The sequence below is a fragment of the Neoarius graeffei genome, chromosome 4, assembly GCF_027579695.1.
Source record: "Neoarius graeffei isolate fNeoGra1 chromosome 4, fNeoGra1.pri, whole genome shotgun sequence".
Lineage (NCBI taxonomy): Eukaryota > Metazoa > Chordata > Actinopteri > Siluriformes > Ariidae > Neoarius > Neoarius graeffei.
Window position 1 is genome coordinate 96,340,475 of NC_083572.1, and position 288,358 is coordinate 96,628,832.

The window sequence follows — 288,358 nt, forward strand, 5'->3', positions numbered from 1 at the left end:
ACTTCCTGATTAACTGTGGAACAAATGAGGTGACATGGAGGCCAAATTCCCTTCGTCATCCATCAACATGGGAAAGATAAGAGAACAGACAAACCAAATGAGGGAGAAATGTGTTGACCTTCATAAGTCAGGGAATGGTGATAAAAAATAGCTACTCTCCTGAAAATGTCCATTTCTACTGTCAGGGAAATTATAAAAACAAGTGGACACCAACTGTAACTGTTACCAACTTGCCTGGAAGAGGAGCCAAGTTTTTTTTTTGCCTCCATGTACAGTGAGGAGGGTTACAGAGGGGAAAAAATCCCCAAGGATCACTGTTGGTGAATTACAAGAAAAAGTAAAATCTTGGGGTTTTTAAGTATCTAAAACCATCATCAGACTCCACCTCCATGCCAACAGATTATTTGGAAGGTCTGCCAGATAAAAGCCTTTTCTGTCAGTTAACCACAAACGCAAGCACCTGACGTTTGAGGAACACGACTACAACTTTGACTGGAACTGTGTTCTCTGGTCTGATGGAGCAAGAATGCAGCATTTTGGCAATAAACACTCAAGGTGGGTTTGGCATAAAAGTAAAGATGGCGCCAATAAAAAGAACCCGATCCCAACTGTAAAATATGGTGGAAATTCTGTGATGTTTTGGGTCTGTTTTTCCTCCAAAGACCCTGGAAACCTTGTTAGGGTACATGGTATCAAGGAATCCATGAAATGCCAGGACATTTTAAATCAAATTCTGGCTGCCTCTGCCAGGAAACTAAAACTGGGTCGTCATTGGATCTTCCAGCAGGACAATGTCAAGTCATGCCGAATTTATTTTTATAGCACTTTTAACAACAGACATTCTTGCAAAACAGCTTTACATAATTTTCGTGACATTAAACTAGTTAATTTTTATCCCTAGACTATCCCCAATGAGCAAGCCTGTGGTGGCAAGGAAAAACTCCCTCAGATGACATGAAGAAGAAGCCTCAAAAGGGAACCCATCTTCATTTGGGTGATAACAGATAGCGTGATTATAACATTTTTAACAGTTTTAACATGCATTCTGTTTTGTTGATGTTATAAACTGTTCATTGATGGAAACTTGAGTGCAAAACTGTTCATGACAACTGCAGTCCTAAAGTTAGCAAGTCAACTGCTCCAATGACCCAAAGCGCATGCCCAGTTCAAAACAAAAATGGTTCACTGAGCACAGAATCAAACTTCTGCCGTGGCCATCTCAGCCCCCTGACATGAACCCCATTTGAAAACCTGTGGGATTAGCTGAAAAGGAGACAGCACAAGAGAGGGCCTAGAACCCTGGGGGATCTAGAGATATTAAAAGAGGAATGGTCTCAAATGCCCTGCTCTGTATTTCCAACTTTATAAAATGGTATAAGAAGACTCAGTGATGTTTTACTGCCAAAAGGATCGTGTACAAAGTATTTAATGCAGGGGTGCCAATAATAGTGGCACATGTGCTTTTGTTGAAAATAATTATTTCTGGATGAGATTTTTGTTTCTTTTTTTTCCTATATCAATTTATTTTGATTAAAAAATGGATTTGTTTTTTATTTTTTCTTCAGTGTGAGATGAAGTGACTTCACCAAAAGCTGTATTTTTCTAATCCATGTTACTTTACAAAGCATGCCAATACAATGGTGCTTGAAAGTTTGTGAACCCTTTAGAATTTTCTATATTTCTGCATAAATATGACCTACATCATCAGATTTCCACACAAGTCTGAAAAGTAGATAAAGAGAACCCAGCTAAGCAAATGAGACTAAAAAAAAATATTATACTTGATCATTTACTGTATTTATTGAGGAAAATGATCCAATATTGCATATCGGTGAGTGGCAAAAGTATGTGAACCTTTGCTTTCAGTATCTGGTGTGACCCCCTTGTGCAGCAATAACTGCAAGTAAATGTTTCCGGTAACTGTTGATCAGTCCTCCACACTGGCTTGGAGGAATTGTAGCCCATTCCTCTGTACAAAACAGCTTCAACTCTGGGATGTTGGTGGGTTTCCTCAGATGAACTGCTTGCTTCAGGTCCTTCCACAACATGTGCTTAGGGTCGTTGTCTTGCTGCATGACCCACCTTCTCTTGAGATTCAGTTCATGGACAGATGTCCTGATATGTTCCTTTAGAATTCACTGATATAATTCAGAATTCATTGTTCCATCAATGATGGCAAGCTGTCCTGGCCCAGATGCAGCAAAATAGGCCTGAATCATGATACTACCACCACCATGTTTCACAGATGGAATAAGATTCTTATGCTGGAATACGGTGTTTTCCTTTCTCCAAACATAACACTTTTCATTTAAACCAAAAAGTTCTATTTTGGTCTCATCCATCCACAAAACATTTTTTCCAAAAGCCTTCTGGCTTGTCCACGTGATCTTTAGCAAACTGCAGACGAGCATCAATGTTCTTTTTGGAGAGCAGTGGCTTTCTCCTTGCAACCCTGCCATGCACACCATTGTTGTTCAGTGTTCTCCTGATGGTAGACTCATGAAAATTAACATTAGCCAATGTGAGAGAGGCCTTTAGGTGGGGTTTACATTAGACCATATCAGCGGATCATCAGATTAACGTTTTTAAAACGATTAGCGTGCACACAGCAACACCAATACACGATTCGTGTGCACACAGCAACACCAATACACGGATACGCTCGGCTCCACAGGCATCCTGCGCTCTAATTCACTCCGCCCTGAACAGCGAGTGCCCTCTGGAGGGTGCGCACTCCGGCCCTGCGCAGCTCACAGAGCGCGCGAGTGGAGTGCACGAGCAGTGATTTGGGACTGAGCCGCTGTGTGTGTGATCCCAGCGCATATCACTTACCACTTGCAAGTGGACGGATGGCAAGCCTAAAGACAATCATAAGTACACAATGGGCAGTATTTGCATCAGTATTTGCAGTATTTTCATACTTTTATACTCTTTAATGAAAGGTGATACAAGGCGGAAGTCCGCACCGTTTTTCAGCAGTCGCGTCACATGACCAACGCCAGCGAATCAGGAAGGTGGATGTCACAGTGACGTTGTCCAATGATGACGCCAGCTAGAGCTCAGCACAGTGTATCCGCGTATCCACGTATTCTCAATGTTTACACAGCACCGGACCAGACACGATCTAGATTGAATACGTGGACCCTGGCGGATTCCCGTTTCCCAGCGTTTCCAGGCGTTTTAATGTAAACGGACAGTGCATCCGCGAAGAAAACGAGACAGATACAGTCTAATGTAAACTTGGCCTTAGTTGCTTAGAAGTTACCCTGGGGTCCTTTGTGACCTCGCCGACTATTACACGCCTTGCTCTTGGAGTGATCTTTGTTGGTCGACCACTCCTAGGGAGGGTAACAATGGTCTTGAATTTCCTCCATTTGTACACAATCTGTCTGACTGTGGATTGGTGGAGTTCAAACTGTTTAGAGATGGTTTTGTAATCTTTTCCAGCCTGGTGAGCATCAACAATGCTTTTTCTGAGGTCTTCAGAAATCTCCTTTGTTCATGCCATGATACACTTCCACAAACATGTGTTATGAAGATCAGACATTGATACATCCCTGATCTTTAAATAAAACAGGGTGCCCACTCACACCTGATTGTCATCCCATTGATTGAAAACACCTGACGCTAATTTCACCTTCAAATTAAATGCTAATCCTAGAGGTTCACATACTTTTGCCACTCACAGATATGTAATATTGGATCCTTTTCCTCAATAAATAAATGACCACATAATATTTTCGTCTCATTTCTTTAACTGGGTTCTCTTTATCTACTTTTAGGACTTGTGTGAAAATCTGATGACGTTTTAGGTCATATTTATGCAGAAATATCGAAAATTCTAAAGGGTTCACAAACTTTCAAGCACCACAGTAATTATGGAGGGCATTGTATATGTAACCCTATGGACATTTAGAAAAAAAACTTCATTTTTATTTTATTTTCTTGTTTCTGATAAATGTATATGTTTTTGTGTTAAAATAATGTAAAAGTAATATTTAAAGATAAACTTATAAATTAGTTAGGTTTACTTACCTGTTGGAGAGCCAATCGGTGGTCGGGGTGAGAGGTCAGCCAGAAACGAGGAAGAGAGGGAGGAGCTGCATGGTGGAAAAATGTGACGGCGGGAAAAGAAAAGATGCTGGTTGATGGAAGTACACGAGATAAATGGACAATGAGTCTTGTGTTGTAGTTCATGTTGACTCAGCAACCTGTTGAAATGAGAGGACTCTGGAAAAGAGTTTTCAACCAGAAGTACAGCTAGAAGCTAGGTAGCCCGCGCTAGCTTACCTCACGGCCTTCAGAGACGAGCAGCTCACTTGGCTACTCTACTCGGTGAGGCCTACAGTATGTCATCCTGCTGCAAGGACCAGACCTGCAAGAGAGAACTGGTGGAGGGTGTCTACAATGGATGTTACCTGGAGAATTGAGGAGGAGTCTACAGACCACGCCTCAGCAACGCGCTGCTGCAGAAAGGACGAGATGACGCTATCATTGCAGTGAGTTCATTTTCTTTTCTGCGCTCCAGTGTGAAGCAGCCATTTTAGTTATTCCGGCTCCCACGTACCCAAGCATTCACCCAGGCCTGCATCGCTCCTCAAACACATCGGGGACCCATTTTATTTTCCTTTAGTTAAGGAAATATATATATATATGTATATATATATATATATATATATATATATATAATTAGTGCATCTCAAAAAATTAGAATATTGTGAAAAAGTTCAATATTTTCCATCAGTTATTTAAGAAAGTGAAAATGTTATATATTATAGACTCATTACACATAAACTAAAATGTTTCAATCATTTTTCTATTTTAATTTTAATCAGTATGGCATACAGTACAAAAACATTAAAAAAAAATCTCAAAATATTAGAATATTTCATTTCGAGTTTGAGTAAAACAGTATGAACACAGTGTATCTCTCGGTCTAGTTCAGTACACACAACCACAATCATGGGGAAGACTGCTGACTTGACTGTTGCCCAGAAGATGATCACTGATGCCCTCCACAAGGAGGGTAAGCCACAAAAGGTCATTGCCGAAAAGGGTGGCTAGAAAAGGTGCACAAGCAACAGGGATGGCTGCAGTCTTGAGAGGACTGTCAAGAAAAGTTGATTCAAGAACTTGGGAAAGCTTCACAAGGAGTGGACTGAGGCTGGTGTCAGTGTATCAAGACCTATCACGAACAGACATCTTCAAGAAAGAGGATACAACTTTCGCATTCCTAATATCAGGCTACTCCTGAGCCAGAGACAATGTCAGAAGTGTCTTATCTGGGCTAAGGAGAGAAAGAAATGGACTGTTGCTCAGTGGTCCAAAGTCCTCTTTTCAGATGAAAGTACATTTTGCATTTAATTTGGAAATCACTGTTCTAGAGTCTGGAGGAAGAGTGGAGAGGCACAGAATCCAAGGTGTTTGAAGCCCAGTGTGAAGTTTCCACAGTCTGTGATGATTTGGGGCGCCATGTCATCTGCTGGTATTGGTCCACTGTATTTTATCAAGTCCAAAGTCAACACAGCCATCTACCAGGAGATTTTAGAGCACTTCATGCTTCCGTCTGCTGACGAGCTTTTTGGAGATGCTGATTTCCTTTTCCAGCAGGACTTAGCACCTACCCACAGTGCCAAAACTACTACCAAATGGTTTGCTGACCATGATATTACTGTGTTTGATTGGCCAGCCAACTTGCCTGACCTGAACCCCATAGAGAATCTATGGGCTATTGTCAAGAGGAAGATGAGAAACACCTGACCCAAAAATACAGATACGTTGAAAGCCACTATCAAAGCAACCTGGGCTTCAATAACACCTCAGCAGTGCTACAGACTGATCACCTCCATGCCACACCTCATTGATACAGTAATTCATGGTAAAGGAACCCCAACCAAGCATTGAGTGTATAAATGAATATACTTTTCAGAAGTTGGACATTTCTGTATTGTAAATCCTTTTTTTGATTGATATTAGGGAATATTCTAATAATTTGAGATACTGGATTTCTGGTATTCATGAGCTATAAGCCATAATTGTCAAAATTAAAACAAGAAAGGCTTTATTATTTCACTTTACATGTAATGAATATAGAATGTATGAAAGTTTACCTTTTTGAATTAAATTATGAAAAAAAGGAACTTTTTCATGGTATTCTAATTTTTTGAGATGCACTAGTATATATGAAGGTAATATCTCATCTCACGGGTGGCACGGTGGTGTAGTGGTTAGCTCTGTCGCCTCACAGCAAGAAGGTCTGGGTTCAAGCCCCATGGCCAGCGAGGGCCTTTCTGTGCAGAGTTTGCATGTTGTCCACGTGGGTTTCCTCCGGGTGCTCCAGTTTCCCCCCACAGTCCAAAGACATGCAGGTTAGGTTAACTGGTGACTCTAAATTGACCGTAGGTGTGAATGTGAGTGTGAATGGTTGTCTGTAATACAATTACCTTGGAGCTGTAATCTTGTGTTCAGTATCAAGCAGCAGGTACCTCAAGAAATCCTGAAGACTAAGGATATGGCTAAAAGAATAGAAGTTGCGACAGAGGGAAGATAATTCTTTCAATTTTGGAACCCTGTCAGGAGGCCATCCTTCTGCTCCAAGGAGATTTGCCAGATCTGCAGCCAGAGTTCAGCAGAACATCTTATCAAAAGGATCTGAACAGGGATGTCTCATACAGCAGTGTTAAAGAAAGAAGAAATGGAAGCATTTATCAGCCGATCAGTTGTAAATGCTCATGGGAAATAGGCTTTGATTTCATTTCGTGGGATCTACTTGTATAAATGTATTGATGAATAAATGTTCTCATGAAAGAAAACTTAGTTATAGCATTACCACTGTGTTGCATTGATGCTGGAGACTCCTTCCAAAAATATACAATAAACATCAGAAAAATCCATCATAACATCTACACACATTCTTTTAACTGGTTTATATGGAGCATCTCATAGAAATGATGTAATGCATTCGAAATCTTTGTTCATATGAACCTTGCAGATCGGCCTTCTGTCGGTTGTTCGATTATTAATCAACAACTTCTGACCAATCAGAATCAATCATTCAAAATCAGCACTGTGGTATACCCAAAAAGACATCAGAAGGTGTGCTATGTGCACACCCTGCATTTCAATTTAACCACATTTTATTTATCAACTATTAAAATATCGACACCACATATCGCCATCTATATTTTCCGTACATAAGAAAACAGATTATTTTTGCTTGCTTCAGTTTGAATAAGGCAACAGTTTGAAATGAACTGCCTGATTAGTAATTTTGTAATTATTATAGGTTCACAGCATTGTTCTCAACATAAATTAACACAGCTGAATCTGACAATGGGCACAATGAAAAATATGACCTCTAACCATATGTTGTGGGTAATAAGCAAATTTTACACTTTATTACACTTTATTATAACTCATTTCAATATTGTGTTTCAACCACTCTGCATATCAAGCTGTTTCTCAATGTTAAAATGAAGCAGTGCTTCCAGTAAATTATTGGTAAAATGCAAAATAGGCCAGCCACTAAATCTACACTGAATGATGACTGAAAATAATGACTACTCCTTTTTGTGAAAATTGATTGTGCATTCTGAATGTCTTGAGACATTTTCTCAAAAAGGGTAATCAACACACCGGTTGTAAGCATGCCAAGAGTGATGATGCTGTAGTCTCTAAGGTGAGCTCGAAACTAGGCAAATCGCCTCCTGATGACCCATCTTGAAGGTGGAAGTAAATTAAAGATGACCATTTGGAGGCAGGTTGTGGCAACATGGTGGTGCAGTGGTTTGCGCTGTCACCTACATGTTCTCCCCATGTCTGCATGGGTTTCCTCTGGGTGCTCTGGTTCCCCCATCACATTTCAAGGACATGCAGGTGAGGTTAAATACCCAGCCACTGGGGTTGCACAAGCCAGTGCATACTTAATACCAGTCCCAAGTCCGGATAGATTGGGGGGGGTAGTGTCAGGAAGGGCATCCAGTGTTAAAACCCATTCATCCATCCATCCATCCATCCATTATCTGTAGCCGCTGGGATCTGTAAACACCGTAAACCCGGAAGAAGAAGAATTACGAGAATTTCTGAAGCCTTATGCGCCTCGCCTCATCTATACGCTCTTGCCAGTATCTGCTGGCATTGTAGGTGACAACAAGCCACAGCACCAAGACCAGCAACACTAATGACTCCATGTCCTCCATGTTTATTGTTTACTCTCCGGGTCGTGAGACTACCGCTTAAAAGATCACTGATGTCACTGTTTGCACCGCCTAAAGACATCACGTGACGTCCACCCACTTTCGCTAACTCCACCCAATGTGTCCACCCACTTCCAGCCAGCACAGTTCAGCGCGGTTGTAGTCGAAATGCAACTCCAACAGCCCCACTCAGCTCGACTCAGCCCAACTCAGCACCGCACGGCTCAGCCCAACTCAGCCGCGTTGGTAGTGGAAAAGCGGCATATGTGTCAGCCCTGCGGTGACCTGGCGACTTGTCCAGGGTGTACTCCGCCTCTTGCCCATAGTCATCTGGGATAGGCTCCAGCTTGTTATCTGTTTTTTTTCTTCTTTTATGGCAAATACTTCTCTTCAAAAGAAACTAATGAAGAGTAAAATAAAACATTTTTTTTTATTTTCACAGTGATATGCACTTTATTTTTTATCCCTTGGTTTTCTCATCTAATATGGAAGTTATGGATGTCAGTGGCTGTGACAAGACGTGTTATGCTCTGCAATTAAAAAAAAAACATTGGTACAAAGCAAGCCCATTCACTTTTTTATGCTGATAAGAGAATTACAATGGTTTTTCATGTGACAAAAATGTGCGATTAAATTGCGATTAATCGCGAGTTAACTATGACAGTCGCGACATTAATCGCGATTAAATATTTTAATCGCTTGACAGCACAAATATATATATATATATATATATATATATTGTATATATATATAATACACACACACACACAACCCCGATTCCAAAAAAGTTGGGACAAAGTACAAATTGTAAATAAAAACAGAATGCAATAATTTACAAATCTCAAAAACTGATATTGTATTCACAACAGAACAGAGAAAACATATCAGATGTTGAAAGTGAGACATTTTGAAATTTCATGCCAAATATTGGCTCATTTGAAATTTCATGACAGCAACACATCTCAAAAAAGTTGGGACAGGGACAATAAGAGGCTGGAAAAGTTAAAGGTACAAAAAAGGAACAGCTGGAGGACCAAATTGCAACTCATTAGGTCAACTGGCAATAGGTCATTAACATGACTGGGTATAAAAAGAGCATCTTGGAGTTGCAGCGGCTCTCAGAAGTAAAGATGGGAAGAGGATCACCAATCCCCCTAATTCTGTGCCGACAAATAGTGGAGCAATATCAGAAAGGAGTTTGACAGTGTAAAATTGAAAAGAGTTTGAACATATCATCATCTACAGTGCATAATATCATCAAAAGATTCAGAGAATCTGGAAGAATCTCTGTGCGTAAGGGTCAAGGCCGGAAAACCATACTGGGTGCCCGTGATATTCGGGCCCTTAGATGGCACTGCATCACATACAGGTATGCTTCTGTATTGGAAATCACAAAATGGGCTCAGGAATATTTCCAGAGAACATTATCTGTGAGCACAATTCACCGTGCCATCCGCCGTTGCCAGCTAAAACTCTATAGTTCAAAGAAGAAGCCGTATCTAAACATGATCCTGAAGCGCAGATGTCTTCTCTGGGCCAAGGCTCATTTAAAATGGACTGTGGCAAAGTGGAAAACTGTTCTGTGGTCAGACAAATCAAAATTTGAAGTTCTTTATGGAAATCAGGGACGCCGTGTCATTCGGACTAAAGAGGAGAAGGATGACCCAAGTTGTTATCAGTGCTCAGTTCAGAAGCCTGCATCTCTGATGGTCTGGGGTTGCATTAGTGCGTGTGGCATGGGCAGCTTATACATCTGGAAAGACACCATCAATGCTGAAAGGTATATCCAGGTTCTAGAGCAACATATGCTCCCATCCAGACGACGTCTCTTTCAGGGAAGACCTTGCATTTTCCAACATGACAATGCCAAACCACATACTGCATCAATTACAGCATCATGGCTGCGTAGAAGAAGGGTCCGGGTACTGAACTGGCCAGCCTGCAGTCCAGATCTTTCACCCATAGAAAACATTTGGCGCATCATAAAACGGAAGATACAACAAAAAAGACCTAAGACAGTTGAGCAACTAGAATCCTACATTAGACAAGAATGGGTTAACATTCCTATCCCTAAACTTGAGCAACTTGTCTCCTCAGTCCCCAGATGTTTACAGACTGTTGTAAAGAGAAAAGGGGATGTCTCACAGTGGCAAACATGGCCTTGTCCCAACTTTTTGAGATGTGTTTTTGTCATGAAATTTAAAATCACCTAATTTTTCTCTTTAAATGATACATTTTCTCAGTTTAAACATTTGATATGTCATCTATGTTCTATTCTGAATAAAATATGGAATTTTGAAACTTCCACATCATTGCATTCCATTTTTATTTACAATTTGTACTTTGTCCCAATTTTTTTGGAATCGGGGTTGTAAACAAACTGGTGAAATGACAGTCGCAATTTGTGAAAAAAATGCAATAATAATAATTCTTGAAAAATAAAAAAATAAAATAGCATCAAATATTTTTATTCTATATTTTAAAATTTTGGGGGGTCACCTTCTTCTTCTTAAGGGTTTTTTTTTTTGGCGGTTGGCAAACCAACTTAAAGGTGCACTATTGCCACTAACTGGGCTGGAGTGCACAACAGGAGGTATTGGAGGGGATAAAAAGTGTTATATATATATTCTTTCAGCTATATTTGTTTCATTTAGATACTTGAAAACAATTTTTGGGGTTTTGTTTTTGAGTAGAGTTTTTATTTCGTCCTCAGTTGGTTCAGCAAAATGCTCTGCCATTTTGTTTTTCTCTACTCACAGTCTATGAGCTGATAGCCTAATAGTACAGTAGCCAGCCAATCAGAGTGTGTGTTTGCTCATATCCAGTGACTGTGGATAGAATAAATCAGTACTATTTAACTGAAAAGTTTATATCTATCTTTTGGCATTTGAACCTGTACCACATTTCATCCAGAAAATGAACCCTTTTGTGCAAACCAAAAAAACACTAAACTCACAGTTTTATCTTCTGTCCTTTTGTGTAATTTGTACATTGTACTTTGATTATAGAATGTGTGCTCAATCTATCAACTTTCAGTTTCTCCTCCAAAGATATATTAGCAGAAAAATGATGAGTAAATAATCCACTTCGTTAACATTCATCACACCTGCGACTGAATCTGTAGCATGCCTACTGATGACGTATTATAGACACGTTCCCAAAATGGGCAAAAATATATTCAAAACTTGGTGAGCATGTCACACTGTATAGTCACATGACATGTCTGTCACTGATTGGCTGGATGAACGTACAGCACCTGCCCTATGTGCCCATTGAGTCCACCCTTGCATGGACTCAGATTTATAGGTGACAAGCTGGATGCTAGATACAATCATGTTACTGACTGAAAGGATAAGACATTTTTACTCTTTTTATATTGAATGAATTATTATTATTATTATTATTATTATTATTATTATTACCTCGCCCAAGAAGGAGTAAACGGGGCAAGGTATTGTAATCAGTGCAGTTTGTGTGTCTGTCTGTTAACAATCTAGTATCTAGACAGTTGCACCGATTAACTTCGAATTTTCAGGGTAGGTGGGCAATTGTCCATAGACTACCTTATTAAATTTTGGGGGTAATCCGGTCAAGGTCACTGGAAAGGTCAACCTTTTGGTTAAAATAACATATTTTCCATTATAACTCAAAAACGGGGGCGGCACGGTGGTGTAGTGGTTAGTGCTGTTGCCTCACAGCAAGAAGGTCCGAGTTTGAGCCCAGTGACTGACGAGGGCCTTTCCATGTGGAGTTTGCATGTTCTCCCCGTGTCCGCGTGGGTTTCCTCTGGGTGCTCCGGTTTCCCCCACAGTCTAAAGACATGCAGGTTAGGTTAACTGGTGACTCTAAATTGACCGTAGGTGTGAATGTGAGTGTGAATGGTTGTGTGTGTCTATGTGTCGGTCCTGTGATGACCTGGCGACTTGTCCAGGGTGTACCCCGCCTTTCGCCTGTAGTCAGCTGGGATAGGCTCCAGCTTGCCTACGACCCTGTAGAACAGGATAAAGTGGCTAGAGATAATGAGATGAGATGAACTCAAAACCAGTTGCCGATAGACAGATGTTTACTATTATGAGCATATAGGATGTGTCATATGACCTTTCATTTGGCACCATGATCTTTGACCTTGAGTGAATGAATGAATGAATGAATGAATGAATCCTTTATCACTAGTCACAAGTACCAGCGAAATTGACTATCAACCTGTCCTTACACACACACACACACACACAAACACAATTGACAGAGGGGGAGCAGACAGGACAGGAAGACAGGGATGAAAAGAACAGAGTAACCTGAGGAGAGGGGAGGAGAAAAAAGCAACCCCCACACTATGCTCCTATGAGGAGTACAGTGTGGGAGCATTAAAAAACACCTCAGCACATAAGCACAAAATAACACAAGTACACTTTACAACATGAAAACTCGGGACTTGAGGGGGGGAGGGGGGAAATCAGGGGTGGGGGTAAGGGAGGAGGTAGAGGTAATCCAGTGCAAGCAAGCAACCGTCCGCTCCTGCAGCCATGATGGCGCTGGTCACGCACCCACTTGTCACACTGGGGTTAAAAGCGGCGACCGCGGGAAGTGGGGGAAGGAATACGAGAGTGTCTCACAGCAGTGACCTTCAGGGGGAGATGTTGTCCCAGCAACGGCCTTGGCCGAGGCCAGTGCTGTCTGAGGGAGCCAAAAGCAGATAAGATTGTGATTGTTTGGTCTTGGGGCGAGCAGCCGCATTCTTTTACACGACCACTCTTCTGTCCATTCTGGTCTCCAAATCAATCCATTTCCTTTGCAAAGCCGAAAGCTTCTCCATGATGTCATCCATGTTGCAGTTCAAGTTCTGAATAGCCACAGTCTGAGTGCCGACAGCTCTGCCCACTGCTTCAATCCTGTCGGGCAGCTTTATGGGGCTTTGAACAGCTGTCACCGTTGTCTGATTTCCTTGATAAACCAGGGCAATGCCTAATCCAATCAGCAAAAGTCCTGTAATCATGGTTCCGAATAGGTAGATGTCTTCAATGTTCTCCACAGAAAAACATTCGGGCAGGACAGGCGGGTTCCCCCGAACCCAGGCTTCTCGTCGAGAAACTGTGTCAATTTCGTTAGGAGACCAGTTTATCAATTCCATGATTTTTTTAGTTGAGAGAGCAGTGCGGAGAGAGTCTCTCAAAAGTATAGACAGACGAGATGAGACAAAGAAGCACAAGCAGGGAAAAAAGGGAGAGGAGAGGAGAGCAGAGGAATGCGACCACCTTTCGTGAGAGCACGGAGAAAAAAAAAGTGACCTTGAAAGGTCAAACTCAAGTTCATGGGTTTTCATCGGACTATAACCTGATAGCTGATTATTGAGAAATATTACCATGATCAACATATAGGTCTAAAACAAGTGCGGCCAGGTGAAGTTTCTTTTGTTATTAACCTATTTTGGTGAATACAGCTTCAGTTATGATTTTATACTCTCCCCTAGCCCCATGGTCTCAAGTTGCGGCTACACAGTCATACAGACTCAATGACCACTTTATTAGGACCTGATTTATGCAATTATCAAATCAGCCAATCACATAGTATTGTAACTAGACTAGTTTGACATTCCATGATCCTATGCCCTCTGTGTTGGGTTCATGAAGGGAAAAAGATGGAGACAGCTGCTACCTTGCAGGTAGGGTGATGGGAATTTATTCTGTGTGAAACAAATAAAACAATACAGTCACTTTATGAGTGAGATTCTACATGTTCACGCCTCTCTCCTCAGTAAGGCTTCCAGCTAACTGACTAATTCATATATCATATACACCACATTCTTTAAATCAGTAAAACAAATTGAGTTTGACTGTAAGGTGAAATAAAATGCATCTTATTCATTTATATCATGTGGTTATAATTACAAGACAATCTTAAAGGCTATTTTCCAGCCATTGGCAAATGTAATATCAAGTTTCAAATGTGATGCATCACAATGTATCATAATATACACTATAGATGACTTGCAACCACATGATCAAAATGTGCTACATAATGAGCATCCACCATTATGGTGGATATACAAAGCAACGAGGATGGCAGCCATTGAAAGCGTGTCTGTAAACAATGCTGAATTTTCTCAGTATTATCATGATTTGAACAGTCGAGGGAAGATTCAATACAAAGAGAAGATAAATATGTGTGGTTTTGACCTATACCATTTTTAAAAAGTCACTTTTCCAAAGATACAGTGGTGCTTGAAAGTTTGTGAACCCTTTAGAATTTTCTATATTTCTGCATATAGAAATGACCTAAAATATATGACCTAAAACATCATCAGATTTTCACACAAGTCCTAAAAGTAGATAAAGAGAACCCAGTTAAACAAATGAGACAATAGTATTATACTTGATCATTTATTTATTGAGGAAAATGATCCAATATTACATATCTGTGAATGCCAAAAGTATGTGAACCTTAGCTTTCAGTATCTGGTGTGACCCCCTTGTGCAGCAATAACTGAAAATATACATTTCTGGTAACTTTTGATCAGTCCTGCACACCGGCTTGGAGGAATTTTAGCTCATTCCTCCATACAGAACAGCTTCAAGTCTGGGATGTTGGTGGGTTTCCTCACATGAACTGCTCGCTTCAGGTCCTTCCACAACATTTTGATTGGATGAAGGTCAGGACTTTGACTTAGCCATTCCAAAACAATAACTTTCCAAAACAATAACTTTATTCTTCTTTAACCATTCTTTGGTAGAACAACTTGTGTGCTTAGGGTCATTGTCTTGCTGCATGACCCACCTTCTCTTGAGATTCAGTTCATGGACAGATGTCCTGACATTTTCCTTTAGAATTTGCTGGCATAATTCAGAATTCATTGTTCCATCAATGATGGCAAGCTGTCCTGGCCCAGATGCAGCAAAACAGGCCCAAACCGTCATACTACCATTACCATGCTTCACAGATGGGATAAAGTTCTTATGCTGGAATGCAGTGTTTCCCTTTCTCCAAACATAACGCCTCTCATTTAAACCAAAAAGTTCTATTTTGGTCTCATCCATCCACAAAACATTTTTTCCAATAGTCTTCTGGCTTGTTCATGTGATCTTTACCAAACTGCAGATGAGCAGCAATATTCTTTTTGGAGAGCAGTGGCTTTCTCCTTGCAACCCTGCCATGCACACCATTGTTGTTCAGTGTTCTCCTGATGGTGGACCCATGAACATTAACATTAGCCAATGTGAGAGAGGCCTTCAGTTGCTTAGAAGTTACCCTGGGATCCTTTGTGACCTTGCCGACTATTACACGCCTTGCTCTTGGAGTGATCTTTGTTAGTCGACCACTCCTGGGGAGGGTAGCAATGGTCTTGAATTTTCTCCATTTGCACACAATCTGTCTGACTGTGGATTGGTGGAGTCCAAACTCTTTAGAGATGGTTTTGTAACCTTTTCCAGCCTGATGAGCATCAACAATGCTTTTTCCGAGGTCCTCAGAAATCTTCTTTGTTCGTGCCATGATACAATTCCACAAACGTGTTGTGAAGATCAGACTTTGATAGATCCCTGTTTGTTTTATTTTAAAAAAGAAAAAAAAGGGTGCCCACTCACACCTGATTGTCATCCCATTGATTGAAAACACCTGACTCTAATTTCACCTTCAGATTAGCTGCTAATCCTAGAGGTTCACATACTTTTGCCACTCACAGATATGTAATATTGGATCATTTTCCTCAATAAATAAATAACCAAAAATCATATTTTTGTCTCATTTTTTTAACTGGGTTCTCTTTATCTACTTTTAGGACTTGCGTGAAAATCTGATGATGTTTGAGGTCATATTTATGCAGAAATATTACTTACTTACTTACTTAGACTTAGATCCTCCCGTGTCTAGTGACACATTGGGCAGCAAGCCTTCTCCACTCAGGGTAGTTTTGGGCTAGGGTTTCCACTTCCCTCAGGCTAACCCCCAGTTGGTCGAGGTCCCTTTGTAACATATGTCTCCAGGTTAGTTTTGGTCTTCCCCGCTTCCTTTTTCCTTTGTTGGGTTGCCAGTGCAGTGCTGTTTTTGCATGTCTCTCCACTGGCATTCTAAGGACATGTCCTGTGTACTTCATTCTCTCTGTGATGGTGGTGCTAAAGGGTTTTGTCCCGCTCCTTTGATACACTTCCTCATTTGTAATTCTATCTCTGTATGTTATGTTGTGTATCTTTCGGAGGCACCGTTGTTGAATGCATCAAGCTTTCTTTTCAGAATATAAATATGCAGAAATATAGAAAATTCTAAAGGGTTCACAAACTTTCAAGCACCACTGTAAGACACTTCTACCGACCATTGAGTATGAATACAGGCCATTTCGTCCAATGACCATTTCATCTAATAGTTAAGACATTTTGCCCAAAGCCTTTTTCATATGCCCTATCAATTATTCTATATTTGAGGTATTTGTTTGTTTGCAAAAAGGAGGAATTCTCAATGGAATTTGAGTACTAAGGGGGGTAACCACATTGGCCTCTGCCACTTGCTGACCCTGGGATGAGTTAACTCCCTTGTCATTGCAGGCTGCTTGCTTGCATGTCTATGTTTACGGCTGGATCATATTAAATCTTGAGGTGCAGAGCAACACTTTCACGGGGGCTTCATTTGCGAATCCTGGGCCGAGGTGCGGTCCTACTGACCCAGGACTGTGCTCTTTCGAAGGGGGGGAGGCTAAGAGGGAGATGCCAGTAAAATGTGGCTTCGCTGTGAGCTCCGCTGGCTGAGTAATTAATTTTTAAAGCCAGATAGATCATGTTAAATCTTTAGGTGCCGAGCAGCACTCTCACGGGGCTTTTGTTCGGGAACACCAGAATACCTGAAATATAAACTCATTGATAGTGCATATGAAAAAAGTCTTTGGACAAAATGTCTTAACTACTGGACGAAATGGTCATTGGATGAAGTGCCCTGATCCCCTTGTCTCCTCTCTGTACTAAGCCTCAGAGTTTCCTCGCCCTCTTTCTGAATCATGGACGGAACTCTAAAAAAGTCAGAATGTGCCACAGTCACAAGTACTGTTGTGACCACAACCATATACAGCACAAAGATATGGCATAGCTAAAAGAACACTTAAAGAAGTGGACAAACAAAGAGAGTTGTGCACACATGACTATGTTTTGTATGGAATTTCGCTTGACCCTGCATTTGTATATCCACCAACATGGCCGACATCTTGGTTTCTATTTTGCTTTGACATCACTTGCAAGTCAAGAATATGGACAAAGAAATCAACATCATTAACAACAAATGAATGCATAAGACAAAGTACCAAACCAAATACAGTGTCAGAAATACGGATGCAGTAGGAGTCCATTTCTGTCCCCCAAGGTACAATCTACACCAATGTACCCCCTAGGGCTCATATTTGGTCTTCAAGGTAACTATGTGTACCTTTTAGGGCCAAAAAGCTACATGTATGTTCCTAATCAGTGTATAAAAGGTTCAAATTTGTACCTTCGAGGGTACTGCCCCAGTGACAAGCTACTGGACCCCTAAAGGTACAATAATGTACTTTCTTTTCTGAGCATGCACCTGTGTGAATCAAATAAAACTGTACTGTGACTTGATGAGTGAGAATCTACATGATCACACCTCTACCAGAGAAAAGGAGAAAACAATGGCTTGCATGACAATCCATATACAAACCTTTTGAGCCTAGCTTGTTGACAATAATTTTACACTGAAGCACTGCACGCAATAAAAACAATCCATTCACATATCATTGTGATCATTATGACAACAAGCAACAATATTCCAAGTAAGATCCCTGCCTCTGCTTAGTGTTGTGTTCCTTTTTTTATGTTTTTTTTTTTTTAACCCTCATGAACATGCTACTGACAGGAGCCCTTGTGTAAAACGGCCTCCCCTCAGTAAGGCTTTTTTTTTTTTTGAGGAGATTGCCACAGTTTTGCAAAAGGTGACGTCGTCATATCAGCTAACGTCAAAGGTTACACACCAAATGAACAAAATAAACAACTCCCCTAAAAAATATAGTACTCTGCAAAAGTCTTAGGCACATGTAAAGAAATGATGTAAACGTTTGGACACTAAAATGTTTTTGGTTTTTGTACTAACTCAATGATGTAGAAGTCATAAGATAGAAATCTATAACAAAGTTTGTATGGAAAAAAAATACGGTGCATAAGACTTTTGCACAGTAATACATTATATATATATATATATATATATATATATATATATATATATATATATATATATATATAATGTGTGTGTGTGTGTGTGTGTGTATATATATATATATATATATATATATATATATATATATATATATATATATATATATATTTTTTTTTTTTTACATGAATGGAAATAGAGAAAAATGGATTGTTGGTGAAGTTTAAACCTAAAACATTTATACATCTGGGACAGTAGCAACATACTCATAACATCATGCAGAACCAGTGTAAAATCTTCAGGTAATGTCCACATCAAACATCTGTATCCTTGACTTGCAAACATCTGTATCCTTGACATCAAAGCAAAGTAGAAACCTGGATGTTGGCCATGTTCGTGGATATACAAATGCAGGGTCAAGCAACATTTCATACAAAACACAGTTACGCGTGCGCAATTCTCTTTGTTTTTCCCCTGCTTTAAGCATTTTTTTTTTTAGCTATGCCATATCTTTGTGCTGTATATGGTTGTGTTCACAACAGTACTTGTGACCATGGCACTTTCCGATTTTTTAGAATTCCGTCCATGATTTGGAAAGAGGGCGAAGAAACTCTGAGGCTTAGTACAGAGAGGAGACGAGCGTGGCTCAACAATATTGGCAGGGCTGATCTAACAGAGGCTAAAACCAAAACAGCTTGTGTTTGCAATCATTTTCACGCGATATCTAGGTACTCGATGGTTGGTAGAAGCATCTTATCTTCAGAAAAGTCTGAATTTTTTAAAATAATATGGGTCAAAACCACACACATCTATCTTCTTTTTGTATCAATTTTTGGTCAACCTTTCAAATCATGGTAATACTGAAAAAAATCAGCATTGTTTACAGACATGCTTTCAGCGGCTGCCATCCTAGTTGCTTTGTATATCCACCATCATGGCGGCCGCTCATGATGTAACACATTTTGATCACATGGTTGCAAGTCACCTGGTTGCATATCTTTTCATTTTCTTGAACTTGCCAATAATTCTGGAATTGTGCTTTGTACAGAAAACTACAATTTAGTTCCATGTCAAAAGGCTTGACAATGACAGCAGACATCAGATTGTCTTTCAGTACAATTCATCCTTTTTTTCCCAGAAAATGTGCTTCTGTATAGTCCATCAGCCTGACAGGATAATTATGGAAACTTAACTTTGAAGATTCGTGAAATGTAGTTTGACATTTTAACTGTATTTTTTTCCCCTTCAGTCATCATATGAAAAAAAAAATCCCTTGAAGCCCTTGGAAGAATTATTATGTGGAATAAAGAGGGAAGTTGGTGGCATAATATCTTCTTCACACATATTCACACTTTATCATCTGTTTTTCTCACTTTCCTTTCTTTTTTTTTCTAAAAGACACCACTCAATTAAAAAAAAACCCTGCCCCTTCTTTGAAACCATAGTATATTTCAAGACTTTTAAATGAGTTTTAAAGTTTGAATAAGATGCACATCTTTTTTACAAGGTAGAAGAAAAGCCTGTATGCTCATATCTGTTCAGAGTTGAGTTAATCATGTGTAGTGAGGATTTAATACCCGTTTTCAGACCTCAGGTGTAACGACAGACTTCAGCTCCATTAAGGAGTTATGCAAGAGTTGTGCACAAAGGTGTGCCTCAATTACCGTATGTCTAATTCTGAGCCTGAACTAAATCACATTCGTCTTGGGCAAAATTATCAGCTCAAGAAAGAATAGTATTAAGTTCATAAAAAAATAAATCTATGGAATTCAGTTTGAGGCAGCACATGCTCAAATATGGCACCGTTTACAGTAATTTAAGTAGTTCAATTAATTTATTGGCCCTTTAAATCCAACTGAACCCTGGGCAGGTCACCAATCGATCACAGAGACAGACTGCCATTTCCAAGTACTTTCCTTGCTATGTATGATTATTTTATGGTACTTTATTTTTAGTCACGAAGCGTTAAAGTCCCCAGCTGTTTCTTTGTTTACTCCTCACTCCTCACAAAGTCCATATGCATGACGGCTGCAAAAAAATTATTTCCCAGCCATACAGTTACAATGCGCCATGATCACTTCTCTGTCTTGTTTAACTAAGACCGCCAGACGGACTGCGGGAGGAAACCATGCAAACTCCGCACAGAAAGGTGCCAAATCAGTCACAAGATTTGAACCCAGAGCTTTCTTTCTGTGAGTCAATTCTTGGGTTTCAGTCATGCGACTTTTCTTAGCGATAACTTATCAGAGTGTACTCATAATCTAGAAGCCACTGATCGCTTTAGATATATTCAGATGATTGCTACGGTGGTGCTTGAAAGTTTGTGAACCCTTTAGAATTTTCTATATTTCTGCATAAATATGACCTAAAACATCATCAGATTTTCACACAAGTCCTAAAAGTAGATAAAGAGAACCCAGTTCAACAAATAAGACAAAAATATTATACTTGGTCATTTATTTATTGAGGAAAATGATCCAATATTACATATCTGTGAGTGGCAAAAGTATGTGAACCTCTAGGATTAGCAGTTAATTTGAAGGTGAAATTAGAGTCAGGTGTTTTCAATCAATGGGATGACAATCAGGTGTGAGTGGGCACCCTGTTTTATTTAAAGAACAGGGATCTATCAAAGTCTGATCTTCACAACACATGTTTCTGGAAGTGTATCATGGCACAAACAAAGGAGATTTCTGAGGACCTCAGAAAAAGCGTTGTTGATGCTCATCAGGCTGGAAAAGGTTACAAAACCATCTCTAAAGAGTTTGGACTCCACCAATCCACAGTCAGACAGATTGTGTACAAATGGAGGAAATTCAAGACCATTGTTACCCTCCCCAGGAGTGGCCGACCAACAAAGATCACTCCAAGAGCAAGGTGTGTAATAGTCGGCGAGGTCACAAAGGACCCCAGGGTAACTTTTAAGCAACTGAAGGTCTCTCTCACATTGGCTAATGTTAATGTTCATGAGTCCACCATCAGGAGAACACTGAACAACAATGGTGTGCATGGCAGGGTTGCAAAGAGAAAGCCACTGCTCTCCAAAAAGAACATTGCTGCTCATTTGCAGTTTGCTAAAGATCACGTGGACAAGCCAGAAGGCTATTGGAAAAATGTTTTGTGGACGGATGAGACCAAAATAGAACTTTTTGGTTTAAATGAGAAGCATTATGTTTGGAGAAAAGAAAACACTGCATTCCAGCATAAGAACCTTATCCCATCTGTGAAACATGGTGGTGGTAGTATCAAGGTTTGGGCCTGTTTTGCTGCATCTAAGCCAGGACGGCTTGCCATCACTGATGGAACAATGAATTCTGAATTATACCAGTGAATTCTAAAGGAAAATGTCAGGACATCTGTCCATGAACTGAATCTCAAGAGAAGGTGGGTCATGCAGCAAGACAATAACCCTTAGCACACAAGTTGTTCTATCAAAGAATAGTTAAAGAAGAATAAAGTTAATGTTTTGGAATGGCCAAGTCAAAGTCCTGACCTTAATCCAATGGAAATGTTGTGGAAGGACCTGAAGCGAGCAGTTCATGTGAGGAAACCCACCAACATCCCAGAGTTGAAGCTGTTCTGTACGGAGGAATGGGCTAAAATTCCTCCAAGCCGGTGTGCAGGACTGATCAACAGTTACCGGAAACGTTTAGTTGCACTTATTGCTGCACAAGGGGGTCACACCAGATACTGAAAGCAAAGGTTCACATACTTTTGCCACTCACAGATATGTAATATTGGGTCATTTTCCTCAATAAATAAATGACCAAGTATAATATTTTTGTCTCATTTGTTTAACTGGGTTCTCTTTATCTACTTTTAGGACTTGTGTGAAAATCTGATGATGTTTTAGGTCATATTTATGCAGAAATATAGACAATTCTAAAGGGTTCACAAACTTTCAAGCACCACTGTATGTACAATGGAATCGACCCCTACAGTCTGGGAAAGAAGGATTTGTCATACGATCTTGAAAACTACCCTTCAGTCGAGTTCCCCGACATCTTGAACTATCTGGTGTTGCAGACATCTTCTACACCACAAAACAGATGAAAGCGTGGAAGAGTATGGAGGCTTACCACTTTTTTGTATGTGGCTGGGTAAAGGACCTCAGTATCAAGTTGCTGCCGAATGAATCCTGTATTGTTTTTGCCCGTGTAAGTATTTTGTAAAGCTTTTTGTTCACGTCTTTACAATGAAGCACTGCAATTTGAGGTGTAAACAAACAATAGTTTGCTTGATTCTCACTTGTTTTGGCTCTTATCTCTCAGGTAAATCATTCACAAAGATCATCAGAAACCCCTTTAAAGACCTGGATCTTAGTTAAACAAGACAGAGAAATGATCATGGCACATTGTAACTGTATGGCTGGGAAAGAATTTTTTTGCAACCTTCATGCATATGGACTTTGTGAGGAGTGAGGAGTAAACAAAGAAACAGCTGGGGACTTTAGCGCTTCGTGACTAAAAAAAAAGTACCATAAAATAATAATACATAGCAAGAAAAGTACTTGGAAAACACTAAGGACATAGCTGAGAGGGATATACAAACCTTTCAGGAAGTGATCACTGCAAACTCGAGCATGCTTCGACTTGGCTCCCTTTGATTTCAGTGAGAGGTTCAAAAGCCACCTTTCTCAATGTATTTTTGTGAAATCCTCTGTTTATTCACCCTTTTTATTAGTTCACAGGGAACTCTGAAGAACCTTTTATCAGTTTCAGGGTTTGATTGATTCAAACAACCTAAAATAAGACATTTTTCATGCGAGCAATGCACCTTTCTCCATGCAAACACTTTGTCAACTGAGCTTTGGTAGACCGCCAGCTAAAGTTTTGAATAACTAATGAGGCGGATGTGACATCACGTGAAACCCAAGAATAGTGACAATGACTGTACCAACATGCTCCCCCAACCTCACACTCATTGTACAGAAATTCTTTGGCAATGTACTCTACTCCAATTAGATCTTTTTTCTTTTTTCAATGCTTGATATTATCCCATTTATATATTATCATATTAGTATTTAATTTCTTTGATTATTATTATCTTACTTTTGTGTTGCTTTGTATTTTATTTTACAGTTTCTTCAGTCTGCAAAAAGATGATACACAAATCGATGAATAGTTCTTGATTCTCCGGGCTTCCATGGCTTTGAGGTTAGCAAAACACACTTGGGTCCAAAGGGTTGCTGGTTCAATTACTTGAAGGAAAGATATGGAGGGAGTGAATGAACAACACTTTACCTCTCCCTCTTTACCCAAACCCCAATTTCTCGCTGGGTGCTGTAGCATTGCTGCCACTGCTTTGGGGGTGTGTATTCACTGCTTCAGATGGGTTAAATGCAGAGGAGGAATTTTGCTCTGCTCTTGTGTACATCTATGCTTGATTATTTTAGACTTAAATGTAAGTACTTGTTTACGGCTGGTGGTCTTGATGCTCGTGAAACCCCTGCATTGGGCATATTGCATTACATTAATGGTACATACAACATGCCCAGAACAGCCTGGGGAGCAGTTAGGTGCCTTGCTCAAGGACACTTCAGCCATTCCTGCTGGCCCAGGAAATCAAACCAGCGACATTTTGGTCCCAAAGCTGCTTCTTTAACCATTAGGCCATGGCTTACCCATGAAAAAAAAAAAAGAAAAATCTAGCAACTTTAACTGTACACAAGTGATCTGAATGATCTGGTGGCAAAAAAAAAAAAAAAAATCTGACACACCTTGAGTCTTAACTTTTCCCACAACAATACTGCTGTATCTTTTGGACTTACATTGACAACTCGAAACATTGCCCTTTATGAATCCCATGACAGCTCTACTGAAGTATGAGGTCAGAGAAGATCCGAGTAATGCTTTCTCCTGTCAATCTCAGTCTTCCCTGTGGAGTCCAGACTGTCCCCAAATGGCTATCTGAAACCCCTGGTCAGGCCTGATAAATGATGCTGACAAAAGTGTTTGACTTATCAGCCAGAATTCATATTCAGTTAACATTTATGACTGAAGCTTGAGTGCCTTCACTTACACCAGATTTACACAGAACATTTTCATGATTCATCATGTATCCTGCTGGGAAAACATCAGAATAGCACAATTTGTCATGCTTGGGTTAAATTCATTGCCACATGCATCTCATATACTGTACAGTTTTCTGAACATATGTGCTCTTGACAGGACTTTTGTCCTTCATACTATCACTTTAAGTTTCCTGTACAAATTTTATTACTTGGACATCACAATATTCAATACAAATCAGTTTCAATCACTTTACTCTTACATGGGATTGGTTTGGAGGTTCTACATGCATGTTTACTTGTGAGTAAGTTCATATAGACGGCTTGCAACAATGTGATCAAAATGTGCTCCATCATGAGTGTCTGCTATGATGGTGAATGTACAAAGCAACTAGGATGGCAGCCGCTGAAAGCGTGTCTGTAAACAATGCTGAATTTTCTCAGTATTACCATGATTTGAATGGTCAAGCGAAGATTCGATACAAAGGGAAGCAAGATATGTGTGGTTTTGACCCATAGTATTTTAAAAAGTCAGAATTTTCTGAAGATAAGATGCTTCTACTGACCACTGAGTACCCAGATATCTTCTATCTGGTTTGGTTGCCGAAGAATCAAGTCCAACCTTGGACAAAACATACCCATTTTCTGAGTGGGAGCCCAGTCTGGATTGTTTCTATCATATAATTTTCCTGGCACTCCTAGAAGCGAAATGGTAATACACGTGTTAAAATTATAACAATGACCGAGTGAACCACGACAAGAGAATGCCCATTTTATAGCAAAATTCTAGCAACATGAAATAAAATTCTTCCGTGATATTATTGAGAGAGATTTGAATCTCACCTGAGTGATTTTATTTATTTATTCATTTTATTTTATTTTTTTCACAATCCAGGAATCATAGTTAGCATCCATAGGAGATGTGAAAACACAGACAGGCAAGAATGTGAATAAAACACAACCAACAAGAAAAATTGATTCATAATAAGAATTGTAAGATGGGCAACAGTCAGAAAACCCAGACAGTGAAAACAGAAAAAACATGACTTGGTCTTAGCAATATGAAATGCACAAACATTCACAACAGTAAAGTAAGTCTATCTAACACAGAAGAAATAGACACAGTTTGACCGTGGACACAGACTATAGCAAATCATAAGCACAAATGGTTCTTGTTACCATGGGAACTGTGATGCATAGGTAGAAATAATGACCAAAGTAATTATTCTGTAACTTTATATAATCAAAATTGAGGTAGATACTGATATAAGCTCAACATTTGAGTAAAATATATTATATCATTATATATCCTGGTATAGTGTTATATCTGATTATGTTTTATAGATTTGCTTCTCTTTTGCATGCATCTCAACCAGAAGTAAAAAATAAATAAATATGCATTTTAAATTTTGATTAACCCTGAAAGCAATTATATTCCAATTCCACTGAAAGACACCATTATTTACTGAGTTAATTACCATTTAATTTCATATGCAATAAATGCAAGGTATAGATAATAATTATAATCATAAGATTTAGGTCTATACAAACCTGATTTAATATTATCTTGAGCTGACAGACTGGAGCAAGCAATCATCCTTCTCACCACAGCATTTGAAATCTATTTATAGTGAAAAAAAGATGAGATGTTGTAAAGATGAGATTACAATGAAAGAAAAAAGAAAGATCACTGATCACGAGCATCTGATCCTATCATCTGAGTTAAATGTCAGTCAGAGAACAGGAGTTTTATCGTTGCTCTTGACAGATCATTGTTCTCTGTTGATCATTGCTGAAAAAATCAGTCAGCTCTGTTTTCTTTGCTAAATTTGGCACACGAGTAGTATGGGACTTTTACAGCTGCAATTCTAGACACTTATTTATCCAATGTGATCTTTGCAGAAAGCCAATGCAAGGTTTGAACATTAATAATAATTAAACAATAGCATTGTTTTGGTGAAATATACTGTTTGTTTTAATATATCTATACATCCAAAGCATTTTCACAGACCATGATATAATTATTACATTACATTACATGGCATTTAACAGATGCTCTTATCCAGCACAATGTACAATGAGTGCAAAAGTCAAGTACACAAAGTGCTGAACTTCTAGACAAGACAGTTCTAGTGCCAACTGAACAAGTAAGAACAATACGTGGTCTAATATTCTGCTGGAGTACCAATACTCAAACAGCCAGGGAAACAAACCCACCATATAAAGTACAACTACCGTAAATAGACAACTCAAATGGCTAACCCCAGGCTAGACAGGACACAGTCTGTGTTAGTCTAGACCAATACACAGTTACACAGTGGTCAGGGAAGCAGGGGAGAGGTGCAGCCTGAAGAGGTAAATCTTCAGTCTGCACTTGAAGATGGTCAGGGAGTTGGCAGTTCTGACCTCAATGGGAAGGTCATTCCACCAATGGGGAACCAGGACAGACAGCAGTCTTGAGCAGGCTGGGCAGGAGCAGAGAGAAGGAGGGGCCAGGTGACAAGTAGTCATGGAGCATAGGGATCTGGCTGGCATGTACGGTAGGGGCAGATCAGACTCTTGAGGTATGCTGGCCTTAACCCCTTGACAGCCTGGTAAGCTAGGATCAATGTCTTCAATTTGATATGAGCTGCAATAGGGAGCCAGTACAGGTTAGCAAGCAGAGGGGTGACATGGGAAGAATGAGGGAGGTTGTAGACCAGGTGGGCTACAGCATTCTGGATGAGCTGCAGGGGTCTGATGGCAGAAGCTGGAAGGCCAGCAAGGAGAGATTTGCAGTAGTCCAAGCAGGAGAGGATCAGCACTTGGACCAGGAGCTGAGTAGAGTAGGTGGTAAGAAAAGGGTGGATCCTTTGGATATTGTACAAGAGGAATCTACTCATCCAGGTTACTGCAGTGATGTTTATTGAGGAGGGGAGTTTGTTGTCATTACGATCATTACTTAACAGTGCTGAGTTTCCCAAAAGCATCGTAACACAAAGATCATCGTTAAATGGGAGAGTGAGCAGCACAATGACCATTCTCTCTCCTAGTTAAGATGCTCTTCATGTTAAGAAGCTTTTGGGAAACCAACCACAGATAGATTTTAAAATAAATACCTAAATATTAAGTGAAAGGTCAGTGGGTTAACCAGGTAGCTCTGAAAATTCATCTCATCTCATTATCTTTAGCCACTTTATCCTGTTCTACAGGGTCGCAGGCAAGCTGGAGCCTATCCCAGCTGACTACGGGCGAAAGGTGGGGTCCACCCTAGACAAGTCGCCAGGTCATCACAGGGCCGACACATAGACACAGATAACCATTCACACTCACATTCACACCTATGGTCAATTTAGAGTCACCAGTTAACCTAACCTGCATGTCTTTGGACTGTGGGGGAAACCGGAGCACCCGGAGGAAATCCACGCGGACACGGGGAGAACATGCAAACTCCGCACAGAAAGGCCCTCGCCGGCCACGGGGCTCGAACTCGGACCTTCTTGCTGCGAGGCGACAGCACTAACCACTACACCACCGTGCCGCCCGCTCTGAAAATTCAACTGTTAAATTAAATTTAACTATTTTCATTTTGTAGTGTATTTATCTTTTAGGTATTAGAAGTTTAAAGAATCATGGGAAAATCAAAAAGACTTTTAAGCCAGTAGGTTGTATTCAGTCACATAACTTTTGATTGCGAGTTACTTTCAATGAATGAAGTGGTGGTCAGGCAAAGCAATTTGACCACCATTACGTAAAGAGCTAGTGAAACCATCTCTGACTATTTTTGCAGTTTAGAGGCCAATGCATGGTCAAGATACCTTCAGAAAGTTGCTCTTTGCAATGGGATATGTAGCGCCCCCTTGCTCACCTGGCAGTAATATGGGGTGCTTTCCCTCTCTCTCCTTCCTCCTCCCTTGACCTGTCCTTCCCTCTCCAACACCTGATTGGCTCCTCTTTTTAACTTCCAGTTGAATATAAACATCCATCCATCTATCCATTATCTGTAGCCGCTTATCCTCTTCTACAGGGTTGCAGGCAAGCTGGAGACTATCCCAGCTGACTATGGGCGAGAGGCGAGGTACACCCTGGACAAGTCACCAGGTCATCACAGGGCTGACACACAGACACAGACAACCATTCACACTCACATTTGAATGTAAACATTTTTAACTTATTTTTAGCATATATATTTTAAAATGTATTATTAAAACATTTTGACAAATGAACAACATACATGAATTGTGTGCACATGAATAAAAATAAACAAACAAAATAAACATGTGCATATAGTCAAAACAAATAAATCCTACAGGGCTACACTCTCCCCCTCTTAAATGGTTCACATGGCCCCATAGAACCCATTTCACATGTGAAAATGAACTCTTCACCTTTAACCAATCTTAATGACTACCCCTCTATGAACTATAGTCAAAGGTAGATCTTCCTGCTTCATCATATGTTAATCTGATAACAGGTTTAACGACCCTTTTTGGCCTGCTAGAGAAATTTTCCCGTGGTTGACTTTCATCACTCAATACTGGTGAATCTCTCCTTGGCACAATATTACAACCCCTTTGGTCGCCAGGTGTTTCTGCATTATGGACAATGGCTAATTCACCATCACTCACATCTGTAATGACATTCTCACCCTCTGAAACTACATTAGGTTCATCATCACTTCCGAGTTCATGCACATTCTCAAATTAATCAGCAGTATCTACTACTGGCAACACATTCTCGTGGTCTCTATGAGAGATATGACCCCTATAGTCATGCTCCATTCTCCATCTATAGGTTGGTCTCACTTCATATTCAGATTCACTAGTCTCATCGTCAACCATACGGCTACTCTGCTGAGGTCACAAACTATGTGTCTTGTGTGACACTGACCTCCTCTGAGCTCTTGCCACTGGCCTAGTTACAGGAACTTGAATTTCTTGCTCATCAGACATCCTGACCAGAGTACCAATGGGCAAAATGTTGTCTCTGTGTAAGGTCCTAAACCTCACCATCCCACTTTCAGGTTTTACCCTGTACACAGGCAAATCAGGGAGTTTCTCTACCACAACATAGGGTAGAGGGTTCCAACAACTCTGCAACTTGTGTTTTCCTTTCACACCCACATTTTTCAAGAGCACTCGGTCACCCTTGACTAATTCTTGGTTACGCAACACCCTTTCATAATTCTTTTTGTTCTGCAAGTGAATCTGTGTTGCAGACTTGGCAGCCAGCTCATAAGGACTTTGCAGGTCCCTTTTCAGCTCTTCCACATAACGGGAATGACTGACAGGTTCCTGTCCATCAATCTGAAAACACACATCAACAGGCAGTCTAGCCTCTCTGACAAACATGATGTAATAGGGTGAGAACCCTGTGGCATCATTCTTGGTGCTATTGTATGCGTGTACAAGTTGGCTAACATGACGGCTCCAGTTCCACTTGTGTGTATCCCTCAAGGTCCCCACCATGGAAAGCAGCGTTCTATTAAAATGCTCTGGCTGCGGGTCCCCCTGAGGGTGGTATGGGGTCGTTTGAGACTTACGGATCCCCAAAGTTCTCAAAAGTTCCCTAATCAGTCTGCTTTCGAAATCACGGCCCTGGTCCGAATGAATTCGGGCCGGAAGACCATAGTGCACAAAAAATCTCTCCACCAAGACCTTTGCCACTGTTACAGCTCTTTGATCTTTGGTAGGATACACTTGTACATATCGGCTGAAATGATCTGTAACTACCAACATGTTCGCATATCCCCCTGAGTCTGGTTCTAACAACAGAAAGTCTATGCAAACAAGTCCAATAGGACCACTGGAAGTTATCTGGTGTAATGGAGCAGCTCTGGGACAAGGGCTTTTCCACGTCACACACCTCCCACAGTTGCCTACATAAGTCTCTACAGTCTGAATCATTTTTGGCCAATAGAACCGGTCTTTCAACAGGTCTACTGTCCTGTCTACCCCCAAATGTCCGATATCATAGTGCAGTGCACAAATCACTTGCATTCTGAATTTCTAGGGCAATAGCAATTCACGTACCTCCTTTCCATGGGTCTTACGAGCAACATGGTACAACAACCCATCTTCAACTCTCAATTTCTGACACTCACGTTTCAACAAACTCACCTCAGGGTCAGACTGGATCAAATTAGATGGCCACTGTCCAATGTTCAATGCTCCTTTGACTATCATGAGAGCAGCATCCTCGAGCTGCAATTTTCGCAAGTCCTCTTGGGTAAGCTGTTCAAGCCGGCCCAAACTAAGGTGGGTTGCGAAAGCATACAGTTCAGGAACACCTTCTGCCAGAACTCCTAGTCTGTCTGCCACATGTACAGTGGTGCTTGAAAGTTTGTGAACCCTTTAGAATTTTCTATATTTCTGCATAAATATGACCGAAAACATCATCAGATTTTCATACAAGTTCTAAAAGTAGATAAAGAGAACCCAGTTAAGCAAATGAGACAAAAAATATTATACTTGGTCATTTATTTATTGAGGAAAATGATCCAATATTACAAATCTGTGAGTGGCAAAAGTATGTGAACCTCTAGGATTAGCAGTTAATTTGAAGGTGAAATTAGAGTCAGGTGTTTTCAAACAGTGGGATGACAATCAGGTGTAAGTGGGCACCCTGTTTTATTTAAAGAACAGGGATCTATCAAAGTCTGATCTTCACAACACATGTTTGTGGAAGTGTATCATGGCACATACACAAGATTTCTGAGGACCTCAGAAAAAGCGTTGTTGATGCTCATCAGGCTGGAAAAGGTTACAAAACCATCTCTAAAGAGTTTGGACTCCACCAATCCACAGTCAGACAGATTGTGTACAAATGGAGGAAATTCAAGACTGTTGTTACCCTCCCCAGGAGTGGTTGACCAACAAAGATCACTCCAAGAGCAAGGCATGTAATAGTCGGTGAGGTCACAAAGGACCCCAGGGCAACTTCTAAGCAACTGAAGGCCTCTCTCACATTGGCTAATGTTAATGTTCATGAGTCCACCATCAGGAAAACACTGAACAACAATGGTGTGCTTGACAGGGTTGCAAGGAGAAAGCCACCGCTCTCCAAAAAGAACATTGATGCTCGTCTGCAGTTTTCTAAAGATCACGTGGACAAGCCAGAAGGCTATTGGAAAAATGTTTTGTGGACAGATGAGACCAAAATAGAACTTTTTGGTTTAAATGAGAAGCATTATGTTTGGAGAAAGGAAAACACTGCATTCCAGCATAAGAACCTTATCCCATCTGTGAAACATGGTGGTGGTAGTATCATGGTTTGGGCCTGTTTTGCTGCATCTGGGCCAGGACGGCTTGCCATCATTAATGGAACAATGAATTCTGAATTATACCAGTGAATTCTAAAGGAAAATGTCAGGACATCTGTCCATGAACTGAATCTCAAGAGAAGGTGGGTCATGCAGCAAGATACCGACCCTAAGCACACAAGTCGTTCTACCAAAGAATGGTTAAAGAAGAATAAAGTTAATGTTTTTGAATGACCAAGTCAAAGTCCTGACCTTAATCCAATCAAAATGTTGTGGAAGGACCCAAAGCGAGCAGTTCATGTGAAGAAACCCACCAACATCCCAGAGTTGAAGCTGTTCTGTATGGAGGAATGGGCTAAAATTCCTCCAAGCTGGTGTGCAGGACTGATCAACAGTTACCGGAAATGTTTAGTTGCAATTATTGCTGCACAAGGGGGTCACACCAGATACTGAAAGCAAAGGTTCACATACTTTTGCCACTCACAGATATGTAATATTGGATCATTTTCCTCAATAAATAAATGACCAAGTATAATATTTTTTGTCTAATTTGTTTAACTGGGTTCTCTTTATCTACTTTTAGGACTTGTGTGAAAATCTGATGATGTTTTCGGTCATATTTATGCAGAAATATAGAAAATTCTAAAGGGTTCACAAACTTTCAAGCACCACTGTACGTCACTGACATGCAATGTCTGCACACTTGCACAACCACAGATGGTCTTGACATCACTCTGTGAAAGTTTTTTCCATGGTTCAAAGTCTTGGTCAATCCAGTTTTGAGACAACAAATCTGCATCAACATTAACTCTCCCAGGGCAATACTTGATCTCAAAATCATATGTGGTGAGGGCAGCAAGCCACCTATGCCCTGTAGCGTTAAGTTTCCCTGTTGTCAACACGCAGGTGAGCGGATTGTTGTCTGCCATCACTGTAAACCTTACATCATATAGGTAATCATGAAATTTGTGGCAGATCACAGAATCCAGGGACAGATGTCGGCCGAAACGAATCCGAGATAATTGCAAAAGAAGCATTTTTTTTCAAAATTTGTGATTTTTGTTTTTTTCCATCATGTGCAAGTTGAGATCTTGAAGAATGCAATCAGTATTTCAGATAATAGATTGTTTTGTTGGAAAAGCGTACATTTTTTGTTGCAAATTGTCTCATTTTTGTCAGGACTGTAGCCTGCTGGGGGGTGTGGGTAAATTACCATATGGGCCAGTCACATGATGATTTAAGTCATTTGTTTTTTTTTCCCGCGAATCAGCTGCATGATCCGAGTTGAGCGCATGGCTACTTAACCTGCATACAGGCGTGTGATTTCACTATGGAATGAGTTACTAAACAGAGCGCAGAGGAGCAAACACCGCGAAGCAAACAGACACTCGGTATTTACATCGGAGATCACCATTTCTAGCAAAAAAAAAACGCAACCTCGTTTTCCAGATTGAATGGAATACTTGAAAGATCGGATGATACACGGACCGTTCTAGGATTATATTCCATTGGAGGCATTGGTGTGTGCAAGGCGCTATTTCTCTTTCTGATGGGGTAAGTTTATTAATCTAAGGCTGTGTGGTTATTTTTGCATGTAACGGAGAGTGTTGTGGTTTGGTTAAGCCTAGGTCACAACCGGACGTACGATTTTTTGGCCGTGTGATTTTTGGCATTTCCCAAATCGCTGTGTTTTTTTTTTGTTCACGGAGAAAGAAGCGCATTGGCCGTAAGTTTATCTTGCAACCTGAAAAAAACAAAAGCGCCTGTAGAGTTTGTTTGACATGACAAAGAACTTCTGCGGCCAGTCTGCGGCTCGAAAATCAGCACATCACATGCACGCTCTCGTGCTTTTCACACGCGCGCTCTCGTGCGTTTCATGTGCGCTCTCCCTGTGTTTCTTGCGTTTTTTGCATGTAGACCGGCTGTAAGAGCACGTACTGTACGTCCGGTTGTGACCGAGGCTTTACATGAAACTAGTGTTGTGTTAGTTGTGTCATCATCGTGCTATCTTTCTTTCTTACGGTGTGAGTAATTTTTCAACCACAAAACGTTAAAGTATACTTTAGGACTTATTTTTGTACTTCATAATTGTTTTGGGCATTCTTTGCATGGAAGGAAAATTGACGTGGTGATCTTTGTTTACATGAAAGTAGTATCGTGCTAGCTCGTAGGGGGTAGGGCTTTCCTTAATGTCATGCAAATGAGCAGCATTATGTGTCCGCCCTACACCCAGAGTAGCTGAGATGGAAAACTTTGAGGGCGATTTTCTCCCTTTTCTGTTTTAAGAAGTATACACTTTCAAAAGGCCACACATTCTTCAAATATTGTCAGATCTCCACATGGAAAGCATCATTGGAAAGCTTAGAAACTGTACTTTCTAAATCTGTCAATAACTCAAAATGCCCCCGGGCCGACATGTGTCCCTGGATTCTGTGATCTGCCACATTTATCCACCATGGCCCATTTAAGAGCCAAAAACTCAAGTTGGTGAATGATACTTCTGTTCTGCAGCATTCAAGCCCCTACTGGTGAACATGACAGGTTCAAGACCATTGGAGTGCACCTGATTCAAGACAGCCCCAAGCTCTCTAAGGCTAGCATCAATGTGCAACACGTAGGGCTTGTCTGGATCGGCAAAGGCCAACACAGGCGCACTGGTAAGGCATTGAATGATTTCCTGAAATGCCTTCATGCATGCATCAGTCCATCATGAGCCAAACGGTTCAGACTCATTATAGTATTGCTGATCTTTTGTAAGGCTCAGTTTCTTTCCCTTCCTCACCGGAGGTTAACCTTTTGTGAGGTTGGTCACTGGCTTAACAATGGAAGAATAGTTGGCAACAAATCTGCAATAATATATGCCAAAACCAAGAAATGACCTCAATGACTTCAAGTTGGTTGGTCTCGGCCACTTGGTGACAGCCTCTACCTTAGATGGATCTGTAGCAATCCCATCAGCTGACACAATATGACCCATATACCTTACTCTAGGCTGACAGAACTGACACTTATCTAATGAAATCTTGAGACCCACCTCCTCCAGGTGGTCCAATACCTTTAACAGCCTCTCTTCATGTTCCTCCAATGGGGAACCAAACACAATCAAATTGTCCAAGTAGACGAGGACTTGCAGGAAATTCATATCCCCTACAGCTTTTTCCACTGAACGTTGGAATGTTGCAGGAGCCCCCATCACTCCCTGCGGCATTCATTCAAACTGGTAAAAACCAAGAGGACAGATCAATGCTGTTTTCTCCTTGGCCATGGCTATTTGGTAATAGCCGCTATGGAGGTCCAAGACAGAAAACCAATGGCTTCCAGCCAAACAATCTAATGCATTGTCAATGCGTGGGGTGGTGTATTGATCTGGAACAGTCTTACTATTGAGAGTCCTGTAGTTAATGCACATATGCACACTACCATTCTTCTTTCTTGCAATCACAATCGGGGATGCGTGCAAACTCCGGGACTCTGTAATCACCCCTGCAGCTAGCAGGTCTTGAATATGTCTGCGCACATCCTTGATATCGTCAGGTGCTAACCACTGGGACCTCTCCTGAAATGGCTGGGGGTCCTTCAGACGAATATGATGTTCCACCCCTTTTGCTAAACCAACCTCCCATTCATGGAGGGAAAACACATTATGCCGTCAGCACAGCTTCCGCCTAAGTCTTTCTTTCCATTCTACAGGAATAGGAGAATCACTAAAGTCAATCAAACTTGGATCTACCTCTCCAGAAGTCTTTCCTTTGACTGGAGCACTAGCTAAGTCAGCAATCTGCACCTTCCCTAAAGGGGTGCCTTGAGGGATCGTCACCTCTTTCTTTGTCTCATTCTGTAATAACAGAGAGAAACAAGTAGGGTCAATAGCATTAACCAAAGCTACTACTGGCTGAAACATTACCCCTTGTGGCAATGGTAAGGCATCCCTAGTCTCCACTACCACTATGCCTTTGGGCACTGGTTGGTAAAAATCCACTCGACACTGCACACAGCGGCCTTTTTCTGGTGGAATGGTCAACTGGCCCAGTCCCACCCATTTCACTAAACCCATTGTGTCATCCAAGTCTGCACTGCTATGGTTGCCTGAAGCAGTATCTGTCTCAGGCCCTACCCTATGCACACTCAAAGCACGAGACAGAGTTTCACTCTTTGAATGGCCACACAGGACAGCAAGCCTGTGGAACCAACTAGCATTGGTTCCCAGGATGACTAGGACCTGGTCTAGTGTGTTAGGCCCAGGGCAAATCAATGCCAATACTGACAGTGACTCTGATTTACCAACAAACTCTTTAGAAAATTGCATATCCACAACCACATAGCCCAAGTAAGCAGAGGTGGAAAAACTGGATTGACAAAGTAAAAGTCCTGCTTAGGTTTTCCTTCTGCCTGTGCTCTCAACACAGGTGATTTCACCAATTAGCTCATCAACCTGGCTTAGGGGATGTGGTAATTAGGATCAGCTGGTTCACTGAATTGGCTGGAGCAAAAATGTGGCAGGGTTTTTACTTTCTGCACCCGGGTTTTTCCACCTCTGCAAGTAAGGGTAACTAGTATCGCTAAGCCCCCAGATGGCTAAACCAGACACTGGATTAATGGTCATATCGGCTAGATGCTTCTCATACCATTTCTCAAAAATGATGGTCACTTGTGACCCACTGTCTAAAATTGCAGTACATGAGTGAGCATTCACCTTAACCTGTATAGTAGAGGGAGGACCAATCAAGCTCTTAGGGAGTGAAAAAGCAGTTTTAGCATGCACTGCCTGCTTCTTAACTGAGCAGTGAATGGTCTTACTCTTGAAATCACATGTAGGAATAGGCTCGTCTTTTGTCTTAAGTGAAGCTATAAGCCTCCTAATTACTTTTTTCTCATTCTCAGGGGATGAGCATTTGGAAGTGATATGACCATCTTCCCCACATCGGTAACAAAAGCGGTCATCATCTCTCCTGAGGCTCTGCTTCTTACTGGAACAAGGAGCAATAGTCTTTGTTTCAACAGCAGTCACTGCAGCTGGTTGTTCATTGACTTTGCCTTCCTTACTCTTCAGTTTCTGCTTTAATCGGTTGACTTTTTTATGCAATGCAACTGCTTCTGACTGGTTGTTTCTGGAATGGTACAACTGAGAAGGAGCCATGCAAGTCTCAACCTCCTCTCTAACCATAAGAGGCCTCTTTGACATTTCAGTCACTTGAGCTTTCAGGGCTTTGAAATCAGTCCTTAGTCTCTCAACAATGTCTGCATCTATCATGACAGGTTCATCAGTAGCAGCAACACTACAAACACGTGTATTCACCTTCCATTGTGTTCGCTCCTGCTCTTCTTCAGCCCTAATCTCAGTCAGCAAATCAAGAAAGTTAGGAGGGTCTTGCCGTTTCTCCTTCAATCTTAATTGCAACATCAGCTCTGAGCCAACTGCTCCACGAAGTAGCTGCTCAACTCTTACTCTATCTTTGTCCTCCACTGAAATCCCACCCTTCTTAACTACTTTAGTCAGAAAGGGTTCAAGCCTTCGAACATAGTCAGATAATTTCTCACCAGTCTTCTGCTGTATGAGATGGAAAGAAAAAATACAGGTTTTCGACAGACTCTGCAGATCCAAATGCACTATCCAGTGCATCCAAACACTCTTCAGGGCCAGCACTAGACATGCTGAGGTGCAACGACTTCATGACCTCTAAAGCAGGACCCCTTAAACACTTTAATATTCTGTGTCTCTTCTCTTGCTCATATAATTCACTCTCCTGAACCATTAATGTTGCCTGCTCTAGATAATTTTCCAATGACTCCTCCCCAGCTGGGGTGGGAATGATACCTGAGAAGATCCTAAAGGCCCGGTCCCACTGCACTTACGGATGCAAAGAGGATGTAAAACATAAAAAAATCTTTTCCATCCGTTGGAAAACGCTATGCATCCGTTGTGTACTCATTGCATACGTGCTTCATGCGCTCTATCCATTGAGCATCCGTCCACTGTGATTTCATCCGCGCAAAAAGTTTTGAGCTGCACAAAACTTTTAGAATGGATGAACTTTCCGCCGTGTACGATGTAAATCCGCGACATATATGAGCAACAAACGTTCTATGTCCGTTATCATCCGTTAAATGTCTGCTGTATCCTCTCTGCATCCTCTGGGCATCCTTGCAACTCACATCCACTGCAGCTGAAAATGGAAAGAGGGAGGAAAGATAAGGTACATGAAACGTCTATTCATTGTTAGTAGCACAGAAATAGAAAGGATGTAAGCGTATGCATCTCGTATATAAAGTATTCAAAACGGACAAAGCGTTTATATCTGGGATGTATCTCGTATATTTAGGATGTCTGGAGTATGTCTAGAGTATGTAGAAGGACACCTAGCGGACAATCGATATTTTGTATAAAAAGGGGGAGAAAATCATCTAGTAGTAGAGATGTATCGATGTAGCCGCCAGCACGTCTTTCCGCTTTATGCTGACGGCGTGCGTGCTGCATCCCTTTATATCCGCGGAGCAGACGCAATTCATACCCCTGCATGCGCAGTGAACGGTTTGCATCCGATATACATCTGCGCAACATCCCCTTTGTTTCTGTTAGGCGTATGTGATGCATCCCCTTCATCTGCTATGCATCCGCTCTTTCTGCTATGCGTCCACTTCTCAGTTATCACCGGTAACCCCTTCAGAGCTGTCATCCACTTCCATCCTCTTTCATCCTCTAGGCTTCCTATGAACATGCGTTTAACATCCCCGCTATATACTACCCACGTCCGTTCTTTTCCGTTCTGTTTTCGCCAATTTTCGCCAATTTTGTCCATTTCTGGAGCGGATGAAAACGGATAGCGCCACCCCCGAAATTTTGCTTGTCCGCTGTGTCCTTTTTGCATACGTTTTGTGTCCATCGGCCAGTGGGACCGGGCCTTTAGATGGTGATAACCATGACTTTCAGTCTGACTTTTGTTAGCTTGACCCATTGCATTGATCAATATAAGTAAAACAGTCTCCTCAGAACCTCGCTGAGGACTGCAAAGATTTTGCAAATCAGCTACTGTCTTACCTTCAGCCATCAAAAACTCTTTAAACTTGTCAGAAAAATCATCTGAAGCAGGAGGAGTTTGGTCGGCTATCACTATTCCCCACACTGCATCACTGTCTGGAAGCCTCACTTCAGGAGGAACCACCCATAGATCAATCTCTTCTTTACATTCACAGAGAACAATGAAGCCACCCACTTCACTATTGAAAATCCTACCCCTAACTCTAACACATCCCCAACAGTGCACTGTATGAAGAATCTCTTCTATCTGACCCACAGCACATTCTTCATCCACACCAACCACCAATATGGCATGGTTAGCATTAATGCCTTCACTGCTGCACCACTTAATCAGCTCTGTCTGAAGCTGTGCTTTGAGTCTTAACTGAGTCTCCATAGCAAACTAAAAATGTGTGAGCGATAGGCTGCGTTTCAACAAAAAGATCCCAGATCCCAGCAGTGCCTCCAATTTGTGTAGTGCCCCCTTGCTCGCCTGGCAGTAATATGGGGTGTGCTCCCCAGGTTATTTGACGTTAAGTCTAAAAGATTCACAATTCAACAGAAGTACGAAAATATGAACTATTTACTTATATACAAGAGTTTCAGTGCAAATACAAAAGCATACATGTATAAAACAAAATACACACTCGTGAAACAGTAGCGGTACACTTTTCAGTTCAACGTCCGTTGACATTCAAATACTCATTTCCCTGCTTAAACAAGCTATTGGAAAAAAAAACCCTGAATTATTAGCCGGCAAGTATAATGTTAACTTAAAATGTACAGTTGCACTGAAATGTACAGAAAATAAAAGTACATTAAAGGAAATGAAATACAATAAATACCCAACCATATGTTAGAGAGTTCTTAGGTGCAGGCCTGGTTGAATTTTCCCTATGGAAGCAGTGTCCGTGGGTTTGGAAGGCAATGTCCATGCTGTGGAAGACGAGGATGATGATGACGACGGCAATGGCGTTTTTTTTCTCTTAGGCTCCGTTAGCAGTTCATGCAGCAACGACAGAGCAGTAACTGTGCTGGCTACCATCTAAACATGCTTCAGCTGGCTGACTGGCCAACAGTGCACATTGTAGAGTCTTAGCCAGTCTCCACAAGTCCTCAAAACTAACAATTTCAGCAATAACTCGAGTCACTTTCTATGTCTCTTAACCTTTGTTATTACATAACCTGGCGTGCGGCCAAAGGTTATGTAATATCTTTCTCTCTCTCTTTTTAACATAAACCTTTTTTTCTCTTCCCACTTTCCCTGCATCGTGTCATTCTTCTCCCCTCTCTCTCCTTCCTCCTCCCTTGACCTGTCCTTTCCTCTTCAACACCTGATTGGCTCGTCTTTTTTAACTTCCGGTTGAATGTAAACATATTTTTAACTTATTTTTAGCATATATATTTTAAAATGTATTATTAAAACATTTAACATATGAACAACATACATGAATTGTGTGCACATGAATAAAAATAAACAAACAAAATAAACATATGCACATAGTCAAAACAAATAAATCCTACAGGGCTACAGATAGATCAATACACGTTATCAAATATTTTTTTTTTCCTAGGAGTTGGAAAATTATCCATCTGTTGAGTTCCCCGACATCTCAAACTACTGTACCTGGTGCTGCAGACATCATTTTACACAGACACAGATGAAAACCTGGAAGAGCATGGAGGCATACAACTTTTTATATGTGGCTGGGTTAAAGATCTGGGGCTCAAGATACTACAAGATAAATCCTGTATCGTTTATGTTCGAGTAAGTAGGCAATTTTGGGCTTTTTGTACACATCTTCATGATGGTTGTTAGGACACTACAAGTTTTAGTATTGGGTGTAAACAAACCACAGCTGATCAATTCTCAATCCTCCCTGCTCTTCTCTTCCAGGTTAATCATTCAAAAACATCCATAGAAACCCCTTCAAAGACCTGGGTATTATACATATTATATACACGTAAGCTTACAATATGGTAACCATGATCAAACAGTAAACAAAATCATATCTGAGGACTGAAGCATCTCCTGAACTTCAAAACATCACAAAATAACAGAAAATGGCAAAATAAAAGTGATTTGCTAATCAAAACGAAAGAAATCAGAGGAATTTACAAATCTTTCATGAAGTGATCACTGCAAACTTGAGCATTCTTCGACTTCACTCCCTTCCATTGCAGCAGAAGGTTCAAGAGCCACCTTTCTCATCATCTTTTGGTAAAATCCTTTGCTCTTTCACCCTTTTTTCACTTTGTGGGGAACCCAGAAGAAACTTTTATCAGTTGCACAGTTTGTTCAATTCAAACAGGGCAAAACAACACAAGTGTAGGGCATTTTAATGACTAGCAAGGCACTCCAACAATAGTAATACTTTGTGAACAGTGAGCTTAGCTGACCACCACTTCATGTCTTGTATATCTAATGAGGCGGATATGACTTTGCATGCAACCCACCTATTACACATTAGCCTCTTTTGGATTCTAGACCTTCAGATTATATTGAACAGTTATTTCATGAAATTGAGCCATACATGAGATGATAGTCGACGAGGTGTGTAGCGTCGAGTTGGCTAGAAGCCATGTATGATGAGATTAAGTGGAATAACTGTTTTATTCTATCCACATTCACTGGATTTTGAGAAACGGAGCTTTTTTTTTTTGCAAATTTAATAAATAAAAACTTTATCCAAAATGTCCGACAAAATAATTTCTGCTTAGAATGTAAACAAACCGGCGAAATGACAGTAGCAATTTGTGAAAAATGCTATAATAATACTTCTTGAAAAATTACCAAAAAAACAAACAAACATTCTTACCATCAAATACTTTTATTCCATATTTTGTTGCTTTTTTTTTTTTGGTATTTTGGGGGATCGTGTTTTTGAGTAGAGTTTGTATTTCGTCCTCAGTTGGTTCAGCAACATGCTCCGCCATTTTGTTTTTCTCTACTCACGGTATATAAGCTGATATCCTAGTAGTAGAGTAGCCAATCAGAGCACATGATTGATCATATCCAGTGAATGTGGATAGAATAATACAACTTATATTTCAAATATCTAGATTTAGGCAGCACACTAGTGCAGTCATTAGCACTGCTGCCTCACAGCAAGAGGGTCTTGGGTTCAAATCTGTCAGTCAACCAGTCCTTTCTGTGCAGGCATGTTCTCATGCCTGAGGGTCCTTCAGTTTCCTCCCACAGTTCAAAGACATGCAGATTAGGTCAACTGGCTACTCTAAATTGCCCATAGATGTGCCCCATCTCTCGCTAAGGCTACGTTTACACTAGACCGTATCTGTCTCGTTTTCTTCGCAGACGCACTGTCCGTTTACATTAACCCCCCTGAAAAAGCGGGGAAACGGGAATCCGCCAGCGTCCACGTATTCAATCTAGATCGTATCAGCTCCGGTGCTGTGTAAACATTGAGAATACGCGAATACGCTGTGCTGAGCTCTAGCTGGCGTCTCATTGGACAACGTCACTGTGACATCCACCTTCCTGATTCGCTGGCGTTGGTCATGTGACGCGACTGCTGAAAAACGGCGCAGACTTCCGCCTTGTATCACCTTTCATTAAAGAGTATAAAAGTATGAAAATACTGCAAATACTGATGCAAATACTGCCCATTGTGTAGTTATGATTGTCTTTAGGCTTGCCATCCTTCCACTTGCAAGTAATAAGTGATCTGCGCTGGGATCACACACACAGCGGCTCAGTCCCGAATCGTGGCTTGTTCACTTCACTCGCGCGCTCTGTGAGCTGCGCAGGGCCGGAGTGCGCACCCTCCAGAGGGCACTCGCTGTTCAGGGCGGAGTGATTTGGAGCGCAGGATGCCTGCGGAGCCGAGCGTATCCGCGTATTGGTGTTGCTGTGTGCACGGCTAACGGTTTTAGTGTCAACGCGAATCGTTTTAAGAACGTTAATCTGATGATCCGCTGATTCGACGTAATGTAAACGTAGCCTAAATGTCAGCTGGGTTCTGGGATAAGCAGTATTGATAGTGTAAGAATATTTACATTTCACATGGTTAATAACTTTCAAATACTTGTCAATATGACAGGGTTTCCAGATTTGTCCACAGTGTGTCATTGTGTTTAACTAATACAACCAGTTGTTTAGTTCTAGCTTGTGGCTGTGTCTAGCTAGTGTTTAATCCCCAGTCTGTCAAAGTGAATATTTCTTTGTTTATTACTGCTTCAGTACAGAGGAAGCAATGTGTTTGGAGAGCTTTAAATGGCCTTTCTGTCTGCATTAGAGCTACATGGGATTGGGGTTGATCTTTTTTTCAGCAGTAACGAGAGCAACTGCATTTGATACACACCTGTTATAGCCTGCTCTGGGGTCAGGTTAAATGAAGGAGAGGAAAAACAGTTGCATGGATGGGTAAGGTTCATCAACAATTCTTGAAGAAATAGCAGGACTCATTTAAAGTTTGTTTTCACACCACTCACAAAAAAGTATGGTGTCTAAAAAAAGGTAAACAAATCTTTACTAAGTCATCAATACTCCCAAAAATCACCTGAGCACAGAGAACACAGAGATTGAACAAAATAAATTATCTAAATATTTAAATAACGAATTTAAACCATTGTGTTTATGGCATAAAGTGTTTATTTTCTCTTATTTCATCTTCTAGATATCCAGAAGACATCACATTTGGCTCATTTTGCACATAAAACTGGCCAAAAATAATATGTGGCATGGTGTGGTTCAGTTCCAGCAGTTGGAAGTAAGGTCAAATCACTTTCTCACTGATAATACAAGCATCCTAAAAGTTTACTTGGAGCTTTTAGGATGCTTTTTGAAACTTTTTGGAAGCTGACTGAGACCATGTTGTTCAAATTCTCTTATTTCTTTTTGACCTGAGTGTGACTGCTGTGTTCTCACCTGCTTCAAGAACAACACCGAAGGGTTGTGTTAACACATAACAAGGTTTTGATTTAAACTGTCTAAAGCCATACTTCTCATTCCTCCTCTTCGCGCCCCCTCCCCACCCTGTATATCTTCTATCTGTTCTTGCTCCAAAACAAACACACCTGATTGAATTTAATGGGATCAAGATGGTTTTGATTAAATCAGGTGTGTTCAGCTAATCAAAAGTGCCACTGATGAGTTCAGTCAGGTAAGTAGAGCGGGGAAATATGTAAAACATGCAGAGCAAAGGGGCCCAGAAGCCAGGAGCAGGATTGAGAACCAGTGGTCTAAAGACTCCATATCTGAAAACACCCTGAGTATGCTTTCACACTTATTAGTTGACTCTGAATCAGAGCAAAACCTACTTTTTATATGTTACCTCATGAGTTTGTTTTAGTTTAACTTCAGCTTTGTTCTTTGGCACAGCTTGCTGCTTGTTGATTAGTTAAGCAGATCTACATAAATAATACATGCCCATAAATAACCCATAAATTAGTTTAGGGTCAAATAGTTTTGCCACGAATACGCATATTTAATAGCACTAACATTTTATTGGAACTGGACTGAGACCACTTTACTCAGATGCTCTCGGGCATTTGTGTGTTCTTATCTGAGAAGGTTGGAAACACACATAGAGGATATTACACTACACTATTGCACAAAGATATGAAGTTTATCTTCGAGTGGTGAATGGATATATCACAAGTGAACGAAGCGAATGAGTGAAAATATTATCAACATGAGCAGATAAACCATATCTTTGCACCAGTGTGTAATGTTCTTTTATATTATATGGACACATCCCAAAAACAAACAAACAAACAAACAAACAAACAAACAAACAAACAAAAATAAATAAATAAACACAAGTTAATCAAAATAATTTTAATTTAGAACCAGTTCACCATTTTGACAATGTGCATCAAGTAAGCAGGAAAACACTGGGAGTGACATCATTGGAGTGAAATATCAGGAATTATTATACATACAGGACACTTTTTCGATGGAATAAAAACAGGTGTTCTAGTCCCTTCTAGCAGGTTTCATTCATTTGGTTTGATAATCAAATCAAGTCAAGATATTTGTATAGCACTTTTAACAATGAACATTGTCGCAAAGCAGCTTTACAGAATTTGAACGACTTAAAATATGAGCTAACTTTATCCCTAATCTATCCCCAATGAGCAAGCCTGTGGCAACGGTGGCAAGGAAAAACTCCCTCAGACGACATGAGGAAGAAACCTCGAGAGGAACCAGACTCAAAAGGGAACCCATCCTAATTTGAGCAACAACAGACAACATGACTATAACATTAACAGTCCTAACATAAAGTCAGCTTCATTGATGCTGTAAACCCCCCACCGACGGAAACCCGAGCACAAAACCGTTCACGACAACCGCAGCCCCAAAGTCAGCAAGTCAACTGCAGTCCCTAGCCACAAAAGCACCACTGCAAGAGTCCAGAGCATCCTCCAGGCGTGACCCCCAACTGTCCACATGGGGTCGCCCTTCATAGGAGCGATGCAATGAGACTCCAACCAGACACAGGGCACCAGGATGGTTCAGGCAGGTCCAAGGAGCAGAAGAGGTCAGCATCTCGATCCCAGACCAACATGTAACTCAGAGGGACAGATCTGTTGATAGCATGCAGTATTGTTAGCATATCGCTTAGCCTATGTGTATTATGTCACTCTACCCAATGGAGAATGAGCATTGGATATGGTTAACGATATTGCATGGTTGATGAGACAAAATGACATCACACATCGGAGCTGATGTGAATATTCAATGAGAGTTTTCTGCTGAGCATGTGCAGAAACATTTCTTTGTTTGCTGGTGGCACCTGCAGTATGTATAATAATAATAATAATAATAATAATAATAATAATAATAATAATAATATTGGCTGGCTGTTTTTCATGGTATATCAGATATATTCCATTCAGCTTGCATGATATTGATCTCATCTTCGACTTGTTCAGTATCATGCAAGTTAAATGTAATATATCTGATATACCACTCAGTACCAGCCAATATTATTTAAATATGTCACTCAGTTCCATGATGTATTTTATAAGAAAAATGCAAGTTTTTCAACACAAGAAGATAAACTTCATATCTTCAAGTCAATGTGTGATTGTCTTTTTATTATATAGACACATTCACAAACAAAAAATACCGAAATTTATCAAAACAATTAATCAATTTCCTCACAAGTGACAGATATAGATTTATGTCACAGTTTTGGTTCTCCGTGTCCCAGATATAGCTTGTGTGAAAAATGAGTGGTGTATTTCCCAGTAAAACACTCACATCCATATAATATTATTGCATATGTGAAAGCCACTGCAAGAATTTGAAAATAATTTGGGTTCATATCATGTACTTTTGTAGCATATGCCATGTACTTTTGTTTCTGTTCTTGTCCTGTCGCTACTCCTGTTCTGTCACTGGTGTGTTACTTGATTGTTTCCATCTGTTCATTGTTAAGCCTTTGTATATCTATCTATCTATCTATCTATCTATCTATCTATCTATCTATCTATCTATCTATCTGTCTATCTATCTATCTATCTATCTATCTACAACCCAGATTCCAAAAAAGTTGGGAAAAAGAACAAATTGTAAATAAAAACGGAATGCAATAATTTACAAATCTCAAAAACTGAAATTGTATTCACAATAGAACATAGACAACATATCAAATGTCGAAAGTGAGACATTTTGAAATTTCATGCCAAATATTGGCTCATTTGAAATTTCATGACAGCAACACATCTCAAAAAAGTTGGGACAGGGGCAATAAGAGGCTGGAAAAGTTAAAGGTACAAAAAAGGAACAGCTGGAGGACCAAATTGCAACTCATTAGGTCAACTGGCAATAGGTCATTAACATGACTGGGTATAAAAAGAGCATCTTGGAGTGGCAGCAGCTCTCAGAAGTAAAGATGGGAAGAGGATCACCAATCCCCCTAATTCTGCACCGACAAATAGTGGAGCAATATCAGAAAGGAGTTCGACAGTGTAAAATTGCAAAGAGTTTGAACATATCATCATCTACAGTGCATAATATCATCAAAAGATTCAGAGAATCTGGAAGAATCTCTGTGCGTAAGGGTCAAGGCCAGAAAACCATACTGGGTGCCCATGATCTTCAGGCCCTTAGACGACACTGCATCATACAGGTATGCTTCTGTATTGGAAATCACAAAATGGGCTCAGGAATATTTCCAGAGAACATTATCTGTGAACACAATTCACCGTGCCTGTTAGGGTTTTGCTGGGATTCGAACCTGGTTCGTTGGTGTGATAATCCAGCAAACCCCCACTAGGCCACCAGGGGGATGACTCAAATGCAGAGGCGTGAGGCGGAAGTAGAAAAAGAATCAAAAGGTTTATTTAAACTATATACACTATATACAGGGCAAAACAAAAAACAAAAAAAAACCAAAGAGTAAAATCCAAAAGAAAAGCAAAGTGCAAAAATACAAAAGCTAAGAAGATCAAAAAACACAGTACAAAGGAAACTGGAGATAAACATAACAGCACAAAGACTCCGTGACAAGAGGACTGAACTCAGGGGGTATAAATAGACAAACTAATTAAGGACACAGGTGAAGATAATTAGGCAATTAACACAAACACAAAACACAGGAACAGTGGCGGCCTCTAGAGGCCAAAATAAACACGACATGAAAAGGAAATAACAGCGGCCTCTAGAGGCCAAAACAGTCCTAGTCCTAACAGGACCCCCCCCTCTAGGAGCGTCTCCTGACGTTCCCAGGGCGATCCGGATGGGCCGAATGGAAGTCCCGACATAGTTCTTTATCAAGGACATCCCGAGCAGGAACCCAGCAGCGCTCCTCAGGACCATAGCCCTCCCAGTCCACCAGATATTGCAACCCGCCGCGGACCCGGCGGGAGTCAAGCAGGCGATTCACAGTGAACACAGTCTGCCCCTGGAAGATGCGGGGGGGTGGGGGGTTCCTAGGGGCAGGGGCATACGTAGATGTCAGTACGGGCCGTAACAGGGAAACATGGAAAGTGGGGTTGATCCTCAGAGTCCGGGGCAACTGGAGCCGGTAGGAGACAGGGTTCACCCTGCGCACCACCTTGAAGGGGCCAATGTAGCGAGGAGCAAGCTTGCGGTTCTCCACCCGCAGTGGAAGGTCCTTAGTGGACAGCCAAACACGCTGCCCAGGGCGGAAAGCGTGTGCAGGTCTTCTATGGCGGTTGGCCTGAGTCTGGTTGGTTCTGGAGGTCTGTATGAGGGTCTTCCTGACCTTGCTCCAGGTCTTGCGACACCGTCTCACATATTGGTTGACCGAGGGCACCCCCGCGTCCTCCTCCTGGTCCGGGAACAGAGGTGGCTGGAACCCGAATTGGCACTGGAATGGCGACAGCTTGGTGGCCGATGACTGCAGGGTGTTGTGGGCGTACTCCGCCCATGGCAGCCAGGTGCTCCACGATGTCGGGTTATCCATAGCCAGGCCTCGCAGGGTGGTTTCCAGGTCCTGGTTGAGCCTCTCCGTCTGACCATTGGACTGTGGGTGAAACCCAGAGGAGAGGCTGGCAGTGGCTCCGATGACCTTGCAGAACCCGTGCCACACTCGGGAGGAGAACTGGGGCCCTCGGTCTGAGACGATGTCCTGTGGAAGACCAAAGACTCGGAAGACATGATTAAACAAAAGTTTTGCAGTTTCAAGAGCAGAGGGGAGTTTGCACAGTGGTATGAAGCGGCAGGCCTTGGAGAATCTGTCAACTAAGACCAAAATGACCGTGTTACCTTGTGACTCAGGGAGACCCGTGATAAAGTCGACTGCCACGTGGGACCAGGGACGCCGGGGAATGGTCAGAGGATGCAGGAGACCCTGGGGACGCTGTCGTGGGTTCTTGGTTCTGGTGCAAACCTCACAGGACAGGACAAATGACCTTACTTCCTTCTCCATGTTAGGCCACCAGAAGCGTCTTTTCAGGAAGTCCAGGGTCCTCCGAGCTCCCGGGTGGGCGGTGAGAGGGGAAGAGTGACCCCACTGGAGAACCTTGGCCCGGGCTTGATGTGGGACGTACAAGAGGCCTGGTGGCCCCGTCCCAGGACCGGGGTCCTGGCGTTGGGCTCGTCGGACAGCCTCCTCAATACCCCAGCGGACAGGGGCCACAATCCGGGACACAGGGATAATAGGCCCGACTTCATTCTCCCTGTTAGTGGCAGAGAACAGTCTGGACAGTGCGTCAGGTTTGGTGTTCTTGGAGCCGGGGCGGTATGAGAGGGTGAAGTCAAACCGACTGAAAAACAGGGCCCACCTAGCCTGTCGAGGGTTCAGTCTCTTGGCTTGCTGGAGGTACTCCAGGTTCTTGTGGTCAGTCCAAACCAGGAATGGATGTTGTGCTCCCTCCAGCCAGTGCCTCCACTCCTCAAGGGCCAGTTTGACCGCTAGCAGTTCTCGATCCCCCACATCGTACCGGGACTCAGCAGGACTCAGGCGGTGGGAGAAGTAAGCGCAGGGGTGCAGCTTTCCTTCCGAACGTTGAGAGAGCACCGCGCCGACACCACTGTCCGAGGCGTCCACTTCCACGATGAATGGTTGGGAGGTGTCCGGGAGAACCAGAATGGGTGCCGTGCAGAAGCGGTCCTTGAGGTCTTTGAACGCCTTTTCTGCCTGAGGAGACCAGCCATAAGATCCACCTGTCCCTTTGGTGAGGTCTGACATGGGTGCTGCCACAGAACTGAAGTTCCTGATGAACTTGCGGTAGAAGTTAGCGAATCCTAAGAACCGCTGAACCTCCTTAACGGACTTGGGAGTAGGCCAGTCCCGGACGGCCAGGGTCTTGGCAGGGTCCATTTGGAGTTGGCCTGTCCGTACAATAAATCCCAGAAAGGAGACCTCGGGAACATGAAATTCGCATTTCTGGGCCTTGGCGAACAGATTGTTCTGTAGCAGCCTCTGGAGAACCTGGCGGACATGGTGGCGGTGCTCCTGCACGGTCTTGGAAAAGATAAGGATGTCGTCGAGGTAGACAAAAACGTATAGGTTAATCATGTCCCTTAAGACGTCGTTGATTAGGGCCTGAAAAACAGCTGGTGCGTTGGTGAGTCCGAAGGGCATCACCTGGTATTCGTAGTGCCCAGACGGGGTGTTAAAGGCAGTCTTCCACTCGTCTCCCTGTCGGATACGGATGAGGTGGTATGCGTTCCGTAGGTCCAACTTGGTGAAGACGGTGGCGCCTTGGAGCAGGTCGAAAGCTGTGGACATCAGCGGAAGGGGATATCGGTTGCGCACAGTGATCTTATTCAGGCCCCTGTAATCAATACATGGTCGGAGCCCCCCATCCTTCTTGCCGACAAAGAAGAAGCCGGCTCCAGCAGGTGAAGTGGAGGGTCGAATAAACCCAGAGACCAGGGCATCTTTGAGGTATTCCTCCATGGCCTTGCGTTCTGGCTGAGAGAGTGAAAACAGTCTGCCACGAGGAGGGGTAGTCCCAGGGAGCAAGTCGATGGCACAGTCGTAGGCCCGGTGCGGAGGAAGAACGGCGGCCCTGCTCTTGCTGAATACCTCCTTGAGATCCCAGTACTCTGTGGGAACTTGAGATAACTCGGTGAGATCAGGGGGCTCGGCAGGAGACACAGGAGAGCTAGAGAGCAGACAAGAGGCATGGCATGCAGGGCCCCATTCCACAACCTGGCTTGTTACCCAGTCTATGCGAGGGTTGTGGCGAGTAAGCCAAGGAAGGCCTAGAATAACTGGGAACTCAGGTGAAGGAATCAGGTGCAGGGATATTTCTTCCTTGTGACCTTGAGACTGGAGGAAGACTGGAGAAGTAACTTGGGTGACTCTTCCATCACCTAACGCTTGGCCATCGAGGGCAGACACAGACAGTGGGACTTCAAGAGGTGCAGTCGGAATATTGATGCTTTGGGCGAAGTGAATATCCATAAAGTTCCCAGCCGCCCCTGAGTCTAACAAAGCTTGACAAGAGTGGACAGACTCACCCCAGGAGATGGAGACCGGGATGTAGATTCCTTGGCCAGGGAGTCCGGGAGAGAGGGTAGGCCCCGTCACAACCCTCCCTCGGCTGGACGGGGCGGTCCTTTTCCCAAGAGTTCGGGACATGATGCTCGGAAGTGACCAGGCTTGCCACAGTAGATGCAGCACTTGTCCCTCCTTCTGCGCTCCCTCTCAGATGCGGAGAGGCGAGTACGACCCACTTGCATGGGTTCTGGACAGTCACTGAAGGAGGTAGACGGTCTCCAGGTAGAGGTAGGGAGGCTGGGGGGGCTCAAGGCTTGGTGGCGTTCTCTCATCCTGTTGTCCAGACGAATAGCATGTGAGATGAGGGTTTCGAGGTCACTTGGGCATCCAATAGAGGCCAGACCGTCCTTGATGGGGTCAGACAGACCATGGTGGAAGGCTGACACCAGGGCAGTCTCGTTCCATCCACTTACTGCTGCGAGTGTTCGGAACGAGATGGCGTAATCTGCGACGCTTCCTCCTTGCCGGATGGACATGAGCTTTCGGGCTGCGTCGGTACTGATGTCTGCCTGATCGAAGACCCGAAGCATCTCTTCAGAAAACAGCTGGAAATCAAAGCACTCAGGTCCCTGTCTTTGCCAGATAGCAGTAGCCCAGGCTCGCGCCTTACCAGCTAATAAGGTGATCACAAAGGCAATCTTGCGGCGATCCGTAGTGTAGGTGGTAGGCTGAAGCTCAAAGGTGAGTTGACACTGGGTAAGGAACTCTCGGCACTCACTGTGCTTGCCGTCATACCTCTGTGGTGCAGGAAGGCTGGGTTCGCGAGGTGAAGAAGGCAGCATTGCAGGAGGCACTGGAGCAGGAGTGGGAGCTGGATCAGGAGCAGGAACTGGATCAGGAGCAGGAGATGCAGGCAGAGATGTCAGCTGTGCCAGGGTTTTCCCAATTTGCTGAAGCAGTTCCTCGTGGCGAGCGAGGGCCTCACGTTGGCTGGTGAGCGTACGTCCATGAGCGTCCATGGTCGCTCCGAAGCGTGTCAAAGCTGCCATAATTCCCTGAAGGTTGGCCGGGTAGACAGTTGAAGCAGCCTCTGCTGAGTCGGTCATGACGGAGTCTTTCTGTTAGGGTTTTGCTGGGATTCGAACCTGGTTCGTTGGTGTGATAATCCAGCAAACCCCCACTAGGCCACCAGGGGGATGACTCAAATGCAGAGGCGTGAGGCGGAAGTAGAAAAAGAATCAAAAGGTTTATTTAAACTATATACACTATATACAGGGCAAAACAAAAGACAAAAAAAAACCAAAGAGTAAAATCCAAAAGAAAAGCAAAGTGCAAAAATACAAAAGCTAAGAAGATCAAAAAACACAGTACAAAGGAAACTGGAGATAAACATAACAGCACAAAGACTCCGTGACAAGAGGACTGAACTCAGGGGGTATAAATAGACAAACTAATTAAGGACACAGGTGAAGATAATTAGGCAATTAACACAAACACAAAACACAGGAACAGTGGCGGCCTCTAGAGGCCAAAATAAACACGACATGAAAAGGAAATAACAGCGGCCTCTAGAGGCCAAAACAGTCCTAGTCCTAACAGTGCCATCCGCCTTTGCCAGCTAAAACTCTATAGTTCAAAGAAGAAGCCATATCTAAACATGATCCAGAAGTGCAGACGTCCTCTCTGGGCCAAGGCTCATTTAAAATGGACTGTGGCAAATTGGAAAACTGTTCTGTGGTCAGACGAATCAAAATTTGAAGTTCTTTATGGAAATCAGGGACACCGTGTCATTTGGACTAAAGAGGAGAAGGACGACCCAAGTTGTTATCAACGCTCAGTTCAGAAGCCTGCATCTCTGATGGTATGGGGTTGCATTAGTGCGTGTGGCATGGGCAGCTTACACATCTAGAAAGACACCATCAATGCTGAAAGGTATATCCAGGTTCTAGAGCAACATATGCTCCCATCCAGATGACGTCTCTTTCAGGGAAGACCTTGCATTTTCCAACATGACAATGCCAAACCACATACTGCATCAATTACAGCATCATGGCTGTGTAGAAGAAGGGTCCGGGTACTGAACTGCCCAGCCTGCAGTCCAGATCTTTCACCCATAGAAAACATTTGGCGCATCATAAAATGGAAGATACGACAAAAAAGACCTAAGACAGTTGAGCAACTAGAATCCTACATTAGACAAGAATGGGTTAACATTCCTATCCCTAAACTTGAGCAACTTGTCTCCTCAGTCCCCAGACGTTTACAGACTGTTGTAAAGAGAAAAGGGGATGTCTCACAGTGGTAAACATGGCCTTGTCCCAACTTTTTTGAGATGTGTTGTTGTCATGAAATTTAAAAATCACCTAATTTTTCTCTTTAAATTATATATTTTCTCAGTTTAAACATTTGATATGTCATCTATGTTCTATTCTGAATAAAATATGGAATTTTGAAACTTCCACATCATTGCATTCCGTTTTTATTTACAATTTGTACTTTGTCCCAACTTATACTTTGTGATTTTTGGAATCGGAGTTGTAAATAAAAATGGAATGCAATGATGTGGAAGTTTCAAAATTCCCTATGTGACCCCTCACCAAATCCAGGGACACATGTCGGCCGAAACGAATCCGAGATAATCGCAAAAGAAGTTTTTTTTTTTCGAAATTTGTGATTTTTGTTTTTTTCCAACATGTGCAAGTTGAGATCTTGAAGAATGCAATCAGTATGAAGATAATAGATTGTTTTGTTGGAAAAGCATACATTTTTTGTTGCAAATTGTCTCGTTTTTGTCAGGACTGTAGCTTGCTGGGGGGTATGGGTAAATTACCATATGGGCCAGTCACATGATGATTTAAGTCTTTTTTTTTTTCGCGAATCAGCTGTATGATACGGGCTGAGCGCATGGCTACTTAACTGCATACAAGCATGTAATTTCACTATGGAATGAGTTACAAAACAGAGCGCAGAGGAGCTGAAACACCGCGAAGCAAACAGACACACGGTATTTACATCGGAGATGACCATTTCTAGCAAAAAAAAACGCAACCTCGTTTTCCAGATTGAATGGAATACTGGAATGATCGGATGATACACGGACTGTTCTAGGATTACATTCCATCGGAGGCACTGGTGTGTGCAAGGCGCCGTTTCTCTTTCTGATGGGGTAAGTTTATTAATCTAAGGCTGTGTGGTTATTTTTGCATGTAACAGAGAGTGTTGTGGTTTGGTTAAGCCTAGGTCACAACCGGACGTACGATTTTTTGGCCGTGTGATTTTTGGTGTTTCCCAAATCGCTGCATTTTTTTTTTCACGGAGAAAGAAGCGTGTTGGCCGTAAGTTTGTCTTGCAACCTGAAAAAAACATAAGCGCCCGTAGAGTTTGTGTGACATGACAAAGAACCTCTGCGGCCGATCTGCGGCTCGAAAATCAGCACATCACACGCGCGCTCTCGTGCGTTTCATGCGCGCTCACCATGTGTTTCTTGCGCGCTCTCCGTGTGTTTCTTGCGTTTTTTGCATGTAGACCGGCTGTAGGAGCACGGTACGGCCGGTTGTGACCGAGGCTTTACATGAAACTAGTGTTGTGTTAGTTGGGTCATCATCGTGCTATCTTTCTTTCTAATGGTGTGAGTAATTTTTCAACCACAAAGTGTTAAAGTATACTTTAGGACTTATTTTTGTACTTCATAATTGTTTTGGGCATACTTTGCATGGAAGGAAAATTGACGTGGTGATCTTTGTTTACATGAAAGTAGCATCGTGCTAGCTCGTAGGGGGTAGGGCTTTCCTTAATATCATGCAAATGAGCACCATTATGTGCCCGCCCTACACCCAGAGTAGCTGAGATGGAAAACTTTGAGGGCGATTTTCTCCCTTTTCTGTTTTAAGAAGTATACACTTTCAAAAGGCCACATATTCTTCAAATATTGTCAGATCTCCACATGGAAAGCATCATTGGAAAGCTTAGAAACTGTACTTTCTGAATCTGTCAATAACTCAAAATGCCCCCGGGCAGACATGTGTCCCTGGATTCTGTTTTCTGACACACATTTTATTCAGAATAGAACATAGATGACATATCAAATGTTTAAACTGAGAAAATGTATCATTTAAAGAGAAAAATTAGGTGATTTCAAATTTCATGACAACAACACATCTCAAAAAAGTTGGGACAAGGCCATGTTTACCACTGTGAGACATCCCCTTTTTTCTTTACAACAGTCTGTAAACGTCTGGGGACTGAGGAGACAAGTTGCTCAAGTTTAGGGATAGGAATGTTAATCCATTCTTGTCTAATGTAGGATTCTAGTTGCTCAACAGTCTTAGGTCTTTTTTGTCGTATCTTCCGTTTTATGATGCGCCAAATGTTTTCTATGGGTGAAAGATCTGGACTGCAGGCTGGGCAGTTCAGTACCCGGACCCTTCTACGCAGCCATGATGCTGTAATTGATGCAGTATGTGGTTTGGCATTGTCATGTTGGAAAATGCAAGGTCTTCCCTGAAAGAGACATCATCTGGATGGGAGCATATGTTACTCTAGAACCTGGATATACCTTTCAGCATTGATGGTGTCTTTCCAGATGTGTAAGCTGCCCATGCCACACGCACTAATGCAACCCCATACCATCAGAGATGCAGGCTTCTGAACTGAGCACTGATAACAACTTGGGTTGTCCTTCTCCTCTTTAGTCCGAATGACACGGCTTCCCTGATTTCCATAAAGAACTTCAAATTTTGATTTGTCTGACCACAGAACAGTTTTCCACTTTGCCACAATCCATTTTAAATGAGCCTTGGCCCAGAGAAGACGTCTGCGCTTCTGGATCATGTTTAGATATGGCTTCTTCTTTGAACTATAGAGTTTTTGCTGGAAACGGCGGATGGCACGGTGAATTGTGTTCACAGATAATGTTCTCTGGAAATATTCCTGAGCCCATTTTGTGATTTCCAATACAGAAGCATGCCTGTATGTGATGCAGTGCCATCTAAGGGCCCGAATATCACGGGCACCCAGTATGGTTTTCCGGCCTTGACCCTTATGCACAGAGATTCTTCCAGATTCTCTGAATCTTTTGATGATATTATGCACTGTAGATAATGATATGTTCAAACTCTTTGCAATTTTGCACTGTCGAACTCCTTTCTGATATTGCTCCACTATTTGTCGGCACAGAATTAGGGGGATTGGTGATCCTCTTCCCATCTTTACTTCTGAGAGCCACTGCCACTCCAAGATGCTCTTTTTATACCCAGTCATGTTAATGACCTATTGCCAATTGACCTAATGAGTTGCAGTTTGGTCCTCCAGCTGTTCCTTTTTTGTACCTTTAACTTTTCCAGCCTCTTATAGAGATCTTGCAGTCACGTGACTGGAAAGTACACAACCGCCATCGTGTCGGTCAAAAACACCGCTGAATACTGCTGCACTCGTGTACAGAATGGATCAATTTCAACCGACGGACTACATGGCTCATTTTTCTAATGAACAGATAACTAGATATATGTCTAAAATAAACGATCTACAGATTTGTGACCCTTATGGCTTTCCGGACGGAGTTTTCACGACCGGATTTTGAACTGCCAGCGGAATACCCGGACGTGTATAATTACCTCATTAACTTTCCCTCGCTGTTCAGTGGTGAAGCACTGCGTGCTTATAAATCTCTGGACAGTTATCTCTACAGAAATTCAGGATTTGTCAACGACTCAGATGTGGCATCTTGTAAACAAGAAAATGATCCTCTTTGGATGGGTAAGTCACCTTAAGTATTGAGTATAGCACTGACCAGCCGATTATAGAATAGAATAAGGTAATTCCAAATCGTCCGTCTTGTTTACATGGATCTGGCGTTGGAGAGGTAGAGGCTTGGCAGTGGAGATTTGAGTAGCTGTTTTCTGAGCTTAGTCAACAGGCCGGCTCTGCCTGTAGCCTCGCTTCTGCTCCCGGCGCCGCCTCCTTCGCTTTGCTTCTGATAACAATCCACGGAGACCTCGCTGGTCTCGCAATCTGGTCTCGTCTGGAATGTTTTTTTTTTTTTTCTCGTCCGGAATGTTGTGCATGCGATGGAAATCACTACAAACCGTCATTTTCTGCTGGAAACCAATGCCCAGTAAGTCCATACGGTTGTAGTGGATATTGAAGTCCGGTACAGACAAACAACACGCAAAAATACACATAAAAAACGTGCACAGGTAGGGAGAGCTTGTAGCCGCAGCCGTTGTAGTAGAATTGTATATAGTAGTGTTTTCCAGAAGAAAAGGTAGAAGTAAAAGCAGAAGTAGAACCAGAAGTAGAAGTAGGAATATGGCGTTTGACCTACAAGATGGCGTCTGTCACAATCTGGATCGGCTGTGACGTCACATGCAAGATCTCTATTGCCCCTGTCCCAACTTTTTTGAGATGTTGTAGGTATCATGCCGCCATCTTGTGTCAGAACTACAATTCCCAGGCAACTTCTGTGTGACCTACGTCACGCGTGGGCGGGATCACCTATGTCAGTCTGCCATGCATGCATAAATCCAAGCAGAAGCTCCACCATCTTTGTCTCTCGTGTCTGGGTTTCAATGAATCTAGACGCACCAAAGAGGTGCTCTCCATCAAAAAGACGTCTTTTTCTTTCTTGCAAGATCCATCACTCAGCGCGATTTTCTTTCTTACCCTTGGCAAAGGTAAACTTTAGAGTCGCGCGACCTTTAAACTCAACCTGAGTTACAACCGGTTTACTTGTATTAGAAGTGACGTCACGACTGCAGCCCAGGCAGTTAAAAGTTAAGAAGCGATTGAATCCTTTTTAACTCAAAAGCGCTGTGCATCTTATTCTGATCAGAGACTTTTCCTCACGAACGCTGAGGTTCAGACCAAGAATCCTCTGCTTTCCACGGGAACCACCCAAGTGCTCCGCTGGACCCGAAAGTTTTCTGCGCCTCCATCACGAACGGCTCACGTGCTCCCACGGCGAGGCCCGAAACTACACCGGCGAATAGTTCTTCATATCTTGCTAAAGGCAGGATTAAGTAAGATTTTGGCATTTGGGCATAATTAAGATAATCTAAGGAATTTGCTTTTATTGGAATAGTGTGAATTTAAACCCCGGTTTATTGTTACACTGTTAAAACACGCAGTGTGTTGATTTATCTTGGTTCTATGTTCTCTCAATTGTTTAATAGATAGGCTGTGCATGCTTTCTTATTCTGACTAACACCTTCATTTCCTTATCATACATTTTGACCTTATCAAGGTTTCAGTGAGTTTGGTAATGTTATGAGTGTGGAATCTTTTTTGTTACTGAGAACACGTGCTCAACAGGCCTGACCAGGCCTGATACACTTTAGACAGCTTCCCTTTGTCTTTAGCAACACGTGCTCAGTAGGCCTCACCAGGCCTAACAAACACACTTTAACTAGGCCATAGGGCCTTTCACAAACACACTAGCAACACGAGGCTAATCTAGGCCTCCACCACGTGTAGTTAGCTACACGAGGCTAAACACATGGTCGAGTCCTCCCCCCCCACACACACACAAGCACACTTTAGCTACAGAGCTAATCCTTTGTTCTACTTGGATAACATTCCTTTGTTTTAGCTAGCAACAAGCTAGGCCATACACACACACACCACACATGTATATACACCTCACTGCTTGTATATTGATTTATTATTTTTATCTTTATAATAAATTCATTTATTAAACAAACTGTGTTTATTTGTGTGAACAATATAAAGTCCCCAATCTCCCTCGAATTCAAAAGGGTGCATATAAATGTTATGTAATGTGGTAAGTGATTGTAATAATTTGGAAATATACCATAATCTAGCTGTTTGGTAATTTTATTATTAAGCACCAGGATTAATGGTGTGATTCACTAAATGATTCACTAAATGATTCATTGGTATTATTCACTAAATGATTCATTGAACGATTCACTAAATGAGACTGATTCTATGGTATGATTCGATTCGAATGAGTCAAAGTAAACGATTCAATGGGATTAATTCATTTTAATTATTAACCTTCAAATTTAATGAGACTGATTTAACGAGATTGATCACTTAATTTCAATAATTAACTGATTGCACCCACAGATGTGTTGCTGTCATGAAATTTCAAATGAGCCAATATTTGGCATGACATTTCAAAATGTTTCACATTCGACATTTATGTTGTCTATGTTCTATTGTGAACACAATATCAGTTTTTGAGATTTGTAAATTATTGCATTCCGTTTTTATTTACAATTTGTACTTTGTCCCAACTTTTTTGGAATCGGGGTTCTATCTATCTATCTATCTATCTATCTATCTATCTATCTATCTATCTATCTATCTATCTATCTATCTATCTATCTATCTATCTATCGATCTTCATTGTTAAGCCTTTGTATATCTAGCTATTTTTCTCGGCCAAATCTGATGCCGAAAAAGAGACATTTGCTGTCATCGACTCTCATGATGATGTGTACCGCATTGCCAAGCAAATGGGGCATTCAAACCAGGATGTTGTAGGTGAAAAGTGTGTCCATAATGATGCAGGTGAACTCACTCTCAACGACGAGGATAAGCTGAAGGCTTGGGTCGAACACTACAGCAGGCTCTTGAATGTGGAATTCGAGTGGCCAATGGATGAACTCCCCGAGGCTGCTCCTGTTGTAGGATCTCACCCACCAGTCACCACTGAGATGATTAGCAAAGCACTCTGCAAAATGAGGTTAGGTAGGGCTGTCGGCCCTTCGGGCATCAATGCTGAGATGCTAAAAGCTGCGAGCAAGGAGGGTATTGAGTTGACTAGGCAACTGGCTGAAGCAGTTTTCAGTAACAGAACTGTGCCCAGTGAGTGGGAGAAGAGCTTCATCCTAAACCTCTATAAGGGGAAAGGTGAGGTCTTAGACTGGGGCGATTATAGGGGCCTCAAGCTCACGGACCATGTCATGAAGTTACTGGAATGTGTGTTGGACTCAGCTATCCATAAGATGGTGAACATTAATGATATTCAGTTCACCTTCATGCCTGGCAGAGGCACCACCGATGCCATCTTCATTGTGCATCAGCTACAAGAGAAGTTCATTGCTGCAAATAAACCTCTTTATCTCGCCTTCATTGATCTGGAGAAGGCCTTTGACTGAGTTCCAAGAAGGGTACTGTGGTGGGCACTGAGAAGTCTTGGTGTAGAGGAGTGGGCTGTAAAGGTGATCCACACCATGTATTCAAATGCCAGGAGCCATGTGCGGGTAAATGGACAATACAGCGAGGAGTTCGGTGTTGGAGTAGGGGTGCATCAGTGATCAGTCCTCAGTCCCCTGCTGTTCATCCTTGTCTTAGAAGCTCTGTCCCTTGAATTCTGCACCGGGGTGTCCTGGGAGTTCCTTTACGCCGATGACCTGGTAATCATCGCAGACTCCCTGGAAGAATGTATCGCAAGAATGAAGGTTTGGAAGGTGGGCATGGAACGTAAAGGCCTATGGGTTAACATGAAAAAGACAAAGATCTTGATATCTGGCCAGGGTTTGAACAAACTGGAGGACACTGGCTCTTTCCCGTGTGCTGTATGCCATTCTGGCATTGGTGTTAACTCGATCCAGTGCACCGAGTGTGGGTTCTAGGCCCACAAGAAATATTGTGGCATAAGAGGTGGCTTGCTGGCCTTGCAGAATTACATCTGTCTGAGGTGTCGAGGAGAAGCAAGACCACTTGACGGTCGCCCTACAACACAAGTCACAGTGGACGAGGTGGTGCTGGATGTGGAAGCCAGCTTCTGCTACCTTGGGGACATGCTCTGTGCTGGTGGTGGGTGTGAGCTCGCTGCCATTACCAGATGCTGCATTGCCTGGGGAAAGTTTAAGAAGCTCCTGCCCATCCTAACCTCCAGGCACTTACCCTTTAAAACCCGCGGCAAGGTGTTTAACTCCTGCATGCGATCAGCCATGCTCCATGGGAGTGAAACTTGGGCCCCTACCACCCCGGATCTCTAGCGATTGCGCCGCAATGACAGATCCATGATTAGATGGATCTGTGGCGTCAAACCCCATGATGAGACACCTTCAGCAACCCTACCCTGCAGCCTTGGTGTGGAGGACATCACCTCAGTACTGCGGTCACGCCAACTCCGGTGGTACAGTCACGTTGAACGAGCCAGTGGCTGCATCAACACTATCACCAAGTTGCAGTTGCCAGGCAACAAAGGTCATGGTAGACTGAGGAAATCTTGGATGGAGTGTGTCAAGAAGGACATCAAAGTGCGCGGCCTCATCAGTGTGGATCCACTGGACAGAGCTGCCTGGAAACGTGGTGTGAAGACTAGCTGACTGCTGCCTACCCCTGTGTCAGGCACCCCCGCAGCAGTATAATCAAATACTGGATACTACATACTACTATCTATCTACAGTGGCAGCCATTGAATTTGTTCCACGTTTCCGTGACTGGCCCTCAGCAGGCCCTTGGCCGTCCCCTGACTGGTTCGTGACTGTCTGCTGATTGGTCCGTGCAGATAATTTATCCCCCACAATGATGTAGTCAATGCATTCCTGACTGGTGACGCCCCTAAGCAGCTTGTGTGAAAACCAGCTGCTATCCCTCATTTTTCCACGGGGAGGAGCAGTGATTGTCCGTTTCACAAAGCAGGTTTATCAAACGCTGAGGACAGCTGATTTCAGTTAGTTAATTCAACCCAGAGGAGTTTCACCGTGAGTTAAAAAGCCATAAGATTTTAATGCGCTCATACAGCGAGTTTGAATATGTTTATATATAATTGAAATAAAAGATAGATTGATTGATTGAAGTGCGCATGCTCTCTACATAAACACTGTCTAGTGCAGCATGGATAGGCATAAATAAATAAATAAATAAATACAGCCTCCGCTACTGTCTAGTCCCAGGGAGGCTCGGCGTAGGCCACTGATGAAACTATTTGGCTGTCCTACTACTAGGCAACTACTTGTCTACTACTAATACTAGGCCTTTTGTAGTAGTAGTAATAATGATATTTGCCTACTGAAAGGTGATCAGGTGAAAAGTTGAAGCCGCAGCAAGATCTTTGCTATTAAGCCTTTTGTAGGTTAAACAGGCTTCGGCAGACAACGTTCTGGAAAGGCTGTGTTTTTCTTTGGTTTGATTAGCCTACGATTTAATCTTTAAACATTATGGTTTCAGCAGTTTGCTTAAACATTGGAGGCTGTAGAGTCAGGCTGCAAGATTTCCCGACACTTGTTTAAGATGACAAACTTCATAGTAAGGAGAAAATAATTCCACAGTATTTAGTGCCTCGTCAGTCTTAAAAATTAATAGTGAAGGAGCAACGCGAATTAAGTCCCAAAAAAAATCTCGTAGGCCTATATTTTACATTTTCAAAAAAGTCTGGAATTGGATGTCGGTCAGTGGAGTGTAATGACGTGTCTCATTCACTAAGCACAAAAGGTCAGAAAACAGTGGAGAAAACAACAATTGCTTATATAGGCTACTAATGTTTTACATTAGTAATTTAATGTATGTGACAAATAAGTTCATTGATTAAATAGATAAAGAAGCCAATACTCCGAAGCTCAAAATTCAGGAAAGTGGCTCCGGTGTCGCAAGTGCACAAAAACAGTTATTTGAAAGTTAATCTAATGAATTTGTGCATGCGCGTGCGATTTCATGAAGAACCGGGACAATTGGCATTCGGTGAAAGATTCACACCTATGACTCATTATATTCGCGCGCGCCCTCTCGCCCACTGTTGCTTCGTTTTCCCTATTTACACGAGTGTCTGAAGATGGAGTTTTCAGAAATCTCCACTCTGCCCAGAGTTTGCAAAAGTAGCTGTTTTCAGTGACTGAAACCTCCGTATAGGTGTGAATGAGAGGTGCAACCGAATAAATAAATATGCATCTTTTTTATCCGGCCACATGTAGGCTATCACTCCGCAAAGCCTCTAATGTTGAAATGGTAGTAATATTTGTTAAAATAATAGTAGGCTAATTTCCACATTAATCGGTAAAATGGCACAACGGATGTGATGGGGGGATGGCCGTTTTATAAGGGGAATGATTTGAGATTTTTATTTCAGAAGGGGGATGCCTCCCCCTACACCCCCCCCCCAACTCGAATACTGCGTATAAGGCCACCGGATATAGGCCCTTCGATTTCCATCACTAGAGCGTGTCAAATTACTTTCGGTTTTGCCAGCATGGACGCACTTCTTTTAAATGAAAGCACAGATGTGTCAGACATTGACAAAACGGTAAAGAATAAATGGAGATGGGCTTGGCTAAATGAAATGGGCGATAATGGCAAGCCATTTAGTTCATGGTGCAAAAAGATGAAAATGGCAGGTGTGTGCTTTTGTGTAGTTTGCCATAAAAAAAGTCTATGGAAGCAATGGCAAAAAACTAGATGCCTTTGGCTTCACTGCGAAGAAGCAGAAAAAGTGAACTTTCACTTTACTTTTCTTGCAAGTTCTTTCTGTTCCACTCTTTTGAAAGCATGGTTCAAGTTCGACTGCACTTGCACTTTTCTCTTAATCACTGTTGTGCATTACTAAAGTATTGTTGAAATAAATTTGCACTTTGCACTGAAAACTTGATGTTTCATCATTTATAGCCAGTAATGACAATGGTAAAGTCTTGCCTTAGCTTTAGTCATTGTTAAAATTATGTAAATGTACTATAAGTAGGGGCCGAGGGGATAATGGACAACACGGCATTTAAAATTTGACGCATCGCTGATGTGGTAGGGGCCAACGACATGGAGCTTTTTTTTCAGTCAGATGATTTTTTTTTTTTTTTTGCTTTAATCCATGAGTGCAGACATCCCAAGTCTCCTGGAAGTTCCGGGAGTCTCCCGCATATTGATAGTGGCTCCCTGATGCCCGCAAATTGGAGAATATCTCCTGGAATCTAGAGCAAGTGAGCAGAGCGTGCACGTGAAACATTAATGTCTGCATTGCGCGTATGACAGAGTGCGCGAGGGAGCCTGTGTGTGTGCCTGTTCATGTAGCGCATGCTCGACAAAAAGCATCCTGATTGGTTTACAGACATCCAGACTCATTTAGAACAGTGTAGAAATGAGCAGGAGAAAAACAGGGAGGGCTCGGAAAATGACTGCAGGCCGGAATCAAACTCGGGTCCCCGGATTTATGGTGTGGCGCCTTATCCACCTGAGCCACAAAGTCCTGCTGGCATTGTTTTTAAATAGCCTACTTAAATCCTCAAAATGAGTCATGTAACGCATGTCTTGTGTGATCTGATCTCCAATGGTGAAATAAACCGGTTGTGATATGAGTACAGTCTGTTATTTTAGAAGATAAATTTAATATATAATTTAATATATAGCCTAATGAAAAATAATATTTTATAATATAATATCACGACATATTACTGTCTGTAACTGTTCATCACTAAAGCATTTTCTAAGATCATAATGTCTGATATCTCATTATCTCTAGCCACTTTTATCCTGTCCTACAGGGTCACAGGCAAGCTGGAGCCTATCCCAGCTGACTACGGGCGAAAGGCGGGGTACACCCTGGACAAGTCGCCAGGTCATCACAGGGCTGACACATAGGCTACATTTACATTACGTCGAATCAGCGGATCATCAGATTAATGTTCTTAAAACGATTCGCGTTTACACTAAAACCGTTAGCCGTGCACACAGCAACGCCAATACGCGGATACGCTAATCACATGACTTTAGACGGCGCGTAACATGATCCCAGTGCATTTCAGACGGCGCGTAACATGATCCCAGTGCATTTAGGGCATGCGCAAGGCTCACCACTTGCAAGTAGAAGGATGGCAAGCCGCGCAAGGCTCACCACTTGCAAGTAGAAGGATGGCAAGCCGCACAAGGCTCACCACTTGCAAGTAGAAGGATGGCAAGCCGCGCAAGGCTCACCACTTGCAAGTAGAAGGATGGCAAGCCTAATACACGGATACGCTCGGCTCCGCAGGCATCCTGCGCTCCAAATCACTCCGCCCTGAACAGCGAGTGCCCTCTGGAGGGTGCGCACTCCGGCCCTGCGCAGCTCACAGAGAGCGCGAGTGAAGTGAACAAGCTGTGATTCGGGACTGAGCCTCTGTGTGTGTGATCCCAGCGCATATCACTACTTGCAAGTGGAAGGATGGCAAACCTAAAGACAATCATAACTACACAATGGGCAGTATTTGCATCAGTATTTGCAGTATTTTCATACTTTTATACTCTTTAATGAAAGGTGATACAAGGCGGAAGTCCGCACCGTTTTTCAGCAGTTGCATCACATGACCAACGCCAGTGAATCAGGAAGGTGGATGTCACAGTGACGTTGTCCAATGAGACGCCAGCTAGAGCTCAGCACAGTGTATTCGCGTATTCTGAATGTTTACACAGCACCGGAGCTGACACGATCTGGATTGAATATGTGGACGCTGGCGAATTCCCGTTTCCTGGCGTTTCCAGGGGCTTTAATGTAAACGGACAGTGCATCCGTGAAGAAATCGAGACAGATACGGTCTAATGTAAACGTAGCCATAGACACAGACAACCATTCACACTCGCGGTCAATTTAGAGTCACCAGTTAACCTAACCTGCATGTCTTTTTAGTGTGGGGGAAACCGGAGCACCTGGAGGAAACCCACGCAGACACAGGGAGAACAGGCAAACTCCACACAGAAAGGCCCTCGTCGGCCGCTGGGCTCGAACCCAGGACCTTCTTGCTGTGAGGCGACAGTGCTAACCACTACACCACTGTGCCACCATGTCTGATATTGATATTACTATTATTTTTTTTTTATTACATATTAATATTACAACATCACTTTTAGCGATTTTAACAAAAGGTCTGCAAACATGTTTTTTTTTTTCTCAAGACCACATTTACACCGTAATGTAATCATATGAAAAATACCATTACAGACTGGTGGAGCAGCGTGCCGAAAATAATATGTATTTGGTCCAAGGTGTGGGTTTTTTTCATACGGCGCTGGCTCTTTTGCCAGTAACGCATCACTTGCGCAGGTCTGGGGTTACCCTGCAATTTTCGGGGTGTTCTATTATTATTAGGCTACCGCATAAAAGCGGTCACATTGTGTGCTCAATACCTGTATACAGCGCTGAAATAAACGTTTTGCAATGAATAAGAAGTGTTTTGAGTTAACAGCATATTTTTAACACTAGAAGGCCCAAATTGCGGACTTTAGGCCCTGTCCACACGGCAACGGATTCAGGTGACTCCGATACAATTGCTTATCGTTTAGGCCTGGCGTCCACACGGCACCGGCGTTTTGGGTGCCCAAAACGCAATCTTTTTGAGAACGGGTTCCAGAGTGGAAAGATCTGGCAACGTTGCCGTTGTGAAGTCGTCTGGATGAGTAGAACGGATTTGTTTACGATGACGTCACAACCACATGACTGTGAGTGCTTCACGCCAGGTAGAAGTGTAACGAACTCGATGCGAGTTGTCAACAAATCCTATAACTTGGTTCATGAAACGCGCTTACAAAATATTTTCACTGTGAATATTTATTGTGTAATGGTGCAAAGTGAGAGAGAGAGAGAGAGAGAGAGACTCTGCCCTTAGGGCAGAATCAATCCTGCCAGCAAAAATAGGGAAAAAAAGGAGCGATCTCACCTCTTCAGATGATGGTTTAAGTCCTACAATACATTCCTCAAAAAGGGCGTAGAAGAGCAAATTAATCCATCAACGTGTAGCATTCAATTTATTCCGGACCATTAAAGACGCCGCCTTCCGCGTAGAATCATACGTCATCCTCGCCGCCATATTGGAGAGGTCAAAGCGGAGAATAAATATTCATGTGCTGCGTTTAACTGTACCAACAGGTTTACCGTCCAAATGAGATCACATGGGATTACCTTTCACAGGTGAGAAACAACAAATTAATCCATCAACGTGTAGCATTCAATTTATTCCGGACCATTAAAGACGCCGCCTTCCGCGTAGAATCATACGTTATCCTTGCCGCCATATTGGATAGGTCAAAGCGGAGAATAAAGATTAGCTGCGTTTAACTGTACCAACAGGTTTGCCGTCCAAACGAGATCACATGGGATTACCTTTCACAGGTGAGACTGGAAAAATACTTTTCATTGTATTTGGTCATTATAATGTAATTTTACAAACAGATTTTCCTGACTTTGTGGCTAATATGAAGTCTCGCGCATAATAGTTTATGCGCATGCGTCCTTACTTCTTCTATTGTTCTGGTGTCTCCGAAGGGACCGTCTTACAGCGCCCCTAGAGGTGTGGCATGTGTATTGCATCGCTTTCAGCAAGCGTTGCGTTGCCATATGGACCTGATATTTTACTGATCGTTGCCCATTTGGACGCGATATATTTTTAAATAACATCTCATTGCCGTTGCCGTGTGGATGTAGCCTTAGGCCCTGTCCACACGGCAACGGATTCAGGTGACTCCGATACAATTGCTTATCGTTTAGGCCTGGCGTCCACACGGCACCGGCGTTTTGGGTGCCCAAAACGCAATCTTTTTGAGAACGGGTTCCAGAGTGGAAAGATCTGGCAACGTTGCCGTTGTGAAGTCGTCTGGATGAGTAAAACGGATTTGTTTACGATGACGTCACAACCACATGACTGTGAGTGCTTCACGCCGGGTAGAAGTGTAACGAATATCACCAGGAAAAAGCCTTACAGAGCACTAGTGAGAGTGAAACACGAGCTTGGATATTATTATTATTATGTTCAGTGTTAGTTCACAGTAGTAATGCAAGAAGCAGAATAGTGACAGTAATAGTGAAACAAAAACATGCAATTGTACAAACACTGCAGCTCTACAGCAAAATATTCATTTATGAAATGGTCTGATTCTTAACACCAGTAGTGCCAATGATCTTCTCATTGCGATGCGAGTTGTCAACAAATCCTATAACTTGGTTCATGAAACGCGCTTACAAAATATTTTCACTGTGAATATTTATTGTGTAATGGTGCAAAGTGAGAGAGAGAGTCAATCCCGCCAGCAAAAATAGAGAAAAAAAGAGCAATCTCACCTCTTCAGATGTGGGTTTAAGTCCTACAATACATTCCTCAAAAAGGGCGTAGAGGAGCAAATTAATCATTATTTAATTAGCATTCAATTTATTCCGGACCATTAAAGATGCCGCCTTCCGCGTAGAATCATAGATCATCCTCGCCACCATTTTGGAGAGGTCAAAGCGGAGAATAAAGATTAGCTGCGTTTAACTGTACCAACAGGTTTGCCATCCAAACGAGATCACATGGGATTACCTTTCACAGGTGAGACTGGAAAAATACTTTTCATTGTATTTGGTCATTATAATGTAATTTTACAAACAGATTTTCCTGACTTTGTGGCTAATATGCATCCTTACTTCTTCTATTGTTCTGGTGTCTCCGAAGGGACCATCTTACAGCGCCCCTAGAGGTGTGGCATGTGTATTGCATCGTTTTCAGCAAGCGTTGCGTTGCCATATGGACCTGATATTTTACTGATTGTTGCCCATTTGGACGCGATATATTTTTAAATAACATCTCGTTGCCGTTGTCGTGTGGATGTAGCCTTAGTCTGCAGTGAAATCCCCCCCCCCAAATTTGTGAATAAGTCTAACGTACCATTACCTGCCTCCCATTGTTGTGTAAAGAAGCCTAATTATTGTGTTACCTGAGAAATAGCCTCTTTGTTTCTAACCCTAACCAGACTTCGTCACAACCAAGGCAACCAAGAAGAATCAGTTCTAACCCTAACCCCAAATCCTGGCTCTAACCCCAACCTGAGCTCACCCCTAACCCAACCCCTAGCCTTAGCCCCTAGCCCAAAACCTAGCCTCAAATAATAATGGAATAATAACCCAAATATAACATGGGGGTACTGACCAGGCACTTGTGGAGCATTGAGGATGGGGCTTGGGAAGGACAGTGCACCCTGCAATAATAACAGAAGCACTGAACTTTGTGTACGCTGCCACAAATACACCTGTGGCAAATGTACCATAGGAAAGACTCACCATGGGAATGTGGAAACTACTAGATGGGACAACTCTATGCTACATTTCTGTGCTTTGTATAGCCTCCATGTGTAGTGAGTCTGCTTTTCTTAGTGTGAAATAAATGTTTATTTTCTTCCTGAAGTTATACCGTCTGTAGTTTTTCCAAGCTGAAATTGTGTTTTTTGGGGCACTAATTCCAGTCCTCTGTCCTCTGACATTGTAAGCTTGGCAGAGTAAATTGTCACTGAAATTAGGGTGTTACCTAAAACCAAATTACCATTCATGAATAGCAACCTCAGTGGGGGGTGGAGTGGCTGTTCACAATACAATGGAGACAGTTAGCACCTTGAGAGGAATACACAATTTTTGCAGAGAGGAGGGGGCATGCAGCAGAAGTGGGCCTTTTAATGAACCATGCTTATCACATACGGTAACACATTATCAACAAAGAAAAAACACAATGCCAAGGATCAGGAAAAGAACCACAACGCTGTGATTAGTTGGGCTATCAATGACTGACAGAGCCCTGGCACGTAACTAAGCATTATAAAGTTAAAAAATATTATTTTTATTGAAAAAACAAGAATGTAATGATTTCTAAAATTTCTAAAATGATTTTACCTAATGCAATTTTCTGCTTTAATCCACATTTGCTGGTGTTGAGCGTTTGTTTTTTTTTTTTTTGCTTCTCAAAATCATCTCATCACAGATCACTCGCTGCTGTGTGCGAGCTTCCCTGCCCCCTATTTGTTGAAAATCTTCTATAGATGTCGGGGTTTTATATTGATTTATTATTATTATAATTGTTAATAATTAAACGTGATAAATCTGGTTATTAGGAACAAAGGAGGGCATAGTGGGAAATGATACGGTAACTGTCTCTTGTCGGTTCAAATACGTTACTGTTTTGTGATTACACTGTACCGGTTAATAAAAATAGACAAATGGCATGAACCTCTCTACTGTCTCTTATTACACTAAAGAAAGTGCCTGGCCGAGTCATTGCGTATTACTGAAAAAAAGAAAGAACAAATGATACACGGATTGTGTATCATTCGTTCTTTCCATTTTTAATTGTCAATCAAAAAATGAAAAAAAAGAATTGTTTTTCATTTCAATTTTAGGCTCATATAAAAAAAATGAAAAACCAGTCATTTTTTCATTTTTTTGTGTTAAAATAAAAACAAATAACAAAATAACCAGTCACTTTTTCATTTTTTGATTTTTGATTGCCATTTGAAAATAGAAAGAACGAATGATACACTGATTCATGTCCTCTAATAAAAAGCAAAGTTGGTCTGACACAATATGTTGAAAGCGACAAAATGAATGTCATGTTGTTATTGCTATCATTATTTATTATTACTATCAGTGGTCGAGTTGTAAAATCAAACCAGGGGGGATGGTGAAATTTTTAGTCACGTGTTGACCCATCGGTCAGTCCGTCGGTGGGAAACTGGTTTGCTTTTAGGAGGGTTTGCATACAACGTAGGTCTGTGGACCTTGTTCATTTACCAGACATACAGTATTTTGTGCTGATAAAGTGTGTAGTACACACTGTGTACCCTTTTTATTGTTGTAAAAAAAACATAATACACTGGTATTTTACTGTAAAACATGCACAGTGTGGATGTCGTGTCATATTTAGTCAGTCTCCTGACTGACATACCTACCACATTCTCCATATTAGGGTGAAATGCAGATGACACATTTGAAGTGCAACTTCATAGTCATGGTAGGCTCCTTTTAAATCATTTGGTAAATAATTTATTAAAACCTCAGCAGGCAATGTAAATGAACAACTGAATCTTTTCATATCAAGTCAATAGAATTTTTATTCAAAGCTGAACATTGGGAACATTGAATTAAATACAGAGGTAGGTAGGTAACCAATAAGCTAAAACAAGCAACAGTAAATTGTAAATCTTCAGCTCTTCAGCTGTTGGTTCTCCTGCTTGCTCCTGCTCCTGTATTGTCTCACACTCCGGGTCCTCCAGCTCCTGTCGCACTGTGTTGCAGTTGCTGCTGACTGTCATCTGGAATAAAGAGCAGTGGATAAGATTATAATTATATTTAATTAAATTATGTTATTTCTGATTTATTTATTATCTGAACGAGGATTTGAGCTTTGAAAAATGACCGGATTCTTTCTGTAACGTTGATTCCCGCTGTTATCTACAGTAGGTCACGTGACACCTTAACATTGATGGTTACCAAGGAGCTGCCTTGGATACTTTGATACTTTGCTTCGATACATACCAGCACTTTGATACATACTGGATACAAGCTAGCAAAATGAGTTAAAAGCAGGCATCTTTGGAAAGTTTCTTTGGAAAGGGGAAAAGGCCCATTGAGGAGACAGAAGAAGAGCCTATGACGAAGAAAAAGAAAGCTGCATTTTAGCAGACATTTTGTCAAGTCCTACACCAATCCTGCTCTGCCTTACATGTTGTGACCGGCTCTCTAATGAGGCAATGAAGCCTTCAAAACTGCTAGTGTCATTTATTTTAGCCTTCCTGTCTTGAATAACACTTTTTGTTGCCTGAAGAATAACAAACGAACGTCCAGGCTGATTAAATTAATGGCCTTATACAAGAAATCAAAGCTAACATGAACCTGAGTAAGCTATCGATAGCTGGATAGACTCCAAACTAACATTCATTATGATAGCTGTGTTGTTATCCGCCGCCCACAAATTAGGCTCCATATCGGTAACTTTACAGCATGATAGTGGGCTCACAGAAAGTGTGACTGATATTCATAACTCTTGACTTACCTCCTGAAATGTTTTTTTCTTGCGATCTTAAAGCCGAACTTGCTTAGGTCTTGCTGTCCACTCCGCTTGGCCATGATGCTGCAATCCGCTGCTGTCACTGATGCCGAATGAAATAAAAAATAACGGAACCCCAACTGAATGTCACCTCCTCAAACGCTTCGCTTGCGCGTGCCCTCTCTCGCGGTAGCTTACTTTATGCTCAGTTTCAGCAAAGCTACGTGGAATGGCATTTCTAATTCCAATGTTAAATAGAAGTAATGTCCACATTTATTGATAAAATTGCTCAAGGGAAGGGAGGGGGGATGCCCATTTTAGAGGGGGGATGATTTTGACCATTTTTTATTCCAGGGGGGATGGTATCCCCACCATCCCCCCTCAACTCGAGTACAGATTACTATTATATTGAGATAATAATAATTAAGAGATCATCAGCTTAACATTAACAGCTTAATATATTAAATGAATAGGACATATGAATAAATTACTTGATATATGCATGCACATGTAATGTTTCTGTTTCATAGACACAGAGATGATGATGGACTGTCGCTGAGGATCATGGGAAGGCTAATGTAGCGTGGGGAATAGAGAAAATCAATAATCGTAAATTAGAGTTATTATTTCGTTTTGGTTTCCCTGTTTATTATTTGTTCTGTTTTGAGTTGGAAAAAGGAAAACAAACACCAATCCCTCATTTTTTGGTCATACAGAAAAACAGGAAAACGAAATATTGAGTGGTTTTTTTTGTTTTTCAGATTGAATGGAATACTTGAATGATCGGATGATACAAGGACCTACATGTAACACTAAAAAGTGCACAGTGCTTCATTGCAAGAGTCATTTTTTTAAAATATTTATTTTTGAGCAAGTAAACCCAAGGCAAGAATCGAGCCATGTTTCAGGAGTTACCGGTACAGGACATGTGCAGTAACCACCAGACTACCAAGACCCGCAGTTTCATCTGCTCCTGCACTGAAAAAGTAACCTACCGTATAGAATTTGCCCAATAAATCTGAGGTAACAATTTGCATTGACTTGTTTGGGGTAGATTTAATTCCATATATTGAGGATAAAATAACTGAAATAAAAAGCTATGAAATACTTAAATTGGGTAAAATTTACCTCACATTTATGTATCTATTCTACAGCTACTTTCTCATTGAAATCAGGAAGTGCAGTACAACAGCTTCACACAACATTTCAAGATTTTTTTATGAGAGAAGCGCCATCTAATGGCGACACCGTGGAATCGAATGAATGGGCATGTTTAGAATTAAAATAGGGGAGGAAGGGGGGTCTGAGCCATTCATGGCAGCCCCCTGGCATTCAGCTGGGAACTGCATGGTAGTCACATGGCAGTCGCATGGCGTGCGGTTGGAACGGGAAAAATTCAATTGCTGCTACTCTATCTATCTATCTATCTATCTATCTATCTATCTATCTATCTATCTAGATAGATAGATAGATAGATAGATAGATAGATAGATAGAGCCATTTATCTCAGTGCAACCTCTTTTTGTGCATTTATGTTATTAAATCTGAACTGGTTTTCAAGTTTATGTATTCTGTGTGTTTCCTGGTTTTGACCCTTGCTTTTGTTTTTGCTTCCGATTATGGATGTTCCTTCTTTGATGCTGCCTGCCTGTTTTATTTTTATTATTATTTTTTTTAGCCTGTGTTTTATTGTTGGACTACATTCGTCCAAATAAAACACATGCTGAGCATACACACACTCTCAGAAAATAAAGTACATTATTCTAACTTAAGGGGTACAACGGCTTGTCACTGGGGCAGTACCCTCGGAGGTATTTATTTGTACCCTTTAAATAGTGTTTGGGAACATATATGTACCTTTTTGGCCCTTAAAAGACAAAAAGTTACCTTGAGGTCCAAAAAATTAGCCCTAACGGGTACAGTAGTGTAGATTGTACCTTGGGTGACAAACACCATGTGTCCGAAATCACTCCCTACTCACTATATAGTGGACTATATAGTGAGGTCGCCATTTTGTAGTGCTGTCTGAATGTACAGTGAACATCATTACACCCCATATAGTGCACTCAAAGTATCCCACAATGCATCATGAAAAGTAGTGTACAAACAATGGTCACTAACCCAGCGATATATACCATCATGCATTGTTGTTGTGCTAAAAGAAAACAAATTAGAAGACTGAAATTTGATTTAATAAAAGGCAGCAGCAAAGAAGAAAGTATTCAGCCTTGATTTAAAAGAACTGAAAGATGCAACAGACACAAATTACTTTGTATTTATTAATGTGGGAAATACACTCAGTATAATAAGTATTTATCACAAAAATACATGCATGTATTTATTATTTTGAAAACCCACCAGCTGACTGATTTGGCATATTTTAATTGTGCAACAGTAATGACGTAAATAACAGCCCAACAGAGTAGTATCCGAAAGCGTTTTTACATTTTATCAATGAGCTCACTACATAGCCCTCTATATAGTAATTCCCTATATAGTGAGTGGGGTATATGGGGTGTCAGGGTGGGACAGTACCTCTGTAGGTGGGGCTTGCCATGCCTTTTTCAGGGTAGCTCGTCCTTCATTGGCTCCCACCTGACACACAGCTCTCACTTGTGGCTCCTAGAAGCTGTAGCATGTGCAGCGGCCGCACCCCGGAACACCACTTTTGCAGGCTGGCCAAACCAGGTGAGGGTAGCCAGTCAGGTCTCCTACCCTCTGGTGAGTTAGGAGGGATATGTCTATCCCAAGCGTGTGAAGACTGGACCCGGCAGAGTGTGCGGAAGAAGTCAGATGAGACTGAATGATCACAAAGGCGGCAACAGCAAGGCGTTGTGGAGCACAAGACGCGGAAGACGTCGTGGTCATCCACTGCAACTGAAGAAGTCCCCAGTCGTGATGAATCTTTGTACCATCGAAACCTGACTTCCAAGGCCGAGAGAGTGGGATCGCCCCAGTGCAATGACTTTCCCACTTTAAACAATTTTCCACATAGGTTTCTATGCACAATCCCCTAAGCAAGTTTATAGTGAGTAGGGAGTAATGAACGAGTGAGTGATTTCGGACACAGGGATGGACTCCTAGTGTACCCCTATTTTTGACAGTGCACTTACTTGTGTCCTGTCCTCATGCACCACAAATGATACATACATGGTGTGAATCAGAAGATATATTCTCATCCTATATCTAATAATTATATATATATATATATATATATATATATATATATATATATATATATATATATATATATTAGTAAACTCTTTAAATTTAAAAAATAAAATTGCCCAAAATATGTGGGATTTACATGAAGTGAAATAAATAAGCTTATACACTCACTGGCCAATTTAATAGTAACACCACAGGAACACTGAAATAAGTTCCTAGGAAGTTTCATTGGAAGACTGAAAGAAGACCAGCTAATGATTTCGTCTTCAGCTGTCAAGTTTCAGTGACCCTGCCCTCATGGGAGCCTCAGGCTGTTGTTTTTGGCTGGCAGGAATGGAACCTGATGAGAACTTCTGCTTCTGTAGCCTATTCATTTTGAGGTTCAACATGCTGTGCATTTTCTCATCAAGAAGGCATTTCAGCCTGCAGAACTGACACTGTTTCTGCTTGAGACTATTGTGTGTGAAAAGAATCAAACCAGCCTGTCTGTGAACCTTATCTAAACATTAAATCAACCTGTATGTGCATAAATTAATGCACTGTGCTGCTGCCACATGATTGGCTGATTTGATAGTCACATGCATGAACAGGTGTACATGTATTCTTATTAAAGTGTCTAGTGATTGTATATAAGTCCATAAGACTGTGCTGTGAGATTTGTTATTACAGTAGGTGTCATTGGTTTATGCTTCAACTGGCTGATCAAAAGAAATTAATGTATTTGTGTAGGTCTTGCATGAATGTAAATTGTGTTATGTTTGCAAGAATAATTAATTAATTAACTTCTTTGTGTTTTTTTATGAACTGGATATGATAAATCAGAAGATCATCAAAAAGTACAAACCCATTCCAAATGTATTGCAGACGCAGGTCATTTGGAACATGGTTATTGCTAGTGAATTTCTTCATGCTACAGCTACAGTGAAGTTTGCTGGCCGTGTCCTTTAATCAGCCTGGAAGCAGCTCCTGATGAAGCTGGGCCAACTAAAGCTTTCATTTTGTGTGCCAAGCGCACAATCCAAGAAGTCTGTGAGAAGCTCTTTGGCATCAAGAGCATGAGGCCTGCAGGCAACACAATGCGATGGCACATCTCACATGATCTTTTAGTAACAAGCCAAGCAAAGTCAAAATATGCAACAGCAAATCATTGGTACAAAACCTTCTTCAACTCCTTTATAAGTAGGTTTGCTTTGCATATCTATCTATCTATCTATCTATCTATCTATCTATCTATCTATCTATCTATCTATCTATCTATCTATCTATCTATCTATGCCTGTTTATAAAGGGGGATTTTTCATATAACATTTTAACAGAGTGGAAAAAAAAGCCCTCAGGTTATATATATATATATATATATATATATATATATATATATATATATATATAAAATCATCATGAGATTATATATATATAATGACAATCAATCAGAACACAATGTAGAATATTTTAAGACAGTAATATGGTTAGCAGTTATTATTATTACCTCACCCAGGATGGAGTCCACCGGGGGTGAGGTATTGTTTTCGGTGGGGTTTCTTTGTTTGTTTGTTTTTTTAGCAACGTTACGGGAAAACAGCTGGACCAATCTTCATGAAACCTTCAGGATAGATGGGCATTGGTCTCAAATAAAACCTCCAACATTTTGAGGGTCATCTGGTCAAGGTCAACATCAATGTCACCCAAAAGGTCAAAATCATTTTTGGTGCAAATTGTGTCCCAATGTCCCGAATGTGTCCCAAATCACTCCCTACTCACTACATAGTGGACTATGTAGTCAGGTCGCCATTTTTTAGTGCTGTCCGAATGTATAGTGAGCATTATTACACCCTATATAGTGCACTCAAAGCATCTCACAATACGTCCTGAAAAGTAGTCCCACGGCAAAGAAGAAAAAAAAAAGCCACAGCAAAGAAGTTGTTTTATCATTTAATCAATGAGCTTACTATATAGTCCTCTATATAGTAATTCCCTATATAGTGAGTAGGGTGTAGTGAATGAGTGAGTGATTTAGGACACACCGTTTGTAACCAATCAGCACTTATCCTGATCAAGTTTGATTACCCATTCAATTTCTTGATAAACATCGGAACTAATCAGAACTAGAAATGAAATAAGAGAAACCTTGTTATAACTTCATAGTATCGGAAGATAATCAACAGATAAAAAGATAAACGAAATTCACCTCGGGGTTCGCCAAGGCTACTGATTCAATATCAAGTAAGTAAGTGGTGTTTATTTTAAGAAAATTTACCTTTTGATTATCACAGCTCTTGTTTGGTCCTTCTGAAAAGTCAAATAAAAAGTTTTGTAAGGTTTTTTTTTTTAGCTTTTTGGCAGATATTTAGAATCTTTACACTACACTTATGAAACAAAATGTTCTCATTAGTTTTAGTGACCTTGAATGAATAAAGACCACACTTGTGAGATTGAATCAGTTGTTATAACACTAAAATAAATGCTACCAGGCGAGGTTTGTTTTGCCTGGCAACACTTATAATAATAATAATAATAATTATTATTATTATTATTGGGTTCATCGGTTTCATTTCTATACAAGATATATCCGGGTATATACCATGCACCTGGGGAATATAACTGTTCATCATGTAATAGAAAGCACTTTCCGTAGGATATGTGCAATTCCCAACAATGTTATTTTCTGAATTTGGTTGATCTCACTACCTCCTGGTATTCTCCCAAGGTACTCACTCACTCCCTTCTTTATCACCCCAAGTGCTCCAGTTACGACTGCAATCATTTTAGTCTTCATACCCCACATTCTAGACACTTCGATTTCCAGATCTTTGTATTTCACTAACTTTTCAAATTCTTTCATTGACACGTTTCTGTCTGATGGAATGGTGATATCAATCAGGGTACATTGTTTGGTGCTATGGTCTTTAATGGTGATATCAGGCCTATTGATGCTTAAGGCTGTCAGTCATGATTGGTACGTATGTCCAAAGAATTGTGACCATGTTGTTTTCATCCACTGTTTTTGGTTGATGTTCATCCATTATCTGTAGCCGCTTATCCTGTTTTACAGGGTCGCAGGCAAGCTGAAGCCTATCCCAGCTGACTATGGGCTCGAGGTGGGGTACACCCTGGACAAGTCACCAGGTCATCACAGGGCTGACACATACGTAGACACAGACAACCATTCACACTCACATTCACACCTACGGTGAATTTAGAGCCACCAATTAACCTAACCTGCATGTCTTTGGACTGTGGGGGAAACCGGAGCACCCGGAGGAAACCCGCGCGGACACGGGGAGAACATGCAAACTCTGCAAAGAAAGGCCCTCGCCAGTCACGGGGCTCAAACCTGGACCTTTTTGCTATGAGGTGACAGTGCTAACCACTACACTACTCTGCCACCCATGTTCATATCAGCTGCTATTATTTTTTTTTTCTTTCAGCCAAGATAGTGCATGTGGTAACACTTTACTTTATTTGAATGGTACCTACATAGTACGGTAACTTCATAACACATTCATAAGCATTGCATAAATATTCATATAAAGCAATGCCGGAGAATTTTGTGAAAGACTTACAGTACACACCTTCTAATTCAGTGTATTTTCTTTATTTTTATTCAGTAAAAAGTCACTTCATGTCTGAAAGTAATGATAATGTCGTTTCTCTTTACTTAGTTGAGCGGTTCTTGACATAATATGGATTACTATTGAAACTACCAGGTGCTGAGCTACACCTTACCTACACCAGCTCAAAGATAATAGCCTGCCTTCACACAAGTGCTGGTTTAAGGTCCAGAATAACCTACGTAATAAAAATGAAGGTGTGTGGAAAATTTATTAATTTACGATTATGTGAATGATCTCAGGTGCAAAATCGAAGATAGATGTGTCAGTGGGATTTAAAATGCACCAAGTCATTCAGGGTCTGTACATTATTGTGGCTACTGCCTCATATAGAGACTGTAGCCAGTATGTCATTGTGTTGTAAGAATGTAAGAATGAGTGTAACAATCCCACACTGCGCATGCGCAGATGCATATGGGTGTTCCTATTAAAATGACTGGTGAGTGTATACAATTCAGTTCACCATTCAAAATAAGTGGACTAGACTAAAGACATCACTTTCAGACATGTTTATGCTTATTACTGAGGGAAAGTGCATTCCTATTTTAAAATATATTCCAGGTTGTCCCCCTTTCCTTGCCTTCTTCGGCCAGTGGTCCCATGTGTGATATAGATGTGACACACTTCCGAGTTGTTACGGGAAGTTGTCAAAAAGACTCTTGAGACCACTGAGCTCTAGCACCAGGCCTTTTCTGGGAAATAAGAGTTTCAGTCATGGTGACAGTGTGTGTACGTCAGCCTCGGTTCAGAGGTTTCAGTTTCGAAAACTGTAAGAGGTAAGAGTAAAATAATATAAAGTACAGACACTTGGTAGATTTTACTTCTGTGATTTTTAAATTATTCATTTTTGGATTATGCTTAATTTTTGTGGCTACTGCCTCATAGAGTAAATATATATTCTATATTTACTGTATGCACACATACGGGAGCCAAGAGAGGCCCTTCATATAATCCTTTTTTTTATTCACCTTGTTATCCCGAGATAACGACATAATTAATTCAGGATCTTGAGAAAACAACACAACTAATTCGAGATCTTGAGAAAACAAAACTGTTATTTCGAGATCTCGAGAAAACAAAACAATTATTCCATGATCTCGTAAACACCTGAGAAATGGTTCATTCAGGTACGCCAAGAGACTTGTGATATGCTGACTTTGGGGCTATTTCTCATTCTGTATAGACGCAACTTTGGTCATTAGAATGTCTGGAATAATTGATCACCTAATAAGGCAATATTTTGATCAGGGGTTGACACAGAGAGAGATTGCATTAAGTCTTTTAATAAGGGATAATTTCAAAATTATTAATAATTAAATGTCCGCCAATTTCTAAGTCTTCGTTGTCTGACCCACAGGGGGGTGCAGCTCTGCTAGAAATCTCAGCTGTTTTCTCGAGATCATGAAATAATTGTTTTGTTTTTTCGAGATCACGGAATAATTGTCTTGTTTTCTTGAGATCATGGAATAATTGTTTTGTTTTCTCAAGATCTCGAATTAGTTGTGTTGTTTTCTCGAGATCCTGAATTAATTATGTCGTTATCTTGGGATAACAAGGTGAATAAAAAAAGATTATATGAAGGGCCTCTCGCGGCTTCCGTACACATGGTATCAGAAAACAATTTTATTTATAAACAGTAGCCGCATGTACCTATAGAGTACCTATTTTTTTTTATAAGGAATACAGTACACCAGTCAAAAGTTTTTTTTTTTTTTCTGTATTTTAACTATTTTCTACATTGTAGAACAGTAACTGAAGACATCAAAACTATGAAATAACAGGGAATTGTGTGGTAAACAAAAAGTGTTTAAAAAAAAAGAACTATTTCATATTTTATTTAGATTCTTCAAAGTAGCCACCATTTACCTTGATGACGCTTTGCACACTATTGGCATTATTATAACCAGCTTCATGAGGTAGTCACCTGGGATACTTATCAATTAACAGGTATGCCTAATGCTTTTGAGACCATCATGCAGTAAATAGTAAATTATAACAATACAGTAAATAGCCCTATTCTACAACAGTAGTAATCCATATGACGTCAAGAACAGCTCAATAAGTAAAGAGAACTTGAACATGGTTTCTAATTCAATGTTCTTTCTTTATTTTAATTAATTAAGTCACTTCATGTCTTAAAGTAATGATGGATGTCATTTCTCTTTACTTCGTTGAGCAGTTCTTGACATCATATGGATTACTACAGTTGTGGAATAGGACTATTTACTGTATTTTTTTATTATTTACTATTTACTGTTTGATCTCAAAGGCATAAGAATGCAAGAAATTCCACTAATTAACTTTTGATGAGGCACAACTGTTAATTGAAAAGCATTCCAGATGACATAGTGTGCAAAGTGTCATCAAGGTAAATGGTGGTCACTTTCAAGAATCTAAAATATCAAACATATTTTTGTTTACACTTTTTTTGTTTACCACATAATTCCATATATTTTCCAGGTGCTATTTCATAGTTTTGTCTTCAGTATTGTTCTACAATGTAGAAAATAGTCAAAATACAGAAAGTATGCCTGCCAGGGCTATTGCTGGGTTTCACGCGACATCACGGCCACCTTATTAATTATTCAGAACTTTAGCTGGTGGTCTACCAAAGCTCAGTTGACAAAGCCTTTGTTGGAAGAAGGTGCATTACTCGCATGAAAAATGCCTTACACTTGTGTTGTTTTAGGTTGTTCGAATTGATCAAACTGTGAAACTGATAAAAGTTTCTTCAGGGTTCCCTGTGAACTAATAAAAAAAGGTGAATGAACACAGGATTTCACAAAAATGTCGAGAAAGGTGGCTTTTGAACCTCTCACTGAAATCGAAGGGAGTCCCGTCGAAGCATATCGAGTTTGCAGTGATTACTTGGTGAAAGGTTTGTATATCCCTCTCAGCTATGTCCTTAGTGTTTTCCCAGTACTTTTCTTGCTATGTGTCATTATTTTATGGTACTTTTTTTTAGTCACAAAGCGCTAAAGTCCCCAGCTGTTTCTTTGTTTACTCCTCACTCCTCACAAAGTCCATATGCATGAAGGTCGCAACAAAATTCTTACCCAGCCATACAGTTACAATGCACCGTGATCACTTCTCCATCTTGTTTAACTAAGATCCAGGTCTTTAAAGGGGATTCTGATGATCTTTGTGAATGATTTACCTGAGAGATAAGCGGGAGAATCAAGTGAACTGTTGTTTGTTTACAATTCAACTTGCAGAGCTTTGTTGTAAAGATGCAAACGAAAAGCTTAAAAAAAACATCCTTACATGGGCAAAAACAATACAGGATTCATTCGGCAGTGACTTGATATCCAGGTCCTTTACCCAGCCACATAAAAAAAAAAGTTGTAAGCCTCCATACTCTTCTATGCTTTCATCTGTTTTTTTTTTTTGATGTAGAAGGATGTCTGCAACACCAGATAGTTCGAGTTGTCGGGGAACTCGACTGAAGGGTAGTTTTTGATATCATATGACAAATCCTTCTTTCCCAGACTGTAGGGGTCTATTCCATTGCACATAGCAATCTTTGGAACATGTCTAAAGCGAGCAGTGGCTTCTAGATTATGAGCATACTCTGACGTTATCGCTAGCTGTTTGCAAAATGTCAGTCATTTAGACCACCAGCTATTTCATTTCCAGTAAAACCACTAAGAAAAGTCACGTGACTGAAACCCAGTCATACAGAGGAAAAAAAAAACCTACAGATGAGTAGGTATGTATAAACTTTTGACTGGTAATGTATATCAAAATGCAAGTAATTTTTTCCCCAAATTCAATTCTTGGTATACTTATTAGCTTGCTTTTACTAATGTCACTCATGACATTTTGAGAAAGCTATAGAAGGTACACATAGTGCTTCATAAGTGTCTTATAAATGTAACTTTGATTTTTGTTTTACTTATTATTCATTATTCATTTGGCTGCCATTTGAACTTCATAAATAAGAAGCTGCAAGATGGCAAGGGGAGACATTTTTGCCAACACTTTAAGGTATCAAGTGTCTTATCTGGACATGGAACTGAATGCAGTCCATTTGTATAAATGATTTTGAAGAACCATCTCAATTAAAGCTTCTTATTTAGGAAGCCCATCTTGCAGCCAAAAATGAAATATTTCATTAAACATTTTAAACAAATAAGTGTTCATCAAATTTGCATTTGAAAGACTTTTATGAAGCATGATTTATGCCTTTTACTTTCTCAGATAGGTGTTGTTTTATTTGCCCTGGAAAACCAAACTTGCATGAAACTTTCAAGATAATGTTTCACTTTTTGAAGTAAACCTTTCATAAAAACTCAATCACTGATTTATCAAATGTTTATGAAATGCTCATGTAGGTACCCTTAAAGTGTTACCCAGTTTTTATCAAATAAACATGAACTATATAATAATTTTATTATTATTATCCATCCATTATCTGTAGCCACTTATCCTGTTCTACAAGGTCGCAGGCAAGCTGGAGCCTATCCCAGCTGACTATGGGCAAGAGGCAGGGTACACCCTGGACAAGTCACCAGGTCATTGCAGGGCTGACACACAGAAACAAACAACCAGTCACACTCACATTCACACCTACTGTCAATTTAGAGCCACCAGTTGGCCTAACCTGCATGTCTTTGGACTGTGGGGGATACCGGAGCACCCGGAGGAAACCCACATAAACACGGGGAGAACATGCAAACTCCACACAGAAAGGCCCTCGCCTGCTGCTGGGCTCAAACCCAGAACCTTCTTGCTGTGAGGCAACAATGCTAACCACTACACTACTGTGCCACCCTATAATAATAATAATAATTAAAGCCGCAAGCGGCCTCGACGGGCCCTCGCGCCAGCGGCCAAGGGGGGCGGGGGCATGCGTCCCCGCGAAATACCTTCCACAGCTTCTTCGGCAAGAGACATTACTCCCACAATGGCGACAAAGCACAGAAATGGACACATGGCAGCAATAGGGTCTCGCACTGTACGGTGCTCGGGGGGCGCTATAGAGGCCCTGAGGCCCGCCTGGATCTGGGCTTCTGGTTCTCAGTAGCGGTGGCAGTCTAAGAAAAAGGAGCCAAATTTCGTGCGTTGTCGACCATGGCAAGCGCCCCAATAAGGGTCTTGTAAAGAGTTTGCTTGGCAAGTTTGACAAATCAGAAGCTGCAATATCATTTTTGCCATAACCAGCACCCCCAGGGGCGAAAGTGCACAACATTTGGCGTACATGTCAGGTGAGCTATGAAGAGTTTGCGTATGAAGTTTGATGACAATTGAGTAAATAGAAGAGGAGATATAGATTTTTGAAGAATAAAGGTTTTGGTTTTTCCCATGTCAGTAGGTGGCGCTATGCTGTACATGAGCAATTATGAGTTGGAAAAATAAGTGTCTACAACAGCAACGTACTATCACAAGGTAGTGGTGTGAAGGAAAAGCATTATGGAATTATTTACCAAAAACCCGTTTTGGAGCAAATGTGTCGGCCAAAAATAGCGCCCCCCATGGACGAAAATTTCCAAAATGTGGTATACATGACATGGGAGGTAGGAAGAGGGTGGCCGTGAAGTTTGACCAAATTTGAGGAAAGATTGGATTTTTTGCCCAAAAATAGCGCCCCCAGTGGCGAAAGTGCACAAAATCTGGCGTATATGTCAGGTGAGCTATGAAGAGTTTGCGTATGAAGTTTGATGACAATTGAGTAAATAGAAGATGAGATATAGATTTTTGAAGAATAAAATTTTTGGTTTATCCCATGTCAGTAGGTGGCGCTATGCTGTACATGAGCGATTATGAGTTGGAAAAATAAGTGTCTACAACATCAATGCACTATCACAAGGTAGTGGTGTGAAGGAAAAGCATTATGGAATTATTTACCAAAAACCCGTTTTGGAGCAATTGCGTCGGCCAAAAACAGCGCCCCCCATGGACGAAAATTCCCAAAATGTGGTATACATGACATGGGAGGTAGTAAGAGGGTGGCCGTGAAGTTTGACCAAATTTGAGGAAAGATTGGAATTTTTGCCCAAAAATAGCGCCCCCAGTGGCGAAATATCACAGAAAGTGGGTAACATGTCAGAAGCCCAATGAGTGATCTGCTTGTGAAGTATGAGCAGTTGTGAACAAGTAGAAGATTTGTGATGAATTTTTAAGCATGTAAAATGTTGCATTGAAAATTGATTGACGTATAACTTCTGAACGGTTAATGCTACGTGAAACCTATTTAGTAACTTTTGTCAGCCATGTCTGTAGATGATGTTTATCAATTTTGGTGACATTCCTATGAACGGTCTAGGAGGAGTTGCGCCGTCTTTGTGGCCATGCATTTCGCACAAAAGTGAAATTACCTCACTTCCTGTTGGGCGTGGCTAATGCATTGGCATTACATTTTTGTCCGGCTTAGTGAGATACATATGCGTACCAAATGGCATGCCACTACTACAAACTACATGGCAACCAGGCACCTTAATGCGGGAGGCCAAAATCACAACGAGTTAGGGGGCGCTAGAGAGGCCCTGAGGCCCGCCTGGATCTGGGCTTCTGGTTCTCAGTAACGGTGGCAGTCTAAGAAAAAGGAGCCAAATTTCGTGCGTTGTCGACCATGGCAAGCACCCCAATAAGGGTCTTGTAAAGAGTTTGCTTGGCAAGTTTGACAAATCAGAAGCTGCAATATCATTTTTGCCATAACCAGCACCCCCAGGGGCGAAAGTGCACAAAATTAGGCGTAGACGTCAGGTGAGCTATGAAGAGTTTGCTTATGAAGTTTGATGACAATTGAGTAAATAGAAGATGAGATATAGATTTTTGAAGAATAAATTTTTTGGTTTTTCCCATGTCAGTAGGTGGCGCTATGCTGTACATGAGCGATTATGAGTTGGAAAAATAAGTGTCTACAACAGCAACGTACTATCACAAGGTAGTGGTGTGAAGGAAAAGCATTATGGAATTATTTACCAAAAACCCGTTTTGGAGCAATTGCGTCGGCCAAAAACAGCGCCCCCCATGGACGAAAATTTCCAAAACGTGGTATACATGAAATGGGAGGTAGTAAGAGGGTGGCCGTGAAGTTTGACCAAATTTGAGGAAAGATTGGAATTTTTGCCCAAAAATAGCGCCCCCAGTGGCGAAATATCACAGAAATTGGGTAACATGTCAGAAGCCCAATGAGTGATTTGCGTGTGAAGTATGAGCAGTTTTGAGCAATCAGAAGATTTGTTATGAATTTTTAAGCATGTAAAATTTTGCATCGAAAATTGATTGACGTATAACTTCTGAACGGTTTATCCTACGTGAAACGTATTTAGTAACTTTTGTCAGCCATGTCTGTAGATGATGTGTATCAATTTTGGTGACATTCCTATGAACGGTCTATGAGGAGTTGCGCCGTCTTCGTGGCCATGCATTTCGCACAAAAGTGAAATTACCTCACTTCCTCTTGGGCGTGGCTAATGCATTGGCATGACATTTTTGTCCGGCTTAGTGAGATACATATGCGTACCAAATGGCATGCCACTACTACAAACTACATGGCACCCAGGCACCTTAATGCGGGAGGCCAAAATCACAACGACTTAGGGGGCGCTATAGAGGCCCTGAGCCCCGGCCAAGTTTGGGCTTCTGGTTCTGAGTAGCGGTGGCAATTCTCGGAACTGGTGCCAAATTTCGTGCGTTTTCGCCCATGGCAAGCGCCCCGAAAATGGCCCAACAGCGGAGAAAAATAAAGAAGAAGAAGAAGAAGAAGACGGAAGAATAATAATAGTGAACTCTTACAAGAACAATAGGGCCTTCGCCCTATAGGGCTCGGGCCCTAATAATAATAATAATAATTAAAGCCGCAAGCGGCCTCGACGGGCCCTCGCACCAGCGGCCAAGGGGGGCGGGGGCATGCGTCCCCACGAAATACCTTCCACAGCTTCTTCGGCAAGAGACATTACTCCCACAATGGCGACAAAGCACAGAATTGGACACATGGCAACAATAGGGTCTCGCACTGTACGGTGCTCGGGGGGCGCTATAGAGGCCCTGAGGCCCGCCTGGATCTGGGCTTCTGGTTCTCAGTAGCGGTGGCAGTCTAAGAAAAAGGAGCCAAATTTCGTGCGTTGTCGACCATGGCAAGCGCCCCAATAAGGGTCTTGTAAAGAGTTTGCTTGCCAAGTTTGACAAATCAGAAGCTGCAATATCATTTTTGCCATAACCAGCACCCCCAGGGGTGAAAGTGCACAGAATTTGGCGTATATGTCAGGTGAGCTATGAAGAGTTTGCGTATGAAGTTTGATGACAATTGATTAAATAGAAGATGAGATATAGATTTTTGAAGAGTAAATTTTTTGGTTTTTCCCATGTCAGTAGGTGGCGCTATGCTGTACATGAGCGATTATGAGTTGGAAAAATAAGTGTCTACAACAGCAACGTACTATCACAAGGTAGTGGTGTGAAGGAAAAGCATTATGGAATTATTTACCAAAAACCCATTTTGGAGCAATTGCGTTGGCCAAAAACAGCGCCCCCCATGGACGAAAATTCCCAAAATGTGGTATACATGACATGGGAGGTAGTAAGAGGGTGGCCGTGAAGTTTGACCAAATTTGAGGAAAGATTGGATTTCTTGCACAAAAATAGCGCCCCCAGTGGCGAAAGTGCACAGAATTTGGCGTATATGTCAGGTGAGCTATGAAGAGTTTGCGTATGAAGTTTGATGACAATTGAGTAAATAGAAGATGAGATATAGATTTTTGAAGAATAAATTTTTTGGTTTTTCCCATGTCAGTAGGTGGCGCTATGCTGTACATGAGCGATTATGAGTTGGAAAAATAAGTGTCTACAACAGCAACGTACTATCACAAGGTAGTGGTGTGAAGGAAAAGCATAATGGAATTATTTACCAAAAACCCGTTTTGGAGCAATTGCGTCGGCCAAAAACAGTGCCCCCCATGGACGAAAATTCCCAAAAGGTGGTATACATGACATGGGAGGTTGTAAGAGGGTGGCCGTGAAGTTTGACCAAATTTGAGGAAAGATTGGATTTTTTGCCCAAAAATAGCGCCCCCAGTGGCGAAATATCACAGAAATTGGGTCACATGTCAGAAGCCCAATGAGTGATTTGCCTGTGAAGTATGAGCAGTTTTGAGCAATCAGAAGATTTGTTATGAATTTTTAAGCATGTAAAATTTTGCATCGAAAATTGATTGACGTATAACTTCTGAACGGTTTATCCTACGTGAAACGTATTTAGTAACTTTTGTCAGCCATGTCTGTAGATGATGTGTATCAATTTTGGTGACATTCCTATGAACGGTCTAGGAGGACTTGCGCCGTCTTCGTGGCCATGCATTTCGCACAAAAGGGAAATTACCTCACTTCCTGTTGGGCGTGGCTAATGCATTGGCATTACATTTTTGTCCGGCTTAGTGAGATACATATGCGTACCAAATGGCATGCCACTACTACAAACTACATGGCAACCAGGCACCTTAATGCGGGAGGCCAAAATCACAACGATTTAGGGGGCGCTATAGAGGCCCTGAGGCCCGCCTGGATCTGGGCTTCTGGTTCTCAGTAGCGGTGGCAGTCTAAGAAAAAGGAGCCAAATTTCGTGCGTTGTCGACCATGGCAAGCGCCCCAATAAGGGTCTTGTAAAGAGTTTGCTTGGCAAGTTTGACAAATCAGAAGCTGCAATATCATTTTTGCCATAACCAGCACCCCCAGGGGCGAAAGTGCACAAAATTTGGCGGAGACGTCAGGTGAGCTATGAAGAGTTTGCGTATGAAGTTTGATGACAAATGAGTAAATAGAAGATGAGATATAGATTTTTGAAGAATAAATTTTTTGGTTTTTCCCATGTCAGTAGGTGGCGCTATGCTGTACATGAGCGATTATGAGTTGGAAAAATAAGTGTCTACAACAGCAACGTACTCTCACAAGGAAGTGGTGTGAAGGAAAAGCATTATGGAATTATTTACCAAAAACCCGTTTTGGAGCAATTGCGTCGGCCAAAAACAGCGCCCCCCATGGACGAAAATCTCCAAAACGTGGTATACATGACATGGGCGGTAGTAAGAGGGTGGCCGTGAAGTTTGACCAAAATTGAGGAAAGATTGGAATTTTTGCCCAAAAATAGCGCCCCCAGTGGCGAAATATCACAGAAATTGGCTAACATGTCAGAAGCCCAATGAGTGATTTGCGTGTGAAGTATGAGCAGTTTTGAGCAATCAGAAGATTTGTTATGAATTTTTAAGCATGTAAAATTTTGCATCGAAAATTGATTGACGTATAACTTCTGAACGGTTTATCCTACGTGAAACGTATTTAGTAACTTTTGTCAGCCATGTCTGTAGATGAAGTGTATCAATTTTGGTGACATTCCTATGAACGGTCTAGGAGGAGTTGCGCCGTCTTCGTGGCCATGCATTTCGCACAAAAGTGAAATTACCTCACTTCCTGTTGGGCGTGGCTAATGCATTGGCATTACATTTTTGTCCGGCTTAGTGAGATACATATGCGTACCAAATTGCATGCCACTACTACAAACTATATGGCAACCAGGCACCTTAATGCGGGAGGCCAAAAACACAACGACTTAGGGGGCGCTATGGAGGCCCTGAGCCCCGGCCAAGTTTGGGCTTCTGGTTCTGAGTAGCGGTGGCAATTCTCGGAACTGGTGCCAAATTTCGTGCGTTTTCGCCCATGGCAAGCGCCCCGAAAATGGCCCAACAGCGGAGAAAAATAAAGAAGAAGAAGAAGACGGAAGAAGAAGAAGAAGAAGAAGAAGACGGAAGAATAATAATAGTGAACTCTTACAAGAACAATAGGGCCTTCGCCCATAGGGCTCGGGCCCTAATAATGGGGCAGCATGATGGTGTAGTGGTTAGCGCTGTCACCTCACAGCAAGAAGGTCCAGGTTCGAGCCCCGTGGCTGGCGAGGGCCTTTCTGTGCGGAGTTTGCATGCTCTCCCTGTGTCCGCGTGGGTTTCCTCCGGGTGCTCCGGTTTCCCCCACAGTCCAAAGACATGCAGGTTAGGTTAACTGGTGACTCTAAATTGACCGTAGGTGTGAATGTGAGTGTGAATGGTTGTCTGTGTCGGCCTTGTGATGACCTGGCGACTTGTCCAGGGTGTACCCTGCCTTTCGCCCGTAGTCAGCTGGGATAGGCTCCAGCTTGCCTGCGACCCTGTAGAACAGGATAAAGTGGCTAGAGATAATGAGATGAGATGAGATAATGAGATGAGATGAGATAATAATACATTCACAGTCTCGGTGTAATTGACTGGTCTATTCTTACTGCTGCATGTCCATCAGGTCCCCATGACCTCAGATCGACAGCACCTTCCACAAGATATTTGCAGTTCCAAGCAATGCAGATTTCTGAAAGACCCCTACATTGTACTTGATCTTCAACTGGTCCAAGAAATATGGAAGTTTGTGAGGAATTGACCCCAGTGCTCCTATTACTATTGGAATTACTCTTGCTTTCCTGTTCCACATCCTTTCAATTTCCACTTTGAGATCAGCACTGGGTTTTTTGTTTGTTTGTTTGTTTGTTTGTTTGTTTGTTTGTTTGTTTTTTCTTCAAATTGTTTCTGGGTTATGTTGCTATCTCCGGGCACTGCAACATCAACAAGGAAGCATCATTCTGCCTTCTTGTCCACCAAAGTGATGTCTGGCCTATTGTGCTCAATTTTCCAATCAGTCTGTATTGTAAAGTTCCAAAGGATTTTTGCATGCTCATTCTCAAGGACCTTATCTGGTTCATGGAGACACCAGACTCCAATGAAGATTTAAGCATACAGTAACTTGCCATGCCGTCTCTTATAATCTTTTTGTGCGAGCATTTTGCAAGAGCTTACAATATGAGTGACATTCTCAACTCCATCTCTACAGAGCCTGCATTTTCAGAGCTTTCTTGTTTATATATAGTCTTCTTGATTGACTTAGTATTTAGAGCTTGATCTTGAGCTACAATTAAAAGGCTCTCGGTTTCCCTTTTGAGGTCTCCTTTCACAAACCATTTCCATGAATCTTCTGTCTTGAGATCTTTTATGTCTCTGTGGAACTGTCCATGAAGAGGAATCTTCTCAACTTTCTCATCTTTGATTCTCTTATGATATTCTATCTTGGTCTCAATAGTCCTATTATCCAAACCTTGCTGTTGTGCCACATACTTCAGCAGCATTTCATTTCAGAACGCATACATAGCGTTCATCTTTCATTCACCACACAATCTCATATTATTATTATTATTATTATTACTAAGAATGGCACGTTGGTGTCGTGGTTAGCATTGTCACCTCACAGCAAGAAGGTTTTGGGTTCCAGCTCAGGGGGCCTTTCTGTGTGGAGTTTGCATGTTCTCCCTGTGTCTGTGTGGGTTTCCTGCAGGTGCTCCAGTTTCCCCCACAGTCCAAAGACATGCGGTTTGGTTACCAATGGACAGCCATGGCCTGAAGATTGGGCTGAAGTGCCCTTGAGCAAAGCACCTAACCCCCAACTGCTCCCCGGGTGTTGTAGCATAGCTGCCCACTGCTCTGGGTATGTGTGTGTTCATTGCTTACTTGTGTGTGCATGTGTGTGTTCACTGCTTCAGATGGGTTAAAGGCAGAGGAGGAATTTAACTGTTCTTGAGTGTATGTGTGAGAAATAAGGACTTCTTATTGTTCTATTATTATTATTATTATTATTATTATTGTCAGTCCTTTGTTATATTCACACACATCACATCACATCACATTATCTCTAGCCGCTTTATCCTTCTACAGGGTCGCAGGCAAGCTGGAGCCTATCCCAGCTGACTACGGGCGAAAGGCAGGGTACACCCTGGACAAGTCGCCAGGTCATCACAGGGCTGACACACAGACAACCATTCACACTCTCATTCACACCTACGGTCAATTTAGAGCCACCAGTTAACCTAACCTGCATGTCTTTGGACTGTGGGGGAAACCGGAGCACCCGGAGGAAACCCACACGGACACGGGGAGAACATGCAAACTCCACACAGAAAGGCCCTCGCCGGCCACGGGGCTCGAACCCGGACCTTCTTGCTGTGAGGCGACAGCGCTAACCACTACACCACCGTGCCGCCCCTCAAGTATATATACTGTTTTAAAATATAATAGTAAAAAAGGAAAGGAAATTCACATGACATGTTTTAACAGCGGGAGACACAGTGGTGAGGGCCTTTCCGTGTGGAGTTTGCATGTTCTCCTCCTCCGGGTGCTCTGGTTTCCCCCACAGTCCAAAGACATGCAGGTTAGGCTAATTGGTGGCTCTAAATTGACTGTAGGTGTGAATGGTTGTTTGTTTATATGTGTCAGCCCTGTGGTGACTTGTCCAGGGTGTACCCCGCCTTTCGCCTGTAGTCAGCTGGGATAGGCTCCAGCTTGCCTGTGACCCTGTAGAACAGGATAAAGCAGCTAGAGATAAATGAGATGAAATGAGATGAGATGAGATGTTTTAACAGCGGGTGACACAGTGGTGCAGTGGTTAGCACTGTTGCCTCACAGCAAGAAGGTCTTGGGTTCGAGCCCAGCAGCTGATGAGGACCTTTCTGTGTGGAGTTTGCATGTTCTCCCAGTGTCTGCGTGGGTTTTCTCCGGGTGCTCTGATTTCCCCCACAGTCCAAAGACATGCAGGTTAGGCTAATTGGTGGTTCTAAATTGACTGTAGGTGTGAATGGTTGTTTGTTTCTATGTGTCAGCCCTGTGGTGACTTGTCCAGGGTGTACCCCGCCTCTTGCCCATAGTCAGCTGGGATAGGCTCCAGCTTGCTTGTGACCCTGCACAGGATAAGCAGCTATAGATGATGGATGGATGGATGGATGGATGTTTTAACAGCCTTGTTTAGGAACCTGCTTATCAACCTTGATAATTTGCATAACCCCTTTTTTCTTTCTTTCTTTTTTTTTTTTTGCTCCAACCTTGAGTTTGCAAGATAAGATCGGCAAGTCCTGGCAGTAATTTAATTGCTACAATAACCATTACATCAAGTTTAATTATTGCAACACCCCTGAGGAAGCATGAAAATGCTATATATAACACAACACTGTTTCCTACAAAGTTTTGCTGCTGCATTTGACCTAGCAGGTGTTTGCCCTTGCTGCAAAAATTCAGCCACAGCCCAAGAGAGAAAACAAAATGAATGACTGGTGTGTGCTAGGGGAGAGATGTGATAAAATGCACTGCATGAAAGGAGTAAAGCCACTTTAAGAAGCATACTCACCATATCCTCAAGACAGTGAGAGTCCATTACACGCCAACACTGATGTATCGTCCAAGTATATTTTTTATTGAGTTATAAAATCTTTTTTGTTTTGTTTTTTGTACTTTTAATTTAACTTAACAGTATGCCGAGATATCGCATAGGTTTAATCTTAATGTTACAGAATATAAAATGTCATGTTTCTGTCATATCCTAGGGGATATATACATGAGGGAGTATAACAGGTAAAATATCGAGCACAAGAAAATTTAATGGCTATGTTAGGATTTTGTCACATGGATAAAACTTAGTGAATATCCCCACTTCTGTGACTCTCATAATTATTTCTAATTTTGTGAAATTTAATTAAAGATGATAGTTGTCATAGGATGCATTATTACTTTATAGCTGTAAACCATCCTAAGCCATAGAGTGTTGCAGTATGACTATTGTGCAGCATCACAGGGGAGAGTTTTAATTGGTTTCATTAAGTAAGGAATAAAACACGACAGGACATGTTGTAGGGAAATAAGTCGATGACGAATATAAATGATTTCTTCTCTGCTTCAGGGTCAAAACAGATGTCTCATGTGTTCCAAGACTGAGGAGTTAGTCAAAAGTGGCAATCTAAGGTATCATGCTGAAATAAAACAATCACTTCAAATAGTTTTATTCGGAGTTATAAATTAAATCACTAATGATCAAGCACTCATGATTAAGGTATGTGATTTCTCAATTCTGTAATGTTAGTTGCTTATCCAGACATATAAGCATAGAAGTTTATGTACCTGGACCTTTCCATATCAATTTAATAATTAATGCACTATTTAATCAAGTACATATTTAGTTTCATTTCGTAAACCATAGCTGATTAAGAGCAACCTTTTTATCAGATCAGTTTGTACATGCCTCCAAAATATTTGCACACATCATTTCCATGATGGAGCTGTGCAGCCAGTTTTGCCAGAGAATTGGACTAGATTTGAACTGCCCACAAGGGGTTTAACCAAGATTATTTGTAACTTGCTCTAGCAATCATGTGAAATGATTTCCTCTCATGTGTGCCCCTTTTGGGCCTGTTCTTAACCAATAGATATGCTTCATTTATTACTGTATATGTGTGACAGCCTGGGTGGAATTTTGACATTTTCTACAAGGCTTATTTTATATAAATAGGCTTTCCTGAACTGGAATGTTTCTGTTTTGCATATATGTATCTCAACCATAAAAAAGTGAGATAGCATAGCATTTGTAAATCCCTCAAAAGTGAAGATGGAAGAAACTGCATTTAAAGATTCCGTTCCAACTTCACTGAAAGACAGCAACACACTGATCATCTACAAGCAACTGCTATTCATCCATTTAATTACTTCGCCCCGGGACGGAGTCCACCAGGGGGCAAAGTATTGTTTTCGGTCGGGTTTATTTGTTTATTTGTTTTTCTGTAAACGATATTACGGGAAAATGGCTGGATCAATCTTCATGAAACTTTCAGGATAGATGGGCATTTGTCTCAAATAGAACCCCTAACATTTTGGGGGTCATCGGGTCAAGGTCAAGGTTTATGTGGCTGCCTCATACACTCATATGTAAGAGTGTAACAATTGCGCACTGCTGGTGATGCAGTGATGTACACTGCGTATGTGCATACATGTGTTCCGATTAAAATGGCCAGTGAGTGTATACAATTCGGTTCACCGTTCAAAATAAATGGACTAGACTAAAGAAATCGCTTTCAGATATGTTTATGCTTATTACAGAGGGAAAGTGGATCCACTGAGCTCTAGTGCCAGGCCTTTTCTGGGAAATAAGAGTTTGGGTCATGGCAACAGCGTGTGTATGTCAGCCTTGGTTCAGAGGTTTCAGTTTTGAAAACTGTAAGAGGTAAGAGTAGAATAATATAAAGTACAGACACTTTGTATATTTTACTTCTGTGATTTTTAAATTATTCATTTTTGGATTATGCTTCATTTTTGTGGCTACTGCCTCATAGAGTAAATATATATTAGGGTGCATCAGTTGCCCTCACTTTCATAAAATCTGATGCATTTTTGTTTGGGTGTTCCTTTTCACCAATAAAGACATCCTGTAAAATTTTTTGACCATATTCAAAAGTCTAATGGTGGCACCATGAGGTTCATTTTTTTTGCCAAAAAATGCTTATGTTTTCGCATAAGGTTTGAATCACAATGTTGGACTCCATTTATTGATTTCTTGTGACCCAGAGATCATGTTAAGAAACTTTGCAAGGGATTGAGAAGCATTAATGTGATTCATAATACATTTGTATTGTTTAAAAGTAGTTGAACAATGATTCAATGAACAGCTAAAACTCAAACTGTGCTTAGAATATGTACTAAAAATGTGTATCTAAGATATTTGGTATACTCTATAAGGTGCCATAATGTTTCATGAAAAGTGATCGAAATTTTGTCATAAAAGTCATAAAATAGCAGCTTTTTCCATAACTTTGAGCTCCTGGTGCCACCATTAAACTTTTGAATTTTGTCAAAATATTTCACCCAGTGTGTTTTCTTACCAAAAGGAACATAAAAACAAAAATGCATCATGATCGGAGGAACTTTTCATTTTTAGGGGGCAACTGATGCACCCTAATATATATTCTATATTTACTGTATGCACATGGTATCAGAAAACAATTTTATTTATAAGCAGTAGCCACATGTACCCATAGGGTTCTTATTTTTTTGTGATATCTTCCTTCATATTCAACATAAGTGCTACTGGGCGAGGTTTGTTTTGCCTGGCAACTCTTGTTATATAAATATGTCTTAATACCTACCTTCATTTGTAGCATGCAGTGGGTTTTTTTTCAGCCACTTTTGTTAAGCAGACCTCACATGATTTCTGGAAAGAAAAAAAAAAGCATTGGGAAGTTTAGGAAGTTAATAAAACAATCCTATATTTGTTTGATGAAATAAATAAACAATGTGGGGCAGTGTGCGGCATAAACCATGCAGCAAAAAGCAGAGGGCTATTATTATTATTAATTTATTTGTCACATGCACACTCAATCACAGTGAAATTCATCCTCTGCATTTAATCCATCTGAAGCAGTGAACATACACATGCACACACAGAAGTAAGCAATGAGCACACAAAATACCCGGAGCAGTGGTCAGCTATGCTATAGTGCCAAGGGAGCAGTTGGGGATTAGGTGCCTTGTATAGTTAGTTTTTTTTTTTCTTTTTTATCAGACATCTAGTTTTTAGTTTTTTTTACCTGACATGTTTCGACGTACGACTGTCGTCTTCCTCAGAGTGTCACCGGATGTTATTGGTGATGCATCTTTTATCAGCTGATGTTTCCGAAGGCGTGGCCTTCCTGTCTGGATTGACAGGTCGGTCACTCCTTCTACTGTCTGTTCGTCCCCTGCAAGATGGCACTCCAGGTATGGGAGAGCGTGTATGCTCCCTCATCTCGGTTGATGGTCCTCGGGCTTCGCTTACGGATCTCCATGGCCTCCCTGATCCAGCGCTGATGTTTGTTATCTTCTGTGCGGATGACTCTGGCATTCACCCAGTCCATAATATGATTTTCCCTTTTGCAGTGATCTGTTATAGCTGACTTATAATTTTCCTGTTGTGCCTTTTCTTTTATTGTTCGGGTTTGTCTTGTAGCTGTCTCCTTTTCGCACTCTTTCTAATGTTCATTTTTTCTTGTGTTGGAACTCCTTCCTGTCTCCCCAGTGTAAGTTTTATTGCATAATTGACATAGAATCTCATATATGGTGTTGCATCTGTTGTCCGGATGTATTCTGTCTTTGGGATGAACCAGGATCTGACGGAGTGTTGTGTATGGTTTGACAGGTGTGTTAATGTTGTGTTTCCTCATTGCTCTTTGAATGCGTTCAGTTATTCCCCTAATGTATGGTAATGTCACTACTCCCCTGTGTTCTTGTTTGTTGGTTTGTTTTTTCTCTTTCTTCTGTGTTTTGTTGTTCTTAACCTGTTCCACCCCTTTGGATATTGCCCATTGTGGATATTGACATGCCTTCAGTGCGTGTTGTATATGTTGTTCCTCCTGTTCTTTGTCCTGTGGATCTGTAATTATTGCTGTGCGTTCATGTAATGTTCTGACTACTGATATTTTGTGCATTATGGGGTGTTCGGAAGTCCAGTTTAAATATTGGTCGGTGTGTGTGGGTTTTCTGTGTACTTTTATTTTGATGTCCCCATCTTCTGTGTGGTGTATTTTTAAGTCCAAAAATGCTATTGACTGCTCCGTTTCTTCTTCATGTGTGAATTTTATATTACCGGTATTGTCTATGGTGTTGAGATGGTCGGTGAGTTGTTGAGTGTGTCCCCTCTTCACTTTTTCTAGTATGTCATCCACGTAACGTTTCCAGAGTGTTGGCCTGCATTCTGCTGGTATTGTAGTGAGTGCTCTCTGCTCCAGCTCTTCCATGAAAAAGCTGCACATGATGGCTGATAGTGGGTCTCCCATGGCAAAACCTTCCTTCTGTCTGTAAATTGTATTCCTGAACTGAAAGTATGTGGATGTGGCGATGAATTGAAGGAGTTGCATAATGTTTTGTACAGTGAGGTTTGTGCGTTTCTTGAGCGTCCTGTCTGTTTTTAATTTTTCTTGTACTATCTGTATGGTGGCTTCCGTGGGTGTTCTGGTGAAAAGAGATATGACGTCGTGTGATATGAAAACTTCGTCTTGCTGCATTTTGATGTTTTTTAGTTCTTCTGCCAGTTGTTTTGAGTTTTTGCAGTGTTGGTCTGTGAGTCCTAGTAATGGTTTAATTATTTCAGTGAATGCTTTTGATAAGTTGTATGTGACTGAACTAATGCTATCTACTATGGGGCGTAATGGTGTTCCTGGTTTGTGTATCTTTGGTGTGCCGTAAATCCTGGGGATGACATTGGCTGTGGGTACTAAATGATTGTATGCCTGCTTATCTATTTTATTTTCATCGAGTAGTGGTTTGAGTAGTGCTTTAAGTTTCCTTTTCTTGTCTTCTGTTGGGTCTTTTCTTAATATTTCAAATGCATTGTCACTGAGTAATTCAATCATTTTCTGTTCATATTCATCAGTGTCCATAATAACTGTTGTCCTGCCTTTATCTGCTGGGAGGATTGTGATGTCTTTATTTTTTGCTAATGTTTTCATAGCTTTGGCTTCCTGTTTTGTGATGTTGCTGGGTGGTGGTTTGGCCGTTTTCAATATACTAGCTATCGCATTTCTTAGTGCTGCTTTTTGTCCCTGATCCTGTATTTTCTCACATGCCAGAATGAATTCATCATGTGGTATGTTGTTCGGTGTGACAGCGTAGTTGAGTACTTTTGCTAATATACTGCGTTCTGCTTGTGAGAGTTTGTACCTTGATATGTTATGAATCCATTTTTTGTTGATGTGTGCGTGCTCCGGTTCTGCCTTCTTTTTCTGTGCAATGAGTTTGTCCAGTTTTCGGATTTGTCGGGTTTTTGTCTTGGTGAATTCCTGCTCGTGTATGTCTGCCAAGTTCCGTGTATTGCTAATTCCATTTCCTTGTTCTGGGGAAACCAGCGTTTGAAAGTTTCCGTCTCCCTATGTAGTTCTCTGTTGATATTATTTAGTTTGTCAGTTGTGCACCGTATCCGTTCTTTTACCAGAGTCATCCGCACTTTCCTGATCATCTTTTCCGCGTTTCTGGTTGGAATCGGGTTCTTGATATTCAGACTGGCCGGTACGACTTCTTCATCCCGGCAGCGCAGATTGAATCTCAGGTGGTTCCTGTAGCGTGCCTGTTTTCGTGTCAATCTCTCTAGGCGGCGAAACTCCTTGATGCTTTCATCTCCGTAACTTATTCTTAATCTTTCGATTACGTTCATTATGTCATATTAAATATAGTTAGGTTTTTTTTTTTATCAGACATCTAGTTTTTAGGTTTGTTTACCTGACATGTTTCGACGTACGACTGTCGTCTTCCTCAGAGTGTCACCGGATGTTATTGGTGACGCATCTTTTATCAGATGATGTTTCCGAAGGCGTGGCCTTCCTGTCTGGATTGACAGGTCGGTCACGCCTTAATGTCTGATAAAAAAGAAAAAAAAAACTAACTATATTTAATATATGACATAATGAACGTAATTGAAAGATTAGGTGCCTTGCTCAAGGGCACTTCAGCCCAAGGCCACTCCATGTCTTTGGACTGTGGGGGAAACCGGAGCACCCAGAGGGAACCCATGCAGACATGGGGAGAACATGCAAACTCCACACAGAAAGGCCCCCATTGGCCACTGGGCTCGAACGCAGAATCTTCTTGCTGTAAGGCAACAGTGCTAACCACTACGCCACAGTGTTGCCCAGTTAGGAAGCAAACTGTTATACTTTTTAACAGTTTATTGTAGGCAGGTAATGATCTATTGTGCAACGATAAATCACGTTACAAATGTGTAATGATTCAAATCAATTAAATAAAAATTTAAACAAAATTATCATCAGGCTCTGTGATCTTATTTTTTCTTAGCTGTAATTGGGTTGTTTTGATAGTAGAGGGCACAATAATATACAGTAATGGGAATACATGTGGCTTCACCCTAGGCAGAAGTAACAAAGCTCTAATGCCATGAAGACACACACACACACACACACACACACTAAAAAAAGTAATAATAATAATAATAATAATCAGATTAAAAATGTGAAAGAGCTGTTGTGTAATTGACTTTCCAAATAGATTTACCAAGAAACCTGAGCTCTCTTTATTGTCGTCGTCATCGACTGCCCATCGCTAGCAATGATGACTGCTACATTTGGATGCACAGAAACCTTTCCTAATGAAGCACCTTGAACACTAAGCCCATGTTTATATTAGACCGTATCAGCGGATCATCAGATTAACGTTTTTAAAATGATTAGTGTGCACACAGCAACACCAATACACGATTTGCGTGCACACAGCAATACCAATACACGGATACGCTCGGCTCCGCAGGCATCCTGCGCTCCAAATCACTCCGCCCTGAACAGGGAGTGCCCTCTGGAGGGTGCGCACTCCGGCCTTGCGCAGCTCACAGAGCACGCGAGTGAAGTGAACAAGCTGTGATTCGGGACTGAGCCGCTGTGTGTGTGATCCCAGCGCATATCACTTACCACTTGCAAGTGGAAGGATGGCAAGCCTAAAGACAATCATAACTACACAATGGGCAGTATTTGCATCAGTATTTGCAGTATTTTCATACTTTTATACTCTTTAATGAAAGGTGATACAAGGCGGAAGTCTGCGCCGTTTTTCAGCAGTCGCGTCACATGACCAACGCCAGCGAATCAGGAAGGTGGATGTCACAGTGACGTTGTCCAATGAGACGCCAGCTAGAGCTCAGCACAGCGTATCCGCGTATTCTGAATGTTTACACAGCACCGGAGCTGACACGATCTGGATTGAATACGTGGACGCTGGTGGATTCCCGTTTCCCGGCGTTTCCAGGCGGTTTAATGTAAACGGACAGTGCATCCGCGAAGAAAACGAGACAGATATGGTCTAATGTAAACGTAGCCTAAGGTAAGACAAACAATGCCATGCCCCCATTGTGTTGTCTTTCTGGACTGTCAGACCTGATGCCAAGTGGTGCACAAAAGCACCACACACCTGACAGGTATGGAAGTTGCCCCGCGACAACTGACTTGCTGAGTGATGTCATCCATTGACCATTTGAGTGGCTCTTCTGCATGCCATCTGGTGGTGTACCATTGACCCTGTTGGGTTCATCTGTCACATTACACTGAAAAGTGCCCTGCTGCCAGCACCTTATTGGTGATGTACTATTTAACCCATTGCTGGAACCCAGGCAGGTGCTACCACTCCTGGTTAGAGTGGACCTGTGAGAAATGGTAATTGAGTCCTTTCCCCAATACTCAAGTCCTCCCGGACCTGAGACTCACCACCAGTTGCAGTTTAAAGTCATACCCAGGACTGCCCAGCTCTCTTTATACAGAATAATGAAAGCTAAAGAAAAGAGATGCAAATGGAGGTAGTACATACAAATGTTCATCAAAATGTATTTAGAAAAGGCCTATTTATTATTATTATTATTATTATTATTATTATTGATATCTTTTTTAGCTTACTAAAAATGATTATTTTAGATAATATGATATTGTATTTTACTGCAATCTTTATAAATGTGGGTGAATAATTTTTGTTTTTTGTGGTTTTTTAAGAAAAGAAGTCTCATCTCATCTCATTATCTCTAGCCGCTTTATCCTTCTACAGGGTCGCAAGCAAGCTGGAGCCTATCCCAGCCGACTACGGGCGAAAGGCGGGGTACACCCTGGACAAGTCGCCAGGTCATCACAGGGCTGACACATAGACACAGGCAACCATTCACACTCACATTCACACCTACGGTCAATTTAGAGTCACCAGTTAACCTAACCTCCATGTCTTTGGACTGTGGGGGAAACCGGAGCACCTGGAGGAAACCCACGCAGACAGGGGGAGAACATGCAAACTCTGCACAGAAAGGCCCTCGCCAGCCACGGGGCTCGAACCCAGGACCTTCTTGCTGTGAGGCGACAGCGCTAACCACTACACCACCGTGCCACCCTAAGAAAAGAAGTATTTAAGCTAAAAAAAGAACAGGAAAATAAATGTTGGATTTTTTGTTTTTTTGGTAATAAAATTAATAAAATCTTGATTTTTTTTTTCTAAAATATTCTGGGAAAATCAAATCATTAAGTCAATATGGTGAATTGAATCAAATTGTGAATTAGGTGAATCATTACATGCCTAGTTTGTAGCTACATTTAATATTCTGAAAATCTGTGAGACAAGTTATTGTTATCGTTTGTTATTGCAGTCCTTTACTATAAGCTGTCCTCCAGGAGAGACCTGCCTCTCATGTATTCTCTCATGAAGTTAATGAGATATTTAAAAAAAAAAAAAAAAGCACAGCTTGTCATGAGACGGAGATACCGGGAAGTGCCAACCTGAAGATTATTTTTGACAGTCAGTTAACTATTACCGACTGTCACAGAGTGTTGACCCTGGAGATGCCTTCCATAAATGTTAAATAAACATCAGCTAACAGAAACCTTTACTACATCAACAATTATTGGTTTTGTTTTGTTGAACACAGGTTTAAAAAAAAATCTGTTTATTATTATCCTTAGATTATGTGGTGTGTCTGCTATACAAATCCCTGTATATGAAATCTCATCTCATTCTCATTATCTCTAGCCGCTTTATCCTTCTACAGGGTCGCAGGCAAGCTGGAGCCTATCCCAGCTGACTATGGGCGAAAGGCGGGGTACACCCTGGACAAGTCGCCAGGTCATCACAGGGCCAACACATAGACACAGACAACCATTCACACTCACACCTACAGTCAATTTAGAGTCACCAGTTAACCTAACCTGCATGTCTTTGGACTGTGGGGGAAACCGGAGCACCCGGAGGAAACCCACGCGGACACGGGGAGAACATGCAAACTCCGCACAGAAAGGCCCTCGCCGGCCACGGGGCTCGAACCCAGGACCTTCTTGCTGTGAGGCGACAGCGCTAACCACTACACCACCGTGCCGCCCTAAGAAAAGAAGTATTTAAGCTAAAAAAAGAACAGGAAAATAAATGTTGGATTTTTTTGTTTTTTTGGTAATAAAATTAATAAAATCTTGATTTTTTTTTCTAAAATATTCTGGGAAAATCAAATCATTAAGTCAATATGGTGAATTGAATCAAATTGTGAATTAGGTGAATCATTACATGCCTAGTTTGTAGCTACATTTAATATACTGAAAATCTGTGAGACAAGTTATTGTTATCGTTTGTTATTGCAGTCCTTTACTATAAGCTGTCCTCCAGGAGAGACCTGCCTCTCATGTATTCTCTCATAAAGTTAATGAGATATTTAAAAAAAAAAAAAAGAACAGCTTGTCATGAGACGGAGATACCGGGAAGTGCCAACCTGAAGATTATTTTTGACAGTCAGTTAACTATTACCGACTGTCACAGAGTGTTGACCCTGGAGATGCCTTCCATAAATGTTAAATAAACATCAGCTAACAGAAACCTTTACTACATCAACAATTATTGGTTTTGTTTTGTTGAACACAGGTTTTAAAAAAAAAATCTGTTTATTATTATCCTTAGATTATGTGGTGTGTCTGCTATACAAATCCCTGTATATGAAATGTTTCAATAGAAATGGGCATTGTGTAGCATTAAATGGTGGATGTTATAAATATTTGAATACATTCGTATGATACTTCATCAGAATCAGAATAAAGTTTACTGCCAAGCACATTCTCACATACAAGGAATTTGCTTTGGTTGATTGGTAGTTGAACAGTTAAAGTAGAAGAATTTAGCAAAGACAAAAAGTAATTATATACATAGAATAAAAAATAGAAGAATCTGAAATATACGAATTTGAAATATGGACATATTTAAGGGGTATGTGCATGATTTGTTGGAGTCCAAGCTGTACAGTATGTCCGGAATGTGCAAAAATAGGTCACATGATGATGATGAAGCTGGAGAAGAGTCATGATATGAATGTGTGAGAGGAAGAGAATATGTGCAAGGGGTTAAATAAATAGCCAAGCTGTGCAGTGTGTGCCGGCATGTGCAATAAAAGTTCACAGAATGAAGATGTATGACATGACCTTGAAATGTGCAAAAATTGCAGTTTAGAGACAAAGTGCATTAATGTTACAGATTGGAAGTGTGAGGTTAGAGTAAGTGGGAGTCTCTGACCTTATTGAAGAGGTGAGCTGCACTGGGGAAAAAGCTCGCCTTATGATGTGAGGTTTTGGTTCTAATGGACCGCAACCTCCTACCAGAAGGGAGTGGTTTGAAAAGTTTGTGTCCAGGGTGAGAGGGGTCAGCCACAATCCTTTCTGCTCTCCTCAGGGTCCTGGACTCGTACAGGTCCTGAAGAGACAGAAGGTTGCAGCCAATCGTCCCCTCAGCAGAACGAATGATGAGCTACAGTCTGCCCTTGTCCCTGGCTGTGGCAGCAGCGTACCGGACAGTGATGGAGGAGGTGAGGATGGACTCAGTGATGGTGGTGTAAAAGTGCACTATCACTGTCTTTGGCAGATCAAACTTCAACTGCCACAGGAAGTACATCCTCTGCTGTGCTTTCTTGGTGAGAGAGCAGGTATTCATTTACCACTTCAGGTCCTGAGTGATTATAGTACCCAATAAATGGAAATACTGTAACCACAGAGGTTATTGGGGAGTCAAACAGGGTGATGGGGGAGGGAGGGTGTGGCAGAGCTCTTCCTGAAGTCTACAATCATCTCCACTGTCTTTAGAGCATTAAGCTCAAAGTTATTCTGCCTGCACCAGGACACCAGATGGTCAATCTCCCACCTGTAGGCAGACTCATCCTCATCAGAGATGAGTCAGTGAGGGCGGTGTCATCTGCAAACTTTTGGAGCTTGACAGACTGATGACTGGAGGTGCAGCTGTTGGTGTACAGGGAGAAGAGCAGAAGAGAGAGGACTCAGCCTTGGGGGGGAGATCTGGTGCTGTGAGTTCGGGAGTCAGAGACATGTTTCTTCAGCTTCATGTGCTGCTTCGTGTCAGACAGGAAGTCAGTGATGCATCTGCAGGTGGAGTCAGGCATGCTCAGCTGGGAGAGCTTGTCCTCCAGAAGAACTGGGATGATGTTGTACAAATTCTGTACACAGCAGTCTTCTTATTATGGAAGAAAAAATGATGGGGATTTCATGGCATTTCAGTCTGATTAATGCCTTCCAGACTGTTTGCTTATTCTGACACAAGTGTTTTAAATAGATTAAAAAAATAGATAGATAGATAGATAGATAGATAGATAGATAGATAGATAGATAGATAGATAGATAGATAGATAGATAGAACCCCGATTCCAAAAAAGTTGGGCAAAAGTACAAATTGTAAATAAAAACGGAATGCAATGATGTGGAAGTTTCAAAATTCCATATTTTATTCAGAATAGAACATAGATGACATATCAAATGTTTAAACTGAGAAAATGTATCATTTAAAAAGAAAAATTAGGTGATTTTAAATTTCATGACAACAACACATCTCAAAAAAGTTGGGTCAAGGCCATGTTTACCACTGTGAGACATCCCCTTTTCTCTTTACAACAGTCTGTAAATGTCTGGGGACTGAGGAGACAAGTTGCTCAAGTTTAGGGATAGGAATGTTAACCCATTCTTGTCTAATGTAGGATTCTAGTTGCTCAACTGTCTTAGGTCTTGTTTGTCATATCTTCCATTTTATGATGCGCCAAATGTTTTCTATGGGTGAAAGATCTGGACTGCAGGCTGGCCAGGTCAGTACCTGGACCCATCTTCTCCGCAGCCATGATGATGTAATTGATGCAGTATGTGGTCTTCCCTGAAAGAGACGTCGTCTGGATGGGAGCATATGTTGCTCTAGAACCTGGATATACCTTTCAGCATTGATGGTGTCTTTCCAGATGTGTAAGCTGCCCATGCCACACGCACTAATGCAACCCCATACCATCAGAGATGCAGGCTTCTGAACGGAGCGCTGATAACAACTTGGGTCGTCCTTCTCATCTTTAGTGCGAATGACACGGCATCCCTGATTTCCATTAAGAACTTCAAATTTTGATTCGTCTGACCACAGAACAGTTTTCCACTTTGCCACAGTCCATTTTAAATGAGCCTTGGCCCAGAGAAGATGTCTGTGCTTCTGGATCATGTTTTGATATGGCTTCTTCTTTGAACTATAGAGTTTTAGCTGGCAACGGTGGATGGCACGGTGAATTGTGTTCACAGATAATGTTCTCTGGAAATATTCCTGAGCCCATTTTGTGATTTCCAATAGAGTAGAGTGGGGGAAAAAGCCCCCCTTAAGGAAAATTCAGTTTTTCTCCAAGTTGAAATGAACCATGTGTTTAGTTTTAATCATAGTTTTTGACAACAGTGACATGAACAATAATGCCACATAAAGTTTGCCTAAAGTTAATACTTAATTTTTTTTTTTTAACAAAAACAAACATTGTGCCAAGGGGGCCTTTTACCCCCCCAGTGGGGTAAAAGGCCCCCTGAGGTGGGGCAATAGGCCCCACGGGCGATTGCTCTAAGACAACGAGGGAGGCTCAGCCTCCTCTAAAAATGCCCTTATAACTTTAATGTGCGCGTGAGTTTCTCCCCCTCGTGACAGAGCGATGCAGCGCAGCCTCAGTGGACTTCAATGGCATTTGGGAGCTATGCGCTTTTCAATCTCAAAATGCAAGACGGTTATTGGACAAATACTGCGAAAACGCCCACCCACGGACTCCGAGCCTCACATGGGAGGGCCATGGCAGGTTCCGCGAGGAGACTGGTGATTGGTGAAAGCGGCCGGATATTTTCTTTGATTGACAGCTCGTTTCAACTATAGACAGGCAGCGGTGATTCTCAGTTCAGTCCCATGCGGATTCGCAAGTGCTGTGGTGTATTGTAAGAGATCAGCTTACATTTCGATTTCATTCATTACATACGGTTTCTACCAGCTTTTTTAGTTTGTATATATTTTCATTGTAAATAAAGTGTAAATATAGTGTTGTCAAGTTTGCTATCTTAGTTCCAGAAATTGTTTATTTGAGTGACTGAACTTGAACTTGAGGGGGCTAGTCAGCTAGCAAGAAAGCTGCGCACGGATGCCAAGCATTGCTGATTTAATTTTGGCGAAGCCATTTGCCAGTCTTCCTTTCGAGGAAAAAATTAAAATTAAAGAGACCAACGCCTCAAACTGACTTGGTGAAAAAGGTAGGGAATAATACTCGTTCCTTTCAGCTCTCCTGGTACGAGAAAGTGAATTGGCTAACAGCAAGTAACCCACATCAACAACAGTAAATAGGCTACTTTAGTAATATGTCATGGATGGACCAAAAATATAGAATCTATTTAAAATGTTTATGCTGAGTATATTATATTGGAATATATATTTTTCTGGATATGAATTAAACACAGCTACAATTTGGAAAACATTTTTAAACAAAAACACAGCCGAGAACATTTCACACTACAGACCTGGATTAAAAGTGAAGGGTTATCAAAATTGTCAATAAAACATTTCTCAGTCAAAATAAGTAAAATATAGGGAAAGTGTCATTGAATGAAATGTGTGGCACCCAGCTCTACTGCTGAGGTTCCTGACAAAGAGCTGCTTTCAATAATGATCAATTTTTAAACAACATGCCACAATTTTAAAATATAAAATGTTAAAATATACCCCCCCCCAACACCACCATCATGTATATTGGACAGTAGGCTAATGGGCCAAAAGAACCTGTTATTTCACAGTTTGTGACCCTGCCAACAATCAGCCAGATCAGAGGCAAGAGTATGGGCAAAATTGATGTTTTTTCTTTTAAAATCTGGAAATATCGTAACCGACCAGCCTCCCCTGTTTGAAAGACTACCAGCCGCCACTGATAGGCCCCCTCACTCAAAAAAAGCTGTTTGGATAGCAAAAGTGTTTACTTAAGCCTATAATGTGAAAGAAACAAGAAAATATCCCTGAATTAATGAATAGATGCATTATTTTATTATATTTCGCATTTTAATTTCTTTTTTTTTTATTTCAATTATTTTTAATATTAAGTTCAAATTACTTGCTTTACTCAACCAGGTAAGTGAGATGTTATTAAAAACTATGTATCTGCTATTCAGAAATGTATGAAATACAGTAATTATGATAAAAGGAAACGATGCCCCCTGGGGGCCATTTACCCCGCCATTAAGGGGGCGTTTTACCCCACAGACTACACTTTTACAAAAAAGGGTCTTACTTTCAAAATGTGATTCAACTTTTTATACCTAATGTATTTTTTTTAACGTACTGACTTGTCTACTCATACCACATACACAGCTGTGATATCTGACGAAATAGCAGCTCTCTAAATACAGTTTTACTGATATCTGAAAATTATATCACTTACCATGAAATTTGATTTCTCTCCGCTGCGTTGCTGATATGCGATCCACAGTGGATATTTGTATATCCCCGTTGTCAAACCAGTCCATAGCAACAATAGAAATGTAACTTTGCGCCATCTGGTGGTTATTTTGGGTAAAACAGGCCGGGGGCGTATTACCCCACGGGGGCGTATTACCCCACTCTACTCTACAGAAGCATACCTGTGTGTGATGCAGTGCTGTCTAAGGGCCCGAAGATCATGGGCACCCAGTATGGTTTTTTGGCCTTGACCCTTACGCACAGAGATTCTTCCAGATTCTCTGAATCTTTTGAAGATATTATGCACTGTAGATGATATGTTCAATCTCTTTGCAATTTTACACTGTCAAACTCCTTTCTGAAATTGCTCCACTATTTGTCGGCACAGAATTAGGGGGATTGGTGATCCTCTTCCCATCTTTACTTCTGAGAGCCGCTGCCACTCCAAGATGCTCTTTTTATACCCAGCCATGTTAATGACATATTGTCAATTGACCTAATGAGTTGCAATTTGGTCCTCCAGCTGTTCCTTTTTTGTACCTTTAACTTTTCCAGCCTCTTATTGCCCCTGTCCCAACTTTTTTGAGATGTGTTGCTGTCATGAAATTTCAAATGAGCCAATATTTGGCATGAAATTTCAAAATGTCTCACTTTTGACATTTGATATGTTGTCTATATTCTATTGTGAATACAATATCAGTTTTTGAGATTTGTAAATTATTGCATTCCGTTTTTATTTACAATTTGTACTTTGTCCCAACTTTTTTGGAATCGGGGCTATAGATACAGTAGATAGATAGATAGATAGATAGATAGATAGATAGATAGATAGATAGATAGATAGATAGATAGATAGATATTATAACTATTTGATATTAAATTACAAACATTAATCAAACATAAATGTCCATTTGTTTGTTCATCACAAGTTTTTGACAGCTCTGTGGTTTACCCCTTTACACCATTTCACATTTTGTAAATGATCTCAAGTTGAGTGTGAGTGATAAGTTCCAGCCAATTAAACATTAATATTCAAGGCCTGGTGACTGCATATTGAGGGCACATTGAGGTGTGTATTGAGCTGTGCCTCCTCATGTCATCCATCTTGGAGACCTTGCAACTTATTTATACTCTAATTTATTAGGTGTCATGTTTTTTTTTTCACTTACATGCTACACTGATAAATGTTAAAACACTGTCACATCAGCAACAGAGTCCACACCAGATTCCATTTCCCTATGGATTCCTCATGACATATGAACATGGCAGCCATGAACTATGAATACTTGCAGCCCTCACATTCAAGTTCACCAGACTTTTGAACATGCTATACTCTTCGAGTACCCTCATACTAATTTTATATAAGCCTATTGCATTCCAATCAGTTTAATGGACACCCTTCAGTTACATATTTGCATGTTGTTGCCATATACCGACAATTACACTTTACAAAAGACTCATCTCATCTCATCTCATTATCTCTAGCCGCTTTATCCTTCTACAGGGTCGCAGGCAAGCTGGAGCCTATCCCAGCTGACTACGGGCGAAAGGCGGGGTACACCCTGGACAAGTCGCCAGGTCATCACAGGGCTGACACATAGACACAGACAACCATTCACACTCACATTCACACCTACGGTCAATTTAGAGTCACCAGTTAACCTAACCTGCATGTCTTTGGACTGTGGGGGAAACCGGAGCACCCGGAGGAAACCCACGCGGACACGGGGAGAACATGCAAACTCCACACAGAAGGGCCCTCGCCGGCCCCGGGGCTCGAACCCAGGACCTTCTTGCTGTGAGGCGACAGTGCTAACCACTACACCACTGTGCCGCCTAAATTATTAAATAAATAAATAAATAAATAAATAAATAAATGTTTCCTTAACACAGACAGCACTTCTATTTATTTATTTATTTTAAGGACGGGGCGGCACGGTGGTGTAGTGGTTAGCGCTGTCGCCTCACAGCAAGAAGGTCCTGGGTTCGAGCCCCGGGGCCGGCGAGGGCCCTTCTGTGTGGAGTTTGCATGTTCTCCCCGTGTCCACGTGGGTTTCCTCCGGGTGCTCCGGTTTCCCCCACAGTCCAAAGACATGCAGGTTAGGTTAACTGGTGACTCTAAATTGACCGTAGGTGTGAATGTGAGTGTGAATGGTTGTCTGTGTCTATGTGTCAGCCCTGTGATGACCTGGCGACTTGTCCAGGGTGTCCCCCGCCTTTCGCCCGTAGTCAGCTGGGATAGGCTCCAGCTTGCCTGCGACCCTGTAGAAGGATAAAGCGGCTAGAGATAATGAGATGAGATGAGATTTTAAGGACTTTTGTCTAAATACTGAACAATACTTAAATTTTGACAGCCCTTGGGTAATGAAAATAGATGTGCTACCAGCATGACTATGTTTCATCTCACAATATAGTTCCTCCTTTTCACAAATAAATCATAAAACATAGGTTTTAAGGTACTGCCTATTAAAATATTAATTGTTGCCATGTGTCCACACCATGTAGTAGAGAGTTAAACTTCACTGTGGACTTGATTAAACATATTGAAAGAAACTAAAGACACAGTCCAGACTAGCATCTCCTACATGTGGTGTGAGAACAGAACACCACATCTCAGACAATGTTGGTGAACAACTTGCTCACTTTTTGTTGCAACATTAGAAACTTGCCAGAAGATGATAATAGTCATATACTGGATGTATTTGTTTACCTTAATGTATATTAATGCACTTACCTAGCAATCTAGCTCACTGTAAGCCATTATATTGTTATGTACCACTTTTTAGCCAAGTCAATTATGTTTCGTGTCAGCCAAAACATGGGACTGGGCAAGACAGTGAAGCTCTCACTTGCCTGTTGGGTTAGTTAATACTTGATATTTGATAGTAAACCTTCAGTGGCTATTCAAAATGTTGTGATGAAATGTATCTGCTATTGAGAAACCTGAAAGAGCTCTGGTTATTAGAGACTGTCTTAAAGTACATGAAATTAGCTTGGCCTTTCAGGGTACAAGCAGCTTTAGTTAGGTGTACACTGGGAGCCAGGGCACTGGACATAGCAGGGGATTTTAGGGTATTTGGCAAGCATAGGTTTTCAAAGTTAATGTATTCAAATTCATGTAGAAGCCAAATGATATATGCCTTTGTCAGTCTGAGGTTACTAAGAGTAACTTTGTAGAGGTGATTAAATTAGTGAAGGCAATATCCAATGCAGTAATATACTTGGGCCCAATCTCAGTGTGGCATGGTGATGTCGCTTACCGTAGGTTATGGTCATTTAACTGTTGGTTGTCCAGTTGGTTCTTGGAAATCATTATGGGCTTTACCCTTTAATTTGGAGTAGTTTTGAGGGCATGGCTTATTTGTTAGGGCAGGAGAGTATCCATCCCACTTGGGAAGGTGCGGCTCTCATTTTTTCAGCATCGCCCATAGTCTTAGAACAGGCTGAATTAATTTGTGACAATTCAGAGCCAAGGACAGGGAGCAGACAAACAGGTTAAACTGACTGTCTGCTAAATTAACTGGCTGTTAAATATTAGCTCTCTTGCATCTAAAGTGCTAATTGTTAATGCAATTATTACTGTACAGGAGTTTAATGTACTGTGTTTAACAGAAATGTGGATTAAACCAAATGAGTATTTCACATTAAATGAAGGTAGTCCTTCTGGATACAGTTATATACACCAGCCTCGTCTAACTGGTAGAAGAGGAGGAGGCATCACAGTTATTTATAATGATTATCTAGGTATCACACAAAAACCTGGTCATAAATCCAATTATCTCATCTCAGTCGAAATATGTTTCAGCAAAAATATGCACCTTGCCATGCTACTGTGTCAAACATACATTCACGTCAACTACTGCACAAAGTTTTATCAGTAGTCTCCCAGAGTTATCAACTTTAGTTGCATCACCATCAGACCCCACAGAACTTGATCAGGTAACAAAATACTTCGCGTCAATGTTCTGCTATACTTTAGATAATGAGTCTTCTTCTTCTTCTTCTTCTATCAGCTGCCTTTCCTGATGCAACCCTCCCCAATCTAACCAGGCTTGGGACTGGCACAAAGTATGCATTGGCTTGTTCAACTCCAGTGGCTGGATATTTTTTTATAATTGCATGTCTTTGAACTATGGGGGAAACTGGAGCACTCAGAGGAAACCCACACAGATACGTGTAGAACATGCAAACTCTACACAGAAAGGCCCCTACCAGCCGTGAGGTTCAAACGCAGAACGTTTTTACTGTGACAAGAAACAGACCACTTGGTAGTATACCAATTAACATAGAATGAGAGCCTCTGGAAATTTAGAAAAGCTCTCAGTGCTGCTAGATCAAGATATCTCTCCATCCTGATAGAAAACAAAAACAATCCTAGATTCCTATTTAATACTGTAGCAAAGTTAAGTAGGAATAAGACTACCACATAAACATACAGACCTTCAGTATGTTGTAGCAATGGCTTCATGAACTTATCACTGGAATAATTGAAAATATCAGGCAAACAATTCAAATTATTAATTTAAAGCCAGAAAGTTTGATAAGCAACCCTGTAGATAATCATTTTACTGTATTCGATCCATGATTAGAATGTTTTACTCTTCTCAGAGATCAAACTAATTTCACTAATTTCCTCATCAAAACCTTCAACTTATGTACTAGATCCCTTTCCGATATGACTCCTCAAACAAATAAGACCAGAAGCAATCAAACCTCTTCTAAAAATGATCAGTTATTCCATTAGCACTGACCATGTATTGAAATCCTTTAAACTAGCAGTTATCAGACCGCTGATTAAAAAAAAATAATAATAACATAAAATAGAAAAAAAAAAAAAAACCTGACCTCAGTCCCTTTCCACTGTCCAACTATAAGCCAATATCAAACCTCCCATTTATCTTCAAGATCTGGGGGGGGGGGGCAGAGCAGTTATTCTCATACCTACATAGGAAGAACATCCATGAAATGTATCAGTCAGGATTTAGACCTCATTATTACACAGAGAGAGCACTGGTTAATGTAGCAAATGACCTACTTCTGGCCTATGATCAGGGTTCTATCTCCTTGCTTGTGTTGCTTAAGGCCCGGTCCCACTGGCCGATGGACACAAAACGTATGCAAAAAGGACACAGCGGACGAGCAAACTTTCGGGGGTGGCTCTATCCGTTTTCATCCGCTCCAGAAATGGACAAAATTGGCAAAAATTTGTGAAAACAGAACGGAAAAGAATGGACGTGGGTAGTATATAGCGGGGATGTTAAACGCATGTTCATAGGAAGCCTAGCGGATGAAAGCGGATGGAAGTGGATGACAGCTCCGAAGGGGTTACCGGTGATAACTGAGAAGCGAACGCATAGCAGAAAGAGTGGATGCATAGTGGATGAAGGGGATGCATCATGTACGCCTAACGGAAACAAAGGGGATGTTGCGCGGATGTATATCGGATACAGACCATTCACTGCGCATGCGGGGGGTATGAATTGCGTCTGCTCCGCAGATATAAAGGGATGCAGCACGCACGCCGTCAGCATAAATACTGAGATCCAGATGATTTTCTCCCCCTTTTTATACAAAATATCGATTGTCTGCTAGGTGTCCTTCTACATACTCTAGACATACTCCAGACATCCTAAATATACGAGATACATCCCAGATATAAACGCTTTGTCCGTTTTGAATACTTTATATACGAGATGTATACACTTACATCCTTTCTATTTCCATGCTACTAATGATGAATAGACGTTTCATGTACCTTATCTTTCCTCCCTCTTTCCGTTTTCAGCTGCAGCGGATGTGAGTTGCGAGGATGCCCAGAGGATGCAGAGAGGATACAGCAGATGTTTAACGGATGATAACGGACATAGAACGTTTGTTGCTCGTATATGTCGCGGATTTACATCGTACATGGAGGAAAGTTCATCCGTTCTAAAAGTTTTGTGCAGCTCAAAACTTTTTGCGAGGATGAAATCACAGTGGACGGATGCTCGATGGATAGAGCATATGAAGCACGTATGCAATGAGTACACAACGGATGCATAGTGTTTTCCAATGGATGGCAAAGATTTTTTTACGTTTTACATCCTCTTTGCATCCGTAAGTGCAGTGGGACCGGGCCTTTAACCTTAGTGCAGCTTTTGGCACCACTGATCATACTATTCTCGTTGATAGACTAGAAAATGTTGCTGGAGTGAAGGGATCGACTCTCTCCTAGCTCAGGTCATATTTAACTGATCATTATCAGTTTGTTGATGTAAATGGTGACTTCTCTACACATGCTATGGTAAAATTTGGTGTTCCACAAGGTTTTGTCTTTGGCCCGTTGCTTTTTTTTCTTTATATATGCTCTCGACTGGGGTGACACGGTGGTGTAGTGGTTAGCGCTGTCGCCTCACAGCAAGAAGGTCCTGGGTTCGAGCCCCGGGGCCGGCGAGGGCCTTTCTGTGTGGAGTTTGCATGTTCTCCCCGTGTCCGCGTGGGTTTCCTCCGGGTGCTCCGGTTTCCCCCACAGTCCAAAGACATGCAGGTTAGGTTAACTGGTGACTCTAAATTGACCGTAGGTGTGAATGTGAGTGTGAATGGTTGTCTGTGTCTATGTGTCAGCCCTGTGATGACCTGGCGACTTGTCCAGGGTGTACCCTGCCTTTCGCCCGTAGTCAGCTGGGATAGGCTCCAGCTTGCCTGCGACCCTGTAGAAGGATAAAGCGGCTAGAGATAATGAGATGAGAATGAGATGAGATGCTCTCGACTGGGTATATTATTATCCTCTTGGTAGTATTATTCATAAACATGACATTAACTTCCACTGTTATGCTGATGAGATGCAGTTGTATGTTTCAGCAAAGCCAGATGAGATACACCAACTTCATAAAATTGAAGATTGTTTACAGGACATTAGACACTGGATGCTTATTAACTTCCTTTGACTTAATTCTTACAAAACAGAAGGACTTGTACAAGGACCATATGTGGCTTGAAATAGGCTTCTGATTACATAGTAACTCTGGATGATCTTTCTGTTTCATCATGTGCAGCAGTAAAAGAGCTGGGGGTGATTGTTGATCTCAGTCTTTCATTTGAAACCCATTTAGATAATATTAATAGGATAGCTTTCTTTCATCTCAGAAAAATTGCTAGGATAAGAAATATGTCACTACATGATGCAGAAAAAAACTCGTTCATGCATTTGTTACCTCAAGATTGGATTATTGTAACGCCTTACTGTTTGGATGTTCCAGTACATGCATAAGAAAGTTATGCTAGTTAGTCCAAAGTGCAAGCTATTTGTTGGTACCTCAAATAGTGAAGGCTACAGCAAGGGTCAGAGCTTTCCTTTACAAAACTCCACAGTGATGGAACAACATTCCAAGTAGTTTTTGAGACTCAGACACATTCTCTGTATTTATGTCTAGGCTCAAAACACATTTGTTTAGTCAAGCCATTTGTTAATAGCTTTGTATTAGGTAAAGGAGAAGATTTGGAGGGTTCTCGAGCATAGAGCATTTTGCTAAACTGGGATGTATGGATGCTGTTGCCTCCCCACTCTCATGCATTCACTCAGGTTTGTTGGTGGTGTAGTGGCTGGCTGATTTATGTCCCAGGGCACCCTTATGTCAGTGTAACCTTCTGGCTCTCCCTTTTATTTATGCTGTCATGGTTAGTCTTGCCAGAGTCCCTGTTTTTATTCAGCACACAACGTACACTGTTCTTTGCCATTAGGTGACAATGGACATCCCTAACAACTTGTTTGTTTTTTGTTTTCCCTCTGTCAAGTGACACGTCACGTCTGAGCTACCTGTGAGGCTGACCTCTCCTTCTCTTGAGACCTGCCTGATCCATCCTGATGCTCTACTTCTGGCTGAGATTCTCATCACTTCTCTCATGTAGAGGATGGCCCCATATGGACAGCCTAAATTTACACTTAGAAGATGGTTCTGGACACTTACAGTTTTCCTATGATAGATTAGGACTACAATTACCATGATAACTTCAGGACTGCAGTTGTTATAAACAGTTTTGCCCTCAAGTCTCAATCAATGAACAATTGATAACATGAACAAAATAGACTTCATGCGAAAACTATACTGAATTTCCTGGTTCCACAATTGCAATTTTTGACCATATAGGACACACTTAGACAAGCAAGTTATTTATAATCATGCTATCTGTTATCACCTGGATGAGGATGGGTTCCCTTTGGAGTCTGGTTCCTCTCAAGATTTCTTCCTCATGTCGCCTGAGGGAGTATTTCCTTGCTACCGTCGTCTCAGACTTACTCATCAGGGATGAATTTATTAGTTCTTAGGTTTAAAAACTTTATGACAATGTCTACTGTTAAAAACATGATCCAAATATATTGACTTGACTTATGTTTTGTTCCAGTTAACCAATAGATAGAAACAGGCTAATGAAACATGCTAAATAACAATGCTTAAACAGAACTAGCAATGAAGAGTAGGTGGAAATTTATTATTTTACTAACAGTATACAGTTCCTGCATTTGGTCTTTAACCTTGTTATGTTTGTGAAATCTCAGCATAATGCTGAGTGAAAGACCCGGTTTCAGCTCATTGATTCAAGGGGCAGTCAGTGAAGCAGGACAAACCAGAGAAAGAGAGAGAGCGCACTACACTGTAGCAAGAATCAACTCACACACACACACACACACACACACACACACACACACACACACATGGATGGTAGCTGCAAACTGTCAAGTTTTGAGAACTTTGATTTTTCTAATGAAATGAATGCAGCCTGTGTTCTTTCTCTATCCACATGGGTGCCCTTGGGGTTCTCCAGTTTCCTCCAACCTCCTTAAAACACACAAAAACATGGCAGTATGTGGACTGGCTACTTGAAATTGTCTGAGTGTGAAGGAGTGTGTGAATACACTGCCTTGCAAAAGTATTCACCCCTCCTTGGTGTTTGTCCTGTTTTGTTGCATTACAAGCTGGAATTAAAATGGATTTTGAGGGGGTTAGCACAATTGGATTTGCACAACATGCCTACCACTTTAAAGGTGCACTTTTTTCAATTTTGACAAAAACAATAATTAAGATGAAAAAAAAAACAGAAATCTGGAGTGTGCCCCCCCCCCCCCCCCCGCAAAAAAAAAGGAAAAAAGGTAATACTTTGTAGAGCCACATTTTGCTACAATTACAGCTGCAAGTCTCTTGGGGTATGTCTCTATTAGCTTAGCACATCTAGCCACTGGGATTTTTGCCCATTCCTCAAGGGAAAAACTGTTTCTACTCCTTCAAGTTAGATGGGTTGCATTGGTGTACAGCAATCTTCAAGTTATGCCACAGATTCTCAATTGGATTGAGGTCTGGGCTTTGACGAGGACATTCCAAGACATTTAAATGTTTCTCTTTAAACCACTCCAGTGTAGCTTTAGCAGTAGGTTTAGGGTCATTGTCCTGCTAGATCGTGAACCTTCATCCCAGTTTCAAACCTCTGACAAACTCAAACAGGTTTTCCTCAAGAATTGCCCTGTATTTAGTGCCATCCTTCAGTCCTGACCAGCTTTCCTGTCTCTGCAGATGAAAAACATCCCCACAACATGATGCTGCCACCACCATGCTTCATTGTAGGGATGGTGTTCTCAGAGTGTTGGGCTTGCACCACACATGGCATTTCCCATGATGGCGAAAAAGTTCAGTTTTTGTTTCATTTGACAAGAGACTCTTCTTCCATGTGTTTGGGAAGTCTGCCACATGCTGTTGGGCAAACTCCAAACATGATTTTTTAAGCAATGACTTTTTTCTGGCCACTCTTCCATAAAGCCCCACTCTGTGGAGTGTATGGCTTAAAGTGGTCATATGGACAGATACAATGGTGCTTGAAAGTTTGAGAACCGTTTAGAATTTTCTATATTTCTGCATAAATATGACCTAAAACATCATCAGATTTTCACACAGGTCCTAAAAGTAGATAAAGAGAACCCAGTTAAACAAATGAGACAAAAATATTATACTTGGTCATTAATTTATTGAGGAAAATGATCCAATAGTACATATCTGTGAGTGGCAAAAGTATGTGAACCTCTAGGATTAGCAGTTAATTTGAAGGTAAAATTAGAGTCAGGTGTTTTCAATCAATGGGATGACTATCAGGTGTGAGTGGGCACCCTGTTTTATTTAAAGAACAGGGATCTATCAAAGTCTGATCTTCACAACACATATTTGTGGAAGTGTATCATGGCATGGACAAAGGAGATTTCTGAGGACCTCAGAAAAAGTGCTGTTGATGCTCATCAGGCTGGAAAAGTTTACAAAACCATCTCTAAAGAGTTTGGACTCCACCAATCCACAGTCAGAAAGATTGTGTACAAATGGAGGAAATTCAAGATCATTGTTACCCTCCCCAGGAGAGGTCAACCAACAAAGATCACTCCAAGAGCAAGACGTGTAATAGTCGGTGAGGTCACAAAGGACTCCACACCGCAAAAAAATGAAAACTGAATTCGAAGAGAAAATTACTTAATATGAGTGAAATTATCTTGCTTTATATACCTAACAACGTGTTTTCTTTCTCTCCCCCCCGCCCCCCCATCTGTCCCTCTGAGTTACATATTGATCCTGGGATTGAGATGCTGGCCTCTTCTGCCCCTCGGACCTGCTTGATCCGTCCTGGTGCCCTGTGTCTGGTCGGAGTTTTATCGCCCCACTCCTGTGAAGGACGGCCCCATGAGGACAGTTGAGGGTTATACCTGTTAAAACTGTTAATATTATAGTCAGGCTGTCTGTTGTTGCCCAAATGAGGATGGGTTCCCTTTTGAGTCTGGTTCCTCTCGAGGTTTCTTCCTCATGTCGTCTGAGGGAGTTTTTCCTTGCCACCGTCGCCACAGGCTTGCTCATTGGGGATAGATTAGGGATAAAATTAGCTCATGTTTTAAGTCGTTCAAATTCTGTAAAGCTGCTTTGCGACAATGTTTATTGTTAAAAGCGCTGTACAAATAAACTTGACTTGACTTTATGGACAGATATTTCTACTTGATAAGACTCCTTAGAATAAGTTGGTTACAATCTAGAACTAGGTTTATTAATCTCAGAATTGGTGTCTTATATTCTTCTAATAGGAAATGCTAGATCCTTTAAACTATTTTCAAGATATTTTCACTTGCTAAGATATAATTTTTTGCAGTGCAGAGAAATTTCTAAGCAACTGAAGGCCTCTCTCACATTGGCTGATGTTAATGTTCATGAGTCCACCATCAGGAGAACACTGAACAACAATGGCATGCATGTCAGGGTTGCAAGGAGAAAGCCACTGCTCTCCAAAGAGAACATTGCTGCTCGTCTGCAGTTTGCTAAAGATCACGTGGACAAGCCAGAAGGCTATTGAAAAAAATGTTTTGTGGGCAGATAAGACCAAAATAGAACTTTTTGGTTTAAATGAGAAATGTTATGCTTGGAGAAAGGAAAACACTGCACTTCAGCATAAGAACCTTATTCCTTCTGTGAAACATGGTGGTGGTATCATGGTGTAGGAATGAGAGTGGGTGGGTGGAGCACAGAAGTACGGCAGGCCAGAACTGAGTTCCAAAACTCTTTATTTTGCACTTTTCAGTGACTAATTTTCACTCTCCCAGCCACACATGCATGCATACACACAAGTCGTCTGGTTGGGGAGAGAGCTCCCTTCCTCTGCTCTCTTTCTCCTTTAATAGGGCATGGTTACTGGGGAAGACACACAAACACAGGTTAACTAACATCAGGTGTAGTGATTCTGCCACTTACCTTCCCTGACTCTGCCCTCGGTTCACAGACCAATGCTTGACCACGCCCCTGCTGCCACATACCCCCACTGCCCGACTCAGGCCGGGGAGCTGTCCGGCCTGCAGCCGACCCCCCCCCGACGGGAGAGGAAATCCGCCATGACCATCTGCGCCCCCGGCCTGTGGATCACCTTAAACTTAAACGGCTGGAGTGCCAGATACCAATGGGTGATCCATTCATTGGCATCCTTCATGAGGTGGAGTCACTGGAAGGGCGTGTAAGGGTGTCCCAGTAGGTAGTAGCGGAGGGCAAGGACCACCCACTTGATGGCAAGGCACTCCTTCTCTATAGTGCTGTAGCAGCCCTCATGCACCGACAGCTTCCTGCTGATGTACAGCACTGGGTGATCCTCCCCCTCCACCTCCTGGGACAGAACAGCCCCCAGCCTCCTGTCCGACGCATCCGTCTGCAAAACAAAGGGGAGAGTGAAGTCAGGGGAGTGTAACAGTGGCCCCCCACACAGTGCAGCCTTTACCTCAGAGAAAGCCTGCTGGCATTGCTCTGTCCACTGGACCGGATCTGGTGCCCCCTTTTTAGTGAGATCAGTCAGCGGGCTGGTGACGTCCGAATAATTAGGTATAAACCTACGATAGTAGCCAGCCAGCCCCAGGAACTGTCTCACCCCCTTTTTGGTCTTGGACCTTGGGCAGGCCGCAGTCGCTGCTGTCTTATTAATTTGGGGATGCACCTGCAGATTGCCCAAGTGGAAGCCCAGATACCGTACTTCCATCTGCCCAATCGCACACTTCTTCGGGGTGGCTGTGAGACCCGCTCGCCTCAGCGACCTAAGGACAGCCCTCAGGTGTTGTAAATGCCGTGGCCAGTCATTACTGTAGATCATAATATCATCTAGGTATGCGGCCACATAGGTGGCGTGGGGGCAGAGGACCCGATCCATAAGCCGCTGGAATGTAGCGGGTGCCCCAAACAGCCCAAAAGGAAGTCTGACAAACTAGTGTAAGCCAAACGGTGTGGAAAAGGCAGTTTTCTCTGGGGATAATGGAGTCAAGGGGATCTGCCAATATCCCTTTGTCAAATCCAGTGTTGAATAAAAATGAGCCGTGCCTAGTTGATCAAGCAACTCTTCAATATGAGGCATTGGGTATGCATCAAATTTAGACACCACGTTGACTTTTCTGTAGTCCACACAGAACTGGACTGACCCGTCGGCCTTGGAAACCAAGACCACCGGGCTGCTCCAGTCACTGTGGGACTCCTCAACGATGCCCATGTCGAGCATGGCCTCGAGTTCTTCCCGAATCACCTTTTTCTTGTGTTCGGGCAGCCTGTAAGGGTGGCTGCGCACTACCACCCCTGGGGGCATCTCAATGTGGTGTTCTATGAGGCGGGTGCAGCCAGGCAGGGGAAAGAACACATCCGAAAATTCGGCTTACAACTGGGCAACCTCCGTGAGTTGGGTTGAGGAGAGATGGTCTCCACAGGGGACTGGAGTGGTAAGCGATGCCAATGTTCCCCTTTGAACCTCTGGCCCCAGCTCCGCCTTCTCTGGAACCAATGCCACCAATGCCACGGGGACCTCCTCATTCCAAAGTTTTAACAGATTTAGGTGGTAAATCTGTAACGCCCTGCCCCTGTCTGTTCACCTCACCTCATAGTCGACATCTCTGACTCGCCATGTGACCTCAAAGGGTCCTTGCCATTTGGCGATCAATTTGGAGCTCGACGTGGGCAACAGCATGAGCACTTTATCTCCTGGTGTGAACTCCCTAAGGTGAGTGCCCCTGTCGTACAGGCGGATTTGCCGTTCTTGGGCCTGCTGCAAATTCTCCTGGGTTAGGTGTGTGTGGAGTTTTGCACACAGGTCGATAATGTATTGAATTTCATTTTTGCTTGTTGAAGGTCCCTCCTCCCAATTTTCCCACAGCACATCTAGGATGCCACATAGCTTACACCCATATAATAATTTGGATGGGGAGAACCCCATGGAGATGACGTAGAAGAGTGCTTACACAATACTACGTGCTGAGATATTGCGAAGTGGCACTGCTTCCGGATATCGAGTTGCATAGTCCACCAGAACTAAAATAAAGCGATATCCTCAAGTTGACCGCTCTAATGGCCCGACGAGATCCATCCCAATTCTTTCGAATGGGGTCTCGATTAATGGCAGAGGGCGCAAAGGTGCTTTTGGAATGGCTGCTGGATTTACTAACTGGCATTCGTGGCATGCCGTACACCACCTACAGACATTGCCGCGAATCTCTGGCCAATAGAACTGGGCCATTATTCGAGCTAGTGTCTTATCCTGCCCCAAGTGTCCAGCCATGGGATTAAAGTGAAGAGTGGGGCCACTGGGAATACCAATTCCCGGCGGCTCTTTGGGATCAAAAGCTGTGTTATTGGCTCCTTAGTCTGAGTGTCCTGCATCACTCGATATAATCTATCCTTCATAATGGAAAAATAGGGGAAGGATGGGGTGGTGTTTGGCTGGAGTGTTTGACCATCGATTACTCTCACTTGGTCAAATGCATGCCCCAGAGTCTCATCTCACGACTGCTCTAACGGGAAATCCGTGAGGGATTCCCCAAGACAGGGAGGAGGAGCCTGCTGCTCCTCACTCTGACACGGTGATGACGTAGATGGCTCTGTGACAGCTGCTCCCACCAATGCCACACCGGGACCTCCCCCTGCTGAACTATGGCAGGCCCCACTCTTCACTAAATGAGTCATTAATTCCCGAAATTCCAGCCAATCAGTCCCCAAAATTATCGAGTGGGTAAGGCGAGGATTAACCACCACCTTTACACTAACTTTCTCCCCTCGAAATAGAATGTGGACCGACACTAAAGGGTAGCTGTGAACATCCCCATGCACACACAACACCTTCACCAATTGTCCTCTCCCCAATGCCTCATCTTGCACCAGGCTTTGGTGGATTGAGGTCTGATTACAGCCGGAGTCCACCAAAGCCTGATATGTATCCCCTTGGATACTCACTGGTATGTGATACGCTCCGGCCCGATCGAGGGTGGTCCCTGGTGCGTCAGGGATCCGAACCACTGCGCACACCTCCATCGCCGATCACTGATGCTGGAGGTGCCCCGGTTCCCCGCAGCACCAGCAAACCAGCTCGGGCTCTCTCTCTGCACCAGCATTCTGGAGATCACTCACCTGGGGGGGGGGGAGACAGACACGGAAGTGGGAAATGGGAGGGCACTGCTGGTGTGGTGGGTTAGCTAGGGGGGAAGCCAGCCCCCGCCTCCGCGGTGGGGGAACGGGAAGAGGACGAGGAACAGAAGGGGGGAGAGAGAGAGAGAGAGAGAGAGAGAGAGAGAGAGGGGAGAAGAGGACACATGCTGTCCTGTTGTAGGAACAGCCGCCAAATGGTCCTCCGCCAGCTCGATGGCCTGATCCAGCGATGCTGGGCAATGGCACTGGACCCACGCCATGGTTCCTTCAGGAAGTCGAGCGATGAATTGTTCCAGTACCACCAGATCAACGATTCCCTCTGCGTCACGGTTGTCAGCCCTCAGCCACCGCCGGCAGGCATCCCGGAGTCGCTGGCCAAACACGAACGGCCGGCTGACCTCCTCTAGGTGCAGAGCGCAGAAGCACTGTCGTCGTTGTTCTGGGGTGCACCCCACATGCTGGAGGACGGCCCAGCAGAGGTCTGCATAGACCAGCCGGCTGTCGGCGGGGAGCTGTAGCGCGGCCAGCTGCGACTCGCCCATTAGCAGGGGGAGGAGGTGCACCGTGCGCTGTTCCACCGGCCAGCCCCAGGCCTCTGCTGCCTGCTCAAAGAGCATGAGGAAGGCCTCGGGGTCATCATGCGGGCCTATCTTCATTAGGGTGAGGTGGGAAGGGCCCACGGCGGTGGAGGTGGTGGACCCTGCTGATGCGAGGAGGTGCCAGAACGCCTGATGATCTTCCTGCTGCGCCAGCACCAGGGCCTCAAACCTTTGCTTCTGCTCCTTCCGGAGGGCGACCAGTGCCTGGTGCTGGCTCTGTTGGGCCGTGGCAAGGGCATAGATCAGGTCCTTGAAGGGGGAGGACTCCATGGGGCTGTTCTCCTCTGTGCTCCAGCCCCGGGTTTCAGCACCACTGTAGGAATGAGAGTGGGTGGGTGGAGCACAGAATTATGGCAGGCCAGAACTGAGTTCCAAAACTCTTTATTTTGCACTTTTCAGTGACTAATTTTCACTCTCCCAGCCGCATATGCACGCACACACACAAGTCGTCTGGTTGGGGAGAGAGCTCCCTTCCTCTGCTCTCTCTCTCCTTTTATAGGGCGTGGTTACTGGGGAAGACACACAAACACAGGTTAACTAACATCAGGTGTAGTGATTCTGCCACTTACCTTCCCTGACTCCTCCCTCCGTTCACAGACTGACGCTTGACCACGCCCCCGCTGCCACACATGGTTTTGGCCTGTTTTGCTGCATCTGGGCCAGGACGGCTTGCCATCATTGATGGAACAATGAGTTCTGAATTATACCAGTGAATTCTAAAGGAAAATGTCAGGACATCTGTCCATGAACTGAATCTTGAGACAAGGTTTGTCATGCAGCAAGACAACAACCTTAAGCACACAAGTAGTTCTACCAAAGAATGGTTAAAGAAGACTAAAGTGAATGTTTTAGAATGGCCAAGTCGAAGTCCTGACCGTAATCCAATCGAAATGTTGTGGAAGGACCTGAAGCGAGCAGTTCATGTGAGGAAACCCACCAACATCCCAGAGTTGAAGCTGCTCTGTATAGAGGAATGGACTAAAATTCCTCCAAGCCAGTGTGCAGGACTGATCAACAGTTACCAGAAACGTTGAGTTCCAGTTATTGCTGCACAAGGGGGTCACACCAGATACTGATAGCAAATGTTCACATATTTTTGCCACTCAGAGATATGTAATATTGGATTATTTTCCTCAATAAATAAATGACCAAGTATAATATTGTTGTCTCATTTGTTTAACTGGGTTCTCTTTATCTACTTTTAGGACTTGTTTGAAAATCTGATGATGTTTGAGGTCATATTTATGCAGAAATATAGAAAATTCTAAAGAGTTCACAAACTTTCAAGCACCACTGCACTCCCATCTACATCATGGATCTTTGCAGCTCCCTCAGCATTATCATTGGTGTCTTTATTGCATCTCTGATTAACACCCTCCTTGCCCGGCCTGTGAGTTTTGGTGGGTGGCCTTCTAATGTCAGGTTTGCAGTGGTGCCATATTCTTTCCATTTTCCTATCATGGATTTAATGGTGCTCCCTGGGATATTCAAAGTTTGGAATTTTTTTTTTTTTTATAACCCAACCCTGATCTATACTTCTCCACAACTTTGTCTCTGACCTGTTTGGAGTGCTCCTTGGTTTTCATGTTCCTTGTTTAGGAGTGTAGCAGGGTCAGGGTCCTTCCAGAACAGGTTGATGCATAGAGACATCATATGACAGATCATGTGATACTTTGATTGCACAAAGGTGGAACTTAATCAAGTAATTATGTGACTTATGAAGTGAATTGGTTGGACCAGCTCTTATTTAGGGGTTTCATAGGAAAGGGGGTGAATACTCCTACGCAATCCAGATTTCTGTTTTTTTTTATCTCAATTATTGTTTCTGTCACAAAACAAACAAAATAAAGTGCACCTTTAAAGTGGTAGGCATGTTGTGTCAATCAAATTGTGCTAACCCCCCAAAATCCAGTTTAATTCCATCTTGTAATGCAACAAAACAGGACAAACACCAAATGGGGGGTGAATACTTTTGCAAGGCACTGTACATGGTGCGCCGTGATTTATCCATCCAGGGTCTATTTCCACATCATGCCCAGTGTTCCAATGATAGGCTTCAGATCCATTGACTTGACCAGAATAAAAGGATTAATGATGAATGAATGAATGAATGAATGAATGAGTGATTTTTCATGCTGTACAATTGTTCAGTCTATCTCTAATCAGTAAAATTAAATGTATAATTTAATCTACATATGAAATGATCCAGGCTGAATTAAGTAGCTCAGATACATTTTTTGAAAAAAAAAAAAAAACAGCTCAATAAACAACTCAACATTTTCCTCATTTGCTCATTAACAGCTTCCATGTTCCATCCTGCACACTCCTGAGAGAAGACCTTCTGCTTCAACATGGAATCAGAGTCTCTGGCCATGCTATATTCTCACCTTAATTGCAGAGTTTCCAACAGACTTTATCTTGGAAACCTACCAAAAAAAAAAAAAAAGTGACAGTCCAGAAGAAAAAAAAAATAATAATAAGGGCACATGTTCCAATTACTGTATGTTCTTATACATTAATACTCAGCGGTACTCATGTCTGACAGATTTTATTTGGATATCAGGTCCCCAACTGAGCATCTCATTTTATATGCAAATCTCAGTCACAGCAGTGCTTCTCAGCACCTGTTCCTCCTCTCCATGCTTACCGAGCAGCTTTTCTGCACCAGACTCACAAATCAAGCAGGGTGCAAAAGAGGGGTGGACAGGTAAGCCCGGAGCTGCGGATCTTCTCACACACTGCTGAACTATTCATTTTGTCATCAGTCATTCTCTCTCAGCCACACACTTCTGTCCTCTGTCAGAGTGAGTGGTGACTCATGCTCCTTATGTTTATTCTTGACTGTGATGGATTGGCAAAAGGTTTGTCATGAAGTGGATCAAAAGCATTTAAACAAGCAGAGCAGTTTTCAGATGTACATTAATGACTACAAATTGTGTATATATATATATATATATATATATATATATATATATATATATATACACACACACATACACACACAGAGTACAGGTAGCAGTTGCAGAAGCAGCCAAATGTGGCTTTGAACTGTTGCCCCATACACCTGACTCACCTGACCTGGCACTGTCAGTCTTCTGTTCGTTCCCCACACTGAATCCCACTTGCATGGTCACCATTTTCAGAGTGATGATGAAGTCATCCATGCTGTTGAAGAGTCTCTGGAGGCTCAAGATGTGACCTTCTTCCTTGAAGGATTGCAAAGCTTGAACACTGGTGGACCAAATGCAGTGAAGTTAAAGGAGACTATGTTGAAAAATAATGTAAGAATAATCTTTCTGGGCGGCACGGTGGTGTAGTGGTTAGCGCTGTCGCCTCACAGCAAGAAGGTCCGGGTTCGAGCCCGTGGCCGGCGAGGGCCTTTCTGTGCGGAGTTTGCATGTTCTCCCCGTGTCCGTGTGGGTTTCCTCCGGGTGCTCTGGTTTCCCCCACAGTCCAAAGACATGCAGGTTAGGTTAACTGGTGACTCTAAATTGACCGTAGGTGTGAGTGTGAATGGTTGTCTGTGTCTATGTGTTAGCCCTGTGATGACCTGGTGACTTGTCCAGGGTGTACCCCGCCTTTCGCCCGTAGTCAGCTGGGATAGGCTCCAGCTTGCCTGCGACCCTGTAGAACAGGATAAAGCGGCTAGAGATAATGAGATGAGATGAGATGAGATAATCTTTCTCCTGTGACGTTTTCTGGGTGAGAGGCCAAAAACTTTTTGAAGTACCCCTGTATATTGTATACACACACACACACACACACACACACACACACACACACACCGATCAGCTATAACATTACAATCGCTGATAGGTGAACAATATTGATTATCTCATTACAATGGCACCTGTCAATGGGTGGGATATATTTGGCAGCAAGAAAACAGTCAGTTCTTGAAGTTGATGCGTTGGAAGAAGGAAAAATGGGCAAGTTTAAGGATCTGAGCATCTTTGACAAAGGGCTTAATTGTGATGGCTAGATGACTGGGTCTGAGCATCTCCAAAATGGCACATCTTGTGGATGTTCCCAGTATGCAGTGGTTAGTACCTACAAAAAGTGGTCCAAGGAAGGACAACCGGTGAACTGCTGACATGGTCATGGGTATCGAAGGCTAATTGATTCACATGGGGCACAAAGGCTTGCCCATATGGTCCAATCCCACAGAAGAGCTACTGTAGCACAAACTGTTGAAAAAGTTAATGCTGGCTAAAACAGAAAGGTGTCACAGTACTGATGGATGATGATGATGATCCAAGAAAAAAAAATCTAGTGAAAGCAACCCAAGAATTCCTTAAGGCAAAGAAATGTTATGTTTTTAAATGGCTGAGTCCGTCACCTGACCTCAACCCACTTGAGCATGTTTTTTGCTTACTGATGCCAAAAGTAATGACAAAAAGACCCAGAAACAAGCATCAACTGAAAACCGCTGAAGTAAAGGCCTGACAAAGCATCTCAGTGGAGGAAACTCAGCATTTGGTAATGTACAGTGGTGCTTGAAAGTTTGTGAACCCTTTAGAATGTTCTATATTTCTGCATAAATATGACCTAAAACATCATCAGATTTTCACACAAGTCCTAAAAGTAGATAAAGAGAACGCAGTTAAACAAATGAGACAAAAATATTATACTTGGTAATTTATTTATTGAAGAAAATGATCCAATATTACATGTCTGTGAGTGGCAAAAGTATGTGAACCTCTAGGATTAGCAGTTAATTTGAAGGTGAAATTCAAGTCAGGTGTTTTCAATCAATGGGATGACTATCAGGTGTGAGTGGGCACCCTGTTTAATTTAAAGAACAGGGATCTATCAAAGTCTGATCTTCACAACACAAATTTGTTGAAGTGTATCATGGCACAAACAAAGGAGATTCCTGAGGACCTAAGAAAAAGCATTGTTGATGCTCATCAGGCTGGAAAAGGTTACAAAACCATCTCTAAAGAGTTTGGACTCCACCAATCCACAGTCAGACAGATTGCGTACAAATGGAGAAAATTCAAGACCACTGTTACCCTCCCCAGGAGTGGTTGACCAACAAAGATCACTCCCAGAGCAAGGCGTGTAATTGCCGGCGAGGTCACAAAGGACCCCAGGGTAACTTCTAAGCAACTGAAGGCCTGTCTCACATTGGCTAATCTTAATGTTCATGATTCCACCATCAGGAGAACACTGAACAACAATGGTGTGCATGGCAGGGTTGCAAGGAGAAAGCCACTGCTCTCCAAAAAGAACATTACTGCTCTTCTGCAGTTTGCTAAAGATCACGTGGACAAGCCAGAAGGCTACTGTAAAAATGTTTTGTGGACAGATGAGATCAAAATAGAACTTTTTGGTTGAAATTAGAAGCATTATGTTTGGAGAAAGGAAAACACTGCATTCCAGCATAAGAACCTTATCCCATCTGTGAAACATGGTGGTGGTAGTGTCATGGTTTGGGCCTGTTTTGCTGCATCTGGGCCAGGACAGCTTGCCATCATTGATGGAACAATCAATTCTGAATTATACCAGTGAATTCTAAAGGAAAATATCATGACATCTGTCCATGAACTGAATCTCAAGAGACGGTGGGTCATGCAGCATGACAACAACCCTAAGCACACAAGTCGTTCTACCAAAGAATGGTTAAAGAAGAATAAAGTTAATGTTTTGGAATGGCCAAGTCAAAGTCCTGACCTTAACCCAACTGAAATGTTGTGGAAGGACCTGAAGTAAACAGTTCATGTGAGGAAACCCACCAGCATCCCAGAGTTGGAGCTGTTCTGTATGGAGGAATGGTCTAAAATTCCTCCAAGCCAGTGTGCAGGACTGATCAACAGTTACCAGAAATGTATAGTTTCAGTTATTGCTGCACAAGGGGGTCACACGGTTCACATACTTTTGGCATTCACAGATATGTAATATTGGATCATTTTCCTCAATAAATAAATGACCAAGTATAATACTATTGTCTCATTTGTTTAACTGGGTTCTCTTTATCGACTTTTAGGACTTGTGTGAAAATCTGATGATGTTTTAGGTCATGTATTTTAGGTCATTTCTATATGCAGAAATATAGAAAATTCTAAAGGGTTCACAAACTTTCAAGCACCACTGTATCTTCGGAAAAGTGACTTTTTTAAAATGGTATAGGTCAAAACCACACATATTTATCTTCTCTTTGTATTGAATCTTCCCTCGACTGTTCAAATTGTGATAATACTGAGAAAATTCAGCATTGTTTACAGACACGCTTTCAATGGCTGCCATCCTCGTTGCTTTGTATATCCACCATAATGGTGGACGCTCATTATGTAGCACATTTTGATCATGTGGTTGCAAGTCATCTATAGTGTATATTATATGCATTGTGATGCATCACATTTGAAACTTGATATTACATTTGCCAATGGCTGGAAAATAGCCTTTAAGATTGTCTTGTAATTATAACCACATGATATAAATGAATAAGATGCATTTTATTTCACTTTACAGTCAAACTCAATTTGTTTTACTGATTTAAAGAATGTGGTGTATATGATATATGAATTAGTCAGTTAGCTGGAAGCCTTACTGAGGAGAGAGGCGTGAGCATGTAGAATCTCACTCATAAAGCGACTGTATGAAAACCTGTGTGAAAACCTGATTATGTTTTAAGTCATATTTATGCAAAAATATAGAAAATTCTAAAGGGTTCACAAACATTCAAGCACCACTGTACATGAGTTCCAGACTTCAGGCAGTCATTGACTATAAAGGATTTGCATCCAAGCGTGACAGCGAGCATGCCTTAACTGCTGCATGTGTTTCACATGACTGCTGCTATGGTGTTGAAGTACAGCGCCATTTCAGCATTACTGCTGTTGATGATCAGAGAGCACATGGCTACAGGGCCGAGTGGGGGAATGAAGCACAGCTGGCATGTGGTAATCATCACGGCCCCTCACTCTTTCAGAGGAGACTGATGAGAAAAAAAAGGGTGTCGTGGCAACAGGAAATCAAGTCGCTCCTTCTCTGTGCTGATGTTGACAGTCTGTTCTCTACTTGGCAGACAGCACTGACAAAAGACTATGGCAATGACGCCATCGTTCTTCCTCTGCTGTGCACCACAGCTGAGACCCTTAATTCCCACTACGCTAGGAAGAATCCCAGTCCTCCTGCACTATTGTTGTCTTTTTGATCCAATTTGTGATGCTAGAGATATCATGCTAGCCTGCAAGTCCCAATTAGTCAGTGTCATCTAGTTCCTTCTGTCATCAAGTCTGAATGCTGGCTGTGGAGTGTCGTATTCAAAAGTGGAAAACATCAGAAATATTTGATCCACTGTAGTTTAAGTAATCACAAGAGATATTACATATGAGGACTAGAGCACCATTTATAAAATGGATAGTTTTGATTTAAAATTTGTTTTGCTATGTTCAAAGCCATTGTAAATTCCATAATATACAGAATACACCTGTGAGCACATCACAATAATTGATTTCTGTAGCAATGGGTCATGATTTAAACCAGTGGTGAACTGTTACAATTTGAGCTTGGGACTTCAGATACACCAAAAAAGCAACAGAGCCAAGGATTTTGAAAGGGATTAGCAGCAGGCTGCCAGGTCGCTCCATTGTGTTCAGCTGTCAATGTTGATTTTAAACGTAACTAAGTAAATTACATGGGGAAATGAATACTTAAAGTGCTGATGACACGTTTTTGACATCTTTGGCGATGTTTTATAACATAAAAAGTAATTCCCGATGATCCATATATTAATTCACGAAGGCGCCTATTTTACAAGTTATGATAAAAAACGTGGCTATTTGGGCAAATTTGACAGGGCTGCAGCACCCAGGAGACGAAGGAGGAGGAGGAGCTATATGACGTCAGCGAAAGAACCTTCCTCCTAACTTACCAGTTTGTTGTTGATGCGACAGGTGTTCAGTTTATCATTATTAGTATTTTTATTAGACATTATATATATATATATATATATATATATATATATATATATATATATATATATATATATTAGTTATTATGCCTTCGCGTTCTGTTGCCGGCTTTTGCTCCAAAACCCAAAAGGATGGGGTAAGTTTATTCAAGTTTCCCAGAGATCCCGAGCTGCATGCGAAGTGGGTGAAGCAAGTCAGGCGCACTTGTGACAAGTGGGAGCCCTCACCAACATCCGTCCTGTGCTCTGAACACTTCGATTTGGATTGTTTTGACACCTTTCCCAGCTTAAAAGAATCTCTTGGGTGTTCAGTTCAGCACAAACGTGTGTTACTACCATCAGCAGTGCCTACACAGTGTTGCCAGATTGGGAGGTTTCCCGCCCAGTTGGGCGGTTTCAAGTGCATTTTGGTGGGTTTTGAACATATTTTGGGCTGGAAAACTTCAGCAGTATCTGGCAACAGATACTGCTGATGTTTTCCAGCCCAAAATATGTTCAAAACCCACCAAAATGCACTTGAAACCGCCCAACTGGGCGGGAAACCTCCCAATCTGGCAACACTGCCAGTATTCCGGAGGGGGTCTACTAGTAGCTATGCCGGATCCAAAGACAGTCCTCCTGTCAGAACATGTGTTGTGAAACGACATAAGATAAAGGTACGTAGAGCTATAGATTCTACATGATAATCATAAATGTAATCATAAAGTTGGCATGATATCAGTCATGTATTTGCTTGTGAAAGCTTGCGGCTTTCATGTAACTGCCGCCTAGCAACGAGAGGCAAAGGGTAAAGAGGGTAGGCTATCATAGATTCTATTCGGAAGAGATCAACACAATTCTAGACTCCCAGAAGAGGAAGAGCTAGCACTAGAGAGTTCACCGGCATTTTCATGCGCCATTTCCATTGAGTAGAACCAGAGTAGAACAGCCAGTGAACCGCAGTGTGTTCTTCTGCTGATGGCACAACATGGCCGCGAGCCACGGACCCAGTTTTCTTGCGCTGTGCAATTAAAAGTTGGATATTCGCGTAACAACAGCTTCTTTTCACGTAATTATAACAGAAATCTAACATGTTTGCCATGTTGTATAGTTTATTTAAGAAATTGCATAGAGTCATGTTCGTGTCATCAGCACTTTAAGTCTGAGTGAAAAATACTGTGGTGAGTATGTGTGGAAGAAGAGTCTGGAGACAGAAATCTTAGTTTCTCAGTCATTAGTCTGTGCTACTTGCTCTTGATAGCACTGGCTTGACCGCTTTATAAGCATTCGCTAACACTACTGATGAACACTACACCAGCTGGAAGGTGACTTCACTGCTGCGCTGAAGGTGCCAACTAGCGGTTAAGCTCGCATTAGTCTTCGAGAAGGCATCGTGCAATAAATTTTTGGTCTCTCCCACTATAAATCAAAATCTGATTGGTTAATTCATCTGTCATTTCCTACATAAACATACAATGCCATGGCCTTCTGTCCCAGCAGTGAAGTCCTAAGCAATGAGTAAGCCAGCTTTAAACGCTTCCCAGACTAGAGGCAAACAAAAAAAATCTCATTGGATAACTCTATTTTAATGTTTTCAGGACAGTAACCCTTTCATTTTTGAAGCAAATTTGATAGAAAATGAGGCCACATTAGAATTAGAAGAGAAAAATTAAAATGAAATTATAAAACAATGAAAGCAATTCAGGAATGAAAGAAATTAAATATAACATTTGAAATGCTGATATGTTTGGGGCTTCTCTGAAGGCCTAGAAGGCCCTGATGGTTCCCCTCTGGTTTAAACCAGTTAAAATACTAAACCATTGACTACGTTTACATGCACGTCCAAATCGAGCTGCTGTTGGTAATCGAGCAAAGGGTCCCAGCAGGGGTGCCAGAGAAATCCAATCCTACATGCACAAGTGAAATCGGGCTATTGTGCAAGGTGCATTGTGCACCCGAGCCACACGTGGCGCTACACGCCCCATCGTGTTGGTACACTTCCGGTTGTCGTCATGAAGAAGAGCTATAGTGTTGCCAGATACTGCTGACGTTTTCCAGCCCAAAACCTGTTCAAATCTGCTAAAATGCACTTAAAACCCCCAATCTGGCAACACTGGCAGTTCCGTGTTCAAGCTGTTACGCTTGCTCTAACAGACTGTATGGCTACAAACTGTCCAGCGCAGACCACTGTTTTGTAAGACAACTTATTTTGCACAATAATATTTTTCTAAAGTCCATTTTTTGCTTACAAAAAAATATTTTTTTTTGCTTACAATTTAACTTATGTCTTAATAAACACACAAAAAGTTCAATTGTTTTGTTTTTATTGACATTCTTCAGATGTTGGACATTATATATATATATATATATATATATATATATATATATATACACACACACACAAATACAATGACTTGTTTATGTACACAATTCACAGCTATGCAACAGCTGTACAGATGTATTTGGTGATACAGTAAGTGAGCTAAATTTTAACAGTGCAAACAATGCCACAAAAAGAAAAGATTCATGCCGTTGTCATGATTGGTTGTCATGCCGACCGAGGCTGTTGTGTTTCCCGCTTGTGGTCTCGTCACTCGTCACTTCCGGAAGTAGCTCGACAACTAGCTCGATAGGGTATACATGCACAAAGTAGCTCAGCAGAAATCGCATAAACTAGGTCGTGTAGCTCGATTCCGAGAAATCAAGTTTGGTTCAATTTCAGCCGAATTAAGGTGTATACATGGCATTTTGAACTTCGATTTCAGTCGAGCAACGGCAGAAATTCGATTCTCTCTATGTGCATGTAAAGGTAGTGAGTGTTTTGTCAATAGAACACTGCAATCTTACTGTTAACAGACTCCATTGTGTAATGAAAGAAATGTTTATTGCAATTCTTCTTCTTCTACTTATAATTGTTAATTGCTAGAACAGTGAATTTTATCAGATCATTTTTTGCAGAATCTCATCAGCCTCATTGTCATCACTGTCACTGCTGAACCCGATGCGGGCTTGAGGCGAACCATGTTTGGTTGACCTGGCCAGAATTGCAGCGGTAGGGTGTCCAGTTCCTTTCTGTGCACTCACACACAGACATTCACACCTATGGTCAATTTAGAGTAGTCAATTAACCTAATCTCATGGTTACATGAGAACATGGTTCTCACCAGAGCTTTTTAATTTAATTTTCTCTCCTTTTTAAATTTATTTATTTATTTATTTATTTTCTGTGTTTGATGTTTGTTTGAGTGTTTTTGTCCGCCAGTTGTGGTGTAGCTCCGGACCCAGTTTTGGGCGTCGGTTCCCTCCAGGCCTTGGTTCGCTGTGGGTGATGCCTGTACTCCCAGCTATGGACTGCAGTGAGCTCGTTGCTCATTTTAACATCGTGGTTGTCCAGCGCTCTGTGCTTTAATGCTTGGCGTGATGTTCCGAGCGATGTTGCTCGGTGGCGTCGCGGCAGCTGTGCAGGCAGTTTGGGACATGCCAGCGCTCTGCATGGCGGTGCTTCTGTGCTTGCTTTGTGGATCCATGGCGTGGTGTTCGAGCGATGTTGCTGGCGGCGTCACGGCGGCTGTGCTGGAGATGTGGGACTTGTTTTTGTGTGCCTTTTGGTGGGACTGTAGCCACTACACCACTGGAATGATATCCTGACCTCTATTTGGTGGACTTTTTTTTTTTGCTGCTTATTATTGTAAAGCGATCTTGGGTTTTGAGAAAGGCGCTATATAAATTGAACATATCATCATTATTATTATTATTATTATTATTATTATTATAATCTGCATGTCTTTGGACTGTGGGGGAAACCGGAGTACCCAGAGGAAACCCACGCAGAAATGGGAATGACATCCAAACTCCACACAGAAAGGCCCCTGTTGGCCACTGGGCTCAAACCCAAAACCTTCTTGTTGTGAGGTGGCAGTGCTAACCACTACAGCACCGTGCCGCCCCGTGTCAGCCTATATAGCCTATAATCTATTGCTTTATGCCTATAAACCTTTCATTTTCAGCATCCAGTGCGAGCTTATTGTATGAGCCGCTGCTGAATATCTCTGTGAATTGTATCTCCTGACTGACAGGAAGCATTTTAATCTGATTCCATGGGTGATCTAGTCTGTCTACAATGTATAAATTTGAAGGTTGAAGGTCTTAATGCAGGATCAAGGGGTTAAACAGGTCTCCAGTAGCTCAACATCCTGCTGTAATGTTCATATTTATTTGTTCATCACAAATATTTACGTTCATCCGTAATGACAGCCAAACAGTATCCTATATACACACTCCTAATTTATGTTATGGATGCCCAGCATATTCAGAATATGTCTTCTTATCTCTAAGGGGCTGGATTTCTATTTCATGGCATCTCAGTTTTCTGCTTCTGTAGTAGCAAAATTGAGCAGACGATCGCCAAATAACTTACAAACAGGTTCTGTCATGATGTGATGGAATGCATAACAGATGCTCTCCCTTTGAATTGAAACAGCCAGGGAGCTTTTTTTTTTTTTAAGTCTTTGATGCAGTCCACAGTTATTAACTAACATAATCCATAAACACCACTAATAATTTCTATTTATACGAATCCATTTAGATTAATTACTCTGCTAATTCAAGGTCACACTCTTGTGTTCTCGTATTTTCCATGTAATCATAATGTTCGATAATTTGCTTCTGCCTATTGCTGCCCTGTGCTAATGATGTCAAGCTCATACAACCATAATGAGATTACCATTGCTTGTGAAATCTAAGCACCTTAAGCATTTCACTCAGTCTGCCCTGAAAAACATTTTCCCTCAGCCATTTATGTCAGTTTGTTTTTCTCCCCATGAACAAAGTGGCTTCAGCTTTTGTAAAAGAGCCAGCTTTATCACATTTATTTGGCATTTCAGAAATTTAATCAATACCTTTCACCTTTAACAGCTTATTAACTGTCAAAATTTAAACTCATTACAGTAAAGTTTTTTGGTAAAAATAATGTTCAATAGTCATGGATTAAACTGGAATGAATAAGTAGAACTATAGTATCGTCTAAGTTACTACGATAAACTATTAATAAAGACTGAGTGATAATTCAGTCCATAAAAATGTTATGGTAGAGCAGTTCATTATAAACTAAGCAATTATGTAACACTTATGAGTGAATACCTGTTATTAGAGGTTACATTTTTAAATGAACTACTAAATACCAGCAACAACTACCAAATATTATCCAAAGTATATCATGGACAACTACCAACCAACTACTGATTAAATATTAATCACATCAGCTCTGCAAATGCTGTCTTGTCTGTCTAATAAAGAAAAAAAATTAGCTGTTGCAAAGTAGCCTTCTCCAACACTTCAGTAACTACGATATACTATTATATTCATGTGTGATAAAAACATAGGATCAGAGTCTGTTTTATTGGCTTTCTCAATGTATCCTTTATTCCTTTATCCTTTTCTAAAGGGTGAGTAATTTTAGCCATATTTCACTGCTGTTTCACAATGTTTGCACACACACACACACACACACACACACACACACACACATATATATATATGCATCTATACACAGTATGTAATGTTACACATATATACGGTACAGTATGTTTTTTTTGTGTGTGTGTGTGTGTGTGTGTGTGTGTGTTGTTCTTGGTGTTAGCCTTGTGATTGATTGGCAACTTGTCCAGGGTGTACCCCACCTCTTGCCTGACATCAGCTGGGATTGGCTCAAATTTACCCTGTGACCCTGATGAATAAGAGATGGATGGATGATAAACAGTATAAAATAAACAATTGTGTTGGCTCTCAGGCTATTAAGTTGATGGTGAAAGATAAAAAGTGTTGTTGTTGTAACACAAGCTCTGTGAACGTTCCTGTGTCAGGAAACTTAAACATACAGATATATCTCTGACTGTGACAAAACACTGGAGACTCCTTCCAGGAATGTTCAATAAGCATCTCCTCACAGAAAACTTTACCATCACGATGATTACTTTTTTTTTTTAAATCAATGTCACTGTACAAGTTCTTATCCAAGTTGTTACTATGGAAACAAGCATTAAAACACGCACATTAATATATATTCTATAACTCTGAAGACATAACTACTGGCTGAGCTGTGATGTGATCAAAAACAAATTAAAGCCTTCATATCAGTCAGATTCAAGAATTCAGACATTCTGTTGTACAAATGAGGAAAAACACATGACAGATGCTGCAGTTATGCAAAAATAATACATGCCAAGGTGGTTGGACAGGTTTCCGCCTGAAGTATATCATTGTGGTATAGCAGCATGGTCCAAAGTGTTTTATGCTGCTTGTACCAAAATATCCCCCCCCCAAAAAAAAATTTTATATATATATATATATATATATATATAATGTACTGTTCCATTCCAGGCATTTATCAAATGCTCTTATCCAGAGAAAAGTACAACATACCGAGAGCAGCCTGGGGTTAGGTGCCTTGCTCACAGGCACATCAGTCATTCCTGCTGGTCCAGCGAATCAAACCAGCAACCTTTTTGTCCCAAAGCTGACTCTTTAACAATTAGGCCATGGTTTCCTGATGGTCTGTGACTGTTCCAATGCTGTTACAGGGCTCAGCATGTTGTCTGGCTGGAGACTAAGGCTACATCCACACGACAACGGCAACAAGATTTTATTTTAAAAAATATTGCGTCCACATGGGCAATGGATCAGTAAAATATCAGGCACATATGGCAATGCAACGCTTGCTGAAAACGATGCAATACACATGCCACACCTCTACGTGCGCTGTAAGACGGTCCCATCGGAGACACCAGAACAATAGAAGAAGTAGGACGCATGCGCATAAACCCCTTCTTCTACCCGGCATGAAGCACTCAGGAACAAACACACAACAAGAAGAAGATGGCTGCGACTACGCGAGGAAATCGTGCCTTCTGTGTGTACAAATTAGTTTTATTAGTGTGCATAGTTTTATATAACTTAATTTTCTTATTGTGTGTGAACATTTTGAAAAGCATTTTTATATAATTTATATAACTTTTTATATTGTGTGTGAACATTTTGAAAAGCAGTCTTATCCAATAAAAAAAAAAAAAGAAATTCAAGAAATGGTTCAGTTACTTGTTTATTTAAAAGAAAAGCTGTATACAAAAGTGAATGCAATGCAGTGGTTCATACAAAACAGCGAGAGTGCTGCTTGTTCTAGTCATGTGGTTGTGAGGTCATCGTAAACAAATCCGTTCTACTCATCCAGACAACTTCGCAACGGCACCGTTGCCAGATTTTTCCACTCTGGAACCCGTTCCAAAAAATATCGTTTTGGGGCACCCAAAACGCCGTTGCCGTGTGGACGCCAGGCCGAAACAATAAACAATTTTATCAGATTCACCTGAATCCGTTGCCATGTGGACAGCCTCTCAGTATCAAGCCCATTTGTGTCTGAAAGGATATTACAGGAACCAAGTGTGGGAGTGGGATCATTGAGAAAGTGCACACTGGCTGTCAAACAGCTCAACTGAAGCTGAATGCCTTTGCTGAGGTGCCAACCAAGTAGCTCCGGTATGCCACTCTGTAGTGCTAGACATGAAGCTGATCACAGGAGCAGCACACATGCGAGTTGTGATGCTTATGTGATATGATGAGGGGTCAGAAATGTGGAAGCTTCTGAACATTAGGCTTAACACAAAGAGTACAAGAGTAAGGTGGGAAATGACAACTCAAAATGGCCCTCTCCTTGTCTGAACTTAAACACAGCAAATGATAATGGGACAAGCCTTTCTAGTCTCCTCTTTAGTCTTACGCTCTTTCCTTTATCTGCTTTTTCTGTACTTATGAGTTCCACTTCTTCCTTCTCTTAAATCTGGTTTCCTCACAATTCTGAGCTCTCCTTCTTTTCCTTCATGGTTACCCTTTAATTCTGAATTCTTTTTCCTTGTTTCCCTTCATGTTTTCTCTTTAATTCTTTCTCATCTCATCTCATCTCATTATCTCTAGCCGCTTTATCCTTCTACAGGGTCGCAGGCAAGCTGGAGCCTATCCCAGCTGACTACGGGCGAAAGGCAGGGTACACCCTGGACAAGTCGCCAGGTCATCACAGGACTGACACATAGACACAGACAACCATTCACACTCACATTCACACCTACGGTCAATTTAGAGTCACCAGTTAACCTAACCTGCATGTCTTTGGACTGTGGGGGAAACCGGAGCACCCGGAGGAAACCCACGCGGACACGGGGAGAACATACAAACTCCACACAGAAAGGCCCTCGCCGGCCCCGGGGCGCAAACCCAGGACCTTCTTGCTGTGAGGCGACAGCGCTAACCACTACACCACCGTGCCGCCCTCTTTAATTCTTTATTTTTCTTAATTCTCTCTCTCTCTCTCTCTCTCTCTCTCACACACACACACACACACACACACACACACACTTCTGTTACATGGTACAGATCTATCTCTACATATGGAGTGAGGCATTCGGAGGGCATATAAAAGAGGCGTGTCCAGATGCAGCATATTTAGGCAGATTAGGGAGTTTGCACATCTGTGTGGGTTTCCTTCAGGTGCTCTGGTTTCCCCTACAGTCCAAAGACATGCAGTTAGGTTAACTGGCTACTCTAAATTGTCCATTGATCAAGCTTGGAGAGGGCTGGGCTCCGCCAAGTTTAAAATGCCTCGACACAATAATGATGGACTGTTAAAATGTCATCAGTGGTGCCCTTACAGCCCTTGCTGGCTATGGGAAGGAGAAGGAGAAGAACACACACAGGCGATGTAGAGTCTGTGATAAAAGCCTGTGTAGGTGGCCATGCCTGAGATGGCACTTGCAATGTTACACAAAGCGTCGATACCCAAGATTCCTTCCATAAATATTAAATATTATTACACATACAGGACACTTTTTCAGTGGAATAAAAACATGTATTTTATATTCCCTTCTAGTGGGTTTCATTCATTTGGTTTGATATCATGCAATATTGTTAGGATATCACTTATCCTACATGTATTATGTCACTCTACCCAATGGAGAATGAGCACTGAATATGGTTTACGATACTGCATGGTTGTCAAGACATGATGTCACACGTCAGAGACATAAAACTTCCATCTTAGCGAGCGACTGTGAATGTGTAAACAAACATGGCCACCAGTTTTGCTTTGTTAAATAGAGAAGATTTTGAGAGAGAAAGCCGCATTGAACACCCAAAAGAAATGTGTATGTACAATAATAATAATAATAATAATAATAATAATAATAATAATAATAATATTGACTGCCTTTTTTCATGGTATATCAGATATATTCCATTCAGCTCGCATGATACTGAACTTGTCTTCAGCTCGTTCAATATCATGTTAGCTGAATGGAATATATCTGATATATAGATAAGACAAAACAAGACAATACTTTATTGTCACTGTAGTTATACAATGAAACTTAGTTTGGTCGCACTCAGATAAAACAGCAGCAGTAAAAAAGAATATTAAAAAAATACAAGATAAAATATGTATCACTCAACACCAGCCAATATTATTTAAATGTTACATTACTCCTAACATCAAATCAGCCACAGCAAAATATTATTATTATTATTATTATTATTATTATTATGTGGAGAGTCTGTTATACAAACCCCTGTGTTTGAGGATGTACAATAGAAACAATAATGTATTAGAATGAGTGCTATGTGTGTGTATATATAATATTGTTCATGTTACAGCTAGAGCTCTCCAAGCCATGGACAATTCAACAATGCTGTGGTTATACATATGTATATTCCCCCAAGTTTAGGGTTGTGAAGTATTTGCTAACTTTATAACTTCATCTTTAATGATATTCCATCTTTGGATATCAGATATATAATTAAACCTATACTGCATTACTTTTGCATTTTTGAGGGATGCTCAATGAGATGCTCATCTCTCTCAAGTAAAAGTCATTCTCATTATCTCTAGCCGCTTTATCCTGTTCTACAGGGTTGCAGGCAAGCTGGAGCCTATCCCAGCTGACTACGGGCGAAAGGTGGGGTACACCCTGGACAAGTTGCCAGGTCATCACAGGGCTGACACATAGACACAGACAACCATTCACACTCACACCTATGGTCAATTTAGAGTCACCAGTTAACCTAACCTGCATGTCTTTGGACTGTGGGGGAAACTGGAGCACCCAGAGGAAACCCACGCGGACATGGGGAGAACATGTAAACTCCGCGCAGAAAGGCCCTCGCCGGCCACAGGGCTCAAACCAGGACCTTCTTGCTGTGAGGCGACAGCGCTAACCACTACACCACCATGCCGCCCCACACATTTTGTAAAGCTGCTTAAATTGAGCAGATATTTTCCCATGCCACTTATTATGATAACTTTTTTGTGGGGGGGAGGTTATTCCAGTGGTGGGCATTTTCGACTTGGCCAGGAATGAGAGACTGTTCTCCTGCTGCTGTAAATGTGTTCTCACTCACTCTGAGCCATACTGACATGCATCATGACTCGTGGGAGTTTTTCGCCAGAGCAGAGTCAAAACACTGAAACTTGCTGTGTTATTACGTCCTGAAAGTATTTTCCCTCCAATAATAACTGAAAATATTTGACTGACTGTTCAAAACATTTAGACAATTATAACTCACAGAACTTGTTACCAACTTTCTACAACACATTATAATTATGTCTCATTCAGATATATAATACTCAGATTATATATGGTGGAAAAAGGATAATAACCAAAAAAAAGTGAGAAATTATATCATAGTAATTTAGGAATAATGAAAAGTAATGATTTCCCTGTTCTTACTTTCTTCTAAAAGCTTATGTCTAGCTAGCTGTGTGTTTGATAAATACTTATCTCTCTTCTAGTTATGTTCCCTTTTGCCCTTAAAACTATTGTTGGTCCACCTATTTTGAAGAAACCTGGCCTTTATGGCAAATGTCTTGCAATTACAGACCAATATCTAACCTCATGATCTTGGCTTTATAGTGGTGCTTGAAAGTTTGTGAACCCTTTAGAATTTTCTATATTTCTACATAAATATGACTTAAAACATCATCAAATTTTCACACAAGTCCCAAAAGTAGATAAAGAGAATCCAGTTAAACAAATGAGACAAAAATATTATTCTTGGTCATTTATTTATTGAGGAAAATTATCCAACATTACACATTGGTGAATGGCAAAAGTATGTGAACCTCTAGGATTAGCATTTAATTTGAAGGTGAAAATAAAGTCAGGTGTTTTCAATCTATGGAATGACAATCAGGTGTGAGTGGGCACCCTGTCTTATTTAAAGAACAGGGATCTATCAAATTCTGATTTTCAAAACAAGTTTGTTGAAGTGTACCATGGCACAAACAAAGATTTCTGAGGATCTCAGAAAAAGCGTTGTTGATGCTCACCAGGCTGGAAAAGGTTACAAAACCATCTCTAAAGAGTTTGGACTCCACCAATCCACAGTCAGACAGATTGTGTACAAAGGGAGGAAATTCAAGATCATTGTTACCCTCCCCAGGAGTGGTCGACCAACAAAGATCACTCCAAGAGCAAGGCGTGTAATAGTCGGTGAGGTCACAAAGGACCCCAGGATAACTTCTAAGCAACTGAAGGCCTCTCTCACATTGGTTAGTGTTAATGTTCATGAGTCCACCATCAGGAGAACACTGAACAACAATGGTGTGCATGGCAGGGTTGCAAGGAGAAAGCCACTGCTCTCCTAAAAGAACATTGCTGCTTGTCTGCAGTTTGCTAAAGATCATGTGGACAAGCCAGAAGGCTATTGGAAAAATGTTTTGTGGACAGATGAGACCAAAAGAGAAATTTTTGGTTTAAATGAGAAGCATTATGTTTGGAGAAAGGAAAACACTGCATTCCAGCATAAGAACCTTATCCCATCTGTGAAGCATGGTGGTGGTAGTATCATGGTTTGGGCCTGTTTTGCTGCATTTGGGCCAAGACAACTTGCCATCTTTGATGGAACAATGAATTCTGAATTATTCCAGCAAATTCTAAAGGAAAATGTCAGGACATCTGTCCATGAACTGAATCTCAAGAGAAGGTGGGTCATGCAGCAAGACAATGACCCTAAGCACACAAGTCATTCTACCAAAGAATGGTTAAAGGAGAATAAAGTTAATGTTTTTGAATGGCCAAGTCAAAGTCCTCACCTTAATCCAATCAAAACATTGTGGAAGCACCTGAAGTGAGCAATTCATGTGAGGAAACCCACCAACATCCCAGAGTTGAAGCTGTTCTATATGGAGGAATGGGCTAAATATCCTCCAAGCCGGTGTGCAAGACTGATCAACAGTTACTGGAAACGTTTAGTTACAGTTATTGCTGCACAAGGAGGTCACACCAGATACTGAAAGCAAAGATTCACATACTTTTGCCACTTACAGATATGTAATATTGGATCATGTTCCTCAATAAATAAATCACCAAGTAAAATATTTTGTCTCATTTGTTTATCTCGGTTCTCTTTATCTACTTTTAGGATTTGTGTGAAAATTTGATGATGCTTGAGGTCATATTTATGCAGAAATATAGAAAATTCTAAAGGGTTCACAAACTTTCAAGCACCACTGTAGTGATGGTGGTAACTATGCAATTTAAAGCTTTTTGCACTGAAAATACTCCTTATCAACCCTTCCACTATGGCTCTGATGGACATTGCATCACTAAATCTGCTCTGTTTTGGTATTTTAATACCATTAAAATACACAATTCTTTTCCATTTTCACCCCCTCAGACTTTTCTGAGAACTGGGAACTGAAATGGACTTCATCATCATCATTGGTCAAACGAACTTGAATAAACTTGACCCGTCTAACGCCATCCATGACAGTCCATCATCAATTCTGGGAGATTGGTTGGTTGGCACCCAGTGTCTGAACAGAGTGAATCAATATATGTTGTCATGGGATGACCCACATGAAGATTGCCATGCCGGGGGTCCAAAGAAGCAATTCACTTGCAAATTCTTGTTTAGCTCTGAAGCAACGCCCAACAAATCACAATCTGCACCAAATCACAATCTGCACCCTCTCAGAGTCTCTGATATAGGGGATAAATCTCCATATAGCTACGCTTTGGTGGGGTGGTCACACCATGATAAGTTTAATACGGCTCACAGCATGCGCATATATGTCCCCTTGAGCTTTGACTCAAATGATTTTGTTAGAGGCCAGGTTATGGTGCCATACATCAATAAGGATTCAACAGTTGCTCTGAAGAAGCTATATTTTAGGTGTCTACCACAATTTCCAGAGACTCATTCCACATCGTTCATTGCATGGCTAAATAAGGAGCACGTTCCGCTACTGTTCTGACTATGGCACAGAGTTTGAAATGAATTTAAAAAAAAATCTTATATATATATATATATATATATATATATATATATATATATTTTTTTTTTAAGTATTTACAAATAAAAACCAAAACATAAAGTGTGTGATTGCATAACTATTTACCCTGTTGCTGTGAAACACCTAAATTAGATCTGATGCAACCATTTGCCATTGGAGGAGGCCTTCCATGAAAAATCAGTGACTATTTATGGAGGGCATACATGAAAGAAACAACCAAGAAATCAAGGGTAGTGCTAACAATGCTGGAAAGATTTACAGCCCAGACAGAAGAAACTGCTCAAGCATACCCTGGATTTTGGCATCAGACATGTTTGAGAATCACCACATATGTGCACCAATAATGCTTCAAAGGGTTCCTGTGATGGGTGCTCCATGAAGGTACCAATCATTAATTTAGAAATAAAATACCTTCCATTTAAGGAACTCATACACACCTGTCTAGTTTAAACCTTTATTTGTACTCAACTGCAATTTGTGTTAATGTGCATGGTATTGTCCTGGGCAAAAGCCTCAGTCTCACATAGCCAGAATTACTTCATGGTAGATGCCAATAGATGATTTTAGGCCTTCTGGGGGTCAACCAGCATGCATTCTGGGCCCTTTTGTTAGAATATGTGAGAGCTACCTTGACAACCAGGAGGACATGGATTCCATCCCTGGAAAGTTTGGTCATTGGGTCAAGGGCTGGATGAATTCATCAGTCACAACTGTGAAGACATCCATGAGCATCCTTGAGGCTTACGTGGGCTACTGGGGGTTACCATAGCATTCTGCTGCAACCAACAAGCTCAAAATGTTCACAGAACAACATTCTGCAGAAAGTGAAAAGTTTGCCTTGGGGCCATGGTTTATTCCGTCTTGCTATGCCTATGCCGTACTACAACCATGAAAATCATACCGTACATACTGCCATCATTGCCGTAAGTCCCTACATTGCTATACATGTATGTCACTGCTGTCACCCAACCAGTCTCAATTGCAAAGGCTGCTGCTGCCCAACCATCATGACCATCGGCAACCATAATGGCATCCACCATTGCCGATGGTGCTTCTGGCCTCTACTGCGGTGGATTTGACAGATTCTCCCCAGATAACTGTTGCTCTACCTTGGGCTTACTGGCGTCTTCCATAACTACCACCACGGCTACCATGGCAACATTAGCCTATTTACTGTACCCAAATTTATGGGACAGAACACTGCCAAAATCTGCCAGAATGGCCACGGTAGCCCTAGCCACGGTTCTCACAGATCAACCAGTTATGTGTGATCTCAGCATAAAGAACTGATTATGATCTTGCTTTCATGTATTGTTTGTGAAATCTGAGTGTGAAGACCTCAGCTAGCTTTCTGCCTGCCTGCTTGGGGCTTCGCATTACTCCATGCCATAACAGTGGGTTAAAAATAAACAAATAAATGCTCAGATGTACAGTTAACACCTGTTTTTGGTATTTTAAAATCTCCTCTATTCACTTAAAGAAGAAAAAAGTGAGACCAGTATATCTATTTGTTTGATGAGTAATGAATGAGAAATTGTCAGGTGGTTATTAGTGTGGTTGCCAGGGTCTTATTTTGGGTCACATAGCAAGGATACACTAAATGATTTTCTATGCCCTGACACCCCTCCTGGGGTATAGGCCGTTGACAAGGGATCTCCAGAGGACCCGGTCCTGTGCTTTTCCTTCAATCTGAGTCCAGGTGTATCCCAGCCTCCTGATGTCTGTCTGGAGATCTCTTCACCAGGTGTTCTGTGGCTGACCTCTTCTCTTCCCTTGAGGGTTTCAAGTCAAGGCTTGCCTGGTGATGTTTGTTGCTGGTTTTTGTAATGTGTGCCTGATCCATCGCCATCTTCCAATTTCTTCTTCCACTGGTATTTGCTGTGTTTTCAACCAAAGATTGTTGTTACTGATCCTTTCTGGCCAATGTATCTTCAGGATCTTTCTTAGGCAGTTGTTGACAAAGGTCTGTACTTTACTGATTATGTTCCTTGTCATTCTCCAAGTCTCGGAACCATAAAACAATACTGATTTTACATTTGAAATAAATATCCTTATTGTTTGTTAAATGTCTTTATTTTGAATACAATGGACATTATGGACACAACTAGATGAACTTGAATTTGACCTGGCACTACTATCTCACAGTTACTATCAGATGCAAGAAAAGACAACAACACTGGCAACCACCTCTTCACGAGTAGGATTTAACATCCATAAGGAAAAGATAAGGATCATGATGATAAATACAACTAACAATGAACCAGTCAAACTAGATGGGAATAGACTTGAGGAAGTGGAATCCTTTACTTATTTGGGGAGTAACATCAACAAACATGGTGGTGCAGATGCAGATGTCAAAGCAAGAATAAGATATTCAAGAAGTTTGTCATATGCATAGTGAAAACACAGAGGTTCAGACAGTGCAATGAAATTCTTACCTTGCTGCTGTCCTTACACACAACAATAACACATACACTCAAACACATGACAAAAAGATGCCCAAAAAGGGAATGAAAATAATAAAAGTAGTAAATGTGGTGAAACAATCAGTAAAAGAAGTGCCAAAAACCCTGAGTTAATTTGTAAGGTGACTCTGTGCTTTGTGCAAAAAGGTACAGTAGCTGCAGTGGGGATGCTGGAGAATGGGGAGTGCAGTATTTAGTGTGTTGTATTGTTCAGGAGCCTGATAGCCTGTGGATATAAACTGTTTGTGAGTCTTGTAGTCCTTGATTTGACACTCCAGTAGAGTCTCCCGGACAGCAGGAGTGTAAAGAGACTGTGTTGTGTATGTGTTGTCCTTAATAATGTTATGGGCCCTCCTGATGACCCTGGTGTTGTAAATGCCCAGTAGTGATGGGAAGGCTGTTCCAGAGATGGACTGGGCAGTCTTTATCACCTGCTGGAGAGCCTTCCTGCCCTGAGCAGTGCAGTTTCCATAGAATACTGTGATGGAGCTGGTGATGACACTCTCGACTGTGCATCTGTAGAAGTTGCTGAGGATTTTGGTTGGTATGCCAAACTTCCTCAGCCTTCTCAAAAAACAGTCTCTGCTGTGACTTCTTCAGAAGCTGCTGAGTGTTGTGAGACCAGGTGAGGTCCTCATTGATGTGAGTGTTGAGGAACTTAAAAGTTCTTACCCTCTCCACCTCTGTCTCCCCAATGTATATTGGGGTGTGCTGTTCCCTCCTTCTCCTCCTAGGATCAATAAGTGTCTCCTTGGTCTTATCTGTATTTAAGGAGAGATAATTTTCCTGGCACCAGGCCACCAGTCCTGCCACCTCTCTCCTGTATGCTGTCTCCTCTCCACCAGTGATCAGTCCAAAACTGATCACTGGGAGGCATGGTGGTGTGGTGGTGAGCACTGTCACCTCACAGCAAGAAGGTTCTGCGTTGGAGCCCAGCAGCCGGCGGGGGCCTTTCTGTGTGGAGTTTGCATGTTCTCCCTGTGTCAGTGTGGGTTTCCTCCGGGTGCTCTGGTTTCCCCCACAGTTCAAAGACATGCAGTTAGGTTAACCTGGGGCAGCCTTGGGCTGAAGTGCCCTTGAGAAAGGTACTTAACCCCTGACTGCTCTCCGGGCACTGTAGTATGGCTGCACACTGCTCTGGGTGTGTGTGCGCGTGTGTTCACTGCTTCAGATGGGTTAAATGCAGAGGATGAATCTCACTGTGCTTGAAGTGTGCATGTGACAAATAAAGGTTTCTTCTTCTTCTTCTTCTTCATAATGCTGGTGTTGGACTCAGAGGCCACACAGTCATAGGTGAAGAGGGTGTACAGCAGAGGTCTCAGTACACAACCCTGGGGGGGGGGGTCCCTGTGCTCATAGTTCTGATGCCTGATGTCCGGTTTCCTACTCTGACTGACTGGGGTCTGTTTGACAAAGTTCAGCACCCAGTTGCAGAGGGAAGGTGACACTCCAAGGGTGAGGGGCTTTTCAGACAGTCTGTGTGGTATGACCGTTGTAGTGAATCCCTGATGTGGGTGGGAGCACAGAAGCAAGGCAGGTGGGAACTGAAGTTCGAGCAAACTTTATTTATATTATATATAGCTTTTCAGCTTCACTCACTCCCACACACATTCTGGTCAGGAGTCAGCTCTTCTCTGCTTTCCCCCTCCTTTTATGCTCCATCCCTGTGTAGGGATGGATTGCCATGCTGTAGCCATAGTAACCATTTATGAACTATCTTCTCCCTTTCACTGTACAGCATTGAACACACCAATCCCTGTACTCGATGCCATGTTCTATCTCCGCCCATTCTTCTCACTCCCTGTAATGGTATTGGATACAGAGATGATACCGGATACCAAATACAATGACGTCACGACTGTGCTTTAAACCCGCAGCGAAATCGAAATTCCTTCTCTCTGGCAGTGGGTTTCCACATGTGAAAGAGACGCCGTTGCATCTGTGCTACAGAAGAACAAAGGACAAAGTATGAGCTATTCATACTGGACCTTTAGCCAAAGTTCAATGTATTTGATCTTCGCATAGTTGCAGTAATAACTGAACCGGTTAGTTACTGCAGCCCATGCAGTATTTTAAAGAGAAAAGACAACTGGATCCCCTTTCCCTTTCGCAACGTCAATGACCTACAAACAAGATTCCTTCCAGATCATCGGCCGACCGATGGGACACTGAAGATCTTCAGCTGATGAGCTGTAAAAGTAAAAGGAACAGAACTGTTTTCTCCTTGGACCTGCGCTCCGCACTGTCTTCGGATAACAGACGGCACACTTTCAGTCGCCAAGCAAGAGCGATCTCAAGTAAGGCTGGCATCTGGGCAATTGTTAGTCTTAGTTGTGACTAGTTAATGTGAAGAGTGTTGTTTATTTGAATTCATTCATGGTTTAAATGTATGCATTTTGATTCACATGAAAGTAGGTCTTAGACCGCGTGTTGTTTGATTAGCTTTGTTCACTATCTGTATTTAGTTAGATCAGGGGCACCGCTAGAAATCTTGGGCCCTATGGAAGATTACAATTTAGGGCCCCCCCGGTAAAATTTTCAAGCGCAAGCAACTGAATTTGAAGTCTGTTTTTGGCTGGCACTTCTACTTTACTATGCATGTGATCAGCTGCCGAGCAAGTTTAGGTGAAACAATTATTTGGTATATGAACATTTTAAATGCAGAACTGTCAGAATTAGACTGAATAGACTGTTGCCGGTTTAACAGCATCAATTCTTGCACTCCAGCGAGTGTCAGACAAGCTGTGAAGAGAGCAGCCGGTAGTTTCTTTGTATATGGCCCATCGTTCTGGACTGGCACTTACAAATTTGTAAAGACAATTGATGAAGCCAAAAAAAGCTGACACTTCCTCACTTGATCCTGCAGCATGTACCCCAGCGAGATTTAACACATGAACATTTTGATTGAATGAACTCCATACTAAGTTACCTAAGAATAGTTGCTCATAAAAAAAAGAAATGTCTTTTCATTTTATTGCAAGTTTTAATAGCCTAATGCTGCTTACTGTAGCCTAGCAATTAAAATAGTTTTTAACCCTAAATCCTTTATTCATGGATTGTATTGCTCACCTCCTTCTCCTAGGATTTGGGTTGAGGGCTGGGGTCCTATTCCTGAGGCTGAATCTGTGGATGTTAAGGGCACCTCATTAGTTTTGAAACCAGTTATTAGCACCAGTATCATGTAGGCTAGCCTAATATTTTACCTCACGTATTAGCCCAGTAGGCTAGTTTACTGCACAAGTTTAGCTAGTTCTGTGCAGACCTTCGACATTACATTCATCTGCTCTTCCATGGCAATAAACGTGAAGTATTTAAATAAAATGACACTGCACTGCTTATTGAAAAGTCTTGTCTTGATATTCCAACTTGGTTAAAATGAAATCTGCTAGTCTATCATTAGCTAGCATGCTGTAATGGCATCAAGTGTCAGTGAATAATAGGCTAGCTTTCTCTGGGAAAAACTGAGTCACCAATTGTCGACCCTTTTTCTCCCTTTCAGCTTTCTGCTGCTTCTCCTTCCGTTTTTGATATCCAGACTTCATAATTTATCTCACCACCAGCACTCCTGCTCCTGCTTAGCAACTTCTAGAATGTTCACCTCTGTTGCGCATGGAGAGAAACCGACAACTGATCTGAGCTGCGCTAATAGCGGCGCTGTGCGCACATGGAGCTACACAGTTCACTGTCCCCGCCCACAATCAGACTGTACCATTACTAAAAAGGGAGGAGGGGTGAAATGGCTATCATAAATAATTCAAGGAAAATGTGATAGCAAATCATAACCATGTATAATTTGCATATTTTAACAGATGAAATGAAATATTTTATTTCAAAAACTTACACAAGGCAATACTATTAAAATAATATTAATATCCCTCACAGGGCCCCCTGTCAGTGCCAGGCCCTTAGAATCGTCCTAACTTTTCCCCCCCTAGCGGCGCCCCTGAGTTAGATCATGCATGTGTTCTCTCTCTCTCTCTCTCTCTCTCTCTCTTTTTCACTCCCTCCGTCTCACTACACCCCTCAACATTGGGATTTCAGGAGTAGCTAAGGGTTGAGTAGAAGTTGGGTTTAAGGCCTAGCTGAGACTAGTTTTTAAACTACCGATCCTTTGTCTCTCTCCCTCGTGCACTCTCCTTGTTGCCCATCCCCTTTTAGGCGAGGCCTAGCACAAGGCTCGTGCATTCCATTCACATACTCACACACACACAGACTCACACAGACACACATAAACACGTGATTTACAGCTCACATTTTAACATCCATTCGCCCCTACACTGTAAACTTGCATATAGCTTATTACTTCTGATCACCTTAGTTATTATTACCTGTATACATTGTATCACCATTTATATTGAATTATTCCTTGGCTGCTATTGCTGTGATATCTGATCAGTATTAGTTTGCTAATTTGCGTCAGCTATTTCAATAAATGGTATCTTTTGGAATAAACTGTGTCCTGTCTATTGCTACAACATTCACTGAGTGCCAACCTCTGCCAAACAAGTATTGTAATTGCCTTCGCCCATTTGGTTGTATGAATGTTATAGATCTAGAGTAAATGTATTACATTAGAGCTACAATACTCATTAACTATAGCAACATCACCACTAAGTTATTCCATTGATTTTAATAGTTTAGCTATAAACTATTAGACACTTGAATTAATGATTTATGGATTTATGAGACTGATCCCTTTTTACATGAGACTGATTCGATAAGCCCATTGCATCTACACCTGCAACAAACACACACACATGCACACACACATTAATTAACACCAGGTGTAATGATTTAGCCACTTACCTTCCCTGACCCTGCCCTCCATTGACAAACTGCTGCTTTGCCATGCCCCCGTTGCCACATACCCCCACCACCCGACTCAGACTGGGGAGCCGTCCGGCCTGAAGCAGACTTCGGGGGGGGGTCCCCGACGGGACAGGAAGTTCACCACCACCATCTGTGCCCCTGGCCTGTGGACCACCTCAAACTTAAATGGCTGGAGGGTGAGATACCAACGGGTGATCCGCGCATTGGCATCCTTCATGCGGTGGAGCCACTGGAGGGGGGCATGGTCCGAACAGAGAGTGAAAGGGTGCCCCAGCAGGTAGTATCGGAGGGTGAGGACCGCCCACTTGATGGCAAGACACTCTTTTTCGATGGTGCTGTATTTGCTTTCATGCATCGAGAGTTTATGGCTAATGTACAGCACAGGGCGCTCCTCACCCTCCACCTTCTGGGACAAAATGTCCCCCAGCCCTCTGTCCAGTGTGTCAGTCTGCAAAATAAAGGGGAGAGAGAAGTCAGGGGAGTGCAAAAGTGGCCCCCCACACAGTGCAGCTTTTACTTCAAAGAAAGCCTGTTGGCACTGCTCCATCAACTGGACCAGATCTGGAGCCCCCTTTTTAGTGAGGTCGGTTAATGGGCTGGTGACATCCAAATAATTAGGTATAAACCCACGATAATAGCCAGCCAGCCCCAGGAACTGTCTCACCTCCTTTTTTGGTCTTGGGCCTCAGGCAGGCCGCAATCGCTGCAGTCTTGTTAATTTGGGGACACACCTGCCCATGACCCAAGTGGAACCCCAGATACTGTACTTCCACTCACCCAATTGCACACTTTTTCGGGTTAGCTGTGAGCAGGGGCGCAGATAGGATTTTTGAACTGGGGGGGACTGAGCTGTCAGCAAATGATTCCATTTTGTGTAAATGCATATATATGTACTGAAGCTTCAATATACATTAGAATTGTGAGTTTTCTAACTGAATGAACATTGGTAGACAAAGGCCTACCTGGTCAACACTAGCCATACATGATCAAATTGTTATTTGTCTGGTATGTTAATCACGCTCCAAAACTTCATGTCTTCTGCATGTTTTATTTAAACATTTGCTGATCTCAGCAGGATGAAAAATCTCATCACAGAAACTTTAACTGTAACTTCTAACAAAAAGGGAATGTCCAAAAATTAATAACAAAATAAAATTGAAATGATTCACTCTCGTGCCTTCATGTAAATGATTAGAAACATAAAATGTGTATGAAAACAGAAATATAAACACTTGAACAACAGATTCACACAAATAAAAATAAAAAAGTATTTTTTTCCAATAAACAAAATTGATAGAAAAAAAAATTCCCTCTGCAGCCAAACAAATTTACCATCTAGAAGCAGACTCAATAGGTCCCAAAAACATCTCTCCACTGCTTCCCAGTTTAAAAACTGGGACATCATGGAACATGGAATTTGAAAAAAATGGACAGTTAATGAAGTGAAACAAAAACCCCAATGTTTATGCTGGTAGATGCTAGATTTCAATGCTCTTCCGACTTCAAATTTCCAACTTACGAGTACAACTGAATGCACCATTAGTCGTAGCAGAAACACTGTTGCTATCAAATGGATGAGCTGTGCAGTGTTATTAACCAAGAATTACGTGGAAAATTGAACACCTTGCTTTCCCAACTCTGCAAGGATCTGCTCCAACCTTTCCCCTTCTTGAATTGGTGTAATGTGGATTGATTACTGACAAGGCTACTGCTGCTGCCATTTCAACTTTGTGCTGCAATGTAAGTTAGCCTAACTAACGGAACATTAATCCTCACTTTTTCTACCTATGTTTAGCGCCTTACGTAGGGACGGTGGGTGGGGGGACAGATAGGGGTCACTATAAATCTGGGGGGGGGGGGACATGTTCCCCTGTCCCCAGTGCCATCTGTGCCCTTGTAGTGACATGTATAGTTTTGTGGGAATGACACTTGCTCGCCATTAAGTAAGAAACAAAACAGTACATGGCTTGCTATAGGGACATGTGTTGGCTTATTTTCCTAATGCATTAAAACTATAAACAACACATTCCAATGTGTTTAATTCCTCTTATACCATAGTAATTTGTCAGTGTGCTGACAATGGAGATTCCTTCCCTAACTGTTAAAAAAGCATCTCCTTACAGAAACTTTTGCCATATTAAATATTATATGTTGTGAAATATCAGCATATTTTTAATGCTCTCTTTACTCTTAGATGATGTGGAGACACATCATATATGTATTGTTTTCACTATATAAATGATAATGTATGAATGATTCCATTAATACAAACACTTGATTTGCCTTGCAATTGGAATTATTGCTCAAACTGCTGTCAGCATTTTCTGACCAGGTGGCATGGTGGTGTAGTGGTTAGCACTGCTGCATTACAGCAAGAAGGTTCTGGGTTCAAGCCTAGTGGCTGGCGGGAGCCTTTCTGTGTGGAGTTTGCATGTTCTTCCCGTGTCTGTGTGGGTTTCCTCTGGGTGCTCCGGTTTCCCTGACAGTCCAAAGACATGCAGGTTAGGCTGGGATCTGCTTTAATATCAACAGATCTTCGTTTAAGGTACGTGAATCTTTTCATCATGGCACACCTTCAGCTTGTTCAGTGTGCTGAGTGCAGGATGTTTAGTCATTCTTCCTCCATCACTAGCGATAGCTTCATTTGTGATAAGTGCAGATTAGTTAGCTCTCTGACGGAGAAGATTACAGTGCTAGAAGCGCGTGTCCAGGCTTTAGAGCAGGTTAGTGAGCGTGAGAACAGTGTAGTTTCTGTAGGGGAAAGTCTGGATGCCCTAGGTGGAGTTAGTAATCCCCCAACTCCGGCGTTAGAGCCCTTACAGTGGGGCGAATGGGTGATGACTCTGCGGCATAAGCATAGAGCCAAAGCTACCGCTGAGGCTCGCCCACAGGAGCACCACTCCTCTCCGCGTCACGTGCTGAACAGGTTTGCTCTCCTTAGTGATGCACCCACTGAGAAACCTGAAAGAGCTCTGGTTATAGGGGACTCTATCATACGGCACGTGAAATTAGCTCAGCCTTTAGGGGCACCAGCAGCTTTAGTCAGGTGTATACCGGGAGCCAGGGTGCCAGACATAGCAGGTAATCTTAGGGTCCTAGGCAAGCACAGGTTCTCAAAGATAGTTATCCATGCAGGAGCTAATGATATACACCTTCGTCAGTCTGAGGTTACTAAGAGTAACTTTGTAGAGGTGTTTAAATTAGCGAAGGCGATGTCCGATGCTGTAGTATGCTCTGGCCCCATCCCAATGCGGCGTGGCGATGTAGCTTACAGCAGGTTATGGTCGCTGAACTGCTGGCTGTCCAGGTGGTGCTCTGAAATCAGTGTGGGCTTTATAGATAATTGGGCTAATTTTGAGGGCACTGCTGGCCTGTTAGGGCGGGACGGTATCCATCCCACTCAGGAAGGTGCTGCTCTCATTTCCTGCAGCATAGGTCATAGTCTCAGAACAGGCCTAGTTAATTTCTGACAATCCAGAGCCAAGGCCAGGGAGCAGACGAACAGGCTAAACCGACTGTGTGCTAGCTGCACAGAGTCGTCACTCAGGGTCCACTACATCGAGACTGTGTCTGTTCCCCGAGCTCAACAAAAAGGTAGAAATTTTCAGAGAGTTTGTTCCAGTAACCTAATCAATATAAAATTAGATCATACTGACTGTACAGCTGCTGCCAGCACCTTTGATCTAAAGGTGGGGCTATTAAATATTAGATCTCTTACATCTAAAGCGCTAATGGTTAATGAACTCATTATTGATCAGGAGTTTAATGTACTTTGTTTAACTGAAACATGGATTAAGCCAAATGAATATATAGCATTAAATGAAGCGAGTCCTCCTGGATACAGTTATATACACCAGCCTTGTCTAACTGGCAGAGGAGGAGGCATCGCGGTTATTTATAACGATTATCTAGGTGTAACACACAAACATGGTTATAAATTTAATACATTTGAAGTTCTTCATACTCATATAATGTATGTAGCCTCGAAAAATAAGTCTACCCAGTTAATTCCATTGCTTATTATTTACAGGCTCCCGGGGCCATATTCTGAGTTTCTTTCTGAATTTGCAGATTTTATCTCAGATCTGGTTATTTCCTTAGACAAAGCTTTAGTTGTCGGAGATTTTAATATTCACTTCGATAACCCAGAAGACCCATTAAAAACAGCATTTGTGTCCATCTAAGATTCAGTCGGGATTAAGCAGAATGTCATAGGACCGACCCATAATGGTGGTCACACCCTTGATCTAATACTAACATTCAGATTAAACATAGACAATATAGTCATACTTCCACAGTCTGAAGTTATCTCAGATCATTATCTCATCTCATTCAAACTATCTCATCTCATCTCATCTCATTATCTCTAGCCACTTTATCCTTCTACAGGGTCCCAGGCAAGCTGGAGCCTATCCCAGCTGACTACGGGCGAAAGGCGGGGTACACCCTGGACAAGTCGCCAGGTCATCACAGGGCTGACACATAGACACAGACAACCATTCACACTCACATTCACACCTACGGTCAATTTAGAGTCACCAGTTAACCTAACCTGCATGTCTTTGGACTGTGGGGGAAACCGGAGCACCCGGAGGAAACCCACGCGGACACGGGAGAACATGCAAACTCCACACAGAAAGGCCCTCGCCGGCCCTGGGGCTCGAACCCAGGACCTTCTTGCTGTGAGGCGACAGCGCTAACCACTACACCACCGTGCCGCCCCATTCAAACTATGTCTGAGTAATAATATATGCACCTCACCACGCTACTGTATTAAACGTACTTTCACGTCAACTACTGCACAGAGCTTTATAAATGATCTCCCAGAGCTGTCAACTTTGATTGGGTCACTGTCAGCCCCTGCAGAACTTGATCAGGCAACTGAATGCTTAGAGTCAACATTCCGCCATACTTTAGATAATGTAGCTCCTCTAAAAAGGAAAATGGTCAGAGACAAAAAATTAGCACCCTGGTATAATGATGACACTCACACATTAAAACAGACCACTCGAAAATTGGAATGTAAATGGCGTCAAACAAAATTGGTAGTGTTCAAATTAGCTTGGAAGGAGAGCTTCCTGAAGTATAGAAAAGCTGTTAGTGCTGCGAGATCAACATATCTCTCCTCCCTAATAGAAGATAACAAAAATAATCCTAGATTCCTATTTAATACTGTAGCACAATTAACCAGGAATAAGTCCACTATCGACACATGCACACCTGCAGTATGTAGTACCAACAACTTCATGAATTTTTTTAATGACAAAATTGAGAATATCCGACAAAAAATTCAAACTACTAATTTAAGGTCAGACAATGAAAGTGACCTTGTAGTTAACTATATAACTGCATCGGATCATCAGTTAGAATGTTTTACTCCCCTAAAAGAAACTGAATTACTTTCATTAATCTCTACATCAAAAGCCTCAACTTGCGTACTAGATCCCTTACCTACACATCTATTCAAACAGATAATGCCTGGAGTAATTGAACCGCTTCTAAAAATAATAAATTCTTCTCTTATGATTGGCTATGTACCCAAATCCTTTAAACTAGCAGTTATGAAACCCCTGATTAAACAACCTGACCTTGATCCCTGTCAGCTGTCCAATTATCGGCCAATATCAAACCTCCCCTTTATCTCCAAGATCCTTGAAAAAGCTGTGGCACAGCAGTTATGCTCATATTTACATAGGAATAACATCCATGAAATGTATCAGTCAGGATTTAGACCTCATCATAGCACAGAGACAGCACTGGTTAAAGTAGTAAATGACCTACTGTTGGCGTCTGATCAGGGCTGTGTCTCGCTACTTGTGTTGCTTGACCTTAGTGCTGCATTTGATACCATTGATCATTCCATTCTTCTGGATAGACTAGAAAATGTTGTGGGAGTTAAGGGAATGGCTCTCTCCTGGCTCAGGTCTTATCTAACTGATCGTTATCAGTATGTTGATATAAATGGTGATATTTCAAGACGTACCGAGGTAAAGTTTGGTGTTCCACAAGGTTCTGTCTTGGGTCCACTGCTTTTTTCTCTATATATGTTACCTCTGGGCGATATTATTCATAAACATTGTATTAGTTTCCACTGTTATGCTGATGACACACAGTTGTATGTCTCTGCAAAACCTGATGAGAGACACCAGCTTAATAGAATTGAGGAATGTGTTAAGGACATTAGACACTGGATGCTTATTAATTTCCTTCTGCTTAACTCTGACAAGACTGAAGTACTTGTGCTAGGACCACATACAGCTAGAAGTAAGTTTTCTGATTACACAGTGACTCTGGATGGCCTTTCTGTTTCTTCACGTGCAGCAGTAAAAGACCTCGGAGTGATTATTGACCCCAGTCTTTCATTCGAAACTCACATTGATAACATTACCCAGATAGCTTTCTTTCATCTCAGAAATATTGCAAAGATAAGAAATTTAATGTCATTGCATGACGCAGAAAAACTAGTCCATGCTTTCGTTACCTCCAGGTTGGATTATTGTAATGCCTTACTGTCTGGATGTTCCAATAAGTGCATAAATAAGCTCCAGTTAGTTCAAAATGCAGCAGCAAGAGTCCTTACTAGAACTAGAAAATATGACCACATCACGCCTGTCTTATCCACACTGCATTGGTTCCCAATCAAATTTCGTATTGATTATAAAATACTACTCTTGACCTTTAAAGCACTAAATGGTCTCGCACCACAGTACCTGAGTGAACTTCTGCTCCTCTATGACCCACCACGCCTACTTAGATCAAAAGGTGCAGGCTATCTGCTGGTACCTCATATAGTGAAGGCTACATCAAGGGGCAGAGCCTTTTCTTACAAAGCCCCACAGTTATGGAACAGCCTTCCAAGCAATGTTCGGGAATCAGACACAGTCTCAGCATTTAAGTCTAGGCTGAAAACATATCTGTTTAGTCAAGCCTTTTGTTAATGGTGTTTATGAGGTAAAGGTGTAGATCTAGAGGGTCCTCAGACATAGAGTGTTTTGGTAAACTGGGATGTATGGATGCTGTCAGTCCCCACTTGCTTGCTCACTCGAGTTTGTTGATGGTGTAGTGGCTAGCTGCTTTATGTCCCAGGGCTCCCTCATGCCTGTGTTACCTTCTGGCTCTCTCCTTTTAGTTATGCTGTCTTAGTTAGTTGCCGGAGTCCCTGCTTGTACTCGGTGCAATATGTATTCTGCTCCTACTTATTCAGGTGACATTAGGCATACCTAACAACCTGGGTTTTCTTTCCCTCCCCCACCCCAAATCTGTCCCTCTGAGTTACATGGAGTCAACAGGAAATCTTTTGGTGGAGAGGGTGGAGACCTCGACTGGCTATCGTAGCCTGCAGGGAATCGGCTGTCAGACTTCTGTCGCATGTCCCAGACCCGGTGAAATGTAACTGAATTGTCTTGGCCAGCCCTAAGGGTCCCATCTGCATCTCATCATTGCTGAGGAGTGTGCTCCCATCACCCAATCAAGCATCCAGCCAGAGCAGGTCATGATATATTTTTTACCATATTAACATGCCATTGTTGTGTGTTATGCCTGATGTCACGACTCTCGTCTCTGCGAGCCTACCACACAGATTTAATACTTGTCATTTTTAGGGCATACCTAACAACATGTGTTTTCTTTCTCTCTCTCTTCCCCCCCAATCTGTCCCTCTGAGTTACATGTTGGTCCTGGGATTGAGATGCTGGCCTCTTCTGCCCCTCGGACCTGCTTGATCCATCATGGTGCCCTGTGTCTGGTCAGAGTTTTATCACATCACTCCTGTGAAGGACGGCCCTATGAGGATAGTTGAGGGTTATACCTGGAGGATGCTCTTGACTCTTACAGTAATGCTTTTATGGCTGAGGACTACAGTTGTCTTGCTAACTTTAGGACTGCAGTTATCATGAACAGTTTTACACTCAATTTTCCATCAATGAAGAGTTATAACATCAACGAAACTGTCCTCATGTTAAAACTGTTAATATTATAGTCAGGCTGTCTGTTGTTGCCCAAATGAGGATAGGTTCCCTTTTGAGTCTGGTTCCTCTCAAGGTTTCTTCCTCATGTTGTCTGAGGGAGTTTTTCCTTGCCACCGTCGCCACAGGCTTGCTCATTGGGGATAGATTAGGGATAAAATTAGCTCATGTTTTAAGTTGTTCAAATTCTGTAAAGCTGCTTTGCGACAATGTTTATTGTTAAAAGCGCTATACAAATAAACTTGACTTGACTTGTTTGGTGGCTCTAAATTGACCATAGGTGTGAATGTGAGTATGAATGGTTGGTTGTCTCTATGTGTCAGCCCTTCGATGATCTGGCAAATTGTCCAGGGTGTACCCTGCCTCTCGCCCATAGTCAGCTGGGATAGGCTCCAGCTTGCCTGCAACCTTGCACAGGATAAGCAGTTATGAATGATGGATGGATTTTCTGACCAATCAGATTCAAGAATTTAATAGTATAGTGGTATCAAAGAGTTTACTCTTTTTGGCCAGATGGCAATTCATTTGATTACATATTCTGAACAGAATAGATGAATAATTTTATCATGTGTCCAAGAGCTTATTGACTTTGTGATCTGTCTGAGTATTGAGAATCTTTCATTGAGTGAAGAGTAATCCAATGCCAGCTAGCATGAACACCAGTGATTCATCCTTCTGAAAAACACGTCTATATGCTACACTCATTTTTATTTTATTTATTTATTTATTTATTTATTTATTTTTTACTTACTGGGATTCTGGAAGCAATATGAGGTACAGCTAATCCATCCATCCATCCATCCATTATCTGTAGCCGCTTATTCTGTGCAGGATTGCGGGCAAGCTGGAGCCTATCCCAGCTGACTACGGGAAAGAGGCGGGGTACACCCTGGACAAGTCGCCAGATCATCGCAGGGCTAACACATAAAGACAAACAACCATTCACACTCACATTCACACCTACAGTCAATTTAGAGCCACCAATTAGCCTAGCATGCATGTCTTTGGACTGTGGGGAAACAAGAGCACCCAGAGGAAACCCACACAGACATGGGGAGAACATGCAAACTGCACACAGAAAGGCCCCCATCAGCCACTGGGCTCAAACCCAGAACCTTCTGGATGTGAGGTGACAGTTCTTACCACTACACCACTGTGCAGTCATACAGCTAATCCATATTTACATAATGCTGATATATGAAAGCTCTTTGCAATTAAAAGTTTTACCAATTTGATATCCCCCCAGTATATTTCAGTGTTGAGAGTAATGGTTTCAAGAATGACCACACATTATATGGCTTTCAATTGGCAAATAGATAAGATTTCAAAATCCTGTTTGGTTGATTTCTGTATGTTTCTGTCAGTTTGTGCAATATGTGGCTAGAATGAATCAGAATGGTTTAAATGATAAGGATGCTAGTATCTTTAAGTGAGAAATTCAGTGCTTATTAAATACATTCAAATTTGTTTTCATAATGTCTGCATGAATACTTCTCTATATCCTTTATGACTCACTGCTTTAGCTCCAAACACTTCACTTTTTCCCACTCTGTTCACTTGCCACAAGAAATCCTTTTGGTGCACAACAAACTGGGAGCAATTAAAAGTGACAATGTTATTTCACAGCCAGCCTTTCTCCAAGCTTGGTATTGTTGTTCTGCCAAATTTTAATAATGTTCAATGACACAAAGAAGATGAATTACCAGAAATGGTGCTTCAAGTTACAGTGGTTTATAATAGCAATGTCTGGGGTCTCATTCTTCTTTCAATTTTCCACCTTCCATCCTTGATTGAATTTGAAAGAATGTTAATATGTACTTTCTTGGAAATGCCTCTTCTTGTTTAGGGGGAGTAGTGTGAAAGGCGTTTATCAGAGAATGGTGTTAGGTCCATGAAGGTCATAGACTGGGTTTCAAGCCACCTGCTGAATTGACCCACTGCCAAAGACTTTTGCCACAGACACTGGTGCACAGATGGAGATAAACAATGATAAACAAATACATTTCTGGACTTTTAAACTCTGCAGAAAAGCTGCTGATATTAAATTTGCCAAATCAGTCAATATTATTTTTGTAAAATTAATTGAGATGAACAATCTTTTTTTTTTTCCAAAAACCTATCCCAACATGATGTCACAGTGAAGGGCATGGATTGTCTTACAGGAGGAAAATATCCAGCTGATGAGATGAGTAATGTTTGACAGTGGTTAAAATCTCATCTCCTCGAGCCGCTTTATCCTGTTCTACAGGGTCGCAGGCAAGCTGGAGCCTATCCCAGCTGACTACGGGCGAAAGGCAGGGTACACCCTGGACAAGTCACCAGGTCATCACAGGGCTGACACATAGACACAGACAACCATTCACACTCACATTCACACCTACGGTCAATTTAGAGTCACCAATTAACCTAAACTGCATGTCTTTGGACTGTGGGGGAAACCGGAGCACCCGGAGGAAACCCACGCGGACATGGGGAGAACATGCAAACTCCGCACAGAAAGGCCCTCTCCAGCCACGGGGTTCATACCCAGACCTTCTTGCTGTGAGGTGACAGCGCTAACCACTACACCACCGTGCCGCCCATGTGGTTAAAATATTAATTCATCTCATTATCTCTAGCCGCTTTATCCTTCTACAGGGTCGCAGGCAAGCTGGAGCCTATCCCAGCTGACTACGGGCGAAAGGCGGGGTACACCCTGGACAAGTCGCCAGGTCATCACAGGGCCGACACATAGACACAGACAACCATTCACACCTATGGTCAATTTAGAGTCACCAGTTAACCTAACCTGCATGTCTTTGGACTGTGGGGGAAACCGGAGCACCCGGAGGAAACCCACGCGGACACGGGGAGAACATGCAAACTCCACACAGAAAGGCCCTCGCCGGCCCCGGGGCTCGAACCCAGGACCTTCTTGCTGTGAGGCGACAGCGCTAACCACTACACCACCGTGCCGCCCTGGTTAAAATATTATTATTTTTATTATTATTTTTATTATTATTAATGACCATACTGTGGTGAACTTTATTCTGAATGTACTTTTGCATAATTGTTCCTCATGAAATGCAAATTAGCAGCTGCAATTAGGTGTTTGTTGTTTGTTTTTTTAAATATATTTTTGTAGTGAAATAAGCATTCATCTGTAATATAATGTGCAATATGTCCATTCAAAGGACGAACACTATACATTACTTAAACACGTGGTTGCCGACACAACTTTTTTTTTTCTTTCATTTATGGGTGATTGCTTTCAAAAACACATGAGAAAGATATGTGACAGAGAAATAATCAGTAAAATAGAAAGAGAGGGCTTGTGTAATTAATTGCCTCAATCTCAATAACAATTTTAGAGTATATTTATTCATTGTGAGTCAACACATCATAGAGATTTGGCATTTCTTGAAATTGAAATAAATCCTTCATTCGTCTTCAGTGTCCACTGTATCCTGAGTAGGGTTGTAGTGGATCTCAGGAACACAAGTTGGAAGCCAGGGATGCAGTCTGAATCATGCACACAGTCATTTAGAGTAGCTAATCCTTCTACTTTCATGTTTTTCAGAGGTGGGAGGAAAACAAAGAACTTGGAGAAAACCCATGTGGAGAACATGCCCAGAAACTCCACACAAATCCAGGAGGTGTGGGGTGGCAATGCTACCCATTGTGCCATGGTGAAAACATCAAAATGCAGAAAGCTTTGGATGTCATCAATGGTAAAAGGCCAGGGAGCAGACGTCATCAGTGGTAAAAGGCCAGGGAGCAGACGAACAGGCTAAACTGACTGTCTGCTAGCTGCTCAGAGTCGTCACTCAGGGTCCACTATATCGAGACTGTGTCTGTTCGTCGAGCTAAACAAAATGGTAGAAATATTCAGATAGTTTGTTCCAGTAACCTAATCAATATAAAATTAGATCATACTGACTGTACAGCTGCTGCCAGCACCTTTGATCTAAAGGTGGGGCTATTAAATATTTGATCTCTTACATCTAAAGTGTTAATGGTTAATGAACTTATGACTGATCAGGAGTTTAATGTAATTTGTTTAACTGAAACATGGATTAAGCCAAATGAATATATAGCAATAAATGAAGCAAGTCCTCCTGGATACAGTTACATACACCAGCCTCATCTAACTGGCAGAGAAGGAGGTGTTGAGATTATTTATAATGATTATCTAGGTGTAACACAAAAACCTTGTTATAAATTTAATACATTTGAAGTTCTTCATACTCATATAATGTATGTAGCCTCAAAAAATAAGTCTACCCAGTTAACTCCATTGCTTATTATTTACAGGCCCCCGGGGCCATATTCTGAGTTTCTTTCTGAATTTGCAGATTTTATCTCAGATCTGGTTATTTCCTTAGACAAAGTTTTAGTTGTCGGAGATTTTAATATTCACTTCAATAACCCAGAAGACCCTTTAAAAACAGCGTTTGTGTCCATTTTAGATTCAGTAGGAATTAATCAGAATGTCATAGGACCGACCCATAATGGTGGTCACACCCTCGATCTAATACTAGCATTCGGGTTAAATGTAGACAATATAGTCATACTTCCACAGTCTGAAGTTATCTCAGATCATTATCTCATCTCATTCAAACTATGTCTGAGTAATAATATATGCACCTCACCATGCTACTGTATTAAACATACATTCACGTCAACTACTGCACAGAGCTTTATAAATGATCTCCCAGAGTTATCAACTTTGATTGGGTCACTGTCAGCCCCTGCAGAACTTGATCAGGCAACTGAATGCTTAGAGTCAACATTCCACCATACCTTAGATAATGTAGCTCCTCTAAAAAGGAAAATGGTCAGAGACAAAAAATTAGCACCCTGGTATAATGACACTCAGACATTAAAACAGACCACTCGAAAATTGGAACATAAATGGCATCAAACAAAATTGGTAGTGTTCAAATTAGTGTGGAAGGAGAGCTTCCTGAAGTATAGAAAAGCTCTTAGTGCTGCTAGATCAACATATCTCTCCTCCCTAATAGAAGATAACAAAAATAATCCTAGATTCCTATTTAATACTGTAGCAAAATTAACCAGGAATAAGTCCACTATAGACACATGCATACCTGTAGTATGTAGTAGCAATGATTTCATGAATTCTTTTAGAATCAGAAATCAGAAACACTTTTATTGCCAGGTATGTGGACACACACAAGGAATCTGACTCAGGTTTCACTTAGCTCTCATAGTACAAAAACAGATAAAAAGCGTATACACAAAACAAACAAACAAACAAACAAACAAACAAACAAAAAACAAACAAAAAAATGGTGCAATAGGTGCATAGTGCAAACTAATCCAGGTAAGTCAAGTATGAAATAGATAAATAAATATAAAGTATACAGTGTGCACAGAATGATGGTATGAGTGTGCAGATATTTTACAAGTGTGTGGCAGCGGGGGCGTGGTCTAGCATCGGTCTGTGACAGGAGGGCGGAGTCAGGGAAGTTAAGTGGCAGAATCACTACACCTGTTGTTAATTGATGTGTTTGTGTGTCTTCCCAGTGACTGCGCCCTTCTTAAGGAGAGAGAGTGAGAGCAGAGGGACTCTCTCCACAACCAGACGGCTGATGTGTGTGCGTGTGTCTGAGTGTGTGTTTGCATCTGAAAAGTGCAAAATAAAGAGAGTTTTGTTAAACAGTTCTGTCCTGCCGTCCTTCTGTGCTCCACCCACCTACATGGACCGTTACAGTGGTGCTGAACCCCGGGACCCGAGCACAGAACACAACAGCCCCATGGAGTCCTCCACCTTCGCCGACCTGATCCACGCCCTCGCCACGGCCCAACAGAGCCAGCACCAGGCGCTGCTTGCCCTCCGAAAGGAGCAAGAACAACGGTTCGAGGCCCTGGTGCTGGCGCAACAGGAAGATCGTCGGGCATTCCGGCACCTCCTCGCGTCGGCGGGGTCCACCAACTCCACCGCCGCGGGCCCTTCCACCCTCACCCTCACGAATATGGGCCCGCAGGACGACCCCGAGGCATTCATCACGCTCTTTGAGCAGGTAGCAGAGACCTCGGGGTGGCCGGTGGAACAGCGCGCGGTGCGCCTCCTCCCCCTGCTAACAGGAGAGGCGCAGCTGGCTGCGCTACAGCTCCCCGCCGACCGCCGGCTGGCCTACGCGGACCTTCACCGGGCCATCCTCCAGCGGGTGGGACGCACCCCGGAGCAACAACATCAGCGTTTCTGCGCTCTACGCTTGGAGGAAGTCGGCCGGCCGTTCGCGTTTGGCCAGCAACTCCGGGACGCCTGCTGGCAGTGGTTGAGGGCTGACAGCTGCGACGCCGAGGGACTCATCGACCAGGTGGTACTGGAACAGTTCGTTGCGCATCTACCAGCGGGAACCGCAGAGTGGGTCCAGTGCCACCGCCCGGCGTTGCTGGATCAGGCAATCGAGCTGGCGGAGGATCATCTGGCGGCTGTCCCGACGGCAGGACAGCAGACGACCTCTTCTCTTTTCTCCTCTCTCTCTATCTCTCTCCTCCTCCTGTGTCTTCTCCTCGCCCCATTCCCCCACCGCGGAGACGGGGGCCGGCGCCACCTCAGCCGGCCCGCAGCACCCGCGGTGCCCTTCCGTGTCTCCCTTCTGTGTCTGTCTCTCCCCCCCCTCAGGTGAGTGAGCCCCAGAGCACTAGTGCAGAGAGGAAGCCCGGGCCGGTTTGCTGGCGCTGCGGGGAACCGGGCCACCTCCAACAGCAGTGCTCGATAATGGAGGTGGGCGTGGTGGTTCGGATCCCCAATGTGCCAGGAGCCGCCCTCGATCGGGCCGGAGCATATCGCATACCGGTGAGTATCCAAGGGGATACATATCAGGCGTTGGTGGATTCTGGCTGTAATCAGACCTCAATCCACCAAAACCTGGTGCAAGACGAGGCATTGGGGGGAGCACAATTGGTGAAGGTGTTGTGTGTGCACGGGGATGTTCACCGCTACCCTTTAGTGTCGGTCCACATTATTTTCAGAGGGGAAAAATTTATAGTGAAGGCGGCGGTTAATCCTCGCCTTACCCACTCTTTAATTTTGGGGACTGATTGGCCGGGATTTCGGGGTTTAATGACACACTTAGTCAAGAGTGGGTCCTGCCATTTGACAGGGGGAGGTCCCGGTGTCGCTTTGGCGGGAGCAGCTGTCACAGAGCCGTCTACGTCATCTCCACGCCAGAGTGAGGAGCTGCCGGCTCCTCCTCTCTCTATTGGGGAATCCCTCACTGTCAAGTGTATGTGAGCATCAGGGTTTCCCACACTTGAAAGGGAAGGACTCGGACACAGGATTCCACTCGTCTTGTATTTTATTGGTTTTCAGCGGAACTGACGTTAGAATCAGAAGTAGAATCAGAGGTAGAATCAGAAGTAGAAGCTAGGAGCTTGAAGCCAAAGTTAGAAGGTGAAAAACCTTTAAACATACAAACATAAAATAAATGTATGAATAAATGCCTGTTTTTCTATAACAAAACCCAAGTTAATTAGGCAACAATATATAAATATTTATGTATAAGGTAAATTAGGTATATTTTAACCATTTTTAATAATTCAGGTAATATGTTGCTGAACAAATATAAATGAACAGAAAACCAGTTTTAAACTAAGAACCATTTTAACCATTAGCCCTTTCACAGGCAGTTTGTTCACTTTAACTGAAGATCTTTTACTACACGCCACTGAGAAAGAAAGTTTAAACCAATCACATTAAACCAATCACAGGTAAGGAACAAACATTTCTCATGCCCACGGATTACTGCGAGCGCAGCGTTTGCATATAAAAAAGTTCAGTGGGTTTACCGGTAGCCTTTTTTGTCCTTTTTTCCCTGATGTGCTGTAAAGTTTGTGTTAGTAGCAAAGTTCTCTTTGCAACTGCTGCGCTGCTGCTTCATTACAAACTGAATGTCAATTCTGCCTAGCGTTCTAGAACGACCGCTGCCCTGCTATTGGCTGCCCTGCTAACTAGCATTGTGATTGGCTGCCTGTTCAGCGCAGCGTGCGTGCGCTGGTAGCGCAGCGATTCAGCGTAGCAGGAAGTGGCGGAGGCAGCTGTCAATCATGTGAGCCTGCGTTCAGGCACTCCTTGTGGCAGGTCGCCGCAACACCTCCCACTCGATCTTGGTGTGGCGCGACACGGGAAGATCGCACCCATCAGGCGAGCTGGTCTCTGCTGACTTGTTCCTCCACTGGGAGGAGGACAATGAGGCGTCGCACATCCCGATGCAGTGTGGTACCCTGTGGGTCCCAGGACTTTTCGGTTGGCTTTGGAGTCTTCACCTGAGCACGTCCACCTAGGGGGACTTTCACATGGACATCCCGGACAATGCCTTTGGAGTCTGCATTCACGCTGACCACTCTTGCAAGCTTGAATTGCCCCCTCAGTGCGTTTTGGTCGCAGAGCCACACTATGTCTCCAACGGCAACATTCCTTTTTGCAGTGTGCCACTTGCTGCGGATGAACAGGTTCGGACCTGCAAGTTGGCTCCAGGACCTCCAGAAGTGGCTAACTTGTGTTTGCATTTCTTGCAGTCTCTTGAAGTGGTAGGTGGTGTAGTCTACTGTTTTGAAGTCTCCAGTTTGTGTGGCTCGGCCAAGCAACAGTGTGTTTGGGGTTACGTAGTTGATGCGGTCCTCTTTGAAGGCCTGTATCCGCCCTCCACACATCAGGATTCCAGTTACTCGGTCTTTGTATACAACAAGCCTGTCAGTAGTTGTATTTGGGAAGTTCACACCTTCTTGCGCTGCCAGACATAGTTTCAGGAACACGTTTTTCCTTTCGCTGACAGTGATGACGCCAGATGAAGGTATTGCCTCCCACTTTGCTTCATCTCCCCTCTTGGCACGCAAGAACTTCTTAGCCGCCCTCCAAATCCATGCAACCGTCCCGACCAGCCGTCTTAGACTGCTGAAGCGCCTTTCGTCCAATAGATTTTGGACTGCGTCTACTGTTGGTGGCGGGTTTCTGGACTTGGATTGTGCTTCGTCCTGGACTGCAATTGGGCTTTGTGTCTTCAGCTGACTTCGGGTGAGTACAGCAGTGAATGTTTTCTTCTGCATTTTTGCGACGTTGTCTCTTGCCTGTGCAGCAACATCTTTCGCTGACTTTTTTGGCCACTCACTCTCAGGAAGCTGAAGGAACTGCGGACCTGACTGCCACTTGGATTTCTCGATTAGGTCATCAGGACTGGCCCCTTGGGTGATAATATCTGCAATGTTCTCGGCACCTGGAATCCACCACCAATCTCGGATGTCAGTGCTGCTCTGGATCTCACCAACTCTGTTTGCGTAGAAGGTTTGGTATCCATAACTTTCACGCTGTATGGCACCCAAGATGGTCTGGCTGTCGACTAGATGATACCACCTCTTGACCTCGATTCGGCAGTGCTTTTGGAAGTAATTCTTCAGCCGTGCTGCAAAGACTGCTCCGCACATTTCTGCTTTCACAGGGTCACCTTTATGGTCAAGGGGGGTCAGCTTAGCCTTGGCCTCAACTAGCCTTACTATGACACCATGGCTGCAGCTCCAACGCAGGTACAGCACGGCACCATATGCACACTCACTGCCATCAGAGAAGGTGATTGCACATGGTCTTTCAGCTGGATCTGGCGGTGTGAGAGCTCTGGGAAATCTAACTTGGCTCAGCTCAGCGTACTCTTCGAGGAGCTTTATGGCATCGTCTCTGAGCTCTCTGGACAAGGCAGCATCCCAGGTGTCTTCTACGCAGTACATGACTTTTGCCTCTTGGAAGGCCCTGCAGATCAGGATGGCTCCCTTCTGTTTTGCTGGGGCCACAAGGCCAAGAGGGTCATAGAGACCAGAGACTTGGCTTAACAGCTCTCTTCTGGTTAGTGGGTCAGGGGTTTGTTCTCTCACTTGTTCTTTCAACAAGTCCTGGCCGAGGCGCATTTTCTTCTTCTTCTTGGAGAAGTTCACTGCAACCATGACATGTAACTTGTCATCGTCGACGGTGTAGCCGAGGCCCAGGGCTTTGTTATCCTCTTTGGTGAGTTGGTTTGGCAGGATCATGGTGTTTGACTCGATCTTCTCACCTCTCGACTCGCTCCTCCCACTTTGATCCGAGTAGATCCAGGGCTTCATGAAGAACCCTCCTGCTTGAAGGATCTGCTCAATGTTGGATGTGAGGCATTTCAGGTGGTTGAGGTTGTTGTGGGAAGTCAATATGTCATCGACATAGGCATCCTCTTCGAGGACACATCTCTCCTCTTTGAAGTGGTTGAATGAAGGCAGGCTGGCGGTCTCTCACATGGCAACTTGGGCTATGCAACCAGCAGGCTTGTCTCCAATGACAGCTGCAGTGTGCATGGATCTTGCAAAATGAGTCTTGGAGTTGTGGGCCATTAAGGTGACTTCTTCAAAGAGGTCCGGGTGTGTGCCTCCAATGGTTTTGCCAAGCGGGCCATCCCAGAGCACCAAGTCACCGATGGAACGAACCTTCTGGGGTACCAGCTGCCCTTCTTTGTGGCTGATGAGGAGTTGGATCTCCTTTGGTCTTGCCAGATCTTCCAGGGAGATGTCTGAGAAGATTTTCTGTAGTTTTTTCGCCGGGACATGTCTGTGGACGTCCGCTATTTTGTCAAGTCCATAGCAGATGAGTTGGTGTGCTTTGAGTGTCCCTCTTGGGGTGCTGACTCGTATCTTAAGCAAGTAGCGCTTGGTTGCAACAGACACCTTCATCCCTCCAATGCCATGAACCTCCAGCGTAACGTCTTCACTTCTCAGGTTCAACTTGCTTGCAGCTTTGTGCGTTATGTAGTTTGTGTCTGATGCCAGGTCGATGAGGGTCCCGACACTCTGTCCGTCATTAGCAGTGACATTGAGGAGCATTAGGATGACTGGGTACTCGGTGAGGCAGTGTTCATCTAGAAGACCTCTCTCAGCAGCACTGGAGTTGAATGCCCTGGACGCTATGTTGCAGAAGGCATCTCGACACTGTTGCGCCAGCTCTGGTGTGAGTTTGGAGAGGAACTGCTCCTGGGTTTCAGTGAGTCTTCTGCCCTCAGCCCTCACTGGACTGAACTTGGGTGTTCTTTGGGACTGGGGTCTGGTAACTGGACAGAGGAGGAAGTGGTGTTGATCTTTGCATTCTGGATTCCCGCACAGGTAAGTGGTTTTCTTGCAGCTCTCACCAGTGTGGACTTCGAGGCATCTTTTGCAGGCACCGAGTTGTTGTGCTGCATCCCTCTTCTCCGATGGCTTTAGGTCGGTTCTAAACTTTCTGCAGAAGTACAGTTTTCTTCTGTGCTTTGGATCACCACAGACGATGCAGCCTGCTGCGTCACCGTTGGATGACACTGCCAGACTGTTGGTTGCTTTTGTTCTGGCTTGCTTCAGGAACTTGGTCTTGTCCTTGGCAGGTTCAACGCCATCTTTCAGTTGGTCAAGTTGCTCATATATGGCTTCCTGTGATTTTAGGTAAGCCAGCAGCTTGTCAAAGCGGTTGTGACGGTCCACAGCATTACTCACGTCAGCAGCATAGGTGAGCCAGACTTTCTTTAAAGTTTCTGGAAGCTTGCCCTCAATGGATTTGGTCACAATGGGGTTCTTTATGGCCTCGGCATTGTCCAGTTCATTTAAGTCGTAGAGAGCTTTTTCCACTGTTTGGATGAGCTCGATGACTCTTCTTGGCTGGTCGGCTTTGACTGCAGGAGTTGCTTGTAGATCTTCAATGATCTCAAGAGCAATTTTGGCTTGGTTCCCAAACCGGTTATCCAGGACTCTGAAGATTTCGTTTGAGGAGCTGTAGGTCGACAGGTGTAGGTTTCTGGCCACCTTTTCATCGATGCTTTCGAGCAGCTGGAATTTCTTGACCTCTCTAGACCCTGTCGGTTCACCCTGCTTCTGTAGAGCTTCCCACTCCTTCTTCCACCTGTAGTAACTTCGCTGGTTGCCAGCAAACTTTGGAAGGGCTGTGGCTTTCAGCTTTATTGCTGGCACTGGAGCTGTACGGTGGCCAGTGGGCTCTTCAGATTCTGTCTTGATCTTTGCAGCTTTGATGAAGGCGGCCTTGCGCGACACCAGCTGGGGAAGTTGCACTTCGAGCTCTGTCATGCGGTGATCAAAGTCTCTTTGCTCTGCAGCGGGAGCCCAGCGGTTCCAGTCACGGTGCGCTTCTTTTGCCTTCAGCACCAACATCTCAAAGTACTTCAGCATGAACTCATATGCCTCCAGAGTCACGTCGAGCTGGGCAGAGGAGACGCTCTTGCAGTCAGCTTCAGCGATGTATAGGGCAAGGGGCAGCTCTTTCTCCCCATACGATTCCCAGAGTGTTTGTTGAATTAGGAGCTTTGCTTCTTTAGTCCTCTGCTTACAGTATGCCTCTATCTTCTCCAGGTCGGCTTTCTTCTCGGCGCCCAGGTCCTCTACAGCGGCTGCGGCTGCTTCTGCCATGTAGGCGGCCTCAATCTCTTCGTTCGCCTCCATGAGTCTCGAGCTTTCTGCTGTAAGCTTGTTGAAGTTTTGCTTTAGCTCCTCCACAGTCATCTCTGAGTGTGTTCTTGCAATGCAGTTAGCAAGACAGGAGAAAAGTCTTTTGGCTGTGGTTCGCTCTGTTTTCAGTTCTTCTAATGACTTCGCCATTTCGTTTCTTTTTTTCCAGATGACTTTAAGCTTTATCCTCCAGGCCCCCAGGTGAAGTGTCTTCCCTCTCTGTTGGGTTGTGGCACGAGTGGAGTCTTGCTTCTTGGTCACTGGTTTCGGTTTGATGCACTGGTGCAGCGGTGATTCACTGGCAGTCGTCTGGCAGTCGTCAGTTTCCACTGGTGCATCGGTTTTTCACTGTCAAGTGTATGTGAGCATCAGGGTTTCCCACACTTGAAAGGGAAGGACTCGGACACAGGATTCCACTCGTCTTGTATTTTATTGGTTTTCAGCGGAACTGACGTTAGAATCAGAGGTAGAATCAGAGGTAGAATCAGAAGTAGAAGCTAGGAGCTTGAAGCCGAAGTTAGAAGGTGAAAAACCTTTAAACATACAAACATAAAATAAATGTATGAATAAATGCCTGTTTTTCTATAACAAAACCCAAGTTAATTAGGCAACAATATATAAATATTTATGTATAAGGTAAATTAGGTATATTTTAACCATTTTTAATAATTCAGGTAATATGTTGCTGAACAAATATAAATGAACAGAAAACCAGTTTTAAACTAAGAACCATTTTAACCATTAGCCCTTTCACAGGCAGTTTGTTCACTTTAACTGAAGATCTTTTACTACACGCCACTGAGAAAGAAAGTTTAAACCAATCACATTAAACCAATCACAGGTAAGGAACAAACATTTCTCATGCCCACGGATTACTGCGAGCGCAGCGTTTGCATATAAAAAAGTTCAGTGGGTTTACCGGTAGCCTTTTTTGTCCTTTTTTCCCTGATGTGCTGTAAAGTTTGTGTTAGTAGCAAAGTTCTCTTTGCAACTGCTGCGCTGCTGCTTCATTACAAACTGAATGTCAATTCTGCCTAGTGTTCTAGAATGACCGCTGCCCTGCTAACTAGCATTGTGATTGGCTGCCTGTTCAGCGCAGCGTGCGTGCGCTGGTAGCGCAGCGATTCAGCGTAGCAGGAAGTGGCGGAGGCAGCTGTCAATCATGTGAGCCTGCGTTCAGGCACTCCTTGTGGCAGGTTGCCGCAACACTCACGGATTTCCCATTAGAGCAATCACGAGACGAGACTCTGCGGCATGCTTTTGATCAAGTGAGAGTAATTGATGGTCAAACGCTCCAGCCGAACGCCACCCCGTCCTTCCCCTACTTCGCGATTATAAAGGATAGATTATACCTAGTGATGCAGGACACTCAAACGAAAGAGCGAGTCACGCAGCTTTTAATTCTGAAGAGCCGCCGGGAATTGGTATTCCAGGCAGCTCACTTTAATCCCATAGCTGGACACTTGGGGCAGGATAAAACACTAGCCCGAATAATGGCCCGATTCTATTGGCTGGGGATTCGCGGGGATGTCCGTAGGTGGTGTACGGCATGCCACGAATGCCAGTTAGTAAATCCAGCGGCCATTCCAAAAGCGCCTTTGCGCCCTCTACCGTTAATCGAGACCCCGTTCGAAAGAATTGGGATGGACCTTGTCGGGCCATTAGATCGGTCAACATGAGGGTACCGCTTTATATTAGTTCTGGTGGACTATGCAACACGATACCCAGAAGCAGTGCCTCTTCGCAATATCTCAGCACGCAGTATTGCGGAGGCGCTCTTCCGCGTCATCTCCCGAGTTGGAATCCCAAAAGAGATTCTGACTGATCAAGGCACCTCGTTTATGTCATGAACACTGAATGAACTGTATGGGTTATTAGGTATTAAGCCAATCCGCACCAGCGTTTATCACCCACAAACGGATGGCTTAGTGGAACGGTTTAATCGCACCCTTAAAAACATAATTAAGAAATTTGTAAGTGAGGACGTGCGTAACTGGGATAAATGGCTCGAACCCTTGCTCTTTGCAGTGCGAGAGGTCCCCAAGCCTCCACGGGGATCTCCCCATTTGAATTATTATATGGGCGTAAGCCGCGCAGCATTTTAGACGTGCTGCGAGAAAATTGGGAGGAGGGACCTTCACCAAGCAAAAATGAAATTCAATACGTTATTGACCTGCGCGCAAAACTCCACACAAACACACAGTTAACCCAGGAGAATTTGCGGCAGGCCCAAGAACGGCAAACCCGCCTGTACGACAAGGGTACGCGCCTTAGAGAGTTTGCACCGGGAGAGAAAGTACTCGTACTGTTGCCCACATCGAGCTCTAAATTAGTCGCCAAGTGGCAAGGACCCTTTGACGTCACACGGCGAGTCGGGGACGTCGACTATGAGGTGAAGCGAACGGACAGGGGTGGGGCGCTACAGATTTACCACCTCAACCTACTCAAACTCTGGAACGAGGAGGTCCCCGTGGCGTTGGTGTCGGAGGTTCCAGAGAAGGCGGAGCTGGGGCCAGAGGTTCAAAAAGGAACATTAGCATCACGTCCCTCTCCAGTCCCCTGTGGAGACCACCTCTCCCCGACCCAACTCGCGGAGGTTGCCCAGTTGCAGACCGAGTTTTCGGACGTGTTCTCACCCCTGCCCGGCCGCACTAACCTCATAGAGCACCACATTGAGATGCCCCCGGGGGTGGTAGTGCATAGCGGCCCTTACAGGTTACCCAAACACAAGAAAAAGGTGGTTCAGGAAGAACTTGAGGCCATGCTCGAAATGGGCATCGTCGAGGAGTCCCACAGTGACTGGAGCAGCCCGGTGGTCTTGGTACCCAAGGCCGACGGGTCGGTCCGGTTCTGTGTGGACTATAGAAAAGTCAACGCGGTGTCTAAATTTGATGCGTACCCAATGCCTCGTATTGATGAGTTGCTCGATCGGCTAGGCAAGGCTCGTTTTTACTCGACACTGGATTTAACAAAGGGTTATTGGCAGATCCCCTTGACTCCATTATCCCGTGAAAAAACGGCCTTTTCCACACTGTTCGGCTTACACCAATTCGTCACACTTCCTTTTGGGCTGTTTGAGGCGCCTGCTACGTTTCAGCGGCTGATGGACAGGGTCCTCTGCCCCCACGCCACCTATGTGGCCGCGTACTTAGACAATATCATTATTTATAGTAATGACTGGCTGCGGCACCTACAACACCTGAGGGCCATCCTTAGGTTGCTGAGGCGGGCGGGTCTCACGGCCAACCCGAAGAAGTGTGCGATTGGGCGGGTGGAAGTACGGTATCTGGGCTTCCACTTGGGCAATGGGCAGGTGCGTCCCCAAATTAACAAGACTGCAGCGATTGCGGCCTGCCCAAGGCCCAAGACCAAAAAGGGGGTGAGACAGTTCCTGGGGCTGGCTGGCTATTATCGTAGGTTTATACCTAATTATTCGGACGTCACCAGCCCGCTGACTGATCTGACTAAAAAGGGGGCACCAGATCCAGTCCAGTGGACAGAGCAATGCCAGCGGGCTTTTTCTAAGGTTAAGGCTGCACTGTGTGGGGGCCACTTTTACACTCCCCTGACTTTTCTCTCCCCTTTCTGTTGCAGACGGATGCGTCGGACAGAGGGCTGGGGGCCGTTTTGTCCCAGCAGGTGGAGGGGGAGGATCGCCCCATCTTGTACATTAGCCGCAAGCTGTCGGTGCGTGAGGGACGCTACAGTACCATTGAGAAGGAGTGTCTGGCGATCAAGTGGGCGGTCCTTGCCCTCCGGTACTACCTGCTGGGATGCCCTTTGACCCTCTGTTCAGACCACGCACCCCTCCAGTGGCTCCACCGCATGAAGGATGCCAATGTGCGGATCACCCGTTGGTATCTGGCACTCCAACCCTTTAACTTCAAGGTGATCCACAGGCCGGGGGCACAGATGGTCGTGGCGGACTTCCTCTCCCGTCAAAGGGGGGGGGGGGTCAGCTGCGGGCCGGACAGCTGCCCGGCCTGAGTCGAGCGGTGGGGGTATGTGGCAGCGGGGGTGTGGTCTAGCATCGGTCTGTGACAGGAGGGCGGAGTCAGGGAAGTTAAGTGGCAGAATCACTACACCTGTTGTTATTTGATGTGTTTGTGTGTCTTCCCAGTGACTGCGCCCTTCTTAAGGAGAGAGAGTGAGAGCAGAGGGACTCTCTCCACAACCAGACGGCTGATGTGTGTGCGTGTGTCTGAGTGTGTGTTTGCATCTGAAAAGTGCAAAATAAAGAGAGTTTTGTTAAACAGTTCTGTCCTGCTGTCCTTCTGTGCTCCACCCACCTACATGGACAGTTACAAAGTGATATTACTGATATATGAATCTGGATTTTAGCTGTTCATCACAGAAAGGATTTTCTTTTTTGGTGCAATATGGTGCATAGTGCAAAGATGAAATAGTAAATATAAATAAGTATAAATATAAGTAACAGTGAGCACAGAATGACAGTATGAGTGTGCAGATATTTTGCAAGTGATATTACTGATATATGAATCCAGATTTTTGCTGTTCATCACAGAGACAGCCTGAGGGAAGAAACTATTCTTGTGTCTGGTTGTTTTTGCATACAGTGATCTATATCGCCTCCCTAAGGGGAGAAGTTTAAACAGTTTGTGACCAGGGTGTGATGGGTCCGCAGAGATGTTACCTGCCTGTTTCCTGACTCTGGACAGATACAGGTCTTGGATGGAGGGCAGATTGACACCAATAATTTTCTCTGCAGACCTTACTGTCTGTTGCAGTCTGTTCTTCTCCTGTTTGGTGACCGATCCAAACCAAACAGTGATGGAAGAGCAAAGAACAGACTGAATGATGGCAGAGTAGAATTGTGTCAGCAGCTCCTTAGGCAGGTTGAGCTGGCGCAGAAAGTACAACCTCTGTTGAGCCTTTTTGATGATAGTGACTGTGTTGGTTTCCCACTTCAAGTCCTGAGAGATTGTGGAACCCAGAAACCTGAAGCTTTCAACAGCAGTCACAATGTTGTTGGTGATGGGCAGCAGAATGGGGGGGCTCGTCCTAAAGTTCACTGTCATCTCCACAGTTTTGAGCGTGTTCAGCTCCAGATTGTTCTGACCGCACCAACAGACAGCCGTTCAACCTCCCGTCTGTATGCAGACTCGTCACCGTCTCGGATGAGGCCGATGACCGTTGTATCATCCGCTAATTTCAGGAGTTTAACAGATGGGTCTCTTGAGGTGCAGTCGTTGGTATAAAGGGAGAAGAGCAGTGGGGAGAGCACACACCCTTGGGGGGTGCCAGTGCTGATAGTCCGAGTGCTGGATATGATGCTCCCCATCCTCATCTGCTGCTTCCTGTCAGTCAGGAAGTTTGTAATCCACTGACAGTTGGAGGAGGGCACAGTGAGCTGGGCGTGTTTGGTGTGGAGGATGTCTGGAACAATGGTGTTGAATGCCGAACTGAAGTCTACAAACAGGATCCTGGTGTACGTGCCTGCAGTGTCAAGGTGTTGCAGGATGTAGTGTAGACCCATATGTATTGCATCATCCACTGACCTGTTTGCCCAGTAGGCAAACTGCAGGGGGTCCAGCAGGGGGTCTGTGATGTCCTTCAGGTATGACAACACCAGTCTCTCGAAGGACTTCATGACTACAGATGTGAGGGCAACAGGCCTGTAGTCATTCAGTCCTGTGATATTGGTTTTCTTAGGAACCGGGATTATTGTGGAGCATTTGAAGCATGAGGGGACTTCACACAGCTCCAGGGATCTATTAAAGATCTGGGTGAAGATGGGAGCCAGCTGGTCAGCACAGACCTTCAGACAAGAGGGTGACACACCATCTGGGCCAGGTGCCTTCCTGATCTTCTGTCTGCGGAAAAGCTGACAGACATCCTCTTCACAGATTTTGAGTGCTGGAGGGGGGTCAGAGGCGGGGGGTGGCAGAATGGTAGGGGGTGTAAATGGGTCTTTAATGACTGAAGGGGGAGAGGTGTGAATGTGTTGAATCTGCAGTAAAACACATTCAGCTTGTCAGCCAGTTGATGGTTCACTGCAGTGTCGGGGGATGGTCTCCTATAGTCAGTAATGTTCTGCAGGCCTCTCCACACTGATGTCGGATCATTTGCTGAAAGGCTGTTTTTAATCTTATCAGCATAGCTCCTCTTAGCTGCTTTCACCTCCATTGTCAGTGTGTTTCTGGTCTGATTATACAGAACTCTGTCTCCACTTTTGTAGGCCTCTTCTTTGTTCTGTCGAAGTTGCCTGAATTTTGCAGTGAACCAGAGTTTATTGTTGTTGTATATGCGGAAGGTTTTGGTAGGCACACACATATCCTCACAAAAACTGATGTAAGATGTCACAGTATCAGTCAGTTCATGCAGGTCTGAGGCTGCAGCCTCAAAAACACTCCATTCAGTGCAGTCAAAACAGGCTTGTAGTTCCACTTTGGCCTCATCAGACCATCTCTTCACCATCTTAACTACAGGCTTAGCAGATTTCAGCTTCTGCCTGTAGGTTGGGATAAGATGAACCATACAGTGATCAGATAATCCCAAGGCTACACGGGGGACAGAGTGGTATGAGTCCTTTAAAACAGTGTAACAATGGTCTAGAGTGTTAGAGTCCCTGGTGGGACACTTATGGCCCTTTTCCACTACCCTTTTTCAGCTCACTTCAGCTCGCTTCAGCTCACTTCAGCCCGACACGGCTCGCGTTTCGACTACCAAAGAACAGCACGACTCGGCTCGCTTCAGCCCTGCTTAGCCCCTAAAACTCGCACCGTTTTGGAGTGGGGCTGAAGCGAGCCAAACCGAGCCGAGTGAGGCTGGGGCGTGAGCAGACACTCCCCTGTGCACTGATTGGTGAGGAGGAGTGTCCTCACATGCCCACACATGCCCCGCGAGCACGCTGGGATCTGTAAACACCGTAAACCCGGAAGAAGAAGAATTATGAATTACGATAATTTCTGAAGCCTTATGCGCCTCGCCTCATCTATACGCTCTTGCCAGTATCTGTTGGCGTTGTCGGTGACAACAAGCCACAGCACCAAGACCAGCAACACTAACGACTCCATGTCCTCCATGTTTATTGTTTACTATCCGGGTCATGAGACTACCGCTTAAAAGCTCACTGATGTCACTGTTTGCGCTGCTTAACGACATCACGTGACGTCCACCCACTTTCGCTAACTCCACCCAATGTGTCCACCCACTTCCAGCCAGCACGGTTCAGCGCGGTTGTAGTCGAAATGCAACTTCAATAGCCCCGCTCAGCTCGACTCAGCCCAACTCAGCACGGCACGGCTCAGCCCAACTCAGCCGCATTTGTAGTGGAAAAGCGGCATTAATGTGCTGTTTATATTTTGGCAGTTCATGGCTGAGGTTTGCTCTGTTAAAGTCCCCCAAAACAATGTGCAAAGAGTCTGGGTGTTTTTTCTCCACATTGTTTATCTGGTCAGCCAGGTGTTGTAATGCCTCATTAATACCCGCCTGAGGAGGGATGTAGACTCCAACCAAAATAAACGAGGAAAACTCTCACGGAGCATAAAACGGTTTGCAGTTTATGAATAATGACTCCAGATGAGGACTGCATGATTTGTTTAGAACTGTGACATCAGTACACCAACCTTCATTAATGTAAAAGCAGACTCTGCCTCCCCTCGTTTTCCCTGTGAGCTCCGTTTCATGGTCCACTCGGTGCAGGTGAAATCCAGGCAGATGGAGAGAAGAGTCCGGGATGTGCTCACTGAGCCAGGTTTCGGTGAAGCACAAGGCAGCAGATCTGTTAAAATCTGTGTTGATTGTGTTGAGGAGCAGCAGTTCATCCATCTTATTGGCCAGAGAGCAGACGTTAGCCAGGTGAATAGACGGGAGCGCAGTGCGAAACCCCCGCTGCCTCAGTCTGATGAGCACACCAGCTCGCTTCCCCCGGTGTCTCCGGCGACCTTGGCGTAATCCATAGAGAGCTGCTGCTCCTCCAACAAGTAGCTCTGGAAAACTTTCCAGATCAATGAAAGCCGATGATAAAACTTTACTGGTGGTTATACCAATGTTTATAAGTTCTTCTCTGGAGTATGTGACCAGAGAAGCAGCGCAAGAAACACAACAAATACACAAAAACATAGAAAGTACGAGAGAGCGAAGTACCGAGGCAACCATCCACAGCACCATCTTGGAAGGTTTAATGACAAAATTGAGAATATCCGACAAAAAATTCAAACTACTAATTTTAGGTCAGACAATGTAAGTGACCCTGTAGTTAACAATATAACTATCAGATCATCAATTAGAATGTTTTACTCCCCTAAAAGAAACTGAATTACTTTCATTAATCTCGGCATCAAAAGCCTCAATTTGTGTACTAGATCCCTTACCTACACGTCTATTCAAACAGATAATACCTGAAGTAATTGAACCACTTCTAAAAATAATAAATTCTCCTCTTACGATTGGCTATGTACCCAAATCCTTTAGACTAGCAGTTATCAAACCCCTGATTTAAAAAACCTGACCTTGATCCCTGTCAGCTGTCCAATTATCGGCCAATATCAAACCTCCCCTTTATCTCCAAGATCCTTGAAAAAGCTGTGGCACAGCAGTTATGCTCATATTTACATAGGAATAACATCTATGAAATGTATCAGTCAGGATTTAGACCTAATCATAGCACAAAGACAGCTTTGGTTAAAGTAGTAAACGACCTACTGTTGGCGTCTGATCAGGGCTGTGTCTCACTACTTGTGTTGCTTGACCTTAGTGCTGCATTTGATCTCATCTCATCTCATTATCTCTAGCCACTTTATCCTTCTACAGGGTCGCAGGCAAGCTGGAGCCTATCCCAGCTGACTACGGGCGAAAGGCGGGGTACACCCTGGACAAGTCGCCAGGTCATCACAGGGCTGACACATAGACACAGACAACCATTCACACTCACATTGCAGCATTTGATACCATTGATCATTCCATTCTTCTGGATAGACTAGAAAATGTTGTGGGAGTTAAGGGAACGGCCCTCTCCTGGCTCAGCTCTTATTTAACTGATTGTTATCAGTATGTTGATATAAATGGTGATATTTCTAGACATACTGAGGTAAAGTTTGGTGTTCCACAAGGTTCTGTCTTGGGTCAACTGCTTTTTTTCTTTATATATGTTACCTCTGGGTGATATTATTCATAAACATTGTATTAGTTTCCACTGTTATGCTGATGACACACAGTTGTATGTTTCTGCAAAACCTGATGAGAGACACCAGCTTAACAGAATTGAGGAATGTGTAAAGGACATTAGACACTGGATGCTTATTAATTTCCTTCTGCTTAACTCTGACAAGACTGAAGTACTTGTACTAGGACCACATGCAGCTAGAAGTTAGTTTTCTGATTACACAGTAACTCTGGATGGCCTTTCTGTTTCTTCATGTGCAGCAGTAAAAGACCTCAGAGTGATTATTGACCCCAGTCTTTCATTCAAACCTCACTTTGATAACATTACCCAGATAGCTTTCTTTCATCTCAGAAATATTGCTAAGATAAGAAATTTAATGTCACTACATGACACAGAAAAACTAGTTCATGCTTTCGTTACCTCCAGGTTGGATTATTGTTATAATTTATGTCTGGATGTTCCAATAAGTGCATAAACAAGCTCCAGTTAGTTCAAAATGCAGCAGCAAGAGTCCTTACTAGAACTAGAAAATACGACCACATCACCCCTGTCTTATCCACACTGCATTGGCTCCCAATCAAATTTTGTATTGATTATAAAATACTACTTTTGACCTTTAAAGCACTAAATGGTCTCGCACCACAGTACCTGAGTGAACTTCTGCTCCTCTATGACCCGCCACGCCCACTTAGATCAAAAGGTGCAGGCTATCTGCTGGTACCTCATATAGTGAAGGTTACATCGGGGGCAGAGCCTTTTCTTACAAAGCCCCACAGTTATGGAACAGCCTTCCAAGTAGTGTTTGGGAATCAGACACAGTCTCAGTGTTTAAGTCTCGGCTGAAAACATATCTGTTTAGTCAAGCCTTTTGTTAAAGGAACAGTCCACCGTACTTCCATAATGAAATATGCTCTTATCTGAATTGAGACGAGCTGCTCTGTATCTCTCTGAGCTTTGCGCGACCTCCCAGTCAGTCAGACACAGTCAGACGCACTGTCACTCTTGTTGGCAATGTAGCTAGGCTCAGTATGGCCAATGGTATTTTTTGGGGCTGTAGTTATATGCGACCAAACTCTTCCATGTTTTTCCTGTTTACATAGGTTTATATGACCAGTGACATGAAACAAGTTCAGTTACACAAATTGAAACGTAGCGATTTTCTATGCTATGGAAAGTCCGCACTATAATGACAGGCATACTAACACCTTCTGTGCGCTTCGGCAGTGCATTGATATCTGAGCTCCGTATCAATGCGCTGCCGAAGCACGCAGAAGGTGTTAGTACGCCTGTCATTATAGTGTGGACTTTCCATAGCATAGAAAATCGTTACGTTTCAATTTGTGTAACTGAACTTGTTTCATGTCACTGGTCATATAAACCTTTGTAAACAGGAAAAACGTGGAAGAGTTTGGTCGCATCTAACTACAGCCCCAAAAAATACCATTGGCCATACTGAGCCTAGCTACATTGCTAACAGGAGTGACAGCGCGTCTGACTGCGTCTGACTGACTGGGAGGTCGCGCAAAGCTCGGAGAGGTACGGAGCAGCTCGTCTCAATTCAGATAAGAGCATATTTCATTATGGAAGTACGGTGGACTGTTCCTTTAACCCTTTGATGCAAAACATGGGTCAAAAGTGACCCGGCTGAGAATTGTATCTTCTATATCTTTGCAATAAATTAATTCCATCATTCAGTATTCAAGGTATTCCTCAATTAACTTGTTTTTGATCATCATACATCCTTATTTTATTTTTCCTTTCTTACTTTTTGAATAAAAACCCTTTTTGTGTCACTACCCTTCTAATGTACAACATGGGTAAAAAAACGACCTGCATTCATTTTCCAGGTTATTTCATGTATGGCTGAGTGTTTCTATGATATACTTTTGAAATAAATTCATTTTGTCATTTAGTTTTCCAAATATGCAGTAAATATCTTGTTTTTGTTTAGCACAAATCATCATTTTTATTTTTCCTTTCTTAAGTTATGAACAAGCACAGCTTTTGTAATTCTACATCAAGTTTACACACATGGGTCAGAAATGACCCACATGCATTTACTACAGCGTTTGGTGGGAACTGTGAATTGTGCTTGTGTCAGACATTTCACAGCTCAGCACAGCGCCCTTTGCCCATCTAATACATGTAAGTAATGTTTTTCAATTGTTCTAACATTACCTTAGAAAAAAAATTGATGATGTTTAGGTTACCTTGAGAGTGAGTAGATTACTTGTCAGAAAGTTACAAGTAATTACTACCTAGCTGTTGACATATTCTACTTTAGTTAGCTAATTTTATTGTAGTTGGCTTAGCTAACTACATCTCATCTCATCTCATCTCATCTCATTATCTCTAGCCGCTTTATCCTTCTACAGGGTCGCAGGCAAGCTGGAGCCTATCCCAGCTGACTACGGGCGAAAGGCGGGGTACACCGTGGACAAGTCGCCAGGTCATCACAGGGCTAGCTAACTACATAGTTAATAAATAAATAACTGGCCCCATTCACTGCTAAAGTAATTACTTGAAACAAATTATTATTATAGTATTAAGACATTTAATTTTAAATTATACTTGGATGACCCATGTGTAGTAATATAAAAAGTATTTTTGTTCATAAAGTAGGAAAGAAAAAAATTAAATTAATGATTTGTGGTAATTAAAAGCAAGATATTTAAAGAATACTTGGAATATTCAATCATAAAATAAATTTATTTCAAAAGATAGAGCAAAGAAAAACTCAGTCAGCATGAAATAACCTGGAAAATGAATGCGGGTCATTTTTGACCCATGTTGTGCATTAGAAGGGGTGTGCATATGTTTTGCACCAAAGGGTTAATGGTGTTTATGAGGTAAAGGTGTAGATCTGGAGGGTCCTCAGACATAGAGTGTTTTGGTAAACTGGGATGTATGGATGCTGTCAGTCCCCACTCGCTTGCTCACTCAAGTTTGTTGACAGTGTAGTGGCTGGCTGCTTTATGTCCCGGGGCTCCCTCATGCCTGTGTTACCTTCTGGCTCTCCCCTTTTAGTTAGACTGTCATAATTAGTTGCCAGAGTCCCTGCTTGTACTTAGTGCAATATGTATACTGTTCCTACTTATTGAGGTGACATTGGGCATACCTAACAACCTGTGTTTTCTCTCTCTCTCCCCACCCCCCCAAATCTGTCCCTCTGAGTTACAGGTTGGTCCTGGGATCAAGATGCTGACCTCTTCTGCTCCTTGGACCTGCCTGATCCATCCTGGTGCCCTGTGTCTGGTTGGAGTCTCATCGCATCACTCCTGTGGAGGACGGCCCCATGAGGACAGTTGAAAGTCACACTTGGAGGATGCTCTGGACTCTTACAGTAATGCTTTTATGGTTGAGGACTACAGTTGACTTGCTAACTTTAGGACTGCAGTTGTCATGAACAGTTTTGCACTCAAGTTTCCATCAATGAAGAGTTTATAACATCAACAAAACTGACTTCTTGTTAAAACTGTTAATATTATAGTCATGCTGTCTGTTGTTGCCCAAATGAGGATGGGTTCCTTTTGAGTCTGGTTCCTCTCGAGGTTTCTTCCTCATGTTATCTGAGGGAGTTTTTCCTTGCCACTGTCACCACAGGCTTGCTCATTGGGGATAGATTAGGGATCAAATTAGCTCATGTTTTAAGTCATTCAAATTGTGTAAAGCTGCTTTGCGACAATGTTTATTGTTAAAAGCACTATTGAGGTTTTTCACCCACGTGACCAAGTCATGTGAGGCTGCCATTTTGGACGTCACGGCTCGAATCAGTTTGAATGCGAGGAAGGTGACAAATGAAAAACATAAAAGAAAAAGGAGCGAGATGCAGAAAACACCTTCACTATCCAGCGACGTAGGGCATTTACAGGGCGAGCAGAGGGAGAGGTATTTGCAAAAATTGAGGTTAGCAGGCTTAGAGAACGACGTTTACCTGCTTCCACCAGGATTGTTCACTGACGTACGGAAGTACACGAAGCCCTCGTCTTTACCTGACTTCGGCCCACATGATCTGTATACCTATGTCGTTCAAAACCCATCGCCATACACAGGTATTGATCTGAAAGCGTATAAGAGTTTGGATGCCTACAAATATTTTGTCAGGCTGGGTAACATGCCTACATCAGTGGGTCGTCCCTGGAGCCGGTGGTCGCCATCTTATTACAGCTAAGGTTTGTTCACATTTTCATTTACTTTCCGTCCTCAGGATAAACAAAATGTTATTAAATGTCATTGAAATAACTTCTTAGTCTGTTGAGACATGGCCCATTATAAATTTGCTGTTACCAGGCAATGACCAAGAACTGTATTATTAGAGTCGGTGTCTGTGTTGTAGCAGTGTACTAGCAGCTAGCTGTTAGCACTAGCTAATGTCAACAAAATAGCTAGTATGTTACTGTAGCAATGTTTACGTTCAGTCATTTGGATGACTGTTAAAACCTTTCAGTCTCAAGTTTTTCCTTTACTGTATTTACTAGTTTACTGTAATTATGATCCGGCAGCTATTTACACCAGATCCAGTGTAAATAGCTGCTGGAGCGCGCTCCGGAACCTCGGCCAGAGCACTCCGGGAGCAAGCCAGAGCGTGCTGCTTAATTTGAGGGGGAGCAAGCCAGAGTGCACTCTGGAACCTCGGCCGGAGCACTCCGGGAGCAAGCCGGAGCGTGCTGCTTAATTTGAGGGGGAGCAAGCCGGAGCGTGCTCCGGAACCTCAGCCGGAGCACTCCAGGAGCAAGCCGGAGCGCACTGCTTAATTTGAGGGGGAGCAAGCCGGAGCGCGCTGCTTCATTTGAGGGGGAGCAAGCTGGAGCGCGCTCCGGCAGCTATTTACACTGGATCCGGTGTCTGTAACACGTTTTTTTTCAAGCTGGTTCTCCCTCTCTGTCTGCAGCGTTAGTATGTAGCTTGACCTTCAAAATGGCGGACACCGGGGCGTCACGTGACCCTGTGACGTCAGGTGAGAAACCTCAATACAAATAAACTTGACTTGACTAAAATATCTAACAGTCTTCCAGTAAGTGCAGGTTTCTGCTATGATATACAGTATTTATTAAACCTAATACCTGTCAGCTGCAACTTCTGAGTAAAATGTTCCTATGCAGATTATATCCTGCGAATCAAACCTAGAGAGCTTTTACAAGTGGAATGTTAAGAGTTTATAATTAATGAGACATGTCTCTCATTACTTATACCTATACCCTGCTACTAGAGCAAACTTCTTTTCTTTTTGGTATGGCAAAATATATCCTGGGTGGCATGGTGGTGTAGTGGTTAGCACCGTCACCTCACAGCAAGAAGGTTCTGGGTTCAAGTCCAGTGGCTGATGGGGGCCATTCTGTGTGGAGTTTGCACATTCTTCCCATGTCTGTGTGGGTTTCCTCTGGGTCCTCCGGTTTCCCCCACAGTCCAAAGACATGCAGGTTAAGCTAATTGGGGGCTCTAAATTGACCGTAGGTGTGAGTGTGAATGGTTGTTCGTCTCTAAATGTCAGCCCTGTGATGATCTGGTGACTTGTCCAGGGTGTACCCTGCCTCTTGCCCATAGTCAGCAGGGATAGGCTCCAGTCGCCCGCGACCATGCACAGGATAAGCAGTTATGGATAATGGATGGATGGATGGAAAATATCCCACAAGTGGCCTAGTGGTTAGTGTGTCCACCTCTTGACCAGGAGGTCGCGAGTTCTACTCACAGTCGGTCATACCAAAGACCATCATAAAAATGGCACCTACTGCCGTCTGGCAAGGCATGCTGCAATACAGATGTGAGTGGGGAGTCAAACTCTCATGGTTACCAGAGTACCAGCCCCCTACTGTAACCCTAGCTATGTAATAGGCGAGAGGCTGAGGGCTACAGAAATGGAGATTGGTGCCGCCTAATGTGCCATACAGTGCGAGAAGGACTTTAAAGTTTTAGATGGAAATATATATCCTGTTGATTCCAGTAAATCACTAGAAATAGCTTTGCTTGCTGATTCTTTGATCTAAACTAGAAGTCTGGTGATGGGAAAGTACACAACATTTCTGGAGAGATAATTGATTTCAAAGACTCCATGTTAATTCTCACCCCTGAGTCCTTCTCATCCCTCAGATGAAAACCTCAAGCTAATTAAAGCTAATCATTTCCACATGAGGAATAAAACACTTTGCCCATGCTGTTATAGAGAAATAATTGACCACAAAGTTGAATATTTTCCAACAGTTTCACTTCCTGAAGTGTTTTTCTTCCACTTACACCATGTAAATGTTCCTTACCTTTACCTTACCTATCCTTCTCGCACCTCATGGCACATAGGGCCTCCACAGAGCATCTCCACCTTTCCCAATTGGCCTCAACTGCCCTCACTTCCTCCCATAAGCCCCAGCCTGCCTCTTTCCTTTCTCTCTCAACTGTATGTCTCCACATGGTCTTAAGTCTTCCACTTTTCCTTTCATCTTCTGGCACCCAGCTTGTTGGACATTGCTATCATTATCCCAATCTTGCCTTTGGATATGACCAATCATTTTCCATGTGCAGTACTTTACATCCTCACTTAGGGGCTTTATATTTGCTTTTTCCAGTATCTCCTTGGTACTGACATGTTCTTGCTATCAAATTCTGAGGATTGTTCTTAGACGCCTGTTATGGAACATGTCCACTGCTTCATCATCTCCCTTGTTTGTTTTCCAAGTTTTGCACCCATATAGCAAGACTGACACCACCAGTGTATTGTATAACTTCAATTTTGTTTTCCTCAAGATGTTACAGCAATGTTCAGACGATTAAACATTCCATCATGTATTTAACCAGTTATAGGTATATTTAATGCTGTGAATCCTAAAGCCGGCACGGTGGTGTAGTGGTTAGCACTGTTGCCTCACAGCAAGAAGGTTCTGGGTTTGAGCCCAGTAGCCAAAGGGGGCCTTTCTGTGTGGAGTTTGCATGTGTCTCCCCATGTCTGTGTGGGTTTCCTCCGGGTGCTCTGGTTTCCCCCACAATCCAAAGACATGTTAGTTAGGTTAACATGGGGCAGCCATGGCCTGAAGGTTGGGCTGAAGTGCCCTTGAGCAAAGCACCTAACCCCCAACTGCTCCCTTGGCACTGTAGCATAGCTGCCACTGCTCTGGGCATGAGTGTATGCTCATTGTAGAGTTGTAATGCTCAGAGATGTAAGCATCAAGTAGATATTACCTCAAACCATCAGTTAGAAAATGAAAACTTGGTCCCAACTGTGTTTATGAATACACTGTATCTAGTCATAGCTCCAAAGCTGTAACAAAATGCCTTAAAGACAACAAAGTTCAAATATTGGAGTAGCCATCACAAAGCCCTGACCTGAATCCCATAAACAATTTGTGGAGTGAACTGAAAAAGTATGCCTCAGCAAGGAGATCCACAAACCTCACTGGGTTACACCAGTTCTGTCAGGTGGAATGAGCAAAAGTTCTGGCACAGTATTCTGAGAAGCTAGTGGATGGGTACCCTAAACGTTTGATTGAAGTACAAGGAACTAAAAGGCAATGTCATTGAACATCAACAAAGTGTGTGCACACTTTTGACCCACTGAAAATCAGATATACTAAATAACACCTGAAATTGATCTGTCTCTTGGCTTTTATTTTGAACTTAATTTGAATGGAAATAAAGCAGCTATTCCTTAATTGACTTATAATGTGAAATGGATGATAACTTGAAATGTGTGGAGTTGTAAAAAATTAAACTTGAATGTCCTTAGCCAAGGTGTATGCAAACCATCCATCCATCCATCCATCCATCCATCCAACCATTATCTATAGCAGCTTATCCTGTACAGGGTCGCAGGCAAGCTGGACTCTATCCCAACTGACTATGGGTGAGAGGCGGGGTGCACCCTGAACAAGTTGCCATGTCATCACAGGGCTGACACAGAGGTGGTGTTTACATTAGACCGTATCCGTCTCGTTTTCGTCGCGGATGCACTGTCCATGCACATTAAAACGCCGGGAAACGACTCCACAGGCGGAACAACTTGAATCCGCCAGGGTACATGTATTCAACCCAGTTCGTATCTGATCTGGTGCTGTGTAAACATTGAGGAATGAGGAAACGCAGTGCTGAGCGTTGGAGTGCGCACCCTCCAGAGGGCACTCGCTGTTCAGGGCAGAGTGATTTGGAGCGCAGGAGGAAGCGCTGAGTCGCACTGAGGTTTATTTACACATTTCAACTTATTTACCTCCCTCAGGCACTTAAACTCAGTGAGAACATGAACATCACAGCCAGGTGTGTTTATCTGCTGGAGAAGGTATTCGCTTGCCATCCTTCCACTTGCAAGTGGTGAGTGACTTGCGCATGCCCGATATGCACTGGGATCATGTGACGTGCCGTCTAATTAGTCATGTGATTAGCGTATGCATGTATTGGCATTGCTGTGTGCACGCGAATCGTTTTAAAAACGTTAATCTGATGATCCGCTGATACGGTCTAATGTAAACACCACCAGAGACAACCAACCATTTCATACCTATAGTCAATTTAGAGCCACCAATTAACCTAACCTGCATGTCTTTGGACCATGGGGGAAACTAGAGCACCCAGAGGAAACCCACACAGACATGGGGAGAACATGCAAACTCCACACAGAAAGGCCCTTATCAGCCACTGGGCTTGAACCCAGGACATTCTTGCTGTGAGGCGACAGTGCTAACCACTAAACCACTATGCCACCCATGTATACAAACCTTTGGTCTCAAATTGAAGCACTCCATTCTAAAGTCCTAGGAGAAGTCTCATTATATCATAGAAGAAGAAGAAACCTTTGTCACATGCACACTTCAAGCACAATGAGATTCATCCCCTGCATTTAACCCATCTGAAGCAGTGAACATATGCACACACACCCAGAGCAGTGGGCAGCCATACCACAGCACCCGGGGAGTAGTTAGGGGTTAGGTACCTTGCTCAAGGGCACTTCGGCCCAAGGTCTCCCCATGTTAACCTAACTGCATGTCTTTGAACTGTGAGGGAAACTGGAGCACCCAGAGGAAACCCACACAGACACAAGGAGAACATGCAAACTCCACACAGAAAGGCCCCTGCCAGCTGCTGGGCTCAAACCCAGAACCTTCTTGTTGTGAGGCGACAGTGCTAACCACTACACCACCATGCCGCCCATCATTACTTTCTCATTATAAAAAGAAGATAAATTAAATACACTACAGGAAACATAAAAGATTTTTCTTTCCACACTCGTCTTATACTTCAAACAAGCTCCTTGTTCTGGAAATGTTCTCATTCCTGCTTATGTGCAGGAATAGATCTGCAATCTCCCACACCATTCTAAAGAAGGTGATCTTGGTTTTAACTCACTTGCTGCATCAGAGATTTCAGGATTTGATATGATAATTTGCCAGTTCTGTTCAGCCCACTCTGTAAATCTGGACTGTGGCACAATTTTAATCATCAGGCAATCAATCCTACCTTTTTTTTGTCTGATATGCCTTAATTTCCTTACACTTTGCTTGTGCTTATCCATGATTGTTTTTTCAAATTTATGTACAGGGAGCTAATCATGAGTTTTACTGCCTCAATAATAAGATGAAGGATAAATCAATCAGCAACCAACATAACTCAAACATGAGCATGTTAACAAAAACATTCAGGTGCTAAAATGTGTCATCTGGACCCCCAGTGTCCTCTACGATCATTGGCACCTCTTGTCCAATTTAAATGGGAAACATGCTTCAGATACGGTGTGGTCACGATAATTTCCAGGGTTGATGATACTAGTGGCACATGTGTTTTTGTTGAAAACAATTATTTCTTGATGAAGGATTTGTTTTTCTCTGAATAAATTTATTTTAATTAAAGCTTGGATTTTTCTCATTTTTTCAGTGTGAGATAAAGCAACTTCACCAAAAGGTGGATTTTTTTCTAACCCTTTTTTCATCTTTCTAAAGAGGGGGATAAATCATGGAGGGCACTGTACATAATTTGACTGAATGGAAGCATGACACAACAGAGGCTGTTGGTGCCGCATGTTATGTGAAAACAGCAGACTGCCAATCAGGTCCTGGATCTGTGATTAGGAATTGTGTAATACATTCATAATAATAAGAAAATGAATAGCATCTGTTCTGGTATTTTTGGGAAACATTATCACATCTGTGCCAAATGGTTATCAGTTGCTATTTCTTTCTTAAGATATGCAGGTTTTTTTTCAGGTTCTTACATTGGTCATGCCTCATTCTCCTACCTTTATTATGATATAGCAATCAACAAAATTCAACTCATAGTCAAATTAATTTCAAGATTTGTTAAGCTCATGCACATCTGGGATGAATGTGATGGAGTGTCTGTAATGGCTCAGAGAACATGTGTTCAGAAAAGCCTTCAAACATGGCCATTCAGAACTACAAACCCCAAGAACCACAGCACCCTCTGTCTCCTGATTATTAATCACATCACCTGCATCTTGTTCAGTGATCAGCCCCTCACCTATATAAACACAGCTCTCACACTTGGACTTTGCAAAGTATTGCTTAGGGGCCTCTCTCTAACTTGCTGAGCAATTTGATTACTACCTGTTTATCAGTGTATGATCAGTATTCCTTTTTCGTCTTTACCTCATCTTATAGTCTAGTCTATGTTGCTCTGTTTGTGCAAAAACCATGAACCAGAAATAACCAAGTTCAAAGAACCAAGAACCAGAAAAACACTAGTGCAAAAACCATGGACAAAAGAAAATAGCTAGAGAGAAAAACCATGAGGAGCAAGAGAGGCACAGAAACGGCTAGAGAAGCAAACGAGACATTCTGGCAACAACAAAGTCTGATAATGGCCTTTAAATAAGCAGCAGTGAAAACCAGGAAGTAAGTTCAGGGAAGAAGGAATTCCTGTCCCGGATCCGGATCGGCACTGGCGTGAGAGATCCGTAATCTCTGGAGTGGATGTCCGGGGCAGAGCATGACAGTACTAGAGGTTTAAGCTGTGACACGTGGAATGTGGGGTGGATGTGTTGCATGGTGAGTGGTAGTGCCAGTCTGACAGAACATGGGTTGATTACCTTTTTGATGAGGAAGGGTCCTAGGTACCTGGGAGCCAGCTTGTGGGAGACGGTTCTGAGTGACAGATGGCATGCGGAGAGCATGACTCATTGCTCCACCTGGTAAGTGGGCACCTTAGAGCAGCATTTGTCGGCCTGCCTCTTGGATGCTAGGGCGGAGCAAATGAGTTTTCTCCAGACCAATGCCCACGTCTTCCTGCAGCGGCATATGAAGGTCTGGGCTGAGGGTACAGTGACCTCCTCTTGGTTGGGGAAGAGTGGTGGTTGGTAACCTAGGGAGCACTGGAAGGGTGAGAGACCTGTGGCAGATGAAGGAAGAGTGTTATGAGCATACTCGATCCAGGGTAGGTACTTACTCCAAGAACTGGCATCCCTGGACACCATGCACCTGAGTGCAACCTCCAAAGCCTGGTTCACCCATTCTGCCTGGCCATTGGTCTGTGGGTGGAAGCCTGAGGAAGAGACTACAGGTGGCCCTGATGAGTTTGCAGAAGGCCCTCCAGAACTGTGCAGTGAACTGAGGGCCCTGGTCAGAAACAATGTCGGTGGGTAGTTCTTGTAGGTGGAAGATGTGGTGGATGAGTAATTCTGCAGTTTCTTTGGCTGAGGGGAGCTTGGGCAGAGGAATGAAATGGACAGTCTTGGAGAAATGGTCAGTGACAGTGAGGATGCATGTGTTGCCACCTGAGTTGGGGAGTCCTGTGATGAAGTCCAGGGCGATGTGAGACCAAGGTCGATGTGGAGTCGGGAGGGGTCTTAGCAAGCCGGCAGGGGGTCGATTGGCTGTCTTGTTCCAGGAGCATGTGTCGCAGGCTGCCACGAACTCCTGGATGTCCTCCTTGATGGATGGCCACCAAAAGCACTGCTAGATGAGTGCCAGGGTTTGGGCGGCTCCCGGATGACAGGTCAGCTTGGAGCCATGATCCCACTGCAGCACCTGGGTTCGCACAGGACAGGGAACAAACAGATGGTTAGGAGGAGTGTTGTTGGGGTTACCTTCACCAGGGTCCTGCTCCAGGGCTTTCTGCATGAGCGTCTCAACCTCTAGAATGGCAACTCCCACCAGGCAGTGTGGAGGAAGGATGGTCTCGGGCAGCTTGGATTCCTCTTGGTGGGAAGAGAACATCCTGGACAGGGCATCGGGTTTGCCATTATTGGGGCCTGGGCGGTAGGAGAGCATGAAGTTGAACCAGGAGAAGAAGAGAGACCAACGGGCTTGACGGGAATTCAGGCATTTGGCGGACTTGAGGTATTCCAAATTCTTATGGTCAGTCCAGACTAGAAAGGGGAGCTCCAACCCGTCGAGCCAGTGCCTCCACTCCTCCAAAGCTAGTTTAACAGCCAGTAGTTCTCGTTCGCCGATGTCATAATTCCGTTCGGCTAGGGATAGCCAGTGGGAGAAGAAGGAGCATGGGTGGACCTTGTTGTCACTGGCCCTCTGGGATAGTATAGCTCCGACCCATGACTCAGAAGCATCAACCTCGACAATAAACTGCTTGGTCGGATCAGGTATGGTGAGAATGGGTGCTATGGTAAACCTGTGCTTGAGTATGGAAAAGGCTTTCTCTGCTTCCTCCCCCCACTTGAATTGGGTCTTGGTCGAGGTAAGGGTTGAAAGAGGTCCGGCCACCATGCTGAAGTTGCAAATGAAGCACCTATAGAAGTTGGCAAATCCTAGGACGCGCTGGAGCTCTTGTCTCGAAGATGGGGTGGGCCAATCAGCAACTGTCTCGAGCTTGAGGGGGTCCATCTGGATCCTTGCCGGGGAGATGATGAATCCCAGAAATGAGACAGAGCTCTGGTGAAATTCGCTCTTTTCTGCCTTGATGAACAACTTGTGCTCTAGCAGGCGCTGGAGGACCTGCCGGACATGACTCCGATGTTCCTCCAGGGAGCGGGAGAAGATCAGGATGTCATCCAGGTACATGAAAATGAAGATGTTTAGGAAGTCCCTTAAGACGTCATTAACGAGTGCCTGGAAGACTGCGGGCATGTTGGTCAGGCCGAAAGGGACCACGAGGTACTCGTAGTGACCAGTGGTGGTGTTAAAGGCTGTCTTCCACTTGTCCCCCTCCCTGATCCTGACAAGATGGTATGCATTGCATAGATCTAGCTTGGTGAATACTTTGGTTCCCTTGAGTAGTTCAAAGGCTGTGGTCATGAGCGGTAGTGGGTAGCAGTTCTTGACAGTGATGGCATTGAGACCCCGATAGTCAATTCAGAGTCAGAGTGACTTGTCGTTTTCCACGAAGAGGAATCCTGCCCCTGCTGGGGAAGAGGAAGGACGGATGATCCCAGCTGCCAAAGATTCAGAGATGTACTTCTCCATGGCTTGCCTTTCGATGGGAGAGAGAGAATAGAGTCATCCTTTGGGTGGTGCTGTCCCAGGTAGGAGGTCGATACCACAGTCATAGGGTCTGTGAGGAGGGAGGGGCACTGCTCGGGTCTTGCTGAAAACAAGCTTGAGGTCCAGATATTCCAAAGGCACGTGAGAGAGGTTGGGGAACTCACTGGCTGAAGGCTGTGGTGGTTTGGTGGGAGGCCGAGCGGAGTTCAGACAGGAAGCTAGGCAGGACTGGCTCCAGCCTAGGATGGTGTTGTCAGCCCAGTTAAGGTGGGGGTTGTGCTGCATTAACCATGGTAATCCTAGGACAATGGGTACGTGGGGGTTGTTCATGATGTGAAGTTGGATGGTTTGAGTGGTTACCAGAAATCCTTAGGGTGAGCAGAGCAGTAAGGTGGGTGACGCTGGTCAAGCTGGTGCCATTGAGTGTCAGGACAGTGAGAGGGACATCAAGAGCAAGTAGCGGGATTCTCAGACGCTTGGCAGTGGTGGAGCAGATCAGATTCCTGTCCGCCCCTGAGTCAACAAGGGCCTGGAGGTGGTGATGCTGGTTGTCATGGATAATGATGACAGGAAGTGTTCCAAGCATTGCCCACCAAGGCCCCTTAATTCACTGGTGGGCTCGTCCTTTTAGCGGGCAGGCTCGGCAGATGTGACCCAGCTGACCACAGTAGAAGCAGGCCCCCATGCTCTGCTGGCAATGTCGTTCCTACACTGACACCCAAACCCGGTCTACCTGCATGGGTTCGATGGACGCGGCGGGAGGTAGAAAGGAGGTGAATCTGGAGTGGTTCTTCTCTCTCCTCCATTGCTGGATCCAAGCGTCGATGTGGTTGGCAAGGTCCATGAGGCTGGAGAGGTCTGACAAAAGTTCCCATGATACCAACTCGTCCTAGATGGCATCAGACAAGCTGTGCAGGAATGCGTCAATCTGGGCGTTCTCATTCCAACTGCAGGGAAGTGCCAATGTCCGGAACTCGATGGCGTGATCCGAGTTGAAACTGGAACAAAAGGGTGCGTTGGCATCCCAGACCACAGTTCCCCACTCTCTGGCCTTGCCGGTGAGGAGCATTATTATATATGCTACCTGGGAGCGTTCTGTGGAGAAGGCCAGAGGTTGCAGTTCTAGAATCAACGAACATTGAGACAAAAACGATCTGCAAGTACCTGGTTCTCCATTGTAGGGCTGAGGTGCTGGAAGTCTCGGTTCGTGGAGAAAGGCAGTGGCAGGAGCTGAAGTAGGAGACAGCTGAGCAGGGGTAGGCATGGCTTGACAGCACTGCATATGCGTGATGAGAAGGTTAAGTGTGTTGGACAGGGTGGCAAGGTTCTGGGTAATTTGTTGTAGGTCTTGTTGGTGGGTCCTGAGGAGAGTCCCTTGCTGCTGGATGGCCATTCTCAGATGGGTGAGTTCTGCTGGATCCATGTTGGCCAGAACGTACTGTTAGGGCTGGTGGAGGTATGGTGAAGTTAGGATCCAAAAACAGAACAGACAGTAATCCAATAAATAAGATGATTTAATACAGGGAAGAAAGGTTGTGGCAAAAGATAAACAAACAGGATGAAAAACAAGTAGCAAAAATAGTTAGGGCAAAATGAGAACAAACAACTTGGCAAAAACAAGAGACAGGCAAAGACAAAAATGCTAGCACAAAAAAAAAACATAAATAAGAAAAAGACCCTTAGTGCAAGAATCCATGAACCAGAAATAACCCTTAGTGCAAAAACCATGAACCAGAAATAACCCTTAGTGCAAAAAAACAAGAACCAGAAAAACACTAGTACAAAAACCATGGACAAGACAAAATAGCTAGAGAGAAAAAAACATGAGGAGCAAGAGAGGCACAGAAATGGGTCGAGAAGAAAAAGAGAGGTCCTGGCAAAAACAGAGTCTGAGAATGGCCTTTAAATAAGCAGCAGTGAAAACCAGGCAGTCAATTCAGGGGAGGAATTCCTGTCCCGGATCCGGATTGGTGCTGGCATGAGAGATCCATAATCTCTGGAGTGGATGTCCGGGGCGGAGCATGACAGGTATAATTCAGAACCCATTGTCCTATCAATGACGGCAAGTCATCCTGGCCCAGATGCAGCAAAACAGGCCCAAACCATGATACTACCACCACCATGTTTCACAGATGGGATAAGGTTTTTATGCTGGAATGCAGTGTTTTCCTTTTTCCAAACATAATCAGGGTTCTCCACGAGGGGTTTTAGAGGTGCGGGCCACCCCCCTTTCTGTGATTCCCACCCCCGTTTAATTTCTGCCACCCCTTTACAAAAGGAAGAGACGTCCCTTTGTTTTCTTTGTGACAGATAGCCTTTCTCTGTTGGAGTACCGATAACGCGACAACACCTGAGTGTGAAACTCATTTACCAGCAATTAGTTTAGTCAGTCTGACGATTATAGTCTAAGAAAAGCGTTTCACACTTCTGCGTTTTTGACACATTGTTCTTGTGCCGGGAGATAACGCCTTTATAATAACGTGTGAATCGACACCAAGTTCGAGATAACTGATTGTTATTGTCGGCAGAGAAATAAAGGATAAAAACAAAAAGTTCAAAGTTGGTGCGGCAAGCGTGATATTGACTAGAAAACCGTGAGGATATAACCTGGCTGTCAGTGTTACTGTAGCTCTTGAAGCTCTGCATGTTGCAATCCAGGGGCCTCCACTAGAGGAGTTTGATTTTCACAAAGCTGCAAAACTGTGGGCAGTCATTAGGAACAGGAAGATCACCTTCGAAGTGGATGTTTAGGAAAAGAGGAAAGCAGGTAATTTTGAGTTAGTTTCTTTCAAATATCAAAGCATTTTGTGCAGCCATATTTTAGAGATCATGTTAGGCTGTGTAACTATTACAATGCATTTCGCTTGAGTCTGTATGAATGAGTTTAAATTACAATGTCATTTTTCTTTTTTATCTTCTTAGACTGTTAACTGGTGAACATGGTTGGAGCAGTGTAAATATAGCCATGGAGCAGTGTAAATGTAATTAAAACAACATCTTTTCAATGTACTTTACTCTCCAAAAAAAAAATTATTTTTTTCCAGTGGTGCCTGCAATTACATTTCCATTTCAAACAATGTCAGCTTTTGTGGAGCAGTGTGAATATAGTTAATACAAAAACTTTTCTGTACTTTTCTGTTCTTTTTTTGTAGTTTGCTAAATAAAAATATATTTTTTTTCCAGTTCCATTTCAAACAATGTGTCTGAATATGATGTGTAAGTGTGTAATGTTTGATGTATGCTGTGTTTTGTACCAGTCCAACTGATTCCTCTATTCTAAATGATTAGTATTTGAGAGTATTTTTATGCAAATTTTATGCAAATTACATATAAATTTATGCAAATTTGTTTCAAGGTCATCCGATTGACCCCCACCCCCCTATATTTTCAATCCATGGAGAACCCTGATAATGCTTATCATTGAAACCAAAAAGTTCTATTTCAGTCTCATCCGTCCACAAAACATTTTTCCAATAGCCTTCTGGCTTGCCCACATGATCTTTAGCAAACTGCAGACGAGCAGCAATGTTCTTTTTGGAGAGTAGTGGCTTTCTCCTTGCAACCCTGCCATGCACACCATTGTTGTTCAGTGTTCTCCTGATGGTGGACTCATGAACATTAACATTAGGCAATGTGAGAGAGGCCTTTAGTTGCTTAGAAGTTACCCTGGGGTCCTTTGTGACCTTGCGAACTATTACATGCCTTGCTGTTGGAGTGATCTTTGTTGGTCGATCACTACTGGGGAGGGTAACAATGGTCTTGAATTTCCTACATTTGTACACAATCTGTCTGACTGTGGATTGGTGGAGTGCAAACACTTTAGAGATGGTTTTGTAACCTTTTCCAGCCTGATGAGCATCAGCAATGCTTTTTCTGAGGTCCTCAGAAATCTTCTTTGCTCATGCCATGATACACTTCCACAAACATGTGTTGTGAAGATCAGCCTTTGATAGATCCCTGTTCCTTACATAAAACAGGGTGCCCACTCACACCTGATTGTCATTTCATTGATTGAAAACACCTGACTCTAATTTCACCTTCAAATTAACTGCTAATCCTAGAGGTTTACATACTTTTGCCACTCACAGATATGTAATATTGGATCATTTTCCTCAATAAATAAATGACCAATTATAATATTTTTGTCTAATTTGTTTAACTGGGTTCTCTTTATCTAATTTTAGGACTTGTGTGAAAATCTGATGATGTTTTAGGTCATATTTATGCAGAAATATAGAAAATTCTAAAGGGTTCACAAACTTTCAAGCACCACTGTATATGTCTACAGCATTTCTTTATATGTGCCGAGAACATTTGCATTGTACTGTACATTGAAAGTTAGGGTTTTTTTTTTTTGTTGTTTTTAAATTATGATCTGTTATTAGGTTTGTAATGCTGCCCTTTATTTATGTAATTATTTATTTAATGACATAGAAATAATGCTTAATATGAGAATTCATTAAAAATCATTCTCATGGACTAACAAGCCAATTAAAGAAACTCTACCATAACTATGAAAGACTGTATGATTCCATGAATTCTGCATGTGCAGTTCTCACAGTTCTCAGGAATTCTGTCAGTGTGGTTGGCACTCATGGAGGTGACAGGCTGGAGTCAATGGTTAATGGTGACAGAAATAACTCTCTTTCCCAAGTGTGTGGTATTCTAACCCAACACGTCTACAATAGCATATGAGATGTAGCACGGCAGCAAATTTATGGCTAATTTGCGAAACCTAGTTCCATGAAACCGATATTGTATGTAACTGAACAGGGATTGAAAGACAGAAAAGTTTTGCAGATAAGCTAAGAAGACACGTTCCCTGTGTCTGAAATCACTTCCTACTCACAATATAGTGGACTATATACAGTGGTGCTTGAAAGTTTGTGAACCCTTTAGAATTTTCTATATTTCTGCATAAATATGACCTAAAACATCATCAGATTTTCACACAAGTCCTAAAAGTAGATAAAGAGAATCCAGTTAAACAAATGAGACACAAATATTATACTTGGTCATTTATTTATTGAGGAAAATGATCCAATATTACAGATCTGTGAGTGGCAAAAGTATGTGAACCTTTGTTTCAGTATCTGGTGTGACCCCCTTGTGCGGCAATAACTGCAACTAAACGTTTCCAGTAACTGTTGATCCATCCTGCACACCGGCTTGGAGGAATTTTAGCCCGTTCCTTCATACAGAACAGCTTCAACTCTGGGATGTTGGTGGATTTCCTCACATGAACTGCTCGCTTCAGGTCCTTCCACAACATTTCGATTGGATTAAGGTCAGGACTTTGACTTGGCCATTCCAAAACATTAATTTTATTCTTCTTTAACCATTCTTTGGTAGAATGACTTGTGTGCTTAGGGTCGTTGTCTTGCTGCATGACCCACCTTCTCTTGAGATTCAGTTCATGGACAGATGTCCTGACATTTTCCTTTAGAATTTGTTGGTATAATTCAGAATTCATTGTTCCATCAATGATGGCAAGCTGTCCTGGCCCAAATGCAGCAAAACAGGCCCAAACCATGAGACTACCACCACCATATTTCACAGATGGGATAAGGTTCTTATGCTGGAATGCAGTGTTTTCCTTTCTCCAAACATAACGCTTCTCATTTAAACCAAAAAGTTCTATTTTGGTCTCCTCTATCCACAAAACATTTTTCCAAAAGCCTTCTGGCTTGTCCATGTGATCTTTTGCAAACTGCAAATGAGCAGCAATGTTCTTTTTGGAGAGCAGTGGCTTTCTCCTTGCAACCCTGCCATGCACACCATTGTTGTTCAGTGTTCTCCTGATGGTGGACTCATGAGCATTAACATTAGCCAATGTGAGAGAGGCCTTCAGTTGCTTAGAAGTTACCCTGGGGTCCTTTGTGACCTCACCGACTATTACACACCTTGGTCTTGGAGTAATCTTTGTTGGTCGACCACTCCTGGGGAGGGTAACAATGGTCTTGAATTTCCTCCATTTGTACACAATCTGTCTGACTATGGATTGGTGGAGTCCAAACTCTTTAGAGATGGTTTTGTAACCTTTTCCAGCCTGTTGAGCATCAGCAACACTTTTTCTGAGGTCCTCAGAAATCTCCTTTGCTCATGCCATGATACACTTCCACAAACATGTGTTGTGAAGATCAGACTTTGATAGATCCCTGTTCTTTAAATAAAACAGGGTGCCCACTCGCACCTGATTGTCATCCCATTGATTGAAAACACCTGACTCTAATTTCACTTTCAAATTAACTGCTAATCCTAGAGGTTCACATACTTTTGCCACTCACAGATATGTAATATTGGATCATTTTCCTCAATAAATAAATGACCAAGTATAATATTTTTGTCTCATTTGTTTAACTGGGTTCTCTTTATCTACTTTTAGGACTTGTGTGAAAATCTGATGATGTTTTAGGTCATATTTATGCAGAAATATTGAAAATTCTAAAGGGTTCACAAACTTTCAAGCACCACTGTAGTGAGTTTGCCATTTTGTAGTGCAGTCCAAATGTATAGTGAACATTATTACATCCTATATCATGCACTGGTGTAGTGGATGGCACTGTTGCCTCACAGCAAGAAGGTTCTGCGTTCGAGCCCAGCGGCCGAAGAGGGCCTTTCTGTGTGGAGTTTGCATGCTTTCCCTGTGTCTGCGTGGGTTTCCTCCGGGTGCTCCGGTATCCCCCACAGTCCAAAGACATGCAGGTTAGGCAAATTGGTGGCTCTAAATTGACCGTAGGTGTGAATGTGAGTGTGAATGGTTGTCTGTGTCTATGTGTCATCCCTGCGATTACCTGGTGACTTGTCCAGGGTGTACCCCGTCTCTCGCCCATAGTCAGCTGGGATAGGCTCCAGCTTGTCTGTGACCCTGTAGGACAGGATAAGCGGCTACAGATAATGGATGGATAGATGGATATATAGTGCACTCAAAGTATCCCACAATGCATCACAAAAAGTAGTGTACAACCAATGGTCACTCACCAAGCAATATATTCCATCACACATTGTGGTCACGCTGAAAAAAATCAAATCAAAAGCCTCAAATTTGATTTCATAAAACGCAGTGTCAAAGAAGAAAAAGTATTCAGCCTTGATTTAAAAGAACTGAAAGATGCAGCAGACACCAAGTACTTTGTATTTATTAATGTGGGAAATATGCTCAATATAATATAGCTCATTCATCTCATCTCATCAGCTCTAGCCGCTTTATCCTGTTCTACAGGGTTGGAGGCAAGCTGGAGCCTATCCCAACTGACTACGGGCGAAAGGCAGGGTACACCCTGGACAAGTCGCCAGGTCATCACAGGGCTAACACATAGACACAGACAACCATTCACACTCACGTTCACACCTACGGTCAATTTAGAGTCACCAGTTAACCTAACCTGCATGTCTTTGGACTGTGGGGGAAACCGAAGCACCCGGAGGAAACCCACGCGGACACGAGGAGAACATGCAAACTCCACACAGAAAGGCCCTCGCCGGCCACGGGGCTCAAACCTAGACCTTCTTGCTGTGAGGCGACAGCGCTAACCACTACACCACCATGCCGCCCTTTAATATAGCTTTATCACAAAAATACATGCATGTATTTATTATTTTGAAAACCCACCAGCTGACAGATCTGGCATGTTTTAATTGTGCGACAGTAATGACGTAAATAACAGCGTGACGGCGTAGTGTCTGAAAGTTTTTTTTTTTTCATTTTATCAATGAGCTCACTATATAGACCTCTATATAGTAATTCCCTATCTAATGAGTCAGGATTAGTGAACAAGTGAGTGGTTTCGGACACAGGGCTTGACTCATTTCATACTAAAAGGTAAAATGGCAGCTTGATTTCCTTTCATGCACTTTATATAATAGGGATGCATCCACATAAGGTGTGTGTTTTTTGGAGAAGGTAGGAAGAGACCGTAGAGAAACCCATACACACACAAAGGGAGCATGAAAAAGTCAGTACAGATGGTAACCTGAACTCAGGATCAAACCGAGGACCCTGGAGTTGTGAGGCAGCAAGGCTACCCACAAAATAAATCGCCCATAAAATCATTTTACCATCAGTCTATCATGCTTATGGGAACACTTAACATAATCTTTCTACATTGTTCTGGTTTAGGTCACCCTGCAGTGGCCATTGGTGTTGGAGTGAAATGAAAAAGCATTTCCTTTTGTTTTCTCTCACCACTTTTGTGAACCCTTTAGAATTTTCTATATTTCTGCATAAATACAGTATGACCTAAAACATCATTAGATTTTCACACAAGTCCCAAAAATAGATAAAGATAACCCAGTTAAACAAATGAGACAAAAATATTATACTTGGTCATTTATTTATTGTGGAAAATGATCCAATATTACGGGCGGCACGGTGGTGTAGTGGTTAGCGCTGTCACCTCACAGCAAGAAGGTCCTGGGTTTGAGCCCCGTGGCCAGCGGGGGCCTTTCTGTGTGGAGTTTGCATGTTCTCCCCGTGTCTGCATGGGTTTCCTCCGGGTGCTCCGGTTTCCCCCACAGTCCAAAGACATGCAGGTTAGGTTAATTGGTGACTCTAAATTGACCGTAGGTGTGAATGGTTGTCTGTGTCTATGTGTCAGCCCTGTGATGACCTGGCGACTTGTCCAGGGTGTACCCCGCCTTTCGCCCGTAGTCAGCTGGGATAGGCTCCAGCTTGCCTGCGACCCTGTAGAACAGGATAAAGCAGCTACAGATAATGAGATGAGATGAGATCCAATATTACATATCTGTGAGTGGCAAAAGTATGTGAACCTCTAGGATTAGCAGTTAATTTGAAGGTGAAATTAGAGTCAGGTGTTTTCAATCAATGGGATGACAATCAGATGTGAGTGGGCACCCTGTTTTATTTAAAGAACAGGGATCTATCAAAGTCACATGTGTTGATGTGTTATCTATCACAACACATGTTTGTGGAAGTGTATCATGGCACGAACAAAGGAGATTTCTGAGGACCTCAGAAAAAGCATTGTTGATGCTCATCAGGCTGGAAAAGTTTACAAAACCATCTCTAAAGAGTTTGGACTCCACCAATCCACAGTCAGATGGATTGTGTACAAATGTAGGAAATTCAAGACCATTGTTACCCTCCCCAGGAGTGGCCAACCAACAAAGATCACTCCAAAAGTAAGACGTGTAATAGTTGGCGAGGTCACAAAGGACCCCAGGGTAATTTCTAAGCAACTGAAGGCATCTCTCGCATTGGCTAATGTTAATGTTCATGAGTCCACCATCAGGAGAACAATGAACAACAATGGTGTGCATGGCAGGATTGCAAGGAGAAAGCCACTGCTCTCCAAAAAGAACATTGCTGCTCATCTGCAGTTTGCTAAAGATCATGTGGACAAGCCAGAAGGCTACTGGAAAAAAATGTTTTATGGATGGATGAGACAAAAATAGAGCTTTTTGGGTTACAACCCTGATTCACAAAAAGCTGGGACAAAGTACAAATTGTAAATAAAAACGGAATGCAATAATTTACAAATCTCAAAAACTGATATTGTATTCACAATAGAACATAGACAACATATCAAATGTAGAGGTCTGCGCGTGACAGAATTTTCAGTCCCGCTCCCGCCCGCTCCTGCATTGTGCAGTCCCGCTCCCGCCCGCTCCCGCAAAGAATTATGATTTTCAGTCCCGCTCCCACCCGCGCCTGCCATATTTTGTCCTGCTCCCGCCCGCAATTCCCGCATGATGCAGACGTTCGCGTTATTTCTCATGAAAGTTCCTGTCATTGGCTTGGGGAATTAAACATGCTGAGCTTAGCTGAGCTCTCCACTGACCGATCCTTCATTTATTGTAAGTTTATTGTTTAGACTCTGACATTCTGCTGACACATTCCAAGTTGAGCGCTGCATGCACTCATGATTGACAGCTCTCACTTTGATTGACAGCTCTCGCTTTGGGCACTCGCACTCCCACTTCCGAGTCTGTGGCGTTATGATTCCAACCGCGATTTCATTCTCTTCTCATATGAAGTGCTGCGCAACCACAACCAGCTCCTCAGATTATACACGGTCTATTTCTTGCTTTAAATTGAACAATCTGTGCGATACACAGTCCTTTTTAATACTAGTTAATACTTTTTAATACTTTTTTAAATACTTTTTAATACCTTTTAATACTTAGGACTAATACTCTTGACTTTTTAATGGTAATTGTACCTCTTTTTAAAGCAGCACTTACTTCTGAAGCACTGTGAGCTTCACTAGAGGAGCTCTGCTCTTCTGCCATGATCGGAGATCTCAAACACGGAAGAGCGGAAAGGAATCAGAAACGTACGCGAGATTAGACCACATCCGCAAATTTAGACATCTTAAAATGTTTTTATTAATGCCAAATAAAATATCCAGCACAAATTATATATGATAGACATAAATTAATAATTTTATTTTAAACACGTTTTTAGTTAGTGGGACTGCAGCTTATCACCTCTCCCGCCCGCGCCCGCATTGTGCACTCCCCCTCCCACCCGCGCCCGCAATGAGCTTTCAAAATTTGTCTCACGCCGCATTGCTTTGCGTCGGGTCCCGTGGGTCCCGCGGGAGTGCAGGGCTCTAATCAAATGTAGAAAGTGAGACATTTTGAAATTTCATGCCAAATATTGGCTCATTTGAAATTTCATGACAGCAACACATCTCAAAAAAGTTGGGACGGGGTAATAAGAGGCTGGAAAAGTTAAAGGGACAAAAAAGGAACAGCTGGAGGACCAAATTGCAACTCATTAGGTCAATTGGCAATAGGTCATTAACATGACTGGGTATAAAAAGAACATCTTGGAGTGGCAGCGGCTCTCAGAAGTAAAGATAGGAAGAGGCTCACCAATCCCCCTAATTCTGCACTGACATATAGTGGAGCAATATCAGAAAGGAGTTTGACAGTGTGAAATTGCAAAGAGTTTGAACATATCATCATCTACAGTGCATAATATCATCAAAAGATTCAGAGAATCTGGAAGAATCTCTGTGCGTAAGGGTCAAGGCCGGAAAACCATACTGGGTGCCCGTGATCTTCGGGCCCTTAGACGGCACTGCATCACATACAGGCATGTTTCTGTATTGGAAATCACAAAATGGGCTCAGGAATATTTCCAGAGAACATTATCTGTGAACACAATTCACCGTGCCATCCGCCGTTGCCAGCTAAAACTCTATAGTTCAAAGAAGAAGCCATATCTAAACATGATCCAGAAGTCAGATATCTTCTCTGGGCCAAGGCTCATTTACAATGGACTGTGGCAAAGTGGAAAACTGTTCTGTGGTCAGACGAATCAAAATTTGAAGTTCTTTATGGAAATCAGGGACGCCGTGTCATTTGGACTAAAGAGGAGAAGGACGACCCAAGTTGTTATCAGCGCTCAGTTCAGAAGCCTGCATCTCTGATGGTATGGGGTTGCATTAGTGCGTGTGGCATGGGCAGCTTACATATCTGGAAAGACACCATCAATGCTGAAAGGTATATCCAGGTTCTAGAGCAACATATGCTCCCATCCAGATGACATCTCTTTCAGGGAAGACCTTGCATTTTCCAACATTACAATGCCAAACCACATACTGCATCAATTACAGCATCATGGCTGCGTAGAAGAAGGGTCCGGGTACTGAACTGGCCAGCCTGCAGTCCAGATCTTTCACCAATAGAAAACATTTGGCGCATCATAAAACAGAAGATACAACAAAAAAGACCTAAGACAGTTGAGCAACTAGAATCCTACATTAGACAAGAATGGGTTAACATTCCTATCCCTAAACTTGAGCAGCTTGTCTCCTCAGTCCCCAGACGTTTACAGACTGTTGCAAAGAGAAAAGGGGATGTCTCACAATGGTAAACATGGCCTTGTCCCAACTTTTTTGAGATGTGTTGTTGTCATAAAATTTAAAAACACCTAATTTTTCTCTTTAAATTATACATTTTCTCAGTTTAAACATTTGATATATCATCTATGTTCTATTCTGAATATATGGAATTTTGAAACTTCCACATCATTGCATTCCATTTTACAATTTGTACTTTGTCCCAACTTTTTTGGAATCGGGGTTGTAAATGGGAAGCGTTATGTTTGGAGAAAGGAAAACACTGCATTCCAGCATAAACACCTTATCCCATCTGTGAAACATGGTGGTAGTAGTTTCATGGCTTTGGCCTGTTTTGCTGTATCTGGGCCAGAACGGCTTGCCATCATTGATGGAACAATGAATTCTGAATTACACCAGCGAATTCTAAAGGCACATATCAAGATATCTGTCCATGAACTGAATCTCAAGAGACGGTGGGTCATGCAGGAAGACAACAACTCTAAGCACACAAGTTGTTCTACCAAAGAATGGTTAAAGAAGAACAAAGTTAATGTTTTGGAATGGCCAAGTCAAAATCCTGACCTTAGAGGCTGTCCACACGGCAACGGATTCAGGTGAATCTGATAAAATTGTTTATCGTTTCGGCCTGGCGTCCACATGGCACCAGCGTTTTGGGTGCCCCAAAACGATATTTTTTGAGAACAGGTTCCAGAGTGGAAAAATCTGGCAACGGCGCCGTTGCGAAGTCATCTGGATGAGTAGAACGGATTTGTTTATGATGATGTCACAACCACATGACTAGAACAAGCAGCACTCTCGCTGTTTTGTATGAACCACTGCATTGCATTCACTTTTGTATACAGCTTTTCTTTTAAATAAACAAGTAACTGAACCATTTCTTGAATTTCTTTTTTTTATTGGATAAGACTGCTTTTCAGAATGTTCACACACAATATAAAAAGTTATATAAATTATATAAAAATGCTTTTCAAAAAGTTCACACACAATAAGAAAATTAAGTTATATAAAACTATGCACACTAATAAAACTAATTTGTACACACAGAAGGCACGATTTCCTCGCATAGTCGCAGCCATCTTCTTCTTGTTGTTGTGTGTCCTGTGAGTGCTTCACGCCGGGTAGAGGAAGGGGTTTATGCGCGTGCATCCTACTTCTTCTATTGTTCTGGTGTCTCTGATGGGACCGTCTTACAGCGCACGTAGAGGTGTCGCATGTGTATTGCATTGTTTTCAGCAAGCGTTGCGTTGCCATATGTACCTGATATTTTACTGATCCGTTGCCCATGTGGATGCAATATTTTTTTTAATAAAATCTCGTTGCCGTTGTCGTGTGGATGTACCGGTAGCCTTAATCCAATCAAAATGTTGTGGAAGGACCTGAAGAGAGCAGTTCATGTGAGGAAACCCACCAACATCCCAGAGTTGAAGCTGTTCTGTACGGAGGAATGGGCTAAAATTCCTCCAAGCTGGTGTGCAGGACTGATCAACAGTTACTGGAAATGTTTAGTTGCAGTTATTGCTGCACAAGGGGGTCACACCAGATACTGAAAGAAAAGGTTTACATACTTTTGCCACTCACAGATATGTAATATTGGATCATTTTCCTCAATAAATAAATGACTAATTATAATATTTTTGTCTTATTTGTTTAACTGGGTTATCTTTGTTGACTTTTTGGACTTGTGTGAAAATCTGATGATGTTTTAGGTCATATTTATGCAGAAATATTATAAATGCTAAAGTGCTAAAGGGTTCACAAACTTTCATGCACTACCGTGTGTGTGTGTGTATATATATATATATATATATATGTATATTATACTGGGTGCAATTTGCTGGGGGGGATCATCCCCCCCTGGTTTTTATCTCTGCTGAAAAAAAATCCTCGGGGACAACCCCGTCAATAAAACAAACAAACCAAAAAAAAAGTTGACATGACAGGCATGTTGTGACACAGTTTTCTGTGGTCTACATTGCACTCACTTTCAAAATGACCCGAAGTGGCAGCTTTGATGTTCACGAACGTCCCCAGCAAATAGATACATTGTAGATAATAACAATATCTTTGCGTTCTATGCAGGGATGCAAACAGCGCGCCTTTTGGTGGATGCCGTCTTTTTCACGGCCGATTTTTTTTTTTAGGGGGGACGTTGGAGTGTCTGATTATAATTTCAAAGTAAATTCTGTATTAAAATTACTAAATAAGCAAATCCATTACAGTCCATGAAACAGGAAGTATAAGGATGAGAAAAAAAACAGTTTAAATCGGAAAGCTGCGCACAATGTGAACTGCGCCATCAGAGCAAACTGTTCATTTAGTATTCATGTATTTTAGTGATTTTCGAGTCACTGTCCATTTAATCCGGAGGGAGAGAAACATCACAGCAATGCGACAAGCAATGCAAACTTTGTTGTGTTCGTGTTCATGTATTTAGTCAGAGATAGGAAGATGAATTTACTATCTCTGGTTTAGTGTTTGTTTTCATTTAGTGTTATTCATTTGATATCATCGGATGTTATTGAGCTGTTAGCCTATTGTTACCTTAATTTTGTGAGATTTCATGATTAAAAAAAAAAACATCCCCCCTTCTGTTTTTTTGACAAATCGCACCCTGTATGTGTGTATATATATATATATATATATATATATATATATATATATATATATATATATATATATATCGACTGTTTTTGAGAGCTCTTACTCCTGCAGATGATTTTATAAGAGCTAGCAAATGTGTCAGGGATAAGTGACTGTTAATATGTTTTTGGTGATGCATTGAAAGGCATTCAGTGTTCTGCTCTTTCCGCTAAAATTAAATGCAAGGGTGTCTCCATGGAAAACTATTTAGCAGGAAAAATACATTAGTGCTTTCAATCCATGTGGGTGTTGTTCTATTCTTTAAAATCACCTGCTGTGGCATTTTATGTAACTGCAGCATATCTGTCTTGAAGAGGGAACATGTTTTTTTATTATTTTCACCAGATGTGTTCATGACATAAAAAAATAAATAAATGTAAAAAAAAACCCTCTTACTTCTTAGCACCACGATGAAGAATCATTTGTGGCTACTGGACCAACAGTTTCCTAATTTTATGGACAATAACCTGTTCAGAAGAGCCCATTGAGTACAAGATCTTCAGCTAGGCGCTCCAGCCTATCTCAGTACATGAAGATCATATAATTATACACCTGAAAGAATTTATCATGCTTCTTGGGTTCAGTCCTTTGGTCTTGTGTCCTATTCAAGGTGTGGTATTGTGCTGAGCGCTATGGAAGTCAAAGATAATTTATGAATCATTGTTTTCAGTTTTGGCGGCATGGTGGTGTAGTGGTTAGCACTGTCACCTCATGACAAGAAGGTTCTGGGTTTGAGCCCAGTGGCCGATGGGGGCCTTTCTGTGTGGAGTTTGCATGTTCTTTCCATATCTGTGTGGGTTTCCTCCGGATGCTCTGGTTTCCCCCACAGTCCGAAGACATGCAGGTTAGGCTAAATTGGCGGCTCTAAATTGACCATAGGTGTGAGTGTGAATGGTTGTCTGTGTCGATGTGTCAGCCCGGCGATGACCTGGCGACTTCTCCAGGGTGTACTCCACCTCTCGCCCATAGTCAGCTGGGATAGGCTCCAGCTTGCCAGCAACCCCTGTATAGGATAAGCGGTTTTGGATAATGGATAGATGGATATTTTCAGTTTTAATTTCAACATCCTGTCCCAACTTTTTTTCTTATTTGGGGTTGTAGTTTACCCACAGATTTCCCAACTTTGTCCTACATCCTACAAATGGACAGGGTCCTCCGCCCTCCTGCCTACGTGGCCACATATCTACAACCCCGATTCCAAAAAAGTTGGGACAAAGTACAAATTGTAAATAAAAACGGAATGCAATGATGTGGAAGTTTCAAAATTCCATATTTTATTCAGAATAGAACATAGATGACATATCAAATGTTTAAACTGAGAAAATGTATCATTTAAAGATAAAAATTAGGTGATTTTAAATTTCATGACAACAACACATCTCAAAAAAAGTTGGGACAAGGCCATGTTTACCATTGTGAGACATCCCCTTTTCTCTTTGCAACAGTCTGTAAATATCTGGGGACTGAGGAGACAAGTTGCTCAAGTTTAGGGATAGGAATGTTAACCCATTCTTGTCTAATGTAGGATTCTAGTTGCTCAACTGTCTTAGGTCTTTTTTGTCATATCTTCCGTTTTATGATGCGCCAAATGTTTTCTATGGGTGAAAGATCTGGACTGCAGGCTGGCCAGTTCAGTACCTGGACCCTTCTTCTACGCAGCCATGATGCTGTAATTGACGCAGTACGGTATGTGGTTTGGCATTGTCATGTTGGAAAATGCAAGGTCTTCCCTGAAAGAGACGTCATCTGGATGGGAGCATATGTTGCTCTAGAACCTGAATATACCTTTCAGCATTGATGGTGTCTTTCCAGATGTGTAAGCTGCCCATGCCACACACACTAATGCAACCCCATACCATCAGAGATGCAGGCTTCTGAACTGAGCGCTGATAACAATTTGGGTCGTCCTTCTCCTCTTTAGTCCAAATGACACGGCATCCCTGATTTCCATAAAGAACTTCAAATTTTGATTCGTCTGACCACAGAACAGTTTTCCACTTTGCCACAGTCCATTTTAAATGAGCCTTGGCCCAGAGAAGATATCTGACTTCTGGATCATGTTTAGATATGGCTTCTTCTTTGAACTATAGAGTTTTAGCTGGCAACGGCGGATGGCACGGTGAATTGTGTTCACAGATAATGTTCTCTGGAAATATTCCTGAGCCCATTTTGTGATTTCCAATACAGAAGCATGCCTGTATGTGATGCAGTGCCGTCTAAGGGCCCGAAGATCACGGGCACCCAGTATGGTTTTCCGGCCTTGACCCTTACGCACAGAGATTCTTCCAAATTCTCTGAATCTTTTATTATGCACTGTAGATGATGATATGTTCAAACTCTTTGCAATTTTACACTGTCGAACTCCTTTCTGATATTGCTCCACTATTTGTCGGCACAGAATTAGGGGGATTGGTGATCCTCTTCCCATCTTTACTTCTGAGAGCCGCTACCACTCCAAGATGCTCTTTTTATACCCAGTCATGTTAATGACCTCTTGCCAATTGACCTAATGAGTTGCAATTTGGTCCTCCAGCTGTTCCTTTTTTGTACCTTTAACTTTTCCAGCCTCTTATTGCCCCTGTCCCAACTTTTTTGAGATGTGTTGCTGTCATGAAATTTCAAATGAGTCAATATTTGACATGAAATTTCAAAATGTCTCACTTTCGACATTTGATATGTTGTCTATGTTCTATTGTGAATACAATATCAGTTTTTGAGATTTGTAAATTATTGCATTCCATTTTTATTTACAATTTGTACTTTATCCCAACTTTTTTGGAATTGGGGTTGTAGATGATATAATCATCTACATCCATGATTGGCCATAGCACTTGGAACATCTGAGGGCCATTCTAAAGTCACTGAGGCGTGCACGCCTCACAGCCAAGGGCGCAGATGGCACTGGGGATGGGGGTGGGACATGTCCCCCCCCAGATTTATAGTGACCCCATCTGTCCCCCCCACCCACCGTCCCTACGTAAGGCGCTAAACATAGGTAGAAAAAGTGAGGATTAATGTTCCGTTAGTTAGGCTAACTTACATTGCAGCACAAAGTTGAAATGGCAGCAGCAGTAGCCTTGTCAGTGATCAATCCACATTACACCGATTCAAGAAGGGGAAAGGCTGGAGCAGATCCTTGCAGAGTTGGGAAAGCAAGGTGTTCAATTTTCCACGTCATTCTTGGTTAATAACACTGCACAGCTCATCCATTTGATAGCAACAGTGTTTCTGCTACAACTAATGGTGCATTCAGTTGTACTCGTAAGTTGGAAATTTGAAGTTGGAAAAGCATTGAAATCTAGCATCTACCAGCATAAACGTTGGGGTTTTCGTTTCATTTCATTAACTGTCCATTTTTTTTCGAATTCCATGTTCCATGATGTCCCAGTTTTTAAACTGGGAAGTGGCGGAGAGATGTTTTTGGGACCTATTGAGTCTGCTTCTAGATGGTAAATTTGTTTGGCTGCAGAGGGAAATTTATTGGAAAAAAATACTTTTTTATTTTTATTTGTGTGAATCTGTTGTTCAAGTGTTTATATTTCTGTTTTCATACACATTTTATGTTTCTAATCACTTACATGAAGGCACGAGTGTGAATCATTTCAATTTTATTTTGTTATTAATTTTTGGACATTCCCTTTTTGTTAGAAGTTACAGTTAAAGTTTCTGTGATGAGATTCTTCATCCTGCTGAGATCAGCAAATGTTTAAATAAAACATGCAGAAGACATGAAGTTTTGGAGAGTGATTAACATACCAGACAAATAACAATTTGATCATGTATGGCTAGTGTTGACCAGGTAGGCCTTTGTCTACCAATGTTCATTCAGTTAGAAAACTCACAATTCTAATGTATATTGAAGCTTCAGTACATATATATGCATTTACACAAAATGGAATCATTTGCTGACAGCTCAGTCCCCCCCAGTTCAAAAATCCTATCTGCGCCCCTGCCCCCACTGGCAACTATATCTATGCTATCTGTTCTGTCCTCAGGTTAAAAACTATAGAAAGGTTAAAAATATAGAAATGAAAATATGTTTGTAAATTGAAAAGCTAAAGTTACAGTTTAATTCATGCTTGATAATATTCTGTTTATTGCAAAAGAAAACACAGGCATTTTTTAACGTAAAAGATGAACTTTTATTTTGACGCAAGTTTTGTTTATATCTGGGTGGTCCCATGAGCTTCTAGTCCAGCACGGACTTGCCTGAAGGTCGTTATAGTAATTGTATTAATGCACGCAAGATATGCCATTTCTGAGTCTTGTGTTTTCTCCACACCCATAAGGCAGCAATGTCTGTAAGTGTCTCAAATTGTAATTTTAGTAAGAACATATGTTTTGTATTTTGTCTAGATTTAACTTTACGAGCACCGTTTGCACTGTTAACTTGTGAATGTATTAGCAGCTTGTTATGCTGACGTTCATCCTTTGATAACTAGCTAAGTGATATTCTGCTACCTTGCTAGTTTTATTAGCATTATGATAACGTGAGTGTTTAAAGCTGGCATTATGTAATACTTTGTCTATTTGCGAATCGGACTTTTTAAGTTTATTTTGTGTTCTGTTTATTCTAGTTTTACTTGCTTTTCACCGGCATCGTTGGAAAATAAAGGAGCAAGGCGCTCGTGTCCTGGCTCGTGAAATCGAGTTTGGCTTGCTGTTAATTCTGTGTTTACGCACGTAGCTCACACACAGACAGGAACAGTACAGTAAAAAGACAACCAGCGGGGGTGTAACGGATAACACTAGAGCTCCAGCATGGCGCCAGAACCTGAAATTAGAGACGAAACGAAGCCTGAAGCAAGTCTGTCACGTCCATCGTCCCCAAAGTCTTCAGTCCACTCAAGAGCTAGCTCAAAATGCTCATCGTCTTTGAGATCTTCTGTCATGCAGGCCGCAGCCAAAGCTAGAGCCACAGCCGAAGCAGCGCTCACCAAGGCATCTTATGCTAAGAGACAATTAGAATTGAAAAAAGAGAAGGCTAAGCTAGATCTACAAAAGGCCGCATTAGAAGCAGATTTGGAGACACTGGAGTATGAAAGGGATGCAGAGGCGGCGAGGGTCGAAGCTGAAGTCTTAGAAGCAGCTGTAGCTATGGGGAATGAAGATGTACAAAGTCTAAGAAGTGTGGTTCCGCCACAAGTGATTAAACAGCGCACTGAAGAGTATGTGCAAGGCCAGTCACAGATCAATGTACAGTCTTCTGCTTTACCACATCACCATGAAATGCAGCACACGGTGAACAGTCCTCCATGTCAGTCAGCATCTGGATCTGTAGAGGTAAAGCCCCCACTCAGACACTTCAGCTCACCAGCATATGAACCTGCACATGCAGCTGAACAGATACACACAAAGCAGCCATACAGCTTGCACGGACAACATAATCAGTGTCCCCCTCTTCACCTCGACTCTCCACCCATGATAGACTTCGCTAAGTTCCTAGCACGCAGAGAACTAGTGACCACTGGCCTAACAAAGTTTGACGACTCACCAGAGAACTTCAGAGCATGGCAGTTGTCATTCCTCAATGCAACACAGGGCTTGGGGCTCACCAACAGTGAAGAGTTAGACCTCCTCGTGAAGTGGCTGGGCAAAGAGTCAACAGAGCATGTGAAAAGGATTCGCGCCGTTCACGTCGCTAACCCCAGAGCTGCCCTCCAGCTGTCATGGCAGAGACTGCAGGAATGCTATGGCACACCAGAGATGGTAGAGAATGTGTTGTTTAAAAGACTGGATAGCTTTCCCTGTCTGTCTGCCAGAGACAATGCAAAACTGAGAGAGCTCAGCGATCTTCTTATGGAGCTGCTGGCAGCTAAGGATGATGGCTACCTTCCCGGGTTGGCCTATCTCGATACTCCTCGTGGGGTAAAACCCATAGTTGAAAAATTGCCCCCTGGCCTGCAGGAAAAATGGCTCACCACGGGCTCCCACTTCAAAGAGCAGCAGAGTGGATCCTTTCCTCCCTTTTCATTCTTCATTAACTTCATCAACCGCCAGGCTAAAGCCCACAATGACCCAAATTTCGTTTTGTCGAGCAACAGCCAGTCATACAACAAAGGTGAGAAAACTTCATTCAAGCAAAGTGACTTTAAGACTGCTGTATCTGTGCGCAAGACAGACGTGTCTGCTACCACTGACACAAGCACCACAGATACCGAAAAGAAAGGCATCGATGCAGCTCGATATTGCCCTGTGCACAAGAAAACGCATCCATTAGAAAAATGTAGGTCTTTTAGAATGAAAACACTACAAGAACGGAAAGACATTCTTAAAGAACACAAACCACCTCGCCAAGGATTGCCAAGCAACACTGAAATGCGGTGAGTGTGAGAGCGAAAGACACTGCTCAGCTATGCATCCCGACACCTCTCAGCCTCTGCCTCCATCGTCAGCCCAATCAGGTGCAGAAGCACAGCCAGTCAATCCCCTGGAGGTGAGATCACAGTGCACCAAGGTCTGCGGCCTAAGCAGTCTTCCACACTCCTGCTCAAAGGTATGCCTGACACGTGTCTTCCCTCAAGGTCAACCAGAACGCGCCATCAAGATGTATGTCATACTCGACGATCAGAGTAACTGCTCTTTGGCACGTTCTGAATTTTTCCAGCTGTTTGGGGTAGACGGCGGTCTGTCACCATATCTGATGAGAACATGCGCCAGCACGACTGAAATGACTGGGAGAAAAGCAGTCGGCTTTCAGCTTGAAGCAGTGAATGGAGGTGTGTGCCTCGATCTCCCTCCACTTATCGAGTGCAATGAGATATTGACCAACAAGTCCGAAGTCCCGACTCCAGAGGTTGCCCTCGCACACCCTCATCTTAGATACATCGCTCCGCACATTCCCAAGCTGGACCCTGATGCCCAGATGATGATCCTGCTAGGGAGAGATATGATACGTGTCCACAAGGTGAGAGAGCAAGTCAACGGGCCTCACGACACACCTTTCGCTCAGTGTTTCGACTTAGGCTGGGTGATTTATAGGCGAAGTGTGTCTTGACAATGCTCACAAGCCAACTGTGAACACCTTCAGAACTCACATTCTCCAGAATGGACGTCCATCACTTCTCACTCCTTGCCACAATAACATCTGTGTTAAAGAGAGACTGAGCTACGGTGGGGAGCACAGGTATGGACACACTGTATACACAGCAAAGTCTAAACCAGCTGAAGAACAGCTCGGGCTTACAGTCTTTCAGAGAACAGACAACGACAATAAGAGTGCCATGTCCTTTGATGACGAGTTGTTTTTGAACATTATGGAAAAGGAAGTCTGTCAGGATGAAGAGAACAACTGGGTAGCTCCGTTGCCATTCAAGTCTCCTCATCCTCGGCTCCCCAACAACAGAGAGCAAGCTCTGTCCCGCCTCAATTCTTTGAAATGCACGCTAAACAAAAATGCTGAGATGAAGCAACAGTTCTCCTCCTTCATGGAAAAGCTGTTCGAGAACAAGCATGCAGAGAGAGCACTGCCCATCCAAGAGAAACAGGAATGTTGGTATCTACCCATTTTCGGGGTGTACCATCCTCAAAAGCCAGGGCAGATACGAGTTGTGTTTGATTCAAGTGCCCAACAGCATGGTGTCTCCCTCAATTCAGTGCTATTCACTGGCCCAGACCTAAACAATTCCCTTCTGGGCGTACTGATACACTTTAGGAAGGACATCATTGCAGTCACTGCCGACATCCAACAAATGTTTTATGGATTCCTGGTGCAGCATGACCACAGAGACTATCTGAGATTCTTGTGGCATGAAGACAATGACTTCTCGAAGGAGATTCAAGAATATCACGTGTGTGCATGTCTTTGGCAATAGCCCCTCCCCGGCGGTTGCCATCTATGGCCTGCGACGAGCTGCTCAGAGAGGTGAGCCAAAGTACAGCGCAGATACAAAGCAGTTTGTCGACAGACACTTTTATGTGGATGATGGACTTGTATCACTGCCCACTGAGTCAGAAGCCATAGACCTGATGAAGCGGACATGTGCATCACTTGCAGAGTCCAACCTGAAACTGCACAAAATCGCATCGAACAGTGTCACCATGATGAAAGCCTTTGAGCCTGAAGAATTGGCGTCAGGCATCAAAGACTTAGGCCTAGATGACGAGATCCTGCCTACGCAAAGGAGCTTAGGCCTGTGCTGGGATATCAGCACAGACATGTTCACCTTCAAGGTTGCCATCGCCGACAAGCCTTACACCTGCCGCGGGGTGCTGTCCGTCATTAACAGCATCTTTGACCCCCTTGGTCTGGCAGCGCCAGTGACCATCAGAGGCAGACTGTTGCTGCGAGAGCTGTCCAGTGGAGTTCAGGACTGGGATACTCCTCTGCCTGAGGAAAAGGAGAGCAGATGGGAAGAGTGGAAGGCCTCACTTGAAAAGCTGAGTAACCTGCATGTCCCTCGCTGTTATGTGAAGATGTCACTCTCAAACGTCAAATACACAGAACTGTGCGTTTTTTCTGATGCCTCGAACTGGGCTATAGGGGCAGTAGCCTACTTGAGAGCTGTCACTGAAGAAGGCCATTGTGAGGTGGGATTTGTGCTGGGGAAGGCTAAGCTGTCACCACAGCTGGAACCCACAATCCCGCGCCTCGAGCTCTGTGGAGCTGTTCTGGTGATTGAAATGGCAGAGCTGATCTTAGACGAACTGGACTTCAAGCCAGACGCTGTTAAATTCTACTGCGACAGTAAGGTGGTCCTCGGATATATCTCCAACGACTCTAAGCACTTTTATGTGTACGTGCACAATCGCGTGCACCGTATACGCCAGACAACATCCCAAGATCAGTGGCATTATGTCCCTTCAGAACAGAATCCAGCAGACCTAGCCACCAGATCTGTAGCAGCATCACAGCTCATGGACTCAATGTGGTTTAAAGGGCCCAACTTCCTCTACAAGCCTCCTGAGATGGAGAAACATGAACAGTTTGAACTGATTAACCTGAAATGGATGTGGAAGTTAGACCACAATTGACCACTCTAGCTACTCACCTCGAAAATAAGAGACTTACTTCTGAGAGATTCCAGCGCTTTTCAACATGGAAGTCCCTGATGAGAGCTGTTTCCAACTTGATACATCAGGTGCGTTCACACAAGTCAGACTCAAAAGACACACCACAGCACACATGCAAAGGCTGGCATCAGTGCAGTGGGCCTCGCACTCCAGAGGAGCATGCAGCAGCCAAGAGGCTCATACTAGAGACTGTTCAAAGAGATGTATACCCAGATGAATATGCTGCTCTGCAAGCAAACAGAGAAGTATCTAATTCGAGTCCGATCTTGACCCTTGATCCCTATATGAGCGATGGTCTGCTGCGCATCGGGGGGTGTCTCAGAAATGCTTCCCTTGACTTTGAGGAAAAACACCCAATCATCCTCCCTAAACATAGCCATGTAACTAAGCTGCTTGTGGAACACTCTCATGCTGAAGTGAATCACCAGGGGCGGCAGTTCACAGAAGGGGCCGTAAGAACAGCTGGACTGTGGATTGTCGGTGGCAAGAGACTGGTGAGTTCTACTCTTTATCATTGTGTGACATGCCGTAAGCTCAGAGGGAAGCTGGAAGTGCAGAAAATGGCTGACCTCCCTCCAGAGCGGCTCGACACCTCCCTACCCTTTACATACGTAGGGCTGGATGTATTTGGACCGTGGACGGTGATGACCCATCGCACTCGAGGACATGCAGCTCAGAGCAAAAGGTGGGCCATTCTGTTCACATGTATGAACACCAGGGGGGTACACATTGAAGTTATAGAGTCAATGGACACCACAAGCTGCATCAATGCATTGCGAAGGTTCTTCACCATCAGAGGCCCAGCAAAGCAGCTCAGATCAGACAGAGGGACGAACTTCATAGCCGCCAGTGCAGAGTTGGGTATGCAGTGTCCTGAGGAAAAGCAGACTGAAATTCTGAGTTATCTCCACAGCAAAGACTGCACATGGGAGTTCAACCCACCACACGCCTCCCACATGGGGGGAGTGTGGGAATGTATGATCGGGGTCACATGCAGAATACTGGACTCTATGCTTTTACAAAATAAACATGCTCACCTGACGCATGAGGTCTTGTGTACCTTGATGGCAGAGATATCAGCAATCATCAATGCAAGGCCACTGATTCCTATTTCATCAGACCCCTCCTCTCCCACTCTGCTGTCCCCTGCTATGCTCCTGACCCAAAAGCCAGGCCTACACGCTCCACCAGGAGACTTCACCAGCAAAGATCTCCTGAAAGGTCAGTGGAAACAAGTACAAGCTCTGGCAAATGAATTCTGGGGCCGTTGGAGAACTGAGTACCTAAGTACCCTCCACTCAAGACGCAAATGGCACAGAACCCAGCGCAACCTACAATCCGGAGACGTTGTGCTGCTGAAACAGAGTCAAGCTCCAAGGAATGAGTGGCCAATGGCTCTGGTCACATCGGCCTTTCCGAGCAGCGATGGAAGAGTCCGCAAAGTTGAGGTGCGGGTGGCATCTCAGGGCACTTCAAAGACTTACCTGCGGCCCATCTCGGACACCATCCTTCTCCTTGAAAATGATTGAAAAGACACAAACTGAAAAAAAGGAAGGATAAGAAAATGTGTGTTGAATAAGAAAAGTTCAGTAAGTAATGGCATTAGTTATGCCAGACGGGGAGTGTTCTGTCCTCAGGTTAAAAACTATAGAAAGGTTAAATATATAGAAATGAAAATATGTTTGTAAATTGAAAAGCTAAAGTTACAGTTTAATTCATGCTTGATGATATTCTGTTTATTGCAAAAGAAAACAGGCATTTTTTAACGTAAAAGATGAACTTTTATTTTGACGCAAGTTTTGTTTATATCTGGGTGGTCCCATGAGCCTCTAGTCCAACGCGGACTTGCCTGAAGGTCGTTATAGTAATTGTATTAATGCACGCAAGATATGCCGTTCCTGAGTCTTGTGTTTTCTCCACACCCATAAGGCAGCAATGTCTGTAAGTGTCTCAAATTGTAATTTTAGTAAGAACGTATGTTTTGTATCTTGTCTAGATTTAACTTTACGAGCACCGTTTGCACTGTTAACTTGTGAATGTATTAGCAGCTTGTTATGCTGACGTTCATCCTTTGATAACTAGCTAAGTGATATTCTGCTACCTTGCTAGTTTTATTAGCATTATGATAACGTGAGTGTTTAAAGCTGGTGTAATGTAATACTTTGTCTACTTGCGAATCGGACTTTTTAAGTTTATTTTGTGTTCTGTTTATTCTAGTTTTACTCGCTTTTCACCGGCATCGTTGGAAAATAAAGGAGCAAGGCGCTCGTGTCCTGGCTCGTGAAATCGAGTTTGGCTTGCTGTTAATTCTGTGTTTACGCACGTAGCTCACACACAGACAGGAACAGTACACTATCAGTGCTTAATACACCCTAATGAAAGTGTCAAAGTACAAGTTTGATAATCAAGGGCCATAACTCTGGTAAAGTGCGACTGAATTGAACAAAATTGCAATATGCGTATTACCAACATATAACAAAGAATCTTGTCAAGTTTCATGAAATTCCTCCAAAAATTGTGAGAGGAGTTGATTTCAGAATGTGAGTCCCCTTCCCAGGAAGGACAGACAGACAGACAGACGAATGGATGGACATTGTCATGACATAATCCCCCTATGGGCCTTTCGGCCAACGTGGGATTAAAATACAAATAATAATCCACAATCAAAATGAAAGAAAGGCATGAAGTACCAATATAAGACTAACACAGTGATCCAAAGGCATCATATAAATAAATAAATAAGGAAATAGTTCAGTAAGAAATGAAGACAGAATGGCATTAACTTTTGGACATTTCTGAGCAACTGAGCTCATTTGGGAAACAACAAATTAGCACTGTTATTCTCAGTCCAAGTTGTACATTTGCAGCACAAAAACAGATCCCTAATTTAGCAGTTATCATTATCACGCTTACAAGTTTGCATATATGTTGTCATGTTGCCAAGGTGTTAATGACTTAAAACAGAACATGGCTACATTTTTAAGTTGTATTCAAGGTAATATTAACAGTGTCCTCAGCATGGCTGATGTCTTTGTAAGAAAAATGTAGTTGATCCATATGTCGAGAAATATACCATATGCTTTCAGACACAAATGTGAGAAATCATTGCAGCACGATGCGTTTGGTGATTTTGGAACTGGAATGATGATCTTTTTTTAACATTGTGGGACCGAGTACAGAATCAACAAGGTCTTAATTAACCTTCAAGCAACCAAGCTATTTTAGCGACTAAGACTACGTTCAGACTGCACCCTGAAACGACCCATATCCAATTTTTTTGCCCATATGCGACCTGTATCCGATTTGTTATTGACAATCTGAACGACACAGATCTGATTTTTTTTCACATGCGACCCAGGCCGCTTGGATATGTGGTCCTAATTCCGCTGCATATCTGTTATTTTCACATGCGACTGCAGTCTGACCGGACAGGTCGCATTCATGCGACCTACACGTCATCAACAAGAGACAAACGTCACTATTCTGAGTTGGCTAATCCCGCCTCTTTGGTGGAAAACAACATTTGTACAGTTTTCAGAATTTAAATAGACTTTTATAGAATTGATCAAGCTAATGGTGGGTTTGGTAGGGACCTGGATGTTAAACCATCCTGTATTACAAGATTATAAGATTGTTCTGGAAATTTCCAGTAATTTGACACCTTCGGTCTCATTAGTCTGCTGCCCACATTAATCAGATTATTGTGTGAGTTCCACCACCGCCACAAAAACCACATCGCCAGGTCTCGCCTCATCTCCATGCTTTACTTGCAAACTTGAAGAGTGCGCTTTTTTTTTGTTTACGTATTACGTAGATGTGCTTATTACGTGTCAATTTGCGCATGCGGGACACTTTTGGGTCGTTTTCCGTTCATATTGGAGATCGCATACAAGTCTCATATAATTGGTAATGTGAACGGCCTAACAAAAAAATCGGATTTCACAACAAATCGGATATGGGTCGTTTCAGGTTGCAGTCTGAACGTAGTGTAATATGACTGGGTGCGGTTATTTATGACCCCACTATATTCAGTACATGAATCTGTATACTTGGTTATTTTCTCTTGGTTTTACATACCACTTCCTGTGTTCAAGACAGATACTATAAAATATATATATATAATGTGTGTGTGTGTGTGTGTATATATATATATATATATATATATATATATATATATATATATATATATATATATATAATGTAGATGGGTATGGTTTACAACAAATTTTAATGCAGAAAGATGGTAAAGAGACACACAGCATAAGAAGACTAGAACATAATCTAGGCAGTCTTTTTGTTATGTCTTACTGGAACATTTACTTCATTCAACAACACTGATTGAAAATGTATCATGAAAAGAAAAGTATGAGCAAAAACATCCGTTGCAGTGTTGATGGGATCTTTGTAACATCAAAACTAGTGACTAACTAATATGCTAATACTAGCTAACATGCTACTTGTAGTGGATATGCTAATACTAAAATTAATCATCTCCATCAATTGAGTTATTTTCATCACCACTTTGGGCCTCAAATACCTGTCTCAATGCTGTAACTCTAGCTATTCTTGGTCTACTTGCCATAGTTCACTGCAACAAAACTACAACATACAAATATGTAGTTGGTAAAAGCAAAATTTGATAAGGAATTACTGCAAGAAATCCTATGTTTCTTTCCAGGGTCATAAATGACCAGGGCTTTGAACCAGAATTTTTTTCCTATCGGTTCGTTCCGAACAGAAATGGAATTTTAACATTTCCGGTTTTGGGTTCCACCATTAAATAGACGTTCCCGAACCGGTTAGAACAAAAAAAATTTCGTTCCCGGAACGGTTAATTACGTTCCCTGTCAGCTGTTTAACAAATGGCTATAAAATTGTCTCTGTCTCATCCAGCTTAAGCCAAATGTAGGCTAATTCTATTACAGCCTTCATTAAATAAGACAAGAAATAATTCAGAACAATTATTATTTCAAATGTTGGCGATTTGGATTCTCAGTATGTCTTCCCATCTACACAAACAGAAAAAGTGCCAAAAATGAAAGATAATTCGTTTAGTGTGTTACCAAAGGCTAGTCAGGCCCTATAGAGGGCTACCGCATGACGTCCCTGCACCGCGAGATTTTGTTAGGCGCCATATTGGAAGACCAAGTACACATCTATGCAAGTACATGCATACATAAAACAAACTACACCTGAAATGTAGCCAGGGCCGGTTCTGCCCTAATCTGGACCCGGGTGCAACATCGCGCAACCCCCCCCCCCCAAAAAAAAAAGTCTAAATCAGGACAACCGTCACATAACTATAAACATTTTAGATCAACTATTTTAACTAAATGGGCTATAATAAATAAGCTTGCAGGCAGCCACGGCGGGCTGCCTCAGAAAAGTAACCATTCAATGACAACTGAAAGCCTGCAGCCACGGTGGGCTGCCTTAAAAAGTAACCATTTGTCCTACCTTAAAACTCGTTTTGCATTTTCTGCCTCCTTTTTTGTATTTTCGACCCTCCGTTTATTTTCTTTCCTTTTCTGAAAACCCGATTTGTGTCCAGACATTTTGTTCTGCCACCAACGAATTAACTCGTCAGGTCTCGTCTCTCGAGCCCGCGATGATTCCCGTGGGAAGGGCAACAATTGATACATTTTTGCAAACAGCCAATAGGGAGATTGCAACATTCAGGCTCTCCTTTGCTCACAGACACTCAGTAATGCACTTACTCACTTTATCACGTGGAGACATGATAGCAGTCCATCTTCCCGCTCTCTCCATTGTCAGCGAACGTCACACAGGAAGTGAACCCCAGCGGGTCATAGAAACTTGCGCAGGAGAAGAATGACTTTTATTTGTAGGCTACGTAAACTTTGAGGAACGAAATAAAAACCGGTATTAACCGGTTACCATTATTTTTAATAAGCGTTTCTGTTCCGGAACATAAAAAATAATAAAGTTTCTGGTTTCGTTTCTGTTCCATGTGAAATAGAAAAAGTTCCCGGTTTTCGTTTTCGTTCCTTGAACCGGTTCAAAGCCCTGTAAATGACCCCCACACAATTTTTCATGACTCTTGCCACACCATTCAGCCAATCTCTGCAAAAACCTATGAACAGTTGTAAGATGAGTTAACTCACAAATTCATGGTAGGAAATATTTTTCAGATCAAATTTATAAAAACTGCACACAAAATTATATGCCCTGGGTCATAAATGGCCCCGCTCGGTCACTTGAGGGTTAAAGTGGTCTGTTAGGATGGTGCCAGCACATTACTACATTTACAAAGCATAACATGAGAGACATAAGATAGGCAAGGTGCCTTATATTTCTTTAACCTGCTGAGAGCTGAAACTGAGTTGAATTTAATTGCTCCACCATATCCTTGTTCTCACCTCTATATGTTGTAATGGATGGAATCTCACTAGCAGTTCCTTTCTACAAAGTTGGTACAGCAAGCCTTGTCTCAACATAGCAGCAGTCCTATAAAGTCATGAGACAGGATTTAACAACTGTATGACTCTTATCCTAGAGATATTATGGACTCCTTTCGCTTCAAACATCTGGGGAGAGGACAAAATAAACAGCTGGATGCACAAACACATTATCATGCATATGTATTGTTCTGTTTAATGCACTTCTACTGATTTCTGATGTGGAATTCGAAGGTTTGAACTGAAGTTATTGTGGTGTATACTGCCACCTTGTGGAACTGGCAGGTATCGTTTAAGAGCAATGTGCTGCGTGCTTGCGTCATCAACGTGCGACTACGAGTGAACAGAGCGGGATGCTCACCTTTCCTTGGCTACGTTAAGAAGACCGTGTTAATTCTTGTTCTTTAAGTTTCAAAGATAGCTTTGAAGGCATCGTCGGTAAGTTTATATAGTTGTGACATTGTGTTATTAAGCAGAAAGGTCAAATACAAACGTGTTCTTTGAATTATACATTTTATTTGCGAAATGTTACCGCGAACGCATCACTTGTAAGGAGTCAAGCCAGTTGTTACCAATGATGTAAATTTATCTTTTTACCGTCACTAGTTGTTACCCAATTCTAAATGAGTTGTATCCTGTGATTTTCATTCAGTTTTACCCTACTTCGATGAGCCATAAAGAAGAAAAGAAATCGGAAAACTTTGTCTGTGTGTTTTTTATCGGAGAGGCGTTATCTGGCTGTTAACTCTGGCAAGGCGCTGGGGCTGGACAGCACAGTAAAACGACGTCTTCGGCGGGCTAATCTTCGCGCTTGGAAGAACAAAGGACTTCGTGGGTTCTACGCATCCAACGGAATCACCACAGCACAACGTCTCAAGTAAGCACAACGGGAAAAGGTTAGGATGTCCGTACATGCTTCGAACTCAGGATCTGTGAAAACGAGATCTAATGCCTCTTGTTCGTCTAAAAAGACTTCAAGTTCCTCTGCTAGCAAACTTGCTGTTGCCACAGCCCGCGCAGAAGCAGAGGCGGCAAAGACTGAAGCAGCATTCGCTGCGCAAGAGAACGAACTGAAATTAAAACAAGCAGAATTAGAATTGGAAAATAAGCGTTTGGAAATTACATTGGATAAAGTTCGACTTGAAAAACGAGCTGCAGCTACAGCAGCCAAAGCAGATGTATTAGAAGCAGCAGTGCAAGAGGAATGTGAATGTTTCAGTGACATTGATGTTCCGGCTGATGACTCACGAGCCCGCACCAATGACTATGTGGAAGGGGTGATTAAGAACACTCCAGCGGTGCAAACAGGCAGTGCTCCCATGAGCATCACAGATGTTCAGGCACCTGAATATACACCTACTGTCACTTGTTACCACACTGTAGGCCCAAATGGACTGCCCCCACAGCAGAGCCGTGCACAGCTCAATGCACAGCACACCCAGACAACAAATTCCCCCATACAGCAAGGCATTACAGAACATTATGTGCGACAACCACAGCCCCCTGACCGCACGCCTATAATGGCAGCTCACTCTGAGGCAGCACATCAGCCTTTAGGAAGCCACTATGGTGACACCGCTCATCACATGCCCACAATGGCATCTAAATCCGAAATGGCGCACCAGCCCTAAGGAAATGGCTACAGTAACGCTGCACACAGCAAATCAGTAGGCAATCCCTCCTCACATGCAAGCGCTGCCCACCAGCACCACGACCCTGTGTACGCTCAGTTTAATGAAAATAGTGGAATGTCAGACTTTGTGAGATTCATGGCCAGACGCGAGCTCATTTCCACTGGGCTTACGCAATTCAACGACCGCCCTGAGTGCTTCAGAGCATGGAGAGCTTCCTTCATGAACTCTATTAGAGACCTTAACCTGTCAGGTAGCGAGCAGCTGGACCTACTGGTTAAATGGTTAGGCAAAGACTCGGCTGAACATGCTAGGCGCATAAGAACTGTGTATGTGAATTATCCAGAGTCTGGGCTTAAGGCTGTATGGAATCGCCTATATGAGTATTACGGCGCACCAGAGGTGATTGAGAGCGCTCTGCTCAAAAGATTAGAGGACTTTCCCAAAATACAGAACAAAGATGGGCGAAAACTCAGAGAACTGAGCGACCTACTGATGGAGATACAGGCCGCCAAAGCTGATGGGGAACTGTTTGGCCTTAGCTATCTAGACACGCCCTGTGGAGTTAGCCCAATTGTGCAGAAACTGCCATTTTACTTGCAAGAAAGGTGGCTCACACAAGGTTTCAACTACAAGGAGCAAGTCAGGGCCCCCTATCCCCCATTTAGCTTCTTTGCCCACTTTGTGTGTCAGCAGGCGAAGATGCGCAACGACCCCAGCTTCATGCTGGCTGCCCCCAACAATGAACAGCCAGGCCATGGCAAGCCTGCACCTAAGTTGGAGACTAAGAGAGCAGTAGCCATTCTCAAGACTGCAGTGAACCCCAGTGACACTCTCACATCCTTTTTTGAGTCGCCCACTACAGACAAGCCTGCCAGTAGAGTGGACCCAGCCAAACATTGCCTGCTGCACAACAAGCCCCACCCGCTACACAAGTGCCGCGGGTTCAGAGACAAGCCTATAGAGGAGAGAAAGGCACTCTTGAAAAAATATGGAGTGTGCTACAAATGCTGCAAGGCCATACACTTGGCAAAGAACTGTAAAGACGAGGCGAGCTGCACAGAGTGTGGAAGCAGCATGCATATCGCAGCGCTGCACCCTGGGCCAGCTCCGAAAGCCAACAGCCCTGCGGACCCTGCACCGGAGAATGGCGGGGAGACCACCGTCTCAACTTCGTGCACCAAGGTATGTGGGGAAGGCGTCCCAGGGCGCTCCTGTTCGAAAATATGCCTAGTGAAGGTATACTCTGCCACTCGCCCAGATGCCGCAGTCCGCATGTATGCCATATTGGATGAACAAAGTAACCGTTCGCTGGTGCGGTCTGAGTTCTTCACTGTTTTCAATGTCTCAGGGCATCCCTCTCCGTACTCCCTGAAAACATGTGCAGGAACAATAGAGACTGAAGGCAGACAAGCACGCGACTTTGTCGTAGAACCACTAGATGGCAGCGTGGCTCTCCCACTGCCACCACTGATCGAATGTAATGAAATCCCAAACAATCGCACAGAGATTCCCACACCGGAGGTAGCCTCCAGCCACGATCACTTGAAACACCTGTCGAAACACATCCCAAACCTCGATCCACAGGCACACATCTTGCTCCTATTAGGCAGAGATGTAATCAGAGCCCATAAGGTTCGAAGACAAGTAAACGGCCCACATAACGCACCCTACGCCCAAAAGCTGGACCTGGGCTGGGTGATCGTGGGTGACGTGTGCATAGGAGACATGCACAAGCCCTCTCTTGTCCATTCTTACTACACGAATGTGCTGAGAAACGGGCGCCCCTCTCTCTTTCAGCCATGCCCGAACAGCTACACGGTGAAGGAGAGATACAGCGACACTGAACCCCCCTCACACTCCCTCCTGCACAGGAGCAGTCACGCTAGGGCCACGCAGAGCGCTTTAGACAGTGACGAGTTTCAAACAACCAAGGACGATGAGGCCGAGGCACCCTCCATAGAGGACTTGCAGTTCCTGAGCATCATGGACCAGGGAGTCTACAAGGACAAGGGAAACAGCTGGGTGGCCCCCCTGCCCTTCAGAGTGCAGCGACCGCAGCTGCCAGGCAATCGTGCTCAAGCACAAGACCGCCTCAACTCACTTCAGCGCTCTTTCCAAAGAAAGCCTGAAATGAAAGAACAATTTGTTGCATTCATGGAGAAAATACTACAGAATGGACACGCTGAATTGGCCCCCCCACCGAAACCTGGCGAGGAGCACTGGTACCTCCCGTGCTTCGGGGTTTATCACCCAAAAAAGCCCTCACAGATAAGAGTAGTGTTCGACTCTAGTGCACAGCACAAAGGACTGTCTCTAAACCAAGTGCTCTTAACCGGACCAGACCTTAACAATAGTCTCGTCGGTGTCCTTCTCCGTTTCAGGAAAGAACGAATTGCCTTCTCCGTGGACATACAGCAGATGTTCCACTGTTTTAAGGTCAAGCCTGGGCATCGAAATTTCCTCAGGTTCCTCTGGTTCGCAGACAATGACCCAGACAAAGAGATTACAGAATACCACATGAACGTACATGTGTTTGGAAACAGTCCCTCCCCTGCCGTGGCCATTTACTGCCTCAGACGCGCAGCTCAGGAAGGCCAGAGCGAGTACGGGGATGATGCACAGCAGTTCGTAAGCAGAGACTTTTATGTAGATGACGGGCTGAAGTCCCTTCCTACAGCCGATGAAGTGATCAGTCTGCTCAAAAGAGCACAGAGAATGCTGGCCTGCTCTAATCTCAGACTACACAAGTTGGCCTCGAACAGCAAAGAGGTCATGGAGGCCTTTCCATGCGAGGACCGGGCCACAGATCTAAAAGACCTCGATCTGGCTGCTGATGACCTACCAGTGCAGAGGAGCCTCGGGCTACACTGGGACCTGGAATCAGACTGTTTCACTTACTGTGTGGAGGACGAGAGAAAGCCATTCACCCGACGTGGAGTCCTCTCTACAGTGAACAGCCTGTACGACCCCCTTGGATTTGTGTCTCCAGTGACAATTCAAGGAAAGGCACTCCTACGCGAACTCGCCACCGACTCACCTGACTGGGACGCCCCACTGCCCACTGAAAAGGAGAAGCTGTGGGACGACTGGAGAGATTCTCTCCAAGAACTACAAAGACTAAGAATCCCCAGAGCCTACACTTGTGTGTCCATGTCCACAGCCGAACGAGTGGAGCTTTGCGTCTTTTCGGACGCATCCGAAAAGGCAGTCGCTGCAGTTGCATACCTAAAAACTGTAGAGGCAGATGGCCGATGCCACACAGGACTGATTTCAAGCAAGGTGAGACTCGCACCTCGCCCAGAACACACAATACCCCGCTTAGAGCTATGCGGAGCAGTCATGGCAGTGAACCTGGCAGAAACCATCATGTCTGAAATTGACATCTCGTTTGATGCAGTCACATTTTATACAGACAGCAGGATTGTACTCGGCTACATCTCAAATGAGAAAAGGAGGTTCTACGTGTACATCAGCAACCGAGTCCAGCGGATCAGACGAAGCACCCTACCACAACAGTGGAGATACGTGCACACAGAACACAATCCTGCAGACATTGCCACACGGTCAATCCCTGCAGGCCGGCTGAAAGACACTATGTGGTTCACTGGGCCAGCCTTTTTGTGTCAGCCTGACGACACGCCTGCTGAACAGACTTTTGAACTCTTAGACCCAGAACACGATCCTGAAATCAGGCCACAAGTGACCACACTCTCAACCACAGTGCTCCCTCACCTTGGCTCACAGTGCTTCAGCCGCTTCTCACGCTGGAGTTCGCTCACAAGAGCCATTGGGGCACTAATCCACATCATTCAGTGTTTCAAAAGAGACCGCAATGAAGGACAGTGTCAGAAATGGCATCTTTGTGGCTCACCTGTGGCAGTGAATGTTCTTAATCAGAGTGCAGCGGTCATCATTAGGGCCGTACAACAGGAAGCCTTTGAGAAAGAACTGCAGTGTGTCACATCTGGAGCGAACATCCCAAAGAGCAGCCCACTCTGGTCCCTCGACCCCTTTCTTGATCAAGAAGGCCTGCTGAGAGTGGGGGGACGTATTGCTGCTGCTGACTTGGGGTCTGACGAAAAGAGACCTCTGATCTTGCCTGGGCGCCACCATGTAGCTACCCTCATCGTGCGCCACTTTCACGAACAGGCACATCATCAGGGGCGCCATTTCACTGAGGGCGCTATCCGATCTGCAGGCTACTGGATACTGGGGGGCAAGAGGTGCATCAACAGAGTGATCTTCGAATGCGTCGTCTGCCGCAAACTTAGAGGAAAATGTCAAGTGCAAAAGATGGCTGACCTGCCGCCAGACAGACTCAGCGCTGAACCGCCCTTCACCAACGTCGGGATGGACGTATTCGGGCCATGGGCTGTCGCTGCACGGCGCACAAGGGGAGGATACGCCGAAAGTAAGAGGTGGGCTGTTCTCTTCACTTGCTTATCTGTCAGAGCCATACACATCGAAGTTATCGAGTCCATGGACTCGTCAAGCCTCATTAATGCACTCAGAAGGTTCCAGGCTATCCGGGGCCCAGTGAAACATTTGCGCTCTGACAGGGGGACAAATTTCATTGGGGCTTCCACAGACCTAGAAATCCCCTCCAATGCTGATGAGAAAGCAGTAGAGAGATTCCTCTCTGACCAGGGCACCACATGGACTTTTAACCCCCCGCACTCCTCGCATATGGGAGGTGTTTGGGAAAGAATGATTGGTGTCACACGCCGCATCTTAGATTCCATGCTCATGCAAATGGGATCCGCCAAACTCACGCACGAGGTGCTCACGACCTTCTTAGCCGAGGTCACCGCCATTGTGAACAATCGTCCACTTGTACCTGTGTCCACCGACCCGACAGATCCATTCATCCTCACACCCGCATCACTGCTGACCCAGAAGGTAGGCCCTTGCCCACCTCCGCCTGGGAATTTCGACCAGAAGGACTTATACAAGCAACAGTGGCGCAGAGTCCAAAGCCTGTCTAACACGTTCTGGGACAGGTGGCGCAAGCAGTACTTGACTACACTGCAACCCCGCAAGAAGTGGTCATCGGACCAGCCAAACCTCACAGAGGGAAGCGTAGTGCTGCTGAAGGACATTCAATGCAAGAGGAACGACTGGCCTCTCGCCATCATCACAGCCGTGTACCCCAGCAAAGATGGACGGGTACGCAAGGTCCAGCTGAGAGTCGCCAAGAAGGACGGGACTAAACTTCTTCTTAGGCCTGTGCACGAACTGGTCTTCCTAATCACTCCTGATAAACAGTGAGCGACGTCTCAACCATCGTCATGTGACGTATCCTTTACAATACAATGTGATGTTGAAAGAATGTTTATGTAAAAAAGAATAAGGAATGCACTATGTCGATTGAATGTATAAATTGTTTAATGAGTTCATTACGATTTCAGGAAAGGACATTTACAAAGAAAAAAAAAGGAATAAGAAGAGTGAAACCCCCTGGGTATCAGGCGGGGAGTGTTCTGTTTAATGCACTTCTACTGATTTCTGATGTGGAATTCGAAGGTTTGAACTGAAGTTATTGTGGTGTATACTGCCACCTTGTGGAACTGGCAGGTATCGTTTAAGAGCAATGTGCTGCGTGCTTGCGTCATCAACGTGCGACTACGAGTGAACAGAGCGGGATGCTCACCTTTCCTTGGCTACGTTAAGAAGACCGTGTTAATTCTTGTTCTTTAAGTTTCAAAGATAGCTTTGAAGGCATCGTCGGTAAGTTTATATAGTTGTGACATTGTGTTATTAAGCAGAAAGGTCAAATACAAACGTGTTCTTTGAATTATACATTTTATTTGCGAAATGTTACCGCGAACGCATCACTTGTAAGGAGTCAAGCCAGTTGTTACCAATGATGTAAATTTATCTTTTTACCGTCACTAGTTGTTACCCAATTCTAAATGAGTTGTATCCTGTGATTTTCATTCAGTTTTACCCTACTTCGATGAGCCATAAAGAAGAAAAGAAATCGGAAAACTTTGTCTGTGTGGTTTTTATCGGAGAGGCGTTATCTGGCTGTTAACTCTGGCAAGGCGCTGGGGCTGGACAGCACATGTATTATATATAATATTTATAATATAAAATAATATAATATTGTATTATGTTATATATGATATCATGCATATGAATTACCTGAAGGTTAGAAATATTATCAGATTATCTGTGTGAGATAATAAGTGCTCTTTAGTACTTCCTGAGGGACAAATTGATGTCTGATTAACAACAAAAAATCAAGTAATAGCAACCCTTGTCAGATTATGCTTCTAGTGCCTGTTTAGTTCAGCTGCGAAAATGACACCCATTGCATCAAATTACATTAAAACAAGCCAAAAAATAATAGTAATTCTAGCAAAGAGGAAATAATACACATCTTAAAACATCAATGCTGTGACTTATTATAATGCCACATTATAATCATCTTGTTGTCTGTTCCCATTCTCTTGTTCTTTTGCTCTGTTTCTGACATCACTTCAATAATTTTACCACTGCTGTAATATTAGCCATCATGACTGAAGCAGATGTGTGAAGGCAGACTCATTACTACATTATGATGACAATCAGCCAGATTATGCCTGCAATATATCCAGATGCGGAGGTGACTCCCAAAAATCTCTGACTGGTATGGTGTAGTGTGCATGTTTATTAAATTCATTAAGTGTTAGATACAAAGACTGGACTTGTTCATTTGTTAGACTACAAGCATGTGGTTATGACAAACTGTATTTGTGAAGTCTTGCCAATACATCCCATTGTTTAAATTCTGAGCTTCATCATCATCATTGGTAGAGCGAACTCAGATATAAACTTGACCCATCCATCACGATCCATCATTGGTGGGAGATTGATTGGTTTGCACCCAGTGTCTGAACAGAGTTGATCAATATATGTTGTCGTGGGATGACCCACATGAAGATGGCCATGTCAGGGGGTCCAAACAAGCAATTCACTAGCAAGTTCTTGTTTAGCTCTGAAGCAGTGCCCAACGAATCACAATCTGCGCTCTCTGAGTTTCTGATATGGGGCGTGAATCTCCATATAGCTGTGCTTTGGTGGGGTGGTCACGCCATGAAATGTTTTAATATGGCACGCAGCATGCTCGTCTATGTCCTATCGAGCTTTGACTCTAGTGATTTTGTTAGAGTCCAGATTGTGGTGCTGTACATCAATACGGATTCAACGGTTGCTCTGAAGAAGCTACGTGTTACTGTACACTGCTGTTCAAAAGTTTGGGGTCACTTTGAAATTTCCTTATTTTTGAAAGAAAAGCACTGTTCTTTTCAATGAATATCACTTTAAACTAATCAGAAATACACTTTATACATTGCTAATGTGGTAAATGACTCTTCTAGCTGCAAATGTCTGTCTGTTTTTTGGTGCAATATCTACATAGGTGTATAGAGGCCCATTTCCAGCAACTATCACTCCAGTGTTCTAATGGTACAATGTGTTTGCTCATTGCCTCAGAAGGCTAATGGATGATTAGAAAACCCTTGTACAATCATGTTAGCACAGCTGAAAACAGTTTAGCTCTTTAGAGAAGCTATACAACTGACCTTCCTTTGAGCAGATTGAGTTTCTGGAGCATCACATTTGTGGGGTCGATTAAATGCTCAAAATGGCCAGAAAAATATATTGACTATATTTTCTATACATTTTACAACTTATGGTGGTAAATAAAAGTGACTTTTCATGGAAAACACAAAATTGTCTGGGTGACCCCAAACTTTTGAATGGTAGTGTAGGTGATTGGGAAGATTGTTTTTCCACACAGTATCCATACAGAGACAGCACTGGTTAAAGTAGTAAACAACCTACTGTTGGCTTCTGATCAGGGCTGTGTCTCGCTGCTTGTGTTGCTTGACCTTAGTGCAGCATTTGATACCACTGATAATTCCATTCTTCTAGATAGACTAGAAAATGTTGTGGGAGTTAAGGGAATGGCCCTCTCCTGGCTCAGATCTAATTTAACTGATCACTATCAGTATGTTGATGTAAATGGGGATTTTTCTAGACATACTGAGGTAAAGTTTGGTGTTCCACAAGGTTCTGTTTTGGGTCTAGTGCTTTTTTTCTTTATATGTTACCTCTGGATGATATTATTCATAAACATTGTATTAGTTTCCACTGATATGCTGATGACACACAATTGTATGTTTCTGCAAAACCTGATGAGAGACACCAGCTTGACAGAATTGACAAATGAGTAAAGGACATTAAATGCTGGATGCTTCTTAACTTCCTTCTGCTTAACTCTGATAAGACTGAAGTACATGTACTAGGACCACATGCAGCTAGAAGTAAGTTTTCTGATTACATAGTAACTCTGGATGGCCTTTCTGTTTCATCATGTGCAGCAGTAAAAGAACTCCGAGTGATTATTGACCCCAGTCTTTCATTCAACACTCACACTGATAACATTACCCAGATAGCTTTCTTTCATCTCGGAAATATTGCCAAGATAAGAAATTTAGGCCCAATCCCAATTCTAATTTCTACCCCTCCCCCTTCCCCTTGGCCCTTCCCCTTGAAACTGAGCTACAAGGGATAGGGCTTGAAATTCAACCCCTACGTATTGGGATAGTCCTTCAACGATCGCATGCGTCATTGCGTACCTCCGTCAGCGTTTACGTTAGCAAAACGCGACCAAATGCGTCATTGGCTGCGACCAGCCGCTACAGTCAGAGCCAGAACCAGAAATCTCTGCTGGCAGGGTGTGATTTGTTAACTAACACCACTGAATGGGATATCTTTGGCGCTTCGTGCACCACATCCGACAGAATGAGGTGTCAGAACACTCATGTAAACAATAAAAGCGAGAATAACAGAACAAAACGTACGCAGTCAAGCAACCGAAAACAATACTCACTCCCAAAGCTTTTTAGCAGCAGCTTGGATTTCAGAAATCGCTGCTCATTCTCAGCTCGAAAGCGAATCAAGCGGCGTGTTTCCTCTGGATAACTTAAAACACGTAAATAATGGAGAAAATACATTTATGACAATCTTTCGCCGCGGGAACCGCCATCTTTCTGAAATCCGCATGAAATCTCGCTGAAATCCGCATGGCATTGTGGGAAATCACTCAAACCCCTTCGTTCGGAGTCAGCTCCAGGAAAATCTCCGTTTGGAGGGGTACAGAAGCCCTACCCCTTCCCCTACCCCTCCGTGTTAACTGGGATTGGGATACCCCTACCCCTTCACGTGAATGCGCAAAATGGAGGGGAAGGGCCAAGGGGTTGGTCCAAGGGGTGAAATGGGATTCGGCCTTAATGTCACTACATGATGCAGAAAAAATAGTTCATGCTTTTGTTACCTCCATGTTGGATTATTGTAATGCCTTACTGTCTGGATGTTCCAATAAGTGCATAAACAAGCTCCAGTTAGTTCAAAATGCAACAGCAAGAGTCCTTACTAGAACTAGAAAATATGACCACATCACCCCTGTCTTATCCACACTGCATTGGCTCCCAATCAAATTTTGTATTGATTATAAAATACTACTATTGACCTTTTAAAGCACTGAATGGTCTCGCACCACAGTACCTGAGTGAACTTCTGGTCCTTTATGACCCACCACACCTACTTGGATCAAAAGGTGCAGGCTATCTGCTGGTACCTCATATAGTGAAGGCTACATCAGGGGGAAAAGCCTTTCCTTACAAAGCCCCACAGTTATGGAACAGCCTTCCAAGTAGTGTTCGGGAATCAGATGTGACAGGTATAGAAAATGGCTTGTTTTGTAAAACAGTTATGGCTTGTTTTGTAAAACAGTTACCCCCCCCTCCTATTTTTTTTGTTTGTTTGTTTTATTAGATCTAACCTAATGGTATTAACCACTAGTGTATTTATTCTCATGCCACTAGATGGCACTGTCGCACTGTCACACCGTAGTGGGTTGCCATGGAGATGGTAGCTCGAGCACTCAGAAAATAAATGCTGTTTGCTTGAGCAAGACGTAATTTCCGTGTATCTGAATTGCATCTAACCCACAGGTATGTTTTTGAACTGTTAGAAATGTGGTTAATCTATCAAACGAACTCATAAATGATACGTTTATTCATGTAATGTTTAGAGAACTTTGTTGTGCTTAGAAATGTGATTTTGAAGTGTTTTAACTGTTGTTGCTAGCGAGCTAACAGAAGCTACTTGTAGTTAGCCAGCCACCGTTAATGAAGGTTCCATTCCCTCGTCAGTGTAAGTCGAGTGAATGTCAGCATTTTAATGTTGAAGTGTATGTAAAGTGCATGTTAAGTTTTCCTGTACTTTGGATCATTTTGTTTGTTTAACTTGTACTCCGTTCAGACCTGTATTCTGTTTTGTTAGTCAGACCCTGTCAATGTAGCAGTTATCCGTCAGTGACATCAGTTGGTGTGCGCTCGCTTGTAAACACACACACATAGAGATATGATGTTCTATCCTATTCGTCTATTCTATTGTTCTGCAGAGAGCAGGATAGCCAAGTAGCTTGTATGTATATGGATTGCCTGTGTATGGAGTGTTACTTTGAAGCATATTTGAGTATTTATACTATGATATTTACACTGCTGTATATTTACATTTATACTCCTGTATAGTTCATGATCTATCTATTTAAAGGGTGCTGTTATGTATATGTATTGTGTATGATACAGTATATGCCAGTTATTGATCGATGGGTATATTTCTTGTCTTTATTACATTATCTTGTTTTTATTATAGTCTATTACCATTCTGATATATTAGTTGTTATAGTGATATTCAGATATTTTGACTCAAAGAAAGAAAATAAATGCTGTTTGCTTGAGCAAGATGTAATTGCATCTAACCCACAGTCCCAGCCTGTGGGCCTTGTACCTGCCCAGATTCCCCTAGGTCTGGTGCCGGTAACAATTGGGGGCTCGTCCGGGATCAAGCATCCAAGAGCAGGGTGAGCAGTCATTGTGACGGTGAGACCAGGTGTCCAAGCTTCAGGGAAGGCTGCTGCATTGTGTCATCCAGAGACCGAAAGTCACTGGTGAGACATCACGATGGCCACAGTTACCCCACAGCAGATGCTGATCTTCCAGATAAACAAAAAGCTTCCAGCGCTGAGTTCCAGTCAACTGCAGTTGGTTGCCAGTTCAGTTGAAGATGGCAGCGAGAGCACTGAGGGCTTCAGTGAACCAGAGCTGTATGATTTTATCTTGGACTACACCAGGAGCGAGAGGTTGAAAGCGATGGAAGATGAAGGCATGGCTCAACTCCTCTCCCTCTAGGACCTGCTGCATGAACTGACATCGACAGACGCCAGGTCTCGTGAGGTTTGTGTTTCCACCATTCACATGGACAGCAACATGCGTCTGCCACCCATGGACGTTCACATGCACCCGTCGCCCAATGACACAAACACACATTTGCTCTCCATGGACATGCGCGCACACGTCACCCATGGACATTCATGCACCTGACACTCCGGGGATGCCAGCCCAGCTGAGTGTTGCTGGTAACCACAGTGTCCACCATGGTAGGTCAAGCCTATGCTCCACTGTAACAGACCAGGTTTTAAGGTTGTCTGATGTTACTGCTCTGCTTCCACGCAGAGAGTGTAAACTGCATGGTGGTCAGATATCCGATACAGGTTCTGACCTGTCTTTTAAGGGTCTTGACGCTGCTTTACAAGAAGGGTTTAGTGAGGCCGAGATCATTAGAGCAGTTCTTAAAATAATTAAACCAGGTACATTTAGGGATATGCTAACTAACCATGATGACCTAACAGTTAATAGTTTAAAGAAGTTCCTCCGTTCTCACATCAGAGATCAAAGTGTAACCGAGCTCTTCCAAGAATTAAGTAATGCCAGACAGCACGACAGAGAGAGCCCACAGCAATTTCTGTATAGACTCATGGGATTAAAGCAGAGGGATATTTTTGAGTCACAGCAGCCAGGTGTAGAGTTTAGCTATGACAGGAGGCTTGTACAGGGTACTTTTCTACACACACTCTACCAAGGTCTAAATGAGAAAAATAGGCATGTTAGACATGACATCGAAACATTTCTTGCTGATCAGCAGATTAGTGATGACTTTCTGTTGGAACAGATGACTAAGTCCATGACTGAGGAAGAGGGTAGGTTAAAGCGCCTGGGTGCCGTATCTAAGTCCCGACCAGTGACTGTAAGGCCGAATCCCATTTCACCCCTTGGACCAACCCCTTGGCCCTTCCCCTCCATTTTGCGCGTTCACGTGAAGGGGTAGGGGTGTCCCAATCCCAGTTAATGCGGAGGGGTAGGGGAAGGGGTAGGGCTTCTGTACCCCTCCAAACGGAGATTTTCCTGGAGCTGACTCCGAACGAAGGGGTTTGAGTGATTTCCCACAATGCCATGCGGATTTCAGCGAGATTTCATGCGGATTTCAGAAAGATGGCGGTTCCCGCGGCGAAAGATTGTCATAAATGTATTTTCTCCATTATTTACGTGTTTTAAGTTATCCAGAGGAAACACGCCGCTTGATTCGCTTTCGAGCTGAGAATGAGCAGCGATTTCTGAAATCCAAGCTGCTGCTAAAAAGCTTTGGGAGTGAGTATTGTTTTCGGTTGCTTGACTGCGTACGTTTTGTTCTGTTATTCTCGCTTTTATTGTTTACATGAGTGTTCTGACACCTCATTCTGTCGGATGTGGTGCACGAAGCGCCAAAGATATCCCATTCAGTGGTGTTAGTTAACAAATCACACCCTGCCAGCAGAGATTTCTGGTTCTGGCTCTGACTGTAGCGGCTGGTCGCAGCCAATGACGCATTTGGTCGCGTTTTGCTAACGTAAATGCTGACGGAGGTACGTGATGACGTATGCAATCTTTGAAGGGCTATCCCAATACGTAAGGGTTGAATTTCAAGCCCTATCCCTTGTAGCTCAGTTTCAAGGGGAAGGGCCAAGGGGGAGGGGGAGGGGTAGAAATTAGAATTGGGATTGGGCCTAAGTGTTGCCCAACATGACAGTAATGCACAGACTGACACAACTACACCAACTCTAGTTGGTGCCGAGTTGCAGGCTAACTGTGATGCTATCAAACAGCTGATTGCACAAGTGTCTTCTCTGACCCGACACATGACCCTCATTGACAGGTCAGCAGAATGCATACAGTCTGGTGGCCCTGGTACCTCCATCAGTCATCCACAGCCACTGTCAGTCGACAAAAAGGGTAGATGCAAGGACTGTGTCACAAGCGGAACCATGAGCTGTCCCCATTGTTTTGTCTGTGGCCAGGCAGGACACCAAGCCATTGGCTGTTTACAAAAAAGGTCATCGGGAAATGGGAAGAGGTCACAGGAGAAGGGCAGCCAGTGACCGTGAACAGTGTTATGCCCACAGGTAAGCTTAAGCCGTCAGTCTCCCCATGCCAACCAGACCCAAAGAGACTCATTGCACAGCTCATAGGGAAACGTTGTACCATATCCTGCAACATCAACAGTCTGCCTATTGAAATGCTTTTAGACTCAGGCGCTCAGGTGACGATGGTCAGCAAAACCTGGATAGACAGTGCATCACCCCATGTCAAAATCCAACCACTTCAGTCCCTCTTTGCCAATCAGTCTTTTGAAATTTCAGCAGCAAATGGTACACAAGTTCCCCTGGATGGCTGGGCTGAGGTTGACCTGCAGATTTGTAGTGAGCACGACGGGTCTGTGACTATTAGAGTACCCCTGCTTGTCAGTCCGAGTTGTCACTGTCCCCTGTTAGGTAGCAACGTCTTAGCCGAGATCGTCAAAGAACATGACAACACCCTTAATGTGACTGCAATCCTGACTGATGCTTTGAGTGTCTCAGAGAACACAGTCGAGGCTTTAGTCTGTGCCCTCCAGATCACCAATACTGACGAGACAGCCTTGTGTACTATGCGTACCGGCAAGAAAGATGTCACTATCCCTGCTGGTCGAGTCTACGAAATCAGGTGCTGGGTTAGGGAGTTGTCAGGGAATCGTACCATGCTGTTCCAGCCTCTCATGGAAAATACCTGCCCCGAAGGTCTAGAACTGTTTACTGCCCTAGTCAATGTTCCTTGTGGGTCATCAAAATGCATTAAAATTCCCATCCAAAATGCAACCCAACATACCATTTACCTGACCCAGATAACTGCTCTTGGCACTCTTGAGGAGGTGGCTGATGTGAAACATGTCCTGGGTCCTGAGCACACTCAGCGTGACGTTGTCCAAACCTTTTCAGCTCAGATAAACACAGCGACTTACCTGAGTGATGAGCAAGACAAACAGACTTTGCCTAAGATCAAAGACAGATGGCACCCCCTGTTGACGTATCACATCTAGCAGAGGATGAACAGACAGTAGTGAAGGAAATGTTGTTCGATGAGTCAGACGTGTTTGCCAAAGACGATGCTGACATTGGTTGTATTCCTGACCTACAACTTAGAATCAACCTCACAGATGAAACACCTGTCCAAAAGTCTTACAATGCCATCCCAAAGCCCTTGTATTAAGAGATAAAAGACTATGTTCAGAACTTGCTTGACTGTGGTTGGATCAGAAAATCCACCTCATCTTGCGCTTTTCCGGTGGTCTGTGTGAGGAAAAAGGACATGAGCCTGTGGCTCTGTGTTGACTCTGTGGGCTGGACAGCAAGACCATCCCTGACCGTCATCCACTTCCACGCATCCAAGACCTCCTGGACAACTTGGGAGGCAACTCATGGTTCTCCATACTTGACCAGGGCAGTGCCTACCACCAGGGTTTTGTTGAGAGCTGCTGTCACCTTACTGCTTTTAGTACACCTTGTACAAAAAATTGTGAGCTGTTCAAACGCCAGGTGAGGTATGTTGGACGCCTGGTCACAAGTGAAGGTATTCGGATAGACCCAAACGACCTGGAAACGGTGTTGCAGATGGAGAGACAGCCAAAGAATGTTGGAGAGGTCTGAGCTTTACTGGGTTTCTTGGGCTACGATTGCTCATTCATCCAGGACTTTTCCAGAATAGCCCGACCACTGTTTAAGCTCCAAGAACAGCCTGCCGGGTCCAACACGAGTCCTGTTACAGCAAAGTCCACCCAGAAAGGCAAGACCAGTGGCCAGTTCCTATCCAGGACACCAGTTCAGTGGACCCCTGAACACAGTGCTGTTGTGTCCCGCCTTGTGGACATGTTGATCAACCCCCCGATCTTGGCCTACCCCAACTTCAATTTGCCATTTGTTCTGCACACCGACACATCCAATGAAGGTTTGGGAGCTGTGCTCTACCAGGAACAGGATAGTAAACTCCGGGTTATTGCTTATGGGTCCAGGTCACTCACGTCTGCTGAAAAGAATTACCACCTCCATTCAGGTAAGCTTGAGTTCCTTGCCCTGAAGTGGGCCATCTGCAATAAGTTCCGGGATTATCTGTATTATGCACCAATATTCACTGTGTATACAGACAACAACCCCCTCACCTATGTCCTGAGCACGGCCAAGTTGAATGCTGTCGGACACCGCTGGGTTGGTAAATTAGCTGACTTCCACTTTACCATCAAGTATCGGCCTGGCAAGGCAAATGTTGACACTGACACCCTGTCCAGGTATCCAGTGAAGCTCCAAGATGACTTGTTGGAGTACTCTGAGGTTGTGTCTGCCATCTGGCAGGGGAACAAAGCCGAGAAAGATTGTGCCCTGGGCTGCTGCCCTTCAGATTTCCGCCGGTGATGATGGCCCTACCCCAGTGAGTACGCCCATGTTCACCCCAGAGGACATCAGAAATGCCCAGAAAGAGGATGAGTTCATTGGCAAGGTGATCCAGTTGAAAAGGAGTGGATGGAATCCAAGAGATAAAGACCAGAAGCCAATACAACCAGGAACACAACGGCTCATACATGAGTGGAACAGGCTCAAACTGGAAAAAGGAATTCTGTACAGGCGGTCAGGACAAAATCAACAGCTAGTCCTTCCCAAAGCACTCATGTCAACTGTGCTCAAACACCTGCATGATGACATGGGACATGTTGGAGCTGGCAAAGTCATCCACCTTGCAAGGCAGCTGTTCTACTGGCCTTTTATGCAGCATGACATTGAAGATTACGTTATTCGCCAGTGCTCATGCATTAAGCAAAAGCAACCTATTGTCCATGAGAAAGCACCAGTGGGCTCAATAACAACCAGTGCCCCTTTTGAGCTGCTCTCTGTCGACTACATGCACCTTGATCCCAGTAAAGGTGGTTATGAGTACATCCTTGTTGTAATAGACCACTTCACCCGCTTTGCTCAGGCCTATCCAACTCAAAATAAGTCTGGCAAAACAGCGCTGAAAAGATCTACGATTTCATTCCATGCTTCGGGTACCCTCAAAAGCTTCACCATGACCAGGGCCAGGAGTTCGAGAACACCCTGTTTCAGAGACTCCAGCAGCTGGCAGGAATTTCTAACTCCCGAACTACTCCTTACCATCCACAGGGGAACCCTGTCAAACATTTGAACAGAACACTTCTTCAGATGCTCAGAACGCTCCATGAGGAAAAGAAGGCAGAGTGGAAAGACCATCTCCCCAGCATAGTCCATGCCTATATCTGTACAAGATATGAGGCAATGGGCTACTCACCTTTCTTTCTCCTCTTTGGAAGACATCCACATCTCCCCATTGACCTGATCTTCAACCTTGACCCAGGTCTGCAAGCACAGACACAGCAGAAATATGCCCAGACTTGGGCTTCATAGATGCAGGAGGCATACCGGATTGCCTCAGAAAACAGCAAGAAGTCCTCTGAGAAAGGAAAAAGGCATCATGGCCAGGGTGCCAGAGGAACTCTGCTGCAACCAGGTGATCGTGTGCTTGTCAGGAACCTGTCTGAGGAAAACTCCTGAGGCCCAGGAAAACTCAGATCTTACTGTGAAGGAAAGCTCCACTGTGTCATCGAGAGGCTAGGAGACGGTCCAGTTTATCGTGTCCAAGCAGAAACAGGTGACCGAACCCTCCGTATTCTCCACCGCAACCTCCTCTTGCCTGTCAGTGACTTGCCAGTCAACCATGAGGAACATGACACTGGTGTGAAGAAGAAGCCACAAAGACATCATGTGCAGCCAAGAGAAGCTACTAAGTCAGATTCCAGCACCTCCTGTGATGAAGGAGAGTGCTCATACAACCTCAGACTTTTACCTCTGTATGAGAGGAAGGCTGTCAGGCACCACTCACCTCAACGTGAGCTACACAGCAAGCTGAGGGCTGTGGCTCCAGCATATCAGCCTTTGAACCGAGCACTGGAGTCTGAGGATGTCTGGCAGGCAGAACCATCTGACCCTTTGGTGACAGCAGAATCAATGCCTGCACCATGAAGGGTAGATCCATTCCCAGCTGTGGAAGGACAGGAAAAACACATGGATGATGCTGTGGAGAGTGGAAGTCCTCAGGATCCTGAGACACATGTTGTGCCTGTTCCTCAGCCAGTGCAAGAGGTGGAACAGCAACTGTGGAGGTCCACCTGACCAGTGAAACCAAGAAGCCTGTTCATGTATGACCAGTCAGGAGAACCTTCCTACTAGCCTTGGAGAATGGGAGCAAATGCCATGTACTGTGTCCCGCATCCCATGCCCACCTACCCAGTGTTTCCTGAGATGTGGTACTACCCCCCCCCCCCCCCCCCCCCCGCAAGCTGTGTGGACTTTAGTTCTAGATGTCAGGAGACATCTTTTAAAGTAGGGGAGAGTGGGACCGGTATAGAAAATGGCTTGTTTTGTAAAACAGTTACCCCCCCCCCCCCCCCCATTTTTTTTTTTTGGTTGTTTTATTAGATCTAACCTAATGGTATTAACCACTAATGTATGTATTTTCATGCCACTATATCACACTGTCACACCGTAGTGGGTTGCCATGGAGACGGTAGCTCGAGCACTCAGAAAATAAATGCTGTTTGCTTGAGCAAGACATAATTTCTGTGTATCTGAATTGCATCTAACCCACAGGTATGTTTTTGAACTGTTAGAAATGTGGTTAATCTACCAAACGAACTCATAAATGATATCTTTGTTCATGTAATGTTTAGAGAACTTTGTTGTGCTTAGAAATGTGATTTTGAAGTGTTTTAACTGTTGTTGCTAGCGAGCTAACAGAAGCTACTTGTAGTTAGCCAGCCACCGTTAATGAAGGTTCCGTTCCCTTGTCAGTCTAAGTCGAGTGAACGTCAGCATTTTTATGTTTAAGTGTATGTAAAGTGCATGTTAAGTTTTCCTGTACTTTGGATCATTTTGTTTGTTTAACTTGTACTCCGTTCAGACCTGTATTCTGTTTTGTTAGTCAGACCCTGTCAATGTAGCAGTTATGTTGCCGTCAGTGTCATCAGTTGGTGTGCGCATGCTTGTAAACACACACATAGAGATGATGTTCTATCCTATTCGTCTATTCTATCGTTCTGCAGAGAGCAGGATAGCCAAGTAGCTTGTATGTATATGGATTGCCTGTGTATGGAGTGTTACTTTGAAGCATATTTGAGTATTTATACTATATTTACACTGCTGTATACTTACATTTATACTGCTGTATAGTTCATGATCTATCTATTTAAAGGGTGCTGTTATGTATGATATGTATTGTGTATGATACAGTATACGCCAGTTATTGATCGATGGGTATATTTCTTGTCTTTATTATATTATCTTGTTTTTATTATAGTCTATTGCAATTCCGATATATTAGTTGTTATAGTGATATTCAGATATTTTGACTCAAAGAAAGAAAATAAATGCTGTTTGCTTGAGCAAGACGTAATTTCTGTGTATCTGAATTGCATCTAACCCACAGTGCAACCCAGCCTGTGGGCCTTGTACCTGCAACACAGACACAGTCTCAGCGTTTAAGTCTAGGCTGAAAACATATCTGTTTAGTTAAGCCTTTTGTTAATGGTGTTTGAGATAAAGGAGTAGACCTGGAGGGTCCTCAGACATAGCGTTTTGGTAAACTGTGATGTATGGATGCTGTCAGTCCCCACTTGCTTGCTCACTCGAGTTTGTTGACAGTGTAGTGGCTGGCTGCTTTATGTCCCAGGGCTCCCTCACGCCTGTGTTACCTTCTGGCTCTCCCCTTTTAGCTATGCTGTCATAGTTAGTTGCCGGAGTCCCTGCTTGTACTCAGCGCAATATGTATACTGTACCTACTTATTCAGGTGACATTGGGCATACCTAACAACCTGTGTTCCCCCCCCCCCCCCCCAATCTGTTCCTTTGAGTTACATGTCTATCCTGGGATAGAGATGCTGACCTCTTCTGCTCCTCGGACCTGCCTGACCCATCCTGATGCCCTATGACTTGTTGGAGTCTCATCACATCGCTCCTGTGGAGGACAGCCCCATATGGACAGTTGAAAGTCACACTTGGAAGATGCCCTAGACATTTACAGTCATGCTTTTATGGCTGAGGACTACAGTTGACTTGCTAGCTTTGGGACTGCAGTTGTCATGAACAGTTTTGCACTCAAGTTTCCATTAATGAAGAGTTATAACATCAACAAAACTGACTTCATGTTAAAACTGTTAATGTTATAGTCATGTCTGTTGTTGCCCAAATGAGGATGGGTTCCCTTTTGAGTCTGGTTCCTCTCGAGGTTTCTTCCTCATGTCGTCTGAGGGAGTTTTTTCTTGCCACCATTGCCACAGGCTTGCTCATTGGGGATAGGTTTAGGATAAAATTGGCTCATGTCTTGAGTCATTCAAATTCTGTATAGCTGCTTTGGGACAATGCCTATTGTTAAAAGCGCTATACAAACAAATTTGACTTGACATTCATTTTGTTGAGGGCAGTCCAGGCTTTAGCAATATGAATGCTGAGGTCTTTTTTTACTGGACGTTATTTCACTGCCAAGATAACAAAGACTCACCGTGTTCAATGGATTCACATGCTAGGGTTTGCATTGAGCCTTGTTGGTTGAAACACATTTTGTTTTTGAGGCATTGACATTTAGACCAATATCTACCCAAGCTTTTCTTTTCTTAATTTCCTTGCCCATGTTTTGAATAGAATGCCTTGTCACTATACACATGTACAATGAGATTAAAGCATCTCCAATACAGTGTGTAGAGTGAGAGAGAGAGAGAGAGAGGAAGGGGGGGAGAAAAAACAAGAGGGGGGAGTGTGTCAAGGGAGTAAGGTGCACAGTCCTGAGGTGTATGTGTTGTGTTACACATTATGGAATGAGGTATTGCACATATAAATTATTGCACAGAGAGAGTCACATTATAAATAATTGCATGAGAGATTCACATTATAAAATAAAATATTACACATTTATGAAGTATTGCAAGGTAAGGTAGGTGCACAGACTTGAGGTGTGTGTAAGGTGCACAGTCCTGAGGTGTATGTGTTGTGTGTAAGGTGCACAGTCCTGAGGTGAGGTGAATGTGTTGTGTTTCACATTATGGAGTGAGGTATTGCACATTATAAAAGTATTGTACATAGAGAGTCCCTTATAAAGTACTGCACATTATAAATTATTGCACGAGGAGAGTCACATAGTAAAATAAATAGACTATAAAGTCAGAGCATATCCAAGTTCAGGGCGGTTATGGCTTTTGGAAAGAAGCTGTTTTTGAATTGGTTTGTCTGTCCTGATGCACTTGTAGCGCCTCCCTGAGGGCAACAGGTCGAACAGATCAAAGCCAGGGTGGAAGCTGTCCTTGATTAATGTTTTTAGCTCTGCTAAGGCAGCGGGAGGTGTAAATGTCCATCAGGGAGGGAAGAGGGCAGCCAATGATCTGTGCTGCCTTAACTACCCTCTGGAGCCTCTCCCTGTCTACAGCAGTGCAGCTGCCATACCATACTGTAATACAGTACGTCAGCAGGCTCTCGATGGATGAGCGGTAGAAGGTCAGCAGCAGGTTGGAGTTTAGGTTGTACTTCCTGAGGACTCTCAGGAAGTGTAGCCGCTGCTGAGCCTTCTTAATAACTGCTGTGATGTTTACTGACCAGGAAATGTCGGCGGAGATGAGGACGCCGAGAAACCGGAAGGTGTGGACCCTCTCCACATACATGTTGTTGATGTAGAGGGGGTGCTAGGTCGGTGCTGTGCTTCCTGAAGTCAACAATGAGCTCTTTGGTTTTCTTGGTGTTCAGAGCGAGGTTCTTTTCTGAACACCAGGCTGCCAACTTCAGGACCTCCTCTCTGTAAGCTGCCTCATCTCCCTTTGAGATGAGTCCGACCACTGTGGTGTCATCAGCAAACTTGACGACGAGGTGGTTGTTGTGGGTCGAACTACAGTCGTGGGTGTAGAGGCAGTACAGGAGGGGGCTCAGCACACAGCCCTGTGGAGAGCCGGTGCTCAAAGTGCGGGTGGAGGAGAAGTGGGGGCCAGGTCTCACAGTCTGGGGCCGGTTAGTAAGAAAGTCCTTTAACCAGGCACATGTGAAAGGGGGGAGGCTGAGAGTGTCCAGTTTTCTAATAAGGATGTCCGGGATTATTGTATTAAAAGCTGAACTGCAATCCACAAAGAGTATGCGGACGTAGCTCTTCTGCTGCTCCAGGTGATTTAGCACAGAGTGGAGAGCTACGGCAATGGCGTCCTCTGTGGATCTGTTTGTGTGATTAATAGTGAACTGGTAGGGGTCGAAGTCTGGGGGGAGGTGGTCCTTGATGTGCTGAAGAACTAGTCTCTCGAAGCACTTCATGATTACCGGGGTGAGGCCCACAGGACGGTAATCATTCAGGCTGGTGACGGGAGACTTCTTCGGCACTGGGATTATTGTTGCAGATTTTAGGCAGGGCGGGATGACTGCCTGAGCCAGGGAGAGGTTAAAGATCCTGGTGAAGGTAGGGGCGAGCTGGTGGGCGCGCGCTCTGAGCACCTTACCAGGTACACCATCTGGGCCGGCAGCTTTCTTGGGGTTCACTGCCAGGAACACCCGTCTGACATCGTGCTTCTGTACAGTGAAAGGAGTGGTGTGGGAACTGTGTGGTGGTGGGGGCAGGACAGGAGCAGATGAGTGCTGCTGAGATGTTTCAAAGCGAGCAAAGAAGCAATTTAGCGCCTCTGCTAGCAGCGCACTCCAGTCTCCTCTTGGCGCATCACAGTCTCTGAAGTTACATAGACACAGACAACCATTCACACCTACGGTCAATTTAGAGTCACCAGCACACACGAAAAACAGCTTAACTGTATAGAAACACCAGGTGCTGATTTATTAGTAACTCCTCTAACTTTTTTTTCCTTTCACATTTTAGCTTGGACATGTGTTCTGAAATTGCACAGTACATTAAATTACCATATGGCAAAACTGACATACAGTACACTCACTTTCTGTGTACAGATAAGCGGTGCTAATGGTACACTATTAAACAAGGTATTAATGCTCGAAAGAAAGCCATTAAATGCATTATCCTATTTGGACCATTTCGGATGTATTCTGTTCCTAGACAATAGTGGTGCTTCGTTATCATTAAAAGCTTAGTGCCTGTTGCTGGACAGGTGGGATTCTATGCACAGCCTGTGGTCCGCCTTGGCTTTAATTATTCCTCTTTTCAGATCAGCTCGAGCAGCTCTGTACAGAGCTCTATCACCTGACCTGAAGGCAGCATCGTGAGCTCTGAGGAGTGAGTGGACCTGGCTGGTCATCCAGGGTTTCTGGTTTGGGAAGACCTGGATGTTTTTATCCACAGTCACATTCCTGATGCAGAACTTGATATAGTCCAGCACCGTTCTTGTGAATGTCTCCAGCTCCTGGTGTTCAAATAAGTCCCAATCTGTCTGTTTAAAGCAGTCCTGTAGTTTGGAGAGTGCATTGTCAGGCCAGGTTGTGATAGTCCTTGTGGTGGGCCTGGCTCTGTGTCTGAGGGGGGTGTAGGCTAGGGAGAGCAGGAGGGGAAAGATGGTCTGACTGGCTGAGGTGGGGGAGGGGTATGGCTCTGTACACATGCTTGATGTTGGAATAAACATGATCCAGAGTGTTCTCCCCTCTAGTAGAACACTTAACATGTTGGCAAAACTTCGGCAGTACAGTCTTCAAGTTGGCCTTATTAAAGTCTCTTGCTATTATGTGAACACTGTCAGGGTGAGCCCACTGCTGTTTGTTAACGGTGTTCAGCAGGAGAGAGAGTGCTGTGTTTACACTGGCGTCCGGTGGAATGTACACAGCTGTGATGATCACCACAGCTCTCTCGGTAGAAAAAAAGGCCGGCATCTTACAGACATGTACTCGAGGTCTGGGGAACAGTGTTTATCTATAATTGTTCCGTTGTTACACCAATTGTCATGCACATAAATGCAGAGCCCCCCTCCTCTGCTCTTACCGGAGTTCTCATTTCTATCCCAGCGGAGCAGAGTGCGGCCTGCTAGCTGCAAGCTAGCATCGGGTATTTCTGGATGAAGCCAGGTTTCTGTGATAATTAAAACACAGCAGTCCCGAACATAGTGATTTCCAGCGAGTTGTAATTCCAGATCATCCGTTTTATGTACCAGGGATCTAGCATTGGAGAGATACAGGCTCTGTAGAGGTGGCTTGTGTGGTTGTTTTCTTAGCCTTAGCATAGCACCGGACCTGCAGCACCGGACCTGCAGCCCCGCTTCTGCTTCCTCTCCCTCCTCCGTCTGCTCCACGTCCTAGACCCGACAACAATCCACGGAGAGCCCGGCGGTCTCACTATGTCATCTGGGATGTTATGCGTGAAGAGAAAGTCGCTCGAAGCAGATATCTGGTGTTGTTCACCGATGGCTAAAAGTGTCTGGCGGGTGTACTGGATGTTCGCAGAACCGATGGTGCACAAACAAGCAAGAAAGAAATACAAAAAAAAGAGCACTGAAAAGGAGAGGCGTAAGCCGCTGCAACCACGCGCGCCGCCATCTTTGACTCCTTACTATTCCCTGTTTGACTTCTCTTTTGGATGATCCGTGTCTATTCAAATGTTTAGTGACTGATTTTGAATTATATTTTAATAAAACTGTGCACACTGACTCTCATGCCTTTACACAATCTGGTTCATACTGAACAAAATTTATAAGTCGGAAATTTCAGCATTGCAGAATGCCCATTATTTATTCAGAGGTTTCATATTTTGTATGCTTATTTTATTAAAGTGATATTGACCAGCATTCTTTTCCATGCAATTTAGTCATTTACATTTACTGGCACTAAGCTTTTAATGATAACGAAGCACCACTATTGTCTAGGAACAGAATACATCCGAAATGGTCCAAATAGGATAATGCATTTAATGGCTTTCTTTCGAGCATTAATACCTTGTTTAATAGTGTACCATTAGCGCCGCTTATCTGTACACAGAAAGTGAGTGTACTGTATGTCAGTTTTGCCATATGGTAATTTAATGTACTGTGCTGTGCAATTTCAGAACAAAAGTCCAAGCTAAAATGTGAAAGGAAAAAAAAAGTTGAGTTACTAATAATCAGCACCTGGTGTTTATATACAGTTAAGCTGCTTTTCGTGTGTGCTGGGTTTAAGCTTGTTGGTTCCCAAAAACATCCCCCCCCCCCCCCCCCCCCCCAAAAAAAAAAGGATCCAAATCACAGCATTATTCAATACTCCAGTAAGCTAAAGTGGCATCAGTCTATGTATCGCTACCAAAATATATATATTTTTGAGACCTAATGTTTATCTGGTTTGTATAGCAATCTGGTGTTCCTCAGCTCTTGTGCCACATAATGTTTACATGTTCTTTAAATTGGATTCTGATGATTGTCAAGTGTTTTGTTAATTGCAGAGGAAATTTGATATATGTCACTATTTTGATGAGTAAGGGCCAGATTTACTAATGGTTTGTCTCAGTGAGACACAGACACATAGTGAGACATTAGCAGTGGAAAGGCATAGCCAAAGTTATTTTTGTGGCTAATGTAACCTAGGTGAAATATGAAGATAAACTAATAGAAGCTTAGCCTAACCTGCATGTCTTTGGACTGTGGGGGAAACCGGAGCAAACCCATGCGGACACAGGGAGAACATGCAAACTTTGCACAGAAAGGCCCTCATTGGCCATGGGGCTCGAACCTGGACCTTCTTGCTGTGAGGCGACAGCTCTAACCACTACACCACCGTGCCGCCCCTTAAACTGTTCAATTTATCATTATTTTTGTGTGTACTGCTCCTTTAGCAAGTGCAGTGGTAACAGCCAATCAGGTAACTACAGCTATTGCTGAAGGAAGGGAGAACAATTAGAGCAAAAGCAGAACCCTAGAGACGGCAGACGGAAAAGTCAAAAACAAGAGGAAAAGAGAAAGTAAATAGGAGTAAAAGAAGTGTTTTTTTTTGCATATCTAAGTGAAGTGTAGATGTGTAGGTTTTACATCTTGTTTTCTTTCATTCATGGGAAGATATTGTGTTTACCTGCTGTCCACGTTGCTGGACCCTGTTTTATTTGAGTTTTGAACGAGGATTTGGCCAGGTTTTTTAGTTGGGGTCACTGGTGTGTGAAAACACCTGGAGCTGTGGAAAGCAGATGGCAAGCCACCCACAGGAGAGACACTCGGAGGATCACCTGTTCTGCAAAACTCACCTGCACACTGTGGACAAAGACACTGATTCTAAAACTTGGATTGTGGCAGGACAGAATTAACAGGTTTTTGCAGCAATACACAGTGAGTTTCATTTGAACTGATAAAAGACTTAACTAAAGGACTGGTGATGCACCAAACTGTGGAAATTTGAATTATTGTTTATATATATTGATCTGTGAGATTTGAGTTGTATTTTTGATTTTTTTTTTAATTGAACTGTGTTTGTTTTGTTTATCATTTATTCACTTTTCCTCATTGTGTGCCCAATTGGTACAGTGGTGCTTGAAAGTTTGTGAACCCTTCAGAATTTTCTATATTTCTGCATAAATATGACATAAAACCTCATCAGATTTTCACACAAGTCCTAAAAGTAAATAAAGAGAACCCAATTAAATAAATGAGATAAAAATATTATACTTGGTCATTTATTTATTGAGCAAAATGATCCAATATGACACATCTGTGAGTGGCAAAAGTATGTGAACCTTTGCTTTCAGTATCTGGTGTGACCCCCTTGTGCAGCAATAACTGCAACTAAATGTTTCCGGTAACTGTTGATCAGTCCTGGACACCAGCTTGTAGGAATTTTAGCCCATTCCTCCATACAGAACATCTTCAACGCTGGGATGTTGGTGGGTTTCCTCACATGAACTGCTCGCTTCAGGTCCTTCCACAACATTTCGATTGGATTAAGGTCAGGACTTTGACTTGGCCATTCCAAAACATTAACTTTATTCTTCTTTAACCATTCTTTGGTAGAATGATTTGTGTGCTTAGGATCGTTGTCTTGCTGCATGACCCACCTTCTCTTGAGATTCAGTTCATGGACAGATGTCCTGACATTTTCCTTTAGAATTCGCTGGTATAATTCAGAATTCATTGTTCCATCAATGATGGGAAGCCATCCTGGCCCAGATGCAGCAAAACAGGCCCAAACCATGATACTACCACCACCATGTTTCACAGATGGGATAAGGTTCTTATGCTGGAATGCAGTGTCTTCCTTTCTCCAAACATAACACTTCTCATTTAAACCAAAAAGTTCTATTTTGGTCTTATCCATCCACAAAACATTTTTCCAGTAGCCTTCTGGCTTGTCCATGTGATCTTTAGCAAACTGCAGATGAGCAGCAATGTTCGTTTTGGAGAGCAGTGGTTTTCTGCTTGCAATCCTGCCATGCACACCATTGTTGTTCAGTGTTCTCCTGATGGTGGACTCATGAACATTAACACTAACCAATGTGAGAGAGGCCTTCAGTTGCTTAGAAGTTACCCTGGGGTCCTTTGTGACCTCGCCGACTATTACACGCCTTGCTCTTGGAGTGATCTTTGTTGGTTGACCACTCCTGGGGAGGGTAACAATGGTCTTGAATTTCCTCCATTTGTACACAATCTGTCTGACTGTGGATTGGTGGAGTCCAAACTCTTTAGAGATGGTTTTGTAACCTTTTCCAGCCTGATGAGCATCAACAATGCTTTTTCTGAGGTCCTCAGAAATCTCCTTTGTTTGTACCATGATACACTTCCACAAACGTGTTGTGAAGATCAGACTTTGATGGATCCCTATTCTTTAAATAAAACAGGGTGCCCACTCACACCTGATTGTCATCCTATTGATTGAAAACACCTGACTCTAATTTCACCTTCACATTAACTGCTAATCCTAGAGGTTCACATACATATGCCACTCACAGATATGTAATATTGGATCATTTTCCTCAATAAATAAATGACCAAGTATAATATTTTTTGTCTCATTTGTTTAACTGGGTTCTCTTTATCTACTTTTAGGACTTGTGTGAAAATCTGATGATGTTTTAGGTCATATTTATGCAGAAATATAGAAAATTCTGAAGGGTTCACAAACTTTCAAGCACCACTGTATGACATGAATGGGTTGTGTAAAGTGAGTTAAAGGTTAAATAGAGCTGGTTAAGCAAACTAAAGAGAAAGTAGAAAAATACAACTAAACTCATAAATAGGCCTAATTGAGAAAGTGAAAACTTAAACTGAGTAAACTCAAGGGAGATACCAGGAACTAAACAACCAATATAAGAAACCTAGGTACAAAATTATAATTAAATCCAAACGAGATAAATAGGGATAAATTACCTTATTTTCCTGAGATCTTGGTTTCATTTTGACTGGTTGAAGTGAAATTGAACAATTCCTCTGTTGTATTTGTGTGTGTAAAAGTGTTTGGTACCAACATGTGATTATTGTTTCTTTTAATAATTTACTATATAAATAAGCCGGCAGTTAAAACTTATTCACTGGTCTGTGGTCTGTTATTCCCAAGCACTAGTATTACTCATTCACCTGAACCTAGACTCTGGTCCTAGTAGTCATACTATCAGGGCTACACTAACCTTATTGCAGATGTATTTGTAGGCGTTTCCCTTTCAGAGTGCAAAATTTGCAGGTGGAGAGTATTTAAATGATTAATGCAAAGTGATTTATTAAGGTTTGCAATAGTCAATTTACTGCTAATTGTGTGATTGTTTAATGCTTAAAAAAGCATGTCTTTATTTTTCCTGAGATTTTGGGAGAGTAAGCGATATGATAAACAGGTTTCCATTGCAGTTTCGCACAAAATAGAAGCTTTATTATTATTTGTTTTTATTAATGAATTATTTTTTTTTAAGTCAGCAAAACACAATTGTTTAAGGTCTCTGTTTCCACTGAGTGATGTTATTTGATTCAGACTGGGTTTTCTCCTAATTACAATTAAACATGGTCATGGATGTCCAAGACCTGATAATTGTTGTCATGGTGAGTTTGATTGCATGTCATGTGACTTACATATGAAAAATGTGTTTCTATTTCAATTTTGCAAAATGTTTTGTCGAATTGTATTCCTTCCGAATTGTCTGAAAAACCACCTCATATGAGCATATAAACATTATTTTTTTTACCTCGCCCACAATGGAGTAAACAGGGCAATGTACTGTAATCAGTGTGGTTTGTTTGTTTGTGTGTCCGTCTGTTAACAATCTAGTGTCTAGACAGTTGCACCAATTGACTACAAATTTTCAGGTTAGGTGGGCAATGGTCTGTCGATTACCTGATTAAATTTAGGGGGTAATCGGATCAAGGTGAAGGTCAAGGTCACCGGAAAGGTCATCCTTTCAGTCAAAATAACATATTACACATTATAAGTCAAAAATGGTGGCTGATAGACAGATGTTTACTATTATGAGCATATAGGAACTCACATATGGCCTTTCATTTGGCACCATGATCTTTGTCCTTGAGTGACCATGAAAGAGTCATGGATTTTCAGAGGGCTGTAATTTGAAAACGGTTGATGGTAGATAGATATTTTACCGCGATCAATGTATAGGAAGTGCCATATGGGCTTTCATTTAGCACCATGATATTTGACCTTGAATGACCTTGAAATGTTAAACTCAAGGTCACCGATTTTCAAAGGGCTGTAACTTGAAAATAGTTGATGTTAGACAGATATTTATCATTATCAGCTTCTCGGAACTCCCATATGGCCTTTCATTTGGCACCATGATCTTTGACCTTGAGTGACTTTGAAAGGTCAAATTCAAGGTCATGGATTTTCAGAGGGCTATAATTTGAAAACAGTTGATGGAAGACAGTTATTTACCATTATCAACTTATAGGAAGTGCCCTATGGGCTTTCATTTAGCACCATGATCTTTGATCTTGAGTGACCTTGAAAGGTCAAATTGAAGGTCATGGGATTTCAAAAGGCTACAAATTTAAAATGGTTATTGATAGCCAGATGTTCACCATTATCAACATATAAGAAGTCCCATATGGGCTTTCAGTTGCCACCATGACTATTGACTTTGAATGACTTTGAAATGTTAAACTCAAGGTCATGGATTTTCCTAGGACTATAACCTGACAGCTGATGATTGAGAAATATTACCATTATCAACATATAGGTATAAAATAAGTGCTGCTGGGTGAGGTTTGTTTTGCCTGGCAACACTTGTTTAACTCATGTTTCCATTACTTTTTTTTTTTTAATCAATTTCAAATTATACATTAAGCAGGCTAATGGAAACCTGCCTACTATGAGCAAATGTGCAGGCAGAGTTGAGCGCACACAGGATAGATTTTTGTTGGTTCAGATGAATATTTTCTCTTCAAAATATAATTTATGTGCTTGAGAAAGTACAACTGGGCACTCAGGAATGAGGTACAAATAAATAAATAAATAGAGTGCAAACGGGCAGAGAATTTTCTCCACTCGTTCATTTATTTGGAATGCCAGAGGAATAACTCTGTAGCTGTTTGTGACCCTTTGCTAATTTGCACTGCTGTTTGTTAGTCATTATTAAAATTAACTGATTGCAAATGAGTTCATTAATTTTTACAACCCCAATTCCAAAAAAGTTGGGACAAAGTATAAATTGTAAATAAAAATGGAATGCAATGATGTGGAAGTTTCAAAATTCCATATTTTATTCAGAATAGAACATAGATGACATATCAAATGTTTAAACTGAGAAAATGTATCATTTAAAGAGAAAAATTAGGTGATTTTAAATTTCATGACAACAACACATCTCAAAAAAGTTGGGACGAGGCCATGTTTACCACTGTGAGACATCCCCTTTTCTCTTTGCAACAGTCTGTAAACGTCTGGGGACTGAGGAGACAAGTTGCTCAAGTTTAGGGATAGGAATGTTAACCCATTCTTGTCTAATGTAGGATTCTAGTTGTTCAACTGTCTTAGGTCTTTTTTGTCGTATCTTCCATTTTATGATGCGCCAAATGTTTTCTATGGGTGAAAGATCTGGACTGCAGGCTGGCCAGTTCAGTACCCAGACCGTTCTTCTACACAGCCATGATGCTTTAATTGATGCAGTACAGTACGTGGTTTGGCATTGTCACGTTGGAAAATGCAAGGTCTTCCCTGAAAGAGACGTCGTCTGGATGGGAGCATATGTTGCTCTAGAACCTGGATTTACCTTTCAGCATTGATGGTGTCTTTCCAGATGTGTAAGCTGCCCATGCCACATGCACTAATGCAACCCCATACCATCAGAGATGCAGGCTTCTGAACTGAGCGCTGATAACAACTTGGGTCGTCCTTCTCCTCTTTAGTCCAAATGACACGGCATCCCTGATTTCCATAAAGAACTTCAAATTTTGATTCGTCTGACCACAGAACAGTTTTCCACTTTGCTACAGTCCATTTTAAATGAGCCTTGGCCCAGAGAAGACGTCTGCGCTTCTGGATCATGTTTAGATACGGCTTCTTCTTTGAACCATAGAGTTTTAGCTGGCAACGGCAGATGGCACGGTGAATTGTGTTCACAGATAATGTTCTCTGGAAATATTCCTGAGCCCATTTAGTGATTTCCAATACAGAAGCATGCCTGTATGTGACGCAGTGCCGTCTAAGGGCCCGAAGATCACGGGCACCCAGTATGGTTTTCCGGCCTTGACCCTTATGCACAGAGATTCTTCCAGATTCTCTGAATCTTTTGATGATGATATGCTCAAACTCTTTGCAATTTTACACTGTCGAATTGCTTTCTGATATTGCTTCACTATTTGTCAGCGCAGAATTAGGGGGATTGGTGATCCTCTTCCCATCTTTACTTCTGAGAGCCGCTGCCACTCCAAGATGCTCTTTTTATACCCAGTCATGTTAATGACCTCTCGCCAATTGACCTAATGAGTTGCAATTTGGTCCTCCAGCTGTTCCTTTTTTGTACCTTTAACTTTTCCAGCCTCTTATTGCCCCGTCCCAACTTTTTTGAGATGTGTTGCTGTCATGAAATTTCAAATGAGCCAATATTTGGCATGAAATTTCAAAATGTCTCACTTTCGACATTTGATATGTTGTCTATGTTCTATTGTGAATATGATTTCAGTTTTTGAGATTTGTAAATTGTTGCATTCCGTTTTTATTTACAATTTGTACTTTGTCCCAACTTTTTTGGAATCGGGGTTGTAGTAGTTCACCTCCAGAATTGTCCATTAATTAATTAATTTATTTTTAAATTGCAGCCTCCTGCTAATATGCTCTGCTTAGTAAATATGTCCCTAAGTGATACAAATTTAACAGTGCGAATCAGTGTGTATTCAGGTAATCTGTATACTCTGCTTGCAGAGTATACTAAATAAATAGACATAAATATTAATGTAAATGATAGCTAAAGGTGTTCAACTTTCTCATGCTTCATTCTACTTTTTCCATTTTCCTTCTTTCATTTTATCACTGTGTTTGTTTCAGGGTTCCTAATTTGCAAGGAGAACACCATCACCTGGATTATGAATGTACAGTATTATTCATGCCAGTAAACACAGTGATAGCAGATCATGATATTGAATGGGCCTGCCAAAGAATTCTTCAACTTATCAGTCACCTGGTGCTATGATGATGACCAAATAAAGTGTCAGCAAGCAGAGAAAACATAAAAATTGTGCCTTCTATTAGCCAGCCATTTTGTTCAAAATCATAAAATTACTGTTCTCTAGTTTGTCTCTTCCAAGTAATTTGGATTTTAATTAGAACATTTACATTTAGTCTATTTAGTTCTAGTCTTCCATCACTTTAATTCCATTTATTAACAACAGTATATTATTTTATATTATCTTATATGAGGTATGACCAAAAAGTTCTGGCACTGCTCCCTTTCTGAATCAAATCAAATCAAGTTTATTTGTATAGCGCTTTTAACAATAAACATTGTCGCAAAGCAGCTTTACAGAATTTGAACGACTTAAAACATGAGATAAATTTATCCCTAATCTATCCCCAATGAGCAAGCCTGTGGCGACGGTGGCAGCGCTCGAAACTAACGGTGTCCCGACGTCCCGGGGACCATAAAAAATGTCATCGGGACACAAAATTATCATATCTGGGACAATCCCGGGACAATGGAAAAAAATAGATCTAGAAAAAAAGTTCTACATTAATATTATTTACAAAGCCGTAACACATACGTAGACATTCACCTAATTTGTCAATTTTAATTTTAAAACGTTAACAGCGAAAAATACATTAGTAGCTACACTTTCGATGCACCTGCATCCGTAGGCTACAGAGCAGCGCATTCTGTTCTAGAATCTTCGGCCGGAGTCCGCATTATATGGACTTGGAATGGAATTGCTACCGCACACGCTGCGCCGACTCTTGCCAGAACAAAAATGCTGAAGTGGTTGAAGCGGACCGACCGCGGGGAAGAAACTGAAAGCCCAGACATAACGTCTCCGGGACCTTCAGGATCCAAAGTGTCATCGCCTGGTCTGCAGGCAACGCTAGCAACTGAATGAACTTAATGAACACTGTTAGACCCGTTATAAAATACAACAGGAATGATGTGGATGATACTGACGGAAGATACCGTTCAACAGAATAAGTGAGTTTTCTTGGTGTCTTTCTAGTTCAGAAAGTTTAGTCAGTCAGCAGCACAACTAGGCTCGGACCTGCCACTATGCTGATATTGCTAACATTTGCACCCACGTTTCGGCAGCGAAAGTTCATAAAATGGATAACGGAAAGTTCATAAAACTGGATAACGGAAAGTTCATAAAAATGGATAACGGAAAGTTCATAAAAATGGATAACGGTAATGGATAACGGAAAGTTCATAAAAATGGATAACGGTAATGGTGAAAATTATAAGTTGGCCTTATAAGTGCCAACAGATATTCAAGGTATAAGTAGATGAAATGAACATAAAAGGGGTCTTATTTTCAACTAAAGTGTACTGCAGATGTAGGGAGCTGAAACATTTTCTGAATGAGCTAGTTGGCCCCTTTAAATAAACGGGTATCTATTCATACAGTGAGATCGCCAAAGTTTAATAAACTGAAAATGCAATAACTGTAATTTTGAAGTAGATGATGTATAGGACATGTGTCGCTTGTGTCTTGTGACTTATTGTAAAAATGATATAAAGGGTTCAAAATCGCATAGTTACAAATATAATAGTAACTTCATATGATAATATTAACCACTGGTTATTTCAGAGAGGAAAAAAATGGGGACACTATTGCTTCCATTCGGGACAATACAACACAGAATTCGGGACCACTGGGGGACACAAAGAAAAAAAGTTAATTTCGAGCCCTGGACGGTGGCAAGGAAAAATTCCCTCAGACGACATGAGGAAGAAACCTCGAGAGGAACCAGACTCAAAAGGGAACCCATCTTCATTTGGGCAACAACAGACAGCCTGACTATAATATTAACAGTGAATGAATGGAGTGCGCATGCAAGGAACACATGCCAACTGTTGTGAGTCAGTATGCCACATGACATTGTGCCATCAACACTGGGACCTGTGTTACATGTGTTTTTGTGTCAATGTGCACGTGCACATTTGCGATTTTGTGATGAATCTCAAACTTGAGCAGAGAGCAAACATCTTTGTCAAACTCAGGAAACTGGCAACAGAACCCCTTGAAATGCTTCACAAGAAAAGCACTAAAAATGTCCATGAAGTGCATTGTGAGTCAGGATCTTCGGATTGCCCTGACTTCTGCCACTCTTGAAACATGGGTGCCACTCAAAGTACCTCTCACAGCTCTTTGCTTCATTGCCGTAGGCTTGTGGAATCATTTCGAAGGTCTCCATTTCCAATTTCCTGAGTTTGACACAGAATTTGTTTGCTCTCTGCATGAAAGAAAAAAAATCACAAATGTGCATGGACCCACTGTAGCAAAATGCAACACAGGTTCTGATGTTGACAGCATGATGTCATGTGGCATACTGACTTAAGAAAGTTACTGCTCACTCCTGCTGCATACATGCCACACTCGGTTCGTTCACAACAGGAACAGTCTTGGAACTTTTTGATTGAACCTTGTATTATATTATATCTGTGATGACCTGGCGACTTGTCCAGGGTGTACCCCGCCTTTCGCCCGTAGTCAGCTGGGATAGGCTCCAGCTTGCCTGCGACCCTGTAGAAGGATATTATATTATATTATATATTATATCTACAGGTCTTTAGTAGTGTAAATTGTATTATGTATCTATAGTTTTTATGTCACATTGATTTTGGCACCTCACAGCATCAAACTCTCTCAGGCATTCCACTGAATCATTGATAGAGGTTAAAACGGGAACAGAAGTGTGTATTCCACTTTGGAGCATCTGTTCCAGTACTTTTTTTTTTTTACCAGTATTTACTTCGTCATGGGTTTCAGAAGTGTGCCTGGAGGACAGCCAAGCCGATTAAAGGGGTTTGCCTGGAAATTCAAGAGGATCCACTTTGTATTTCTTCCATTATGAAGCTTCAAAAAAAAGAAAAAAATTATCTTCACATCCTCCCTTTTCTTTCATTAGGTTTTGCTCCTATTTGGCCCATCATCTAACCTGCAATTAGAAACCCATGTGTTTATTTTTTGTGAAATAATATGACTCTAATGAGGGCTAAACACTCTGCACCAAAGACAAGATTATTGGAAAAGCAATAAAATAAATATGAAAATTAAACATATACACTGAAAACACAAACCAAGGTCAAAACTAGGAAATACTATCCACAGAACTAGAAACTAACATTGGCTTAGCAAGGCAAAAGGACACGGTAGGAGATCACAACAGGTCAAGTGATCAAAGTGAAACACAGAACAGGAGAGTGCAATCAGTAACAGACCATTGACAAGAAAGGATCCTAATAAATGCACATTACTTCAAAAGAAAACAAACAAAAGCAGCACTGGCTGTGCTATGAAAGTGCTGCATGGTTAAGAGTGGACATTCTTGATTTTGAGTTTTTAAGAACCAACAAAAACACAGGTGAATGGGAATTTAAGTGTCCAGGGAATGTAAGGTAACAATTACTACTTACAATTTGTTGATGATTGTCCCATGTAAACTACTGAGTGTAACAACATACCAAGAAAAAAGCTGTCACTATAATTTAATTAGGAGAGTAAATAGGGATGCCTGGTTGTGATGTTAGAAAAGGGGCTAAAATCTTAAATGGTGGTCATAAGAGTTGCAAAAAAAAAGGGATCACTGTTGGTGAATTACAAGAAAAAAATATTGGGATTTTCAAGTCTCCAAAACCACCATCAGACTCCACCAACATGCTAACAGATTACTTGGATGGTTTGCCAGAAAAGAGGAAAAAACAAAACAAAAAAAAACCTCTTTTCTGTCAGTTAACCACAAACATAAGCACCTGAAGTTGGTGAAACACGCCTACAGCTTTAACTGGAACTGTATTCTATGGTCTGATGTAACAAAAAAGGAGCATTTTGTCAAGAAACACTCAAGGTGGATTTGGTGTAAAATTATTATTAATAATAATAATAATACTGTTCAAATTATATAGCACCTTTCTCACACCCAAGGTCGCTTTACAATTACAAAAAAAAAAGTCCACCAAAAGAAGGTCAGAATATCATTCCAGTGGCATAGCCACCCACAGTTCCACCAAAAGGTGCACAAAGGTATGTCTCACACTGCCTGTGTAGCTGCCCCGGCGCCACCAGGCAACATTGCTTGGAACACTGCACCATGGATCCACAAAACGAGCACAGAAGTACTGCTGCACAGAGCGCTGGTATGTCCCAAACCACCTGCATAGCCACCATGACGCCACCGAGCAATATCGCTTGGAACACCACAACAAGCACAGAAGCACCGCCACACAGAGTGCTGGACAACCCTGATGTTCAAAGAGCAATGAGCTCACTGCAGTCCATAGTGAGGCGCACAGGCATCACCCATGGCGGACCAAGGCCTGAAGGAAACCAACACCCAAAACCAGGTCCGGAGCTACACCACAACCAGCAGACAAAACATTCAAACAAACAACACTCAAATAAAGAACAAACAGCAAACTATACAAGCACAAAAAGAAAAACAAAGGGGGAAAAAAAAAACCTCCAGTGAGAAGTGGCAGCCAAAATGTGCACAGCGTACTCTCAACCGGAAATGGAAACAAAATGGATAGCTATAATGAAAAGAACTTGATCCCAACTGTAAAATATGGTGGAAGTTCTATGTTTTGGGGCTGTTTTTCCTTCAAAGACCCTGGAAACCTTGTTAGGGTACATGGCATCATGGACTCCATGAAATACCAGGATGTTTTAAATCAAAATCTGGCTGCCTCTGCTAGGAAACTAAAACTGGGTCATCACTTGATCTTCCAGCAGGACAATGATCCGAAGCATATGTCCAAATCAACACAAAAATGCTTCGCTGACCACAGAATCAAGCTTCTGCCATGGCCATCTCAGTCACCTGACCTGAAGCCCATTGAAAACCTGTGGGGTGAGCAGAAGAGGAGGGTGCACAAGAGAGGACTGAGGACCCTGGATGATCTGGAGAGATTGTGTAAAGAGGAATGGTCTCAGATGTCCTGCTCTGTGTCTCAAACCTTAGAAAATGTTATAGGAGAGAGACTCAGTGCTGTTTTACTGGCAAAAAGAGGTTGTATAAAGTATTAAATGCAGGGGTGCCAATATTAGTGGCACATGTGTTTTAGTTGAAAACTGAATAAATTTATTTCAATTACAAGGTTGGATTTTTTTTCTCATTTTTTCAGTGCCAGTTGAAGCTACTTCACCAAAAGGTAGATTTTTTTCCTAACCCTTTTTACTAATCTTTAAAAGAGGTGCCAATAATTGTGTAGGGCACTATATCTAGAAAACATTCTGACAGCAAACAATTTGGACAATAACCATGTCCATTGTCCAGCTCCATCAGAGCTAGGCAAATAAAACAGTTTGCCATTCTTTTCTGAAAATACAATAGGCTGGGAAATTTCAACATGTTTATGAATTGGTGTATGTACTGTACTAAGCTAGTTATACTCAGTGCCCACATTGCTACACGACTCTTCCAGGTGAATGTTCCAGGGACACAATTAACCATGGCAAAATTAGTGTTGTCAACTTCTAGAATTGCCTTCAACCAGGTAAACTGAACAATAACAAAAGCAAACTTATTAGCAAGAAAAAAAGAAAAAGACTAGAGTGCTATACTTAGCATCACTGGATTGACTTTACTGACTTCTCAATGAGACTAGAATGGGAAAGAGGACATGTGTGACATGGCAGGGACATTTTAAAGGCTACCTATGGGGCATCACAGTCACAAGGTGACAATTTTGCTTGTTGGTACTTGGCAAGGAAACTAGCAAATGGGAATACTCCATGAGTGCTGATGGAAAACTCCCTAGCAGACCAGAAAAAAAAGGAAGCAAAATGTTTTCACTTGATGTATATTTTCCATTGAATCAGTGTCATTTTGCTATTTGGGATTGTTCATGATAAGTTGAACCAATTGTTTATCATTCCAGCTGCCTCTTCTCTTGACTTCAACATCCAGGTCAAAACCCATCTTCAATTATTATTATTATTATTATATTTTCTGTGGCGGCACGGTGGTGTAGTGGTTAGCGCTGTCACCTCACAGCAAGAAGGTCCTGGGTTCGAGCCCCGGGGCCGGCAAGGGCCTTTCTGTGTGGAGTTTGCATGTTCTCCCCGTGTCCGCGTGGGTTTCCTCCGGGTGCTCCGGTTTCCCCCACAGTCCAAAGACATGCAGGTTAGGTTAACTGGTGACTCTAAATTGACCGTAGGTGTGAGTGTGAATGGTTGTCTGTGTCTATGTGTCAGCCCTGTGATGACCTGGCGACTTGTCCAGGGTGTACCCTGCCTTTCGCCCGTAGTCAGCTGGGATAGGCTCCAGCTTGCCTGTGACCCTGTAGAAGGATAAAGCGGCTAGAGATAATGAGATGAGATGAGATATTTTCTGTACATCAATTTATAAATCCCCACTTGACACCCGGTGTTTCTGGGATAGACACAATACTGACCAGGATAAAGCAGTTACTGCAGATGAATGAATAAATATAGAACTCTCTCTTCCAACTTTGAGATAGAAATTTGAGCATAGTGTCAACAATAGCACCTTCTAACACATTCAGAATCACATTTTTTTGTCTTCCTTACAGTTTTTGCCTGAGTTCAAGATACCATGGGACAGCTCCATTAGAAACAAAAAAGCTGGAACATCCACCTTTCAAGCAGATAGTTTGTTTAAAATGTATAATATTATTAGGTTGGACATCAACTTAAAATATATTAATATTCATTATCCAATTGGTGGTTCGTACTGTCGCCTCATGGTAAGCAGGTTCTGGGTTTGAACCACAACTCAACTCAACTTCACTGTCATTCTTCCACATACACAGTACACAGAAGAATGAAATGTTGTTCTCAACAGTCCAAGGTGCTTGGACATTGCAAATAAGTATTATGACAAACAGTAAACAGTATGCAGAAGAATGAAATGTTGTTCTTGGTGGACCAAGATGCTTGGATAATGCAAACAAGCATCACAACAAACAGTAAACAGTATACAGAAGAATGAGATGTCATTCTCAATGGTCCAAGGTGCTTGGATAGGGCAAACAAGCATCACAACAAACAGTAAAGAGTATCCAGAAGAACGAGATGTCGTTCTCAATAGTCCAAGGTGCTTGAATAGTGCAAATGAGCATCACAACAAACAGCAAAGAGTATACAGAAGAACGAGATGTCATTCTCAACGGTCTAAGGTGCTTGGACAGTGGAAATAAGTATCATGACAAACAGTAAACAACAAAAACAGTATCCAGTAAACAATAGTAATCAGTATACAGATGAACAAAATATTGTTCTCAATGGCCCAAGGTTCTTGGACAGTGCAAACAAGTATCACAACAAATAGTAAACATGAAATAACGCAAGTGCTAAGGCAGGTGTGATGAGTGTGAGGAGGTAGAGATGTAAAGGCCCTGATGGTTGACCAGGGCCTTTCTGTGTTGAGTTTTCATGTTCTCTTCATGCCTGTAGGGGAGCGGCCAAGCCGTAGTCATAGTAACCATTTTTGAACACACCAGTCTCTGTACTCGACGCTATGTTCTATCTCTGCCCCTTCCTCTGACTCCCTGTAATGGTATTGGATACAGAGGATACTGGACACCAAGTACAGTGATGTCACGACTACTTTAAACCAGCGGCGGAACCGAAATTCTGCCTCTCTGGTGGTGGATTCCACGTGTGAAAGAAAGAAGCCGATGCATCGGCGCTACAGAAGGACAAGAACAAAGAACGAGCTATTGATACCAGACTTTAGCCAAAATTCAATGTATTTGACCTTCACAGAGTTGTAATAATAACTGAACTGGTAAGTTACTGCAGCCCACATAGTGTTTCAAAGAGAAAAGGTGACCGGATCCCTTTTCCCTTTTTCACCGTCAACGAATTATAATCAAGATTCCTTCTAGATCATCAGACAACCAACAGGACACCGAGGATCTTCAGCTGACGAGCTGTAAGGAACAAACCGTGTTCTTCCTGGATCTGCATCCCACGCTATCTTCGGAGAAGGCACACTTTCAATCACAAACAAGAGCGAACCCCAAATGAGGCTAGCATCTGGCCAAAATTGTTAATTTTACTTGTAGCTAGTAAATGTGAAGAGTGTTGTTTATTTGAATTCATTTATGATTTAAATGTACGCATTTTGATTCACATGAAGGTCAGTCTTAGAACGCGTGTTGTTCATTTACTTTGTTTACTATCTGTAGTTAGTTAGATTGTGCATGCATTCTTTTTCTCTCTCTCTTTTTAACTCCTGGTGCTGACCAGTTTGGGTTTAAGGCCTAGCTAAGACTAGTTTAAACCACAGATTCCTTTGTTCAATTTCGCACGCTGTGCTGACCATCCCCCTTTTGGGTGTGGTTGCACTCAATTCGCATTCCACACACACACTCTCACACACTCTCTCTCTCTCTCACACACACACACACACACACACACACACAAACGTGTGGTTTCCCTATCACATTTTAACATCCACTCACCATACACTGTAACACTGACTATAGCTTATTACTTCTGATCACCATTAGTGCCTTAATTATCATACACACTACTGATTCTTATTTGCATATATTGTATCACCATTTATATTGAATTATTCCTTGGCTGCTATTGTTGCTATATCTTATATTAGTTCACTAATTCATGCCAGCTATTTCAATAAATGGTATATTTGGAATAAACTGTGTCCTGTTCATTGTTACAATATTCACTGAAGTGTCAACCTCTGCCAAGAAAATTATTCTAATTGCCTTCACCCATTTGGTTATATGAATGTTATAGATCTAAATTAAATGTATTACATCAGAGCTACAATACTCACTAAACTATAGCAACATCACCACCAAGTTATTCCAGTGATTTTAACAGTTTAGCTATAAACTATTAGACACTTGAATTAATGATTAATGAATTTATGAGACTGATTCCTTTCTATATGAAACTGATTTGATAAGCCTATTGCACCTACATGCCTGTGTGGGTTTCCTCTGGGTTCTCCGGTTTCCTCTGTCAGTCCAAAGACATGTGGATTAGGCTAACTGGCTAGTCTAACTTGCCCATCAGTGTGAATGTGAGTATGAATGGCTGTCTGTCTCTCTGTGTTAGCCCTGTGATAGATTGGTGACCTATCCAGGGTGTACCCAGCCTCTCGCACAATGTCAGCTGGGATTGGCTCCAGCTCACCCGCAACCTGTAAAGAATAAGTGGCATAGAAAATTAATGAATGAATGATTCTGTAATTATACAACAGGAGCATTTCTGTGTGAACATATCTGACTCTGAAATGGTGGTCTTTCCATATGAGAAGACAACACATTTGAATGCTGCCTTGTTGATAATAAAATAAGCACCAAGCAGTTTATGGCTTCACTTATTCAGACAGCTGCATGTGTAGGCTAAATCCAGTGCCTTCTCGATTTCCGCTCCATTAAAACTAAATCAATAGCTGGTTTCAGACACAGTTGTATCTAAGCAATATAGGGATACCCGTAGGCTATTAGTGATATCCTGGTGACTCATTTCAGTGAAGTAATTCCAACACTGCTGTAAAAGCCATAAAGCAATATTGGATGCTGAATTTTAAGAGATGAAGTTATCAAAACAAGTTCAAAATTATTGCAGACTGTGCCATATACAGTGGGGCAAAAAAGTATTTAGTCAGCCACCAATTGTGCAAGTTCTCCCACTTAAAAAGATGAGAGAGGCCTGTAATTTTCATCGTAGGTACACTTCAACTATGAGAGACAGAATGGGGGGAAAGAATCCAGGAAATCACATTGTAGGATTTTTAATGAATTAATTGGTAAATTCCTCAGTAAAATAAGTATTTGGTCACCTACAAACAAGCAAGATTTCTGGCTCTCACAGACCTGTAACTTCTTCTTTAAGAGGCTCCTCTGTCCTCCACTCATTATCTGTATTAATGGAACCTGTTTGAACTCGTTATCAGTATAAAAGACACCTGTCCACAACCTCAAACACTCACACTCCAAACTCCACTATGGCCAAGACCAAAGAGCTGTCAAAGGACACCAGAAACAAAATTGTAGACCTGCACCAGGCTGGGAAGACTGAATCTGCAATAGGTAAGCAGCTTGGTGTGAAAAAATCAACTGTAGGAGCAATTATTAAAAAATGGAAGACATACAAGACCACTGATAATCTCCCTCGATCTGGGGCTCCATGCAAGCTCTCACCCCGTGGGGTCAAAATGATCACAAGAACGGTGAGCAAAAATCCCAGAACCACACGGGGGAACCTAGTGAATGACCTGCAGAGAACTGGGACCAAAGTAACAAAGGCTACCATCAGTAACACACTATGGTGCCAGGGACTCAAATCCTGCAGTGCCAGACATGTCCCCCTGCTTAAGCCAGTACATGTCCAGGCCCGTCTGAAGTTTGCTAGAGAGCATTTGGATGATCCAGAAGAGGATTGGGAGAATGTCATATGGTCAGATGAAACCAAAATAGAACTTTTTGGTAAAAACTCAACTTGTCGTGTTTGGAGGAGAAAGAATGCTGAGTTGCATCCAAAGAACACCATACCTACTGTGAAGCATGGGGGTGGAACCATCATGCTTTGGGGCTGTTTTTCTGCAAAGGGACCAGGACGACTGATCCGTGTAAAGGAAAGAATGAATGGGGCCATGTATCATGAGATTTTGAATGAAAACCTCCTTCCATCAGTAAGGGCTTTGAAGATGAAACGTGGCTGGGTCTTTCAGCATGACAATGATCCCAAACACACCGCCCGGGCAATGAAGGAGTAGCTTCGTAAGAAGCATTTCAAGGTCCGGGAGTGGCCTAGCCAGTCTCCAGATCTCAACCCCATAGAAAATCTTTGGAGGGAGTTGAAAGTCCGTGTTGCCCAGCAACAGCCCCAAAACATCACTGCTCTAGAGGAGATCTGCATGGAGGAATGGGCCAAAATACCAGAAACAGTGTATGAAAACCTTGTGAAGACTTACAGAAAATGTTTGACCTCTGTCATTGCCAACAAAGGGTATATAACAAAGTATTGAGATGAAGTTTTGTTATTGACCAAATACTTATTTTCCACCATAATTTGCAAATAAATTATTTAAAAATCAGACAATGTGATTTTCTGGATTTTTTTTTCTCATTTTGTCTCTCATAGTTGAGGTATACCTCTGATGAAAATTACAGGCCTCTCTCATCTTTTTAAGTGGGAGAACTTGCACAATTGGTGACTGACTAAATACTTTTTTGCCCCACTGTAAGTGCTGAATCCACATTTTTTAGTGAATTAAAAGTTCAAGATTCATATGGATACATGTGGACATATGTTTTTTCACCTGACAAATCTAATACAAGGTGATCTAAAACAAAAGAGATGATCATGATATTTGAAACCGGTTAATTTGACTCACCTAATACATTTTATAACCATTTATAATTACATTTCATATTATAGGGCATATAAACAGTTGTTCCCTCACCAGCTCCTCTTTTTTTTTTCCAAGAGCCTATTGACTGAAAACTTTAATCTTAATCTAAATAAACAGCATTATATCTGACTGTTACAAAGTACTGACCCTGTAGACTCCTCCTATAAGTATTAGGGATGTTTAATAATAAAACTAACATTATAAAGCTTCAGCATATCAATGGTTATGTGTTTTCTATATCAAATAACACCCCCTTTGTTATCCTTCCATTATCCATAACTGCTTATCCTGTTCAGGATCGCAGGCAGGCTGGAGCCTATCCCAGCTGACTATGGGCGAGAGGCAGGGTACACCCTGGACAAGTCACCAGATCAAACAAACAACCATTCACAGTCACATTCACACCTACGGTCAATTTAAAGCCACCAATTAACCTAACCTGAATGTCTTTGGACTGTCGGGGAAACCAGAGCACCCGGAGGAAACCCACACAGACACGGGGAGAACATACAAACTCCACACAGAAAGGCCCCTGTCAGCTGCTGGGCTCGAACCCACAACCTTCTTGCTGTGAGGCAACAGTGTTAACTACTACACCACCATGCCGCCCCTTTGTAATCCATTTATTTGAATTAGATTATGCCGAACATCTATGTGCAAATCTCTGTGAATGAACGATTACTCCAGAACTTGATAATGTATTAAAACATACAGTATGTATTAATATAAACATGATTTGCCTTACAGTGGGTACTACTGACAGAGACATGCTATCAATTAAGAAAACAAACAAAAGCATTCAGAACTGTAAATTCAGCAGTGCAGAGATCTAAAGAAAAATAACCACTTTGGACGTGCATTTGTTTTAGATGTATTCCAGTATCCAATTGCTGGCAATTGAAAATAGAGTAGATTTGACACCTGTTCCACTGCGATGGAAAATGCATGCAATGATCATTGTTTGCTGTCTCCCAACAGTATAGGGGATTAAAAAAAGGCACCCCTGATTGACAGCACAATTATGTCACTGTGAAACTTCATTGAGAGACTCTGCCACAAATAAAGACTGGCATTGATTCTGCTCAAATCAGGATCTGACATTCCTATGTTTCTCAGGCATAAATTAACTGTTCTAATACCCCCATGAGCCAGTGCTAAACAAAACCGAGCATGGCTAATGCCAACTTAATTAACACAAACCCAGATGTTCATCCTTTTCAATATTTGTGCTGCAATTGAGGGACTCCCCAAACTAGATATGTTTATTTTTGTTAGTGTCCCTGTATTCATGGTACAATCATATTAGTTTTCTTTAGGTGTTTAATTTATTTGTAAACTTTGTGAACTGTCATACATAAAGTGTATATATATATATATATATATATATATATATATATATATATATATATATATATATATATATATGTGTGGGTGGGTGGGTGGGTGGGTCTGTCTCAGAAACTGGGTACTGTGGGGGTACCCCACTAAATATACTCACAGTCAGTAAACTATATGGTTTTGAATGGTGATGTTGGTTTTAATTTGAAATAAAATGATGAAAGAAATAATACAGATAAAACTAACTCTTTGATGTGAATATTCTATTCAGAATTTGGCAAAAATTCTGCAAATTTGTGGAAAAATGACGGCTTGATCTGGGACATGATAAATGGTTGACTACATTGCATTCCCTTAAAAAGGTTGTAGTCCACTGAAAAGTCTACAGTTATCACTAATTGTATTTTAAGTTGTAACTTTATACACCTAAGGATTGGTGCGCTCACAGAATAATGATAACCGTAATAAAACATCATGCAAAATATTTGATCACCGTTGTAACTCCAGTTTCTGGAAACCCAAAACCAATACGATCGTGTGTTTTGATCTAAACGGAAAGCCTCAGGGTCAAGGTCATGACCTCACCAAAAGTACTAACTTAAAATCACTGCGCCATATCAAAATTTAGTTATAAATCTGGGATTTTTTTTTTTTTAAACGAAAGCTGAAAGTTAGGTATAGAATATGTTTCTTACAGAATATGTTACAATGGTAGCTGGTCTTGTATGAATTTCTGCGCTATGAAATGAGTTGTGGTCTATTTTTTACCGTAGCATGTTAGTTGTGTGTGGGGAAGGACACACATTAACAATTTGCATGTGTAGAATGGAATTTTCCACTCCAACAGTTAGAAGTTGATCATGCTTCCATTTGCGGTCTTTCTGTTACACGAGTGATCTGTTCGGAACCTATCGCTGAAAAGGTGAGTTTTGACAGTTTTATTTTGTTTTAGTCTTGCAGTATAAGGCAATAGAATGTTTCTATTTCATCTTACTTTCATATTTTGTAATGTTTATGTATTTTTGGCCAATATTTTGCAACCATGGTCAATTTAGATCGAACTTTTGATAGACTCTACGGCCAGTCATTTTGCCCCGCCCCTGCCTCGCGCTCCATCCAGTGCAGTAGTGATGTCCCGTTGCTCATGCGCCGCAGCAGAGACCTGCGCGACCTTCAGCTGGTACAGTTGCTGTTCTTTTACCACCGCCGTTATTCTCATCTTTCCAGTGTGTTCTTGATTTTTCCATTGTGTCCTATTGTCCAATTTCGCCATATCAAATACCTAGAATGTATCATATTATTCATATTTAAGTGAATAATCAATTCAGTCATCATAATTTGGCATTTTTAACTCAAGCAATCAAAAAGAGGAAATTTATTCAATATTTTCACTCATCTGTGAAGGAGGGGCTTTAATTCTTCATGATGTAGTTATTTTATCTCATCTCATCTCATTATCTCTAGCCGCTTTATCCTGTTCTACAGGGTCGCAGGCAAGCTGGAGCCTATCCCAGCTGACTACGGGCGAAAGGCAGGGTACGCCCTGGACAAGTCGCCAGGTCATCACAGGGCTGACACATATGCCGCTTTTCCACTACAAACGCGGCTGAGTTGGGCTGAGCCGTGCCGTGCTGAGTCGAGCTGAGCGGGGCTGTTGGAGTTGCATTTCGACTACAACTGCGCTGAACCGTGCTGGCTGGAAGTGGGTGGACACATTGGGTGGAGTTAGCGAAAGTGGGTGGACATCACGTGATGTCGTTAAGCAGCGCAAACAGTGACATCAGTGAGCTTTTAAGCGGTTGTCTCACGACCCGAATAGTAAACAATAAACATGGAGGACATGGAGTCGTTAGTGTTGCTGGTCTTGGTTCTGTGGCTTGTTCTCACCGACAACGCCAACAGATACTGACAAGAGCGTATAGATGAGGCGAGGCGCATAAGGCTTCATAATTCTCGTAATTCTCCTTCTTCTGGGTTTGCGGTGTTTACAGATCCCAGCGTGCTCGCGGGGCATGTGTGGGCATGTGAGGACACTCCTCCTCACCAATCAGTGCACAGGGGAGTATCTGCTCACGCCCCCAGCCTCACTCGGCACGGTTTGGCTCGCTTCAGCCCCACTCCAAAACCGTGCGAGTTTTAGGGGCTAAGCAGGGCTGAAGCGAGCTGAGTCGTGCTGTTTTTTGGTAGTCGAAACGCGAGCCGTGTCGGGCTGAAGTGAGCTGAAGCGAGCTGAAGTGAGCTGAAAAAGGGTAGTGGAAAAGGGCCAATAGACACAGACAACCATTCACACTCACACCTACGTTCAATTTAGAGTCACCAGTTAACCTAACCTGCATGTCTTTGGACTGTGGGGGAAACCGGAGCACCCGGAGGAAACCCACGCGGACACGGGGAGAACATGCAAACTCCACACAGAAAGGCCCTCGTCAGCCACGGGGCTTGAACCCGGACCTTCTTGCTGTGAGGCGACAGCGCTAACCACTACACCACCGCGCCGCCCTAGTTATTTTATATGTAAATCAATTTAACAAAAGCATTTGAATTGTAATAAAAAAAAAATTCCACAGTGGAGGCCACATAAAGCAAGCTGCTATCTTTATTCTTATTAAACATGACAAAAGAAACATTGAGTGTTAGGTAAATGCAAAAATTAGAAAATTTATTTTTGACCATAATGTCCCAAGCAGTTTCTGAGACGGACCCATATATATATATACACTGTATATAATTGATTATTTTTTCTGGGATGGGGTTGAATACCTATGCACACTCCAGAGTTGTTGTTTTTTTTTTTCATCTTATCATTTGAGTCACAATAAAATATCAATTTTCACCTTTAAAGTGGTAGGCTTGTTGTGTAAATCAAATGGTGCTAACCCCCAAAACAGCCATTTTAATTCCATCTTGTATTGCAACAAAATATGACAAACACAAAGGGGGTGCATACTTTTGCAAGACACACACACACGCACACACACATATACATGTTTGTATATGTGTCCACAGAAATAAAAATAAATGTATACACGTATAGCAAATGTACACACATATACAAAAATAAAAATGCTCTGTTTCTCAAAATGCAGTTAATGTGGACAGAATAAAAGTTATTTCACTCAGTGTTGTCATACATGACTTAGCCTACTTGGTGCTATGTGCCTCATCAGCTGTCAGCTCATGTATGACTTGATTTTGGGGAATAACTGTTATAAATATATAATATTTGATTTCAGGGAATAACTGCTATATATATATATATATATATATATATATATATATATATATATATATATATATATATATATATATAACAGTTATTCCCCGAAATCAAGTCTTACTTGAGCTGACAGCTGATGAGGCACATAGCACCAAGTAGACTTAGCCATGTATGATGAGACTGAGTGGAATAACTGTTTTATTCTGTCCACATTCACTGCATTTTGAGAAACAGAGCATTTTTATTTTTATTTTTTACAAATTCAAGAAATAAAAACTTTAGAGAAAATGTCCAACAAAATTATTTCTGCTTAGAATGTAAACAAAATGGTAAAATGACAATTGCAATTTGTGAAAAAATTGCCATCATAATAATTCTTGAAAAAAAAGATACGTTCCTACCATCAAATTATTTTATTACATATTTTCTTGATTTTTTTGTATTTTGGGGGGTTTTGTTTTCGAGGAGAGTTTTTATTTCGTCCTCAGTTGCAACATTCTCCACCATTTTCTTTTTCTTGTTTAGTTTTTTTGATGGTTGGCAAACCAACTTCAAGGTGCATTACTGCCACCAACTGGGCTGGAGTGTGGAACAAGACATACGGGGATGGGGGGTGGAGAAGCTTATTCTTTTAGCTATTTCTGTTTCTTTTAAATACTTGATAACAAAGTGATCTATCTGACTGAATGTGTTCCGCCATTTTGTTTTTCTCTACTTACAGTGTATGAGCTGATGTCCTAGTCGTACTGTAGCCAATCATAGCATGCAATTGCTCATATCCTGTGAATATATATATATATATATATATATATATATATATATATATATATATATAGTGGCATGCAAAAGTTTGGGCACCCTTACTGAAAATGTCTGTTACTGTGAATAGTTAAGTGAGCAGAAGATGAACTGATCACCAAAAGGCATAAAGGTAAAGATGATACATTTCTTTTCAGTGTTTTCTGCAAGATTTGTGTATTATTTTTGTTTTGTACAATTAGACAGTGAAAAAAGAAAAGGAACACCATGCAAAACTTTCGTCACCCCAATACATTTGAGTTCTCAGGTAACTTTTACCAAGGTTCCAGACCTTAATTAGCTTATTGAGCTGTAGCTTGTTCAAATTCTTCATTAGGAAAGGTCAGATGATGCAGATTTCAAAGCTGTATAAATTCTCTGACTCCTCAAACGTGTCCCTAAAATCAACAGCCATGGGCTCCTCTAAGCAACTCCCTCACATTCTGAATAATAAAATAATTAATGCTCACAAAGCAGGAGAAGGCTACAAGAATAAAGCAAAGTGTTTTCAAGTAGCTGTTTCCTCAGATTGTAATTCTATTAAAAAATGGCAGTTAACAGAAACAGTGAAGATCAAGGTGATGTCTGGAAGATGAAGAAAACTTTTTGAAAGAACTGCTCATTGGATTGCTACCTGTGGCCCTCATCCCGGTAATCATGAAGTGCTTTGAGAGACTAGTTCTTCAGCACATCAAGGACCACCTCCCCCCAGACTTCGACCCCTACCAGTTTGCATATCGCACAAACAGATCCACAGAGGACGCCATTGCCGTAGCTCTCCACTCTGCGCTAAATCACCTGGAGCAGCAGCAGAGCTACGTCCGCATACTCTTTGTGGATTACAGTTCAGCTTTTAATACAATAATCCAGGACATCCTTATTAGAAAACTGGACACTCTCGGCCTCCCCCCTCTCACATGTGCCTGGTTAAAGGACTTTCTTACTAACCGGCCCCAGACTGTGAGACTTGGCCCCCACTTCTCCTCCACCCGCACGTTGAGCACCGGCTCTCCACAGGGCTGTGTGCTGAGCCCCCTCCTGTACTGCCTCTACACCCACGACTGTAGTCCGACCCACAACAACAACAACCTTATCGTCAAATTTGCTGACGACACCACAGTGGTTGGACTAATCTCAAAGGGAGACGAGGCAGCCTACAGAGAGGAGGTCCTGAAGTTGGCAGCCTGGTGTTCAGAAAAGAACTTCGCTCTGAACACCAAGAAAACCAAAGAGCTCATTGTTGACTTCAGGAAGCACAGCACCCACCTAGCCCCCCTCTACATCAACAACGTGTATGTGGAGAGGGTCCACACCTTCCAGTTTCTCGGTGTCCTCATCTCTGCCGACATCTCCTGGTCAGCAAACATTACAGCAGTCATTAAAAAGGCTCAGCAGTGGCTACACTTCCTGAGAGTCCTCAGGAAGTACAACTTAAGCTCCAACCTGCTGCTGACCTTCTACCGCTCATCCATCGAGAGCATGCTGACGTACTGTATTACAGTATGGTATGGCAGCTGCACTGCTGTAGACAGAGAGAGGCTCCAGAGGGTAGGTAAGGCAGCACAGAAGATCACTGGCTGCCCTCTCCCCTACCTGATGGAGATTTACACCTCCTGCTGCCTTAGCAGAGCTAAGAATATTATCAAGGACAGCTCCCACCCTGGCTTTGATCTGTTTGACCTGTTGCCCTCAGGGAGGCGCGACAGGTGCATCAGGACAAAGACAAATCGATTAAAAAACAGCTTCTTTCCAAAAGTCATAACCGCCCTGAACTCAGACATGCTCTGACTTTATAGTCTATTTATTTTACTATTTTACTATTTTACTAATTTAAAATGTGCAGTACTTTATAAGGTGACTCTCTATGCAATACTTTTATAATGTGCAATACCACACTCCATAATGTGAAACGCAACACATTCACCTCAGGACTGTGCACCTTACACACAACACATACACCTCAGGACTGTTCACCTTACACACAGCACATACACCTCAAGTCTGTGCACCTTACCTTACCTTGCAATACTTCATAATGTGTAATATTTTATCTTACAATGTGACTCTCTCGTGCAATAATTTATAATGTGACTGTCTCTGTGCAATACTTTATATGTGCAATACCTCACTCCATAATGTGTAACACAACACATACACCTCAGGCTGTGCACCTTACCCCCCTTACACCCCCCTTTTTCCCCCCTTCCTCTCTCTCTCCCTCTCTACATGCTGTTTGCACCGTTATTGGAGATGCTTTAATCTCATTGTACATGTGTATAGTGACAATAAAGGCATTCTATTCTATTCTATTCTATTCTATTCTATTCTATTCTATTCTAGAAAGGCAAATAAAAACCTGTTTGACTGCAAAAGACCTTCAGAAAGATTTAGCAGACCCTGGAGTGGTGGTGCACTGTTCTACTATGCAGCGACACCTGAACAAATATGACCTTCATGGGAGAGTCATCAGAAGAAAACCTTTCCTGCCACAAAATTCAGCGTCTGAAGTTTGCAAATGAACATCTAAATAAGCCTGATGCATTTTGGAAACAAGTCCTGTGGACTGATGAAATCAAAATAGAACTTTTTGTCCACAATGTGCAAAGGTATGTTTGGAGAAAAAAGGGTGCCAAATTCTAAGAAAAGAACATCTCTCCAACTCTGAAGCATGGGTGTGGATTGATCATGCTTTGGGGTTGTGTTGCAGCCAGTGGCACAGGGCACATTTCCTTGGTTGAGGGAAGCATGGAATCAAATAAATACCAGAAAATTCTGGAAGCAAACCTCACACCATCTGTAAAAAAGTTGAAGTTAAAAAGAGGATGGGTCCTACAATAAGACAATAATCCAAAACACACCTCAAAATCTACAATGGAATACCTCAAGAGGCACAAGCTGAAGGTTTTGCCCTGGCCCTCACAGTCCTGTGACCTAAACATCATTGAAAATCTGTGGATAGATCTCAAAAGAGCAGTGCATGCAAGACAGCCCAAGAAACTTGTAGAACTGGAAGCCTTTTGCAAGGACAAATGTGTGAAAATCCCCCAGGTAAGAACTGAAAGATTATTAGCTGGGTACAAAAAGTGTTTACAAGCTATGATACTTGCCAAAGGGGGTGTTACTAGGTACTAACCATGCAGGGTGCCCAAACTTTCACTTCTGGCCCTTTTCCTTTTTTGTCATTTTGAAAATTTAAAAGATAAAAATAAAAAAGGGGGCGGCACAGTGGTGTAGTGGTTAGTGCTGTCGCCTCACAATAAGAAGGTGCAGGTTCGAGCCCCGTGGCCGGCAAGGGCCTTTCTGTGTGGAGTTTGCATGTTGTCCGTGTGGGTTTCCTCCGGGTGCTCCGGTTTCCCCCACAGTCCAAAGACATGCAGGTTAGGTTAACTGGCGACTCTAAATTGACCGTAGGTGTGAATGTGAGTGTGAATGGTTGTCTGTGTCTATGTGTCAGCCCTGTGATGACCTGGTGACTTGTCCAGGGTGTACCCCGCCTTTCGCCCGTAGTCAGCTGGGATAGGCTCCAGCTTGCCTGCGACCCTGTAGAAGGATAAAGCGGCTAGAGATAATGAGATGAGAAAAATAAAAAAAAAATGTTTTTGCTTAAACTATAAAGGGAATGAGTCATCTTTATGCCTTTTGGAGATCATTTCATCTTCAACTTGCTTAACTGTTCACAGTAACAGCAATTTTGACCAGGGGTGCCCAAACTTTTGCATACCACTGTGTATATATGTGTGTGTGTGTGTGTGTAAGGTATTCACACTTGAGGACACCCGTAGTAGTCCAATCATAAATCTAATCTACTAGTGAAGAAACGTGAAATGTGATACCTTCATCAATGAGAAAGGAAGTGTCAGCCTTTGGACTACAGATCAGAAGGATGTGAGTTACAATCACAGCACCACCAAAATGCCAGTGTTGGGCCCTTGAACAAGGGCCTCAACCTTCATCTGTTCAACTTATTTGTAAGTTGCTTTGGTGAAAAGTGGCTCACACATGAGCAACTGCAATGTAAATTCCCATTTCTATCTACAGATCCATTTGCTAGGAGATTCTTGCTGCTTCTGTGTCTCAAATTTTCCACTTTTTGCACTACTAAGAAGCAGAGGTGGGTAGTAACGCGCTACATTTACTCCGTTACATTTACTTGAGTAACTTTTTGGATGAATTGTACTTGTAAGAGTAGTTTTAATGCAGCATACTTTTTACTTTTAATTGAGTATATTTGTGAAGAAGGAGTGGTACTTTTACTCCATTACATTGGGCTATATTCTGCTCGTTACTTGCTACTTTATTTTTATTGATCCGTGTGATGCGTGGTCTGTTTGTTTATGTTTTGTCGAGACTTCCAGCAGAGGCTCTGTCACATGACCGTATCTCACCAATCAAATGTAGCAGCCAGAGCCATAGTGGGAGGAGCTATGGTTTAACTCCATTTCGCCAATCAAACAGAGCCAAGCCGCCGCACGCGCCCGCACACAAAACTCCCGCGGCAAGACCAGTCCAGGTGGAAAAGAGCACAGAAGCAGAAGAAAAATGGCAGAGACAGCGGCCAGCGTTCCTCATCAAGCCGAAGAGGCACACCCCTGGTCACACATACAAACCATGTTCACTCTCCAAACAACAAAAAATAATAGTTATGTTATGCAGTGTCACATGTGTCTCCCCAAACCAGTGGACGTTTCAGCTTATAAAAACTCAACGCCGAATTTGAGGAAACACATTGCAGTAAGTGGGCAGCACGGTGGTGTAGTGGTTAGTGCTGTCGCCTCACAGCAAGAAGGTCCGGGTTCGAGCCCCGTGGCCGACAAGGGCCTTTCTGTGTGGAGTTTGCATGTTCTCCCCATGTCCGCGTGGGTTTCCTCCGGGTGCTCCGGTTTCCCCCACAGTCCAAAGACATGCAGGTTAGGTTAACTGGTGACTCTAAATTGACCGTAGGTGTGAATGTGAGTGTGAATGGTTATCTGTGTCTATGTGTCAGCCCTGTGATGACCTGGCGACTTGTCCAGGGTGTACCCCGCCTTTCGCCCGTAATCAGCTGGGATAGGCTCCAGCTTGCCTGCGACCCTGTAGAACAGGATAAAGCGGCTAGAGATAATGAGATGAGAATGAGATGAGACATTGCGGTAAGTAGGCTGTGTGCTTTTGGCTGTCTTCGTAGGCAGACGTTAGCCCTGTTGTAGCATCATAAATAACTGTAAAATACATTGTTTTGTGGAAATGTATTGACGCACTGCGGCCTCAGATGGCAAGATACACACACACACACCAGAGAACCAAGAAATAAAACTACAAAAAATCTTCCTAACAATCACTTTTTATTGATGTGAAACCAAAAAATGCTCATGAAAATAAGATTGCTCGCCTAATGTCAGCTCCTCAACAGACCCCTTCACATGTTTGTAAACAAACCGACCGTTGCCAGGATGCGCGCGCAGCCTGGACCCAGAAACAATGGCGCTACCCATAGACCGGCATTATGAGCGGTCAGATTATGCCAAACAATTGTTGTTACAAGATCGAGAATGCTACATAAATAAGTTAACTCTAACAAGTGGACATCGCCTACTGGATCCGCATTTAATTAAAGAGTGGACGGATGATGTTAGTAAGTTCCCTGGTATACAATGGCCAGATATATACTCGTACCTTATTGACAAGACTTCAGTGTACACCCACAAAAAACTTCGTGCCTACAAGTCTTTAGACGCATAGGATTATGTTATGTGCGGGCATGTACAACTTGATTAACAATGGGACATTCATATTCATTTTGTTTTAATCAAATTATGCCAGTGATGTGATGGCAATGTGGCTTTAGCTACAACAGCAAATACCAACACTAAACAGCAATTTGCAGGAGGTAATGGCATGAAAGGAATGATAGTGTAAAGAGTGCAGCTAAGAGAAATCAGAGCTGCGTAAAAAGCGAGAGGCAGAGAGCAGAAATGAAACTGAACAGGGCGGGAGCTAGGTTAGAGCAGTCAACGCAAGTTGGCATTTAGAGTGAGGGCACACAATTTTACCTTTCCATCCTTGCTTTAAAATTGTGATTTTCGGCATACACAAATAATGATGGCACAAAATCTGGACTGCTAGAGTCAAGCGAGACCTCTCCTACAAACAAAATTGCATGCAAAGCTAAGTTAACATGCTAACAATATTCATTACATTGTGTAACTATGACCCAGCTAATCAGACAAACGTTACCAAAGTATTTTGCTACATCAATAAACGAAGACTAGAAAGAATAAAAAAGAAAGATTTAATAAATAGCCTGATCTTACCTGTGATGAAGTGGGCGCTGCAAACCCACGCATTTTTGATGGTGCTTTCATCCCAGTCTACACATTTGATGGCTTGTAGCCATAGACGTCGGTGATTTTTTTGGAATGGGTGAGATCCTCCTGGAATTCTGAACATTTTAATCCCATCACTGCTACGATTCTGACACCCGACAACCCAACAACTAGGCATTTCTGAGTCTTTTTTGGGTCCAGGCTGCGCGCGCAATTTCCGCTTACGTATGAATGACGTTTACTGCGAAGGGGTCTATAGCGTTACAGTTGTACACGGCTCTGGTCAAAAACTGGGAATGGAAGACTGGTGAAAACTTACTAAATAACAAAATGCGTAACATATCGTTTGTGAAATCTCCATTTTTCAAGCTACTGTATTTGTTGTGGATTAGAGAGATTTGTGAAGACTTTAGGTGTTTTTTTTCTGTGAGATTTGTTTTATTATTTGTCTACAAGTGCTTGTTCACAAAAGGAAGGGCATTAGCTTGTTAGCTTGACCGCTTGTTAGCAATCCCCACCACCACCCAGCCAAGCTGGGCACCGGCAGCTAGTTAGCAACCTTTTTGCTTGTTACTTCCACTTGCTAACTCCTCTGCGAGATGGAGCCAGTAAACAACTTTTTGGGAGACGAAAGGATTAACATCGTTGATCGCATCTTACAGGATTATTTCCAGTCTTTTTCGTATGAGGAGATATTACGTGTGATGTTCAGCTGCTGTTAAAGCTGAACAGTCACTTCACGAAGTGAACATGCACGCGCACACACACAGTGTTATGGTTTATGTGCAGACTGCCTTAAGCTTCTTGTTGTTATTGTTAATACACAGAACTACACACACACAGTTTGTGTGTGAAATATATATGAAATCTCTGCCTGTTATGACATCCTGATCAATAAACAAAGTTACTCAGCAATTACTCAGTACTTGAGTAGTTTTTTCACTTAGTAATTTTTACTCTTACTCACGTAATTAATTGGATGACTACTTTTTACTTTTACTTGAGTGATATTATTCTAAAGTAACAATACTCTTACTTGAGTACAATTTTTGGCTACTCTACCCACCTCTGCTAAGAAGTGGCATCTTTATCAAGTTACTCCATTTTATTTTTCACCTGCCATCACACCTACTTTAAATCCAACATGGCCAACCTTCCCCTGATTAAAGCTCATAGGCAACGGTTTTAATTTTATGCACATTTGAAACTTTATATGGTAAAAAACCCTCTGTAATTTTCTTCTCGTCCCAAGAAGTATTGTTAATAAGTAATAATTAAAATAAGTTAGCGCAGATCACGGCGAATTTCTGTTCGGCTATTTCCGTGACCACTCGGTGCATGACATCATTTAAGCCAAACAAATCACTTGAGTTGAGTCCACTTCCATTTACTTACATTGCCGTTCGGCTTGAGTGCAGACGTGCGTTCAAGAATTTCCAAAGAAAAAACATGCCTTATTGTTGTGCAGTGAACTGTAACAATGGGACCAGTTCAGGAAGAAGTTTTTACCTTTTACCGAGAGAGGAGATGAGGCAGAGAGAGTGGATTGGCTTTTTCCAAAAAAGGAGAAGAGGCAGAGCGAGAGGGTTGGCTTTTTCCAAAAAAGGAGAAGAGGTGGAGCAAGTAGGTTGGCTTTTTCTGAAAAAGGAGAAGAGGCAGACCGAGTGGGTTGGCTTTTTCCGAAAGAGGACAAGAGGTGGAGTGAGAGGGCTGGCTTTTTCCAAAAAAGGAGAAGAGGCGGAGAGAGAGGGTTGGCTTTTTCCGAAAAAGGAGAAGAGGTAGAGCGAGTGGGTTGGCTTTTTCCTAAAGAGGAGACGAGGCAGAGAGAGTGGATTGTGTGCATGAAGCCAGAGGGTTGTTTTTTTTTTCCGGAAGAGGAGACGAGGCGGAGAGAGTGGATTGTGCGCATGAAACAAAATCAAGCAGTTAAAGAAGAAATGGAGCAGCAACGCTTAAGCAAAAAGGAGAAGATTGGAGGTAAACATTTTTACTTTTGCTTGCAATTGACAAGTCAAGAATCCTGAGGGATCCTGTACAATCATTGTGGAAATGAGACTAAGGGATATTTCCTCACTTAGTGTAGGCTATAAATAGTATAATGCCGCGGATGGCAGGCTAATGTGGCCTACTGGCGCACTGTCAAGTAATCTTTACCTAAATCCACTAGGGAGGGCGGTTTAATTATTCTTCAAAAGGGATCTTATTTAGTATTACGATGGAAGTAAGAATTTATCGTAATTACCAGGATAAATCGTTTGGGCGGGCGGCACGGTAGTGTAGTGGTTAGCGCTGTCGCCTCACAGCAAGAAGGTCCGGGTTCGAGCCCCGTGGCCGGCGAGGGCCTTTCTGTGCAGAGTTTGCATGTTCTCCCCGTGTCCGCGTGGGTTTCCTCCGGGTGCTCCGGTTTCCCCCACAGTCCAAAGACATGCAGGTTAGGTTAACTGGTGACTCTAAATTGACCGTAGGTGTGAATGTGAGTGTGAATGGTTGTCTGTGTCTATGTGTCAGCCCTGTGATGACCTGGCAACTTGTCCAGGGTGTACCCCGCCTTTCGCCCGTAGTCAGCTGGGATAGGCTCCAGCTTGCCTGCGACCCTGTAGAACAGGATAAAGCGGCTAGAGATAATGAGATGAGATGAGATGAGATGAGAAATCGTTTGAGCGCGAGTCTTGTTGAGGTCCGGGGTCACCACGATCAGAGTTGGCTGAGTTGCTGTCCGATTCCGAGGCTGCACGGTCAAACCAGTGAGCCACATTCACCGACTGCTTTTCAACGGCCATAGGTTCATACATATATGGTTTCACCTCTCGATATTTAATTTGGAGACTTCCTACTTCAAAATCGCTATCACTTTTAGACATTTTACACAACCTCTCACGACCAGAGTCTGTGCACGTGTGCTCGGTTTGCAAGTAAACACCGAGCTGCTCCCAGTCTGTTTGGCTTAAATGACGTCATGATGACGGTCCCCTGGCGGTGAAAGTGTGCATAAGTGAGATGTAAACAAACCTTCGGAAATTGGGCAAAACAGTATATTTTAACCGTTTTATTCAATTTTAGGGTGCAAATTAGACACTAGGAAGATTGAATTCACTTTTTGGGTTGTTCTTCTAATCTAGACAATAAAGTTGATATTCTATGTTTCACCTCTGACCATTGCCTTTGGCCTTTAAGTGTTGAAGGTGATTAGCTATGTGTCTTCTGTCATTTGTAATAGCTTAACACATCAGAAATGTAGACTAGCTTGCATTCCTAATAGAGAAGAGTGTCATATCATATTTACAGATTCTGATTTTAGAGAGGACTAGCAATAGCCAGAGCAGTATAGATTTGTTGGAGGAAGGTCTGGATGCCTGACATTGCAGGTAATCCTCGGGTCTTAGGCAAGTGATTGTCATTTATGTGGGTGCTAATGATATATATACCTTCATCAATCAGAAGAAATTAAGGTAAAATTGAAAGTAAATGTATAGGTACAACTAAATCTATGTTTTTGGCTGCTTTCACATGTAGGATTTAGTCTGTTTGAATCAATCCCTGATGCATTCTCCCGCTTGGTGGTGTTCCTTCAGGCAGCTGAGAACACATCAATCATGCTCGGGTGCAGATCAAAACAACCAGTTTGAAAGCTTCTGAAAGAGTTCCAAGCAAACACTAGCTCTTGTTTTAAATGTAAATCAACTCTGTATCGACGCAACTGCATGAAGTGAACCAGTATTATTTATTTATCCAGTTTGTGAATGAATGGATGAATTATAAATACATCTATTTTGGATATTAGAGTTTTAGACATGTTTTTAGGCATTTTTGCCTCTATGATCAAATTACGTTGTTAGTTTCTTATGAGATTCTGTTACATGATGCAATGTTATACTGAATCCCATTCGAAGTGTGATGCTTTCAGATTGCCAGTTTCTTGGCACATCTGAATGTTTTTCTTTGTACTCGTGCATGTTGTATCATTTACATAAATTTAAAATGTAATCAAGGCAAAGTAAATGGCACATTACTTACAAAACAAACCCTGATTTGTGTTTTCTGTGACTAGACCTGATTTAAATATTCAGCTGAAAGGAACAAGCTGCAAAAGACGACAAGGCAATTTAAAAACAACAATGGCTGGTTCAATACATGAAAGTGATTTTATATAGCCTCAGCTGATGGAATAGTGATTTCACAAAATAAGTTCTTGGATTCAAATATCCAGTTATGCTTTTGAAGATCCTTGTGCACATTTTCTAGACATATTTACATCTGTTTTCACACCAACACATTATCCATATCAACCCTCTGGGGTCTGAGGCTATTTTCTGGCACTCTAATGATTTGTGCATGTTCTGATGTTGTTGTCAATTTCAATAAATCTAATCAGTATTTTTAAAGTCATATTACTTTTTTTAATTCAGCACAATTTCAGTTACAACAACTGTTGCCAGGCAAAACAAACCTTGCCTGACAGCACTTATTTTATACCTATATGTTGATAATGGCGGCACGGTGGTGTAATGGTTAGTGCTGTTGCCTCACAGCAAGAAGGTCCGGGTTCGAGCCCCGTGGCCAGCGAGGGCCTTTCTGTGTGGAGTTTGCATGTTCTCCCCGTGTCCGCGTGGATTTCCTCTGGGTGCTCCGGTTTCCCCCACAGTCCAAAGACATGCAGGTTAGGTTAACTGGTGACTCTAAATTGACCGTAGGTGTGAATGTGAGTGTGAATGGTTGTCTGTGTCTATGTGTCAGCCCTGTGATGACCTGGCGACTTGTCCAGGGTGTACCCCGCCTTTCGCCTGTAGTCAGCTGGGATAGGCTCCAGCTTGCCTGCGACCCTGTAGAACAGGATAAAGCAGCTAGAGATAATGAGATGAGATGAGATGTTGATAATGGTAATATTTCTCAATCATCAGCTGTCAGGTTATATTCTTATGAAAACCCATGACCTTGAGTTTGATATTTCAGGGTCACTCAATGTCAAAGATCATAGTGCCAAATGAAAGCACTGGAACTACTTTTCCAGTGACCTTGGCTTGATAATTTAATCAGGTAATCTATGGACCATTGCCCACCTACCCTGAAAATTTGAAGTCAATCAGTGTAAACTTATAGCCAATTGAAAACCCATGACCTTCAGTTTGACCTTTCAAGTTCACTCAAGGTCAACGATCATGGTGCCAAATGCAAGCCCATATGGCACTTCCTATAAGTTGATAATGTTAAATATCTGTCTACTATTAACCATTTTCAAGTTATAGCCCTCTGAAAATCCATTACCTTCAATTTGACCTTTCAAGGTCATGCAAGGTCAAAGATCATGGTGCCAAATGAAAGGCCATATGGGAGTTTGACCTTTCCAGTGAACTTGACCAATAACCCCCAAAATTTATTCAGGTACTCTATGGACCATTGCCCACCTACCCTGAAAATTTGAGGTCAATCGGTGTAAAGTTAAAGCCCTTTGAAAAAACCCATGACCTTGAGTTTGACCTTTCAAATTCACTCAAGGTCAAAGATCATGGTGCCAAATGAAAGCCCATATGGGGCTTTTTATATGTTGATAAGGGTAAACATCTGGCTATCATCTCATCTCATTATCTCTAGCCGCTTTATCCTGTTCTACAGGGTCGCAGGTAAGCTGGAGCCTATCCCAGCTGACTACGGGCGAAAGGCGGGGTACACCCTGGACAAGTTGCCAGGTCATCACAGGCTGACACATAGACACAGACAACCATTCACACCTACGGTCAATTTAGAGTCACCAGTTAACCTAACCTGCATGTCTTTGGACTGTGGGGGAAACCGGCGCACCCGGAGGAAACCCACACGGACACAGGGAGAACATGCAAACTCTGCACAGAAAGGCCCTCGCCGGCCACGGGGCTCGAACCTGGATCTTCTTGCTGTGAGGCGACAGCGCTAACCACTACACCACCGTGCCGCCCCCTGGCTATCATGAACCATTTTAAAATTATAGCCCTTTGAAAACCCATGACCTTCAGTTTGGCCTTTCAAGGTCACTCAAGGTCAAAGATAATGGTGCCAAATGAAAGCCCATATGGCACTTCCTATAAGTTGATAATCTTAAATATCTGTCTACCATCAACCATTTTCAAGTTATAGCCCTCTGAAAATCCATGACCTTGAGTTTGACCTTTCAAGGTCATGCAAGGTCAAAGATCATGGTGCCAAATGAAAGGCCATATGGGCGTTCCTATATGCTCATAATAGTAAACATCTCTCTATTGGCAACCGTTTTTGAGTTATAATGGAAAATATGCTATTTTGACCGAAAGGTTGACCTTTACAGTGACCTTGACCTTTACCTTGACCGGATTACCCCCAAAATTTAATCAGATAATCTATGGACCATTGCCCACCAACCCTGAAAATGTGAAGTCAATTGGTGCAACCGTCTAGACGCTAAATTGTTAACAGGCAGACACACAAACAAAGCACACTGATTACAATACCTCACTCCACTTACTCCGTCATGGGTGAGGTAATAATATCTATGTAGTACGTATGTCATGATTGTATTTTTAGAAAAATAATATAAATGAAGATATTGAAAAAAAGCAGTTTTAGGACTGTGTTGGAATGTGTGAAACCCATTGTGACGAACGATTTTGGTCACTTGAGGTGATTCTGTTCAGTCTTCGGAATGTTTCAAGCACAAAAACTTACATTTGATCCATTGATTTGGACAATTTACTGGCCATCAAAAAAATGTATGTCCTATTGTTTTGGGATGAAGGGTTGGCAGTGGGAGGGGTATTCAATGATAGGAGTAAAAAATTCCCTTCAATTCAATGAGAAGAGTGAAACCTCCTCCCACTGCCAAATCTCAATCCCATCAGGCCAAGTGATCAAAATGGTTCATCACAATGGGTAAGGTAATTTTTTTTCACACATTCCAATGCAGTTCTAAAACTGTTTTTTTTCAACATCTTCATTTATCTATTGCTTTTTAAAGTACAATCATACTATACATACTACATAGATAACTGAACTTATGCTGAATAGAAAGTCATATGCCTGAAAATACTGCTTAGATTTGTTGAAATTGACATCAGAGCATGCCCAAATCATTAGAGTGCCAGAAAAAAAAAAACAAAGAAAAAAGAGAGCAAACAAATGCCGGTGCGCATTTTATTTACTCAGTTATGGTGTGTTTTATTTACTCAAGATGCATGCAAAGATTATGCACTACTCCACACCTATATCAACCAATATGCACATAAGAAATAGCAGAAATATTTACACTTACTCGAGTTGACATTTGGCTGGATCAAGTCGAAGTTCAAAAGGACATCGCTCATCATCAGTGTCGCAGTTCTCAAGAACTGCTGAACTCATCACCACTGTCCTGAATCATCTGAAGCACCTCCTGAGCATCAAATCAGTGTGCCATCTCGCAACAAGTTTTACCTCCAAACAGATATCCTAAACCGTGGCTGACAGATTTTATCCTGTTTACAGTGGGCGTTCCCACTGTGAAAGAGAAACCAATCGAAACTGAAAGAGTGAAAGTGATTATCATGCCATTACTGTATGAATAGTCTTTTATGAATGCCTAAGTTGACACTCAGCATTCCAAGTTCGGTATGACTGAGTAAGGTGACAAGTTTTATGTTTCATCTAATTTAGGGAATTCACAAAATATATCATATAATTTGGCAGTGGGTACATAGGAAGGCGTAAAGTATAAAGTTTCTGTCCAAATGTTTATCATGCTTGTATGATAAAAAAATTTGCAAAGATATTTATCTAAATACATGACTTATTTATTTTAAACCTGTTTAACTTTGCCGGTGAAGCTCTTGAGCCCAGAGGGTTAAACATCACTTAGAAACGAATTGTCAAAGTTATACAAATTATAATTAAAGATTTATTTTACCATTTAGTAATACTGTAATTATGAACACTTCTAATAGTTTTAACCACCCACTATCTCCACTATCACCAATACTTTACACCCTACAGACCTTCCTTAAAATGGTAC